Source organism: Nyctereutes procyonoides, unplaced genomic scaffold, assembly GCF_905146905.1.
Source record: "Nyctereutes procyonoides isolate TBG_1078 unplaced genomic scaffold, NYPRO_anot_genome, whole genome shotgun sequence".
Lineage (NCBI taxonomy): Eukaryota > Metazoa > Chordata > Mammalia > Carnivora > Canidae > Nyctereutes > Nyctereutes procyonoides.
Genome location: NW_026575133.1, coordinates 14,646,092 through 14,934,449, shown reverse-complemented (window position 1 = coordinate 14,934,449; position 288,358 = coordinate 14,646,092). Strand labels below are relative to the sequence as shown.

Below are 288,358 nucleotides of genomic sequence, written 5' to 3'. Positions count from 1 at the left end.
AAGGGATTCGCTGTCCTATCATTCATTCACTCGCCCTCCACCAGAGTATTCTTTTCTTCCCTGGTCCCTCAGAAAGACAAGCCCCTCTCAGAACAGATGCCTATGAGACTGAGGAACACAGAACATGACTACAAGCACTAAATTCTCCACCAGTCACTCAAAAGGCCCAGTCGCGTGCCTTGAAATATGTTAAAGTCTTGCCCTGTCACCCTCCCCTACCCTGGGCGGAGGGAATGATCATGTAGTTGGGTGGTGTTGGTCATCCTCTATTTGTCTCCTCAGCTCCATTCTCTTCCTTCTCTGCTGTGGGAACTGCAGGGCCATGGCAGAGATGCAGCCTGCCTTCTGGTGGGATTCCCCCAAGGGAGGCACTGCCAGAAGAGCAGGGGTGAAGAGGCATCTGCTTTGCCCTGTGCAACCCCTCCTTGCTTTGGACCACACTTCAACCCCACCAGTGACCACTTCATGTGCAGCATTGTGACACAAGGACACTATTCTCCACCCTAGACTCTTCAAGCCTACAGATGGTGGGTGCCTCAATATCCCTGGCCAGGCCTGGTTAATCCCTATAACCTTACCCATTCCTCTATGTCTTCCCCTCATCAAACTGTCTAAGAGGAATTGGGTTTCCTGGTATGTGGGCCTTGGCTTCTGGCTTTCTTTCCCATAAACCATCATTTCCTGGTAGGTGTGCTTCTTCTGGCTTTCTTTCCCATAAACCATCATCCTGCTCCATACTTGCAGCCTCCCTGTGCGGCAGGCAGAGCAAGAATATTTGGCAATTACATTTGACAAGTAACAGACAAGCATGTTCAAGGTAACTGAGTCAGGGAGGCATTTCCCAAAGTCGTACAGCTAACAAGGAGGGAGCCGTGACCAAAATCCAGGCCTTAAGTGTCTTTTCCAGAACCATATATTCAATTTATGTAGATGATTAAACTAAATTACTGGCTTTAAGATCTTCATATTTGGAATGAAGCCAACTTTTCCATGTTTCTATTCATGATTAAAAGCACGGTCTCTGGCTGTTCTCCATAATGTCACAGGCTTACCGGGAAATGAAGACAACTCTCTGGGAACTTTGGCTTCTTATCTCTATGTTCCCATGTGCTTTTGTGAACATGGTCTCATCAGGTGGGACTGTCTGAGCTAAGGTCATGCAACTATTTGGCCCCTTCAAATCTGCTTTAGAGCTCATATCCCTTGATTCTCAGTCTGCTATTTCTACTTTCTCATGATCCTTTAATCATTCAGCAAACATGTGCCAAGTCCTACTGCAGGTGAACAAGACCCAGCCCCTGTTGTTAGAAGAATTTAGAGTATGGTGCAAATTAGTGCAGTGTAGGCTCAGGTGCAAATAAGCTACAGTGGAGGCTCAGGTGATTGCCCTGAGGATGGTGTGTGCCCGGCTGTGCTGGGAGCACAGGAGGAAGAGCACCTCAGTCTCCTTTGGGGACTCTGCCCAGAGGAGTAGGGTAAGAGCTAAGACTGGAAGTCTATAGAAGAGCAGGCGCCCAAGGACAGAGGGTTCTCTCCAAGTCCATATGTAGAGCAGCGATTCCCAGGGGAAGGGACCACAGTGAAATTTGGGGATTGCCACAGGACTTCAAAGTGAGCCACTGCGGTCCATTCTTGGCAAGACCTGTGCGAAGGCTGTCCTGCCTGGAAGCATGGTACCTAATCATTTTCAAGTGCCTCTCACTAATGTGGAGGGAAAGCAGTGACAATAACAGGACTCTCTATAGCAGCTGCCTAGCGTGGCTGGTGCCCAAATGAGCCCTTCCTCACATTAAGAATAGAGTCAGAGTTGTACTGCAACATCTGTTTGACTTGCCTTGCTCTGTGAGATGAAGATGTGAACAGGTTTCAAGAAATAGAACTACCCCACCCTCCAGGCCGGTCAGGCCCAGATCCTGCAGGAAGCTGCTCCAAGCCTAGAGCTGGAGAACTCAACTCTGTGGATGGGGTCCCTGCACTCTGGCAGGGCACCCACCCCCACCAAGTCTGGACTGGCTGAGGGTTGCCCCAGTTCTTGGCCTGCCTCCTGTATGAGCCTGGGGCTCCTGTTCACAGCTAGAGCCACACTGCACATGGTAAGGATACTGAGTAAATGGAGATTTATGAAGGCAGCTCCCTCTTCCCCAGAGCACGATGGTGCCTTACAGGCTGTGCCCCTCCTGACAGGGTGTTTATCCCCACATCTCCCAGGGAGGGAGAGCAATTGATTCCCTGGCATCTTACCTCCCCTGTGAGCAATTTCTCCTGGCATCTGTCAGATTCTAACACCTCCTCTCTGGCCTTCCAAGGGTGGCTTCTGTTCATGGAAACTGCGAACACATCCCATCTGAAGGGAGAGGACTTTTTTCTTTTTTCCTCCATTTTTAGTGGAGAAAAATCCAAGAAGGGGAGACCAGAGAAAAGAGGAGCACAAACTACAGGAGAGACCCAAGAGGGCTGATGCAGGATCCTGAGCAATGGGTGATCTCAGAGGTCACAGGAAGCAGGCCCACAGAGGGATCACAGTTAGCCCGTTCCTATGTGGTGACTCACATTTGATAAACAGCTGTCACTTTCTCCCCTGCCCCGGACAGAACATGTCCAGTAAACAGACCCATGGATTCCAGATGTGTCTTTATCTCTGAGAGTCCCCTTCTATCTGCCAATAGACAAGGAAGGAGTTATTAAACTACAATTCTTAGTAGCCAAGATCTCAGGAATAAGTTAATTTTGCAGGATTGTTTGGCACCAGGAAAGTGGGACAGAGGCATGACCTACAGGGAGGGTAGGACTCCAAGCGAGTGAAAGGATCAGAAAGGAGAGATGTTTGCCTCAGCCTGACTAAGCACCTACCCCACGCCAAGTGCGTAACACACACCATCCATTCTCACTGCAATCCTTGCAAGAGCAGGAGTCATTATTCCTATGCACAGATTTGGTATCTGAGACTCAACAAGGTCAATTTACTTGGCCAAGGTCTTGCAGCTAGGACAGGGCAGGTCTGGATTTGATCCCTGCTGGTGAGCATACAGTCATATAGGGAGCCTTTGAAAACAGATCTCCCAGCCTCCACCTTTAGAGACCCTGATGCACTAGGTTGGGTTGAAGCCCAGGAATCAGCACTTCTAATTAGCATCCCCACATGACTCCAATGCTCCTAGATGCCAAGTAGTGGGTTGTAACAGGAGTTTGGAAAGACACTCAGGTTAGAAGCCCAGCTCTGTGACACTGAACAAGGTATTTCAGCTTGCTAAGCCTCAGTTTCTCCATCTGCGAGATGACAGAGAATACACCAAATGGGTTTGTTGTGAGGTTTAATGAGGACAATGCAACAACAGTGCCTGGCATAGATGCATCTCTAATGTTTTGGGGTCCTAGAGCAAGAATACAAACAGAGACCCCCCTGGCCTACAGCCAATTCCTCCACACTTCCCACCCAGGTTCCATTCTATACCACCAGGATGTTGCCTTGTCCAGCGTCCCAGGCCACATCCCAAGCTTCGTCCACAGCCCATGAAAATAGCGCCTTCTCCTCTGCTATGGCCACTGCTTGGAGCTAGCCTGGTGCAAACTGGCAGCATGATGTCACCTCAGGAATATGGATTCAAGAAAGAGGCCCACCCAAGAGATCAACATAGGCAGGAACTCCTAGGGTTCCCAGCACTAGAGGGGATGAAGGCTTCAGATGGGCACATTCCCAGGTCCAAAGACAGGATCTAGTGCAGAGCAGTATGATTAGAGTTAATGATACTGTATTGCACACTTGAAAGTTGCTAAGAGATTTTATATGGTCTTACCACAAAAAAAAATGATAATTATCTGACATGATGCAGGTGATAGCTAAGATCACATTGCAATATAGACATGTAGCCAATCAACACATTGTATACCCTAAAACTTACACAACGTTATATGTCAATTATAGCTCAATAAAGCTAGGGGGAGGGGCAAGCAAAGACAACCCTGCATGGCAAAGGATTAGCTCATTCACAATGCCCACAAGACACTTTGCTATCACCAGCCCTGGTGTTGGTATTAGTCTTAGTATAGCTATATTGAGCTCGTGCTTTTCTATACTCCAAATTTAAAGCCACAGGCAGAGGCCCATGACATCTCTCAAAGTGACACAGTACTGGTCATGGGAATCCACAGATACTGAAGTCTTTTCTCAAAGGCAGCTACAGAAGGGTTGGGAGTAGGGGCTGGCAAACAGGTGGGCACTGAGGGATGGATGAGTTTGGCAGAGACCCTGCAACGACTACCCTTGTGAAGGATGGGTGAGGTCAGGGTCCTCCTCTCTACCCTCAATCCAGCCCTAGGACCAGAAAACACAGTGAACTGAGCAGAGAGAGCCTCTCCTCTTTGTTTCTCTCCCAGAGAATAGCACTCCTGGATTGAAATGGCTTAGTTGGACAGTGACACCATGACATGCATCACAGAAGCCATGACCATGATGCAGTGTCCTGCAGGAGGCAGGAGCTGCCTCTGAGCGCACAGGCTTCTCCCAGCAACATACGCAGGGTTGTCTGTCTAAGGACAGGAAAAGTTTAATGGACTTTCTTCTTCTTTTCTTTCTGAACTCTGACCACAATCCTATCAGAAAACAAATATAAACCACCTGGCTCCCATGTGGCTATTAAAACACTTCAGTGCTCTGTGGGAATGATGTCAGGGCAATGATTCTTATTTTATGGATGAGAAACAGAAGTGAGAGAATTATCACTATTATGGCATTTACTACCTTCTACCTTTTAAGGTTTGGTGTTGGATGGATCTGAGTTCAGATCCTGACTCTGGTGCTAGGGTCTGGAATCGGCTATTTACTTCCCCTCACCTCCACTTCATCATCTATGAGATGAGAAATCTATGCTTCGAGCACTCTAGAAATTGAAGGTAGTAATATATAGACATCATTTCACACAAAGGCTGGCAAATAGTGAGAGTTCAGTAAGTGTTAGCTGTTACCATTTATCTTCTACTATTTACCTACTTTAGAAACATGGCTAATCCCTCTGACTGAGCTGCAAGGTCCTGGATAAGGCCAAGGTCCATAAACTCCAGTGCCCACTTTCCTCTAAGACTGAGTACAGTGTTAGGGACAGAGCAACTAATAAATGATGGAAGAGTAAGTAAAATAATTTAAAAGTGAGTGAAAAGGGGAGAAGAAAGACCCACCATACCCTGACTCAAGGACTGTCTAATCAGCCCGGAAACCAGGTAAAGGGACAGCACCAGCAAACCCTAAACCCAAGGCCCTAATTGCTTCCAAGACAGACCTATTGTGTGTCAGGCCTGATTCAGGCTTTGGTAAGGCTGGAAAGAAAGTTTTAGAAGGAACTGGGAACACAGCTGACATTAAGTGACTCATTTTCAAAAGCCATCAAGCTAAATTTGAACCATATAGTGGATGATATGAATAATATAAATTTTATGTGCATATTTATACATATATATATATTCACTTAGTTTCCTTGGACAGTTTGACAACTCCTCCCTGGGGACCCACTTTATGACAGGAAAGCTATTTTGAGACAGACATGTTAAGAAACTGAGTTTCTACTAAGGTCCTTGGTGTGCACCCCTGGGGCCCATTGGATTGGGTGGGTCTTGCCATTGGCTCCTCCAGAGTGATCTGGGCACGGCCTCCCTTTTCCTCATTCAGAGCAGGGCTGGGATCCTAAGCCAGGAAAACGTTCCCAGAAAAGAGATGGGTCATGAAGGACGAGGGCCAGAAAACTGGAGGAAAGATCAAGTATTTGAAGGAATTTGGAGAATGAAGTGACTTTGTTTTCACAACAAATTAATTTAGGCAGTACACACATTTATTCTCCTTTGAGCCTACTTTAGAAAAATATCCTTATTAGCCCTGGCATAGAATGATCAGGACCATGCTCACGTGGTTTCAATGTGATCCACATTCCCAAGTATTTTCCAGATACAGAGCAAAGCCAAGTGAAGGTGAGAAGGAAGTCATAACTCAAGGTTTAGGAAAAGAGTGGGAAAAGTCCCACCCAGTCATGAGGCCCTGTCCCCATCCCAGCTTCCTCAAGCACACAGCCAGGTCTTCTGCCCTTGACAGAGCAGGATTTGGGGCCCTGTAGACTCTTCCTGCTGAGGACACCCTGTCTGTCAACTCCACCCTGCACAGAACTCTCCCTAGGCAGCCCCATCCGTAAGCTCCATCTGTACTCCTCCTCTAACCCAGCTTTTGGGTCCTTCCCCCAAAATATATAACAAGATCCACTATGGTAGGTCATATCCTCAATAGAACCTGAGGGAAGAAAGAAACAGGGGAAAGGAATTCATAGATCAAGAGAGGGGAGGGGATGAGAGGGGAAAAGAGGGGAGGGAAGGGGAGGAAAGGGGAAAAGAGGGGAAGGGAAGGGAAAGGAAGATACCTTTCTTGAGCATCTTCCTAACAGCGCCATGAAGTGGTCCATTTTATGCCCCATTTTACAGACAAGGAAGCTAAGGCCTAGAGAGATTAAGTAACTTTCCAGATCACTCAGCTGATCTGTGCAAGAGCTGAGAGTTTATTTAACCCAATGCTCTCTGGCTCCAAAGTTTACATCCTAAACATTTTCCTGAAAAATCAAAAATGAATCCATCTCTGGAATTGTTAAAAATTAGCAAATTGCCTAGGAATATAAAAATCCTCAGACCACACAGAGTGATTCCATATGCACCGTGCTTACTGTCACATTTGCACCCAACTGGACCCCAACTGAGGATGTTTGAGAGAATCCATGTCACAGCAAAGACAGGCTACACATCTCCACACTGTGAGTGATAGGGAAGCCCTCAGCTATTTGTCACACCACCCTGAGCTTCTCTATTTATCTGGAAGAAACCAAACCTTCCCAGAAAGGTTCATTTTCTCCTTCTTATTCAATAATTTCAAGTAAAAGGAGGCTAAAATACGTCTTGGTACATATTCCAGGGTTTGAGTTTTATAAAAGTAGTCAAAGTCCCAAGGTCTAATCAAGATTCATCACTGGTGTTGCTGCTCCTCCCTCAGAAGAGCCAGGAGCTCACACGAAGTCACTCCGACTTTGTGACTCCAACTTGATTTTATAACCAGAAAAAAAATTCATTTATGAAGTTCCGGGTGCCATGAAGGCACACAAATGTGGCTTCCCTACAGTAAGACTTCTACATTATGGTTTTGGCATGAACTGCAAAGAAATCATTAATATGGGAGAAGCAAGGTGATGTTATAAACTATTAGTAAGATTGGGATTTCTCTTCATGGGATGAAGAGATTTTAATTCAGAATGTATTACCTGAGTATCACTTTCTCAGTAACAAGAACCTGCTTCCCCATCACTCACTTTTCTCAGGTGGATTCAAAGCCAATAAATTCACCTCCTTTGAGGCTTCCCTACCCTCATCTCTGCATCCCCTTCCATACCCACACACATGGGGAGGAGTGCCTTAAGAAAAGTGAGTGCCTTAAGAAAACACAACATGTGGAAGTAGCAGTGGGAGGAGCCAAAGTGGAAAAAGCAGGCATGTGACAGTATATCTAACACGGAAGAGAAGAAACACTTGAAAATATCCTGATAAAGAAAAATCTGAGAAGTGACAGAGGTAGGAATCAGACCTTCAACCCAGGCTGGTCATAGGTGGGGATAAAAGATTTGAAAAATCAACAGGAGTTGATATGAAAAAAGAACTGAAACAGAGTTTCTTGATGTAAGACTCACTAGGTTTATGAGGACACAGGTGGAGGCCCCTGCCATGAGCCACTGTGCTCTTCAGGCGAGGCAGCAGAGAGTTCACGAGGGAGACTCAAATTATTATTTTTTGTGTATTTTTTATTGGAGTTCAATTTGCCAACATATAGCATAACACCCAGTGCTCATCCCATCAAGAACCCCCCTCAGTGCCCATCACCCAGTCACCCCATCCTCCCGCCCACCTCCCCATCCACCTCCCCTTGTTCATTTCCAAGAGTTAGGTGTCTCTCATGTCTGTCCCTTTCTGATATTTCCCACTCATTTTCTCTCCTTTCCCCTTTATTCCCTTTCACTATTTTTTATATTCCCCAAATGAATGAGACCATATAACGTTTGTCCTTCTCCAATTGACTTACTTCACTCAGCATAATACCCTCCAGTTCCAATCACATCAAAGCAAATGGTGGGTATTTGTTGTTTCTAATGGCTGAGTAATATTCCATTGTGTACATAGACCACATCTTCTTTATCCATTCATCTTTTGATGGACACCAAGGCTTCTTCCACAATTTGGCTATTGCAGACATTGCTGCCATTAACATTGGGGTGTGGGTGTCCCAGCATTTCACTGCATCTGTATCTTTGGGACAAATCCCCAGTAGTCCAATTGCTGGGTCATAGGGCAGATCTATTTTTAACTCTTTGAGGAACCTCCACAGTTTTCCAGAGTGGCTGCACCAGTTCACATTCCCACCAACAGTACAAAGGGCTCCCCTTTCTCCACATCTTCTCCAACATTTGTTGTTTCCTGTCTTGTTAATTTTCCCCATTCTCACTGGTGTGAGGTGGTATCTCATTGTGGTTTTGATTTGTATTTCTCTGATGAGCACTGATGCAGAGCATTTTCTCATGGGCTTGTTGGCCATGTCTAGGTATTCCTCTGTGAAATTTCTGTCCATGTCTTTTGCCCATTTCATGATTGGACTGTTGGTTTCTCTGGTGTTGAGTTTAATAAGTTCTTTATAGATCTTGGAAACTAGCCCTTTATCTGATACGTCTTTTGCAAATATCTTCACCCATTCTGTAGGTTGTCTTTTAGTTTTGTTGACTGTATCTTTTGCTGTGCAGAAGCTTCTCATCTTGATGAAGTCCCAATAATTCATTTTTGCTTTTGTTTCTATTGCCTTCATGGATGTATCTTGCAAGAAGTTGCTGTGGCCAAGTTCAAAAAGGGTGTTGCCCGTGTTCTCCTCTAGGATTTTGATGGATTCTTGTCTCACATTTAGATCTCTCATCCATTTTGAGTTTATCTTTGTGTATGGTGTAAGAGAATGGTCTAGTTTCATTCTTCTGCACATGGCTGTCCAATTTTCCTAGCACCATTTATTGAAGAGACTGGGAGACTCAAATTAATGGATATATACTAAATAGTGTAGGATTGAACTCCCAGTGTCTCTGAATTTAAATATCACATGCTTGAAACATTCTCAACTTAGAATCAAGTTGCGTATCAAGCAGATTGATCACATCATGGCAATACCAGGTGTGATCAATGCCTGTGGGTGTGGTCAATGCCTGTGGGACCAAGACACCCTCTGAGGGAACATGAAGCTCACCATGACCTTCTGCCAACACCTGACTTCCTTAGACTTGGCGACTCTCCTGTCCTACTTGGATACACTGGACTCCTTGGCCTAATTTGAAACCATGTGTGTCTTTGTGTGTGCTTTCTCTAATCTAGACTACAGTGAAACAAAGTGAGACCACCAGGGATGAGTTCCTGAAAGCAGGAGGCAGGGAAATGTTAGAGACAGGTCTTGTGCTAGGAGCAGCATGAGGAGCTGGCAGTAAAGGAAAGGGGGAACTGTTCTCCCAAATTTTCACCCTCAAGCAATGACGTCTGCATGAGAAATGAGATCTCTTAGGCAGGGGACACAGGGCCCACCTCTCTCTCCTGCTTGAAAACTTCTAAACAGCTCAGGAGCAAGCCCTCCCAGATAATGTGCACTTCCAGCTGAGCCAAATAAGGAGTGAGAGCTGTAAAAGAGACACCCCACAATCAACAGCAGGCTGCTTTTCTTCTTGAGGGGCTCCCAGCAGAGGCAGCAGACATAAAAATGAGATTCACAATTTTCCAGAACCACTGAAATGGGTGACAGGTGTGAGTAATGAGCCATTAAGATAAGTAAGAAAGTCCAGGACAGTTCACTCAACAGAGGAACAGACAAAATGAAGATGCTTTTTTCAAGGGGAAAGACATAAGCAAAGACATCTTCTGGTCTCATGAGAATTAGAGGTGGAAGGTGACATTTCTCTCCATTGTCTATTTGGACTCCAAAAGATATGCTAGGATATGTAGCAAGAACCATGTCCAGGTTCATATCTTTAATCCAGAAATACCATTCCAAGGATATTTCCAAAGGGAATCAGCACTGACACAAAAGGCATGTTATATGAAAAGCATTTGTTACAACGTAGTTAACCCTTCAACAACACAGGTCTACTTATATACAGATTTTCTAAATAAATATAATACAGTACTATAAATATATTTTCTCTTCCTTATGATTTTCTTAATAACATTTTTCTCTAGCTTACTTGATTGTATGATATACAGTATATAATACATATACAAAGTATGTATTAAGAATCTATTTGTATTATTAGTGAGGCTTCCAGTCAACAGTAGGCTGTCAGTAAAGTTTCTAGAAAGTCAAAATTTACACATGGATATTTACTACATGGGAGTTGGTGTCCCCAACCAAATGGAAGTTAGTTACAGTGGTTTGTATTTGCATTATAAACTATCACCCAGCCATACAAATGATAGTTATAAAAATTACATAGAAATATGAAATAATGCTTATATGCAATTTTAGCCTTAAGAATGGTCTAAATATGAAATAATGCTTATATGCAATTTTAGCCTGAAGAATGGACTTTATGTATTGAGCACTTACTATGAGCTCAGCACTATGATATGTAATGTACATGCACTATCTCTCCTCATCCTCACAGAACCCTAATGGGGGGGGGAGGGTGCTACTACTATCTTCATTGTGCAGGTGAGTAATTTTCCCAAGTTTACAGGAGAGCCAGGATTCAAACATAAGCTGATATCAAAGCCATCTCTCCTTATCCAACATACTACATAAGTCTTAGACACAAGATGATAAGATTAGTATAGATATGAAAATAGGAGAAATCACATATGGAAAGAGAAAACAAATAGCAAGGTGGTAGATCTCAACCCCAATTATATCAATAATAACATTAAATGTAAATAGTCTAACAGTCCAATTATGAGGCAGAGGTTGTCAAATTAGATAAAACTAAGAAAGATCTAACTATATACTGAAAAATTTGTTTTAAAAGTAAAGACATGGGAATGCCTGGGTGGCTCGGTTGGTTAAGCATCTGCCCTCAGCTCAGGTTATGGTTCCAGGGCCCTGGGATTGAGCTCCACATTGTGCTTCCTGCTCAATGGGGAAACTGCTTTTCCCTCTCCCCCTACTGCTCCCTGTGCTTTTCTCTTCTCTCTCTTCTCTTCTCTTCTCTTCTTCTCTTCTCTTCTCTCTCTGTCAAATACATAAATAAAACCTTTTTAAAAAAGGTAAATACATGTATAAGTTAAAAGGATGGCAAAAAAATCCAGTTTCTTTTAAGATTTATTTATTTATTTGAGAGAGAGAAAATGGGAGGGGAAGGGGCAGAGGGAGAGAGAAATTTAAGCAAACTGTGCTGAGCATGGAGCCTGACATGGGGCTCTATCTCACAACCCTAAGATCAGACCTGAACTTAAACCAAGAGTTGGACACTTAGACAACTGCACCACCCAGGTGCCCCTCAAGTTTATTTCTATATGTTCACAACAAACAATGGGAAATTATATTCTTAAATATCATTACAATAGCATCAAAAAAAGTATTTAGGAATTAAATCTAACAAAATATTTGTAATATCTGTACACTGAAAACTAAAAACTTTACTCTGATAAAGAAGACCTAAATACAGGAATTAGAAGCTGCAATATTATATAGATGTCATTCCTCAACAAATTAACCCAGAGATTAAATGTCATGCCAATTTGGTAGTATTTTTATGGAGTAAGTGGCAAGCTGCTTCTAAAATTTATACGAAAATGCAAAGGAGTAAGAATAGCCAAAACAATTTTGAAAAAGAACTACAAAGTTGGAGGATACCCATTAACAGATTTCAAGAACTTTTATAGAGCCACAGTAATCAAAACAGTATGGCAATGGCATAAGAATAAACATAGAGGGTGCCTGGGTGGGTCAGTTGGTTAAGAGTCAGCCATCCACTCAGGTCATGGTCCCAGGGACCTAGAATCCAGCCCTGCATCAGGCTCCCTGCCCAGCAGGAAGTTTGCTTCTCTCTTTCCCTCTCCCTGCTTGTGCTCTCTCTCACTCTCTCCCTCAAATAAATAAATAACTGTTAAAAATATAATAAACATAATTATGAATAAAACAAAGAGAAGCCAATTAACTTTTCAACAAAGATTCCACAATAATTCAATAAAGAAAGGAAAGTCTTTCTGACAAACGGTACTGGAACAGTTGGGTATCTCTGAGCAGGCAGGCAGGCAGACAGAAAGACTTCCAACCCATTTCTCATACCATATACACAGTCAAAAGCTAAAACTATAACATTTTTAACTGTACCATTTTTTGAAGAAAGAAAGACAACTTTATGACATTTAGCTTACTCAAGATTTCCTAGATAGAAAAAGTACAATAAATAAAAGAAAAAATATGATAAACTGGAGTTCATCAAAATTTATAACTTCCATTCTTCAAAATACTGTTAAGAAAATCAAAAGAACAACAGCATCCTGGGCAAAAATGTTTGAAAAACACATATCTAATATAAGGTATGATTACCTAATATATAAAGAACTCTCATAACTCAATAACAGGAAAAAAACATTAATAGTGGGGAAGACATTTGAACAGACAGGTCACAAAATATATATATATATATATATATATATATATATATATATATATATATATATACAAATTATGAATAGGTACAGGAAATGATGTTTATAACACTCACTTAGAAGCAACATTAAAAGGACTGGTAACATCAAGTGTTAATGAGAACATGGAGTAACTAGAATTCCCATACATCGCTGGGTGGGAATGCAAAATGGCCACTGGAAAAGAATGTAGCAATTTCTTATAAAGTTCAATATACACTTACTATACAACCCTGCAACTAAAAATCCTGCTATTATTTACCTAAGAAACATGAAAATCTATGTCTAAACAAAACCCTGTATGTAAATGCTCAGAGCAGTTTATGTATAATAACTCCAAACTGCAAACAATTGTCCTTCATCTAGCAAATGGATAAACAAATTTTAATGTGTCACTACGGCGGAGTACTAACCAGTAATTTAATAAAGAACTACTGATACATGCAAAAAAATGGATAAATTTCAAAAACATTATATGAAATGATGGAAGGCAGACACAGAGGTCCATAGTGTAAGATTCCTTGTATACTGTATTCCACAAAAAGTAAAACTATAGAAAACAGAAAATAACCCCCATGGTTATTGAGTCTCAGAATGTGAAGAGGGAACAGATTGCAGAGAGATACAAGGAATAAAAATGTTCTATATTTTTATTTTTGTGGTGGCTATACAACTACTTCATACATTCATCAAAACTTATCAAATTGTAAACTTCAAAATAATGAGTTTTGTATATGTAAATTATGCTCCAATAAACCTGACATTTAAAAAAAGTTATGGAGCTTGTCAGGCATATTAAATATAAATATCACTTTACTTAACAACCAATAAAATGAAAAGAAAAGGGTTTTGGGGGGGTATTTGTGTTTGGGTTTTTTGTTTTTTGTTTTTTGTTTGTTTGGGTTTTGTTTTTTTGTTTGTTTGTTTGTTTGTTTGTTGTTGCCTTGGAACTCTTTTGAACCTTCTCAATTATTATGAACCGCTGGGCTAACACTCACCTTTGGGCAAAGTAGTTTGCTGCCTGCAGAAACCTTTCTGCTCTGCCTCCCTTAAAGAGACTCCAAAGATCCATATTTCTCTAAATGCCACCTACTAGTCTACAGAGTAATTTAGTAACTATAAATAAATCACCAGTATGTAGACTGAAATGCCCCCTTGAAACAGAGACTGATATTAAAAAAAAAGAGAGATACATGTCGCTAAAACATGTATATAACTTATATAGCAACTGAACCATGAGATAATGCTACCAGAGAACAACCAGACAGTTCCACAGAGCCCCTTACCCTGCCTCTCAACTCATCCCAAATGAGAAGGTGTCCATTGTGTTGAGGATGGGGATGATGACAGCAACAGCATAGTGCCAGTAGACCATAAGCTTTCAGTAAATTTTCACTTTGAGTTTGAGCTATATTCTCATTCAGACCATAAGACAACCATGAGTAAGCACTTTAATCATCCCTCTTCACAGAGGAGGAGAATCAAGTAGAAAGATGTTGACTAAGTTGCTCAAGTACGTACAGCTCCTAAGTAACAGGGCTGGAGTGATGGTTGATTTAATAGATTTTATAGATCAGGCCATCAGCTGCCCTGATAGGTGGTCAAACATTATTCTATGTCTGTCTACAAAGGTGTTTTGGGATGAGTTAACACTTGAGTTGGTACAGAGTAAAGCAAGTTGCCCTCCCATCATGTGGATGGGCCTCAGCCTACCAACTGAAGACCTGATAGAACAAAAAGCCTAGGTGAGAGTAAACCTATATGACTGCTTGAGCTGGGATACTTAAATTTTTTTAGCCTTTGGACTCAGACAGAAACACTGGCTCTTTTTGGGTTTCAAGCCTGGCCAGCTTCCAGACTGGAACTTCCATCATTGGCTCTCTTAGGTCTCCAGCTGGCTGACTGCAGAGCCTGAGTTTCTCAACCTCCATAATTATAGGAGTCAACTTCTAATATGGGGATTTATTAGAAGGAACTGACACAATTAGAAGGACTTAACACAGAAGATTATGGAGGCCAGGATGTTCCAAGATAGGTAGATAGGTAGGCAGGTAGGTAGGTAGGTAGGTAGGTAGTAAGTAGGTAGATAAGTAGGTAGGTGGATAGCGAGCCAGCCAGCCAGCCCTGCCTACCTATTGGTTCTGTTTCTCTGAAGAACTCTGACTAATACAACTGGGCTTTGAATCCATGTATCTCTGACTCCAAAGCAAGAACACTTAGTAATATTAACCATTCTTAGGACACACTATATCAATGAAAAATTAGTTTGCTTTCTTAAAAGCTGAATGTCTTCTTCAAGTTCTAGGATGTCCAGAGTTTTGTTGTTATCTTACATCTATCCTTTATTTTACACAGCTTCTAAAACTCAAACATAAAATGTTTTGTTCCTACTTGGCTGCCCTCAATCCCATGTGGGGAGCCACAATTTCTCATCCATTTGTAATAACTGCAAAGTTCTCCCTGAGTTCCAAGTCCTGAAAGAAATGAGGGCCTCTGGTTTAATTTGAACTTTTTGTCAAAGCAAGCACATAATAGGAAATCAAATACTGAGACAAGGAAGCAAATGATTAAGATCTAGGACAACATGAAATTATAAAAGAACTAGAACAATTCCCATTCAGCCATCTCTAGGCTCTATGACCTATAATCATACCCATAAATCTCTGCCCTCACCATCACGATATACATGGAGGCAGAAGAACAGGGATCAGAAAATGTTCAGGAAAAGAGCCAGGAAGAAAGCTCAGTTTACCATCTGCATCTCTGATCATAAAACATTTTGATCTCGGCCAGATCCTCCTAACATGGTTCCTCCAGCGGAGGAGGCCTCTCAGCTTTCAATGATGGGAATCTATTATTCTATTATTGCTAGGCAGGATGCTCCAAAGTTCTCCTTCCCTCTGCTAGGAAAACTGCAGGGTTTGGGCTGGGCTGTTCCATTGGCCTGAGTCTCAGGAAACATGGAGCCAAGTTCCCAGAAGTTACATGTGATGTGAGTTATTACAGCCACTAAGATGTAGGAGTTATTATTATTGCAAAAAAGAGTCTATCTTAAATGGTGCAGGTAGTTACAACTATTTGTTTGATGCCTCAAAAGGTATATTCAGAAATTAAATTAGCTAATCTATGTTGACTTTTCTGAACCATTCATGAGATTTAGGGATGGTCACATCCCCTCTCAGCTTTGGTATTTCCAGTCTGAAGTATCGTAACATGAGAATCCATCCTGATTCCTCTACCATTATCACTGCTAGCACGCTCACACATATACTCACACACACACGTGTGCATGTATGCATAACCACACACACACCCACACACACACATCCTGTACCATTCGGTGGTGCCAACTTAGCAAGGGCCTGGCAACTCAGTACTTGTTACATTGGCTGAGAGTCGCTTCATAGAGCTACAGAAGGGATTTAACATAAAAAGAGTGACCTCCTGTTATACAACTGTGTGGCTAAAAAGGAGATAATGCAAAGATAGGGTGTGAACTGCTGAATCAGATAAAGCAGACAAATTGTGGGAGGACTGAGACAAGCCCTGGAGCCTGGGACAGACAGGACGATAGCTGTGTGACCTTGAACAAATTCCTAGTCAGGGAAAATCGTCAGTAGTCCTGGAGCAGGTTGTCAGAATCCTTAGCTAAAGCTGGTTAAAATGCAGATGCCTGGACCGTAGCCCTGATGTCTGGAATCTGGATCTCTAGGAATATGCACAGGGAATATAACATGCTCATGAGCCTACAGGAGATTCTGATGATGACCTATGGATTAAGGGAACGATTAAGCCCTTTCTGATCATGGAGTCTCAGAATCTATAAGTAAAGCCAGGAATATAAGCCATCAGTCTTCCCAGATATGAAAACAGGTGCTAGTCTCTGCTCAGGTGAACCTGCACTCACTAAGTGATTAATGAGAAGCCATGATAAAAGTGAATAGCAAAATCTTTGGAGACAGGGTTAAGAAAATGGTTTCTTTGAGCCAGGGTTAGACATGAGGATGAACTTTCTGGCAATGAAGATAGTCTACCAGAAACTAAGTTAGGCTGCATGTAATCGAGAGCCTGCATTCTCTCAATTAGCCATATTCTGTATGTCTAGATAGGGCCAGCTTCATGTGTGTATGACCTGTGCCATCAGAGAGGGACTCTCTCAGAAGGAGCCCATGCTTGGTTTATTTTTTTTTAATTTTTTTTTTGTTTTATTTATTTATGATAGGCACACAGTGAGAGAGAGAGGCAGAGACATAGGCAGAGGGAGAAGCAGGCTCCATACACCGGGAGCCCGACGTGGGATTCGATCCCGGGTCTCCAGGATCGCGCCCCGGGCCAAAGGCAGGCGCCAAACCGCTGCGCCACCCAGGGATCCCCCATGCTTGGTTTAATGCTCTATCATCACTGTCTAGAAATTCTTAATAATTTTGTCTTTCAATGTGAATTATGTAAGTGAAGTCTAATGAGACAATGAAGCATGCATATGAGCAGAGAGGACACACCAGGCAACAATAATACACACAGGCTCAGGCCTTCGGGTATGGCAGCCTGGGGCAGCCAGTGCCAGAACCTGAGCCCAGATGGGTGGCAGCAATGGACACCATGGGGGGAGGTTGGCTCGACTGTCAGTGTCTGGAGCCCATCCCTGTTACATCTGCATAAATAGGAACTCTCTGTCCTAAGAGGCAGGACAGAGACTGCTGGTACTCAGGCAGTAAACTTTGTCAGTAATTACTACCAAAGAAAAATGTGCACACGAACATTGCAATATAGCATATGCAGGATTTATGAAGATTCTTCAGAGTTTTTAGAATCTCCAGTTTTGAAACCTACTGCAAAAAGCAGAACAAATATCCACAGACTTAGGACTAGAAACTGAATTTCAAGTTTTCCATGTTCAACAGGAAAGAGCACCATTTTCATAATGAAACTTTAAGTGAACCACCTATTTGCAAGACAGACAATTTTTCTCAAGATTTTATTTATTTGACAGAGAGCACAGCAGAGGGAATAGCAGAGGGAGAGGGAGAAGCAGACTCCCTGCTGAGGAGGGAGCCTGATGTGGGGCTTGATTCCAGGACCCTGGGATCATGACCTGAGCCAAAGGCAGATGTTTAACCAAATGATCCACCCAGGCACCCTAAAAGAATTTTTTAAAGTAATCTCTATACCCTACATGGGCCTTGAACCTACAATCCCAAGAGCAAAAGTCATATGCCCCATTGACTGAGCCAGCCAGGTGCCCCAAGAAATACCTTTTTTTTTTTGAAAGACCATTTTTAAATTAATGTTTTCTTTTATGAAGAAATACATTGTACTACATAAACAAACATTTTGAAGGATATACAAATCATGAAGTTACTTTCAGTTGCTCAAGGACCCCTACAGGTTACAGGAAATGTCAAGGAAAACATTAAAATGCTCTTAGGTAAATTTACTTTAAAATTAAATTCAAACTTACACAGGACTGATCTGTATGAAGAGTTAAATCCTTTTAGAAAAATTGTTAAGCAAGAATCATTAGCTCTAGAATCCTGAAGTCTATATTCCAAACCAAATTTTTAGAAATTTATCCAAAGCTGTTATAACCAATAAGATACTCTTATACTCCTATAACAACCCCAATAACCCCAGTAACTCAGCAGAAAGATCTTTCTCAAAATCAAAACTTATCAAACATTATTTGTGATTTTGTACTTGCAAAAGAGATCACTTTAATTATATCAATTGAAAATGAAATTGTTGAGTATAAATTTTGATAATCTCATAAGTGAAGTAGCAAAAAAAGAGTGCCAGAACAATCTTACAGCCAATCAAGATATTACTGATATTTTTTATTATAGTATATAAAACATGACCACAAACATACTTTTTACTATTTATCATTTTTGTTTTTCCTGCATGACAATTACACCGTTTTATAAGTAGTAAAATATTTTTAAGGAAAAAGGTTTATGATTTAATACCTTTAACTATACTTTTCTGAACAAGCAGCCCCACATTTTCAATTTGCCCTGGGCTCTAATTGTCACTATCCTGCCTGGGGCGGGGCGGGGGCGCATGTGAGGGGCGTACCTATTTTGAGACTCTGCTGGAAACTTCAATGTAAATCTGAGATCCTCATCTTGCCCAAGATTTTTAGTGATTTCAGCAAGTACAGCAGCTACCTTCTGGGTGTCTACATCCTTAGGAGTTGTAGGACATCCTTGACTTTGTGTTCCTCCTTTTGGACTAAGGCCCTCATCTCCTGAAACAGAAGGAACTATATTTCAAGCTTTCACCCAATGATTCATGAGTGCAACATCTTTAAATAAAAACAGGCCAGGGAGGGGAGAGAGCATCAGACTTCTTTGAATTTGGGCCAGTGTTTCCAAATGCAAAATACTCAACAGCCAATTTCCCCTGGCTTTGTAGATAAACAAGAAGATGACCTTTTATGTCAGAAAGGAGCAATGAAATTTCCATTTCCTTGTGGAATGTTGGGTTTGGAACCAACTTTTTCTGTGTTTCTTCTCAAGATAACAACCCACAAAATGCCCCCGATAAATGCAAATTATGGGATTCTGTGGCCAATTCAGATGTTCAAACAAACAATCTTGTCTCTTTTCCAAACAAAATATTACAAACACATCTTTAGGAACTTTTCCGTGCAGGAGTGGAAATCTCCCCTTTTCCTGTGATGTTGCATCCTCAGGCTCCTGGGAAATGATGCTCTGTCCAGTAACTGGGTGCTGTGAAAGCACAGCATGCCACCCCCCTCTCCTTCCAGTCATTTCAGAATGAACTGAGGCCATTTCCCTGAACCCCTTTGGGGATGGGCTGGAGTAGGGGGTGTGGTGAGCCATCCCACCAGTGGAAAAAAAAAATGAGCCAATAAAGCCATCATCTGTTCTCTGTAGAACTTTTGATCCATTTTCTCTTTTTTCATTATTCCCAAAGTTCCCTAAGAATAAAACCATGTTTCCCATGCCCCACCAGTCTGGAGATAAAGCCAGGATGTCTGTCAGAGTCATGTTCCCAGCCTCCTTTAAGAAATCTGCTGCCCCTGCTGACTCTAACATTCAAGGGTTTCTGATTATTCTTTTTACAAGGTTGCTTTAAATAACAACTTTTTAGAGTGAACCTAAAATAGAATGTGAGTTACAAAATTTTGGTTTACATGCCGTCTTCCAAGACTAGGTCAGTACATGCCAGGAGGTCCACTCAATGATCACTTTGCTTTTCAATTCCCACAAAATAATTAGTTCAATAAAATATTGAGGAAAAAAGTACTTTTATAAACCTATTTGTGCTTCTGTTTAATTTGCTTTTAAAATAGCCCTGATATAAAAACCCTTTAGCTGAAAACATGAGGAAGCTCTCTGCCAAACCACCAATAGGGGAGAGAAAGAGAGGAGGGAGAAGACCTTGACCTTGACCTTGACCTTGAGAATATGAGAAGAAATAGATAAAAGTGGATTAAGTGATTGTGTGTCTTCCTCTGACTCCACAATGGAGTGATGATCTTGACATTCATTCCATCTGCATCATCAACATCAATATTCACTGCAAGCCCACTGGACCAAAAACCTTCTATGATCCTGCCAGCACTGACACATTAGCAGTGATTCAGGTACCATTGGAAGCACAATGTCCATCTACAGAATTGCCAGAGGTTAGTGGACTCTAGATGGGCAATGAGCACTGCCATGACCGTGTGAGTTCCATGTAGCCAGACACAGGAACATTGCGCTTGGCCCAGCACAACAACAGAGTAATTACTTATAGGGTGAATGAGTGGGTGGAATTTTAGAGAGCTTACCATCTAGTTGAACACAGACAAACTCCACCCAAAATTTGGGTTCAAAGAACAACAGATGAGTGGGCCAGACAAGAGCTATATCAGCTCGAGGAAAACCAAGCTTAGAAGGCATTTCAGAAGGATGAAGCTAAGAACTTCACCCAGGGGCAGTTCCAGACAGATCTTCTTTTTTTTTAATATATGTATTTTTTTTTTGGAGTTCAATTTGCCAACATATAGTATAACACCCAGTGTTCATCCCGTCTAGTGCTCCCCTCAGTGCCCATCACCCAGTCACCCCATCCCCCCGCCCACTGCCCTTCCACTACCCCTTGTTCATTTCCCAGAGTTCGGAGTCTCTCATGTTCCATCTGATATTTCCCACCCATTTTCTCTCCTTCCCCCTATAATCCCTTTCACTAGTTTTTATATTCCCCAAATGAATGAGACCATATAATGTTTGTCCTTCTCCAAATGACTTTCTTCACTCAGCATAATACCCTCCAGTTCCATCCACGTCAAAGCAAATGATGGGTCTTTGTCGTTTCTAATGGCTGAGGAATATTCCATTGTATACATAAACCACATCTTCTTTATCCATTCATCTTTCGATGGACACCGAGGCTCCTTCCACAGTTTGGCTGTTGTGGACATTGCTGCTAGAAACATTGGGGTGTAGGTGTCTCGGCTTTTCACTGCATCTGTATCTTTGGGGCAAATTCCCAGCAGTGCAATTGCTGGGTCATGGGGTAGATCTATTTTTAACTCTTTGAGGAACCTCCACACAGTTTTCCAGAATGTTTGTACCAGTTCACATTCCTACCAACAGTGCAAGAGGGTTCCCCTCTCTCCACATCCTCTCCAACATTTGTTATTTCCTGTCTTGTTAATGTTCACCATTCTCACTGGTGTGAGGTGGTATCTCATTGTGGTTTTGATTTGTATTTCCCTGATGGCAAGTGATGTGGAGCATTTTCTCATGTGCCTATTGGCCATGTGTACAGACAGATCTTAATTTGCCTTCTTGCCAGATAGAGAATAGGGATGAAGAAGGTACCCAAGGATTACAGTGAGGTCACTCTCAGGAGTGGCAGTACTTTACAGATGCCAAATAAACCGTTCTGCTGGTAGGAGTTGCCCAGCATATATTAACTCCCTGTTCACTTTTGGTGCCTTACTGTAGGATTGCCTGAGTCTCCTAAGGTCCAGAAGTAATCACAAAATCATGAAGAAACCACTCCATTTGTGAAAATCTGGGGGAACATACACAACACAGGAAACCATCTTCAAAACTAGCACTCTGGCTGCCCCACCAATGGTAGAAAGATGAGGCCAAAAGGAAAGAGCCTTCTCTCCCAACCATGATCGAGCAAAGTATACTACAAATAAGCCAAACTGCACCAGTGAGCAGAGTTGGCTATTTTTGAGGATGGGTGCTTTTTTTTAACGAAGATGTTCTTCAGTAATATATAATCGATCTCTACTTTTCTTTATTTTTCCCTCTTTTTGCTTTAGTAACTAATAAATCATTTTAAATAAATACTTTAGAAGGCATATGAGGACGTCATGTTATATCCTAGCAAATAACCCATTTACCAAAAATATCTCTGGTTAGAGCCACAATCCCCAATGCCATCACTGCAATCTTAAATGATTCGCCATAGCAAAATAGACCTTTACATGGGGACATGTGAAATATTCACATTAACATGTTTCTGTCTCACATACACACACACATACACACGCATATGTGTGTGCACATGCAAATGGCATGAATCATTTTATGTCTTGTTTAATTGGTTCATTTGTTTACAATAAACAAGATGACATTGGGAAACCAGAAGAGGGACCTGGAACTGAACCATCCTTACCTGCTCCTCTCACAGCCCACGTGAACTGAAGTTTGAAAGGCAAGGACTTACCTCCCCTAAGATAAGAAATGTTGGCTCACTCTTTTAAAGAGAGATTTGGGAAACAGCTATCTTACAGTCTTCTGTTCCTAGTTACCAGGTTTCTCCTTTCTATTTTCTTTATGACAAAATTTGTCATCTTTGCATGACGCAGGTAAGATTAGGAAGTAAGGTGGAGGGTTGAAAAGCCTGACAGTTCAGAAGAAAAAAAATTCAGTCTCTTCCAATGAAATTTTTCCTGTCCCAACTGTCACTCACAAGTTCCTAGTGCTGGGAGATCTCCACCTTTGTGAAAAATATACGAAATTTTAGTACCTGTAAAGACATAAAACCATTGGATTTTAGAATAAGAAGAACCTGAGGGATCCTCTAAGGCTGATCATTCACTCTATTAAAAGGATTAGCCATGGGGGTCCCTTAAAATGATAAGCCTATTGTGTGCCTTTAAAGTGGAATTCAATTCAATTACAAAAATTAAGTCCACATGGACATGCTCATGTTTCCAGGAATGTGGCCACTACATATTATGAGGTGGACCCATAACGGTATTTGGTTTATCCTGTGAGAGCTAAAATGCAGTAAAAAATAAACTATACCACCAAAGTCTTGTGATCATTCTCTCATTTAGAAAAACCGTCGCGGATATTGCTAATAAGCCTGCTCCCACCCCAGGGCCTTATCCCTGCTATTCCTTCAACCCAAAGCCCTTTTTTCCCCCAAGATGGATGGATCACTGACCCTTCACTTCATCCAAGTCTCTGCTCAAATGCTCTTAGAGAAAGTTTCTCTGATCATTTGTGCTAAAGTAGCTCCTCCCATCTCACCTACCCCAAATGTTGCTTCATTTCTATTCCTCATGCTTACCACCACTGGGCTTATCAAATCTCTTCAGTCATTAGCAGTTGCCTTGACTAAAGTATATGCTCCCTGAAGATAGGCCTATTTTTTTTTGTTTTGTTCACTCATCCTATTTCTAGTATCTCTAACAGAGTATGCCATGTATAGATCAACAAATATTGAATGGATGAGTGAATGAAAGAATAAGCAAGCAAATTAGTACTTGGCTATGCCTCAGGTACATTCTGGAGAATCTTCAGAGTCTTGTCCTGCCACATCTGTGGCTACCTCAAATGTGACATTTTTGTAGTGTGAAGAGCTCTCTCCTTTGGCAAATCTCTCCTAGATGGCAGTGGGTACTGAATGGGATGTGCGATCCCCCCAAGCCCCTCTGTGTGCCAGAAAACATGCATGAACAAACAAGGAATGAAAAATAATATTAGAAGAGTGAGGGTGACAGCAAATGGCAAATGTGAGCCCACCCTCGGGCCATGTTCTAAAGGATAAATCAGGGTAGCCAGATTAGGATGAAGAGAGGGGCATCCCAGGAGGAGAAAAGAAAAGACATGGAGGTATTAGAACAGCAGAAATGATGAAAAGATCAGAAAGGAAACTAGCTAAAAGGTAAGGCAAAAAGAGGAGGAACAGTAAATGACATTTAAGGTTACTGAACAAATGAAAAGTCTTCCATAAAAGTCTAGCTCCGTGTTCCCCCACCCACCTCCCCCCATTGCCTATAAACCAGACTGTTCTGTGATGAGCCCCGCTGGCATAATAGGCACAGCAGCCACCACAGCCTGTCCAGGTTCCAGCTGCTGCAGACCTCATGGAAAGGCAGACCTACCAGGCTGTGTGAGAGGGACAGAAACAGCTGCCTATGCAGCCAGTCCTAAAATTGTCAGATAGAGATAAGCCTCACCTGGCAGATTCACTAGACTTTCACCACCATGAGTTTGATGATAACCTTGGTAGAAATCATCTGCCTAGTTTCATTTTCTGGTTTGTGAGCAAAGAGAAGGAAGGAATGATACAGGGAGTCATTTGGGCATTCAGGTCTCCCTGCAGCTCACTTCAGGCCTGGACACACCCAGCCCATCTTTTTATATCTGATTTTTTAAAGAAACCCTAAGCCACCTAGAGAAAACCTCTCCTGTATCAGACATGATATTCTGTGCTCTTGAAAATATTATCTCAATCAGACTGAATGATAGCCCTGTGAGGCCATTATACACATTCCCCATGTTACAGGTGAGCAGCCAAAGGCTCTGAAGAGGTACCATGACTTTCTCGAGAGCACATACCTATTAAATAAAGCTGAGCCTCAAGCTGCATATGTTTCACCTCCAAAGACCAGACTTATACCCAGTTATATACAGGCACCTGGATGTAAGAAATTTATCTATAGACACAAGTGTTTATTTGACAAAATGCAAACTCAAGCCATGATTTGAGAGAATGGATGGAAGTGCTCTTGTAATGGAGAACACCACCTTAGTCCTCATAGAATTCCAGAGTCCCAGTGTCCTATTTCTCATCAAGACCTAGGCCAAGTCCTAGGGCCTGAATCTACCCCTTACCTTTTCCTTCAGTCAAAATATACAGGCCTACACAATAGAATAATAGGCATCCATTTAAAACAATGTTCCTGGGCAGCCCGGGTGGCTCAGCAGTTTAGCGCCGCCTTCAGCCCAGGGCCTGATCCTGGAGTCCCAGGATCGAGTCCCAGGTCATGCTCCCTGCATAGAGTCTGCTTCTCCCTCTGCCTGTGTCTCTGCTGTGCTCTCTCTCTCTGTGTATGTGTGTGTGTGTGTGTGTCTCTCATTAATAAATAAAATCTAATAAATAAATAAATACTAAAAATAAAACAATGTTCCTAAGGAGTTTTTAATGATGAAGAAAACGCTTCTGAAACAAAGTAAAACAAAGCAGATTCAAAATCTAGACACCATAGGTCTTAAATATGCAAGAATAGGTACATTATGATAGAATAACCGGGAATGCACATGCCCACTTACTATAAGCAACTAGAAAATTGAAAAAGATACATGGTTTCTGAATATTGCACAACAGTCATCATAGGACTATGATCTCTGGGGGAAAATAAAAAATGGAAACAAGGTAAGCCCTGTTTTTGCCCTAGCTCTTGACTAAAGGAACTTTACAGACCATAGACAGGGAGAAGAATCCAAGTAGGCTGGCAACCTTGTTGGATTAAGATACAGAGATCTGAATTTGAGAAGGCTGAGACAGCTGGACTTTGTGGGGACAAAATTCCAGAGAAGATAGAGCTATGCAGGGAAAGAGCTTCAGAAACCTCATAAAAGTCCCCTTGAGCTTGTTGCCAAATACTAAGGTATGTATTAATAGGGTGAAACTCCCCAAAGCCAAGAAAATAATGGCTATGGATCTGTTAGTTGAACACTCTCCAGAACTGAAAAGGCCAAGAGAAATTTAAGTTCTGACCACCCAAATTAGTGACTCATCATTGATCATAGAGATCATTCAGTAGGGAATCTAGAAGGGCCATGCCTTAGCAGTTGGTCTCAACTAGATCCAGAGTAAAGATTACCACAGAACTGCCCTAATGAAACTGAAAACAAGCCTTGAAAGAAACAGGCTGATCCTCAAGCAACATAACTCCTGCCAGGACAAAGTCTGGCACTTCTTAAAGGAAAAAACAAAACACAAAGCATCAATTTATGGACTGAAATGTGTTTTACCCAAATATATATGTTGAAACCCTAACCTCCAATGTGACTATATGGGGAGATAGAATCTTTTTAAAGATAATTAAGGTTAAAAGAGACCATATGCCCTAATCCAATATTATTAGTCTCTCAAAGAGAAAGAAGAGACATCAAGGAAAGCATGTACACAGTGGAAAGGCCATGTGACTCAACTGGAGAAAAAAATCAATCAAATGAAACACACCCAGAAATGATGGAAGTAGCAGATAAGAATTTTAAGACATCTATTATAAATATGCTCAAGAATAAAGACTAACATGAACATAAGCACAGATATTTCAAAGACATGAAGAAAAGAATCAAATGAAACTTCAAGGCATGGAAAATATATCTAAAATGAAACATTTATCAAATGTATTTGTATTAGACACCATTCTCCAGAGAAACAGAACCAATAAGATATACATCAAGGGCAAGAGTTCTGGTTTTTGGTCTTTTGGTTTGGGGATTTTTTTTTATGTAGGCCCCACATTGGGCATGGAGCCTAACTTGGGGCTTCAACTCATGACTCTGAGATCAAGACCCAAATTGAGATGGAGAGTTGGATGCTTAAGCAACTGAGCCACCCAGGTGTCCCAAGAGAAATTTATTTTAAAGAATTGCTTCACATGAGTATGGAAGGTGGCAAGTCCAAAATCTACAGGATGGGCAGGCAGCCTAGAGATCTGAGGAAGAGCCAATATTGCAACTCTAGTATAAGGTTGTCTTCTCACGGAATTCCTTCTAGCTCAGGGGAGGGCAGTCTTTGTTCTGCTAAGGTTTTCAACTGATGGGATGAGGCCAACCTTCATTATGGAGGACAATTAGTCTTTCTCAAGCCTCATCACTTCTTCACCATTATATCAAGAAGACATAATCCTAAATGTATGTGTCCAATAAGAAAGCTTCAAATCACATGAAGCTTCAAATGACCTAAAGAGACCAAAAGGAAAAATAGACAAATCTAGAATTATAGTTAGAGATATTAACACTCCCCTCTCATTAACTAAAGTAGCAAAAAAAAATTAGTAAGGATAGAAGATTTGGACGACACTTTGAACCAACTTGACCTAATTGACAGTTATAGAGACTACCGAACAACAACAAAATACACATTGTTTCCAAATGCTCATGGATATTTTACTGAGATAGGTCATCTTCTGGGCCATAAAATAAATTTCAATATGTTAAAAGAATTGAAATCATGCAGAGTATGTTTTCTGACACATTAAAGTTAGTAATAAATAAGAGAAAATATCTGGAAATCTTCAAATATTTAGAAATTAAACAAAGACGCTTCTAAATAACTCAATGGGCCAAAGATGAAATTACCAAGGAAACTAGAAAATATTTTGAACTAAATGAAAAGAAAAACCAACATATCAAAAACTGTAGGATATCGTTGAAGTACGGTTAGAGGAGAATTTATCATTTTAAATATGTGTATAAGAAAAGAAGAACAATTTTAAATCAAAGATCTAAACTTCTGGGATCCCTGGGTGGTGCAGCGGTTTAGCACCTGCCTTTGGCCCAGGGCATGATCCTGGAGACCTGGGATCGAATCCCACGTCGGGCTCCCGGTGCATGGAGCCTGCTTCTCCCTTTGCCTGTGTCTCCGTCTCTCTCTCATTGTGTGCCTATCATAAAAAATTTTAAAAAAAAGATCTAAACTTCTGCATTAAAAATTAGAAAAGGAAATGATAAACCCAAAATAAGTAGAAGTGAGACGAAGGAAGAAACTTAATGAAATAAAAAAGCAAACCAAACTAGAGAAAAATCAATGAAACCAAAGTCTATTTCTTTGAAAAAGAGCAAATAAATTAATTTTTTTAAAAAGAATATTCAGGATGCCTGGTTGGCTCAGCGGTTGAGCGTATGCCTTCGTCTCAGGGCATGATCCCAGGCCCACATCAGGCTCCCTGCATGAAGCCGGCTTCTCCCTCTGCCTATGTCTCTGCCTCTCTCTCTCTCTCTCTCTCTCTCTCTCTCTCTGTCTCTCATGAATAAATAAATAAATCTAAAAAAAAAAGAATACTCATAAATGCTAACTTTTTTTCTGGGTTAGATTATAATTGTTTAATTTTAGTATTTATGTTTCATATTTTCTAAATATTTTTAATGAGCACAAAATTGGATTCTAATCAGAAAATCCAGGCACTATTTTCTAAATTGTCATGCCTGTGTTAATTCCAGAAGCACTACAGAGTCTTGCTCTCCAAGAAAAGACAGTTGTCCTTCCTAAAGTTTGCTGAAAAAGTAACGTAACTATTTGAAGGAGAGAACATCCCACCCAAGTTTCCGCTGAAAGGAAGAGAGCCCTACGCCTCTCCAGGTGGCTCCACACTCAGAATGAACACTCCTGTTTCTGACCACCACACACTTTTACCTTCTGGAAGGGCCTGAAATCCAATCGGTCCATGGAACTCACCAGTCCTTTAAGATAGAATTGATCTCCTGCTTTGCCTTATCCTTCTCTTCCTACTACCCTACTATCTACATAAAGTCTGCTTTCTTCCTCACCTACACAGGCCCCTCCTTACCTTCTACTCCCTGTATCTCACTGCAGGTAAGATCTGCACTTTTTACCTCTGCCTCAGAGCACTTGTTAAATTGCACTTGAGAAGAGGATGTCCCACTGCATGATACAACCCAGCTTCATCAGTATCAACTGTGATACTATGATCTAATTCCCATTTGACAACTTGTATCTATTTCTAGTTGGTTAGAATCTTGAGAATAGGAGAGGCCTTACCTACTCTCCCTTTCAATGTACTGCTGGATCCGTAATCTGTTTCTGTGAGATAACATAAGCCTTTTCCTGATTAAACCATACACATGTGACAAATGAATCCAGTTGTATTACAAACACATGACATAACCTCAATGATGAGGCTAGGGAAGAAAGGAACAGATCTAAATCACCCTGGAAAACAAGATTTTCTATCAAAGCTGTAAAGTTAAAGACCTGTCAATAACACAATATTTTAGTTAGTAAATTTCTCACAAGAGCACAGGTTAGGATGCCTACATATATACTAGGATTGAACAATAAACATATTGCACATAATGACAGCTAGATTTTTTACTATCAGAGAAAGAAGAAACGAAAGAAGAATCTAAAATGAGCCCTCTGAGGTGATGGGATGAGCACTGGATGTTATACACAACTGATAAATTATTGAAAACTACATCTGAAACTAATGAAGTACTATACATTGGCTAATAGGATTTAAATTTTAAAAATAAAATGAGCCCTCTGAAAATGATAGAATACTTATGAAAGAAATTGAGGAAACACAAAGAAATGGAAAAACATTCCATGCTTATGGATTGGAAGAACAAATACTGTTAAAATGTCTATGCTACCCAAGGCAATCTATACATTCAATGCAATCCCTATCAAAATACCATTAGCATTTTTCACCGAGCTGGAATAAATAATCCTAAAATTTGTACAGAACCAGAAAAGACCCCAAATAGCCAAAGTAATGTTTGAAAAAGAAAACCAAAGCAGGAGGCATCACAACTCTAGAGTTCAAGCTATATTAAAAAGCTGTAATCATCAAGACAGTGTGGTACTGGCACAAAAACAGACACATAACTCAATGGAACAGAATAGAGAACCCAGAAATGGACCCTCAACTCTATGCTCAACTAATCTTTGACAAAGCAGGAAAGTATATCCAAAGGAAAAACAGAGAATCTTTTCAACAAATGGTATTGGGAAAACTGGACAGTCAAATGCAGAATAATGAAACTGAACTACTTTCTTATACCATACACAAAAATAAACTCAAAATGGAGAAAAGACCTAAATGTGAGAGGAATCCATCAAAATCCTAGAGGAGAACATAGGGAGCAACTGCTTTGACCTCAGCTACAGCGACTTCTTGCTAGACTCATCACCAAAAGCTAAGGAAACAAAAGCAAAAATGAACTATTGGGACTTCATCAAGATAAAAAGCTTTTGCAGGAGGTGGGTGGGGGGTTGGGGTGACTGGGTGACGGGCACTGAGGTGGGCACTTAACGGGATGAGCACTGGGTGTTATTCTATATGTTGGCAAATTGAACACCAATAAAAAATAAATTTATAAAAAAAAAGCTTTTGCACAGCAAAGGAAACAATCAACAAAACTAAAAGGCAACCTATGGAATGAAAGAAGATATTCTCAACTGACATATTAGATAAAGGGCTAGTATCCAAAATCTATAAACAACTTATCAAACTCAACACCCAAAAAACAAGCAAACAAAAAATCCAGTCAATAAATGGGCAGAAGACATGAAGAGACATTTCTCCAAAAAAGACATGCAAATGGCTAATAGACACATGAAAAAATGCTTAACCATACTCAGCATCACGGAGATACAAATCAAAACCACAATGAAATAACACCTCACACTGGTCAGAATGGATAAAATGAACAATTCGCAGAGAAAGGAAGGTGAACCCTCTCACACTGTTAATGGGAATGCAAACTGGAGCAGCCACTCTGGAAAACAATATGCAGGTTTCTCAAAAAGTTAAAAATAGAGCTACCTTAGGACCCATCAATTGCACTACTAGGTATTTATCCAAAGGATGCATTGTGATTCAAAGAGGAACATGCACCCCACTGTTTATAGCAGCAATGTCCATAATAGCCAAACTATTGAAAGAGTCCAGATGTCCATCAACAGACAAATGGATAAAGATGTGATATATATACACATATATGTAAAATAAAAAATTGTGTGTATATATATGTGTATGTATGATTACTTATATATTACTCAGCCATCAAAAAGAATGAAATCTTGCACTTTACAATGACATGGATGGAACTACAGGGTATTATACTAAAAGTAAATTAGCCAGAGAAAGACAAATACCATATGATTTTACTCATATGTGGAATTTAAGAGACAAAACAGATGAACATAGAGGAAGGGAAGGAAAAATAAGATAAAAACAGAGAGAGAGGAAACCATAAGAGACTCTTAACTATAGGAAATAAACAGAGTTGCTGGAAGGAGGGGGATAAGGAGGTAGAGTAATTGAGTGATGGGCATTAAGAAGGGCACTTGATGTAATGAGCACTGGGTGTTAAATGCAATTGATGAATCACTAAATTCTATCCCTGAAACTAATAATACACTATATATTAAACAAATTGAATTTAAATTAAAAATTTACCAAAAATTAAAAAATAATAAAATGAACCCTGTGGTGCTATATTTAAGTCAGTGATATTAGTAAAAATATGTTTTATTTAAATATCTATACAAATGGATACATAAATAAATCTAGATATGGACTATTACATGTGTATATGTGTGTAGGCTATATTATTCCCCAGCTCTGTCTACTGAGGAGGCCTAGTAGCAGTAACAACACAATAGCAATGAACACAAATAATATCCAAATCTTGGTTTCTAAATTCTATTTCCCAATAAAAAGAAAAGGCTGATTTTAGGTCTGGAATCTCAAAGACCTCATAGTGCCAGAAAATAAGAAAGTGCTCAAATAAAAAAAGTGAAATAAGCCAGTCATAAGACAAATACTTCATGATTCCATTTATATGAAGTATCTAAAATAGTCAAGTTCATAGAACCAAAGAATACAATGGCGGTTGTCAGAGGCGAGAGGAGCAGGAAATGAGGACTTATAAATTATCAGGCATAAAGTTTCAGTTAAATCAAGATAAGTTCTAGAGATCTGTTGTACAACGTTCTGCCCATAATCAACAAATTGTATTGTAGACTTAAGAAAAATTGTTCAATGACAGACTCCTAACTCTGGGAAACAAACTAGGGGTGGTAGAAAGGGAGGTGGGTGGGAGGTGGGGGTGACTGGGTGACGGGCACGGAGGGGGGCACTTGATGGGATGAGCACTGGGTGTTATTCTATATGTTGGCAAATTGAACACCAATAAAAAATAAATTTAAAAAAGAAAGAAAGATGAATGGATAAAGAAGATGTGGTCTATGTATACAATGGGATATTACTCAGCCATTAGAAATGAAGAATACCCACCCTTTGCTTCAACGTGGAGGGAACTGGAGGGTATTATGCTGAGTGAAGTAAGTCAATTGGAGAAGGACATCCATTATATGGTTTAATTCATTTGGGGAATATAAAAAATAGTGAAAGGAAATAAAGGGGAAAGGAGAGAAAATGAGTGGGAAATATCAGTGAGGGTGACAAAACATGAGAGACACCTAACTCTGGGAATTGAACAAGGGGTAGTGGAAAAGGAGGTGGGCGGGGGGTTGGGGTGACTAAGTGATGGGCACTGAGGGGGGCACTTGGCAGGATAGGCACTGGATGTGATGCTATATGTTGGCAAATCGAACTTCAATTAAAAATATACAAAAAAAGGGATCCCTGGGTGGCGCAGCGGTTTAGCGCCTGCCTTTGGCCCAGGGCGCGATCCTGGAGACCCGGGCTCGAATCCCACGTTGGGCATGGAGCCTGCTTCTCCCTCTGCCTATGTCTCTGCCTCTCTCTCTCTCTCTCTCTCTCGCTCTCACACACACTATCATAAATAAATAAAAATTTTAAAAAAACTTTAAAAATATACAAAAAAGATAAACAATTTAAAAAAGAAAAAAAAAGAAATTATTCAAAGGGTAGATCTCATGTTAAGTGTTCTTACTATAAATTAAAAAAAAAGAAAGCATGTCAAAGGACATAGAAACATACTGAAAGAGCACTCAATAGCCAAACTCAAAAAATAGGAGCAAAAAAATAAATAACAATAGTATGGGATTATAATCCAAAGAATAAATATCCATTATTCCATACCAATTTAAACAAGTGAATGAATAAGACAAATCTTTTTATAGAATAAGTCCAATTTTGAAAAAGTAGAAAGAATGAGAGAAAAAGAAAAACACTGTGAGAACACCACAGTAATAATTGCTGCAGCCCATATCCACTAACAAATGCTAAAACTAAGGGGTGACACTTTAATGAGAAACAGGACATTTGCATAGCCTCAGAGTATGTTCCCTAAAAAATGTATTAATTATTGTGGGTGTTTTAATATGTCCACATATTCTCTGATACTTCTCCCTTCAGGAAGTAGAGCTTACTTTTCCTTACCTTGAGTGATGGCTGGAATTTGTGACTCACTTCTAAGGACAGAGTATGGAAAGGGAAAAACAGTAACTTTGCAGCGGAGGAACTTGGCAGACATTGCCTTCACGAACTGATAAAAATGACTATCACCAGTTCTACATCACACCAATCTGTTGCAATCTGTGATATAAGGTAATAAGGAGGTATCATCTCTGATATTCTTTCTCAATATCCATAACCTCAGCCTACATATGAGAAAATAGCAGGTAAAACCAAATTCAGGGATGCTCTTCAGAATTCCTGACCAGCACTCATCAAAAGTATCAAGGTCACTGAAGACAAGGAAAGACCAAGAAACAGTCACAAACTGAAAATCAGAGAAATATGACAACTAGATGGTTTATGATATCTTGGATTGGATTCAGGAATGAGAAAAAAAGAAAAAGATGCTAATGGAAAAACTTGGAGGACATGAATAAAGTCTACAGTTTAGCTAATAGTAGTGTACAGTCTTACTTTTTTAATTTAAAAAAATGCACCATGGTAATATATAATGCTAACATTAGGGGAAGCTAAGAGAAAAATACATGGGATCCCTCTGCATCATCTTTGTAATTTTTCTTGTAAATCCAAAATTATTTCAGAATGAAACTTCTAAAAAAAAAGTTCTGAAAAAAAATCAAAAAATAAAAAAAATAAAAATTAAAAAAAAGTTCCCAGAAGGAGAAAAAAAAAAGTACATGGCTTCAATCAACAAAGCCAAAAGTTGAGCTTCGAAAGATTAATAAAATTGATGAATTCCTAAGACAGCTGACCAATAAAAGAGAAAATGCAATTAATAATAAAACAAATTAACAAAACATAAAATCTCTACACTGAAAACTACAATACATTACAGAATAAGTGAAAAACAACTCAAATAAATGGAGGGCATATCATGCTTATGAATTGGAAGAATCAATGCCATAAAGATAACAAACTCCAAATTGATTTATAAATTGTATGTGTAATCCCACTCAAGGGGCACCTGGATGGCTCAGTGGATTAAGCATCTACCTTCACTCAGGTCATGATCTCAGGGTCCTGGGATCAAGCCCCATGCCTGGCTCCCTGCTCAGAGAGGAGTTTTCTTCTCCCTCTCCCCACCCCACTTGTGCTCTCTGTCTCTTATAAATAAATAAATAAATAAATAAATAAATAAATAAATAAATAAATAAATAAATCCATCCCACTCAAAATTCCAAATTTTCTTTTGGATATTGACAAGTGATTCTAAAATCTACACTGAGATGTGCAGAGGGGGAAAAATAGTCTTGAACAACAACAATGGATTTATATTATCTGAAATCAAATCAAAGCTTCAGTAATTAAGACACTATGGCACTGGCCCAAGGACAGACAAACTGACCAATGACACAGAGATAGTGTAGGAGTGTAAACACAAAGATGCAGTTGTCTAATCTATGACAAAAGTGAATATTCAGTGCGGGGCGGGGGAGGGAAGTGTGGCCTTTTCAATGACAGGTGCTCATTCAATTTAATATCCTCATGAGGAGAAAATTAGTCTTGCCGCCTACCACATATCATACACAAACATCAGTTCCAGATGAACTATAAATCTAAATACTAAAGGTGAAACCATCAAACTCTTAGAAGAAAAACGGGAAATATTTTTGTTAGGGTAGGGAAAGGTTTCTTTAGTAGCTTACAAAAAGCACTAGTAATAAAGGAAAAAAATTGATAAACCATACTATGGCAAAATTAAGAATTTCTATTCATCAAAAGACATGATTCAAAAGAGCGTTGTAATGCCATACAGATCTTCCTTGACTTATAATGGAATTATGTTCTGATAAGCCCATCACAAATTGAAAATATTGTTAAGTTTTTCACTTGTGGTGAAAGTGAAAAACAGAATGGTTGTGTGGATGCAGGATGGTTGTAGGTGTATCTATTGTTTATCCTATTGATCGCATGGCTGATGGGAAGCTACAGCTGCCACTGCCCTGCATCCCCAGCAAGTGTCCTACCACAATATTGCCAGCCTGGGAAAGGATCAAGATTCGTAATCTGAAGTGTGGTTATATGGGATACATACTGCTTTCCCACCATCATGAAGTCCAAAAAATTATAAGTCCAAGCATCCTAGGTCAGGACCATCTATATATGTATTTGCAATACAGATATCTAATAAAGGACTCACCCAACATCTATACACAGTTCCCATAATCATGAAGTAAAAGTCCAATAAAACAATAGGCCAAAGACTTGAACAGATGCCTCACCAAACAGGATATCCAAATTAGCTACAGGAGGTAAAAAGGTACCTAGCTTCACTAGTCATCAGGGAAATGCAAAACTAAAATACCACAGTCAGATACCACTACAACTCCACCAGAATGGTTAAAAAGAAAATGGCAGACTACGCCAAGTGTTGGAGATGATGAGAAGCGACTGGGACTCTCACACTGCTGCAGGCAGGAGTGTAAATTAGGACAACTACATTGAAACACCACTTAGCAGGCGCTACTGTTGAGCAAATTGAGCATATGCATTCCCTAAATGCAACAATTTTACTCCCAGGAATATACCCAGCAGATATGTGTACATATGTTCACCTAAATACATGTACAAAAATGTTCATAGCAGCATCACTCATAATAGCCAAAAATTCAAATCAGCAGAATGTCCATCAATAGAAAGATGGGTATTCATAAAAATATGCAATAAGAATGTTCAAACTACATGGGGCCCCTGGGTGGTTCAGTCGGTTAAGTGTTTGACTTCAGCTCAAGTCAGGATCTCAGGGTCCTAGGATCAAGCCCCTGGTCAGGTTCCCCACTAAGCGGAGCATCTGCTTGTCCCTCTGGCTCTGCCTCACTCATTCTCTCTATCTCTCAAATAAATAAAATCTTTTAAAAAAAATAATGTTTAAACTACAAATAAATGCAACAGGTGAATATCATTAAACATGCTATTGAATCAAATAAACCAGAATCACATAGAAGTAAAATTCCATTTATATAAAGTTCAAAAATGGGCAGAACTGATGTAAGGCGTGAGAAGTGAGAACAGTGGGCCTCTTACAGTGGGGCGGGGTGGGGAGGTGAGGCAGGACAGCCTTTGAGTAGAAAGGAGCACGAGGAAGGCTTCCGGCTGCTGATAATATCCTGCATTTTGATCAGTGTTGATTAGGCAGATGTGTTGTTTGTGACTGTCCATCAAGTGACACAGGATCTCTGTACTTTTCTAAATGTATGTTATACATAACAGTAAGTTTTTCGGGAGAAGAAGGAGCTACATATATGCCTCTAAAAGTCCCTTAAGGAGGATTGTGGGGGACAAAACAGGTCCACGAGAGAGATGTAAGCACCCTCCAGATACACTTCACTGATCAAATGGCAGCCCAAGGTGAGCACTGGGTGTTATACGTTTGCAAATTGAATTTAAACAAAATTTTTAAAAAGCAGGGATGCCTGGGTGGCTCAGGGGTTGAGTGTCTGCCTTCGACTCAGGGCATGATCCTGGGGTCCTGGGATTGAGTCCCACATCAGGCTCCACCCAGGGAGCCTGCTTCTCCCTCTGCCTGTGTCTCTGCCTCTCTCTGTGTGTCTCTCATGAATACATAAAATCTTTTTTAAAAAAAATTTAAGCAAAAAACAAACAAAAACAAAAACCAAATGGCAGCCCAGAAGCTATGTATGGAGCCTGCCAACGGCAACAAATAGAAGATAGAAATTCCCAGTCAGCCTAGATGCAGATCTCTGGCTAGGCATAGCTCCTTTTAGGCAAGAAGTCCTTGACTCAATTCCATCAACATTCCCATTTCTCTTGCTCCTTTTCCCTCTCTGGCTCCATAGCACCAGAACACAATTGGAGAGAGACTGCCCACATTGGACTCACTCCATCCTGAACTGAATCTCCCAACCACCTCATCAAGTCAGGATGCCAAAGTCTGAGAAGCAGCTTTGTGAAGAAATGCAGAACCAGGGAAGCCAACTCTAAAGGCTAAAGAAGATGGAGGAAAGCCACTAAAGAAAGGCCACTGTCCCCTTAAGCCCTTCCTGGGATGAATGAATGTGAAGATATTGGGAAAACACAAAGTTCTTTTTGCCAGCAAGAAACTTGACATTCTGTCCTTCACCTTACCTTGCTATCCATCAAAGTATCTTGGTGATTTCATCTCCAGATAAATATTCACTCTCATGACACTTGTGTCTTGTCTCCGACCATAAAGTCAAGATTTAAGAATCATAAGATGTAGGAAGCTTGGGGATTAATTAGGATTGTCTAGAATTTGTCCTTAGGTCACCAACTAAGTTCTGATTTAATGCCACGTTCTTGCAAGTGGGAGACACTCTCAGAGCCATGTGACTGGTCTGTAGTAAACTTGAGTTGACCCTCTGTGCCTCTTCTAGACCATCTGTCTTTAAAACATCCGCTGCACCGTCTGGCCTCCCATTGCATCTCATGAGTCAGAATGTCCAAAGGTCTGAGCTACTTCCCAAATGACCAATATGCTGGTGACCATGTCAAATCTTCTCCTGGCACTTGTTGACACAGCTGCCTGGTCATTCCATATATGGCCATTCCATATATCCTTCCAGATCATCCTCAGGCCTCACCTTCTCTATCGTCCCTTCCCACACCCTGCCCTGACTCAAGAGTTATAACACCCTTCTCATGTCACCTGTTCAGAGCCGCAACATAACTCTGCCATTGCAGGGCTCACAAGGTGGTAAAATTCCTTTCGTGGCTCTCTCCCCTACTAGACCTTGACCTTTACAAGGGTGGGGACAGTAACTTATGCATCATCTTATCCTGGCTCCCTACACAGTACTTTAGTATCTTTATTGGTTTTTCTTACAATGCATGTAATACAAAGCAATAAATTAAAACAACAGAATGAAATTCAAATGTCACAGAAATGCAAAGTGTAGACAATTAAACTGCCCCCCGAATCTTCTGTCATAAGATAACCACTGCCAGTGTGGTGTATATTCTGTCAAAAATTTGTATGTAAAAAATATATAAATGATTAACATTATAACTTTTCCTAGAGATGAAATCACTGCCTACATGCTGTTTTGCACCTTGCTTTTGCCACCAAGCAGCAGAAGACACTTCCTCGATGAAGCACATGGCTCTACCTTGTTCATTTCGACAACTGCATAATATTCCACGGTAGGGAGGGCCTGTCATTTATTTACCCACACCCCAAGGAAGGACTTTTGCATTATAGTCACTTTCCTTGCTATGCAAACAATGCCACCATGCACTTCTTTATGCCTATCTCTTTGTGTCCACAAAGGAATCTTCTTCTGGGATAGCTTCTAGAAGTCGAAATGGTGGGACTTTACCACTTTGTCTCTCTCTGCAGAGAACTGATGTGGTGTCCATAACCAACAACGCCTCAGATATGATTATTGACAGGCCAAACAATGGGAGTTGATAAAAGTAATGGTCCCAAAAAGACAGGTTCTGTTTCTTGGGTAAAGTAGCTGTAGCAAACTGCCCCTTATGCTGTACTCAGTCCCTTATGTCAGGATTCTTATAATACACTCTTCCCCACTAGGCAGACGGCAAGGCTCACGTCTAATTTGTATTGGTTCAATTCACCAAATATTTTCTGACCCACCCTAATCTAAAAGCAGGGACTGAAATTATCAGTAATTTCTGGTAAAATGTTGATGGCTCCTGATGAAATATATAACATCTTTTATTAGTTAATTTCCCTTTATGCCTTATCTGCAGGAAGTTCAACACTCAGCACTGATAAGAACTCTCTTCGGCTTTGGGTTACTGCTACTTGAGTCACCCTTCTTAGTATTCTTAGCCATTGCTTGTTACATTCTTTTTACCTGTATTTCTAAAGTTCTGTTGCATATGCATTTTGTTGCAAACTACCTCAAATTGATGTTAAGGTTAATTACAATATGAATTTCTTTATAAGGAATTTACATGTGTTATTTTATTTAATCTTTTTTTTTTAAGTTGTAATGAAGGCAGGACAAGGATAATCACTGTCATCTCAAAGTTTTGGTAAGCTAAGGATCAGAATGATTAAGTGATTCAAGACAACACAGCCAGGAAAACATGGATTTGAGAATCTAAGCGGGGTCTCAGGATTTTATAATGGAAAAAAATTCATAAAAATTAAAATGAACTATGCACTGACTGAGTCATACGAACACCTATCTTCTTCCTTCCCCTTTACAGTTAAATATACTCCCTTTCAAAAAAGAGTTTCTTGGGGGAAGGGAAGGGGAAGCAGGATCTTGCCTCAATAATGGGTATGTCAAGATTAACATTGCCACCCAACCACCAGTATAGTACATGTCACTGTCTTCAACCTTAATTTCTTACTTTGCACCAAGACACAACTATTTCTCTAATATCTATTATGACTCCTGTGTAATTCTTCCAGAATCTTCCAGAAATGCTAAATTACATGACAGAAGGAATGAGGAAGAAGGGAGGTTGGGTGAGAATATGTGTAGAGAAGGGAGGGAAGGGAGAGAGAGAGAGAGATGGAGAGAGAGAGGGACAGAGCAAGAGAGAAAGAAAGGTTAACTGTTGAGTAGATTAAGCCACAAAAGCCCTCCCTTTTCTTCCTAGCTTTGTTTTGCCTTTCTATTTTCATAGGGTGGGGAGGCCTGTGCTTTTTATACTGTTGCAAAACAGGTAGAACTATGAGCTACATTTCATAATTCATGTAGTGATTTCATGTCATTTTGAAGTTGTATTAGAGTTCCAACAACTACAGGTTTTTCTTCTAAGGAGAGCTTGAAAGCAAGGACCCTACACCCTTCCCAACACCATATATTTATGACCCATATCCTGGGCATTTCATAGGTTAGTTTGTGTTGATTTTCCACATCAGCCTCTCTGAATATCTGACTCAGGGCTTTCCCCTGCTAATCCCTGGTGTCACTGGGATGACTTCTGGAACCCATCCATCATTCTCTAGCTGAGACCTTCAAGTGTGCTGTCCCCATCCACTCCCTGGCTGATGACAAGCCCTGGTACCACAGTGCCTTGTGACCACTGCTTCATGTCTCAGCTCTATGGACACTAATATCTGACAGTGATGATTAATTTTTTTAATGTATTTATTCATGAGAAACACACACAGAGAGAGGTGGAGATACAGGCAGAGGGAGAAGCAGGCTCCCTGCAGGGAGCCCAGTGTAGGACTTAATCCCAGGACCCCCGGATCATGACCTGAGCCAAAAGCAGACACTCAACTGCTGGGCCACTCAGGCATTGGTTAATTTTATATGTCAGCTTGACTGGGCTAAGGAATACTCAGATGGCTGGTAAAATTTTATTTCTGAGTGTGCCTGTGAGGGTGTGTCCAAAAGAGATTAGCATTTGAATCAGGAGACTAGGTAAAAAAAATATACTCCCTCACCAAAAAAAGGGTGGGCAGCATTCAATTCATTCGTTGAGCTGTAAATAGAACAAAAAGGTAGAGGAAGGGTAAATACACACTCTCTCTACTTAAACTGAGATATCCATCTTCTTACCCTCAGACATTGGCATTTCTGGTTTTGGGGCTTTCAGACTGAGATCAGGACTCGCAGTTTGGCCTCCTGATTCAGGCCTTTGGACTCTGAATTAGACTACTAGCTTACTTGGATCTCCAGCTTGCAAGTGGCACATGGTGGGGCTTCTTAGCCTCCATAACTGTGTGGGCCGATTCCTAAATTCCCATACCATCTATGTCAACTACATCATTATTTATCTGGATCTATAATCTATTGGCTCTGTTTCCTTACAGAACCCTAATATACCGACTGACCAATAGAAGGTGTGGGAAAAGAACAATACTAAGAAATCTCCACTTTGAAGAAGTTTCACATATCTGTTGTTCAAAGTCCGAGTAGGCAGGAAGACCTGGGTGGCTCAGTGGTTGAGCGTCTGCCTCTGGCTCAGGGCATGATACCAGGGTCCTGGGATCAAGTGCTGCATTGGTCTCCCTGCAGGGAGCCTGCTTCTCCCTCTGCCTATGTCTCTACCTCTCTGTGTGTGTCTCTCATGAATAAATAAATAAAATCTTAAAAAAAAAAGTCCAAGTAGCTAAAACAAGTGTACGGCACCTTATGAATCCTGCATAGCAGCTGATGTGGTAATGTTCTTTAAGCAAGGGACACTTGAGGGTCAAGACAAATCTGTGTTGCCAAATAGTGAAATTTCAAAAATGTATCCCTCTGGGACAGATCTGTGATCTGAATACCAGTCCCACATATCTCTGCCTTCTTGACTCCACCTGCATGATTCAGGCAGCTTCAGCTTCCCAAACACAAAACTGAGCCAGCCATAGTCACTGTCCCCAGCCCTCTCTACATTCCCCACCTCAGAATATGGCAGGTGTTCAAAGAAAAATGCTAGAGTCATGCTGACACTTGCATCTCCTCAACCATCAAAGGTTTACCTCCTGGGTATTTCTCCAATATATTCACTACTCTACAACTTCACTATTATCACCGCTTTCAAACCATCATGATTTCATGAACCGGCTAACTCCTCTCTCTTGACCCTGTTCAATCATCTTCAACGTAAGAGTAAGTTTTAAGGGCAGCCCGGGTGGCTCAGTGGTTAGTGCCACCTTCGGCCCAGGGCCTGATCCTGGAGACCTGGGATGGAGTCCCGCATCGGGCTCCCTGCATGGAGCCTGCTTCTCCCTCTGCCTGTGTCTTTGCCGCTCTCTCTCTCTCCCTCTCTGTGTCTCTCATGAATAGATAAATAAAATATTTAAAAGGAGTTTTAGGAACACAAACCATTGCATAAACACTCCAGTGGCTTCCCACTGCTTTTAGAATTAAGTACACAGATTTGGCTTTGGCTTATGGAGGCCTGCAGAGGTCTGATCCCCACAAATCCCTCCGATCTCATCTCTCACCATTCTATATCATATTGGCTTCTCTTGGTTGCTCAAAGGCACTGTGTCCTTCCTTGTCCCACAGCTTTTACACATCCTGTTTGTCAATATCTACATGGAAGCCTGGGCCCCTGTTCACCTTCACTCAGTCAACTCATTATCCCTCCTGTCTCTCAATTTAAATAGTTACTTCTCAAGGAAGCCTTCCTGACCCTCTATAATGAGCTCTCATAGCATCCATGTTTTAGTCACAGTATTTATGGTAATGGTAATTAATTATTTTTGTAATTTTGTAATTATTTATGAAATACCTATTTCCCCCTCCTTCACCCAATCTCCAAATTATAAGCTCAATGAGGGCGGAGATGATATACCAGGTACTACCCTACATTCTAAATATGCAACTGTGAAATGCTCAGTAAAAGTCTGTGGGAGAACAAATGGAAATGAACAGGGAAAATAGGGTGAAAGGACAGTTAACTGGTTCTTTTTTGAACTGATTTCTCCCAGTGTTTGGAATTTGAGCTTATTTTTCCTGATGTCTAGAAAAGAGGAACAACTTCCTAGAAGATTTAAAGGAAAGTCGTTTTTGAATAGTATATGCATATGCAAATGTATGACTGTATTTCCTTCTTTCCCCATTAATAAGAAAATAAGCTCACGGTTACACATAAAACTTGACAACAGTGGAACCATTTGAAGAAAATGTGTCAGTTACAAATAAAGACTATGTACAGAAAATGCAACTTAATATGGCAAACCACCATTTTCCTAGATTCCAAATAACTGAAATGTGTGATAATCTTCTTTTAATAATGTTTTCTTCCTCTTTCCAAAAATGACACAGGTCCCTTGGGAATATTAAGGATTTTTCAAAATCTTTGGCAGAATCAGTATAGTTCTGGAATCCAAACCACCAAATCTGTCAACTGTAAATGAGAAATGTCTGAACCCAGACTCTAGACTGGAAAGTTTGTGCAGCAGGGTTCACACAGGCCCTCCTCACGCCAGTCCCAAGCTTCCTGGACTCAGGGCTCCTGTGGGCAATGAGCCTGCATGACAAACACACCCATCCCACAAGTAGCATCCCTGCCAAAGCAGTCATCCTAGAAGATCAAACCCTTATTCCTAATGCCAAGCTGCTACCCAAACTAGTTTTGCAACTACTTTTACATATCTGCAGTGGTGGCTACTACTTTACCTGGTGAGGTTCAAAGAATGAGGAGTTTGGGAAGTATCTAAGAGATATTTGGGGGTCAAGCTGGTACATAAATGGAAGACCAAGCTGAATATACCTCCTTTTTTTTTTCTTTTTTTTTTTTGTTTTTTGTTTTTACGACACATGCTACATATAATCCAGAACTTAAAAAGTTTCATATATCATTTGGCTTTTCTATAAGCACTTCCCAAAGAATTATCTTGAGCCAAGCAGCAAATAAGGAAACTGCACATAAGTCTTCTGAAAGTACAGATCACCTGCATTAGAATTACAGAGTCTGGGAAGCTTGTTAAAATGCAGATCAGAGCCCCATCCTGAACTTATGAGGAAATTAAACTGAATCCGCCGGTGGAGAGTAATGAGAAAGACTGGCAAGACCTCTGACAAGACCCACAGCATAAAGGGAGCCAAAACAGGAGAAACAGGAAGCAAGAAATTGAACCCAGGAAGATTCTGACATGGTCCCATGCTTCAGGGACCAGAAAGGAGGCCGGTGTGGCAGAAACCCAGGGGATGGGGTGGAGACCACATGAGAAGGGGTGGAAGGGGCAGGCAGGGGATGTGGATTCCCTAAAGAATCTTAAGCAGTTGAATCCCCGGAGTGACGTGTGCTTTCTGAAATCTGCTCTGATGCTCTGTGGAAAAGACAGTCAGCCAGGCTAGGATGGAAATCAGAAAACCACTCGGGTTTGGACTAGGTGAGTGAACATGGCAATGGAAAGATCTGCAAGTCTGGGGTACAGGGTAGAAGTGGGCTTACGGGTTGAAGGAAGGCCAAGGTCAGGGGGAAGGACTCTGGGACAGCAGCTGGGGGGAAATGGGGAGTCGGGAAATCCCCTTAGACATACTCTGCCTCAGTGACTGATCTATAAAGTGGAAATGATTCCACCATCTACATGGTTTTCGTGATAGAGATAATATATGCAAAGTACCTCAAGAAACATAATAGGAGGGGATCCCTGGGTGGCGCAGCGGTTTAGCGCCTGCCTTTGGCCCAGGGCGCGATCCTGGAGAACCGGGATCGAATCCCACGTCGGGCTCCCGGTTCATGGAGCCAGCTTCTCCCTCTGCCTGTGTCTCTGCCTCTCTCTCTCTCTCTCTCTGTGTGTGACTATCATAAATAAATAAATAAATAAATAAATAAATACATACATACATACATACATACATACATACATACATAATAGGAACCCAATGAATGGTTCCTAAACTATCATCATCATCATCAAACATAAGAATACTTATTGGTGTCTTGGACACATTTAAGCTGGCATTTCTTCTTTTTTTCCTCCTAAAAACATCATTTATTGAAGCCGGACTGAATAAGGGCCACCACACAAGCTCAACTGCAGAGATCTTACACAGAAATTGGCTCTACCTCCAACTAACTTCAATGCCCAATATCTGACACAACACACTTCATCCACTTTGTTCCACTTTCCTAACAGTAAATATCCAGAACCATAAGGATTATGCTATCCCCCGAGGGGCATTTCAGTCTCACATGCCAGTGCTTCTTCTCCTCTGTGATCTCACCTCTGCCCCCCTCAAATCCATAAGGCTCCTCCAGGTTTCCCTGGACAGACCCAACCACCCCAGTTTTACCACCCCTGAGACTCAAAGAAGGTGCAAAGAAAATCGATCCTGCCTGAAAATCAGCAAGCCCAAGAGATCCCCTGGAGATGAGAGGAAGTGAGGGATGGCTGGGAACTCAAATCCCTCAAGTACATTTTAATGCCTTAATGTGATCAAGAGCACAGCCCTGTTGGCACTAGGAACATTCTGATGGACTCTGAGGAATTAAGTGATTCCGAAAATGTTGGAAGGAGTAATCTGAAGAGTCATTGGGAGCAAGCAAAACACCACTTTGAGTAAACTGTTCCCCAACATTGGGTGACAGCTGAGCCTCTGCAGCAGTTCATCAGGTTTGGGAAGTAAGGCTTGACATCAAAAGTCTTTTGCTGCCAGAAGAACAGGAAGGTAATAATTGTGGCGGAAAGGGCAAGGAAGGCCAGAAAAGGAAAACATCCAGTGACTCCAAAGCTCCTAGGAAACAACAATGATTGGAGTCAGGGACTGGGAACTCATCATACCAGCCTCCTAGAGGCACAGTCAAGCTCATCTGCTCTAGGACCACGAGCAGAAGGGGCAAGGGGCAGACCAAAAGCCATGGCACTCCCAGGAGCTGGAGAACTCAACGTGAAGGAGGGACCGGTCCTGACCCAGGGATCGCATCATCACAATCCAGCCATAAAGCTGGATGCAGCAAGGGAGGTGGCAAAGGCCAGAGCGGGCAGCTAAAATGGTGCTGAAGGGGCCCCATCCATCCTGATGGCACCAGACTCCCCGCTCACCAGGTAGACTGCCTGCTTGCTGGCCTCTCTAATCAGGGAGGAGGCAATTGTCAGGCTCAAAAACCCTCCAGCATTACTGGGACTGGTACAAATGTCCATCTCACAGGGCAGTCACTTGTCAAAGGAATGTGAGAAAATCCCATCCTTCTCTCCCTGAAACTTGCCCCACAGGGCATTTAATCCAGGCCCTGCCCCACAGTGTCACATCACCAGCACCAGGCTAGAGAGAGAGATGTCAATCCCATTTGAAAATCATCCTCTAGCCATAAGTTATTCAAGCATTTGATAATCTTAATTATCTCCAGGCAGAATCACAACTGAGGGAAGAGATGAGCATGCAGGAGAGGAACAGAGGAAAGAAGCTTCTCCGTTGCTCACTATCACCAAAGAACCAGGCCTCATGTCTTCTCAAACTAAGATTTAAAAGAGGCAGAAGTGGAGTAGTTTTTAATTTGTTTTTCATTTTAGTTTTTGAGACACAGCGGGATATAATCAGCTTAGGAGTTAAATAGAGACATCTGCATGTTTCTACCTGAGGCCTCCCAGCTTGCTGCACATAGCCCAGAGTGCTTCTGAATAAAGCAATGGGATAAAGATACGTAAATATGTGCACACAAAAATGCAGAGTGCAGCCAGTTCCTCCCCATAGCGCTCCCACGCCTCCCCTAAGTCACAGATTCCCTGCCACCTCAGAGAAGAGGCGCTGCTTTCTCCAACAGGTGAGAACAAACTTCATCTACGTGGCATAGTAGCAGAGGGGCAGCTTCTAGGGAAAAAAAAAAAAACTCCCTTAAGATTGAGGCCTTCCCCCATACTGCCCTGGTCGTGGATTCCCAATATTGCTGCCCCCGTTGGACACCAGGGGCCTGTAAAAAGCATTTAATCAGTCGTGCCGCTTTGATTTGTCGGGCACCTACTTTGTGTCAGGGCAAAGACAAAACACGATAAACACCAGAGTTATGTGCAGTAGGAGGAGAGAACAAAAGGACACAAATGAACCAGTTAGATGGGGAAAAGGTTAAGGGCCATGAGGAAGACAAGTTAGGGTGACAGACAAGAGGGTCTGTGGGGGCGATATGTTTGCTACAACAGTCAGGGAGGGTAAATCTGAGGACATGACACTGGGCCAAAGCCTGGGCGTTACCAAGAAGGCAGCTCTCAGCAAAGGGAGCAGAAAGTGTAGCACTGGTCCCAGCATGCACTACAGTGAAGCCATTCCCAGCCATGCGAGGTGAAAAGAGAGAAGAGACTAATGTAAGGAATTATGCACGAGGCAGCTGGACCTCATCCGTGTGCCTGCCAAGGTGCGCACATACACATGGGTACTTGCATACGAGACGTCCCAGGTTCCTGCCACTGCCGGAGTGCCCATCTGGCTTTATTCAGCAAGCCCAAGGCACAGCCAGAACATGGAAATAAATGGCCAGATTGACATGTCAACCCAGTTCACAGGCCACAGAAAGCCATTCTGCACAGCCATCAGGGCTTCCTGTTCACTCTGAATGTGGCTTCACCTGCTCCTGCTCTGTGCTATTAGGGAAACCTAATGGTCACTCATGGGGAGCAAGGCACCTTTCCCTCCAAACTGTCTGGAGCAGACAGAGCTTCCTTACATTTCATAACGAGCTCGGGCCTAAATTTATGCTAGGTCATTCTGTTCCATTAAGGTTGCCATGGTTACGCCAGGCCTGGGGTTACCTGAACTTTCAATGTGCTGGATGCAGGGGCAACAGACGCTTCGCTGCTTCTGTGATTCTTAGGAAAGTCACAGTCCTGGTAAAAGTAGTCCAGTCCTACCTGTGCTGGACAGGACCCCAGAGTTTGGAGGATCTTCAGGTAGGAAGAACACACCACTCGCCACTGGAAGACTAAGGCTCTTTCCACGAGCCTGTGAGCTCCAGCAGGGCAGGGACCCAGACTGGTAAATCCTGGTGTCCCCCAGCACCCGGTGCATTACAAAGTCTCAATAGATATGACTGGTTCATTTTGTGGTAAGAAAAAAAAAAAATCACAAAAGAATTCAAATAAAGAATCCATCTTAGGCTCTAGCCTCTTTAAAAGTCAAGGAGCTAACAAGGAAATGACAAGGAAAACTCTGCCCCTCTTCATTGCAAACTGGAGATCACAGAGAGTGACATTTCTTTCAATGAGGGAAAGGACCAGAATGTGTGAGAAGGGAGGCATGTTAGTGTCAGTCTAAGAAGTAGATGCCAAGATAGCATTAGGTATGGAAGAAATGTGTTTGAGGGAAATGCCTATAAAGGATAAAAGGGGAAGAAAGCAGGAGCAGGAGGGGTGAGCCTTTGGACCACATTGTAGGTCTAACACTCATAAAAGGAGGAAGGGAAAAAGGAAGATTGGGTAGGAAGAGCCTTAGACTCTGGAAAAGTCTCAGCCAGGTGGATGGAGAGCCTCTGAGCAAAGGCTGGCCATTAGAAGAGTCCCACGCTGAGAGAAATGGCCAACTCTAGTGTCCCCACAGCCCTCGATCTTGGCAGGGCCCAGAGGAAATGTGATCTTAACATTAATATGATAGGATATTCAAAGGTAGACAGCTGAGGCTGTCCAGCAGCTGTGCCCACCCACCTCTCCATACACACACACACACACACACACACACACACACAGGCAAGAAGATCTGGGCAGGGTACCTCCATGGCCCTTCAGGGTGGGGGTATTTGGAGGGGGTGTCAGGAAGGAGAGGAAGATTCCCAGCAGGGTAGGGTCTAGCACTAATGTGGCTGGAGGTGTGGGGAATGTCTTCAGGGCACAGAGACCAGAAGAGGAAGTGGTTGGGAGGCTGTGCTTAGCAATGCTGATTACCTACCCGGTCTCTGCTCCACTGTTCCTGCTCAAGCACAGAAACTAGGAGGGAATCACATAACCCAATTCTGGCTGGTGAGATGGAAGCTTGGAAGGAGAAACCCACTGGATGTTCCTGATAAAAAGGGACTGGCTCAACTGGCATGTGCCTCAGGCTTTTCTGCCTCGCCCTCCTCCTTGCTACTGGGAACTCTGGGCCGGAGGCCTACAGGGGAAGCAGTCATCTTGCTACCACAAGAGGATCACCCTGAGGATGAAAACCACAGGCTAGGGCTGGTGGAGCAGAAAGGAGAGACAAAGCCCGCGAAATTCACAACATGGTGTAGCCATGGAGGGGTAAGCCCACCTCCAGAATTCTTGCTACATGAGAAGAATAAAGTCCCATGGGATTAAGCTATGAAAATCAAACTAGCAGTCCACACAGTCAAGCCCAAATCCTACCTAATCCAGAGGAGATTTAGATGGAGGGCTACTGTGAGCTGAGCAAGGGAACTCCTTCTCCTGTCTTTGTATTTGGTAAAATCAACTCGCCAATGCTCGCAGGAAAAGACAAGAGGCTGTCCGAAAGAACCCAGTCATCTGTATTATGAATGGACAAGTCCTAAATCCTATCCTCAAGTAGTTTGCAATCTCACTGAAGAAACAAAGCAGAGAAATTCTACATTAATCTAAATATTAACCCTTAGATCCTACAGTTCAGTCTGCCAGCCAGCTCTTCATCGCCTGTGCCCACCACCCATGGCACATGTCAGCAACTGTCAGGTCACTCTCTCCTCATTAGGCCCAGAGAAGACCTGGCCCTGCCTTGCCTGTGGGCAGCCCCTACCACTCAGCTGTGGTCAGCCACTGAAATGAAACCAATTCACCTGACTTGATATCATGATCTGCAAACCGGAAGATTGTCAACCACAAAAAAAGAGAGTTGAAAAAGACTTTTCCTCTCATCTCAACACAACTTAAATGAAACAATTTTCCACTAGAGATCCCCAGAATTTGATTTGCCTCCCGGATACCAGTGAACACAAAACAGGCGCTCCAACCCTCCCATCTCACTCTGGCCAACATTAGAAAGTGGCCCGTCCAATCCAACTGATCTGGTGGCAAGAACTCCTAGTTCTAAAGCCCTGGGAGGACTGGCCCAGAGCAATTGCCCTGACAAACACCACACAGCTAAGCGGCTGAAGAGAGATCTCCCAGCCACACATCACCTGTCCGCACGCCAATCTCAGAGTGTCAGCAGAGACATGATCTTACCGCCACTGCTCCACGGGTCAAGCCTTGGACATCTGATCAACCCTCTGTGCTCCATGAAGGCACAGCTCACGGTCCAGAAAATTAATGCCTCTAAAGGAAACAGAAAATTCTGGTCTTTAAAAGTGAAATCAAGCCCCCTCTCCTCCTCTCACAGCCCCAGGAGACTTGCACAAAGTCAATCTTCTAATCTAAGCACAAGTCCCATATCCTTTTCTAATTGCCTTAACAAGAAAAAGTTCCCCATGGACCGCTTCAGTTCTTTCTTCAATCTGGAGAAAATACATTTGATTAATAATCATGTAATTACATTTCCAATTCAGTGACCATTATCACTGGATGAAGATCAAGACGAAGTCCATCAATAACTCTGACAGCTTCGTCTTCGTCAAAGTGGGGTCATCGATGACGGCAGGGAGGCTTTGCGAGGATTGCAGTCACCATGCCATTAAAAGTCTGACCTTTTTGCAGACTTTTTCTAAAAAACAAATGTACCTCTGTTAAGCCAAATTGATGAAAGTAGAAAGATAAAGACACACAGAAGCTGGTCCTTTAGAAAAGGTGCCTAAGAGGAGACAGCCATAGGCAGGCTGCTGGATTTTTGCCTTCACCATTTCCCACCCCTAATGCCAGCCCCCAAATTGCTGAAATATCCTCACCAAACAGAGAAGCCACACTCCCAGACCTCCCAGCTCCCTCCCTCAGGGCCTACCATGCCAGCCATTTGCCCCACTTATGTGGTTCAGGTTTGCTGACTGCCCATCACTTGCTTATCTCTTGCACAACTGCTGTCACCTGGGCCATGTGAGCCAGCTCTTTTCAATAGATCTTTTGCTACATATCTCCTACTGCCACTATTTACTTGGTAGAATCCTGATTGATATAGCTAAGATACAAATAATTTGGAATACTCTCTTTCGATCACTCACCTTCTTGTACTAAAATAAATATATTTTGCACACAGAACTTATATTGCTACCATAAGTAGAAAACTAGTACCACTTGCCAGCATGGAAGGAAACCATCAAGATAAATACAATTTTAAAAAATGGGCACTGAGGGGGGCACTTGATGGATTAAGCACTGGGTGTTATATATGTTGGCAAATCGAACTCCAATAAAAAAAAAATACCAAAAATAATGCCATGAGATTCCAGCTGGATGCTATTGCCTGCCAAAGGCTCTGAGCATGAGGCCCATCCTGCTAGCCTTAAAAAGATGAGAGAGTTGTTTTAGTGCTGGGGTGTGTCTCCATCAAGGACAAAGTCTCAGGGAGATGCTGATGAGAAAGATCACTAGAGAACTGAGAAGAGAAAATATTTCTCACCATGTGCTCCCTGTGATTTAATACTATGTCTGTGCACATCCCATCTGAAATCCTAGCCTGTGCAACCAGACATTTCTATTCAGCACTTGCAGATCCAACATGGCAGGGTTGTGGAAGGCCTGCCTGGGAATACCTGGAAGGAGTTCCTTCAAGGTGGTTACGTGGTATCCAAAGCAACTGATCTTTTTTTTTAATATTTTATTTATTCATTTATGAGAGACCCAGAGACAGAGAGAGGCAGAGACACAGGCAGAGGGAGAAGCAGGCTTCATGCAGGGAGCCTGACATGGGACTCAATCTCGGGTCTCCAGGATCACGGCCTGAGCCAAAGGCAGATGCTGAACTGCTCAGCCACCCAGGCGTCCCGCAACTGGTCTTGGTTTAACTACAGGGAGTTGCCAAACCCAGTCATGAGGACAGTGGAATCAACCCACTCACTTCATCTTTCCTATGCTCCCTGAAAATAGCATCCAGGAAAAGGCTCCCTAGTGACATATTAGGGTGGCAAGTCAGACCCCTTCTCGGTAATAGAAGCAGCAGCAGAAGCCACAGTAATACTGTCCCTGTCCCAACAGCAAGAGGGGGCATCACCCCCAAATTCTCAGGTGTTATTGCTGGGGCTCCCTGTACCAAAGGGAAAGGGTGCTAGGCCCCAGGAAGTGGTGTTCAGAAGGAAGAGAATTTTGGTGATGCTGCTGCTTCCTAAGAACCTGTCCTGTGCCTATCCACCATGCTATGGTTCTTTGGGCCCTGATGAGCTCATAAGTAACGAGATTCATAGCACACAGAAGAGCTCTTTGGATCCCCCACCTGTGTCTCTGGCTCACTTCTTGTTTGACATCTGGCTTCACTTGTTTACAAGTAACCTGTAGGAGTCCAAGCCACCAGAAAGACAAAAGAGGTGCTCCTGAAATAGGTGGTGTCATATGTTTGCACAGGCCCAGAATCAGCTAAATAATGCAAAGAAGATGGGGTCAGGGTTCAAATTCCAGCTCTGTTACTTCCCAATGGTAAGATCTCAGAGCAAATTATATAATTCTCTGACATTCAATCTCTTCATCAATGAAATGGATCCAATAATAGAATCTTATTTTTTGTCTTCTTTGGGTTAAAGAATCCTGATTTCCTTTGGAAATACCATCCCCTCCCACTCTCATCCCCATGCTATGAATGGGGTGGACCTCACTGCATCCCCCTAAGCACGTGTGGGACATACATGACCTGGCTCTTGCCAATCAACCTAATCTACGTATTTCTGGTTCAGGTGAGAATGCAAGCAAAAGTAGCCCACTGAGGCAAAGCACATTCTTTCTGCTTGGGTGTTGAGGCTGGTGGGGATATAAGCTAGAGCTACTGGTGGCCATCTTTGCCATGTCATAAAGAGTTCCTAGGAAGAACAAAGCCAATATAAAGGAAGGCAAAGCAGTATGAGAAGAGACGGAGACAGAGGGAGGGAGAGAGAGTCCAGTCATATCATTTAAGCACCTGGATCCTGCCAGGCCTAAAGCTATCACGATTTATCCCAAAGACTTTTTTTCAGTTTCATCATCAAGTGACACTAGATTGGATATCGGCGAAAGCTGAATCAAGTTAACTATCGCTTGCATCCTCACTAGGCAACTACCCCTCTCATAAGATGATATGAAGAATAAATGAGAATGCCATAAATAGTTGGTGCTCAATAAACAGTAGCTGTCATAGGGGTGGGGGAGTGCTTGCTGAAACAATGCCACCTAACGTACCTCTCCGGTTGCTCACACAGGGTGAGCACTTACTCAATACATGGTAGTCATTACTTCTCTCCATGGTAGCTGTGTTAAAAGCCAATTTCATTCATCCAGCAGCCCAAACAGCCAGCAGGCTCAAATGAGCATATTGCCGAAGCCCCACATCTTAGGCCCCAGGGATAAGAAATTAATAAAACTATTTTTCATAAGTAAGGAAATTCTTGCAAAGCTCATGGTAGCCACCACTCAGTGCTGTGTGGCTTAGTGGATCTCAGCAAAGCTATTCAAATGGGAAAATCATTTTGCTACTGGTTAAGTTGGAACAAGCTCTGAGAAGTAAGCATTATGCTACTACAGAAGCTGAACTTTCTCAAAAGGAAAAATAATAGGGGCACGAGGAAAATTCATCTTGTTTCTAAAATCCAGATTTAAATGCTGCCAAAAGTTACGAATGACACACAACCCCACTGCATCTTGATGACAAGAAACATTTAATAATTACTTTTTTTAAAAGTTTGGCATACTTAACCATTCTTCCAAAAATACCAATGGAGACGGGAAGGGGGGTAAACAGATGGAAAGTGACAAAATGCATCAATTGCCCACACCATTTCTTAACACCAGCAGCCAGAAGGAGAAGTCAGTCAGCAAGTGATCAAACTGCCATCTTTAGATCCAACTACCACTGGCAGATTTCATTTGTACCTGCTGCAGATAAGCCCGATCCTCTAAAAGGAAAAAAAAAATGATAAGAGAAAACATTATAGAATGGATGTTGCTGGATAAACTCTTTAAAAATGATCTTTTAATCCCTTCTGAATTCTTCCAAGGTCAGTGTCATGTTGGCAGGCAACTTATGACATGGTTTCATGTATGACATGTATGACATGGGTTTCATCTTGTTGGGGAAAGGGCAGGAAGGAGGTAAGAAATTAAAACTTACTGTGTGGCTACCCTCTGAGTTCTCTCCTTTAATTCCCACTCCCATTTCATAAGATAAATAATCAGTGACAATACAGATTTTGATTGTGAAATGATTAAACAATATACTTAAAATCACACTAGAAATGACAAAGGACAGGTCTGCATACTCCAAAATTTACATGCCTAACACCACTGCCCACCCTATGAATCTTTACTTTTTCTCTTTCTCTCCCAATTTTTATTGTCTCAATCCCTTTATCCCCTCTCTATAAGAACTGGAGCCCAGAGAGAATATGGACCAGGTCTATACTGTTGTACTTAATTCAATATATGATTGCTGTTCCCTCTCCATGTAACCACCTTAAGTACAGATTCATTCATCCAGCAGCCCAAGACCCTACTTTCACTCTAGGCAGGTATAACCTGTTCCAAAAAAAAAGTTTGAGGAAGGACACAGGACAGAAGGAAGGAAAGTTGGTCTAGCCAGGCATCTTTTTTTGATCCTCAAAGAAGCTCAAAACCCAGACAGATGTTATAGTAATCATTATTTGAGTGGCTTTCCTCTGTTTTGTTCTTTCAACCTCTTTGGGGTCCATGAGGAGTCTATACCAATTAGAACTTTCCAATCCGGCAAAATCAAAGAAACAGGAAGATGAAATCACACTAATAATCAGTAACATTTTCTTACCTATCTCCATACTACCTGCCTGGCACCCTTTTCATCATTTAATTTACATTAACCCAGAGAATCTCCATAGCAATGCTAGATGGTACTATTAGCACCTCCGTTTTCATAGATGATTACTAAGACAAAAAGAGGTGAAGCCAGGTGACCAGAATCACCCAGCTGATAAATCGTACAAACCAAAGCAGTCAGCTCTGTAGCCTGAATGGGAATCTACCACATACGTCCTCAGTGGGTAAGTATGACCCATTAACTATGTGCCTGAAGAAACAATGAGGCCAGGAAAGGAGAACAGACATGGAGCTATCCAAGTCCTCCCCTAACATAGTAAGCCAGTGTTGGGATGAGAAAGAAGTTTCACATACAGCTGCCCATCAAATCATCTCTCAACCCAGTCCCCAAAGACTCAGGTGACCTGAGTCTTGGCAGGCTAATAACAGAGGCATTAACATTAAAATGCTGGGACCCTGGGTGTTATTCTGTATGTTGGCAAATTGAACACCAATAAAAAATAAATGTATTATTAAATAAAATAAAATGCTGGGACCCCGAGCAGATTCAGTTGCCATGGGAGGAGGCAGCCCCCAGATGCAGGTGCTGGTTGGCGGGACACAGCGCAGACGGCAGATGGCAGGAGTAGCCAGTGAACTAGAAGTAGAGCTGCTGCTGTTGGCATCCCTCAACACGGAAAACCAGAGCAGCAGAGTTGGCATCTGCCTTGGGTCACCAAGAAGAGAACAGACATGATCGCGAGGACTTTGAGAGAGGCCGGCATTTTCATAGATCGCATGAGGTAGACAGAGAAATTCTTATCTGTCTTCATCATCAAGACCCTACTTTTACCTTTTACCTGGTGCAACCTGGAAAGTGATCTATATCCAGGGGAAAAAAAACAGCAATAAATCAAACATCAGACAGGTATATACATACATGTGCATGGGTTTTGTATGTGGGTATATGTACAGACATTTGTGTACTCACATTTCCTTCACTTACAATTTTGACCATTGTATATATATTCTTCTCCCCAGAGTCACTGAGTCCTTGAAAACATACAGAAGCAGTTCTTAATGCTTGTGGTGATTTCTTTGGTTTATCTGAATCAAGAACTTCTTAGAAGAATCCTTCATGAAGACCCACTTGGAGCAAACCTCTGAGACTCAACTCATAAAACTCATTTGCCTATTTTTAAGATTCAAAGGCAGCAATGACCCTCATTCCTATAGCCCTCTTCCTCCATGCCATACATGCTGTTCTTTCAGACCTTGGGGGCACCTGCTCCCCCCACCACCAACAACCTGCTTTAAATCCCTTTGGCCCAGAACTGGCTCCCCTACTTCTCTCTCTCCCCCTCAGTGTCCATCAAACAGTGATGAACCCTGCAACTCTCCACTCAACATGAGGAAGTTGAGATTTGAGAAGTAAAACCACCTGGTTTCAGCTCTCCCCATGCCATTTTGTCCTCTTGCCTGCTTCACCCCTAACAGCCAGTCTCCAATTCTGGGGTGACCTATGGAGAAAGAGTGGGCTGAAGATGAGTCCAAGTCAGAGAAGCAGTGCTGAAAGTCACCACGGAGGTTTCTTGTTCCACAATTCATCCAGCAAATGTCAATTAAGCACTTATAAAACAACAAGCAATACTTAAACCCTGGTGGAGGGAGCAAAGATCCCCTTACTTCCTCAGCTGCCCATCCCTTCTCTTGTTGTACTCCAAATCATTAAAAATTCCATTCACATATTGAATCAAAATCTGCCTCCCCATAACTTACCTCCTCTGACTCAGATATTAGTTTTAACTGCATTGTAAAGTATGAGGATTTAAATGTAAAAACAAAACCCAAAATGTATTGGGAAAAAATATAGGGAAACATACAATCTTAGATCAAAAGAGATTTTTCTAGATATGACACCAAAGGAGAATTAAACAAAAATTTTTGACGGATTAAAAATTAAGTAAAATTTTTTATGGCTTAGCCAATATGAATACCCAAAATCTATAAACACTAAATCAGAGGCAAGAAAGAAACTGAAAAGAAACATTTGTAACCCAGATGGCAGGTGAGGGCTATGAGACTTAATATTAAAAACCTTTAAAGTCAGTAAAAAAAATATATATATATAAAATAGGCAGGGGAAAATGGGCAAAAGAAGCAAATAGGCAATTCAGAAGAAGATATACAAATATGAAAGAAAAAACACTTAACCTCGTTAATACTCCAAAACATACAAGTTAAGACAAGATGCCACATTTTACTCATCAATCTGATAAGACATTTTAAAATCCTATTACCCAGTACTACTAGAGAGCCTGTGGGGAGACAGGTACCCACACACATTGGTGGGGCAGCCTAAGGAATGGCTTGGCCACACATATCAAAGATTTTTTTAATGAAACATTTTTTTATAAATGTTATTTATTTATTCATGAGAGACACAAAGTGAGACAGAGAACAGGCAGAGGGAGAAGCAGGCTCCCTGCAGGGATCCCCACCTGGGACTGGATCCCGGGTCTCCAGGATCACGCCCTGGGCTGAAGGTGGCGCTAAACTGCTGAGCCACCGGGGCTGCCCCAAAAATGAAACGTTTTAAAATGTTCATAATCCTTCGAGCCCTAGAGCTTCCACTTCTAGGACTTTATACTAAAGAAATACTCAAGAGTGTGCATAAAAATGTATTTCCAATGCTATTCATCCTAGCATTTGCTGTATTAGACATAAATTGAGGGAAAAGAGAATTTTATAAATAAATCATGGTAAATCCCTGAAATAGAATACTTTGCGACACTGAAATACGGTGTTGTGGAAAAATATTTAATGACTTTGAAAGTGACTTATAATATCTAGTTGTAAAAAAAATATAGTTATAAAAAAATTAGTTGTAAAAAATACATAGTTTTTTCAAAATAAGTTCTTTCAAAAATTGTACCATAGTGTATATATGAACTATTTTGCCTAGGGAAATTAATAGGTTATAACTCAATGGGTTAACAGGTAAACATGCAAGATGGAACTCCCTCTCTCTCCTCTTCTCTCTCTCATTTCTGTGTAATTTTCCAACTTTTTGGTGATGAATATCAGTTTCTTTTCTCCAAGGAAAATTCTGCATCATAAGCTAAGATTACATTCAGTGTTTTAAGAAGCTCTACCACACAATGTGTTCGTGTTTAATTTTTCATAAAAAATAAAGCCCAGGAACATTTTTTTCCTGGTGTTACCTAGTTGATTTTTTAACCCAAATGCCATGTTTTGCATTTATGCCTGCAGAATGTCATCATTTTGGCTGGGACTCTGACTTCCAGTTAGCTGGGGTCCTTTTGACTCCTGTTTCTGTCATGGATACCTTAGCTTCCAGGCTCCATACCTTCGGGAAATTTAATCAGCATGCCTTCTCCTCCCTCCTCCAGCCCCCCAGGTCCAGAACTGAGGATGGGCTGCCACATGGGCAGTGGATCAGGAAGAGAGAGTGCAGTCTGCCATGTCGACCCCCAGGACCCAGGAGCAGAATGGCAGAGAGGGAAATAGTATCAAGACAGAGAGATTATATGGAGGAGCCACAGAAAAACATTCTGCCTCCAATCTGATTACAGAGCCAAAGAAATAAGACCTCCGGGGCCAGCTCTCCTGGCTGCCTGCCTCGTCCGCAGACCCAGGCACTGTGGTTGACCCACTCTGCATCACTCACTTAAATGGCAACGACATCTGACAGACAGAGCATCGAGCCATGGCCCCGTGTGTCCCTAATGTGGTTAGAGCTGGAGAAATTATTCATCAGAGAATATGCTAAAGCGTTTAGTGTCCCCTGGATGCATTAGGGGCAGGTTCTGTCGGCCTCTATGAAGCACCTCTGTGTGTTTATCCTGAAAACCCCTGAGCTGGCTCCGCGCTGCCCTCATTACTCATCTCCAGAGCCCCAGCCAGTCTCCGTGACTCAGCCAGGTGGCCCCATCGCAGCCCCTTTGCTCTCTTCATTTCCCTCCAGGTCTCTTCTGGGTCACTTGCCTCCCTCCTTCTGAGGAGCGACAATCCCCAGCCTAGCTGCCAAGGGCTCCCCCTTGTTGTCCCCACCCTCAGTCTCCCATGCCCCCCGCAGACCCCTGACTATCCTCTGCTCCCCAGCATCTCTGCCTGTCCTTCCTGTCCTTCAGGGTCTGGCAAAGGCCACCTTCTCCTCAAGTCTTCTCAGCTCTCATTAGCCAGAATTAGGAGTGCTCTCAAGTGCTTGCAGGGAACTTTCATTTCTTTCCAGCACTTCTGAAGCAAGCATCTAAGGACAGGGGAGGGGTGAGAGCGGGGAGAGAGCCATTGTAAGGGAGACCGCCTCGTTCTCCAGGGAGGAAAGCCCACTACCTCCTGCTCGTTTACACTTTGCATACAGCAGAAAACCAAGTACATGGGTTTGGTGGACATGGGCTGGAGTTTCTCATACTATATATACTATATTACACTACCCCTGTCCTATATAGACTACATTATACTCTACTATACCTATGCCCTGATTTTCTGTGAAAAAGAAGGGTTTACCATCATTCCCAATTACCATTGTCACAGAAACACCTGCCTAATATTCTGAAGTCTGAGTTTAGGGAAAGATCTCTACTGTACAGAAGCAACTCATTATATAACTCATTGTAATTACAACATTGTTGTTGTTGCTGCTGTTGTTAATCAGCTTCATTTACTATGCAGCTGTTATGAACCTGGTCCTGCTCTATGTGTTCTGTGCATACTGTTTCTAATTATTCCAATATTACCACAAGGTAAATCCTAACTCCATGTTAAAAATAGAAAATTAAGACACAGAGAGGTACAGTGACTCGCCAAAGGTCTAAGTACTCAAAACTTATGAAGCCAGGGTTTAAACCTTAGATCTGACTCCATATCCCTGTTCTTGCCACTATTCAGAATTTTCTGATAAATTGTGGATTACGGAGCTGAACTTAGGTGTTTTGTTGGGCGAAAAGTAGTGTCATGGTTCAGAGCAGAGTTCAGGAGCTAGGCTTCCTGGGTTTAAATTCTGGCTCCACTCTTTACTAGCTAGGAGACGTTGTTCAAGGTGCTCAATGAAGTCCAACCTATTGCCATTCTGTATGCCAACCAGGTCCCAGCAATGAGATCATTAATCCCCAAGAGAAAGGCATGATCAACATGGTGGGGAAGCTTATGAGATAAAGGGCTGGAAAGAGTTTTAAAACCACCACGACTTGCAAGATCCCTCAAAAATTTTTCTAATATTCCAAAAGTATCTTGTAAGTAATTTGGAAGTCATTTTATAGTTTTAAAATGCTTATTATGAGCACATTTTCAGAGATGTGAGTTTTGCCAGTTGTCCTGCCAGCCTAGACAAGTGTTTCGAGGTCATGGGGATCAGAAAGGAAACCTGTGCTTTCAGTAGCTCATTTAAAACCCATCCTCCAGGGGATCCCTGGGTGGCTCAATGGTTTGGTGCCTGCCTTTGGCCCAGGGCGTGATCCTGGAGTCCCGGGATTGAGTCCTGCATCGGGCTCCCGGCATGGAGCCTACTTTTCCCTCTGCCTGTGTCTCTGCCTCTCTCTATATATATATGTCTATCATGAATAAATAAAAAATAAAATCTTTAAAAATAAATAAATAAAATAATTTTTTTTAAAAACCCGTCCTCCAATGGGTCCTTACTGCCAATAGATAAAAGTCCAAATGCCTGAGCCTGCCCTATATAAATCTTATCAAGTTAGTCTCAGGCCAGATTGCCAGTCTTGGTACCTAATACACTAATCTTCCAATTCCACATGGTGCAAATTTCTACTCATCTTCAATACCCAGCTCTAATATCCCTTGTTCAATAGAGCCTTAACTGATTTTTGTGGAGAGAGGTCATTGTTATTCCATCCCTGTTGCTACAGTCTTTTTGTACACCTCTATACTGCAACCCTCTTTACATTGTGTGCTAAATGTTTAGCCTCTACTCTTTGTCATGGATAGCAAGGTGGTCAAGGGCTGTGGTAACATCCTGGTCATCTTTCATCTTTACATCCCAAGTACCCAGCACCTGTCAAGTAACAAGTATATATTTCTGAGTGCACACATAAATTAAAAAATAATTTGTAATGCTAGTGAAAAAAATCACCCCAGCTAAGGTAGAATTTTGTCTGATCTTGATAAATAGTATCTCCTAAATCATCACTGTCTCATCATAATCATCAAAATCATTAAGATCCCAGGAATACAGTCTGTGTGACTGAGAAAACTGAAGACTCTCTGTGGAGGATTTTCTTACCCTGTTCTCCTAAACAACCATGTCAATCAAAAGACTTTCTCAAGTCTCAGCTATAACTACCTTCCTTCTGCAGGCAGTGCACTAACTACATAATAGCACAAGCACAAAAACCATTCAAAGGTTGACTTACCACTCTTGCAAGAACACATAAGCCTATGTCCACAGAGATGGCACACAGTAGGTACCTGGTAAATATTTGCAGCATGATGAGTATTTATGGTGTGAGGCAGCTCTCCTGTGGTGCCAGCTTGGAAATCAACTGTCCACATTGCTCTGATTCAGCCACCTAGTTATGAAGGAAAAGATGGTGTTACAAGGAAGAAAAGCATTCAGTCAGAAAACCCAAGTTTATATCCTAGTTCTGCTGCTTAGCAGCTGGGTGACTCTAGGCAAATCACTTGCCTCTCTGGGAAATAGTTTCCCCATCTACAAAATAAGGATAATTTGCCTTGCCTTGTTGTGGGAATTTCATGAAATCCATACATGAGAAAGTATCTAACACAGGCCTGACATGGTCATCCATTGACATCTGTAGAGTATGAACTTATTTCTGTAGCTTTGCTAGATCTCAACTCAGGACCAAACATTTTATTTGTGTCCATTTTATCAGCATCCAAAATAAGAAGAGGAAGGAAGAGTAGAAAACAAAAGTGAAGAATTGACTCCTTGACTCCAGCTTTATTCAACTGGACTAGAGGTGGGGCTAAAGGAGAGCATCAGGGAAAACCATCAAACACACATACACACACACACACACACACACACACACACACACACACCCTAGATGCTGGGTATAATAATGTGGAAAAACTCCATTTATCTGGCTATATAAAATTTGACAAAGTACTGTCCTTTATGGGAACTGCTTACTATTTGTGCCTAATCATATATTCATGATCATTATTAAAGATATTTGGCTTCAGCTGGCTATATGTTAGTAAGCATGCTGCATCTTCATTAACATGTTGCTTATTTGTTGGAGTCAGACAACCACTATTTTCAAAAATTAAAGTAGCCGGGGGGGGAGGGGCAAGATGGCGGAAGAGCAGGGTCCCCAAATCACCTGTCCCCACCAAATTACCTAGATAACCTTCAAACCATCCTGAAAATTTACGAATTCGGCCTGAGATGTAAAGAGAGACCAGCTGGAATGCTACAGTGAGAAGAGTCCGCGCTTCTCTCAAGGTAGGAAGACGGGGAAAAAGAGATAAAGGAACAAAAGGCCTCCGAGGGGGAGGGGCCCCGCGAGGAGCCGGGCTGAGGCCGGGGCGAGTGTCCCCAGGACAGGAGAGCCCCGTCCCGTCCCGGAGGAGCAGGAGCTGCACCAACTTTCCCGGGCGGGCGGAAAGGGGCTCGCAGGGAGTTGGAGCAGGACCCAGGAGGGCGGGGATGCCCTCGGGCTCCCGGGGACACTAACAGACACCTGCGCCCCGGGAGAGTGCTCCGAGCTCCCTAAGGGCTGCAGCGCGCACGGAGGGACCGACCGGAGCAGCTCGGAGGGGCTCGGGCGGCGGCTCCGCGGAGGGGGCTGCGGGGTGGGAGCGCGAATCCACCAGCGCAGGCCCCGGAGCACAGGGCGCCGGGACACAGCCCAGGATCCGGCCTCCCCCGGGACAGGCAGAGGCCGGGAGGGCCTGAGACAGCGAGGACGCTCCTGCCCCGAGCTGAGCACATCAGCGGCCCCGCCCCGGAGCCTCCAGGCCCTGCGGACGGAGAGCCGAGAGCCCCGAGCCCCGTAGTTCCTGCGGAGGCTGAATCCAGGCTTCCAGAGTTGCCATAGCAACTGCGGCTGTTCCTCCTGGGGCCCCACGGGGTAAACAACCCCCGCTGAGCCCGGCAGCAGGCAGGGGCAGAGCAGCTCCCCCAAGTGCTAACACCTGAAAATCAGCACAGCAGGCCCCTCCCCCAGAAGACCAGCTAGAGGGACCAGTGATACTCCCCCGTGTTCCAATACAACTTGTTTTTGGCCACTCTGCACTGAGCAAAATGACTAGAAGGAAAACCTCACCTCAAAAGAAAGAATCAGAAACAGCCCTCTCTCCCACAGAGTTACAAAATCTGGATTACACTTCAATGTCAGAAAGCCAATTCAGAAGCACCATTATACAGCTACTGGTGGCTCTAGAAAAAAGCATTAAGGCCTCACGAGACTTCATGACTGCAGAATTTAGATCCAATCAGGCAGAAATTAAAAATCAATTGAATGAGATGCAATCCAAACTAGAAGTCCTAACGACGAGGGTTAACGAGGTGGAAGAACGAGTGAGTGACATAGAAGACAAGTTAATGGCAAAGAGGGAAACTGAGGAAAAAAGAGACAATCAATTAAGGGACCATGAAGACAGATTAAGGCAAATAAATGACACTCTAAGGAAGAAAAACCTACGTTTAATTGGGGTTCCCGAGGGCGCCGAAAGGGCCAGAGGGCCAGAATATGTATTTGAACAAATCCTAGCTGAAAACTTTCCCAATCTGGGAAGGGAAACAGGCATTCAGATCCAGGAAATAGAGAGATCCCCCCTAAAATCAATAAAAACCGTTCAACACCTCGACATTTAATAGTGAAGCTTGCAAATTCCAAAGATAAAGAGAAGATCCTTAAAGCAGCAAGAGACAAGAAGTCCCTGACTTTCATGGGGAGGAATATTAGGGTAACAGCAGACCTCTCCACAGAGACGTGGCAGGCCAGAAAGGGCTGGCAGGATATATTCAGGGTCCTAAATGAGAAGAACATGCAACCAAGAATACTTTATCCAGCAAGGCTCTCATTCAAAATGGAAGGAGAGATAAAGAGCTTCCAAGACAGGCAGGAACTGAAAGAATATGTGACCTCCAAACCAGCTCTGCAAGAAATTTTAAGGGGGACTCTTAAAATCCCCCTTTAAGAAGAAGTTCAGTGGAACAATCCACAAAAACAAGGACTAAATAGATATCATGATGACACTAAACTCATATCTGTCAATAGTAACTCTGAACGTGAACGGGCTTAATGACCCCATCAAAAGGCGCAGGGTTTCAGACTGGATAAAAAAGCAGGACCCATCTATTTGCTGTCTACAAGAGACTCATTTTAGACAGAAGGACACCTACAACCTGAAAATAAAAGGTTGGAGAACCATTTACCACTCAAATGGTTCTCAAAATATACCCTAAAAACTACAGAACACTTCTGAAAGAAATTGAGGAAGACACAAAGAGATGGAAAAATATTCCATGCTCATGGATTGGCAGAATTAATATTGTGAAAATGTCAATGTTACCCAGGGCAATTTACACGTATAATGCAATCCCTATCAAAATACCATGGACTTTCTTCAGAGACTTAGAACAAATTATCTTAAGATTTGTGTGGAATCAGAAAAGACCCCAAACAGCCAGGGAATTTTAAAAAAAGAAAACCATATCTGGGGGCATCACAATGCCAGATTTCAGGTTGTACTACAAAGCTGTGTTCATCAAGACAGTGTGGTACTGGCACAAAAACAGACATATAGATCAATGGAACAGAACAGAGAACCCAGAAGTGGACCCTGAACTTTATGCTCAACTAATATACGATAAAGGAGGAAAGACGATCCACTGGAAGAAAGACAGTCTCTTCAATAAATGGTGCTGGGAAAATTGGACATCCACATGCAGAAGAATGAAACTGGACCACTCTTGCACCATACACAAAGATAAACTCAAAATAGATGAAAGATCTAAATGTGAGACAAGATTCCATCAAAATCCCAGAGGAGAACTCAGGCAACACCCTTTTTGAACTTGGCCACAGTAACCGGAGAAGGACAAACAGTGTATGTTCTCATTCATTTGGGGAATATGAATAATAGCGAAAGGGAATATAAGGGAAGGGAGAAGAAATGTGTGAGAAATATCAGAAAGGGAGACAGAACATAAAGACTTCTAACTCTGGGAAATGAACTAGGGGTGGTGGAGGGGGAGGAGGGTGGGGGGTGGGGGTGAATGGGTGATGGGCACTGAGGGGTACACTTGACGGGATGAGCACTGGGTGTTATTCTGTATGTTGGTAAATTGAACACCAATAAAAATTAATTTATAAAAAAAAAAATTAAAGTAGCCAAACTGTGGAAGGAGCCACAATGCCTGACGGATGAAAGGATAAAGAAGATGTGAGATATATATATATATATTTAGCCATCAGAAAGGATGAATACCTACCATTTGCTTCAATGTGGATGGAACTGGAGTGTATTATGCTGAGTGAAATAAGTCAGTCGGAGAAAGACAATTATCATATGGTTTCACTCATATGTGCAATATAAGAAATAGTAAAAGGGACTAGAAGGGAAAGGAGGGACACTGAGTGGGGAAAAATTAGAGAGGAAGAAAACCATGAGAGACTCCTAACTGGGAAACAAACAAAGGGTTGCAGAAGGGGAGGAATGTGGGGGATGGGGTAACTGGGTGATGGGCACTAAGGAGGGCACTTGATGGGATGAGCACTGGGTATTATACTATATGCTGGCAAATTGAATTTAAATAAAATATTTTAAAAATAAAAAATTTTAAATAAATTTTAAAATAAAAAATAAAAATCAAAGAATATGTTGCCTCTTGTTCTCATTGATATTTGTGGCCATGAAAAGAGAAACTTAAAATATATATATTTATGGATGCACCCATTAGAATGACAATTATCAACAACAACAAAATGGGGAATGACAAGCGTTGGTGAGGAGATGGAGAAATATAGAGGAACTGGAATCCTTGTGCACCGCTCTTGGGACCTTAAAATGGTGCTGCCAACTGAGGAAAACAGTATGGCAGTTCCTCAAAAAAATTAAACATAGAAATACCATATAATCCAGCAATTCCACTTGTGGAGAATTAAAAGCAAAGATTGAAACAGATACTTACACAACAGTGTTCATAGCAGCATTATTTATGAGAGACAAAAGGACACATACAAAGAAATATTACCCAGCCTTCCCAAGAAAGGGAATTCTAATATAATGCTACACGTGGACAAACCTCAAATACATTATACATAAAAGAAAAGGACAGATCCTGTATGATTCTACTTGTATGAGGTGACTGGAATAGGCAAATCCATACACAGAAAGTAGAGTGGGGGCACCTGGTTGGCTCCGTGGTTGATAATCTGCCTTCAGCTCAGGGTATGATCCTAGGGTCCTAGGATCAAGTCCCTCATCGGGCTCCCTGGGGGAGCCTGCTTCTCCCTCTGCCTGTGTCTGTCCTTTCTCTCTGTCTCTCATGATGGATAAATAAAGTCTTTAAAAAGGAAAAAAGACAGAAGAAAGTAGGGTGGTGGTCACCAGGATCTGGGGGAGGGGTCCGGGGGAGGTGGTGTTTAATGCATATAGAAATGATAGTCACACAAAATTGTCATTGTACTTAATCCTACTGAATTCCACACTTGAAAGTGGTTAAAATGGTGAATTTCATGCTGTGTATATTTTATCACAGTGAAAAAACCATTATATATACATATGGAATGCATTTCTATGGCGTGGTGCTTGGGTCAGCTCTCAATTTTTCCTTAATTGTTTCAGTATAATTGCTGGCAAATTGGCAATGAAGGAAGTGCCCCAAGCTGGCCAGCTGTAGCTTCTTTTTGGAGACCTGCATTTGGAAGGTCCTGAAGGGACACAGTTTTCAATTCCCCCTCTTGACTGTCCAAAACCCTGCCAACAGGGTTGGCAAAATGTGGAACTAGGCCATCTCCTTCCAGAGCCTGGGACTCCCTGGCAGGGCCTTAAATGAAAACAACCCTATCCTATAGTCCTGTGTCGGGCTTCTGCATGCAGTCACCGAAATGACCTGCTGAGGCTTCTCCGATCCACTTAAGCAACCAGAACTAATTCAAGAAACAGGTGATAGAGACTCCACAGCTTAGCATACAGCCTCTCCCGGAAAACATATTTGCATTTTCACGAGGTTGTCTGGACACAATAGGTTAAATCAAAGGAGCAAATACAAATCCATTCTCTCAACAAATATTTGTTTATCATGGGAAACACAGCTACACAATACTTTTCCTTTCAAGGATACACAGGGCACACGTAGCAGGTAGCATCTGCAAAGAAGAGAACTCTCAAGCATCTGCAGAGAACAATGGGTACCTCTCTGTTTTAGGCTAGTCTCAGCCTACCAATAGTGATGCTGTTCCCTAGAAAGGTCTGGGAGCACAAAACTGGGCGGGGTTCTCCACAAACAGTGTTGTGGGTGGCCCCTCAGTTGTGACTCTTTTTATGATTATAAGATGCCCTCAAAAAGAACCAGGTGCAAACTTTGGAAAACAACACTATTACTCACGGGTCCTGGGAAGTACACAACACACCAGGGGCCACACAGCAAGGTCACAGGGTAGACAGAGAGAAAGAGGACCCACAGGCCTGAGGTTCAGCTTTTATTAGGGTCAAGGGTGAGGACCTGGGCTTCACAGATTCACTCTTTATTGGTGAATTTAAAACATAAAAGTGAGAAGTTAAACACAAGAAGAAAGGGGGGCGGTCAGTTCTCTAAGTCAACCAAAGACTTCTAATACAAACTTGGGGGTGGGGGAAAGGCAGTCCAGCTCTCTAGCAGGTGGCTGGCACAGTTTTTGTTCAAATAGCTATCCTTGAAGTGGATGCCTTAGCAATCAAAGCTTCAATCAGGCACTTGCATTACAAAAAGGAAAACCAACTATCAGAGCTCCCCCCCATAGTGTAAGCAGGAGTCCCCCCCTCCCTTATAAAGGAGATGGGCCGTGTTCTCTCTCTTGGGGCCAGTTCACTTCTAAATTGTACTGATTATGGCTCAGCTCCAGCCATACCAGACTCTCAGGTTACTCACCTGAGCCACATTCCAAACCAAGGGCTTGGTAAATCAATAACACTGCCTTCCCACCCAGTTAATCCCATATGGTGCCTGAACAGGGGCAGGGCCAACACAGTTTTCATTCTTGATGTTTGTGGTTATTGGATTACCCCCCCCCCAAGTTCTCAGCTAAACTCCCTTAACACAAAGCTTTACTTTCTTTTTCTTTCTTCTTCTTCTTTTTTTTTTTTAGAAAAGGGGCGGGACAGCAGGAGAGGGAGACAGAGAATCTTAAGCAGGCTTCATGTCCAGCACAGAGCCCCACATAGGGCTCGATCTCACAACCCTGAGATCATGACCTGAGTTGAAATCAAGTGTCTTAACTGACTGAGCCACCCAGGTGCCCCTCAAAGATTTAATTTTTTTTAAGAGTCATTTACTGATTTGAGAGAGAGAAAGAGAGAAAACAAGTGAGTGGAGGTAGGGACAGAGGGAGAGGGAGAGAGAGAATCAAGCAGACTCCCTGAGCATGAAGCCTGACATGGGGTTCGATCTTGTGACCCCCATGATCTTGAGATCCTGACCTGAGTAGAATTCAAGAGTCTGACACAAAACAGACTGAATCACCCACGGGGCCCAAAAGTTTTACTTCTGAAACAGACTAACACTTGCTCCCAAATGAGCAAGGGCAAGGCCCCAAAGATACCTCATTTTCACCAACAGGAAGCCAGGCAGGATGAGCACTCCAAAATGGATCTCGGTCCAAGGGTGTAAGGGACTCACAGTTTAGCATCTTTGAAGGAGGCAGGTAGGCACAGGGGTTCCCTAAGAAGGAGGAGCCATGCAACCTGTCCCTTCTGTCTCTGGCCCTCCAAGGAGCTCAAGCCAAGTCATCCCCAAAGAGCAATTCTAGCAAGAAGGGGTCGGGATTCTTGATCCGAAGCGTGAAGGAGAGGACTGGAGGCAATGGTGGGCTCGGGGCATGCCTCCCACTGCCCCCTCATTGACTGAACTACCCCACTTGACAGCATAAGAGCAGCTGCCTGTTCATACGGAGCACGCATGCACTGTACGCTGCATGGGCATCATCTCATTGCATTTTCAAGTGACACAAACTGTTATCTCCTCTGTATAAATGATGAGACAGAGACACAATGTGGTAGACGTATCGTACAAGAAAGCAAGTTTGTGGCTCCCCTCCACTACAGAAATAAGTTTTTAAAGGCTCCAATCATGGAATACCTTTGACCACTCTCCATGAAGCATTCTGCATTTTCTCAGGTGGAAGTAGAGGCCTCTCCACAATCTAGGATAGCACTTTGCCCTGCCTCTGTCCATGGTAACAGTTGTGAACACCTGCCGCTGGAGGCACTGGGTGTCAGGCTCATGCCTTGTCCATCTTGGATCCCAGCTGAACATTCCAGACACCCAGGAGGCCATGTGGGATGACACAAGAGGAAACCCCAAGAGCCTGGATGTCTCACAAGGCCTTCCTTTCCAGGGACACTGACATTGAAAAGCCCACTAGACACCCTGTTCCCTCCCCCCAGGCCGGAGGGCTGACTCTTGCCTGCAGTCTATAAGTAACAGCAATGCCAGACCTTGCAATATTTTCTCCGTCTTCTGGAGTCATTTGCCTCAAAAATATCCAACAGCTGTGCATTCCACAGCCGACTGTACATCAATCATGCGTCATAGGGGAACGTGCCATTGCTGCTTCCAAGGCTTCTGCGAACACACAGACGGGCACCCAGTTTCTAAGCTGCTGGGGAATAGACACAGGTCTCTAAATTCCAGCTGGCCCCTCACTGAGTGCTGTAAAGCCTCAGACATCTGGCTAGAAAGATTGGCAAATGTGCAGTCCGTTGGCTGTGGAGCACATGATTATATAAGGGTCTGAGCACCATTTGACAAAGCCACGGCCACTCCTCAAGCCTGCGATGGTCTGAGGGCACCTGCCTCAGCTCACACCTTTTCCTTCTCCCTCTTTTCCTTCCATCTGTCCTCTCTCTTTCTCTCTCTCTTTCTCTCTCCCTCTCAACAGTTCAGAGCAGTGCATGTTAAAAAGGATTAGACTCACAATTATCAATTTAAAAACAACACAGCAGCCCTATTTGTTGAAGGCCTACTATGTGCCAGGCACGGCCCCAAGCCTCACAAATACCCTGTGGGCTGAGCAGTATCATCCCCATCCTCAAAGGAAGCAAAGGGAGCAAAGGAAATTAAGGGACTTCCACAAGTCCCACAGCTGGGAAGTGGCAGGGCCAGGACTCAAACTCTGATCTGATTGACTGACTCGTTACACTGTCTCTTCTTTCCCACAGTCCTGTGGGGCCCACCTTCAACCGCTGTCACCTGGGCAGGAGCCCCAAGCTTGGAAATGAAAACATGCTTCACCAGAGAGGCCAGGCCCACTCACTCCGGGCTCAGGACAGATCCAGGGGTCAGGAGGGAGAAGGGGAAGGAGGCGGCTGTGGAAGCAGGAGAAGCCTATGAGGGAGACGGTGCAGAAGGAAAACTGTTTGTTGTGAAACGTTTAATTATTGCACTTGGGGGTAATTTATTATCACGGAAATTAAGTGATTCCATTAGCCTCCTGTCGCTTTCCAAAATAAATCTGTCAGAGTGGGGTGAGGGGGAAAGAAGATGAGAGCTTCTCTGTTTTAATTTGTTTTTCTGCCGATTGCCAAATGGAGGTCCAGCTCCATTTATCTATGGGAAGGGAGTTGGCGGTGCTCCCGCATGAGCCTCCCTGCTACATTCAGCCCCTCTGCAGCCACATTTCCATATCAGAACAAAAAAAAAAAAGAAAAAAGAAAAATGAGCCCAGCTTGGGAAAATGGGGCAAGTGCCCAGTCAGCACAGGAAAGAGACCAGAGGCGTGGGAGCTGGAGCCAGCCCTGCCACCCACTGGCTCTGGGGCCTTGAACAGCGCAGTCCCCAGCTCATCAGTGAGATCCTCCAGTGCTAATGCCCCTTCTCTGCCTGACATCCCCCAAGCACCGGCTGATGCAAGCTTCCGGTAATCCCTGTGCCTTAGCCCGACAGTCAGCTGATAGGAAGGCCCCGGTCAAGCAGAGCTGTCCCTCCTCCTCCCCACCAGGTACTACAGCTCTCTGGATCTGATGGATGATGCTCTGAGGGAGCAAATGGTAGAGCCAGAACCAGGATGCAGGTCTGAGCCACAGGCCTGCGCTGCCATCGCACTCCTGTGGGTGTAGGGAATGCTCTTCCTGCACCTCGATCGTCCACATCACAGAGACGTGAAACCCTACCTGCCTGGACTGCGTGCAGTGCAGGACAAGGCACCATTGTTTTCTTCTTTATACCTGAACCAGTCCAGCGCCCAACCAAATCAGAAGCGCCTTTGTTACTGTTTGTACTCCCAGTTGGGCACTCAGCAGGCACGCGATATGTATTTGTTGAATTAATCAATCCCCCCTGTGATATGAAATTCCTCTCTTCGCTGAATAGGTAACCAGATCTTAACCAAGAGAGAGGAAGTTGCACCTTTTTTTACAGAAAATCTAGATATCTGGAGAGAGAAGAGCGGAGGGCAGTCTAGTCATTCCAGTGCAGAGAAGCCGAATTTGGTTCCTCGGCCCAAGAGATCTGATTTCCTCAGCAACTCTACTGTGGCTCCTTGGAGATGAAGGCCACCAACTGATAACAGTGCCAGGGGCCACAGGCCACAGGAATCTGCCTCTCCCAGATGCCCTGCCCTGGTCATGTGCCCAGGGAGTGCAGTCTTTCTCCAGGCACCGTTTCCTGGTCAATTCCTCATCTAGAACATCATAACAGAGCAGCATTGCCCAGCCCCTGAAGACAGAGCCAGGAATGACAGGCTACCAAGATTGTATTCAGGCCATCAGCACACACCCAGGCACTGGGTGAGAGACCTTCCAGAGAATTCGGTTCCAGGGAGTCAGGGAACTTCATGGTCCAGGGAGGCACCAAGCTCAAAGCCAAGAGGACCCAACACTGCCATCCACAGAGGCACCAAGACATGCAGCTGCCATTATCAAAGAGCTGTTCCAGCTCCCTAGCCATATCGCACGTACAGGAAGTGAGACTTCCCCAGCATGGACACTGCGTCTGACCCCACCCCAGCCTACCACCAGTGTTCACTCTGTGATCCACCGAGCTGGAAGGAACACACCCGTCAGCCCTGGACACACATTCTGGATGGTTTTCTAAGTCAGTAAATGGCTTTCATTACTATCAACCACTCTAACTGGTTGAAGATGTGAAGCCAATGAACACAGGCTGGGAGAGAGATTCAGATGCCTGACCCAAGTGCTGCACATCCCTGTCTTCACCTCATGTGAGGGGTTGAGGGAAGAACCACTCTCATTTCTTGAATGATGACTTCCTGGGTCCCTTATTCATATCTGCCATAAGCTAGCTAGATAATGCCAGGCAAGTCCCCCAAATCCATGTATCTTCAACACTAATGTGCATACGAATCATCTGGAAACATAGGTTTTAATGGAGCAGGACTGGGCCTGAAATTCTGCAGTTTTAGCAAGCTCTCAGGCGATACTAATGCTACTGGTCTGCAGACCACACTTTGAGTAGCAATGCCCTGAATTCCTGGATCCTCAGTTTCATGTCTAAAATGGGAGTCACATTAGCTACCAAACAAGGTAGAGACTAAATATCATCACATCTGTGAAGCACCTAGTGAAGTGTCTGGCACATAATGAGACATGTAAAAATATGAGTTTCGCCTTCCCTGCACTTCTACATCTTTCTAGCTGACCCCTGAGCCAGTGTTTCTTGACCTTGTTTGGCCAGTATTCCCCTCTGAGAACCTAATAAAAACGAAAGATTCTTTACCAGCCATGGCTAGACTGTGCTGTGGTAACTAAAAGTCCCAAAGCTCCATGGCTTAACACAACCAAAGTTTACTTCATACTCCTGCTACATGCCCACTATGGGTCAACGGGGCTTATTGTAGTCATTCAAAGACCCTGATGATAGACCCTCCATCTCAATATACAAGTACATATTCATCATGTTGGAGGACAGGCACATGATGAATCACACATTGGCTCTGACAACATCTGCTTCAAAGTGACATATGACACTTCTCATATTTCAGAAATCAAAACAAGTTCCCATGCAGCGCCTCATTTCAAAGGGGCCAAGGAAGTGCAATTCTACCCTTTGCCCAGAAGATGGAGAACCAGAAGTATTTGGTGAAGAACTCTAATGATTACCACCAACCTACTTCTCAGGGGAGAGAATACAATGTAGAAGCTTGCTCATAATTCCAGGAGGTCCACAGACATCCCAAGCCCAGTCTACACTTTGTACTTTCTGAGCATGTTCAGAGGAAACTGGGGAGAAGTAGGGTTCATTCATCCGTTCAATAAATGTTAATTGAGCATCTACTATATCAGGCACGTTCTGGGAGGGAAACAAGATAGAACAGATCCATGCCCTCACAGGTCTTACACTCTAGAGGGGATAAACATACAATAAGTGGGAGAATTATAGCAGGTAGTAAGTACTATCAAGGTAAGGAACAAGAGTATGATGTAACAGAGTAAGTGGAATGTTGGGAGAGACCTACTTTAGATGGAGAGGTCAGGGAAGGCTAATCTGAGAGGTGATACCCGAAACCAAAACAGAAGGATCAGAATAAGCCAGACATGTGCCTGGCTAGAAAAAAAAGTATGCCAGGTAGAGGAAACAGCAAGTGCAAAGGCCATGTTTCAGGAAGAGCTCAGTCTGCTAGATGGATAGACAGAAGGCCAGTGTGGTGAAGTCTTAGTGAGTGACATGAGCCATGGTTGGGGTGGAACAAAGAGTCAGGGAGGTCAGCAGGGGCTGGATCACATGGGCCCTGGGTATGTATTCATGCTGCCCAACCCAGATCCTGAGTATCCTTCCCCCATCACCAGAAGAGTTGGGGATACCCTGAAGACTACGAGAGTCCACTAGAACCCCAAGATAACATAGCTTGAAGCCGAGTCTAGAGGACGTCTGGCCTAGGAGACAGAGGACACTAGTGCTAAGCCTAGGAACCTAGAGAACAGGACCATCCCTCAAGAGATGCCATTCCAGTCTCCTCTCTCCCCACTACAGGACCCAACTTGAGAACTTCCTTCTGTAACCCAGCACATCTCCCTTTTCTCCTGTACAAAGACCCTTGCCACCCTCCTCTCCTGTCCTCAGCTGTGCCAGGCTGGCCTCCCCATCTCCAGAACAAGTTCCCTGCATTCCTGCCTCCAAGTCGTTAGGACATCCCTCCTTAAAGTGCTGTGTAATGGCCCCTCTACCTGAACGTAGACCATTCTTCCTACAGAAAGCAGCTTAAATCCCACCTTCTTTCTGACACCTCTAAAGACCACCCACAGGCAGGAGCTGGCTGACCTCTTCTTAAATTTTTTAAGTAGCACTGAACTGGCCTAATGGCATTGGTTACTAGTTCACACATAATTCTCCTCTCTCAGGAAACTGGAAGCTCGTGGAGAGCAGGAATGATGCAGTTGAATAGCTGCCCCTCGCCTCCCACAAAGTTGGTACTCAGGAAATAGTTTGACTGAAGACAGAGGTAGGAGACTGGAAAATGTGCCAACACTGCCCTCTGCACCCAGTCTCCCTGGAGGACAGGGTTGACACCAGGGCTGGCTCATCTCTGAATCCTAGTCCCCTAACACAGGACCTGGAGTTAGCCAGCACTCAACAGAAGTTTGTGAAATAAAGCACAGGACTCATTTAGGCTGGTGATTTTGAATAGGTGATTCGACATCTCTGAGTCTCAGCTTCCTCATCTCTAAACCAGGGATGATGAGCTCCTTTCCATACCAGGTTGTTGTGTAGACCAGATGAACCCTAAAAGGGACTGAATGGATCCCTGGTCAACAGATTTGGTCATTTCCCCGGGGACACCACACCCAGCAGAGAAGGATGTAAACCAGAGGGTTGGTTGGCACATCCTGCTTCCTTGCCAAAGCAGGTCAGATGGAAAGGAAAGAGTGATGAGGTCATGTTTCAAGGAAGGGCATCTGTACTTTGAAAGATGATTATCTTCTCACCCATTGCATTTGATATCAACCCTGCTTGCCCTCTGATTCCTGCTCATGGTTCATGGTGTGAGGGGACGGAAGCTTGGGCAGCCAAGTTTCGTAACATCCTTGGTCTCCTGGCTGCTTCCACCTTATTTGCTTCTCAGGGGGCTTATTTGAGTTGGGTTGCCCTCCAGAGGTCTGCTCTAGCTTCCCACACATACTATACACATCAAAAGAGAGCCTGGGTAGCAGCAGGAAGGATCAGTGAGTCCATCACATGTGTAAACAAGAGGTTTAGATCCTATGAGCAGTGAATGATGCACATCTGAGGGCCAAGACCACTTTTAGCACCAGGTAAAAGGTAACATCCAGGTAACATTTCACTGGCAGACGGGGTCGAGCAGCACTCTGGCTCTGCCATGTATAAGCTGTGTGATATTGGCCTAAGCCTTCAAGATCCACCTTCCTCCTAGTACCTCCTTCATAAGGCTTTGGTAAGAATGCACTCAGATAACATTTAACAAAGTCAGTGGCACATGAAGGAGCTCAACCGATTTTAGCTATTTTCATTACTATATCATCAACACAGGTTTGGGGTTTTAAAAGTGTCCTCTCACGCACCCCCCAAGAGGAAAAGAGCCACAAACCTCCAGTGCATGCTCCTAAGACATTCGGGGATCTCCTCTGTGACTTATGCACATTCGTCACACTCTCAGAGACAAAGGTGTCTGAGCCTTGGGAGCTTCTTCTGTATAATATATGCAGAACAAACTGGAAAGCGTCTACCCTGGCAAATTCCCCTAGACCATGATCATTCACATAAGGACCGTACGTCAAGACTCTCTTGTTTGATTAGAGCATGAGAAAGGTGGCAGAAGGCAGAGCTCTCCAACAGTCCTACATCAAAGCCTGGCCAAGCTCAGGAACACACCCAGCACCACGAGGGGGCCAGGAGGAGGATGTCTCACCTTGGGGGCTGGTGAGTCAGGAAGTGAGTTTTCCTCCCCAAACCCAGTGCAGGAAATTGATGTTTGTGTGGGTCACCTATCTGCCTTGCTCATCAGATTTTGAATTTTGCAAAGGCAGTGACGAGTTAATACATCTCTAGCAATCCAACCTGACCAAGAGTATGCACTCAATAAATGCCTGTTTACTTCAATTGTGCTGAGAGTATCCCTTTTCTCTCCCCACAGGGGAAGAGAGCAACAAGCCTGACCTAAGGAGGTAGCTTCCTGAGAACTCCACCAGCATTCCTGGGGCAGACGCACATCCCCTCTACTGTGCTCCATATTGGCATTTCAGTCTTGGGCTTTGGTTACCTGTTGACATCTGTCCCTCCGTCCGGACATAGGAACTTCCGAAGAGTCGAGACACTCTGTCTTCTGGAGCAGAGGAGGCACAAGCATTATTAGTATGACATGCTGGCTACTCATCATTTGCCCCTCCAAATTCCTTCTCTGCTGTATTCTCTGTCATGGGAGACTGAACTCCATGAGCTGCATCAACAAATTTCCCTGGTAGCTGGCTTCTAGGTGGTTTCAGTCAATGGAGGTGCTAACAGGAGATCAGAAGGTGAAAGGGGAGAGAGGTCAGTGTATCGATTTCCCCAGCAACCTCCTTGATGTGTCATGGCTTGGCTGGTGGCTGTATTCCTCTCCACAAGGCCACAGCTCCTGTCAGGTGGCACCTTCCTTCACTATGGCTCTCTCCTGTGTCCAGAACTGGAACCTTGAGCCCTTCAGCACAGGTGTGAAAATAGCATCCCACTCTTACTAACCTTGGGGTCCTTCACCATCCTTGTCGGTGTCCTTTAACTCAACCCACTGCTTGGGGTTGGTAAATCAATACCAGTGAGACAGTCCCCTCATTGAATTCTCCCTAATTACTAGCCTGACTGTGACATCTGCTTCCTGAATTTCAACAGATAGGCCTGGAAATCTGTTCTAGCTAGGTACTAGTCCTGGCACTGACCAGGTCATGACATGGTCAGTTGTGGCAACTGACCATGTGCCTTTGGTGAGGCCCTGCCCCTTCTGGGGTGCAGTCTTCCTCTGTACAATGGATGACTTGATTAAGTATCTTGAAGGCCTCTTTATGTTACAAATTGTTCTCACATATCTTGCAGGATCCCTGGGACAGTGTGGTGCACAGAGATGGTGCCAGAAACTACTTGATTGAAGGCTGCCAGGGTGGGGAAAGGAGAGAGCATGTGGGTGGCATAGGGATGTAGGGGATGGTCTTTGAGACAGAGGTTAAAGTTAATACTATATTGTTCACTGGCAGAAATGTGAGCAGTCAGTACCAGAGGAAACTGGTTTCCTGTGACCTGAGTTTTGTGCTTTACGTGGCTAATATGGCCAGTTAGGGACAAAGAGGCTGGGCTGAGGGGAGATGTGTAGAAACAGAGCAATACAATGAATAATTAAGCATGGGATGAGATCAAACCATCCTGAATTCAAGTCTCAACTGTGCCATTTCCCAACCCTGTACCCACAGCTGTTTCATCCTCTAAACCTCCCATCCCTTTCCTTAGAGTGAGGGTTATATGAACAGCTCCCTCAAGGGACAGATGTGAGAATGAGAAATGTGTGTAGCATTTATCACAGTGCCTGGAACATTGCCAGTACTCAATAAACATCACCCATCACAATAAATAGCACCTATCATGTGACCAATCAGCTGGACTGGGAAGCAAGGTGCTATATGGTATGAGAACCAGGAAAGCTGGAGAACCCATGCACCCCTATAGCCCAAGATAGGAGATGATGGGAAATGAAATGCAAACGGTCTTAGGTGTTATGTTGGAAGAAACAAGATAAGAACTTGTAACCACCCCTCCCCTTTCTGGGGACAATTTCCCAATTTTGATGCAATGAACTTGAATCTAAGGAGAACATGTCAGTTTCAATAAGCTTAAGAGGCAGCTCTTCGACACCAAGACAGCTGAAGCAGCCGAATTCTGCAGGACAGGGCACCATGGAGGAGAACACTGCACAGAGTCAGGGCAGAAGTTCCTATGGAGTTCCCTTGAAATCTTGGGCTGAGGGCTAGGCCCTATGTGTGTGGGATAAGATGATCTAGTCCTTACCAGAGAGTGACTGCTATAGGTTTGAAAGCTGACCAGATAATGTTTGTCCTTCTCCGATTGGCTTATTTTACTCAGCATAATACCCTCCAACAGTATATGGTCTCATTCATTTGGGGAATATAAAAAATAGTGAAAGGGAATAAAGGGGAAAGGAGAAAAAATAAGTGGGAAATATCAGAAAGGGAGACAGAACATAAGGACTCCTAACTATGGGAAACGAACTAGGGGTGGTAGAAGGGGAGGTGGGGGTGGGTGGGGGTGGGTGGGGGTGACTGGGTGATGGGCACTGAGGTGGACACTTGATGGGATGAGCACTGGGTGTTATTCTATATGTCGGCAAATTGAACACCAATAAAAAATAAATTTATTTAAAAATAAATAAATAAAATAAAATCAGCATAATGTCCTTGAGATCCAAAAAAAAAAAAAAAAAAGAAAGAAAGCTGAACAGAGATACCAGCCGAAGAGTGCTGGGGAATGCTGGAGCTCTGACCCAGCCAGAATGCTGAGAGCTCTCTAATTCCTCATTAACATGGAATGTATACAGATGAGACACCAGTATTCAGGGGCTTAAAGGAAAATGTTGCCTTCATAAATGCACATATGGGGAATCTCATAAGGAAGGAAAATGAAAACTATTTTTAAAACAGAACAAAATACAAATTATACAACTGAAAATTTTCACTGCTGAAATGAAAGTTTCACTAGATATGCTTAACTTCAAATAGATAGCAGAAGAGTCAGTAAGTGAAAAGACAGATCTATAGAAATTGTTAGTCTGAAGAACAAAGAGACAAGGGATTGAAGAAAAATAAAGCCTCAAAGACCAGTAGGGCAGTATAATATGGCTTCATCTATCTATAATTCAAGCGCTAAAAGAGAAGAGAGTGAGATAGGGGAAAACATTTTTTAAGAAATAATTGAAAAACATTTCAAATATGATGAAAAAATAACAACTTACAGAACCAAGGAGGGAAAATAAAAAAAAAATTAAGTGAAAAAGTATAACCTGGCACATGATAGGCAAACTACTAATGCCTCAATTGCCTCTCTCTTGTCCTGTCCCTTCTCTCACTTAACTAGTCTGGTTTGAATGTTGGTCTGACACCAGATCTTCCCTGATTGAGAAGGCAGAGTCAAGGGGGAAGCATCCTTGAGTTTGGTCACCAAAGAGAGGGGCTCAGGAGGATCTAGAACCATGGACCCTGCAGGCATGGGTGTAGGTGGTGAAGTATGACTACAGAGCCAATGTATGGGTCCAGATTTATGCCACTGTCCACACTCTGCAAGCAGAGCACAGCATGAGCTGTGAGAAACACCTCATTATTGTACACAGAAATAACCATCTCCTGGAGAAATAGTCAGGCTCTCCCTTTGCATGTATCCATCACCACTGAAATCTAGAACCGGGCCTTCCCCAAACTATAAATCCTGGCTCCAGAGAAAAGAAAGAGAATGTGTGCTGTATCTACCCATGGCTGCTCACCACTTTAGACACAGGACTTCCCAGGGGCACCTGGGTGACTCAGTCAGTTAAGCATCTACCTTTGGCTCAGGTCATGAGCCCTGGGATCAAGCCCCAGGTTAAGCTCTCTGCTCAGTGAGGAACCTGCTTTTCCCTCTCCCTCTGCCTGCTGCTCCACCTGTTTGTACTCTCTCTCTCTGTGTCTGTCTCTCCCTCTCTCTCTCTCTCATTCTCTGTCAAATAAATACATAAGATCTTAAAAAAAAAAAAGCAGGACTTCTCAGCATTTGTGGCTTGGAGCTTTCTGAAATCTAGCACCAAAGAGAGGACCCAGAGCCCAGAATTTTCCTCCTGAGAGGTATTTCTCAGGGATATCAGGAGATACAGTCCTATTACACCCAATTCCCAGAGCAGGGAGAGGAAGGTATCAAGTTTAGCATCAAAGCTAAAGCATAACCATCTAGCTCAGGCCCTGTGACCCAGCAGCCCAGGGACTCAGCAGGGCCAGAGCTTCCACAGAAGATTCCATACCTCCATTCCCTCCTGCTGAGGCCTGAGACTCCCAACTCATGGGGGAAGGGGGAGGACAGAGCTGAGTGGGAATGCCAAGCTCACTGTAAGACCAGAGAAGAGATGGATCAGGTTAACCTAAACTGCTGGCCAGAAGCTGATTGGGAATTTCTGAACAGGAGGGACTCAGGAGCAGCAATCAGAAGGAAGTGTTAGGGAGCAGCTCTCAGGCTTCCCGGGCAGCACTCCACCAGCCACTGGGAACACGTCCCTGTCCACATCAAAGATTGGGAGGCTGATGGGAAGTAATATAGGGGGAACCTAATGCCACTCACCCTCTTGGCACTGAATCCAGAGATTGCAGCCAAAAGGCGGAACGTGGGGGGGCTTTTGCCAGACAGTGTTAGAGAAGAGACAGGCCCCCCCAAAAGTAATTGCTAAACATGGAGTTTCAAGCATCAGGAAGAGAGACTATGGGAGAATTTTCTTTTCACTCTTCAACTCGCGCTGCCTGTTGTACCCATGATCAAAGCCGGCCCTGGTTACTGGCTCAGCTTGGAGACTAGGTAGCAAAATAATCAAAGTACCTGAGTAGTCCCTGGCTATGTGTATCAGCCAGAGTTCTCCACAAAAACAGAACCAATCAAATGTAACGTATGTGGGGCACCTGGGTGCTCAGTTGGCTAAGCACCTGCCTTTGGCTCAGGTCATGATCTCAGGGTCCTGGAATAGAGCCCTGCATCAGAGTCCCTGCATAGTGGGGAACCTGCTTCTCCCTCTCCCTCTGCTGCTCCTCCCTCTTGTTCTCTTTCTTTCAAATAAATAAGATCTTTTAAAAAAATACATATATATACCATATGTGGAGACAGAGAGATCGATTGTTTGATTTTATGGCACTGGCTGACACAACTGTGGAAGCTGACGAGTCCCAACTCTGCAGGGCAGGCTGGCAGATTGGAGGCCCCAGGAAGAGCTGACAGCGTGGTCTGAGTTGGAAACCAGTCTGCTGCAGAAATTCCTCTTCTTCGGTCTTTTTCTACTCAGAAGGAGGCCAGGCATTTTTATGAAGGCCTTCAGTTGATAGGATGCAGCCCAATCACATTAGGGGAAGCTAATCTGCTTTACTCAATATTGATTGATCAAGTGCTAATCTCATCAAAAACCTTCATAGAAACATTTGGAATCATGTTCGACCAAATATCTGGATCCCATGGCCTACCCAAGTTGACACAAAATTAACCATCACACCATCATTCTGACAAAATGTGCCTACCGAGGAAAGGAGGAGCCTGAGGACAAGTCAACCAGGGCAGAGGGAGGTCGTGACTAGCAAACTTGAAGGTTCTCCTAGACAGTGGCCGTAGAAGTCAAGGGACCCATTTCCTTTCAGGGAGGCTTGACCAGAGCTTCTCCAACTTGAGTGTACATGCAACTCCCTCAGGATCCCAGGATCCTGAAATTCAGCTTTACCCACACTGGCTGAGCAACTGCCAGCACTCTGTAGGCCACATCTGGGGTCAAGGTCACAGGCCCTGGAGCTAGAGTTCCAGGTCCAGTCCCAGTTCCACTCCCTCACTTGCTGTGTAACTTTGAACAAGGGTAGATACTTACCCCCACCTCAATCTCATCTATAAAGGGGAGTGGGGGGTACTAGTGGTATCAACTTCAGAAGGTCTTTGTGAAATTAAAGAGAAAATGAACAGGAAGTATTGTGGCAAACAGTTCAATCTCAATAAACGCTCTTGGTTACTACATTAATATGCAAACAAGATTTTAAAAGAATCCATGGCAGGCAAGATACATAAATCTTATATCCATTGATTAGCTTGGCAAAAGGACCTAGACATAAAAACCACAGGAAGAACAGTTAATAAAATTGAGAACATTCTCCCTGGAGAGGAATGGATGTAGGAAGGAGGCAGAGGGAGAGCGGAGGCAGGAAAAGAAACGATTAAGGGCTCCGTGAACATACTTGAACCAGAGTTTCCACGAAAAGGAAATGAGAATTATCCTTCGAGGCTCCCTAGGGTTAAACAAAACCCATCATATGGAGCTTCCTAGGAAGTCAAAAGGATATCAGTAACAGGACCTGGGAGGGGTCATTGAAGGTATCCAAAAGTGAAGCATGTGGTGCGGACTGAGTTATCCATCCACCACCAGTGATAGAACTAGGCCAGCAAAACTGTTACAGGCCAGAGGCTGGTGCCACAAATGCACGTGACCACTCCCCCAACCCCCCAAGTCCTCCTAGGACTCAGAGCAGGTGGCTCTCCCTGGGAATGGCCTCTACCATGCAGTCCTGGCACTCTAGTCCTGCTGTCCAAGGGCCTCTCCTGGGGGACACTTGGCACACTGCAAGCTTAGTCATGATGCATCAACCAATTCATTCAGATTTCATCAATTCCATTACCAAGCCCTTTGAGAGCCAAATGGGAAAAAGAATCAGTTCATGTGCTGGCCAGAGAAGCAGCCATGTCCGAACAGCCTGCACCCCATGAAAACACTGGCCTGTCCTCCTGCAGCCTCCCAGACCAGAGCTGCCATGTTGCCAGGACATTCAGACAACCACACTGTGTGGTCATATGTTGAACACTTTGTATACCCTTTGAGACAGTTCCCCTAGTACCTTCTGCCCCAGCCTCTACCACATGACCTTCTGGATTGTTCCACAGTCTAGCGACCCAAGGGTTAATGCCTGACTCAACAGGAGTCATTAGCTGTGCGATATTCTGACATCACCTCATACATTCTGGGCATGCCCCCAGGGCCCACCGTTGGGGTGCTCCTCCACGCCTCTTGCACATGTCTAAGAGTTTCCTCTATCCGATCACAGCCTCCTCAGGAGCTAGAAGGACAAGGGAAACCATTGCTTCCCCAAGCACATCTGACTTTGTGTGGCCTTTTACCCCCATCTCCTGACCCTCCCCATCTTCCCCTTGCAAGAGAAGAGAGCCTAGAAGAGAAACAGAGTAAAGAAAGAAGAACCAGGTTGGGGTGAGAATACCTGGGCCCAGCTGTTGGGTTGGGTGGTTGGACCATCTAGGGGGACTCTGCCTCTACACAGAAAGAAACAGCCTTCCTTGTGTTCCTACCCCTTTAGAGGGGGAGTTCATTTGTTCTCCCTGCAGCAACAGTGAGCACCTCAAGGCCAAGGACAGATTTGAAGGTCAAGCTTACAGGCCTGACTTCGAACCCTGACCTTGTTGCTCACTGTGTATCTGTGACGTGACTGAATCTCTCAGTTTCTTTATCTGTAAAATGGAAATGAGCGTAAAAATAGTACCTGTCTCACAGGGCTGTCATGAGGTTAAAAGAGATTAAAGCACATAAAACACTCAGTCTGATCCTTGGCATTCAGTACTGAATAAATGTGGGCATTAGATCTCATTAGAGATACCCCTGCCCCCAAGTCTGGCACAGAGTGACCTCTGACAATACTCATCAAACTGAATCAAGTTGGGGGTCTGTCAGCAATACTTGTCAGCACCCAGGTCTGTCTGCAGGTGGATTCTGGAGTGGAAGCGGCTGTCTCCCAGCACCCCCTCACCCATCCTGCATCAGTAGGAGCCAAGGTTAAGGAGATGGGGGCCTCCCCATCTAAGGTCTACCAGGGGAGACAAGAGCTCAAACAGCCCAAGGCTCATGCTGCTAAGGTGCTTCAAAGTCACAGCTCCTTCAGCCCCAGGGCAGGGGGTGTGCTGGAATGAGAGGGAGAGGGAGGACCTCCCCAGGAGGCCTTGCTCCCATCACTACCAGGCCCAAATAGCTTTAGCCTGAACATTCTAGCTTTTCTCACCCTCTATGAGGGGCCTCCTCTGCACAGACTTCCTGCTCTAGATCTAGAAGGGAGTTAGAACCACATCTTACCCCAGCAGCCTCCACTGACTGCTGGACCAACCAGAGACAGGCCCACAGGTGGCTATGACCTTGGACACTAACCCCCAACCAGCCCAAGTTCCTGGAGCTGAGCCTATTGCGACAGTTCAGTTAACAGTCGGGCATCTGCTGTGTGCCAGCCTCTGCGCTCCTTACAGGGGAAAATGAGGCACTCAGTCTGCGGAGGGAGGCGGGGGGGGGGGCGGTGGTGACTGCCCCAAGGCTAGCTGTCTAAGGCTGCAGCGAAGGGCCACAGGGATCCACCTCTCACAAGAGCTTCAATGGGGACACAGGACTAGCAGTTGTCCTTCAGAGACATGCTTCCAGACCAGTAGGGAATTGCCCAGGAGCAGAGGACAGAGACCCCAAGAGAATGTGGGTCATTTTTGGTGAGGTAGGCTCAAGGAAAAGCAGGGATGTACATGTGAAACAGAGGGACAGTAAAAGGCCTTGCACCTGGGATCTGAAACTAGCACTCCCAGGGGTGCTGGAAGAAACACTGATTTGCAGGACACCCACCTGCAGAGGTTAGTGGTCAGAGGCCAAAAGAGAAAGCCCTGGAAGCTCCTCTCATGCTGCCCTGCCCCCCCTCCCCCACCATCCATGGAGCAGGAGGCCATCTCAGAACCTGGAGAACCTCAAGTAGCTCAGGTACCAGCTCTCCTCTCAGAAAACAGGTATCTGAAGAGGCCAATTCCCCAAGAGGCGGGTCTAATTGCTTTCAGCCAATCATGGCGGTCCCTTGGGGTAGATCCTTGACTTTGGCCAATGATATGCAAGCCTGCATGGAGGGCTGCTGGTCAAGGGTTGCTTGCAGGGAAGCAATGGCCACCATATGGCAAACATATGGATGTGGCACCTGGGGATACTGCATCCGTGTAGTGACCTGAGGGGCACCATCCTGGAGGCCAAGCTAAAAGAACCTCAAAGCAAGTAGAGCTGGGAGCTCATGCGCTTCAGTAACACAACAGCATAACATCACAATTATTCGGACTCGCATCACACTCCTCAACAGTGCCCTATCAAGCCCATATCTCATCCAAGAGTGGATTACACTACACGAGTTAGATATCTAGCTCATTAAGCCTTGTCATGGGAGATTATACACGAGAGAGAGTCACATACATTTCTCTTTCTTCTCTCGCGCAGCGATCTCGTGCTCTCGAGACGTCGTATTCTCTGTATGCTTCAGGAGGTGTATGTACGCTCACCTATGGAGAGCGCGTCTACGCGTATAACCACTACTCAACACACATTAAGAACAATCATAGTAGCACACACGGCGCGAAACTATTTGCACACAGCTCATATTCAGATGAAGTGACAATTCTAAATAGGGCGAGGGGTTTGTGCCAGGACACAGTGCGGCTGATGTGGGTCCTAGACTGCACACTTAATATGTCTTCTTGCGACTTCACTGGCGAAAATGAAATACAACTTATTCATTATCTGAGCACTCTATTCTTAGGACTTCTCCTCACATACACGAGCGATGGTGCCAACCTATCATATACGCCATATTACCAAGCGTGACTCACACTATATATAGCCAACTCCCACTTATGTATCTCTCCCTTCACTTCTCGGACTGCTTACTAGTCTGTGATATATTGATGCTTGGTCTAGATCTCAACTGGGGGAGAGCGAGACGTTCTACTACACGCGCCTGTGTACTGGCACACCTCTCGAACAAGAGATGCCATCCCTCGGATCGAAGAGTGCCCGCCAGCGTACCACATCTGAATCCCCCAATTCCCTGCCAGGTCCTAACAAATGGGACAGAGGAACTCTGTGAGAACCAAAAAACAGAGAGTTCAACCTCTCATGACATAGAAAAGCGCCTATCTTATCGGCAGAGTGAGGATTCGTGCCACAGATATATACAATGGTGACACGCTCTGCTGCCATCCTATACTAAGCTGTAGCGCTGACTCTCGACTGAATAGCACATGTATCACTCAGCTCTGAGCCATGTCCTCATACACTGAGCCGAGCACTCCCTAGTAGCCGACCGATGTGGGATGGAGTGTGAGACACATATACGACACATCACCAGATAAGCACTATCTACCCCAGACCATGAACAAGGAGGCTCAGGCAAGAGACTAGGCTTTGGCTTGAAAGAGAACACTGACGATTAGCGACACTGGCCATGGAGACTCTAAGCTACCTTTCAGCGACGGTAACACAGATTCGACACACTATTTGGTCTAGTAGGTTAGTGTTTAGCACCGAGTAACCTCTTGGATATATCTGTGATCTCACATAAGTGTTATATTGATCAGAGGGTCAGTATCTTGTTGTGAGAGAGAGTGTTAGAACACACACCACTCGAGGATCATATTACTCTCATTACAATAGTTTTGCTGTCTTTACACATGGTATCACTCTCACACAATCAGTAAATGGTCTGAGATGTGTCGTCTCTTTTGTGTTCTAGAGTCTAGTAAGACACAACAATCTGCTCTAGCGGAATGTGAACACTTCATTTGACATATGGGTTATAGTAAGATCATGACTCATATACGTGTACCTTACATACAACATGTGAATAGCTTAAAGACACAGGTGTCTAGGAGCTGTACAGGTATAGGATGTAAGATATCTTGACTTTAGTGAGACTTGGGATCATCTCTCAAGGCATGGATAGGGGCAGAGGTGGTAGATTTATCATAACACTTTATTATTCACATCTAAAGGTATTCGTCAAGAGAGTGATTGGGTAAGTAGAGATGTGGACACACAGGTGTTTGTGGTAGTTACGGAATATCTATGAATGGATGATGCACGTGGATGATTAGCGTTCATTGATGAGTGAGAGCACGAGATGAATACAACAAATACACACACGCAGGCACTCTACGTGTGTAAGGAGAGGACGGATGAAGCATATGAGCATGTATGAGGTGGTCGATACACACGTGGGGGATAATCACAACAGTGCGAGACAGGAACATCTAGGTGGTATGGGTAGAGGGGTATGGGTCATTGGTTGCAAGCTCTGCACGATGTACCGCAGGTGAGTGAGGTAGACATGGGGCGGAATGGGCCTGTACATCTTTCTAGATAAGGTATGAACTGGTGCGAAACGAGAACACGATGAGTTTGAGGAGATGGAAGTTGATAGGTGCATATTTGTGAGAATGCACAATCTGATGGATGGACGAGAGCGTAGAGGCCAACTGCACAGTGTTCTGACATCTCAACAGGATTCTGGGTGTGTGAGGCAAGGTTTGTATTACATTGACATGATTGAGTACTCAACAGAGTAGGAGTCTCTTTCGTATGATTAGGTGTACCGGGATGACATTGACTTAAGATATGTTACAGGTGATATACTTACACAGATAACACACACACAGGATGTGATTTTTATTGTTGAGGAGTGATTTGGGTGGTTTATAGGTGGGGTGTGACTGGGTGGGGAGGGGACCACAGCAATTAGTATATGTTGACATAGGGAGAGAGAGTTTTGGGAGTTCATCTGTATTCATATCACAATTAATCACATCTTGATAGGGTAAATGAGAGTTGTTAGTGATAGAGATATTTTTTACCTTATCCTTTATTCTCTTTTATTATTGAATTATGAGTTAAGACTTTAATCTTATTGATTTATGATCTTTACACAATATATACTGAGATAGTAAGAATACAGGTGTAAGGGAGTGTTGGTGGGACTTAGTAGTATGTGTAGTGTGCACAGAAAGAGGTTCAGTGGTAACAGGCAGCAACATGGGTGTGAGTAGGAGGGTATGTATGAGCTAAGACAAACATTGAATGTGATAAGGAGTTGACAGGATATGATGTGAGGATTGAGTAGTGTAATAGGTTGTGTGAGGATACGTGTCGACTAGGGTACTGACAAGAGACAGGTCACACTAATTACACAGAAAAATGGACGCAAGAGAGATATCAGGAACACTGAGGTTAAACTTGAGAATATTAGTGTGTGAGTATTCTTACTGTTAGAGTTATAGTTGTAGTAGAAGGGGAGGGTATAGAGAGGTGTGGAGTGGAAGATTGTCAGAGATGTGACAGAACTGGTGACCATCTGTAGTGCTATGGGCATTAACGGCCTAACATCAGTAGACACATTATAAAGGTGGTACACGTGAAAAAAGTTACATAGACATACTATGGAGTTGGATTTCTGTAGGTCGTGAGATATGGGCATAATTATATTTGTGACAACAGAGAGAGGAGGTAGGTGATTGGTAAATGAGGTTGGGTATTAATCGACCCTGGTTGCAATTTGTGTTTACGCTAGCGGTTGTTAACACATGAGTGACAGATAAGGATATGAGGATAGTAGACATTCTTGGTGATTGGTAGTACATGAGGGATCATGATCAACGGACACTGGAAAGGGCAGTACTCATAAAGAATAGGTGAGCACTGTGAGTGAGTTATGTTGTGTGGATGTGTAGACATGGGAGGACAGAGGTGGGAGACATGGACCGGTGGATGGTGTATGGGGGTGGTGTTTTTTTGTTTTTATGATGTTTATGTTGGGGGTTTACTTGTATGTGTTGGGTTTGTGTGATTGATGGTGGGATGATGGGTTGGGAGATGTTATAATGTAAGGAGCTGATATTCAATATGCTGATTAGATGAGACTGTAGTGAGATAGCAATTGTCTTTATGGATTGACTTCAGTGTGTTGGGCACAAGATCATACGAAAGGGTGGTTTAGAGATAGTAGGTGGATGGGGTTATATGCAGACATAAGTTGAAGAGGATGCAACAGATGTACTACAAGGAAGGGAAGAATTTCTCATACACAGATAGGGGGATGTGCATGTTACTTTACACTATACACACACACATTTGTTAGCGAGACTGGATGTTTGGTATGTAATGTATTGCACATCTACAGTGGCACACACACTGTAAGGGGTAAACACGATTTGTTTGTGTGTGGCACTCTCTATCATGTATACTCTATTTCGTTATATATCTTAGTCATGTATGATTGAGGGACAAGGTGTATTATTTATGAGAGGTAGAAAGGGAGTAGTTAGTTGTTGTAGAGAATGATCACTAGGTGCAAACACAGGATTTTGTCATGTGGAAGGGTGCACTGAATGATTATGACACAACTGTGTAACATACACCATCAGAGTGCGTAGTTTCTTGTTTAGACGGCGAGCGTTCATCTAGGATGATACTAAAATACTAGGACTGACATATGGCTCTTCTATAGTGAGTGGGATATCTTTGTAGGTGATCAGGTGGAGTTACAAGTGATGGATAGTCTTTATTGTCTTCACAGACTGTATATTTTTGTGTATTTAGATGTTGAATTAAAGAGTTGTGTGAATTAAGATGTGTCTCCCTTACATGTACATTTTTAGGAGTATTAACAGTGTATATATCTATGAACTATCAAGGCATCGTTGAGTGAATTTTTTGACACTCTCAGTCACACACAACACGAGGAGAGTGGGATGAGCGTACGTTACACATGGGGGCAGTGCGAGAGTGGATAGCATGAATAGAGGTAGTGAGAGAGACTCAGATGGGGTTGGTGGTGGATAGAGGACAAATGTAGACAGGTGGTGTCATGGGACATACTATTGTCTCTTAATGCAATTATGATCAGGTTGGATGCACATGAGGGAGCACATTTGAAGGATGGTTCTGTACTATGTACATGGTGGGTAGTGTAGTACTTCTACGCGGGTAACAGACACACATGATATAGGCTAAGGACATACACTATGGCAACAGAGTTGGTAACACACAGAGAGATGACATCTAGCATACAGCAGTACAATATTATGAGGAGGTTAGGTCGGGGGAAGAAGAGGGGGTGGACGGTAAGAGAGAGAGAGTACATATGGTAGGGATATCATAATGATAGTTAGGTTTAGTTTTATTTACAGAGGGTGTTTTTTTTCATGGAGCTAGAGGTAGAGAGAGAGTGTGTGATCATGTTATGAGTATGTGATTTTAGTTATTATTCGTGACACAGTCACTTTTTTATTAGAGTGAGGACACACACAGAGAGATATATTAAAGGGTGTGTATAATATAGAGTTATCATTTTCTCTCGATCTCTTTTGACTGAGATCATAGTGTTAGACAACACGATTTTGTCTCTGTTTGTTCTGTTATTCTCTTTGCGATCATGGTGCAGTAGGTCTCTAACATTTCAATGAGGGGTGATCTTTACACATATACAGATTATTGTGAGGTGACTCACACAGGATGATACTTTACAAGTATCAATTAAAGCAGGTAGTAGAATACTCACAAGTGGTCATTATCCCTAGTGTGTGATACTTGATCATATATTCTTTGGAATTTGTCAGGCGTAGTTTGGTGTGACTGATTTGAGGACAGGTACGATGAGTGTCACATATAATGTACAAGTTATATTATTATATTCAGGTCACTTTTGGGATAACTGGGCATCACTTTTGGGTCTGTGGACACACAGTTGGAGAGTAGAGGAGACACTATGAGAGTGAGTGTCACGTAGACCATAGATGTAGATAGGGCTAATGGAGGGGTAGACAAGGTATTGACAACTACACACCTCATTGTGATGGTAAAACAGTATGTAAGAGGAGACTCAAAACCAGAAGTGGTGTAGACATGGGGAGAAGGGGATGATACAGACTTTGGAGTGATGTTTCTTCTTCTATCATTCAACGAGGAACTTATTAGTCATCTGTAGAGGTTTTGGGACTTGAGACTATTATCTTGACTTTATTTTTAACAACGGGATAGCGTGTTGTGAGTGACTGGGACACTGCGTAGAGATAAGTGGAAAGGAGATGAGGTGTTTATTTTATTTGTAACAAAGGTGTGACTTTTACAAGAGTAGTATTCTATTATGGGAGGAGTATCTGCTGCACACACTGTGCATTGATAATGGATATACTTTCTTGATCATACTGAATATCTGTGTCATTAGATAACATATGTGTGGGTGTATGGATGTACAACCGGGACGGATAATGTGAGTATAGATCCTTGCAATATACTAGTTCTGGCATCAGTCTTTGTGTGTGTTTTATGGAATGGACAATACTCAGTAGAGGAGGGTTCTATTATGAGGAGAGGATCAGTGATATGTATTGTACATCTATTAATGAAGTTTGTATAGAGACGAGATATAGAAACGTCATTCGGACTTAAAATAGTAGTAGTACATAAGAGATCTGGGGGATATTAGGGTGTGCGATACACTAGCACACAGTGTAGTGTATTAGGTTATACACTGGTGGTGTAGACACTTGGTAGATGTGAATATTTATGATTTGGAGAAGATATAGTCTCTCAGCATGAGTGCACCACGTAGGGAGGGTGACATGATCTGTTCGTGGTGTTTCTTACATAGTGAAACTATCACATCTGTGAAACAGTCAGTGACTAGTCTGTGATGAGAGAGGAGTGGAGGTACACACGAGGTATATTCTGATGTGTATAGAGAGTAGGGGGAAACATGGACTATATGAACAAGTGGTGATGGTAGCGAGAGGTGATAGTGAAGAGTTTTTGATTACATTTATATTTCTATTGTATCTGAGACAGACCAGATTTGAGCTAAGTGTATACATATATGACATGTGGATAGACACAGGAGTTTAAAGTAGTGAGGACATCGTGGTGGAGATTTCTAGTTGACAGTCTATCTATGGGGTATGACTTACGTTGGCAACATTCGAGGGGGAAGTATTGAATACTTCTATTGGATGGTGATCTAGGTTAGGATGTGTGGGATATTAGGTGTAAGAATCTGGATGGAGCAGTCGTTTAGAGTATCAGATTGAGAGGGATTCTGTATATATGTAGTGTAGCGTGTTAATGTTGTATCAGTGGTAGTCTCTGGATGTAGAATTTGGTGGAGGGGACAGTCAGGAATTGAGTGGAGATGTGCACAAAAGGGAATGTGGGAGGTTGATGAGTGTGTAGAGTGAGTTCTGAGTTTGGTGCACGGCGCGCCACGGACACACATCAGAGTTGCAACACTAGGCTTACTAATCAACTATTCAGTTAGCATTCGTAGAGACTACACAGGTGAGATCACACTTTATATATAGTTTTGTGGTAGCTCCACAAGATGTGAGCTGAGTGTAGAAGGTGGTCAAGAGATGATTTCAGGGTGGAGTAGAACAATATGTTTATGGTTAATCTACTCAGGGATTGGACATATATGTGTATAGTGAGATGTAGCTTGAACACGGAGATCAGGCGCATCACAACAAATGTGAGTAGTATGGTAGAACAGAGGAACGTGAACACACTAAGGCAACAAGTTACTCTGTCATGTGGAGGCACACTTAGTCTGTAGAAATGTCCACACAGGTTCAGTGTGTGTAGTGGTGTGGAATAAAGTGGAATTTAATAATATGGACGGAGACTTGTGTCTAGTAGGAGTGGGTGGAGGACACATAAGTCAAGAGACACATCGACACGTATGAGATGATGTGTGATGCGGGCATGACAGTAGTGCGATCAATATATGTAACCCAAAGAGTAACATGGAGGCAGAGCGAAGAAGACAAGTGGGATGGGAAGTGATAAGTGGTGGAGGGGGAGGGGTGAGTAGAGATGAGCATGGAAAGGGAGTGACACAGTGCGATACGCAGCGCGATGGATGATGTGATATATGTATGACATGACAATACATGGAGGGCAAAATCACACACATACTTCGAGGGAGATATTTAGGACACAAAATGGACATGTGGGAATTGTATATAACTCACAGACAGGTGGGAGACCACCTGTGTGGCTGATGACATGATGACATGTATCATCAGAGATAGTGATGTAATGTGAGGAATTCGGACACAGGAGACGAGGACACTAGTATTAGGACGTATTGAGCAACACAGTTAGTTTGAACATAGTATTGGCTTAGTCAGGATGCACAGGATTGAGGTGTTATGTATATGGGTGAGTGCTGGTGGCGTGGAGGGCACTGGGAGATTTGTATAATGGGGGGGTGAGTATTTATGGAAATGGAAGAATGTGTATGGGAGGAGCACATTCCGGCGAGAGGATAACTGGGAGTGATGTGTACACTTCATAGCGTAGAGTGTTTTTAGGATGGTGATGCTACTGGAGTGCTCTTAAAAGGAAGATGGTGGTGGAGGGGGACGAGGAGTAGGACATCGGCGATGAGCGTAGATATACTAGTGTGTGAGCAGAGGGGCAAATCTCTGAGTGATATGACATTAACTATTGAGGATTACACTGGGCGGAGAGGCAGAGCGGGAGAGGCTTCAGTCTAGAGGTATGGTCTTGTTGGATTGTTGAGTTAATGGGCACGAGTGCTGATGCTTGATTAGATATTTGGTTTTGAGAACGAGGATTAAGAGAGCATGTGAGGTGGTGTAGCGAGTATAAGTACTTAAGGGTAGAAACACGGTAATGCGAGTTAACTAGTGCTGGGTGGTCGAGTGGATTATTATCAACAGAGATTCTGGTGGGTTGGGGACGTTGGGAAGGAGTAGAATATGGAGATATGTGTAGATGTAGACGATTTGTACTATTCTCAGCAACTGATCCATGGAGTGTATATATCATGGTAGGTGTGTTTGGGTGTATGGGTTTGAAGTTTTAATGTGTATGGTAATGTGTATTTGGGTGATGGTGAATTAATAATATATGGTAATTGGGGTTGGTGTGGGAGGGAAGGTTGTGATGTGGATTGTTTGATTTGTTAATGATGGGTGGTGGAGAGATGTTGGAATGGAAAAGGGGGGGAAGGTTGAAAATAGGGTTAAATGGGGGGGTTGAGAATGAGATAAAGAGGATAGAAGGAATGGATGGGGGAAAGGGATAAAAATATGATATGAGATGTAGTTTAAGTTGAGTGTTGTGATGGGGAGGTTGGAAGGGAAGGTGAAGGTGGGGAGTTTGGTGTAAGATTAGATTGGGGATTGATTATGGAATGTGGATTGGGGTTTAGGATTTATGTTTTGGGTGAAGGAAAAATAAAAGATAAAAATAAAAATAATATAAATTTTTTTAGTTGAGGAGGTTGAAGGGGTGTATGAGAATGGATGTATTTATAATAGATTGGTATTGGATGATGGGATGGGATAAGGGGGAATGAGTAAGGGTGGGGAGAATAATGGAGTTATGAGTATTATAGGTTGTTTTTGGTTAGGTGGATATTGTTTGTTTTGTAATATATTTATTGGTGTATAGGGTGGATGGAGGTTTGGTGTGTGGTGTGTGTGGTTGGTGGTTTGGTGTTTTTGGTTTTGGATGGTTGAAGGGGGAGATGAGGGGGTGGGGGGAGGAAGGGGGGAGGGTTGGGTGAATGGGGGAGGGTGAGGGAAGAAGGAGAAATAGGAAGTGGGAGAGAAGAGAGAGGGGGGGATAGATTTTTATTGTTTAGCGGGGGTTTTTTTGGTTGGTGTTAGTTGGTGTGGTTGGTATGGGGTTATGGGTGGTATTTTTTGGTGATTGGTATGTTAAAAGTAGGTTTGTTATGGGGTATTAAAAGAGAGGGGTATAAGTTGGTGATATGGATATGATTTAATGGGTGGATGAATTTATGTTTTTTTGTAGGTATAGAATTGGATTTTTTTATGAGAAAGATTTGATTTATGGGGAAAAGAAAAGATATGTAGTTTAATTTAATTGATTAGGGTGACTCTCACTGTTGGTCCCTTCTCTCTTCTGAGCTCTGGGACCTCAGAGAGCAGGCCCTCGGGGTAAATGCCAGGGCATGGTGCCTGGTGCCTCGCATTGACTCGGGCAGGGTCAGCAGAGGATGATGGTGACAATGATGCAAGCAAAGTCCTCACCGGGCCCACTTGGTGGAGAAGTTGGGAGGCCAATTAGCCCCAAGGAGGCCCCAGCCAGCTCAGCTGTGTGGAGTAGGTGAAGGAAAGGTCCCAGGGACACGCATGGTGCTCGAGCTCCTTCTCTCTATTCAGCTCCTGGGGGCCCCCTTGCCTCCCTGGCTAGACTCCTCTGAGTCTGCCTGCCCCATTCTAGAAAGGATAAGGGATAGGCTAGGATAGTAGCTTTGGTAGAGATTGCCCTCCCTCCCTGCCCTTCCAGTTCATCAGAGAAGCTGAGTGCGAGAACGAGATGGGGCCACAGCCCCCAAAAGATGCCACATGACACCCAGACAGACACAGATGCCACCCAAAACAAGATGGGGCCACAGCCCCAAAAGATGCCACATGCCACCCAGACACAGATGCTACCCAGAACAAGATGGAGCCACAGCCCCCAAAAGATGCCACATGCCACCCAGACAGACACAGATGCCACCCAAAACAAGATGGGGCCACAGCCCCCAAAAGATGCCACATGCCACCCAGACAGACACACACATGAAGTCAACAGGCCCCAGGGAAAGAAAGATGAACAGGCCAATGAACAGCCCACTGTTTTTCCCACAGTGGCCAACGCTGTGCTGAGCATGGGGGGGACCCCGTCTCCCGGAGGTGGGGATCTGGCTGAGGAGGAATGCAGCAGAATGCTCCCCTTGCTCAGCGCCAAGCTCCAGCTGGGTGGCCATATGTGCACCCAGCGCCACATCCTGCACATGCTGTTCCTTACCCGACAAACCTCCCACTCTGCCCCCCGCCTCGGCTGGGGCCTCTCTTCCCCTGTGACACCATCCCCGCCCCCCCCACCCCATGGCAATGGCCCCTCCAGCCCCTGTCCCACTGTCACACCTGGGACTGCTCTTCCCACGGAGCCCGGCTCGGTGCCAGCTCCTGCACCCCTGCGGGATCAGAGACATAGGCCCTGCCCTGCCGGCACAGGCAGCCCGGCTGTGTCATGAACGACACCAGACAAGCACTGTTTTATCTCAACCTTCCCTCCTTTATTCCAAACATGAAAGAGAGAAGTTTTATCAAGCACATTTAATCACTGCTCTTCCTCCTCTTCCCTGGTCACAAGGAGGGTGACTTAAGCCGCGCCCTTGGCAGCCTGAAACACTGGAGGATACAACCTCCAGTCACTCCCCAGCACTTCCCACATCCCGGAGTTCCTTCACCCTCACACTGGCTCCCTCCGTAATCCTCAGCCAGACTCTTCTGCGAGCCAGGGCCGGCGCCACTCTGCAGGGTCACGCTGTGGTCCCCGCCCCGTGGAGGCGGATGGGCTCACGGGGGACAGCCGGCTGCGGCCTGAGTTGTCCGTTTCTGTTCTCTCTTCTCTAACAGGGAAAAGAACAGAATGCTGTGGGGAAAACAGATGATCTGAGGGGCAGATCCCATCTGGGGATCAGGGAAGACCTGACAGAGGAAGGGACCTGTTAGCTGGGTCATAAAGGACAACAAGAAAGGGAGAGACATCCGGGCAAAGGGAGCAGCCCGTGCAGAGGCAAGGAGGCATTTAAAAGAACACGTGCTGGTGACACCAGGGAGAAAAGTTGGGTCCAGAACTGGAAGGGCCACGTGTGTTGCTGCAGGCAGTGGGGAGCTCTTGCTGTCTGTTTTGTAGGAAGTTCACGGTGGAAGCTGAGCGGAGGCTACACCATTCTGGGGAGTGTAGGGCGCTGTCCTGGGCACAGCCCATGGACTCCCATAGGAGACAATTGACCTTTTAACGTTTTGTTTTAAAGGTCTTAGGCCTACAGACTGGCCAGGTCGGGGTGAGGAAATTTAATCAAATCCTCAAACAGGGGATAGCACAGGTGCCACCACTCCTCTGTCCCTGGCATTACTAATCAATCACAGCATCATCCTCATCCTACAATTGAGGAGAACAGGTAGAGGTGGAAAGGTGGGCCCATGGCCCCACCACATAGGAAGCAGCAGAGCCAGGACTGCTGACCACAAACAGACTGTCAGGTCAGGGATTCAGACAAACATCAGCATGTAACCAGGTGTTTCCATTTACTGGTTGAGTATCTGTAGGCTCACTTACCTTCCCTGTGCCTCAGTCTCCTTAGCCGTAACATGGGGATAATAATGTCCTTTCTCGGGGCACCTGGGTGCCTCAGTCAGTTAAGCATCTCACTCCAGCTTGGGTCATGATCTCAGGGTCCTAGGATCGAGCCCCATGTTGGACTCACACTCAATGGGGAATTTGCTTTTCCCTCTCCCTCTGCCCTTCCCCCTACTCATGCTCACGCTCTCTCTGTCTCAAATAAATAAATAAAATCTTTTAAAATAATAGGGGATCCCTGGGTGGCTCAGCGGTTTAGCGCCTGCCTTTGGCCCAGGGCGCGATCCTGGAGTCACAGGATCAAGTCCCGCGTCGGGCTCCCGGCATGGAGCCTGCTTCTCCCTCTGCTTGTGACACACTCTGTCTCTCTCTCTCTCTCTCTCTCTCACTCGATGTCTATCATAAATAAATAAATAAATCTTTAAAAAATTTCAAATAAAATAATAAAATAATAATAATATCCCTTTTCGGGTTGGGCCGAATGGGATAATGAATGCTAAGTGAATCCAGAGCCAGGCATGAATTAAGTGCTCAGTGAATGGCAACTATTGGTTGTATTAATTATGTTATTATTTCTCACTGCTAACATGCCATCTTTCTGTATGTCCTGCCCAACAATCCCCCCCTCCCCACTGTAGAGGCCCCATCTTTTCTATCTTTCAACACGCTGCCGAGGAAGCGAGGTGTGAGGTTCTTTAAGTAGTCATGGCACAGACAGATGCGTGCCTACTTTGATGTCTCTGTTTTGTTCTGGATGGGCCAAGAAATGATCCTTTGTCCCTTCAGCAGTGAAGGGCAATGAGGAAAAACAGCTGCAATGGGCTGGAGCTGCCCTCATGTTGTCTGGGCAATCACTTAGGTTTCTAAGAAAGGAATTATCTCGGATCCTTGGCACTATTAGCACGTGGCCAGCTGGACAGCTGCCAGGAGCCTCATCTGTAAGAGGGGACATGTAAACCCCAATGGAAATTTAATATGATGAGACATATTTAACAGAGTTGCTTTCAGGGAAAGTCCAGTGATGTTGGAAGAATTTTTTTGGACAAGCTCATTGGACTAGAGAATGTTCTCACTGGTAGATGCTGAAAACATAAAATGGTCCCTTCACAGGATGGAGACAACACTCTGATGAGCTTTCAGCTTGCTGGACGCATGTGGGGCCAGAGCTGAATGGTTCAGGGCTGGTGAGGAGAGGCTGGCGCCCACCATTTGGGTTCTCCTTAATCTCCTCGGCACCCTGGAGGAATTCATTTTTAAGGGGTACCTAAATATTTGCCAGCCTGGGCAACCACATCCTTTGGCCAGCTCTGCTTGGTACCTGCCAAAGCAGCAGAGGCCTCAGGACCCAAGAGGTTGCTGCTCTGGGCCCTCCGGAGGGCCCTCCATGGAAACCCGGAAGCTCCTGTCCTGGGGGTGCAGGAGTCTCCATCTGGAGTCTGGCCAGGAGCAGGAAAACTGAAAGAGGAAAATGGAGAGGTGCCAGGCGTGCAATTCTCCTGCTTTGATGTCATTCACCGAGAGTGTCCAGCCCCAGCTTATATCAGGCAGTTGTTGCAGGAACTGCTGGTCCTGACCTGGCCACACGGAGAGGAAAACAGACCCCGTCAGGAATTCAGGTGGCCCAGGGAACTGGGCAAGTGAGTGTGTGTCATGAAGGCCGCCAACCCAGAGACAAGGGCTGGAGATAGCTGAACCAATTTCTTCCCAGGATCTGCTTATGGTTTCATAGGCCTGAGAGGTGAGCATGGGCTGAAGGGTTGGCCTGGCCTGGCTCCTCCACGTGTAAAAGCTCCCACTCTACCTCTTGCCAGAACAGCCACCTCCCTGCCACTGATAAAAAATGAATGACTCAAAGCACCTGGTCCTCTCATGGGGTACGAGGACCATCCAGCTGGATGTCCTGCCCCTGCTACCTGGACACTCCCTGGAGTCAGTGAACTGGCCTGGATGACAGCCAGCACACATGCCAGGTGCCAGGTACCCTATAAGTTGACTCACGTTGCATATGGTCTTCAAGCCTTGCGATAAGCCTGCAAAGTCAGTTGTTAAACCCCACATTTCTATAGAGAAAGAAACTGAGGTTTAGGCTCAGGACTAAACCTCAAGGTGGCCAGAGACCCTGCCCTGGTCTGGAAAGAGCTTCCCACGGGTGTCCCACAGCTATAACGGTGATGACAGATGAACTTTCTATTCTGTGGCATGACCCTGCCTGAGGGGTCCCGGTGGGGTTTGCAATAGTCCATCCCTCCCTGGGTAAGGGAACTAGCACAGGTCCTGAGCCCAGCCAGGTGATGGGTTCTCAGCCTGTTAGGACCCCAGTGGGGCTTTGTACATCCAGGTGAAAGAGAAGCCAATATGTGGTTTTTTGCATTGCCCAGCAAGGAAAGGGGGTGGGACCTCTTCTCACAGCACTTTGCAGGCTGTTCTAGTCTGGGGGCTTGGGGTTTGAAACCCCAGGACCGGTATCTTTCCTTCCCCTGCCCAGGGTGGGGTGGGGGAAGCGGGAGAAGGAAAGGCAGACCCTGGGCAAGGATCAAGCACAGAGAAGGGAGGATCACAAGGCCAGTGTGATGTGTCCATGTCCTATTTGCTTGCTAAAAGCCACAAGGAAGCCAACTGGCACAAGACCCAAATCTTCCTCAGGATATAAGCCCTACTGGCATTCTGGAACTCTCCAGTGGGAAAGGGAAGGGGGGTAGAGCTCAGATGTATTCTCAACTCTTTCCCAGCCAGAGGAGGAGTGACCTTCTTGGCCCAGATAAGGAATCTGCCTACCCTGCCCCCTGCACCCCTGGGAACCCCAACTAGATGAGTTCTTGTTTACATCAGACTCTGCAACACCCTTCTCATTCTGCGGGCGAAAGCGGAAATTGGAAGGCAAGACCTGTGATGGCAAGGACTTGAAAATTGCTTATAATTTCCAAGTGTGTGGTAGAGAGAGTGACAGGTGCATGATGATTACTGTGTGATTCTGTAGCTTTGTAGGAAAATTAATCCCAAAGTACTTTATTTTAAAAGTACTTTCTCAAGGTTGTGAACTTGATTCTTCTCCACCAATAATATCTTGGATTTATTCCTAGTACGTACTTCTTGGGAACTTTTACATTAAGCTTTCCTACCTGGTGCTGCCTGTTTTAACCAACTAATGTCAATGTTCAGTTTTATTTTCCTGGACAAGAATGCCAAACATGCCTCATTTCGTGTGCCACCTCAACTAAATAGTGGTGGCTACCCGGAGCTCTGCCTTGGGAAGAAATCTGTGGCCAAGACCAGACCCAGCAGGGGTCTGGTCATAATAGTGTTATGATTGATCAGTAATGCCTATCAGGGACAAGGGATGGAGGAGTGGTGGCACCTGTGCTATCCCCTATTTAGACATTAAATTAAATTTCCTCAGCCCTACTGGGCCAATCTGTAGGCATAAGACCTTAAGAATAAAATGTTAAAAAGTCAGTTGTCTCATAGGAGAGTCCAAGGAACTGAATGGTGTAGCCTCCGCTCAGCTTCCACTGTGAACTTCCTACAAAATAGACAGCAAGAGCTCCCCACTGCCTGCAGCAACACACATGGCCCTTCCAGTTCTGGACCCAACTTTTCTCCCTGGTGTCACCAGCATGTGTTCTTTTAAATGCCTCCTTGCCTCTGCACGGGCTGCTCCCTTTGCCCGGATGTCTCTCCCTTTCTTGTTGTCCTTTATGACCCAGCTAACAGGTCCCTTCCTCTGTCAGGTCTTCCCTGATCCCCAGATGGGATCTGCCCCTCAGATCATCTGTTTTCCCAACAGCATTCTGTTCATTTCTCTGTTACAGTAATAGACATATAAACAGGGCAAAAAAAAAAAAAGCATCATAAACTGCAAGGGACTATGACCGCCGAGCATCTCGTCAAGTTCTTGTTGAACGAGAGGGAATTCTGAGGAAGAAAGGCACCCTTCTGCTCATCACAGCCTGGAAGGCAGTGATTCCTCCTCTTTTCCTTGGAAAGGCCTTATGACATAAACAAGCTCCGTGTTGGGCCCAGGTCATGCCAACTTCAGGCTCCCTGAACCCTAAGTCCTGACACCCCTCCACTCATGTCTGGCCCGGCGTGACTCAGAGCAATACATGCCCACTCACGAAGCCAGGTTGCACAGGGCCCCAATGTGGAGAGTTGGCTGGATTTTTCCCATGTGAACAAGGAACACGAGATATGAAAATAGACATGGACAGAGGAACTCCACCCGACTGCTGATTGGTCTTGCTGAGCTAAAAAGGAGAACGGGGTTTTAAGACCCGGGCAAAATCAACAATGAATTGGCTTGTGGGGAGGAAAAGAGATGGCATTTTCTTGAGCTAAAGGGACTAAAAATAGTGTGAGGTTTTCCAAGAGGCTGCAGTGGCCCTTCAGGATATGACTGGGAAGCGTTTATTTCGACAGCTATTGGCGCACGCAAAGCCATTGATGGGACCGTCTGCTCCCCAGGCCCTGGGAGCGGAGAGTTGTAGCCTGCTTGAACGTCAGGCCTCTACTCCCACCAGACTCCTGCCCAGAAGGCTGCCCTTGCCCCCACATGGAGTCCAGACCCCCGTGCCCTGGTTCCAGCCACTCCTCTGAGCTGCATTTCCCAGAGTTTCTGGCCAAAGCACCCCCAACAGCAGAGGAAAAATTACATTGCGGGGAGGGACTCAGATCTGCAACTTGCCTACAGAGGCTACCCCAAGCATGAAATTTCCTCCAAATCTCAGCTTTATCCTAAGAATTCATGAAACTATCTCATTGTGGGGCGCCTGGGTGGCTCAGTTAGTTGGGCGTCTGCCCTCGGCTTGGGTCATGACCCCAGAGTCCTAGGATCAAGTCCCACATCAGGCTCCCTGTTCAGTGGGGAGTCCGCTTCTCCCTCTGTGCCTACTCATGCACTTTCTCTCTCTCTCTCTCTCTCTCTCTCTCTCTCTCAAAAAATAAACAAAATCTTTAATAAAAAAAAAATCTCATGCTACCAAAAATAAAGTCCCAGTTTGTGTTAGTATTTAAAAATCAGTTTGTTCCTAATCTCATAGTTATCTCATCACTCCAAAAAGGAGGGTGAGGTTTATCCTAGGACATCAAGAGCCCCCCTGGCCCACCACCACCTGCGTGCAGTGCCCCACAGTGACAAAGCCGAAGCCTTCACTGAGGACCTAGTCTCAAAGCTCCCTCAGCCACGGAAGGAAATCATTCATTCACCCATCACCAATAAAATCATTTATTCACTCAACAGGTATTTACTAGGCTCCTCTTAACTGCCTAGACTTGAGATAAAGCAAGGAGGATCCGAGCCGTCCGGGAACCGTCCCAGAGGAGAAAGAGACAAGGCCACTAGGTGTCACACCTTTCCTCTGGTGAGCATTCCAATAGGGAATTGCCACCAAGGCTCTGGGGGCAGGGAGGTGGGGATCTGGAAAGACTTTCTTCCATGGAAAGCACAAACCAGCCTCTACCCCAGGCCAGCAGTTAAGATCCATGTGTCCTTGGGGAAACCAGTTAAATTCTCAGCTTCCTCATCTGTGAAATGGGTACAACAGCTTCATGCAATTTCCATGGGGATCACAGGAGCTATGTAGTGCAACGTGCTCCTAACTGCTGGATAAATGTTACCTGCTGAGCTGAGGGTTGAGGAATGGATGGAGTTAGGATGTGGTGGTGGGGCAGAGATAAAGGAAGGAGGGCAAGAGTGTGTTCCAGACGGAGTGAATGGCATGTTTAAGAACAGGTACTCAATAAATATTTGTTGAACGAATAAATTATTTAAGGGAAGCGAGAGTGATGCAATCTCAGTGAGCCACACACTTTCTCTCTTGTTTCATGGTAAGTACATGTGGAGGTGGCAGAGGGTGGCCCCTCAGCTGAGCGCCCACAGGCAAGCTCCCTGCATTTTTCTAACCAGCATGTGAAACATTTAAGGGCCGAGATTGGGTCCTTCCCCTCTCCGAGGCCCATCGCCCTGAGCCTTTAACCACCTAGGGAGACCAACGCCCTTCTCTGTCCCTGTTTCCTCTTTCTGCTGTTTTACCCCAACCTCCACCCTGGAGAAAGGATTTGGCCAAGATCATTGGAGAGAGCTCACAAGTGACCTGAGAAAAGCAAGCAGGGAGCAAGGAGCCCTGAACTTATAGTCAGAGGCCCTGGATTCAAGTCCTTGCTCTGCTGGCTGGCAGCCTTAGGACCTGTGACCTTGGGTGACTCGCTTAGGACATCAGTCCAGAGGACCCCCTGGGCTCCTGTGATGAGTAGGTTTGTGGAGGGAGGGGGTGAGACAGTTGGGTCACCAACCATCCTGGTTTTTCAGAGAACTGAGAGGTTTCCTGAGATTTAGGACTTTCAGGGAAGTCTTAGGCAAACAGGCATGAGTTGGTCCCTCAAAGCCTCGCTTCTCCCCTGCCATGCTCAGACCCCACTGCTTCCCTAAACCTGAATCACAAGTTAGCACAGAGCAGCACTGAGCCCTCTGGCTTCCCAGCTGACCCATGGGGCCACGTCTATGCTGAAAGAGGGAGGAAGAGGACGAACGAGCCTTTGGTGCTGCTGCCATGATGTTTCTACACCAGAGGTTGGCCTCGATTCACTGTCTGAGGAGGCCCACTGTCTGAGGGCTGGGCCAGGATTTCTCAGAGATTCAATGCAGGGCAAAAACCAGGCTAGTTGGGGTGCCTAGAGGGCTGGAGTCGGGGGGTGCGGGGCTGCTCTGTGCCGCTCTCCAAAGGGTTGGGGTGGTGGAATTTATGACCCTGGTGGCACTGAGCCCATCACTCCTTCCCATAAGAGCTAATTGGGCCGGTTAACCCAATGCTGACCCGCTAGCCAAAAAGTAGGCAAGAGGCCGCAGACGGGTGCTCTCAGCTGGGCCCCACCCCGTCCACACTAGTAAATCCAGGAGAGCCTCCAGGGAGCTATGCTCAGAACCCCATTGCGTGCCCTGCCATAGAGATCACAGCAGGCTCTCTGCCATCCCATTGGAGAGACATCTTGTGTTTTCAATTACCAGTCCCCATTTACGTCCTGATTCGGGTTTGAATGCCAGGCTATATTAGGTCATGCCGAGCCAGGCCTGTTGTGCTTTCTCATTAGCTGCATCACATCGTATTTTTAGGGGAGGCCGAGACTCAGACAATGCTAGAGGGCTGCTTTTCTTCCTGACTCCCCCAGCACCACTGTCATAAAAATTTCACACCTGAAGGTCCGAGGGCCCCCATGGTCCTACTGCATGGATATGGGGAAAGGAATCAGCTCCGAGAAGGGCATGAGTGGCTGGATAAACAGAGGCAACAAGGAACACGGTCCCTCTGCCTGTTTCTCCATCCACTCCAGCCACTTACACTCACTGGCCCAAAGTCCTGCTGAGCTCCTGGTTTCTCATGGCGACCACACTGTCTTCCTTGGAGCAGCCTTCTCTGTTCCCTTCTCTGCAGACCCACAGCCCTGCAGCGTGGGGGTCCCAGTACTCTATTGTCTGCCAGACCTTCATCACTATGGCAGGAACATTACAGTTCGCAAAGTTGCCCCACTCGTGGGTGTGTCAGACTCACCCGTGGGGATGGCGGTAGGATCTCTGTTTTCCAGATGAGGTTGAGACAGTGAAAAGGGAGATGATGTGCTCAAGTCCTAGAGATAGTACAGGTGGACACCAGAGCATCTGCATGGCCCTAAGGACGCAGCTTAGAAGCCAAAGCCCAGCTCCCTGGTGAAGGCCACATGCTGGGTAAGCCAGGAAGAGCTGTCATGGATGGGTTTCCCTCCCTGAAGCACACTACTCACTACTGGAAGTGAGGAGTCGTGCAAGTGCCTGGGCTCTCTGTACTTTTCTCCTGCCCCAGCCATCCAGTGCCAGGACAGCCACCATCCGCAGGGGTGAGACCGGGGCTGCAGAGAGAGAGGCTGTGCTCCCTGTGACTTTCCACCTATCTCTGGTCCCTGTTCCTGTTTAACCTTAAATCGGCCTCTCTTGCTCTCTCCGTTTCTCTCTACACAACCTACACAGACATGCACACATACACACATACACATAGGACCCAGCATCTAAGAGAACCCCCCAGGCCATCTCGGAGTGGAGGAGGGCAAGGCTATTCCTCTTGTTCTTCCCTAGTCAACTGAGCACAGTACCAGTGTGCAAGGCCTAAGGGTGAAGGATGGCTCCCAGAAAGGGGCTAATACTGGCCATACTGGGGCTGAGGTGGTAGGAATGAAGTCCTATTTCAAGGCAGCTACTTTGAAACAGGCCTGGGATCTTCAAGATCTCTGTGTCCATGAGCTCTTTGGGATAAGGCTGCAGATGGTAGAGGGCAGAGAACCAGTTCCAGATGCCTTGCACACTCAGCCTAAGAAGGGCAACGGCAAGCCCTTTGCCTATTGCTCTTTGGCCACTAGCTCTTCCATGTCATTCATATGTCATGGCTCAGAAAACAGACCACCTAACAGGGCTGGCCCAGGGGATGGGCACCAGACCCAGCAGGTCAATTCACCTTAAGTGGCTGTGGTCACTTTTGCTTCCATGTCCCCAGCTTCACTTCAAGCTATAGATCCAGGCTCACTTTACTGGGGGCTCAGTGTAGCCAATGGGGCTCATGAACACAGACTAGACAACAGAGGAAGAGTTAGCCTCTTTCTCTCATTGACCGCTTCCTCGATCTTCTGGCCACCCACCTATCTCCCTCCCACATCAAACTTCTGCCCTCAGGCTCTTTCCTCACACGCGCTGGCATTTCCTATTCCCATGGCAGCAAAGATCCTAAGGCCGACAAAGCCAACCAGGCACCCTCTATATGCAGGGCACAGTGACAGACACCAGGTGGGGGTAGGTGAGTTGGTTTGTAGAGAAACAAGACATAGTCTTGACCCATTCAGCAGTTTCAGGTTAGTTAGAGGGGAAGGAAAAACCTACATAAACCCATCACCACCACCAAAAAAAGTCAAATAATATGGCAAGGTAAAAAGATCCAGGATTCATCTCCCTAAGTGGTGGAATAAGCAGTCTAGAAAGATCATTAAGAAGGGGGAACAAAACATAGAGGAAGAGAAATTTGTAGGGTTGGTGACACCCCAGCTTGTCTTGGAAAGACAAGACAAATGTGAACTTCAGACATTTCTCTTTCTGGCATCACATAACTTATAAGGAACACAGGTCTGCAGACCCCAGAGTACGTACTCTTGACCACAGTGCTCTTTCATTTTTCCCTGGACTCACATTATACACAGCTGATTTACAGTCACTGCTGACATTTATAAGATTCATGCCCAATCACCACTGTACAGTTTCAAAGGCTCATATCTATATGAAGGTGTAAAGAGGCAGAACGTAAGTGCAGAAAGCTGGAAGCCCAAATGGCCCATGCTCTTTGCTCACAGGGCTTCATTTTGCCAACTAGATGAAAGAACAATATCTCAAAAACTCAACACACACACACAAAAGTACATACACATTTCAACAACCTTTAAACCCAGTTCCTGGAAGGTTTGGCATGAAATAAATCATTAGGTGACAACAGCTCCTGTTTGGGGACAGTCAGGATTTGGGCCATGAACTCAATTGCTTTTAGTAATGATGACTGTGTTGGGCTATTTGCTCAGCCAGGAAACTGCTGTGAGAACAACTGTTCTGTCCTCTTTAGAAACACATGAAAGGTAAACTCAACCCTGGAGCTGGAAGTCCAGATGACCAAGAATCTCCCACCTCCCACCCACAGCTTAGAAGAATTCCAAAAACAGATGGATGACCAACAGCTCCTCCCAACTCACCTAAGCAGTTGTACCAACTAACCCTATTTACATGGTCCATAGGCTCCCATAGCACATAGGTTATGGGTTTCTGCCTTCAGAGTGATGGCCTCCAGACAAGTTCAAAGAACTATTCAAGGCTGTTGAAAACCAAGAGCCTGGGACACCTGGATGGCTCAATGGCTGAGCATCTGCCTTTGGCTCAGGGCATGATCCAGGGATCCTAGGATCGAGCTCCACACTGGGCTCCCCATAGGGAGCTTGCTTCTCTCTCTGCCTGTGTCTCTGTCTCTCTCTGTGTCTCTCATGAATAAATAAATAAAATCTTTTTAAAAAGGAAAGAAGAAAGAAGAAAGAAAGAAAGAAAGAAAGAAAGAAAGAAAGAAAAAGAAAGAAAGAAGAAAGAAAGAAAGAAAGAAAGAAAGAAAGAAAGAAAAAGAAAGAAAAGAAAACCAAGAGCAGTGTCAACACAGTTTGACTTAGAGAACTCATCATAACACTAGGACCAAGTGGCACCTACTAAAGAAATAAAATAACTAAACTCACTGCAAAGTCATGGAACCTTTAAGAATATTGATGAGTTGATTTTGACCCCAAGGTCATAGGGCTATACTTGTTAGGATTTTCTTGGTAAGTGACAGAAAACCCAACTGAAACTGCCTTAAATAAAAGGAAAGGAGTGTATTAGCTCATGAAATTTATTTTTTAAAGTCTCAAGGTAGGTCTTATTTTACACATATCTGAATTAAGGGCTGAGTTGATGACATCAAGACTCCATCTCTCTCAGACCCCTGCTATCTACCAGTGTCACCCCAGGTGGTAGATGGACTCAGCAGGACCAGTCAAAACGTACACCTGCCTCTCTCCCAACAGTTCCAGCAAAGTCTCCTGGCACCTCATTGGTTCTAACTGACTCAGGGATGGGACATGACTGCTCTGGTATGCACCAGAGCATGTACCCTCGCAAAATTTGTAGGTTGAAATCATAACATTTCAATGTGATTGTTATCAGGAGGTGGGACTTGTGGGAGGTGTTTAGGTCATGAGGTGGAGCCCTCTGAGTGGAATTAGTGTTCTTACAAAAGAGACCCCCAGAGAGTTCCTTACTCCATCTGCTACACAAGGATAAAATAAAACCTTCAACATGGAAGAAGTGCCTCACCCAGTTATGCTGGCACCTTGATCTTGGACTTTTCAGTCCCAAGAACTGTGAGAAATAAATCTCTGTTGTCTATTAGCCACCCAGTGTGTGGGATCATAGTCTGCATAAGACAATGACCTGGTCACTGTGGTGGCTGGGGAGAGGGGGTGGACATACACTGTGGCCTACAGGTTGGTCTTAGCTCAGGTGACTACCTTGGAGCCCACCCCAACCATAGACTGGGAGCCATAAGAGGGAAGTGTCCAAACAGACTGGAGTGGGAGGACATGGAGGAGGAAATAGGGTCTAGGAAGGCAAACCACAAATATTCACCACAGGACTTATGACAAATGGATCAATTTTCACAGGTGGATGTCATCATACACATGACCTTGATAAGCTACAGACAGAAACCATCACCTCTGTTCTCTTTGTCCCAGGGCAGGGATATTCCTGGGAATGCTTTGGGAAAGCCAAGGATATGAAGAAGTTCAGATAAAGTGTCCAAGCCTGTGAAGAACTTAGAGGTGACACCTAGCAGAGAGCACCCGGTAACTACTGCCTCCCTCCACTTTGCTCCCACTGTCCTCCCCCCATGAGAGCTGTGTAGGCCTTATCTGCAAAGCTGTGATCAGGGGAGTATGAGTCATCCCTGCCACCTTCCCAGTAGAGCCCTAGGGACTGGCTCAAAGAGGCATGTCCAAGACATTCCCCCTTGTTGCTGGGACAGAAAGCAGGCAGCACCAATACTAAGCAAATACTAATACCATCGAGAAGATCCAAGGCTCAGAAGACAACAGCATGTGCCAGACCCAAAACAAAACAAATAAAAAAATGAGAAAACAAGTGACCACATTGGTCACCAGGACAGCTGAGAGTAAGATGTGACAGTGTTGGGGCAGGTGAGTTGCAGTGAAGGGTTCAGGACTGAAAGCATGAACAGCAAGTAGATCCCAGGGCTGCGGGAAGACCAGTGAGAGGGGTAATAAGAAGGCCCAGACCCTGCCAGGTCCAGGCCACATAATAGAGAACCCAGAGGTGCTACTAAGGCACATCCAGCATGTCCCTGACTATGAGGCTTTCCCCTCGCAGGTTCCACAAGGAGTGGCAGAGAGCAGTTGAGTCACCCAGAGAGCAAAATAAAGGGTGGGATGTGTTGTTACACTCACAGGGGATCGCCATAAATGTGAGGGTAAAGCACTGAATTGTATGAACTGATTGCTTCTGACTTCTTTCTTATCCTTCACCATTGAGTCAGGGCCAGTCTGAATGAGCTGAAACCCCCTTCTGTACATGGGCTGAAAGCTGGAACAGGAACTCTTGCCCCCTGACCCCGACCCCCCAAACAGCCACCAACTCCACTGTTCTGAGTACAAACCTCTAGATAAAGACTTCTGTTTTAAACCCATCTGTGATGGTCAATTTTATGTGTCAATTTGGCAAGCCCCAGGTATTTGGTCAAATATTATTCAAGGTGTTTCTGTGAAGGCATTTTTAGATGAATTAACATTTAGATCTGCAGACTTTGAGTAAAGCAGGAAGCTCTCTGTAGTTGTAGTGGGCCTCACCCAGGCAGTTGAGGGCTCCAATAAAGGAAGACTGGCCTTCCACAAGCAAGAGGGAATCTTGCCAGCAGACTAGCTTTGGACTAAAACTACAGTTCTTTCTGAGCCTCCAGCCTGCTAGCCTACCCTGCAGATTTTGGACTTGCCAGCCTCCACAATTGTGTGAGCCAATTTTCTAAAATAAAGCTGTATGGTAAATGATAGTGATGATGGAGAGATGGATAGATGATGATGATAGATGATAGATAGATGATAGATGATGATGATAGATGATAGATAGGTAGATAGATAGATAGATAGATAGATAGATATGTACATACATACATATATATGGAGAGATAGAGCTAAGAATGATAGAGAGAGGAGAGAGAGAGAGAGAGAGAGAGAGAGAGAGAGAGAGAGAGAAATGTGCACACATATACATCCTGTTAGTTCTGTTCCTCTGGGGAACCCTGATTAATATACCGTCTGTCTGGGTTTAAACCTGAAACCCTTTCCACATCCCCACACAATCATCCCACTGTTGTACGAGATGAATATATAGCATATCTACTATATACCATATATATCACATATACTATATCCCATACACACACACACACACACACACACACACACACACCTCCATTCCTCAAGGCTTTTCACAAAGGTATTCTCTCTGGGGATCCCTCTTTGACCCTCAAGCCCTGGGGTCTACAGCCTTCAGGTCTGTCCGCACACCCTGCACTCCTACCTTCATTCTCTAGTCGTTTCAGGCACCAAAGAACAGCAGAACCACAGCTCATGTAGGTCAGAAGACCCAAATATCTCAGTTGATTCAACTGTAGCCCAGAAAAAAAAAAAAAAGCCCTTTTACTAAATCCACCTCTGCTTAAGGACCTTTAGGAGACAGGACTTCATTAAGCTGGAGACAGGCTCTCCTCCAACAGATTGTTCCCTCTGTTCCCCAAGAATGTAATCCACTCCACCCTACCCAGTGGGCATGCATGTGAGGGGAGTGTCACATAGTGTGGGTGCCTGTTCCACACTTGACACTACGCATTCACCTTTGCGCCCACCATTCCGTGCTTTAGCACAGTTCCCAGTGGTCCCATCTCCTATGTGGGGTGCATTCCATCTCATTGTCATTCACTCATTCCTCTGAAAAGGGTTTATTGGATACCACTGTGGGCTCAGCAGAAAACAAAGTCCTTCCCTTGTGGAACTCAGACTTTCATGGATAAAACATGATAAACATGTAGATCTGACATGAGCCATCCAGCCATGACATTGTGGGAAAAGACAATATCTTACTCATTTTTCAGAGAGGGACATGAAACTCTGGAAGATGAAACAACCTGTCCAAGGTCACAGAGACAGCCAGAAATGGAGCTAGAGTGCCACCCATGTCTGTCTAACCCAGCACCCAAGCTCCTCTTTCCCAGGTGCCAGAGAGCTTGGGAGAACAGGTAGGCTAGGAGTGGCTGGAAGGGGAGATATCCTTCCAAAGGCAAAATATCTGCATTTCTCATGTTCTCCTCTTGCTTTACACCTCAAGCTCTTCTGACCAAAAGTTCCTATGCAGTGGGCACAGTAGAGTTGGTGAAGTCTCTGGCTCCAAACCCATTCGAACAAGAAGAGTGGTGAAAACCACTCTGTGGGAGAGTAGTGCTCCCACAGAGCACTAGAGGATGAGCTGAGCAGCCCCTCTCTGCAGTGCCCAGAGCCCCTCGCATGCAGCCCCATCTGGGCCCCTGCCACCTTCAGAGAGGGAAGTTGGCAGAGAGTCAGAGCCAAGGTTTAAGTGCTGGAAAAATGCCAAACCTCAAGCTCTTTCCTCTATTGAAATTAAAAAGTATTGTGGTGTAGCTTGGCTTTACAGTTTGGGTGTGATTTTGCTAGGCAGCTGGGGAAGAGCTGCGTGGCATTCTCCACGTAGAACAGCTTGAACGGTTATGGAGGCAGACACAAGAGTGGAGTTCTTCCAGGAGCCAGTAAAACCACCTGCGGTGAATAAGGCACCAAAGAGCACGATCCTGGGTGCTGGGAGACCTTGGTTTCGGGGCTGCTTCTCCTGAGACCACTGTGGTCATCGTGGATCTTACACCGGCCTCAGGGTTCATACAGTCCCACTTCCTCACTCTACTGAAGAGCACAAAGTCTTTCATCAGGCTGGAAATGAGAAAGCCAAGAGCCTGAGAGGTCAAATCTCTTCAAGAATCACCCTGAAACGCTGGCTGTAAGGGCACGCGGCTCCCTCCACCGCTCCCCACCAACTGGCCAGCCCACCCTGGCCCACCCCAGAGCGGCTTCAAGAGCAGACACAAGCCTCCAGCTCTCAAACTGGAGTGGAAAAGCCTGGCACTACTGGATAGCCAAGCCCTGCACTGGATAACTCACCAGAAGGCTAGAAACCATGATCTCCAAGTCACAGTGAGGAAACGGGCTCTGTCCTCTGCTCAAGGTTAAAATCAAAGCCATGTGATGGAACTAGAATTGGAACCCCATCTTTCCAACCCCAATCCAATGCCTTACCTTTAAAATGCCCTTCTCGGGAACACCAGCCACTCCCTCTAAGACGTGGCGCTCCCCTGGGAACTCCTGCAAGGGACAGATCCCTCCCAAGCAAGCACATGTTGAAAGTAAAAGGGCTAGGTTTCAAGCAAACAAACAAAGTGGAGAATCATAGAAGTAGACCCCCAGGAACAGCGAGCTTGCTGCGGAGAGCTCCTGGGGCAGCCAGGTGTGTCAAGATACAGGTTCCCCAAACTGCTGGCAAGCAGAAGCCTTTTCCCTTGGAGAGGCCTGGACGGGCCTGGCACAGCAGTGAGCACAGTGAGTCCCAGCATTGGGGCTTATCAGATATCTCTCGACTCCAAGCGGAATCTCTGGGTGCTGAGTGCCTGCAAACCTTCATCCGCCCTGGCATTGCCACCTACTCTGGCAGCCAGCAGTGCACACAGCCCACGTGTTTTCCTCCCTGGCCTATTGTATAGACAACAGGAGAGGATAAGAAACAGAAGCGTGTCAGACCAGGTCTCACAGCCGGTTGATCTACATAGCACCAAGGCCAACTGAGTCACCTCTCCCGGCCATGACTGCATGGTCAACCACAACGGGAGGGGGAGGCACATGGTATTTCACAAGCAAGGATATACCTCTAAAATCCCAGTACCTGTGTCTGCACAGGGACTAGCACTGCCTTTGGGTGACCCTGGGGGAGGCAGGAGCCCTGGCTTCCGGAGTGTCCTGTCAGCACCCTGGTCAGGCCACTGTTGTCTCTGGGTTACTGCTCCCAACTCCACCCCACCAGCCTCCAGCCTCAGCCAGAATGATGGAGCCAGATGAAAAAAATCTGATGGTGCTTCTCCCCTCCCTAAAAGCCCTCCAGCGGCTCCTCTTTGCCCTCAAGACAAATCTTTCCAGGTGGCTGCCTTTCCAGGGCCCTGCCCCCTCTCACTTCTCCATTTGCCTTTCGGCTCTTCACACCCAGTCCCGCCAAAGGGGGCTTTGTTCAGTGGCTTGAACAGACGAGGCTTCCCACTCACCCCCACGGTCTTGGTCAGACGTCTTCCCGCCCATCCCTCAGTTCTCATCCAGCTGTCACTTCTCTGAGGACCCTCCTTTGATGCCTGGGCCCAGGCCAGGCCTCCTGAGTCCCCATCACCTACTGTACCCCCCTCATCCTGCTTACCACTGCCTGGTGTCCCCTTAGTATCTGTCTCCCCCTGAGAGAAGCATGGCGGGGCAAAGCCCCTCATTGTCCTGCTCACCACTCTATCCCCAGCAATGAGCACAAACAGAGCAAGGTAAGCAATCCTTGTTTGGAGACACCTCCAAAAAAGAGTTGTTGAATGAATTAACGAATTAATGAATCTATCATTCATTAAAACTCCTGAGGCCAAGTCCTAAAAAAGAACCTTTAAGATGAGTATCTGTTGAGAAGGAAGGCTATGAGGTACTCACCGGTGCTGAGGAAGAAACCCCAAAATCCCCAGTGAACCCCAGGGACAGGTGGGGTCGCTGACCTGGGCCAGGACTCACCCCTCCTCACCAAGCCCCAGCTTCATGGGTCCCCACTGCTGGGCAGCCCAGTGCCTTGCTCTTGGCCAAACTGGGACCAAGCCACAGACATGACGATAGCCTAGAGAACTTGGTCAAGAGCCAGCCTCATGGTTCCCTGGTGCTCTCTCCCCTGACTCACCAGCGGGCAGGGAGGATGGTGTGTGTGTTTGTGTCTGCATATGTCTGTGTCTGTGTGTCCGCATGTGCACTCTGCCATAGTCATAACAACCCCAACACATGCCCTTATATCCACAGAGTGGATGGAAAGAGGGTCTCTGTTTTTCTTCTACAGCTGCCCACTGACCCAAGCAGCTGGTCTGTAGGCAAACCAAGTAGCTGGCCTCCCTCTCGTCCATCCCTCAAAGAGGTAGCACCTGGCTGCTCCCAGGTGTTGGGTCCTGCCCTGGCTATTCCTGATTTGCCCCTCTGGCTACAGCCCCTGGCTTTGTCCACCCTGTTTCAAGCCCTGGAAGGCTGTCCCCAGGAACTGCTCTCTGACCCTCACTCTCTCGGGTGATCTCCGCATCCTGTGCACTCCCAAGGGGCTTCCCCACAACTTTGCCTGCACCTTGTACATAGCCCCCTTCCAATCACCCTTCACTGCCCTCCTCAGTGTGCCATCTTGTTTTTCTCAGACAGATTCCAGAGAGGCCCCAAGTTCCTGCCCTTGAACAGTTGGACAGAGCCTTAAAGGCCACTCCAGCCTGGCCTCCCAAGCCCTCCTGAACTCTGTTGTCACGTAAATTTCCTCTTCCAAGCAGAGCCGCTGCCAAAGACACCGCCTGCTACAGAACCAGTGTCAGCCTCTTCAAAAATATGCGCATCCCGTCATCCCATCCTCCTAGCTCATCTCCATCACCCCACTACTGTGAGGGGGAATGGAGATTCCAGCACTGGGGTGAGGAAGAGGAGCCAAGTCACAAGTTGGAGAGGTGCTAACTATAATGAGAATCAGTGACATAACACTACACTCCCTTTTAATTGACCTCTCCTTCCAGCATCACAGGTGTGCCCTCACCATCCCCTGATGCTTGCACCCTAGGTCCTGGTGAGCAAAATATCCCTGTGAAAGAGGTCTTGAACTTGTTCACACATGAAGAGACATGCGCACACACATACCCTTTCACATACACTCTCTCATACATAGCCATTCACATGTATGTATTCACATGTACAATTATTCACACATACACACACACACAAAGGTAGAGCCCACATTTGAAAAACACCCCAAACTGTCACTTCCACCCCAGGTTTCTGTAAGGCTTGTGATTCTTCCAGCCAGCTGTCCCCAAGGACAACACGTGGCTTGGCCCTACCCAGCGAGGTTCACCTAAAGCGGGGACGGGAGGAGCCAGCATTTCATAGAATCTTAAAACAGATCAACAGAAAAGCCCAGCGCGATTTCATAGTCCAACATTACCTAAGAAGTATAATGTTCTCTCAGCTGCTCTATGAAAAATGAAATTCCAAAAAAAAAAAAAAGGAAAAAGGAAATTCCGCAGTCCGGGGAGTTTGGGAAACCCAGCCTGCCATACTGTCTTCCCTCAGAGATTCCCACGGCTGTGTGAGGTCCTAAAGAGCAGGTTCCTGCTACAGGCCATTTCACCCAATATTTCAGTGACAGATGATAGACGACAGAGAGATAGATGGTAAACACGTGAGAGAGGAAGAAAGGAAGAGGGAGAGAGATGGATATTGATTTTGTAGTTAAATAAACTTCAGGGAACATATGTTTAAAGAACACTGACCTGAACCAGCCATTTTCATTTTATAAATGAAGAATCAGGGGGGTCAGAAAGGGCTTCGCCCAAGGTCACTCAGCTAGTAAAAGGCAAAGGTGGGACTAGAGCCCAGGCCTCCTAATGCCCAGGTCTGGGCTCCTTCCAATAGGCCCTGTTCCTTTTTTTTTTTTTTATTTAACTCTAAACCTCAGGATTTCTGGGAATCAAAGGGATCAATGCTATTTTCACAACAAACCCTGGTGTTTGTGATTGTACCTGGTGACTTCACCGGCTTCTCTCCCACGCACACCATCTGCCGAGGCAGACGCCCCTTCCTGCATCCCAGGCTCCCAGGTCCACCCGGTGGGGTGGCAGGGCCCAGGGCAGAGGCCGGGACACCTGGATCATGCCACCCTACCTGAGTGGGGGTAGCTTCCTGACGGGTATGCCCAAACAGGGACAAGAGCTCACCAGGCCACCCCCAGGGATGGGGTTGAAGAAATGACAGCAGAGGTCTGACCTGGGCCTGGGAGCGCCAGCAGCTGGCACTGCTTCCACCGGCATGAACTAGAGCTCTCTTCCCGCCCCTCCTCCCTCAGCCCTAGTCCCGGCACCCTACCTCCCGCATCCTCTGCCCTGGGCTCCCAGGCACGGTGACCTCTCCCTCCCTGCACGCTCAGGGCACAGAGAGATGCGGGCAGGCACACGCACTGCCCTTCCCCACGCTGTCCCCGGGGCTCGGCTACTCACTGCTTCCCGCAGCACATGCCCGTCCCCACGCAGCCTCGAGGCTTCCAGAGCACAGGGCAGGCCCTAATGTCAGCTACCTCCCACGGGGCCCAGGCCTCGGCCCTGCGGGGCGCATACTCAGAGGGCAGAGACCTGCCTCGCAGTGCCTGGCATGGTGCTTGGCACACAGCAGGCACAGAGGGGACCCTGGGGCTTATCGGCGACTTCCCCATCCCACAGCAAAATCGAATCCAGGTTGGTTATGTGTCATCGGCAGAGGAGCCAGGAGGAGGAGTCTTCCGGACGGACACACCATCCAACGCTTGTCAGGGTCTCGGGTCCCTGAACAGCACAACATGGGGGCTGAAGATGGGTGCGGGCATTTCTGGCTCTTGAAGTCTGATTCGGTCATAGGCTCACCAAGAGGAAAAGCCCAAGCACTTCCCATTCTCTCCTCCAGACCTGCGGAACAGCAGAAAATAAACAAAGCCTTGCACTCCAGACCCGAAAGCCGGGGGCTTTTGGTACCTGCACCAAAATGACATAAAACAGGAGACTCAGCTGCAAAGACAGATTCTCCTGGCCCACACGCCTAGGAGGAATGTGGACAGGAAGCTGTGGGATAAGTCTCATCTCCTGATCTCGAGGCTAAGACAGATCCCTGTGCTGGCCATTTCTCGTCCTCAGATCCCCACCCCACCCAGACCTGCTCAGGCTGATGCTCGAGCCCTGTGCTAGGAGCAAGCAGCGATGCCCACCCACGGGGAACTCAGAAACCCGGGCCCCAGGTCTGAGCTCCAGCCCTCTCTCCCCCACCTCCCCCAGCCCCATCCACCTCTGAGGCTTCTCTGCCACTGGAATGGGGGTTGGAGGCTCTACCAGAGGCCTGTACCATGTGACACCATTGCTCAGACTTTTCCCCCTTTCTCAAGGAGCAGGGCCCCTGGGGGTGAGGGCAAGGCAAACACTTGCCCAGCAGACAGAGCAGAACAGAGTCAACAGCAGCAGTGTTTGTATCTACCCCTTTGTCTGGGACACACAGCCTAGTTCCTGAGGGCTTGCCACGGTGGCCTATTGTCTGGCAATGTTTGCCTTTGGGGCAATAGGTGCCCTGGAGTAGGAAGAGAGAGGCCCAGTAGGGGTGGGAAGTGGGGCCCAGCACCACACCAGGCAGCCAACCTTGGTGCCAAAGGCCGTGGCTTAGGAGGCCCCCCGGGCAAGGAGCCAAGGGCCTGCCCACTCTGCTGTCTGCAGGCTCAGGTGACCGGGTGATGGCAGGAACTTCCCACCTCTAACAAAGACCCCTGAGAACCATTGTCTTCACACAGGGCCCCCAGATCCTGCTTAGGGCTCGCCGCTCTCCCAGCCCTGCACGCACACCCTGGCCCCCACCAAAGAAGTTAAGGAAGATAAGAGACACCGCTAGTGCCACCCGGAGGGTACAGAAACAGCTCCGGAGGGCTGAAGACCTGCCTCTGGGAGCACGTCCAGAGTTGTCCACGCAGATGTTAGAGGCAGCGGCCTTACGATTCCACCTTCCCCAAACCATGACCCGTCACTTGATTGCCCTCAAACCCTGCTCCTCCGTGAGTGGCCCTCTCTCGTCAGGCTACATCTGATCTTCCATAAGCGCAGAACCACTTCACATCTGTCAGCCGCTCCTCAGCTGAACGAGGCAGCATGGGCCCAAAGGCCTATCTATCACCCGGGGCTCTGGGACCCCGAGCAAGGCACTCCCTCTTTGAGGATGAGGGGTGGGATCCCTGGATCTCTCAGGGCCCTTTCAGCCTCAAAGTCACATGACCAGAACCACAGGGTGAGGATCTTAGGCCCTCCTAGACAGCAGAGTGGAAGTTGATACTATAGAAATGCAACAGGAAGGACCCATGCCTCTGGCCGGAGACAATTCCAGCCACCAGCCAATACACGACTCTATTCAGGTGTCAATACACAAAGTGTATTCAATACACTTTGTGCATATACCACACTCTGAGCTGTAAACCACATGTTGCATATTATCACACTGTTAAGGCGTGATACACATTTTGAAGTATATTTCACACTTTGGATTATACCCACACTTTGAGGTATATACACACTTTAGGGCATATACTTTGCAGGATGTAGCACTTTGTGTATATCTACACACTTGGGCTATATCCCACACTTTGTGTATACACCACCCTTTATGCAGGGATCTCCCAGCTGGGAGCATTCTGCAGTGTTAAGGTGACTCTGGCAAGGCTCTGAGGCTCAGAGTACAGACCGTAGAACCACAAAAAGCTGGAGTATGACGCCTTTCCACCACTTGTTCACCTCAAGCAAATCACTCTGAGATTCAAGTTTCTTCACCTGACAAAGGAGATAATAGTAGTACCGACCTCATAGGGCTTGGGGTGGGGGGGAAGATGAAATGAAGCAGAGTCTACAATGGGCCCACCGTAGTGTCCAGCACACAGGAGACACTCGGTAAGGGGTGCCCGGGTGGCTCAGTGGGTTAAGCTTCAGACTCTTGGTTTCCACTGCGGTCCTGATCTCAGGGTCGTGAGCTCCAGCTGGGATGGAGCCCCTCGTGGAGCCCCTCCTCTGGCTCTACTTGGAGCCCTGTGATGGGGTCAGCAAGGGCTCTGCTTCTGGCTGGGCTCTCTGGGAGTCTGCTTCTCTCCCTCTGCCCCTCCCCCCTCACCACATGCCTGCCCGCGCTCTCTCACGGCCTAAAATAAATAAATCTTTAAAAAAAAGAAAAAGAGACACTTGGTAAATGGTAGGCATATCATCGTTCACACTTTCAAAGGTGAGTGTTTTATAATGTAATGTGTTTTTTAACTTAAATTTAATTGAAATTATATATTGAATTTATGTATATACATTGAATAAATATCTCTCTCTCTCTCTCTCTCTCTCTCTCTCTCTCTCTCTATATATATATATATATATATATATATATATATATACACAAAGTCGCACGTTCCCAGAGTCTTAAAGCTTTGGAAACTCAGATAACAGACAGAACCATTTAATTCATATTTATTTCACATTTGGTCTGTAAACTTTTTATTAAAAAAAAAAAATCCACCGTCATTAGCAACATGTGCTGACATTAGTTTGTCTTTAGTGAAGTAAGAGCGCAGGCCTTAAAGAGTCTCGGTCTAAAACATGTAGAAACTCGGATGTAAACACGAAGCCTCCGCCCTCCTCCCTGGGTTTTGGGAGTTCATCAATGACAATATCTCAACCAGAACAGCAGGGGGGAAAGGACAACACTTTGATACCTAAGAGCTCCTGGGGCAGGAACTGTACAGTTTGGCAGGCTCATTTGTCTTTTCGAACTGTTTACCTTGGGCAAATTGCATCAGGTTTGCTTCTTCCACATAATTTCCACTCCTCCATCTAAAAACAGCAGCCAAAAGATTTCTTGCAGTCAGCATTTTTGGGGAAGGAGGGGCAGGTGCACAAACATACAAGATAGAAACATACATATTCTTCAAGCAGTGGCCCTGGAGAGAGGGAAGGGGGTGCGGAGAGGGAGGGAGAGACCCAGGAAAGAGATACTTTTAAAGTGAGTTACTGGGGCCAAGGGTGTATCAGAGAATGATGGCTTTATACACAGGGCTGCTGCAAGGCAGAAAGGTTCATTTGCTTCTCTCTTGATCCCTCCTTGTGATATTTACATAGGAAAAGGCAATTATGCTGTTAGGCACAGGAAAAAAATCGACAGAAATCTTCTCCCTCTCAGGAAATCTCCAAGCAGGTCCAGGCCCAGGGGACCATCACCAGCTGCTGGTGAAGAGGACACCGAAGGAGGTAACGACAGGAGAAAAGGACTTGCATTGCAAAGGAGCTTGGCCTGAACCCAACACAATGTGTGTGCCTCAGGGGCATCTCCAACAGCATCAAAAGCCCAGACGTTGGGGACCCTCGCGAGTACTATCAAAAATAGTGTCTATTTACAGTGGGGGTGGGGGGTCGGGGAGGATGGGCAGGGCTGCCCTGAGCATTTGTTTAAAAACAGAGTTAGGGGAAGGGGGAGAGCAATCAGCAGGGGCTGGGTAACCCCCATCCCTTAATCCTTGGCGAGCCAGACCCTCGGGGGGTCCAGGGCTTGCTTGCTCCCATCTGCATTGACAGCGGGGCTCCGGGGCGGGGGGGGGGGGGGGTGAAAATACCTTTAGGAAACAACACTGATTAGAGGAGGCCCCAGAACCCAGGAAGGAAGGCCGCTCCAAGTCACCAAGGGCCCTCCCAGCCGGCTCTTTCCCGCTGCGTCGTCGGGGCGAGAGCAGAGGCCCACGGCGGGCCGGGCCGCGGCGCAAGTCTGGGCCAGGGCCCGGGGAGGCGGGCCCCGGGTTTCTGGGCACGCCGGGACTGCATAGACGCGCCGTCCGTCCTGGACCCCCCGCCGGCCGCGGCGCTCACACGATCCGCTTCCTGTCCCCCCGGCAGAGGATCTTCTTGAAGGCCCGGCGGAAGTCGTGGTTGAAGATGGTGTAGATGACCGGGTTCAGCGAGCTGTTGCAGTAGCCGAACCAGAAGAAGAACTTGAAGAGCGTGCGCGGCACGGAGCAGCCCACGGCCGTGAGCGTGTACGTGAAGAAGAAGGGGAACCAGCACACCACGAACACGCCGATGACCACGGCCAGCACGAAGGTGAAGCGCTTCTCGCGGTTCTGCCGCCCGCGCCAGCGCGACGCCTTGGCCGCCCCGCCGCGCTCCGCCCCGGGCCCCGCCGCCGCCGCCGCCGCCGCCGCCGCCGCCGCCGCCGCCCCGGCCCGCGCCCCCGGCCCCGCCGCCCCCGGCCCCGCGCCCCGGCCCGCGCCGCGGCGGGCCGGCCCCGGGCTTCACCTGGCTCGCGCGCGCCTTGCCCTCGGCCCGGGGGCCGCGCTCCGACCCGCGGGGCCCCGGGGGCCGCTCGGCGTGCTCGGACGACGAGCTCTCCTCCAGGTCCAGCGCGTCGGCGTCGCGGGGCCCGGCGGGCGCGGGCTCCCCGGGGGCGCCGTTGAGCTGCGGGCGCGGCGGCTCGGCCTCGGCCTCGGCGCCCGCGGGGCCCGCGGGGCCCGCGGCGCGGCGCTCGGGGCCCAGGCCGTTGGGCCTGCGCTCGGCGCCCCCCGGCGGCTGGGCGGCCGCGTCCGGGCCCCGGCGGCTGGGCGGCACGCGGGTGCGGCGCTTGGCGATCTGGTAGATGCGCACGTAGACCAGGATCATGATGAGGCAGGGCGCGAAGAAGGAGCCGATGCACGACGAGATCACGTACCACTTCTGGTCGTTGATCTCGCAGCGCGGCTCGGCCGGCTGCGCGCCGCCCCCGCCGCCGCCGCCGCCGCCGCCCTTCTTCTCGATGGAGATGAGCGGCGGGAAGGAGATGACGGCCGAGATGACCCACACGGTGACGATGATGGCCTTGATGCGGCGCGGCGTGCGCTTCAGGTTGTACTCGATGGCCTGCGTGATGGACCAGTAGCGGTCCAGGCTGATGGCGCACAGGTGCACGATGGACGAGGTGCAGAAGAGCACGTCGAGCGCCAGGTAGATCTCACACCACGCCTTGCCGAAATACCAGTAGCCCATGACCTCGTTGGCCAGAGAGAACGGGATGACGAGCGTGGCCACCAGGATGTCGGCCGAGGCCAGAGACACCAGGAAGAGGTTCTGGGGCGCCTTGAGCGCGCGGCTCGTGAACACGGCGATGATGACCAGCACGTTGCCGAACACCGTGAGCAGCATAAGCAGGCCGGCCAGGCACACCAGGGTCAGCGTCACCTGCAGGGAGTACGGGGTGGCCCGCGCGCCGCCCCCCGGCGCCTCGGTCCCGTTCCAGCTCGCGTTGCCCGCGTCCGGCTGCAGGGAGCCCATGGGCGCGAAGCTGCCCTCGGCCAGCGGCTGCTCCTGGCGGAACATGAACGCGGGCGCCCGCTCGCCTGGGCCTGCCGCCAGCTGCCTTCCGGCCCGGCGCCCGTGGGTCCTCCTCTTCCTCCCGCGCCCCGCTCGCTCGCCCTGCCGCGCCTCACATGGGGAGGGGGCCGGGGGGCCGCTAGCGGCGCAGGGGCCCGGCTCCCGCGAGCCGCACGCGGCCTGCGCTGGCGGCGCGCGCGGGGGGCGCCCTCTCCTTCCCAGCTCAGCACAAGTTTTATTTCTGAGCGGCGGGCGGGCGAGCGGAGGTCGAGTCGCCGGGGAGAGGGAGATTTATCCTTCAGGAAGGGAGAGCAGAAGTCATCGGTGGCCTGCTGACCTGGAGGGACGACAGAACGTCCGCGCCCTAGCTAGATCTTGACGCCCGAGCCCGAGCCCGAGCGAACGCGAGCCGGCTTACCGTGCGCGGGGCCGCCCCCCCGCGGGGGCAGCGAGGGCGCCGGCGCGGGCCTGGGGTCCCAGGGCTGTCTTCTCACGTGCCCGAAGCGGCTACCGCCTCTCTCGCTGTCCCCCGAGGCGCGGCGGTGCGGGCCGGGCCGGGCGGGGGCCAGGGCGCGGACCGGCCGCCTCCCCCCGAGCGCCGCCCGACTTCCAAAGTTGCGTGCCCCGCTGGGGCTGGGGCTGGGGCTGGGGCTGGGGCTGGGGCTCGGCGCGCGGAGCTCGGGGGCGGCGGCGGCGGCGCGGGGAGCGGTGTGCGGGCCGCATGAAGACGCCCGGTCCTCCGGTGGGGCTGGCCCCGCGAGCCGCTGGCAGGGCGCTGAGTGCCGCGGGACAGGCCGGGCCCGCGGGCAGCGCGAGGTGGGCAGGAACGCGGGGCGAGGGGGAGAGGCGCTGGGGGTGGCCGGGCGGCGCGCCGGCCGCTGGGCGTCCGCGCCGGAGCCGGGGCCGGGGCCGGAGCCGGAGCCGGAGCCGGGGCCGCTGCTGCTCCGCCGCGCTCGCGGTGGACTGGTTTTATAGCCCCAGGATCAAGCTGGCGTTGCCGAGCAGCCGGCGTCAGCCCCCACGTGGGAAGCCGACCCTCCCCCGCCCCTCGCGCCTCCCCTCCGCGGGGCTAGCGCCCGCGCCCGCGCCCCGCGTGGGACCTTGGGGAGCGCTGCGCCCCCGGCCGGACGGGCTCTCCGGAGAGGCGGGCGGGTGCCGGGAGGGTGCCGGGAGCCGGGGCCTTGAGGAGCGGCCCCGGGCGTGGGAGCGGCCCCTGCCGGGAACGGCCGGGCAGCTCGGGCCGGCCCCGCGGAGAGCGGCGGGCACCGCGGAGTGCCCCCATCCATCCAGCCGGGTCCCGGAGGGCAGAGAGCGGGGGGCCCTCGCCCGAATCGGGAGCAGCAGCCGCCGGTACCAGGAGCGTCCGAAGCAGCGTGGTCGTGGGCCAGGCTGCCTCGCCCGCAAGGGCTCCAGGCGGCGAGGCGAGCGGGGTCCTGGTGAGAAAGGCGGGGGGGGGGGGGGGGTTCGGGGCAGCGCCCGGGGCAGCGAGCGGGACCCGCCCGAGTTCTGAGCTCGGCTTTGCGGAGCGGAGGCCTCGTGCGGGCCGGGCCGCAGGGTAGTGTGCGGGACGCCGGGCGCCGAGGGGGCCCGGACCGCGCCCCCGAAGCCGCGGTGAGGAGGGGTCCTGGCGGCGGAGGCCACGCCGCGAGAGCGAGGGCGCACTGACACCTGCCGGCAGCTCGTCGTCACCGCTGCCTCGCCCGAGCGAGCTTCCGCCTCCGCGGTCCTTCGCCTCCGGCGCCTTCTCCTATTTCAGGGCGACTTCGGGCCCGGGCTCAGGAGGGGAGAACCCAGATTTTAAGTTGCACTTTGTCACGTTGCAGAGATCTTCCGAAAGCATCTACTTTGTGTGTCGAGAGTGGGCGTTCGCCCGATAAAGTCACGCCGGGACGGGCTCCGCAGGCATCCGAGCCCCGGACTGGCATCCCATCCTGGACAAGGCGCGCCCGGCCCCCTGCCCGCAGATCCCCGAGCCCGGCGCCTGCCCTGAGGATTGCCCCGCTCCCGCCTGCCACCAACCGACCATTTTGTCGTCGTAGAGGCAGGAAGGCTGGACTCCACCCCCTCTCCCCCCCCCCGCCCCCGTTTCACATGCATACACCCCCATCTTCCAGTTAGGGAGGGGGGTGCTGGCCAAAAGAGGAGAGACTGTTTCCCACGTTCTTTCTGACAGGAATGGCATGGAGCGAGGTGAAGAGCTAGTTTTGGGAAGCCCGGGTGGCTCAGCGGTTGAGCGCCTGCCTTTGGCCCAGGGCGTGATCCTGGAGTCCCGGGATCGAGTCCCACGTCGGGCTCCCGGTGCATGGAGGCTGCTTCTCCCTCTGCCTGTGTCTCTGCCTCTCTCTCTCTCTCTCTCTCTCTCTCTCTCTCTCTCGAAAGAAGAGCTGGGTTTTCTCGGGATGCTAGATGTCCTACAACAGATCTTAACGATTGCTAGAGTAGCAGCTTGTATTGTGCTATCTGCACTTTTCCAATAAGCAGGCAGTTGACGGGTAAGCCCAGGAGGGTAGGAACTATTAATTAACAGGAGAGATTAACAGATTTAAGGACGTGATAAACCAAAATACCTAGAGATCACCTAAGCTGGAAGTTCCAGATTCAGCAGATCTCCTCTCTGCCTGGGAGGGTGCAGGCTCGGGTCTGGCTAGGGGCTCAGGACAAATTTTGTGGAGCCAAAAAGCCCTTTCCTGGAGGATCTCGAGAAAGCTGGGAAGACAGAATTTCCTCCCTCTGTTGAGTCCATCACTTCCCATCTTCTACTCAAATCTCGGCTCTGAGTCTCACGGCAGGGAGTGGGCACATTGCATGAGGCTCCGCTGACAAGGTGATTACACTCATTTTGCACAGCAACCAGGAGCCTCCAACTCCAAGCATGAATGATGAGAGAGACATAAATCCAAGCCCGATACAGTGTGGGGCTCGAGGTGTTGTTCACAGAACTTAGACAGTGAGTCCTGGACCGCCGTGGCTGCCCATCTCCATGTCCAAGGCAAATACGCTGCTGTCCTCCACATTTCATTTCCGAAGCAAGAAGGAAAATGAAAACTCAGGCCACAGTACTTTCCTTTCTTGGATCTCTGCTGCTAGCCTGTGTATGACACCTCTTGTCACATTTTCTAAATGCTTCCCAAACAGACAGTCAGTTCCTTGATTCCTGGGTTTGGAGTCTTTTCTTTTTTAAAAAAGATTTTATTTATTTATTCATGAGAGACACACTGAGAAAGAGAGAGAGAGAGGGGCAGAGACACAGGCAGAGGGAGAAGCAGGCTCCATGCAGGGAGCCCAACATGGGACTCGACCCCAGGTCTCCAGGATCAGGCCCTGGGCTGAAGACAGCGCTAAACCCCTGAGCCCCCAGGACTGCCCTGGAGTCTTTTCTACTAGAATGAAAACAGGTCTTTCAAGGCACTAACGTCCTTGGCAATTACTGACTTCTGTGAAACACCTGATACGATCATATCCAGGGCTGTATGCAAAGCCCTTCACATGCAGAGTTCTTCCTTTCCTACATGCACCTTATCACTGGAGGCTCTGCTCCCTTAATTTGACACACAGGGTCAGTCTCTCTGAGCTTGCAAAGCTAAGTAGGCACCATTACTTTTTGCCAGAAGATTTAGTGCTGTGCTAGCTGAGTGAGACAGCACTGAGCAGAGAGACATCCGCAAAGACAATACTTCTTAACCAGGCCTGTAGATCAGCATTGCCCTGGGGAAGGTAAAATACACTTATTAAAGTTCCGCCAGCACAATTAGGATATCAGGTCTGTGGTGGGATGCAGCATGTCTATTTTAATGAATTTGCTTGGCAGGTGCTAACAACACACTCAAGACTCACAGGCCTAAGCAGTACATCTCACTGAGGGGGCAGGAGTGAGGACCAACTATCTTGGTGGAGGCAGGGAGAGAGTGGCCAGACCACCTGAGGACTTTTATCAACCCAGTGTGAGCCACAAAGAATGTGCTCCTAGGGCACCTGGGTGGCTCAGTCGTTTTAGTGTCTGCCTTCAGCCCAGGTCATAATCCCAGGGTCCTGGGATCGAGTTCCACATAGGACTTCCTGCTCTTGGAGGACCCTGCTTCTCCCTCTCCCTCTGCCTGCCATTCCCCCTACTGTGTGCTCTCTCTCTGTCAAATAAATAAATAAATAAAATCTTTAAAAAAAAAGTGAAGAATGCTTTAAGAATTAAAACATTAACACAGATGAAGAATCACTGTGTTAGTGGTCCAATGGGATGGCCAGGAGGGTGTCACAGCCCTCAGGGATCTGAGGCAAAACAGTAGAGAGCCACTGCATCTGGAGGTTGACTTTCACGGCTCAAGGAGTCACTTCTGGGCATACAAATAGGGGTCTATCATTATCGCTGCTATTAATAAAAATAAACACTATTTATTAGCACTAAACCCATACCAGACACAATGCTGAGCAGTTTATGTACTACATATATTTTATATAATTCCAAAAAACAGCCCTAGAATGTAGATATTACCTGCCTTTATAGACAGGGAAAACAAGGCTCAGAGAGAGAATAAGTAGACTGCTCAGCTAATAAGTAGGGTCAAATCAGGACCTGGATTTTCCTGGTTTTAAGCCCAATGAGCTTTCTACCTGCCTTTCATTGGGTGTCTGTCCTCTACCACACTGACAAAAGGAACCCTGCAAGAGATTCATTAGAAATAAGAAATAAACAAGCTGTCAGATCCCCCCTGTATCCCTTTCCTCCTGGTCCATTGGTGGCTGCTAGAGCAGGACAGTATAGGGCCACATGTTTTCCTTTGTTCCACATCCAATGCCACTACATTGGAGGAGGATCAGGTCTGCTCTATACGAGACTGAACACTTCCCCATGGCCAGCCTATCGAGGGCCAAACCACACTAGCTGATTATGCAACCGTGAAGCTGCTGTCCTCTCCTTGGCTGAAGTCACCACTCCCTCTCATGGGTGCCCATACGTATTTCTTTCATGGCTTGGGTAAGTTTTTATTGCACTAGCTTAGTTGTTCACTTATATGATAGTAGAATAAGGGGAAAGGACTGTTCTATTCATCTTTGTATTCCTAGAACCTACGTAAAACAGGCTTTCTAAAAATCAAATTTCTGGAACCTACCACTTGGAGACTCAACAGGACTATGGTAGGACTTGTATTTTTAACAAATACCTGAGTAATCAAATAAATACCAAAATGTAAGACACACTGGCATTGATACCTGATAAATGCATGTGTGATGAATGAATGACTGAATTAGTGAGTGAATGTATACTACTTTCGATTAAAGTATCCAAGAGGTAAGAGGCCCAGAACAAGGTGCCTAAGATAGCTAGCATTTCGTTCCCAAATCAGGATTTAGTTGAGGTATCTTAACTAGCTCAGGAATATAAGTATAGGACACTCTCATATTCTATCTATCTATATATCCATCCATCTATCTATCTATCTAATCTATCATCTCTTATTATCCCTCTATAGATTTTTTCCTAAAAAAAAAAAAAAGTAGTGAGAGATGTTCTATTTCTAGCCATCAGCTAGGCAATTTACCAATAAATGAAAGCTGCTTGAGCTAAATAATCTGTTTGTCCTGGAATTACACCTGTAATTAAAGTGGGAACACCAAAATGTACCCTGACTTCATCTAAAGGGAGAGTGGGAACTGGATGGGGGTGTTATATTAATAATAGTAAGCTATTAAGCTTATTTTTTCTTTTCCTTCCTTCTTCCTTCCTTCCTTCCTTCCTTCCGTCCGTCCTTCCTTCCTTCCTTCCTTCCTTCCTCACTCCCTCCCCTTCTCTCTCTCTCTCTCTCTCTCTCTTTCTTTTCAAAGCCTTGATCAAGAGAAAAATTACATGGCTCATTAGCTTGGGCTCCTAGGCTGTGATCTAACCCTCACAAATAGAAGTTTGGACACACAAACATAGGCCACACACCCACCCACACAGGCTGTCCTTAAACATAGTCTCGTCCATCTGAACGCCGTGTTCCCTCCGCTGCCCCTGCCGTGGGCACAGCTGGAGCCAAATGCTGCAGCGAAGCACAGACATCCATCAAGCCACTGTATTGTTGACACGGGGTGGGAGGGGCGGGGGGAGGAAAAAAACTCTATTGCTCCCTCTGAGCCATTATTTAATTCCTCCACTTGCTTGTACCTGCTCTGGAGCCCTGTGGAATCACACTGATTGAAGGTGAGCGTTGTTGTAAGGTGCTGCCCTATCACCCGCCTTCCACGTGTCTCCTAATTGCCAGATCCACCCTGCTAGACTCCCAGAAACAAGTGAAAAGTCCTGCCACTGCCTCCATCTCCTTTTCGAGAGTACTAGCTCATCTCACCATCGTCCCTGGAGGATGAAGCCGGGTGTTTTCTGCTCTTGCCAGGGCCCTGGCTGAGACCAAGAAGAGAGCACTGTGCCAGGATCCAAGGCTGGGTTCCTCCAGGCTCCTTGCTCCTGCCCACCCCTGAGAGATATGTTTGCGTTTCTACTACACTGTGCCTGCGGAGGGCGGTGTGCATGCAGGAACCTTATCGTCACCTCCTGCAGCCCTCCAGATGGGTCCCCACTGCACCCAGGTGATTATCTTGCCTGCTGTGTCCAGAAGCGTAAGGAAAAGCAAACCTTGAATCAGTTATGTCAAGTGATGGCTGTTCATTCTCAGGTATAATAGGTGAGCTAGAGCCACTGTTCCTGGGTATAAAGGAGATAGTTGTCACCAATGTTAATAACTCTTAAACTAACATTCATTAATCTAGGTAGGTCAGGGGAAGTCACCCTTCACATATACTCAAAGAACCATGGTGACACAGTGCCTGAAACATAACACACACGCTCTATTTAAGAGGTGGTCTGGCTACCAGTGCTCCCTAGAAATGATTTCACAAACTCCAAAAGAAATCCATCTTTCTAGCTAGAAAGAAAAGGGGTTCCTGACAGCGAACAAATGATGGCAAGCAGGGGAATCCAGAGAGAAGGGAGAAGGGATCCTCTAAGTCCGTGTATGGCTGACATAAAACCCAGGCTCACCTGTGAGCTGTGTGTGCACGTAACCAACAGGATGCAGCATAGCAAAGGCTTCTAACACTTCATTTTAGCAACAGTGGCCATCAAAGGAAAGACAAAACCTGTGATCTGAAACCAGCCCTAACATAGCTGTGTATTTGCTCAGTCTTATACTATGTATAAAATAATTTCAGACTTGCTTCTTCATCTATACTACTACAAAAAAAAAAAGAAAGAAAAAATCAAGCTCCTAAAAAGAGTTCAGAGACTATACAGTATGCCAAAGAAGCCAGACACAAAAGTCACATATTGTATGATTGCATTTACATGCAAAAATACCCAGAATTGGCAAATCCATAGAGGCAGATAGCAGATTTGTGGATACCAGGGCTGCGAGAAGGCAAAATAGGAGCAACCACATCTTGGGTATGAGGTTTTCTGTGGAGGTGATAAAAATGCTTTGGAACTAAATAGAGGTGGTAGTTGCACATTATAAAATAGACACTTTAAAATGGCTCATTTAAAGAAAAGAAAAGAAAAGAAAATGGCTAATTTTTTGTTACCTGAATTTCATCTAAACATTTCTTTTTAAGATTTTATTTATTTGAGGAAGAGCAGGGGGAGCTGCAGAGGCAGAGGAGGAGGGAGAAGCAGACTCCCCGCGGAGCAGGGAGCCCTAAGCAGAGCTCTATGCCAGGACCCTGGGACCTGAGCCAAAGGCAGATGCTTAATAGACTGAGCCACTCAGGAGACCCTCACCTAAAAAAAATTTTTTAGAGTTCAGAAATTGCAAGGTTCTCCCCTACCTTGCACCCAAGGCTGAGGGAATACAATTCCCTTGAGACCATCAAACACAATTTTATATGTTTGTTTCTTTCCTTCCAGTTCTTTTTCTTAGTTTCCCCTTCCTATTCAACTTACGTTGTAAATATGCAAAATATGCTTCCAAAAGTCAAAACTATACAAAAAAGTTAAGAAAGTGTCAGCCATCGTTACCCCTTCCACACTCTTGCACCACCTCCACCATTTACACCAGTCATTGTCTTCCTTCAGTAAAAATAAGTAAACACATATATATTTTTATTCCCTCTTTCTTATGCAAAAGGTAGTCTATGTTCTTTATGCTTTAATTTTTTAACTGAACAACATATCTCCTGTAAATCACTCCCTATCAGTTCATAAGGACCGTATTTTGTTTACCTTTTTTAAAAAAAATTTTTTTATTTATTTATGATAGTCACAGAGAGAGAAAGAGAGAGAGGCAGAGACATAGGCAGAGGGAGAAGCAGGCTCCATGCACCGGGAGCCCGACGTGGGACTCGATCCCGGGTCTCCAGGATCGCGCCCTGGGCCAAAGGCAGGCGCCAAACCGCTGCGCCACCCAGGGATCCCTGTTTACCTTTTTTTTATAGCTGGATAGCATTCCATGTTATATTACATATTATGGCTTATTCAACCAATTTCCAATGCTTGGACATTTAGGTAGTTCCGATGCTTGCCATTGTAAATAATGCTGTAATAAATAACTTCGTGCGTATGTGCTTTCATTTTTTTGGAAACATAGCTTGAGCCTGAATTCCTAGAAGTGGGCCTGCTGTGTAAAAGGGCAAATGTGTTTGGAGGTTTGTTAGTTATCCCTGTGTTTCCCTCCACAGGGCTTGAACCGTTCTGCATTCTTGCCAGTCACGTGTGAGAGAGCCCATTTCCCCAAAGTCTTACAAGTGGAGCATATTGTCAAACTTCCAAATGTTGCAAACCAGATGGGTGAAAAATAGTATCTCACTGTAGCCTTAATTTGCATTTCTCTTAGGAGTACAGCTTAACATCCTTTCTGTATTTACATAAGTCAATTTTACAAATTTCTGTCAATTGTTTTTATGTTTAGCTTATTTCTCTATTATTCTATTTAGCTATTTTGGTCATAGTTAGATCTTTCTCACCTATGTTTTCTTCCAGTTACTTGTATAGCTTTAATTTTTACACTCAGATCTCTGATCCATTTGGAGTTCATTCTTGTTTATGGTAGAAGTGCTGGATCTAATTTTAGCCTGTTTGAAACAGCTGCCCACTTGTCCCAACACCATTTATTTAGAAGGCCATATTCCCACCCCACCCCCCCAATGATCTGAGACACACTCTTTACCATATACTAGATATTTATATGTGGGGCAATTTCTGAATTTTCTATACCAATCCACTGGTCTGTCTATAATACACCAGTATCACATGTTAAATTTCAGTATCTTTCGGGGCACCTGGGTGGCTTAGTTGGTTAAGGGTCCGCCCTCAGCTCAGGTCATGATCCTGAGGTCCTGGGATCCAGCCCTGTGTCAGGCTCCCTGTTCAGTGGGGAGTCTGCCTCTCCCTCCCCCGCTACCCTCCCCCACACTTGTGCTCCCTCTCTTGCTCACTCTCTCAAGTAAATAAAATCTTAATCACAATCATAATAAAATAATAAAAGCTTTTAAAATTTTTCAGTATATTTTGTTATCTGTCTGATAAAGCTAGTCCCCTCTCACCCTCTTCCTTTTCAGTGCTCTCCTTGGTATTCTTGAATGTTCATTTTTTCATAAAAATGTTAACATCAACTTGTTTCGCTCCATACAAACTCATAGGTGTTTTTTTTTTCACTAAATTTTTAAAAATTCTTTATTTTAATTCATTTTAGGGGACGCCTAGGTGGCTTAGCAGTTGAGTCTCTGCCTTTGGCTCAAGGTGTGATCCTGGAGTCCCGGGATCAAGTAGTCCCACGTCAGGCTCCCAGAATGGAGCCTGCTTCTCCCTCTGCCTGTGTGTCTCTGCCTCTCTCTCTGTGTGTCTCTCATGAATAAATAATCTTTAAACAATTTTTAAATAAATAAAATTCATTTTAGTTAACATATTGTATTATTAGTTTCATGGGTGGAATTTAGTGACTCATCAGTTGCATATAAATACCCAGTGCTCATTACATCAAGTGCCCTCCTTAATGTCTATCACTCAATTATTCCTTCTACCCACCCACCACCCCTCCAGCAACCCTCAGTTTGTTTCCTAGAGTTCAGCATCTCTTATGGTTTGCCTTTTTCTCTATTTTCATCTTTTTTTTATTTTTCCTTCCCTTCCCCTATGTTCATCTGTTTTGTTTCTTAAATTCCACATATGAGCGAAATCATAAGGTATTTGTCTTTCTCTGACTGGCTTACTTCGCTTAGCATATACCCTCCAGTTTCATCCACACCGTCACAAAAGGTAAGATTTCATTCTTTTTGATGGCTAATATCCCCTTGTATGTATATACCACATCTTCTTTATCCACTCATCAGATGATGGACATCTGGGCTCTTTCCATAGTTGGGCTATTGCATACATTGCTGCTAGTAACTTAGAGTCAACCTCTGGATGTTGCTAAGGTGTTCTATTTGAGGACAAGAAATGTCTTTCGAATTGTTCAAGTCTTCTGTGTTTTTAGGAGTGCTTTATAGTGTATGTATTTATATCTACATCTATGCTTTTGAACATTTCTTGCTTATTAAGTATTTGGTTTTTCTTCTTGGTAGTGTAAATGGGATTTTCTCATCCATTGTATCTACTGAGTATTTTTCATGTATATCATGAATTCTCAATGAGAGCATCATTGCCCCTGAAAAGACCAAAATTGCTCTAGGGGATGAAAAAAATGGTATTACAATGGTTTGTGGATCTCCAAAGGGTCACGGTAATCAGCATACAGTATATTGTGTTAAAGTTTGGTCTTAATTTTATTGTATCTCTTCTTGTAAATTCTGTATTATATTTATTGTGTTTCTTCTCTACTTTGTCTTTTCTTGCTTTAATTTTTTTTTTTTTACTTAAGAAGGCTTGCCTTTTTCTTGTAGCGGTTATCTTTGTATTAATTTTACTTTGTATTGATATAAATAATTTTAAAATGCCTTAAGTTTTTTTCTCACTAACCTTTCATTATATGTATGTTGCTCTTAAGTGGTATCTCTTTTTTTTAAGATTTTATTTATTTATTCATGAGAGACATACAGAGAGAGAGGCAGAGACACAGGCAGAGGGAGAAGCAGGCTCCATGCAAGGGGTCTGATGTAGGACTCTATCCTGGGACCCAGGATCACGCTCAACCACTGGGACACCCCATGTGTCCCTTAAGTGGTAACTTTCAACTATCATCTACACAACAATTAACTGTCTTTTCCTCTCTCTCCCTTCTCGACAATTTTATCAAGATATAATTCACATACCATTCATCCACCTAAAGTACACAATTCAATGATTTATAGTATATTCACAGAGTTGCACAAATAACCCAACAATCAATTTTAGGAAATTTCCATCACTCCAAAAAGGAATCTTATACCAATTAGCAATCACTTTCCATTTCCCCTACATCTCCCTGGCCCAGACCACCATTAATCTACTTTTGTCTCTATAGTTTTCCCTCTACTGGACTTTTCTTGTAGATTGGAATCATATAATTTGTGGCATTTTTTGACTGGCTTATTTCATTTGGCATATTTTCAGTGTTTGTGTTGTAATATGATCAGTATTCCTTCCTTTTTATTGTCAAATACCTATTACACTTTGTGGATACCTCACATTCTATTTACTCATTAATTGATGATCGGTTGATTATTTCCATTTTTAGCTATTAATAATAATGCTGTATGAGTATTAATGTACAAGTTTTTGTGTAGACAAATGTTTTCATTTCCCTTGAGTATATATCTAGGAGTTGGGCCATCTAGTAGGTCTATGTTTAACATTTTTGGAACTTCCAGACTCTTTTCCAAAGCATTTGCACCATTTTGCATTCCCACCAGCAATTTGAGCATTCCAGTGTCATAACTTCCTCACTAATGTGTGCTATTAGCTGTTTTTTTTTTTATTATAGCCAACTCAGTGCATGTGAAGTGGTATTTCATTGTGGTGTTGATTTGTATCCCAACCCCCTTTTCTGGATTGCTAGGACATTTAAAGGTTGCATATTCTTCTTTACTCTCACTCCATCCTGGTTTTCATCCCAATCCTACAATTAAATATCCAAAAACCTCAGTTGGTATTTGTTTTTTCAGTCACCTTTTGACTGAATAGTACTCACCATCTAGGAGATGGTTCAGAAAGGGCACATGTTTATGGTATCCCCCCAAGATCTTGTATATTTAAAACTGCTGGTAGTCTCGATACTTGAAGAACAGCTTGCATGGATTATAATAATCTTGGCTCACACTAAATTTCTTGAAAATGATGTTCCCATAGCCTCTATGAGGACCTATCAACTCTTTACTTGTATACTGTATTTTGGCATTTGCTGTCAAATTTCCTCTTGTTGGGGTACATTTATCTGTGCTTAAGCCTCCCATCCCCTGCTCTCCACACTCATAGGCTTGCAGCAACAGCTAGCAGTGAGAATTCCTTTAGAATTTGTTTTCTGTCTTCTAGTCATGCTGAAGAGTGGGTCATGTGTGGTTTCATTTGGTCTTGCTAATTTTATGAAAAATGGGGGATGGATATAGAGTCCATAGGGGTGGTGGGGAAATTCAAAATCGGGTAGCTGCCTCATTCTCCCCACCTGGAAGTTTTTTTTTTAAATTTTAAAAAGATTTTATTTATTTATTCATGAGAGACACAGAGAGAGAGAGAGAGAGAGGCAGAGACACAGGCAGGGGGAGAAGTAGGCTCCATGCAGGGAGCCCGACATGGGACTCGATCCAGAGCCCCCGGGATCATGCCCTGGGTTGAAGGTGGTGCTAAACCGCTGAGCCACCCGGCTGCCCCCCACCTGGAAGTTCTTAACCAGGCTGAAATAAAGTCAAGGTGAGTTCAGACTAAAATACAAAAGCAAATCAGACTCCATCAAATGCTGTGTAGTAACATACATGACCTGAGCTATACATTCAGCTGTATTTAAAAACTTTTAAAAGTTTTGGCTGCAAATGGGCCTGGTTTTTGCAATATTTTCTGTATAGTATAAAGCATACTATACTTTATTATAGTAGAAAGGCTTTCTGAGAAACAAAGACTGTGAGCTGTATCCACCATCCCAGCTGATTCTGTATCCAGATAAAGGTGAAAGTGGTGATATGAGTATTCAAATCTCTGATTTTTATTTTTTTTTATTTATTTATGATAGTCACACACACAGAGAGACAGAGAGAGGCAGAGAGAGGCAGAGACATAGGCAGAGGGAGAAGCAGGCTCCATGCACCGGGAGCCCGATGTGGGATTCGATCCCGGGTCTCCAGGATCGCGCCCTGGGCCAAAGGCAGGCGCCAAACTGCTGCGCCACCCAGGGATCCCCCAAATCTCTGATTTTTAGATGAAGAAATGAAGGTGGACAGAGGCAGAGCAACAGAGAATGTCACTGATTGAGGTGATTGTATTTTATTTCAATGATTTTCACATAACATGCCTACATGAGGTTATATGCAACAATAGTCATATGTATCTTTTAACATGCACACATACGTACATGTGTACACACACACACACACACACACACACACACACACACACACACAATGGCTGACACGCGAGCTACCTAAATGTGATTCCTCATAAGCGCCCCTCTTTTTTTTTAATTTCTAAATCTAAGCTGGAAATTTACTTTAAGACTCTTGGCACTTTTGAAACAGACAGACCTGTCTGAATCAGCTTCCTCTCTGCTTTCTTACTCTGCCCACACAGATGTCACTTAACCTCTGAACCTCAGTTTCAACGTCTATAAACTGGGAATGCTAGAACTTATTTCCTGTAGTAGGAATTAGATGAGATGAGGCACATTAAGTGCTTAATACAGTGCCTACCATATAGTAATGGCTAAGTAATGATAGTATCATTACTAAAATTGCTATTTCCTACTCTCTTCTACATAAGTGGTGACCAGGAGGTAAACAGGATGGGAAGTAAAGGCTACCAGTAGAAAGAGACCTCCCCTCAAAAAGATGTTTTGCAAAAGATAGAAAATATAGATGTTTTGCAAAAGATTGGCAATGATGCTGTTTTCTAAAAGTCTAGAAGAGTCCGAGAAAGAGTCTTCACATATCCTCGCATGGATCTTAGAGCAGAGAGTCCATTAGGCTAGGGAGCACTATTCATGAGCACAGGAGAACCAGATTAGAATGTCTAGGCAGCTATGCATAGAGACCGGGCTGGAAAGTAGGTTTTCTAATAAATCTGAGATAAGATTAACCTAGGTAATTCCAAGATCTGAAGGAAAACAGTGGAAGCAATACAAGATTTGCCAAACCAACTCAGATAAACTAATGTCTTTTCCACCAACACCTTAAAACCCCTCTAGTTGATGATGAGACTTTACTACGTTTTGTTCTATTTTTAAAATATTTTTTTTAAAATCACCAAAATATTTTTTTCTCAATATGAGAATGTAATGGGTCAGAAGACTGTTATTTGCAAAGAAAAGGTGCAAATGTTTTAAAATAGGAAGATCATACTAGAGAAATGCAGAAATGCCATTTCAAGATTAAATTTTGGTGAAGTCAATTAATAAGTTTTGAACAGACATTATCCAAACAAAGCAAACTTTAAAACGTGCCACTTTTTTTGACAATATTGATTGCAAAATAAAATGATTTTTTTAATGTGTTAAAGAGGGACTAACCATGCTCACTACTAAAATAGTAGTATTCAAAATGCAGCATCTGGGAATGTTAGCTTGCTATCAAATGTAACTCTGAGAGTTGCACAATAACTACATGCTAGGGCTTATAGTTCACCTGTACAGCCAGGAGTAAAATCATGCAAAATCATAAAGAAATGATACTTTGAGGCTGCTTATTACCACTTGGGGCATTAGAGTACTGCCATAAGTTCTTAGAGAAGGCACAGGAGTCAATTTAACACCAAGAGAGAAAGAATTCTGAGAAAAATGGTATCTCAAAATTTGAGAGGCTAACTATAAACATACCAGAATGGCTAAAATGAAAAAAATAATACTAAGTGTTGGAAACAATGCAGAGCTATTGGAATTCTTCTATATTTACTGGTAGATAAGAAAACTAATTCAACCACTTTGGAAAATTGTCCAGCAGTATATATTAAAGCCGAACACACATATATTCTATAATAATTTCATTCTTAGGGATTTATTCAACAGAAATGCATATATCTGTTTATTAAAAGACGCATTTACAACTATTCATAGAAACTCAAAACTGGAAACAGTTCAAGTATCTATCAGTGGTAGAATGGTTAAGTAAATTGTGGTATATTCCCAGGATAAAATGCTATACAGCAATGCAAATCACCAAACTACAACTAGATGCAATACTATGAATCTCATTTGTAATTTGTGTATTCTCCATTCTCTTTGCATCCTCTACCTTTTTTTTTTTAGACTTTATTTTTTTTTAGAGTTTTAGGTTCGTGAAATTGAGCGGAAAATAGTGTTACCATATATATTCTCCTCCCTATACAGTCACACACACACAACCTTTCCAAACATAAGTATACTGTACTACAATGGTACATTTATCACAACTGATCAACTAACATTGACACATCATTATCACCAAAGTCCACAGTTTATACTAGGATTCACTTTGTTGTATATTCTACAGATACAAATATATAATAACAGGCATCCCCTATCATAGTACCATTAGGAATAGTTTAACCCTCCTAAAAAATCCCATGCTCCTTCTAATTATCCCCACCAAGTCTTTGGCAACCACGATCTTTTTACTGTCTCAATAGTTTTGCCTTTTCCAGAATGTGACACAGTTGGAATCACTTAGTATACAGATTGACTTTTTCACTTAAAAATATGCATTTAGGTTTCCTCCATGTCTTTCATGTCTTTTCATGCCTTGATAGCTTATTTATTTTTAGCACAGAGTATTTCATTATCTGGAAGTACCATGATTTACCCATTCACCTACTGGAGGACATCTTAGTTGCTTCCAAATTTTGGCAATTATGAATAAACTCTCACAAATATCTGAGTGCTAGTTTTTGTGTGGCCATGTTTTCAACTCATTTGGTAAATACCTAGGAGCACAATTGTGAGTTTATGTCTACTTTTGCAAGAAACTGCCAAACGGTCTTCCAAAGTGTGCGTACCATTTTGCATTTCTACTATTAATGACAGCTCCTATTGCTCCACATTCTCACATTTGTTATCAGGGTTTTGGATTCTAGTTATTCTAATAGGTGTGCAGTGGTATCTCACTGTTGTTTTATATTTACAATTCCGTAACAATGTATGATGTTTAGCATCTCTTCATATATTTATCTATCACCTGTTTATCTTAGGTGAGATATGCTTAGATCTCTTGACCATTTTTTAATTGGGTTGGCTTTTTTATGTTGAATTTTGAGAGTTCTTTGTAAAAATTTTTTTAAGTCCTTTATCAGATAAGTCTTTCTTCTATTCAGTGGCTTATCTTCTCATTCTTTTGCCAATGTATTTCACAGGGCAGAATTTTTAAATGAAACCCTCCTTATTTCATAGATCATGACTTCAGTATTATACCTAAAAGGTCAACACCAGATCCAAGGTCATCTAAACTATCTCCTGTATTATTGTCTATGTGTTTTTATAGTTTTGTATTTTACATTTAGGTATATGGTTCATTTTGAGTTAATTTTTTAGGAAGGTTTAAGGTCTGGAATTTTTTTTTTTTTGCATACGACTATCTAGTTGCTCCAACACAATTTGTTAAAAAGGATACCCTTTCTTCATTGCATTGTCTTTGCTCCTTTGTGAAAGATCAGTTGATTTGTGTGTCTGAGGTCTCTCTTCCGTTCCATTGACTTGTCTATTCTTTCACTAATACAGACTATCCTGATTACTGCAGCATTATTTAAGTCTCTAAATTAGGTAGTATTAATCCTCCACTTTGTCTCTTTCTCCTTCAATATTGTGTCAGGGATTCTGAGTCTTTTGCCTTTCCTTATAGATGTTAAAATGAGTTCATCAATATCCACAACATTTTCTGGAATTTTGATTGAGATTATGTTGAATCTATAGAGCAAGTTGAGGAAGAACTGACATCTTGACTGTTGATTGGTTTCTTATAATAGACTCTCTCTCCATTTTATTTAGTTATTGGTTTCTCTCACTAGAGATTTGTATTTTTCATCACATAGATCTCATACATATTTTGTTAGATTTATACCAAAGTATTTCATTATTTGGATGCTAATGTTAAATATTATTTTTAATTTCAAATTCCTATTGCTCATTGCTAGTATATAGAAAAGCAATTGACTTTTGTATATGAACCTTGAATCCTCCAATCTTAATATAATCATTATCTAGGAGTTTTTTGTCAATTCTTTTGGATTTTTTACATAGATGATCAATCATGTCATCTATAAAGATAGGTTTATTTCTTTCTTCCCAGTCTATATGACTTTTATTTCCTTATCTTCTGTTATTACATTAGCTATTAATCCTAGTATGTTTTAAAAAGAAGAAATGAGATATCCTAGCCTCTCAATAGAAAAGCTTCTACTTCCTATTTAGTATACTGTTAGCTGTAGGGTTTGCTTTTTGTAGATGTTCTTTATCAAGTTGAGGAAGTCACCCTCTATTCCTAGGTAGCTGAGATTTTGCATGAATGAATGGTTTTTTCTTTTTTTAAAAAAGATTTATTCATGAGAGACACAGAGACAGACAGACAGAGGCAGAGACACAGGCAGAGGGAGAAGCAGGCACCATGCAGGGAGCCCAACGTGGGACTCGATCCCAAGTCTCCAGGATCATGCCCTGGGCTGAAGGTGGCACTAAACTGCTGAGCCACCCCGGCTGCCAGGATGGGTTTTTTCAAATGCCTTTTCCACAACTTATATGATCATGTGATTCTTCTTTAATCTGTTCATATGATGGATTGTATTTATTTTAGAACAAATAGCCTTGCATATCTGGAATGAATCCTACTTGGTCATGTTGTATAGTTCTTCTTATACATTTTTGGATTCAAATTGCTAATATTTTGCTGGGGATTTTTGCAACAATGTTTATGAGATATATTGGTCTGCAGTTTTCTTGTGATACCTTTGTGTGGTTTTGGTATTAAGGGGATGATGGACTCATAGAATGATTTACAAAGTATTCCCTCTGCTCCTATCTTTTGGAACAGATTGTAGATAATTGGTATCAAATCTTCCTTAAATGTTTGGTAGAGTTCACCAGTGAAAAACATTTGTCCCTGGTGTTATTTTGGAAGGCTATTAATTAGTGATACAACTTTAATAGAATTAGGCCTGTTCAGATGATTTCTTCTGAGTTTTGGCAGATTGTGTCTTTCGAGGAATTGGTGTATTTCATCTAGGTTATCAAATGTGGGTATAGAGTTGTTCACAATATCCCTTTATTATCCTTTTAATATCCATGGACACTATGATGATTGCCTCTTTTTTATTTTTGCTGTTTGTAATTCGTGTCTTTTTTTTTGCTAGTTAGCCTGGCTAGAGTCTCTTCAATTCTACTGATCTTTTCAAACCAGCTTTTGGTTTTTAAATTTCTTTTGATTTCTTGTTTTTTATTTCACTGATTTATACTCTAATTTTTTAATTTTTCTTCTACCTATTTTGGATTTGGCCTGCTTTCCCCCTATTTCCCTAAGTTGAAAGCTAGATTGATTTTAGATCTTTTCTCTAATATATGCATTCAATACTATACACTTCTATACACTTCCCTCTAGGCTACTGCTTTTACTACATCACACAAATTTTGATTAGTTTATCTTCATTTTATTTTGCTATCTTAAAGTTTTTATTGAAAGTACTCTCAATATTTAGAAATATATTTAATGTGCAGTATTTTCAAATTTTCTAGCTATCTTTGTTAGTGATTTGTAGCTTAATTCTACTGTAGTCTGAGAACATATTTGCATGCTTTCTTTTAAATTTGTTTATGTATATTTTATGGCCCATAATGTGGTCTATTTTTATTGGTCCATGTGAGCTTGAGAAAAACGTGCATTCTGCTGTTGAATGAAGTAGTCTATAGATGTCAATTACGTCCAGTTGGCTGGTGCTATTGAGTTCAACTACATTATGATTTTCTGACAGCTGAATCTTTCCATTAGAGATAAAGGAGTATTGAAGTTTCCAACTATAATAGTGGATTAATCCATTTCTCCTTATTAATTTTTGCCTCACATATTTTGATGCTTTATTGTTAAGTATTTACACAATTATGTCTTATTACTTATAATTTTCCTTGCTCTGCAGTTTGCTTTGTCTGAAATATAGCTACTCCAGTTAGCATGATATATCTTTCTCCATCCTTTTGCTTTTAATCTACTTTATAAAGGGTTTCTTGTAGGCAACATATAGTTGGTCTTGTTTTATCTACTGTGAGTTTTAATTGGTACATTTAGACCATTAATGCTTAGTGATTACTGATATAGTTGGATTAATATCTGACTTGTTTGTTGTCGTTTTGTCTTCCACATTTTTTCTGCCTTCCGTGTCTGAATTGAACATTTTATAGGATTCCTGCCATCTTCTCTCTTTTCTTAGCATATCAAGTGTAATTCTTGTTGTTAGTGGTTGCCCTGGAGTTTACACTATACATTTACAAATAATTCAAGTCCGCTTTCAAATCACACATCACCTCACTGGTAGAGCAAGCACTTTGTTATAGATAATTTTCAATGTATCCCCCATGTCTTATGACACTGTTGTGTCACTTATCCATAATCTATAATCATCAAATACACTGTTGCTATTATTTGGAACAAACTATTATCTTTAGACCAGTTAATTAGAAAGATGATTTTACGTTGCTCTTCCTTAGCGTACATTGCTTCTGAACTACACCATTTCTCTTCTCTCTTAAAAACTTCTTTATGCAATTCTGATAAAACAGGTCTACTGGTGATGAATTCCTTAAATTTTAGTGTGGGTAAGAACGTAGTTCTCCCTTGGAAGAATTAACTTCACAAGGTACAGAACGCTAGGTTACTGGGGGCTCCCCACTCCCAACACTTAAGATACTTCTCTCTTCTTACATGGTTTCAAAAATAAGTCTTGTAATTCTTCTTGCTCCTCCATCATTGTTTTTACCTTCTGGTTTCAAGATTTATCTTTGACTTTTCTGCCATTTGAAAATGATATGCATAGGTATAGATTTGAGTGCATTTATTCTGCTTGATGTTCTCTGAGCTCCCTTGATCTGTAGTTTTGCATCTGATACATGTGGGAAATTCCCAGTCATTATTGCTCAAATATTGTTCTCCTTCTAGTATTCCCATGACATGTGTATCTTTCGTAGCTGCCTCATAGTGTCTTGGGTACTTTTTGTAGTTTTTCTTTCTTTTCATTTGGAAAGTTTCTACTGACCTTCAAGTTTACTGATTCCTTCAATTTGTGTCATCTGCTAATGAGCCCATCAAAGGCATTCTTCATTTGTGTTATTTCCAGCATTTTAAAACTCATTCTTAGAATTTCCATCTCTTTGCTTACATTACTCCATTTCTGCATATTATCCAACTTTTTCCATTTGAGCCCTTGGCATATTTATCAGTTAAATAATATGCCAATATTTAATATCAGTTAAATTCCTGGTCTGATGGTTCAAAACCCCTGTGATATCTGAGTCCGGTTCTGATGTTGGCTCTGTCTCTACAAAAAAATTTTTTTTCTCCTTTTGTTGAAAGTCAAACATGATGTATTGGGTAAAAGAACTGTTACAAATAGGTCCTGGTGATGTTGTAGTAAGATTTTGGGGGAAGGAAAGTGTTCTATAGTCCTGAGTAGGTCTTTTAGTGAGGCTGCGCTCCTGGGCTGTGGTAAGGAAATAAATACTTCGTAGTCCTCTCTTTCCTCATCCACATTTCAGTGGAACAGGAAGGCTATAGTTGGGTATTTCTATTCCTCCACATGAATAGCTAGAGGAGCCTGTAGTTGGGTATTTTTCTTCCCCTATATTAGTTAGGCTCTGATAACACCTCACCAGGTTAGGCTCTGGTAAATAGTTTCTCTTGAGGGGAGGGCTTGTTAAGAACAGAAATGCTCTCAGCATATTTCAAAATGGCTTTCCCCTCCCCGTACTGAAGGATGAGGAAATTATTCTCCAATTGTCACTGTCAGAACCTGCTAGAGCTTCTGGAGGTAATAACTTAAAAAAAAAAAAAAAAGAGGCATGGGGGGGCCCCCTTTAGACTGGGCTGCTAGGATTTTCTTTTTAACTCTCAGACTTGTCTACACTGAGTCATCAGCATTCATTCATTACAGTTTAGGTTTTCCTAACCTGACATGGTTTCCATAAAAATTTATGTTTATGGGTATCTGCTCCGGTATTGTGATTCTCCATATCCACCCATTGCTCCAATTTGAGGAGCACCAGTTGCCCTGTGACCTCAGTTCTCTTATAAATGTAAGAATTGTTGACTTTCAATTTGTTTAGCTGTTTTTATCGTTAGGACAGAGTGATAACTTCCAAGCTCTTCACATGCTGAGCCAGAAACTGGAAGTTTGGTTTTTGCTTTTTAGTAACATCTATCAACCTTGAATAGACTACAGAATTTACTTACTGTCTACCATTGGCCTTGCCTCACTAGACTATAAATTTCATTTCCTATGATCTGTTTTGTTCACTCATTTATCCCTAGCATGTTACTGAGTGCTCAAGTATTTGCTGAATGAATATAGACCATTTCCTTCATAGTCAAGTTTTGGATCTAAAAAATAAATGAATGCATAATTTTCTATCAGCTGTCTCAAAAGGCAACTATGATAACTTTAATTTGGATTTATACTTTATAGGCCACCTGGCTTCTATGGTCTTGGAAGTAAATGCAATCTGGTTGCAAGACTGTCACTCCATTGTTCCCTTGGATTCATTTAAACTGATCAGAATGGCTAGCCAGGAGACCCCCTTTTGGAATTACTATTCACATAGCTCCAAAATCTCTCTCCCAAAGACGAACCTTTAGAAAAGAAAATGCATTCACAGCGAAGTATACAATATTACAAAGTAAACATGATAAAGTCAGAACACTGAACTAGTAGAGATAGTCCCCAGTACCACTTACTAGCAGGTTGACTTAACAAATCTTTGGATTTACTTTATCTTAATGTCTTATTCTACCTGAAAGACAGGGATGGTCCACATAATTTTTGAACTCCCAAATCTAAAGTCATTGATGACTTTATCCAAAACAAAAACTAGCAAACATTTCACCTACAATCAATGTGAAAGATTACCCACCCATTCAAAAATAGTAGTTAAGTGTATAAATTATACATTGTAGACTTAGGTCAAGAACTTTGCTTGTACCTTATACCTTACATATGGTTTATTCAAAGGATGCAAAAAAAAAAGTGTGGAACTCAATCTAAATTGTTCAAATTTATGGCTGTTACAATATATGGTTTTTCAAATTAGTAAATTCTTAACAGAGGAAAAGTGTTGCTTGATTTGGCTTTCCCCCAGCTAGCCGATTTCACCCATGACAGGATACATGACGTGATTCAGGTAGGGAGGCAATACAATTAAGTAGAAGGAATACTAAGGAGCCATAAGACTCAGGCTCTAACTTCTATCTTGACATGATACTGCATCAGTGTATAACTCAACTAATACATAGATATAACTATGGTGTGCATATAATTAAGTATATAAGAAGAAGAGAGGGAAGAAAGTTTTTTTTGCAACATATTCTTAAATGTTTTTTTTTTTTTTTTTTTTTAACTGGAAAATCACTAGGCACCTGGGTGGCTCAGGCTGTGATCCTGGTGTCCTGGGATCAAGTCCCACTTCAGGCTCCCCACAAGGGAGCCTGCTCTCCCTCTGCCTATGTCTCTGCCTCTCTCTCTCTCATGAATAAATAAAACCTTAAAAAAAAAAAGGTGAGAGAAATGTAATCTCCATGAAAAGTATGTATGGGTGTATGTATATAAAAAATGAAAAAAGTAAACCTAATATACATCTCATCTTTAATAACACTAAATGAATGTGTTAAGACTAATTATGCCCTGGGAAAAAGTAACATAATAACTTATTATTGTACAAAAGCAGAAACTAGAAAAAAATTTGCTTTTAGTTTCCATCTGCAATCTGAATAAATTAAGGGTTACTTAGAATTCTTTACTGTACAATGTTCTTTTGAAGTTGACATCAAAGGCTAAAATGTGCACATTACTTGCATATATGCTGATGTTCACAGAAGGAAAAGATAAGTCACCAAACATTTTAGAAGAATATAGTAATCATTTCAAACCCAGGTTCATCCATAACTCTTCATGTTAATATTTTATTCTCTATTAACCAAGTCTATTGGTACTTTTTAAATGGCAATCAATGCTCTCAATTGCCTCAGGATGCCTTTATTAAGCAGTAATGAGAGGTGCTTTGGAGGTTAGAAAAATTGAATCAGCAATTCCTAATTTTTTAAGTAGATTACTCAACTGGTGAAACCCATTACATTGTGACCTCAATGGAGAAAATTGGTCTGTAGTGTGTTTGACAAGATATATAGAAAAATCACACCCTGAGCCACCCAGGTGTGTCCCTACTTTCATTTTCAGAGAGTACATCATAGAGATGTACTCACACACACATACGGCATGTATCTTTACGCTTTAGAAATTAAAAGGTTAACCCCAAGCATTCTGAGTGCTATTTCTATCGTAAGAAATATGGCCATTTAGATGCTTAAAAAGTGAGCATTAAAAACTCCCTAATAAATTACATTAAAATTAGGTTTTCTAATTTTCAAAGTTAGCAAAATTAGCAATTTTAAAAAATAAAAACCCAAGCATTCAAATCTTACCTGTAATCTCAAAGAGGGAAATTTCAGTAACCGTATAATTAATTCAATCAAGTGAAATATTTTAAAAGATTTGGACATTCACAATGCCTAATTTTGAAGATGATATTTATAGCATATATACTGTCTCATGAGGCACTGTTGCACTTATAATAAGGAGAAATTATTACCCATTTTTAAAAAATCTCAGTTAAAAACAAGTTTGAGTTGGCAGTTTCATTGCTGTTGGTGAGAATCTAAACTGGTGCAGCCACTCTGGAAAACAGTATGGAGTTTCCTCCAAAAGTTAAAACTAGAACTACCCTATGATCTAGCAATTGCACTACTAGGTATTAATCTAAAGGATATAAAAACACAGATTCGAAGGGATACGTGCACCCTGATGTTTATAAGCAGCATTATCAACAATAGCCAAACTATGGAGAGAGCCCAGATGTCCATCAACTGATTAATGGAGATATACATATAATAGAGTATTAGTCATCAAAAAATTGCAATCTTGCTATTTGTAACGTGGATGGAGCTAGAGTATATTATGCTAAGTGAAATAAGCCAGAGGAAGATAAATCCCATATGACCTCACTCGTATGTGGAATAAAGAAAACAGGCAAATACATGGGAAGGGCGCAGGGAAGAGGTGCAAACAAGCCATAAGAGACTCTTGATAGAGAACCAACCGGGGTTTGATGGAGGGAGGTGGGTGGGGGACAGACTAGATGGATGATGAGTATTAAGGAGGGCTCTTGTTATGCACTGGGTGTTATATGTAAGTGATGAATCACTGAACTCTTAACTCCAGAAACCAATACTGCGCTGTATGTTAACTACCTAAAGTTTAAATAATAAAAATACAGGTTCAATGTTTTACTCTACAGATGTCATTAAAGAACCAATAATTTAATCACTTAAATTTAAGTATTTTTATATTCTATAATGTTATTCAAGTCATAATCTTTCGGTATACATTTTAAAACTATCCCCCTCCCAAATACAGACATTCTCTTCCTGGGCCTGATTTTTGCAAGCGGTGCTAAAACCATGAAAATCTAGTTTAAGGAAGACTAGGTAAGCCAGTCTTGATCAAAGATGAGTTAAAAGTATACTGATAAATTATTGAACATTATATCTGAAACTAATGATGTTGGCAAATTGAATTTAAAAAATTAAACATTTTTTAAATGTATAAACTTGGCCAGTTATCTAAAGTCTAATCTATTTCAGATTAACTACAAAGAGTTAAACAGCAAAAAGGGAGAAAACCCATCATAAACAGGTTGATTAAATAGAATATGGAAAAGGGCAATTTTTTAAATGAAGAAAAACATGTTAAATCTTTAGGTGACATTTCTAGAGATAAGATTTAAGGGAATCAAGCTTAACTAAGAATATAAGCCATCACATAAGATTATTGGAAAGACCATGAAGAGTTGCCCTTCACATTCTTAATCTACTAGCACCCTCCACCCAATTCTCTGGGGAGAGAATAGGCTCAATCTTAAGAACAAGCACTTGGTATAATCTACAAGGTGTCAGGGCTAAAAACTAATTATGAAGAAAGAATGGCCATAGACAAGAGTCACTGTCAAAGTGAATTTTCTGTGAGGACAGAAATGTTTTGCATTTTTACTAATACAGTAGTCAGCTGACACATATGGTTATTGAGAACTTCATACGTGACTAGTGTGACTGAGGAATTCAAGTTAAATTTTTATTCAGTTTTAATCTCAGTCACATGTGGCTAGTAAGTAGCAATGAATTTAGTGCAGAGTCTTAGAAAAATCGGTATGGAAATTAAAATGATATTGAAGAATACACAGAAGAAAAAGCGAACTAAGTGAAATTAGCTATTAACTGAAAACCATATCCCATGTTTCTTCCCAATTCTACCATAGCTCCTTCAATCATTTTTTTTTTTATTCAGAAAGAATGCGTGCAAGCAGGGGGAGGGGCAAAGGGAGAGAGAGAATTTCCAGCCGATCTCATGCTGAGCAAGGAGCCAGACGTGGGGCTCGGTCACACAACCCTGAGATCATGACCTCAAAAGTCAGACACTTAACCGACTGAGCCACCCAGGTACTCCCTATCTATGTAAAAACTAAATGCTGGGAGTTCATCAGGATTCCACTGTGGAGGATTCTATTCTCTATCCAGTCAACATGTGCTCCCCTAGGAAATTCTATTTCAATGATCTATATATGCTGGATCTTCTGTTTCCAGGTCTAATCCTCTAAGCATCAGGTTTAATTATCCAAATGCTTACCTGAAATCTTCAATTGAAGTCCACTTATTTTGTATACCCTATGGAGGTCATTTGCTGTTTTAGTCTTCCAGAAGATTAAATTGTAGTGAAGAATCACTTTTCCCTCAGTTCCATATTTTTGTGGTTTGATGACACTGCAAAGACTGATTTCATGTTCCTATTTCAGTTACACGTCGCATTGAAAATTTTTTTTAAAAGATCCAATTGGAAAACATTTACAAATGTATTATTTATTACTGAATACCTTAATAGAGAATGACTAAAAAAAGTAAGATAATTTTTATGTAGTGCAAATAATCAATAATATAATTCAGGTGAAAAGTACATTTCCTGAAGGCTGTTTTATACATCTGACCTTGAATCATAATTCAGAATAGCTAAGTATTCACCTCGCATAAGCCCTGTTAAACATCAGTAGAAGCCTGAGCTTTATTACTAGGAGAAAAGTCAAAACTGTTAAATATGTTTTCAGATACTATCATTTTTGCAGTGTTGTATCGTCACTGTGTTCTATACCTTATAAAACCTATACTGAGCAAATTATCATATATCTAATTAAAAACAAGTTCTGACATGCCGGTTAAAATGTAATCGAAGGACATTTCATCTATTCATCATACAAAATATTTGTTACATTCTTATTTAGCAATTATAAGACAACTTGGTGAACTCTTTAAAAAAAGGAGTTTTGAAGTGAGAAAAAATTACATATTAGTATACTTCTCTATTAAATACAAATATTAAAACAAAAATATTCAGGCCAAATAAATAATATTCCCTTTAGTAACAGGCACCAGGTTTTAAGTGCTAGCTAGATGGACAGACTTATTGAATAATAATTTCTACAAAATTATCTAAACAAAATGGTCTAGACAACTAAAACAGATGTTATTTGTATATTAAGTCTGACTAGACTGGTTGAAGATTAAATTCTCCATATAAACAATGCCAGTAATGATAAAAGGTAACTTAATAACATATGAAATCTAATTAATAATGGCCATTGATAAAGCCCCTCAGAGTTTCCAAGAGGATTTTTATTAGTACCTAGCACATATAAAATGCTTATAATGTCATTTAAATATTATTCAATTATTAGGACTGTTAGGGTGGAGCTCTAATGATCTGCACAAAGACTGAATCTCCCGATTAACCCACCAGTACCCTGTGCTAATGCAGAAAAAACTGCTCATTCCTCAAGATTCTTTACTTCCATCTGTCAGAAATTTGACATAATATACTGATTTTGTTACAAGGCACTTTACTGCCATCTGCTGAAAAACTGTCATAATATACAAATCTATGATGTGAATACATCCTCCAACACGTACTGTTGTTGCACACTGCGCAACCTGCAAAGCCTGTATGGGATAGCCCTGCCCATCCTACTCCTAATGGTGCAGAACTTAATAGTATGGACACTAATCTTCCTATCAAACTTTAAAAGTCCCCAATCTAAAACACCATAAATTACTATCCAGCTGAAGTCCTGATTATTAACAAGTATTTACATTCAAATCAGTTTATATCTAAAATGTATGTCGGCAGGAGATAGTTAACAAGAGTGTAAAGTTTTTTAAAGGGTAATAATGACCCAATTTCAGTTTTCAGAGTTTAAAATCTCCCGAAAAACATATTTATATTTTAACTTCTATTTCAAAGTTAAACCCACAGGGGCACCTGGGTGGCTCAGTTGGTTATGTGTCCAAATCCTGATTTCAGTTTAGGTCATGACCTTAGAGTCAGGAGATATAATCCCAACTCCAGCTGCGAGGGGAGCCAGCTTGAGATTCTTTCTCTCCCTCTGCCAGGCCCCTCCTCACCCTGCTCACTCACACACTCTCAAAAAAATAATAAATAAACCAACTAACCCACAAATGTTTCCTTACAATTAGTGTTATCAGGTTAGGAAGGCATTATAGTCAATAACAAAGTACTGACACCTATAAAGAACATTCTCTTAATATTTTAATATAACAACACCCAAGATATCCCCTTATATACCAAATCAACATTGCAATTCTTACATATTCAAATTCTCAGAGATGTAAACAATCAACCAAACATTGTCACATGTCTTCCAATTGCCCACACTGGCTCTTAAAGGCTAAAATAACCAAAGAATAGAGCAAAAATTTTAGCAAAGATATTTGGTATACTCATCCTCTAGTATAGGAAGAAGGAAACCTTTCTTTATAAGTTGTTCATTTTAGTTAAATTTGAAAATTTCAGGAATTTATTCACCTGCTTATTTATATAGACTGTGCCATTTGTTTTCACCTAATTTTAGTCTTGCAAGAGTAACCATATAACCTGGTTTTCCAGGGGCAGTTCTGATGGACGGCTGTTTGGCTCAACATAACGACTGTTAGTGCTCCTTTCTATTTTGAAGTGTCCCATTTTATACACTAACCACAACCCATTCTTGCTGATAAACAATTACAAATTTTGCAATCTGAAATTTGGACTCAATATGCATGGCCTAGCATTAATGGACATGAAAAGCAAAAGTTATAACAAAAATTATCTCGGAAAGACTACATAAATTATGATGCATAACCGTTTATCCATATTAAATGATCCAGGCTTTACAATGAGATAAATTAGAAATATGCAATTACATTTTGTTGAGCTCATTCCAATTTATCATCCACCTTTTTTATATAAATACAAATAAATGTTTTATGTGTATTTTCTCCTCCAAGAGTTTCTATCTTGTCTTCATCAAGTCCATAAATTATTTAGCATCTCCCCCTTCTGTATGAAATAATCATATGGGATTTAAAAAGTACTACCTACCACAAAAGGACTGTTTAACATCGTCATTGCTATTTTGCAACTATATGTTAACAAAAAGCAAAGTTTAGAGCAATGTCTTTCAAATTTAACATTCTAATAAACATTCTTTTTTAATTTGCTGAGCCTTATGGACAGACGAAACCTGACTTCTTCAAAAGAAAGGAAAATGTCTGGATATGCCAATTAGACCCACTGCATTTTCAGGAAAAGTATTAACTCATATAGAGTCATTGAACAATAGCCCTTAATATATTCAAACTACTTCAATATTAAATATCTTGATTTCACCAGGGTACCCCAATTAGAGTCCATTTTAGTTTCTTGTTAGAAGTAATGAAATTCATGGGCTCTTACAAGGTGGCAACCATAAAAAGGGCATATTTTATACTTAATTTTATATATATATTATATATACATAATATATATATATAGGTCTTCAGCTATGCATGGTTTGCCTATAATATTACTTGTACATATAAAAGTATGATCCTTCTGCATTTCCGTACAGACTAATATAAATGAAGGTAGGGGAACCAAAATGTTTTAAAAACCAAGTCTATTTTCATTTTTAAGAAACAGTAACTCTGTTTTCTTAAAAAAAAAAAAATAGACATTAGGTTACTGCCTTGAAAGTTCAAGTTCCATTATCTTAATATATATAAACACACCTGGATATAATATTTTTAAAAAACGACACATACACACAGGTAGATAGAGCTGTAATAAACAAATTCCTTTTATAAACAAAATTTTAACTGAAAAGCCACAGTAGATGGAAAAAATGAAGAAAGGATATTACTTGGTAAAATCCAGTGACATCTACAATAGTTTTACAGCACATTTAAGCATTCTAGGGTTTTATATCTTCACCTGCCTTCTATTTCTTACTTGCTCCTTAAAAAATTGCCAATTATGAATACAGGTTTGACCTCAAACTTAGTCCTGATTGTGAGTGCCAGAAAAAGCAAAACACTTCAAATTTCTATCTTAATATAGCTTCAATTCAAACATGGTTTTATTTAAAACACAATGCCCATCTAAAAGGAGGGGAAAAAAACAAGCAGCAATACTTAATTATACATAATATTCATTATATGGGAAGTGTTTTTTAGAATGATATAGAATGCACTTGTTCTGTCTCTTCAATAATTAAACTGACTTAGAATGACACCACCAAAGTAAGATTACTGTCTAAGGGGCACACACTTAAGAGTACTGCTAGCCTTAAAAGCAGTAAAGCAGAAGAAAACATATCAAATAGCACATGCACATCTTACAGAACTTCCACTGAACTATCAATGGCTTCTATACAATGTGCCTCTTTTCCATAATTGTATTAATAACTACCAAGAAAGGAAAGATGAGATTAAAATCAAAGGTATTGAACTGAATTGTTTGAAGCCAGTGCCCCACATGTGGGGAAAAGTGCATTTAGTTCAGCAGCAATATAGCACAGTGTGAAGATATTGTGCTTAGACGCAGATATTCCAGAACTGAAAGATGTACAAGGCAAGTCAAGATATAAAACCATAGTACACTGTTAAATAACCTTGAAACATACATATATTGCAGTGTTCAAAGAAAAACATTCATTTCATTGTACAAGGCTAGGGAGAAATCCTTAAAGTTACCTATTGTAGTTTATGATATAATAAATACATATCTATATAGCATTGTATATACATATATAGAATGTGTGTGTTTGTGTATCTTTTTTTTTTCTTTTTTTGCCAAATTATTGTTAGTTTTTGTCATTCTGCAACTTTCAGGAGTGAAAAGCTTCCATACTACAAGTTTCTGTTCCCCCAAACTTAAGAAAGGATATTTATACTAGAAAAGGTCTCCATACCCTCCCCCCAACCTAAAGACTCACTTTAGATTATTTTGCTTTACAATTGATCAGAGAAACACAATTAAAAGAATCCTAGAATTTTTGACTATTATCTTTTCACTTGCCAGTTGTTTCAACAAGCAATTATCTTTTAGTATTTAAACCAGCTGATGCAAATTCTTTAACAGAGGATATAAACTAGATTTCACTGATTAAAACAGAGCAAATCAAACCAAAAAAAAAAAAAATCCAGTGATTTACTCTGACTGTAAACAATATATAAAATTTAAATCTCAAATTTCAAAATAAGTTAAAGAAAAATTCTACCTTCAGGGCCTACAATACTATAATGATCTGACAACTGGTAAGGGGAAAATGTATATAAAAAGTTGCAACAAAATTGTCCATGATTTTTGCTAAGAGAAAGTATATCTAACTATACTACCTCTGGCCCTTAAATTTAATTAACTTCATAATTTGTTGGCAAATGTTTTAAGCAAACTGGCATATCATATTACACAACAGAAAAACATCCATCAAGTTCAGCAAAGAAAACTTATATAAGCCTTTTGTACAGAATTAAAAAAAATCTAAATGGCTATGATTCCTCTATTAGCAGAAACACATAATGCAGTCTTTATAAATCTGCCAAATATATCAATATCTACATAAATAGATACAGATATATATATATGAAACATTAATGGCAGTCTATTTTTGAACAGTGTGTGGGACCAGCAGATTTGTATCAGACCATGGCACGATATGGACCCTGCATCTTTAGGAACTGAATGATAAAGGAAGGACCCCCAGCAACAATCTGAGGTGGAAGGTGACTGAGTGGACAGTTTTCAATACTCATGATTGAAAGCTTGCTGCAAAGGGCCAGCTCAAAGGGAAGGCTATGTAGATTGGGGTTGTCATTCAAATACAGTTCTTCTAGGTTCTCCAGTGTACCTGTTTAAAAAAAAAAAATCAAATCAATCACTATTTTTTTTTAATTAGTTACTATTTTAGAAGTTCAATTGGGCATGATGCCATCCTGGGCATTATACATACTGAATACACATTTCCTCTTACTTTCCTCCTAGTTTTAAAACTCTACAACCATGGATCACCAATTTTCCTGCATATTCAAATAAAGTGGGGCCAATTTAAAAACTCTGATGTCCATGTCATGCTCTATATCAATTAAATCAGAATTTCTTCCTTTATGGTTAGTTTTCAAGTTTGGAAGGTACTTTTTTAAAATACATATGCTACATCTCCAAAGATTATGTTTGGGACAGCCTGGCATTGGTATGTATTTTTTCGAAACTCCAGAGGGTACTTTATAGTAAATCGGTGCCTATAGTCACTTTCCTGTTAGAAACAACGTGATGATCTCTTGTATTAATAAATTTCTCATGTGGAAAGATTTTTATTACTTTATATAAATCTTTCACTAAGAGAGTTAGCACATATTTGGAAGTCAAAAATCAACTTATGTAATTATTTAAAAAAATTATCTTAAGACTCCCTCAAGATATTCACACTTTATAGGCAAATGTCTCTTGAAATCAGATGAGGCCAGATGAATAAACATACTAGAAGTAAAGTAGCCTCCTGTGTTTTCTGATTTTTAAAACTTCAAAATTTATAGTATTTGATAGTGGTATACAGAAGATTAATGAAAATAATGGCTACCAGGTAACGGATGCTTACATTTAAGATTTTATTTAATAATCAGAGCAACCCTATGAAAAGTTACTATTATTATCCTTATTTTACACAAGTAGAAAACTTGAAGCTTTGGAGTTTCCATCCCTTATCCAAAACCATAAAGCCAAAAAGCAGCACAGCCAGATTCTGAATTGTCTTATTTTACCCCAAAACCATTTTTTTTAAATTAAAGTATAACGTACATTTTAATTCCAAACCCATTCTTAACCACTAATGTAAAGGTAAAGGGACTCTGAAACAGCATGGTGTGTGTGTGTGTGTGTGTGTGTGTGTGTGTGTGTGTGTATATATATATACATATGGAAGAACATAATACATGGAATTACTAATTTAAGAACTATAGTGTGACCTCAGTTGATCAAATTCTCTTTGTAGAATGGGGTTACAACCTGCACTGCCTAAAATTCAAGGCAGTCACGTTGATTATATGAAATAACAGGTATGAAAACACTTAGAAAAATCTGAAAGTACTGTCAAAATATTAATCAAATATTAAAATTAATCCTAAAACCTCATAAAGAAATGTTCTCTTGGCGTAAGATATTACTAATATAATTCAAACTTGTGTGATTTTTAAATGTGGAAGAAATATAGAGTAACTCTTCCAAAATAAAATTTAATGTAGGGATCCCTGGGTGGCGCAGCGGTTTGGCGCCTGCCTTTGGCCCAGGGCACGATCCTGGAGACCTGGGATCGAATCCCATATCGGGCTCCCGGTGCATGGAGCCTGCTTCTCCCTCTGCCTATGTCTCTGCCTCTCTCTCATTCTGTGTGACTATCATAAATAAATAAAAATTAAAAAAAAAGAAAAAAAAATAAAATTTAATGTATTGGAAATATAAGTATGCTAAAACACTCTCAAATACAGTATTAACCCTAACACCCCAAGAGGAAATCTAACCAAAACCAACCACCCAACCAACTACTTGCTACTCTATTTTTTTTTTTATTTTTTTTTTATGATAGTCACACACAGAGAGAGAGAGAGGCAGAGACACAGGCAGAGGGAGAAGCAGGCTCCATGCAGGGAGCCCGACGTGGGACTCCAGGATCACGCCCTGGGCCGAAGGCAGGCGCCAAACCGCTGCGCCACCCAGGGATCCCCTTGCTGCTCTATTTAAAAAAAAAAAAAAAAAGAATCTTGACCCTGAGGTAACATCAGGTGACAAAAACAATCCTATTTATATTAAATACTGCTTAAATACACAAGAGCAAATTAGTACAGAATCAAGCATCCAAAGGGTTCATACCAATTTCTTCAGGAAGATGAGTGAGTAGGTTCTCTCCAAGGCCTAGATGTGTGAGATTGGTAAGGTGACCAATGCCTCTGGGAAGGGTGGTCAACTGGTTGTTTGTCAAGACTAATTTCTAAAGATTAACACAATAAAAGATAGTTACGTATATATTTCCTACTACTGCTGTGAATTTAAAATACATCTACTAAGCTAATAAGAAATAGGTAAATTAGGTAAGAATCACCCAATAAATTTTACTTTCAAAGTATATCATTTGTTAGCAAGAAAAAAAAAACAGGTTACATAAACATCAGCCCTAATGTTATATAATTAAAAAAATCTCAATTAAAGAATTACATCAAATTCTTAAGAAAAATGTACAATTTGGAATGTACCCCAAAAGCTTTAGTCATAGAACTATAAAATCACCAGGATAATGTCTTACCTGTAAATCCTTAAGATAAGCAATTTCATTTGGCAAGGATTCCAATTTGTTCTCCTCTAGATCCAATTCTCTCAACTTCCTAAGGTTTCCAAGACCGTGCGGAAGCTTCTTTAGAAGATTGTTTGATAATATTAGAACCTAACAGAAATTATTGATAGTGTTTGGTAACTCATGAAATGGAATAATATATTACCACTCTGTGGCTTAAAATTTATTAAACTGCTAATTTTCTAAAGAATGAATATTAAGGATAATGTTCACTTATATAAGAGAAAACATTTAACTTACTATTCTTAAAAAAAATCACCGTAGTTATTGGAAATAAAATAAATTTAAATCAAAACTAATGAAAGCAAAAGTTTAATTTTACCCATATAACAGAAAAATATAAAATTAACCACTTGCACTAAAATTTATATAGTTAATGGTATTTTAATATTAAGTGATTACAAATGTGTATCTGATAGGAAATCACTTATTTATTCAAAACCCTTTATAAACCATTTTTAGGGAGGTAACAATTTCTAAACTGCCTATTTCAAAACACTACAGTTATTATTTGTGGTATACTTATTACATTGTAAGCCATCCTCCAATATACTGAAGACAGAAAAAAGTAGTTAAGAAGGATAGTTCCTATTCTCAAAGAAATGATGGTGGTGGAAGTGATGGGGAGTGTAGGGAGACAATACTAGGTATACGGATAGTGAAAAGAGTACTGAATGGAAAGACATATACATAAGGTTCTGGCTAATATCTTATGCCCATGGTTTTCCTCCAAAGTTATAACACGTATAATAAAATAAACATGTAACAAGACCAAAGAAATAATAATAGCTAATATTTACTGAGTTTCCTACTTGCAAGGCACTAAATGCATGTGTGCATTATCACATTTAATCCTAACTCCAACCTTCTGAGGAAAATACTATCATCTTCATTTCACAGCTAGGGAAACTGAAGCTTGGGCAAGTTCCATCTATAAACGGAGATAAAAGTGGAATGGTACCCAGATCTGTCTTGTTTCAAAGCTTACGCTTTTAACCATTACACCATACTATTTCACCTTAATAATTTTAAAAAGAAATTAGATTTTTTAAAAAGCATGGATACAGAGGAAACTTAAAAAAAAAAAAAAAAAAATATATATATATATATATATATATATATATACTATTAATAAGCTTTTTTCATCAAAAGGGACTCAGAAGCAGGAGAATTCAACCTTGACTAAGGAGGAGAAAATAAGGTGTATCTTTATGGAAAATAATCCTAAAGAAAAAAAGGGATGATGAGAAGAGGGCATTCTAGATACTGAGAACAATAAGACTAAATGTACAGAGCTAGAAACATGCACAAATTTCCAACAAAGAAGATAATCTAATTAATTAAATAAGAGCATACATGAGTAATCAGGATGTAAAAGTGCGCCAGAACATATGAAAGATTCTCAATGCCAGTCTGAGGAATCCATAATCATTTTGGTAAACAACAGTGCAGGATTCTTAAACAGAGTTAAGGGGAAAAAAATATGTTCTAAAAGATGCTAAATTTTAGAGACATTCCTTTCAAAGACACTTCATAACACTCAAGCTTACCAACTTTTAGCGGGCAAGAGTAATTCGGAAGCACTGAGCCCAAATTAAGTTAATAATATCTCATCATCCTAATAAAGCTGTATGCTTAAGAGAGCTCTAATATTTCTAATTATGATCTTCCCCCCATAGAAACTGCTTATTTTAACTGAAGCTTTATTAGCAAGATAATTGCAGACAGATCTAAGGAGTTCTAAATAAATAAGGAGCTCTTTTATACTCACCTCAAGAGAAACGAGACCAGACACATCCTCAGGAATCTTTGTGAGCTGATTAGTGGCTAAATTCAATTCTACCATACTGGTCCAAGTTCCAAAATCCAAGGGAAGTGATGTCAACTGATTGTCCTGGCAAAGACAGAAAAGAAGCAACCAAAGTAGAACCACATAAAGAAACCAGATAAGCTCAGCAATTCTAGAGATGCTGAGCAATAAAGCAGTAGAGGAAAAAGTCTTAAGATAGCAAATTAAATCATTAAAACACTACTTGATAGTATCCAAAATTTCACTTTAAAAATCTTTAAGAGATGACAAAAATACATTTCTCACTGAATAATACAGATGATGGAACACTTATCCTAATTTTGTTTAAAAACTAGATATAGCTATATGCAGAAAACATAGTGAAATATATGCCAGTGTTTCACTATTTTTCCTCCTGCTTCCTCCTCTCTACATATAAAATACATTTTCATCAGTAACAACTCTTACCACATTTTGTATTTGTTGGGGCTACTGGTAACAAGAAAGGACCACTAGTACCCCTGATGTATGCCACTGTGTTAACAGTGATGCTATCTCTCAGTGGCAAGATTATTTTATGTCCCTTTTGTTAATCTGTATTTTTAATTTTTTCTGCAATATATATGGATTACTTGTCTCATTTTACACAAAATCATCCATAAGAGATTCCAAGAAGCAAACATCCATTTGAAAGTCAAGTTTCTCTTTTAATACTTACATTACCTATTCATTATAACTTTTAAATTTATTAACTACTGATAATTAGTAGTATGATAAAGAATTTTCATTTAAAACAACTTACTACTGGTGCTTATATGAGGAAAATATCAGGCTTAATTTTGACTTCTTTCAAAAAAAAGTTTTTATTAAACATTTGTCATGCTATTGAAGAAAAATTAAGGCAAAATTCTAGGCAGTTTTCTTATTTCATTGAAAACAAGCCTTTCCAAGCTAACGCTATAGTTAATATCATATCCATAAAAATGTAGAACCAAATGCAAAACTAATGAACACCTAGACTGCTGTATTCTAAGCCTCTTATTATAAAACATTCAGAATTGATACCATTACCACTGCTAAATCTCATACAACTGAAAAGATAAACAATAAATTTTAAACCTGTTTAAGATTATAAGATTATCTTGAATTTCCACTGATTCAATTATATACCTCTAAAGAATTATCATAAAAGATACATGTATTTATGAACAAGAATAGAGAGAATCAATAAACTCTATATTTTAGACTAAAGAACCACAATTATGTTGAAATAGTTCATCTTGGGACGCCTGGGTGGCTCAGCGGCTGGGTGCTTGCCTTCAGCTCAGGCGATGATCCCGGGATCCAGGATCGAGTCCCACACATCAGGCTCCCTTCAAGGAGCCTTCTTCTCCCTCTGCCTATGTCTCTGCCTCTTTCTGTGTCTCTCATGAATAAATAAATCTTAATTAAAAAAAAAAAGTTCATCAAAGATAAAAGGATGTAGTATAATACAATAGAAAGAACACTTACACCTGGAAGCAGGAAATCTAGGTCTCCTGGATTCCTATACCTCAGTCATAAATTAGCCATAGGGCCAATTTACTTATCACCTCTGTACCTAAAGTTTGCTCACTATAAATAAAATCACTGGAGAAAAAAATCAGGTTTCATTTCTTTCCTCCTTTTTTCCTTATTATAAATGTGAAACTCATTCACTCTAGAGAATACAGATATGCAAAAAGAAACTAAAGATCATCCATCAGAAGAAAATATTTGCAAATTATATATCTGATATGGGGTTAATATCCAAAATATATGCAGAACTCATACAACTCAATAACAAAAGAACAATCCAATTAAAAAATAGGCAGAAGATGTGAAGAGACATTTTCCCAAAAATGACATACAGATGGCCAACAGGTACATGAAAGTATGTTCAACATCACTAATCAGGGAAATGCAAATCAAAACCACAATGAGTTATCACCTCACACCCATCAGAATGGCTGTTATCAAAAAGACAAGAAATAAGTACCGGTGAAAATTTATATATAAAAGATTATATAGGGGAACCTTTGGTGGGAATGTAAATGGGTGTACCCACTAGAGAAAACAGTAAGGAGGTTTCTCAAACAATTAAAAACAGAACTACCATACAATCCAGCAATCCTACCTCTTGGCATTTATCTGAAGAAACTGAAAACATTAACTCAAAAACATATGCACCCCCATGTTCATTGCAGCATTATTTTAAAAAGCCAAGATAATGGAAGCAACTTAAGTGTTCACAGATGAATTGAATGGATAAAGAAAATTCAGTACACACACACACTGGGAACAATATTCAGCCATACATAAGAATTAAATCTTGTCATTTGTGACAACATGAATCTACCTTGAGAGCGGTATGCTCAGTGAAGTCAGTCAGATGGAAAAAGACAAATACCATATAATCTTACTTATATGTGAATCAAAACAAAACACCAAGCCCAAAGATAAAAAGTAAAGATTGGTGGTTGCCAGAGGTAAAGGTTAGGAGGTGGGCAAACTGGGTAAAGGGAATCAAAAGGTATAAACTTCTCTAGTTATAAAATAAATAAGTCATGGAGATATAAGCTACAGCATGGCAACCATAGTTAATAATACTGTATTATATATCTGAAAGTTGTTGGGAGAGTAAATCTTAAACTCTCATCACGAGAAAAAAAAAATCTGTGTGTATGTGCGATCATTTCCCAATATACAAATATTGGATCATTATGTTGTACAACTGTAACTAATACCCTGTTGCATCAATTATTCCTCAATAAAAAGGTCATCCATAAAATAATTATGATATTCAAAGATAAACATATTTTGGGATCCCTGGGTGGTGCAGCGGTTTGGCGCCTGCCTTTGGCCCAGGGCGCGATCCTGGAGACCCGGGATCGAATCCCACATCGGGCTCCCGGTGCATGGAGCCTGCTTCTCCCTCTGCCTGTCTCTGCCTCTCTCTCTCTCTCTCTCTCTCTCTCTCTCTCTCTCTGGGACTATCATAAAATAAAAATTAAAAAAAATTAAAAAAAAAACAAAGATAAACATATTTTAATAAATTCTAGCTATATCTATACATATAAATCTATACTTAATACATCATTAAGCACATTAAGAATAGTTTTTAAAAACTGTAGAAAGACAGTCTTGCATGCTTTAACTTTTTTCTAACTTAATAAACTAAGAATGTTTCAACTGGTATTTAATATTCTTCTAAACTTGAGTATTATTTTTAATGACATCATAGTATTCCACCAAAGATATACTACTTTTAAAAAATGAAATCTTTATTGGATTGGTACCAATTAAATAGAAAGTTCGACAATAAATATCCTTACAACTATGCTTTTATGGACACTCATGATTATTTCTTTAGGACAAAGTGTTACGAGTATGCACAGTTCTAAGATATTTGTTATCTAATACAAATTGCCCTCAAGTATCTATCAGTTGAGACAGTAACAGTAACAGTTCTCCACACTGTTCTGAGAAAACACAGAGATTACTTTACGTACTAATAGTAGTAGCTTTACTCCCCCTCAAAACAAACAGAGGCTTACCTTCATATTCAGCTTACTTAATACTTTTGCTCTGGAGAAAATTCCAAATGGGATTTTATTGATTCGATTGTGTTCCATGTTGAGGGAATAGATGGTGGAAAACTGAGATGGACCACCTACTGGATATAATTGGAAGCAATTTCTAGCTAAGGTCAAACTATTCAGTTTCACAAGACTTGATAAAAGACTCTGTAAACAAATAAAATAAACATAAGAATTAGAATTGTAACAAGATTTCCTCCATAGAGTACAGAGCAGCGGTCACAAATGCCTCAAAGGGCCTTCAGGTAACAAATGACAGACACTGGTTGGGCCAGCTCTGTGCTGCCTCATATAGAGGGGACAGTCACTCCTCAGCCTTAGCTGTCACTTATAGGAATGTGGAGTCAACAGAGTCAGATTTCCAGATTTTACAAGAAACAGAAAACTCATGCAAAATCTGATTTTTATTCCTTGGCTTTAGCTTAGCTTATTAAAACACTCTATAAAGAAGGGGTGCCTGGGTGGCTCTGTCAGCTAAGTGTACAACTCTTGATTTGGAGTCAGGTAATGATCTCAGGGTTCTAAGATAGAGCCCCAGTTGGCTGTGGAGCCTCCTTGGGATTCTTTCTCCCTTTGCCCCTCCAACCCCACTCTCTAAAAAACAAACACCAAAAAAAAAAAAAAAAACAACAACAACAAAAAAAAAAAAAAAAAACAAACCTCTATAAAGAAAATGTCTGCAGGTAAGAGATATCTCATGAGTGGCCACTCTGAGAACCTTAAATGCAGAATCATTTGCATCATACAGTCCTGGCTCTCTCACTATTCAGGTCTGAGTTAATTATCCTCTAAATTATTATTAAGATTAACATAACCTGACTCAGAGTGAGCTATAATTTAATGGCTCCTTCACAGAATATTAAATTCAAAAGATAACAGTTCCCAATATTATATAATATTGTTTTTCCACATGGTAAAGTTTCAGAGGGAAAGATACATCTGTCAAACTATTACTGCGCATAATAATCACACATCCCCTTACTTCAGCCTCCTACCATGTCACCACAGTGCTAGGCGTTTAGGTATTACAAAAGAAATTCTGCAATTAAAAAGATTAAACCCTATTTAGATAAATACAGCACACATGATGCGAAAAAGGAAACAATACAGAACTGTATATAATCAATAACAAATTATATGTAATAGGCTCTCGTTACCCAAAGTCTGGTTGAAAGAAGAGCAGCACTGCCTTGTTAGAAATGTAGACTTTTAGGTCCTACTCCTACAGAATCAATATGAATCTTAAGAAGATTCCTTAGTGATATGTATACTCATTAATGTTTGAGAAACACTGGTATAGGCTATAAAATAATTCTGAATCCTGGCTCTATCCTTCAGTGGGGCTTGTGACTTCAGGCAATTGCTCCAAACCTTCATTTATTCATTTGTAAAATGATGGCTTATTTTATAAATTGTAGTGAAAACATTTTAGAGAGAGAAAATACACAAATAGCTTTGCAATGTCTAGCACATAAATAGTGCTTAATGTTTAAGTCCCTCTTCTATTTAAATTTCAAGCAAAGAGGAAATACTGGAGTAACTGGAAAAGCAGGAAAGAGACTGAGAGTGAGCTAGATCTTGAAGGATGAAAAAAATTTAAATATTTAGAAAAGTAGAAGAAATATTTTAGATTGAAGTAAAGGCCCAAGCAGAGAGGAAGAGGAAACAAGCTGTGTGAGGTATGTGTGTGTGTTTTAAGAATGTTCAAATACCAGCTTCATACCATGAGGAAACTGAAGACTTAGTACCTGAAATTTGTAAGGCCAGCTGAAGGAATGAAATAACTATGTAACTGAAGGCATAATTATATGGTGAACTGAAACTTTTCTTATGCTGAACATTAAGCAGCTTTCAACATTTGTCTACTGATGTACACAGATAAAAGGAAGAGCTCAGGTAGTCAATTCAGGAAAATTGCCTACATCTTATTTTACTGGAAATACATGAAGTTTTGAGTATCATGGCAAAAATGTCATATTTATTACTCTGACAACTGACCAACTTTACTGATATTCTTTGAAAAACCCTAAAGATATCTAAAAAGGGGCAATGAGAAGGCAGCTCTCCAATCTTTCATTCTTAGATCATAAAATTAAGCTGTGCAGTTGTGCTCATCGTTGCTTTAAAGTCAGACACATCTGGATCCCCATCTTAGGTCTTCCACTTACCAGGTGTGTGACCTTTGGTGAATTAGACAATCAATATATTTCTCACAGTACTCCCAGAAAGATACTTACGGTAACAAATTAGGCCTAAAACAGAACTTCCCTTAAGTCTTTATTACCCCAATAATTAATACAATTTGATAATACCCCAATAATTAATACAATTATAATGAAGATTTAAATGGGATGATCCATGTAAAGCCCCTAGTCTTATACCTTGAACATATGTGCTTAAATTTATTAAATTCCTTTTCCTTATGTGTTTGTGTCTACATGAAAACTAGTCCATTTTCAGACAGTCATCAAATAGAAAACTGTATAGTCATTTTGCCAGCTCTGGTATCAGCAAGGAGCCCCAACTGAAAACCACTGTCCTGACTGCACACCCAACCCAGCTTGAACTAGATGTCTAGTCTACTAAGTGTCATCTAATGGATTTTATTGTTTTCCTCCTTGTGATTACAAATGCAGATAATTAATATTTGCATTAGGATTATGCTGCTTCCAAAGCACAGAGACTACTTTTAAATAAGACTTAATGCTTCCCCAGATTTGGAGAGGGCCAATCAAGGGCTTCCCCCACAGGCTCTCTATCTGAAAATAGGCCAGTTTAAATCTGTGTGTGTGCACGCATATTTCTTCCACAGCCAGATTGAGGATAGCTTGTCCCTTTATAATTCCTTATCAAAAATAAATCTTGACTAATTTCAGTCACAAAATATTATACGTGAAACTACTTACCACAATGTCTGTATCCTGAGTTACCCAATAATTATTAGTTTCACTGATAGTGGATATAAAAATAAGTTTTAAAATTTCTCACTTTTTGAAATTTAATATACACCTAGTCTTTATATTTATTAGCCTTACTGACATTGTAAAAGCAGTCAATTTTACTTAAGCTCACAAATCACACCCTAAAAAAATCCCAACAAGGTCTAATTATTTTGCTAATTACTGTTAGAAAAGGAGATGACATTAAACGATAGAACCCCACCCATTTTTACCATTCTACATTATCACTAGCAAAGAAAGACAAAAATCCAGACAGTCTAGTTGTCAGGGCTATCTCTACAATCTGTGGATTCTGTTCCTGACCCCATTTAAACTGCAGATGATAAATTGTCATAGGAGTTTTAGAGAACTAGCCCATCCTAGAAACTATAATCCTGGACAACTGATTTGTGTACTTTGATCAAATGGTTTTTAAAAAAATCCAAAGACCCAGAATAAGAGAAGTAAAATTAATAGGTGCTTTTTTTCTGTATCCCGTAGCAACAAATCAATTAAATACATTTATTTTATAAGCTAATTGCTATAAGCCTATATCTTCAAATACTCAAATTATTCTTTATAAAATCATAGTATATATCTATAAATAAACATTCATCCAAAGCATCTTTATTTTTAATTCAAACACACACACACACACACACACACACACACACACACACGGAAAAACTAGAAATAAAGGGCCACTTAAAGAAAACATCTTTAATTATTAGAAAAAAAGAGACTTTGCGAAGTTCAATCAGTAATATAATAATTCCATTATTTTATTTGTTAGAATACCACAATAAGATCTAATGCTTGAATAAGCAAACATACAAGTTGTGGGTATGCTAAAATAATAATATGTAGCAAAAGAAGGCAAAAGAATAAAAGAGTACTGCATTCTGCCCAATTAATCTCTAAGCAAAATAAGTGAAAATATTTTTTCATAGAACAAAACCCAAATTAAAAACGTGTTAAGAAATAACAAATTTTGGCGACTGGTATATGTTAAATAGGCTTTAATACTATTGCATAAGCAGGGTAATAATTTGGGTCATAAAATGTTACAGCTAATATTAATATGTTAATAAGTAATGTGTTCTATGTAGCTCATTCTTTTCCTGGATCATCTTTCTATAGCACTTTTTAAAATATCTGAATTGGCTGGGTAGTTGAGTTTTAAAACCAACCATACAACTTTTCCTTAATAGCTGTAGCTGTTATTACTAGTTCCAAAATGATGTGAGAAGCATGATGCTTACTTACATGGGAATGAATGTAGCACACTGATTTCTCACCTTGGTTTCTCCCTTCTATACATGAAAAAAGAAAAAAATAGTATGTTCCTATAATCATTCCTATTCTTTCTTCTTCAGAATATTTATCTTACTGGCAGCTAAATGTCTGTACTATATTCATTATTTAAACAACCTCAATAATCAAATTATTCACCCAGCTGTAAAGATTTACCACCTCTCACCTCTGGTAGAGCAGAAATGTTATTGTTCTCTAAATTTAGCTCTTCGAGGGCACTGCACTTTGCCAGTGATCTGGGTATTGCTGACAGTCTGTTGTATCTCAGACCAAGACGACTTAAACTGGACAGGTTTCCTGTGAATACAAAAAAAAGGAATTTTTTCTTTTAATCTGATAAATCTGTCACTGTCCCTGGCTATTCCCTAGATATATACGAATTACTGAGCAGTACTATTTTGGCAAGATCCTTAACTCCTAGTACCAAGGAACTACATACTGCACTCTATCAATTAGGATGAAATTGAAACCACTTTTGTGTCCACTTGTCTTAGAGAAACAATGGAATACATAGCCATAAAGTCAATTTTAAAAATGAATTACTAGAAAGTATTGGCTTACTTTAATAACAAATTGACCTTTATATAAGGCCTAACTGAATAACATCAAAGTATTATATAGTTTAAACTTATAATAATCATCTCATTTGTATCTATAGAACCATCATCCTACACAGAACAATGGTTATATAACAAATGTTCATGTAATTTTGAAGAAATGTCCAAATTTCAAAAGTGACATTACTTAAATATAAGATGCACAATTATGTTGTGAAATTGGAAAGGTTTAGTATTTTTCATAAGCTTAAATATGAATATTCCATTTCTGAAGGTCAAACTGACAGTAAAAAATTAGCCAATTTTGGGGCAGCCCCTGGTGGCGCAGCGGTTTGGCGCTGCCTGCAGCCTGGGGTGTGATCCTGGAGACCTGGGATCAAGTCCCACATCGGGCTCCCTGCATGGAGCCTGCTTCTCCCTCTGCCTGTGTCTCTGCCTCTCTCTCTGTGTCTATGAATAAATAAAATTTAAAAAAAAAATTAGCCAATTTTTAAAAATTACAAACAAGGGACACCTGGGTGGCTCAGTGGTTAAGTGTCTGCCTTCAGCTCAGGGCATGATCCTGGAGTCCCAGGATTGAGTCCCACATTGGGCTCCCTGCATGGAGCCTGTTTCTCCCTCTGCCTATATATATCTCTGCCCTTCTCTCACTGTGTCTCTCTCACGAATAAAATAAAATCTTAAAAAAAACAAATAAAAAAATAAAATTACAAACAAAAGTGAAAGTTATAGTCTCTTATCTAAGAATACCAATTAGAGCACAATTTAGCTATCATTGAATACATAAAAAAGCAGAGCAGAAAAATAGGCTAGTTTTATTGGCAAGCTACATGCAGGCTACATGGATGAATATATCTGCCGTCATAAAAAGTTTAAATCAAATTTGATTCCCCAAATGATATACATTAGAAAACAAGTTCATTTTGATACCAGAAAGAGGGGAAAAAAGGTACAAGAATTTAATTTAGTTCAATGTAATTCCTTGTCATGGTGTGTTAATTTCTTTTCTGACTTCAAACTACAATTGCTGGTATCACATATTTAGATGGGCCAAGTTTAAATGTCAATGTAGTGTAACCAGCTTCTAGTTTTAAATTAAACAGTATTATCAGTGTTTAAATTACAAAAGTAGATGCCTGTGTCACAAACTGTTTGGAGACAAGTGTTTTGATGTCTTGATTTTCACCATCCTTCTGAAGTTTGCCCATTTCTTTCCTTTTGCTTTGACCATTTTTCAAAGTTATCGAATGAATAATTTTCTTAGATGTAACACTACAGTACGTACAGAAAACATATATTAGCTTTTAGCATAAATTAAACCTTGAAACCCTGGGATGGCAGTCATTATGCCTCATAATTCTATCTAGTTATCATTCATCTGCATCCTTCCCTCTTGCTGAAGATATCAGTGATTAAAGTTAGAAGAAATCATTAAATAGAGCTAATTTTTACTCTTTATATCTTCAAGGCAAAAATCAGCCATTGATAATGGTAATATTCTGATAATTAAATACTGTAAGTCTAGCCAAATATAATGCAGAAAAACTTAGCAAACATTTCAATTCCTGTAAGAACTGTAATTGGAACTATTCCAGAGGTTATGTTATTTTCATTTACTTTTATACTCTCTTATAATAGTATCTCGAAACTAGGCCAAGAGTTTGCTGGTTCTGTTTAAGATTCCTATAGGCAGAAAACTGAATTCAAATGCAATGACAGAAACTATCACTTGGCAAAGACAAGTTAATTTTGTCTTTAAAATGCTTTCTAGGGGCGCTTGGGTGGCTCAGTCAGTTAAGTGTCTGCCTTCAGCTGGGTCATGATCCCAGGGTCTTAGGATCAAGCCTCACCTCCCCCACCAGGTTCCCTGCCTCTCCCTCTCCCTGCCACTGCTCCCCCTGCTTATGTGTTCTGTCAAATAAATAAACAAAATCTTTTAAAAAATGCTTTCTAAATTAACTAAGGATGCTTCCCTGAATCTTTCTAATGACATTCTAGTAAGAGGTGTCAATTTTGGAAGGGAGGAAAAACAAGCTGAGGACTGGATGACTGTCCAAAGCCCCAGAGAATTTAGAGATTAGAAATAAGGTCAAGAATAGTTATCACTGCATTATGACATTGAATAAGATATAAATGTTTCTTAAAAGTTGGCTTCCCAGATAATAATCTGCTTTGTGATTAAATGTTAATTAACATTTGTAGTGGCAAAAAAAATGGAGACAATCTATTTATTCAAGAATATATGAAGAATTATTTAAACTAGAGACACCACAGTGCCACAAATAAAACAAAGAAGTTTATGTTATCTATCTGATTCTGGGCAAGTTACTTAACTGAGTCTATTTCCTCATCCATAAAGTGGAGATAACATCAAATACTTGACAGCATCACTCTCAGGGTTAAATACAATTAAGTAGCACAATAACTGATACATAACAGATGTTCAAAACATGATTTTGCTCTATAGTGTATATATACGTATGTCTGTATTCTGCTATATTTAATACCTACAAAAATTATGTTACAAAAAATTTTAAGATGTGAAAGAATCTATGATGTTAAGGTATGATCTCAACAATGTAAAAAACAAGTGGAAAAGAGTGGAAAGAAAACATCAAAATTAACAGTTATCTCTGTATGATAGAATTACAGAAGATTAAAATTTTTTCTTTGAACTTGACTTTTTCCTAATTTTCTATAGTTTTGTCATTTAAAGATATTTTGATACAGAAAAAGTGTATAATTCTAAAGTCATTTTGATTTTAAAAACTACAATATCTTTATACCATTCTTTTTCTGAATGAATATTTTACATTAGATGTTTTATAATAATGTAGAGGTAAGACATTCGGACACTTTACACTGTGAGGCTCATCTTCTTCATAAAGTGTAAATATGAGCTAAATTATGGGAATACAGAGCATGGTTGTTTGAATTCTTAGGCATTCTGATAAAAAAAGATGAAAAAATACCTAAGCAGCAGCAGTTAAGAGCCATCTAATAAGCCTGGACTTTAGCATAAGATATGTGAAAAGACTTATCAAAGCCACCAACTAGTTAGTGGCAAAGCTAGAATCAAACTCAGCTGGCTCCTTATTTCAAATAATCATTCTTCAAGATCTTCAAAAAAAAAAAAAAAGATCTTCACTGACTACGCTCCAGTTAGCTTGCTGCCTCTGGACAGAGAAGGCTATGTTCATTCTTTCTCCCAAACTGTTGTGCTCAAAGAAAGCATTTTTATTCCATACTAAGTCTAACACACTTGTTCATGAAGCTTTCCGGACCATTCTATCAAGATCTCGGTGATCTCCCTGTAAACTGGACTCATGGCTACATATTGTTTTCACTACAAGATGGCATAATTATGCTTGTTTTTAAGTTGTCAGTTATTACACGGATTAGTTACTTCTACCCAACAGACTGAAAACCCTTAAAGTGAGGCCTTATGTATTTCTATCTCCTCAAAGAATATGTTTCAGTGCTAAGCCCACAGCAGGCATTCATTCATACTTTCTTAATAAACTGCAGAAGCTAAAACATTTTACTATTTGTTCTCCTCTCCATTAGGAACAAGATGTAAAATCTTAAAACTATATGAGACACTTTTCTTTGACCCATTCTCATTTTAAAATAGGGAGGAAGGGAAGAAATCAATATTTTATTCTTTGCCTAGCCCATGTGTCATGGCCACTATAGCTACAACAAAGCTGGTAAAGATGGAAATTTTTCTCTAAGCTGTGAGAATACCTGATTTTAAAGAACTTCAAAAATCTTATGGTAAAACTTTAATCTGCTGTATGAAGTTGAAGACAGAAAAGGCAGTCATTCTTAGGGGAAAAAACTAAGCAAAACAGGGATGCCTGGGTAGCTCAGATGGTTAACCGTCTGCCTGCAGGGTTCTAGGATCCAGTCCCACATGGGACTCCCTGCTCAGCGGGGAGCCAGCTTCTTGCTCTGCCTGCGACTCCCCCCACCCCCTTGTGCTCTTATTCTAACAAATAAGTAAATGCAATCTTAAACAAAACAAAACCCAGAAGTAAGACCATCCCTTTCTCTCCTTCATACCAGTCTTCCCTATAGAAGAAACCTGCTCCAATGTAATAAAATGGCTGAAGCATTTACCAAAGAGTCTTTGAAATCTGCCAAAAGAATAAAGCACAAAGACCCCTTATTTTTGCTCCATCAACTGACATCCCTCACTTAACGTTTAGAGCAGAGCAGGTACACAAATATTTTAAACATTTTTCATTCTCATAAAAACCTAGAACTTTCTCTAAAAACAAAGATTAGTATAACAAATTCTAAATGTTTGTCAACTCAAAAGCCCAACAAACAGAACCAGATTCCTGAAATGTCTCTCCTAAACACAATATAACTCTGGAATTCCACACTTTTAAAATCAGAATAGGTTTCTAGAATTCTAGTACAAAATTAGTGGTTATTTAAACAATAAGAGTATCTCCAACTTTCCTAAACTTTTCCTCCCTCCTCCGTTTTTGGTTTTTGTTTTCTTTTGTTTTTGGTGTGGTAGAAACTGAACTTTTAAAAACATAATCTGTAAGAATATGCCATTTTGATGAAAAATTCACATTTGCAAAATTCTTATCACTTTACTGACAAGCATGGCATATTCAGTCATCCACATTTTGCCAAAATCCATTACTCTCAGGAAAATAAAAGCGATGAAAAAAATTAAGGATGAAATATCAAAACTCTCTTGTGCCAGGAAAAAAGCTGGACATCAGAAGTCTGATATTTACTATGATTCAACCCCCTTAGTGGTTTCAACTCTATAGCCTCTTTCAGTGAGCAGTTTTACCACAAACTAAACTACAACCTAGAAATCAAGCCATAGCTTGCTTTAATGTTGAGCCATTGTGACTAAGAAATAAAATCAATGTTGCTGAGCTTCCATGTATAAATGTAGGCTGATCACTGTCAATCACTGGCATTTAGCTTTTAAGTGCTTAACTTTGTAAATTGTTCTGTGCTCTGCCTCTGACAGCTTGTTTTCTTATGCCGTCAGATTTTTAAATTACAGCAACATCAAATGGCTATGAATTAAAATTAGATGCTTTTAATTTCAGCAAATATAATCAACATCTATAGGTTCAGTATAACTGTTCAGTAAAACTCTAACTCAAATGATCTTAATCTTACTTTAACAAAGTAGCAAAACAAAAACAAAAACAAAAACCAGACCAGTATAAAAGGCACATAGTTCTAACGATGAAATAATGTCAGTTACTTTTTTCTCCAGAAACAGCCAAAAAATTGAAAGCAAACTGAAAATATAAAAATTCTTAAATGTCAAAAACCCCAAAGAATGCCACCATTAAAACGAAAACTAGTCAAGTTGTTGTATGAAGCTGCACTGTAATTACCTAAAACCTAATTACTAAAACTCTACTTGTTGCTATAACCATAATTACTCTAACAATTTCTTCTGAGCCCAGTGCAACAAAAGACTTCTGTAAATTGTTCTATGCTCCAGCCTTGAAGGCAAGGTCTTGTTGCAAATTTCTCTCTTTATCTCATGTGAGAAGAAATAGAAAATAAAATACTTTTTTCCTACTTGAGGCCTCTTATGTCCCCTCACCCCTGGTTTCATAAAATCACCAGAGATCACAAAAGGCTTTAACATATCAAATTCATAGTTTGAAACAAAATGACTTCTGTAATGAAGTTTATTATTTTCTTTAGTTCATAACTGATTTTTGAATTAGACAATATTTACATGAAAGAAAATATACATTCTGTACAACAGAGTAGACTAATGGTTAAGTCAGAGAAACTTAGAAATATGTTTTGAAGTACTCTCTCACTTAACTGCAACCAGCTGTCCCCTCCCCACTTCCTTCTGCCTCTTCTCCACATCCTGTGAGCTGTCAGTGATCCTTGCACTGCTGCTCAGCCTGGATGTAAATTAAATGGCAGTGATTACACTGTCAAGGAGTGAGAACTACTCTAGGAGTGTTCATGTTAAATAAAGAAAGGGGTAAAAACATCTTGGTCTACTTATAAGAAAAAAAGGCAAGGAAATAAAGTGATTTTTTTTGAAAACTTGATTGTCAGGTGACACTTTAAAGATATCATTTCAAATGTGAATTTAGGGCAAGTTTCTTTAGCCCAGGTAAAGGACACCAGGGCAGCTACTGCAGGACTTACACTGACTGGGCAGGATAGGTGAGGATTTTTTTTTAAGTTATATTTTCCAAAAGTAGCACAGGAAAAACAGGAAAAGTATCAGGAGAACTATGTTCCAATTAAGTTTAGCACTAAATGTTTTGGGTGAATTTCTCTTCTCCAATAAATGAAAGGGAGAATCTCAAAGGTCAATGATTTTAAGACTGCTGAGATTTGTAATAAATCAAGACCAAAATGTTTGAATTTCTCACCAAATCTCAACCTTCTGCTATACAGTCAAAATACTGGGGATGAGAGGGATGGAAAAGGCGAAAGAATTTTTAATAAACATGATATATAATAAATGACAGTATTATAAAAAATTCAACAAACATTTCTTACTTTACATTATTTGGATTAACAGCTAAAAATACTCCATTTGTTGACAACTATCAAGGCATAAAAATAAATAAAATGTTTACAATTATCTTATTGTTAATGTTTCAGTTCTCACTGATTTCCAATACATACTTGTAATGTGGTCATGCAGAATGTTCTAGAATAGAAGGCATCTGTGTTACTCTGAGATAACATCTTAACCACAACAGATTAATAATGAAGCCAAATGTTTTCATTATTAATAAACATTCTTAAAACACAGTTAATTCTGACAGAAGAGAGAGATATATATAAAATTAAGAAAGCCAGGAGGAAGGAGGATACATGGAGAAGTTACCCTTTGTCAGAGGAAGTAAATCCAAAAGACCGTGATCCTAGTCCGAGTAAATGGAAGATTTTTATCATCCACCACCACCTATACTTTGTCAGGGTATTCCTCTTTGTACTCTAATTTCATCCTCCTTTCATTATTATCTGACATAACAGAGATACAAATATATGCACAAAATATTAAACAAAAGATTGTTGGACTATTTGAGAGAAAGAACAGCATTGATGACCATGCACTATATATACACACACACACACACACACACACACACACACACACACACATCCATTTGATCAGCTGAAAGAATAGAGAAAATTATGTGGGCATTTAGGAGAAAGAGTCCTAAGCAGAGAGACTAAGAAGTATAAAGACTCTGACACTAGAACTTTTGCCTGATATGCTTAAGAAGCAACAAGGTGTTTAGCATGTATAATATCCTAAGAAACATACAATGACTAAGCATCAGTGAGAGGGATAAGAATATTTAACTTTGTAACATCTCAAGCATCTTTAATTGTGGTTCCCCTGTCTGATTTGTAGAAAATAATCTTATTTTTCTTTCTAAAACTGAGCAAGACTTTAATTTTATAAAAATTAAAAGTGCCTTTTTAAAAGTGTTTTTTAATGCAACATTCCACTGAAAATTGATCATGTTAAAATTGATCATGCATTATTCTTTCTTTTCTCCTTTACTGTTGCAATTAGTTGGTTATTCAAAATAAGCAAACTTACAGACATATCTTGCAATGTAAGAACATAAACAGAAACTAAATATGTCTACGTAATTCAAGAAAACTATAAAAAGTATATAAATTACATATAACTATCAAAATTAAGCCTATATGTTGAATTGGCTCAGAGGAACTCAGGGAAATGGACTCTGAAAGATCAACACTGAGAAATATAATAGAGTTCTTGAATTTCAGAAATAAGGAAAGTACTCTGGGTTGCCAGGCAAAAAGATTAAGTCACTTACAATGAGAAAAAAATGGACTGGTCTTATACTTTTGTATGTTCAATGCCAGAAGAGAGTAGATCTCTTAAGTTCTACTAAGATGCTCAAGGAAACAAAGCTCAAGGTCCCCAATGTTTTTTGTATCCATCAAAACTGTTCAAGTATAAAGGTTACAGGCATTCTAGAACTAGGGAACTATTACTTACGAACCATTTCTGAGAAAACTACTACAAGATTGACTTGAGCCAACCACGAGATGACTGGGGCAACTTATGACAACAGGACTGTTGATGAACAGTAAGATGAAAAACCACCTCAGATCAGCCTAACAAGATATATATCATGAATGTTATATGTCCTGACAGCACATCCAACAAATGTTAGGAGGAAAAAAAAAAAAAAAAAAGACAGATAATAAAATAAATTCACTGACTGCCTCATCTATGTCACTCTATTCAACAAAAGCAGAATACACATTCAGTTGCACATGGAATAATTATCAAGATACACCATATACTGAGCCATAAAATGAGCCTCAATAAATTTAAATGATTCAAGTCACAAAGAGTATGTTTTCAACCACAATGGAATTTAGTTAGAAATTATGAACAAACCCTTGCAAAATTGTCAGATACTGGAAACAACACACCACACTTCTAAATAAATCACTGAAGAAACAAAAAAGTAAATTAGAAAGTATTTTAAACCAAAGAAAACGGAAAACAATGTATCAGGATTTATGGAATGCTACTAAAGCAATACTTAAAGGGAAATTTATAGTACTAAATGCATAGATGGGGAAGAAATTTTCAATGTCAGAACATACAGGCAAATCGACCTCCAATTAAAAAAAAAGAGAGAATCAAGTGGCATTTTCCTCTGCCAAAAACTGTTACTCATTCTTCCTCATTCTCATTTTACAACACCTTAATCTCCCTATTATACCCAAATGCCCATCTTTGTTACAGAAATAGGGTTTTAATCTTCCACTTGGAAGATACCATTATACTACATTTTTAAAGGTAATCAAATCCCAACAGCCAGAAAGAAAGACTGACACAACTTCCTCATCAACAAATAAGGGACCAAGACATTTTAGCCAATCTCTAAGGTGACCTTAGGTACCTACTCTTCTGAAACCCACATGAAACTCCAGAGTTGAACTCGCAACTAAATTATTTGGGGATTATTTATTTTTCCAACATGGAGCTCCTATAAGCCACTCAAGGTAATCAGAACTCACACAACAACCAAAGAAAGTAAGTAGAAGAAAAATCTGTTCATATAGAATTCATCCAAATCAAGTTATTAAGTAAAATACATTTAAGAGATGGGGAAGTGGGACAGGGGTGAGAAATTAACCTTCAAGATTTGTTATGAAAAAAAATGACCCATCAATTAGAATCTTTTTGAATTCAAATGTATGAACATTTTAAATGGTAGAAAATATATCTACAGAGTGCCAATCGGTATTTTTCCCCACTTATTTCATAAAATGAACTTTTCTCTCAAAGAAAGAATCATCCTGGCATTCAACAAATACTTGGTAAACAAAAAAATGTAAGAACATACAAAACAAACTAAATATGTCATTTAATTCAAGATAACTCAAACTACCCCCAAAACAAGAAACTCGTATCAATGACCTCAAGCTTCCATCACAAGAAACTAAAAAAGAATAAAACTCAAAGCAGATGAAAAGATTAAAGGTCAAAGCAGAAATCAATGAAATAAAAGCCAGAGAAAAAATACAGAAAGTCAGTAAAACTTAGAAATAATCAATAAAATTGATACAATTCTAACTAGACAGGGAAAAAAAAGAGAAAAGATCTAAGTTACTGATATCAGGAATTAAAAAAGCGACATCATGATAGATTCTACAGCTATCAAAATAAGGGATTATTACAAACAATTTTATGCCTATTAACTATAACAAATGAAATGGACCCATTCCTTGAAAGATATAAATGATTAAGTTTACTAAAGAATAAAGTGAGAGACATCTGGATGGCATAGTCAGTTAAGCCTCCCAAAACCTCCAACTCTTGGTTTCAGCTCAGGTACTGACCTAAGGGTCCTGCGATGCATCCCTACATAGGGCTCCACACTGAGGGTGGAATCTGCTTAAGACTCTCCCCCTTCTCTCTGCTCCCTCCTCTTCTCTCTCTAATAAATGAATCTTCAAAAAAAAAAAATAGTGATAATCTAACTAGTTCCGTATCTAGTAAAGAAATTGAAACTTTTTTAGAGATTTATTTTACAAAGAGAAAGTGGTCGAGTGCAGGAGAAGGACCAGAGAGAGAATCCTCATGCAGACTCCCCACCAACATAGGGCTCGATCCCAGGACCCTGAGATCATCACCTGCACCGAAATCCAGTCCTACTGCTCAACCGTCTGAGCCACCCACATGCCCAAAATTGAAATTGTTTTTTTTTAATTTTTTTTTAATTATTTATTTATTTATTTATGATAGTCACACACAGAGAGAGAGAGAGAGGCAGAGACACAGGCAGAGGGAGAAGCAGGCTCCATGCACCGGGAGCCCGATGTGGGATTCGATCCCGGGTCTCCAGGACTGCACCCTGGGTCAAAGGCAGGCGCCAAACCGCTGCGCCACCCAGGGATCCCTGAAATTGTTTTTAAAAGCATTTCTACAAAGAAAAATCCTAACTCAGGTGGCTTCAGTGATGAATATTACCACATATTAAAGGAAGAAAAAAATGCCAACTGTATACAAAGTGTTCCCACATTTTCCTACTTATTGTAGGAAAATGTTATTATATAACATATATATAACATGTATACGTATTATATACATATTATTATATGTGGCCAGCATTACCCTGAAACAGAAACTAGACAAAGACAGGTTTTATAACATTACATGTCACTCACTATATGGTGTATTCAAAGCAATTAAGTAAATCTAATTTTTAAAACTTCTATCAGAATGTACCTTTTTTCATTATGTCTTCTTTGTAAGCAGTGTCAATCATATTATCTGAGTTTTTGTCATAGTTCAGGGAAAGATTATAAAATTATATTTTATTAGTTTCTTCATTGTATTACCTCTATTCTCTTTCTAGAACTTCTAGTCCTCTCTCTCATGACTCTTATTTTGTATCCTTCTGTCTTTTCGTTCTAGATACTAAGAGACTTCTTCCACTTATCCTACACATTGCTATTTTAGTCTTTGGATATGTTCCTTATATTACACAGTATTTCCCATTAAACTAAACTTTATATGGCAAAGATATTTCTAAGGAATGTATTCTTTGCTTCTTTTTTCTATCAGTCTGATCATGTTTTGTAAATGTAATACATATATTTTCTATGCTCTTTTTTCTTCTAGGATCACTGCTCTTTATTCATTTTGGCCATTTTAAGATTAAAAAAATAATAATAATTGTGTCCCAGTCCCTACTGATCCAGAAATTAGATCCTTTTATTTATATGGGAAATTTGATAAAATTATTAAGAATATACTAGAATAGTTCACTATATGTTATATACCATCTTACCTTTCAGAAATGAATCTAATGCAGCTAACTAGTTAACTAGAATTACTTAGTCTGTTGCCACGAAGTATAGTAATGTAATATAAAGAACTCTGGGCCAAGAATCAAGATGATAAAATTTCTAATGGGTATATTATACCTAAAGAAGTCTCAAATTGTCCTGTAACCTAAAAACAGATTATAACTTGCTAAAAAAATCCTTAACAATTACTTGTTTCAAGCAATAGTAGACTAGCTAATTCAGACAAACCCTTCCACCAAAAAAGGTTAAAAACACGTCCAAAACAAAAGTCAGAGAGCTAACAAGATAATGACTAATTACCAGGTCAGAAACCAGCTGGAAACCCAAGAAATACGCAAAATAATGGAGAAAATTTTGTCCTAAGAGTGCTTCTCTAACTAGAAAATGCAGCTAAGAAGGCAAGTATCTGCCAAGAGTCAAAATCTACAATCAGCCAATGGTGGGAAGTCCAGAAGTCAGAATCAACTGGGATACTACAGGGCTGCATCCTAGCACTCAGGGTAAACCTGAAGTAAAAACAGCCCTTCAATTCGTCTACAGACTACCTCTGAATGACGTGTAGGACCAGAAAAATTTCAAACCTGAGAACACAGATGGATTCAAGTGGCCCCTTAGGTACCTGACAGAAACAAACAAAAATCCTTCTGGAGAAACATATCATCATAGGCCTCTTATGATATTGTAACAGAACCTCATAAATATTCATTACTGAAATTACAAAAATTAGGTACAGGTGTAATTTTCCTAAATAAACATTACAGTATTCTTATAACACACCATTAACTACAAAGGTGTCCAAACTTTAAAAAATTTCCTTTAGTGTTTGTATAAATTTATGGACATTTAGAAAGATAAACAAAAGACTATGCAAATATATCACAATAAACACACTTCAACTTTTTGAGTCTGGCTATTTTGTACTTCAAGAGATCTCTCAGTCCCTTCAACAGTAGAGATGAACAAGCTTTAAGCTATACTGCCCATGTTTTAAAGACTAAATAGTAGTGGTTTTATTTTTCAGTGTGGTTTGATTTAGCATAAGACGACACCATACCTTATATAATAGCAAGCAACATTCTGAAATAAGCAAAAGCAGAAAATGCAACCATTCTGCAATTTAAGAATTATAATAAAATATATACTCAATATTCCACAATCTTCTTTATGATCCAACATTTGCTAAAATCTAATTATTTTCTTCACCAAGAAATGGAAATAAAAAGCATTTTTAAAATATACTCTTTTAGAAGTTTTACTACTTTAATAATAATGAATTTTAAATTTTAACTTTTAATATAGAAATGGATCAAAAGTAGTCTTTTTAATGTCTAAGTAACTATAAATGACCATCAATGTCTTCTTTCTTCATTCATACCTATAGTATCTGGGAGGTCTAGCAGCTCATTGTGCTGCAAGTCAAGGTTGGTTATCTGTGTGCAGTTTCCAATTTCCTTTGGGAGGTGTTCAAGTTGATTGTGAGCTACATCCAGCGTAATGAGGTTACATAATTCACCTGTAAAATTGATCAACATAAAAATTTAACAAGAATTATTAAAGAATATATTAAGCAAGACTGAAAGAAAGAAAAAAAACTTCATTTTCTATATCATAATTATACTTTCTTTCTGAGAAATGTAAAAGTCAAACACAAGTTCTGAAATGTGTTAGAAAATGACATCTTACAAATATTGAGTCACCTGGAATCAATGTTGTTGTTGTATATCTGGAACAAATGTAATGTTATCTGTCAATCATACCTCAATAAAAAAAGAAAAAATAAAGAAAATGAAATCTGATAAACTTAAAATGTTGATTACAGAGGACTACCAATATACATGACCACCCGTATTATATACAGTTCTAAGTAATCATCAACCACATTTGTTTGTATATTCCACACTTTAAAACTCACTAATTTTTTAACCAAATTCAACACAATAGTATCAGATTCATCTTGAGTTCACTTTGACAATCACCTTCTACCTTAAAATATATATAATCTCAAATAGGCATATGTTCTGATGTTATATAAAGTGAGATTTATAAATCAAAAACTGCTTCTAGATTTAACAATACTCCAAAAGGATAGAAAATAAGGATATTTTTCCTCATTCTTATTGAAAGAGTTGTACTGGCAATTTAGATTATTCTTAGTATTATCCCTCAATATTTTTGTTACAGAATCATCTGAACCTACAGTTCAAAAACTTTATAATTTGTAACAGCTACACTGGTTCTCTCATGACTTCCCTTTTTTTCTAAAGGCATTAGTCAGGAATGCTGAAAAAGTAAGATGAGCAAGTAAAGTGCATGAAGCTGAAAAATGGGGCTGGGACACATTATCAAGCCACATTATTATAAACACAGGCAACAAAGAGAAAATAGGTAAACTGAATTTCATCTATATTAAAAACATGTACATCAAAGGACACTATCAAAAAAGGGAAAAGGTAACCCACAGAATGGGAGAAATGTTTGCAAGTCATATATCTCCTAAAGGATTAATATCCAAAATAAAAGAACTCTTAAAACTCAACAACAAAACCCTCAATTTATAAATGGTTAAAGAACTTTATATTTGTCCAAAAAATACACAAACGGCCAATAAATACATGAAAATATGCTCAACATCATTAATCATTAGATAAACCAAATCAAAATCACAATGAAATACCCCTTCACAGATGGTTATAATAATAAAACAGTAAATAATAAACATTGGCAAGAAGGTAGAGAAAGTGACCCTTGTGCTTTACCATCCAGGTTTTCAGGGTGAAGACACAAGAAAAATCACAAGAAAAATCCCCTCCTATTTTTCCATAGGCATTGCATATTCAACTGCAGAAAACCCAAGGCAAAGAGAAAATTTTGGAAGAAGCTAGAGGATAAAAGCACCTTACTTTTGGAGGAACAGGATAAGAATTGTATTAGACTTCTCTTCAGAAAACCATATAAGCAAAAAGAGTGCAATAAAATATTTAAAGTCTTGAAAGAAAAAAACCCTACCAACCTAGAAGTCTGTATCCAATGAAATTATCCTTCAAAAGTAAAAGAGAAAGACTTTCTCAGACAAAAATTGAGGGAGTCTGTCACCAGTAAACGGGTCTTGCAAGAATACTAAAAAAAAGTTCTTCACAAAGAAGGAAAATGATACAGATTAGAAACTTGGATCTATATAAAAGAACACTGGAGAAGGAATAAAGCATTTTCTTACTCTTAATTGACCTTACAGATACTGGTTTGTTCAAAGTATGAATAGCAACAATATATTAGATGATTACAGATTAAGGAAAAATGAAAAGAATGACAGCAATGTTGTAAGGGACAAAAGGGAGGAATTGGGAATACTCTGTTACAAGGTAACCACACTATCCATGAAGTGGTATAGTGTTATTTGAAAGTGGACTTATAACTGGCTGTAAATGCATACTATAAACTCCAAGACAACCACACACATACATACAAACAAAAAGGTATAAAACAATATGTTAAGGAGAGAGAAAATGGAATATAAAATGCTCAATTTTAGAACAAATTCAACTAATAGAAAATGGTTACAAATATAATTGATATTAATCCAACTAAATTAGTAAACACTGTAAATGTACATAATCTAAATGCACCAAGTAGTCAGACTGTCAGAGAGGAGAAAAGAAAAAAGACCCAATTGCATGTTGTTTCCAAAAAATCACTTTAAATACAAACACAAGTAAATTAAAAGTAAACGCATGGAAAAAGAAATAGTGTTAATCAAAAGGAAGTTGGAGTAGCTACATTAAATTCCGAAAAAGCGGACTTCAAGGCAGAAAAATTATCAAGGATATAGAAAGCATTACATAATGGTAAATGGAGCAATTCTCCAAAACATAATAATCCTTAAAGTGTGTATAGATAGCTGTTTATCCCCTCTTTATCTAGTACAATGCTTAGTACACAGCACCATGTTAAAGAATAAGTGAAGATAATTAGGGAAAGATAAAATTTGGATCTAATACTCTTCAAGCCAGAATAAAACATTTTTTTTGAATTTGCCATTATCGTTTCTAATAAATAATACTTGAAACTGTTTTAGTTCCTACTAAGATAACCCACTTCTCTAAAGAAAGATACATAAAACCAAAAGTGTACAGAGTTGAGGCAAGTAAATAAAACATGTTGGAAGAAGACTATGACTAACTTTAGCCCAAATGGGATAGCTGGGATTCAACTCAGACCCATAACTGCTACACTGCAGGACTTTTCAACTTCAGTACAATGACACTTTGGACTGAATAATTCTTTGCTATACAAGGCTGCCTTGGGCATAAACAGCACTCCTAACCTTTACCCATTAGATGCCAATAGCACCTCCCAACTAAGTCCTAACAATCAAAATTGTCTCTAGACATTAATAAATATCCCGTGTGGTAACACTCCCAAAATTGCCGTAGCTGAGAATCACTGCTATATTGGAATAAGAAAGTTCAATGCTGTCCAATCCTCACACTTTTCAAATAAAGTTATAAATGTAGATTTTTATATAAAATCTTCTAATGCTTAAATGCTAAATACTAATTTCTTAGGTTAAAACAGAACAAAACACTGAACACATTTGTGGGCTTTTTTTCAATATTCAGAATGCCAGTTTGATACCTCTGAACATAAAAACAGATTAGTTACTAAGACTTTAGGACAGAAATTTGCATATGACTATCTAATATTAAAACCAAAAAGAGGCACCAGGGTGGCTCAGTGGTTGAGCATCTGCCATTGGCTGAGGTCGTGATCCTGGGGTCCTGGGATCCAGTCCTGCATTAGGCTCCCTGTGAGGAGCCTGCTTCTCCCTCTGCCTATGTCTCTGCCTCTCTCTCTCCAGGTCTCTCATGAACAAATAAAATAAAATCTTTAAAAAAGAAAAAAAAAGTGTTTTTCAAAAGCAGAATATAATCACCTAGACTCAAATTAAGTTAAACCTTTTTGATCTGTGTAAGTCACCACATGGCAACTGGATTTTTTTGAACAAATACTCTCTCCAGAAAGTTATACCTCCAGCAAAACAACTCTCCAGCAAAGTCAGGAAATCATGGTAATACTGACATATTAAGAGTGTCACCAAAAAACATTAATACTACTTTCTCACAATCTAGTAATCCCTAAATATTTTGAAAATGCTTAAAACTCAGGAAATGTGATTTAATTTTTTTAACAGCACATAAAAAAAACATGATTTTAAAATCTGGCCTATTAGTCCCTGAAATACAGTACACTCACAACTAAATTATATATATATACATATATATATGTATATATATGTATTTATATGTATATATATACACGTATATGTAAATATATGTATATATATTATTGAAACTTAAATTTGAAAATTATTTGACTTTCCCCCAAGATCCACGTATAAATTTTAAAACTCATGAAGAACATTTTTAGAACTTTTAATTTTGCTCAGTTTAAAGAAAAAATCCAATAAACTTCAGTGAAGTTTTATCATTATACAGTTTCCATGAAAACCTACAATATTTTTAAAACTAACCCAAAACTTCCTATTTAATACAATGAACAAGACATTTTTAGTATTGGAGTTTAAGATCTCTCTTCTTTAGAGTAACACTCATAACTGCCCAAGCTCTTCTTATTCATATTCAAATAATTAGAAACATTTAAAAATTGTGAATATATGAGAAATTTTATACTAGACACTGTGCCAGGAAAAGAGCCTGTTATATCTAAGCAGTTCTTGAAACAGTTACAGACTACTTGCTATTTCTATACTCTGTCCAGCTATATAGTACTTTTAAACATGTTTCACCACATATGATCCAAATATGATAAAAACAAAACAAAATATAAATCCATCCCAGATGGTTCTCAAGGACAATAACCAAGGTGTTAAAAGTGTCTGGCCTCTGACTGGATTTAATAGTGGTTTTTATTTTCTACTTTATACATTTGTATTGGGTGATTTTTTTCCTTCATTTTTGTACATTTTTTAATTCAAAGAGAAAAAGGGGAGATTCAAAGAAGTAAACACTAGCAGTCTCTCCTACACTATTCATAGAAGAACACTTTCTTATCCACAATAGAAGTTTTCTGTGGAGCAGATGTATCTTTTAGTGAAAAAGAATGCATCATGCTATCATACTAGTAACATCAGTCATTGATACTACACATCTTATGATTCATATTCCATACTTACTAAGCAATCTTTATACTTACTAAGCAATCTTTAAATTTTAAATCTGACTTCCCACACATTTGCTTACAGAGAGAACATGGACTTCATTTATCCATTCTACAAATGTTTATTAAGCACCTACCATGTGCTACACAATATTCTAGGAAATGAGGATACAGTAAGAGAAAAAAAGAGCTAAAACGCCTGCCTTCATAGAACTCACATTTTAATAAGAAAAAAAAAACACATATAATCAAGGTGAGGAAGTATTAAGAGCTATACAAGACAATAAAGCAATATAAAAATAAAAGACTGTGATGGGGGAAGGAAATTGGATGTATTGATAGAAATAAAAGGGAAATAAACTGATGAAGTAGCATTTGAAACAGACCTATGCTTGAGGATTCTCTCTCCCTCTCCCTATGCCCCTCCCCCACACCTGCACACAGTTGCTTGTTTGCTCTCACTCTCTGGAATAAATAAATCTAAAAAAAAAAAAAAAAGCAAAAATGAACTATTGGGACTTCATCAAGATAAGAAGCTTTTGCACAGCCAAGGATACAGTCAACAAAACTCAAAGACAACCTACAGAATGGGAGAAGATATTTGCAAATAACATATCAGATAAAGGGCTAGTTTCCAAAATCTATAAAGAACTTATTAAACTCAACAGCAAAGAAACAAACAATCCAATCATGAAATGGGCAAAAGACATGAAGAGAAATCTCACAGAGGAAGACATAGACATGGCCAACATGCACATGAGAAAATGCTCTGCATCACTTGCCATCAGGGAAATACAAATCAAAACCACAATGAGATACCACCTCACACCAGTGAGAATGGGGAAAATTAACAAGGCAGGAAACCACAAATGTTGGAGAGGATGCGGAGAAAAGGGAACCCTCTTACACTGTTGGTGGGAATGTGAACTGGTGCAGTCACTCTGGAAAACTGTGTGGAGGTTCCTCAAAGAATTAAAAATAGACCTGCCCTACGACCCAGCAATTGCACTGTTAGGGATTTACCCCAGAGATTCAGATGCAATGAAACGCCGGGACACCTGTACCCCGATGTTTCTAGCAGCCATGTCCACAATAGCCAAACTGTGGAAGGAGCCTCGGTGTCCATCGAAAGATGAATGGATAAAGAAGATGTGGTTTATGTATACAATGGAATATTACTCAGCCATTAGAAACGACAAATACCCACCATTTGCTTCAACGTGGATGGAACTGGAGGGTATTATGCTGAGTGAAGTAAGTCAATCGGAGAAGGACAAACAGTGTATGTTCTCATTCATTTGGGGAATATGAATAATAGTGAAAGGGAATATAAGGGAAGGGAGAAGAAATGTGTGGGAAATATCAGAAAGGGAGACAGAACATAAAGACTTCTAACTCTGGGAAATGAACTAGGGGTGGTAGAGGGGGAGGAGGGCGGGGGGTGGGGGTGAATGGGTGACGGGCACTGAGGGGGACACTTGACGGGATGAGCACTGGGTGTTATTCTGTATGTTGGTAAATTGAACACCAATAAAAATTAATTTATTAAAAAAAAATTAAAAAAAAACAACAGACCTAAATAATGGGAAGAGGGAAGAAGCAATGAGAATTCTGGGGGGAAAAATGTTCCAGGCTGAGTGAAGAGCAAGCACAAAGGCAAGAGAGAACTTCAAAATATAACAGAAGGCCAATGTGGCTAGAATCATGATTAAGGAATCAAGCGGTAGGAGATAAAGTAGCCCTGGGTTAGATTCACTTAAGGTTTTGCAGTCTAAGGTAAAGACTTCAGCTTTGACTAAAAGGAGTGGTAATGGTAATTGTTTTTTATTGTTGTTTTAATAGCAGTTTTAGGTTTACAGAAAAACAGCACAGAAAGTACAGTTCCCACAGATCCTCTTTCCCCACACACACACCAGTTTCCCCTATTAACAGCTTCCATTGTGTGATACATTTGTTACAGTTGATAAATCAACACTGATACATTATTATTTAACTGAAGGTTCATATTTTACATTAGCATACACTCTTTGTGTTGTCCAGTTCTATATGCCTTGATAAATAGATAACATCATGTACCCATCACTATAGGTATCATATAGAACAGTTTAGGGGCTTTTAGGTGGCTCAGTCAGGTAAGCATCCAACTCTTAGTTTTAGATCAGGTTATGATCTTTCGACTGTGGGATCAAGCCCTGCTTCAGGCTTTGTGCCCAGTGCAGATTCTGCTTCAGAGTCTCTCTCTCTCTCAATTTAAAAAAAAAAAAAAAAGGCTTAACTACCCTAAAAATCCCCTGTGTTTCACATACTTATTCACCCCCTTTACTTCTCCCAAAGCCCCTGGCAACCATCGATTTTTACTTTTTCCCTTTTTCAGAATGTTATATATAGTTGGTATCATATAAGATGTAGCATTTTTCAGATTGGCTTCTTTTATTCAGCAATATGCATTTAAGGTTCCTCTATGTCTTTGTGTAGCTTGATAGTTCATTTATCACTGAACAATACTCCATTGTATGGTTGTACCATGGTTGCTTCCAATTTTCAACAATTATGAATAAAAATGCTAAAAACATTTTGCATTTTTTTGTACATATATAAGTTTTCAACTCATTTGGATAAATAATTAGGATCATGATTGATGGATTGTAATGGTAAGACTATGTTTAGCTTTGAAAGAATTTGCCAACTGTTTTCCAAGTGTCTATACCATTGTGCTTCCCACCAGTGACATGTAAGAGTTTGAATCTGCATTTGGTGTTGTCAGTGTTTGGGATTTTAGCCATTCTCATAGGTATGTAGTGGTGGTGGTTGTATTTTCAAAATACAGTTTTACAGGATATAAGGTAGCCTTATGGAAAAGCAATAATAATGTGATAATGTTTGTCCTCAAAAACAAAATCTACCCTGGAAAAATAAGATCTACATAAAAATATATAAAAGCTAAACACTGTAAACATAAAGGAGGAGGTAAATGAGCCTGGATGACTCAGTAAGGCATCTGACTCTTGATCTCAGCTCAGGTCTTGATCTCAGGGTCATCAATTTGTGGAGCCTACAGAAAAAGAAGAAAAAAAAAAGGAAGAAGAAGAAAGAAGAAAAAAGAAGGAAGAAGGAGGAGGAGGTATATATACAAAGTGATGGATAGGGGGTGGCTGGCTGGCCCAGTCACTGGAGCATGCAACTCTTGATCTCAGGGTTATGGGTTCAAGCCCCGCATTGCATGTAGAGACTACTTAAAAATAAAAATCTTAAAAAAAAAATGTGATAGGTAAATAGAAGCAAGATTCTGGCTGGGTGGATTGGGAAAAGCTAGATTTTAAAAGATGGTCAGAAACTACACAAATATTCAAAAATAAAGAAAGAGATAAGAGAGAGAGAAAGAATGAACAGGAAGAAAAGAGGAGTGGAAGGAGCCTCGGTGTCCATCGAAAGATGAATGGATAAAGAAGATGTGGTTTATGTATACAATGGAATATTACTCAGCCATTAGAAACGACAAATACCCACCATTTGCTTCAACGTGGATGGAACTGGAGGTTATTATGCTGAGTGAAGTAAGTCAATCGGAGAAGGACAAACATTATATGTTCTCATTCATTTGGGGAATATAAATAATAATGAAAGGGAATATAAGGGAAGGGAGAAGAAATGTGTGGGAAATATCAGAAAGGGAGACAGAACATAAAGACTCCTAACTCTGGGAAACGAACTAGGGGTGGTGGAAAGGGTGGAGGGCGGGGGTGAGGGTGAATGGGTGACACGCACTGAGGGAGGCACTTGACGGGATGAGCACTGGGTGTTATTCTGTATGTTGGCAAACTGAACACCAATAAAAAATAAATTTATTATTAAAAAAATGCAAGAGGTTCAGCTATATTTGAACTTCAAATAAAAGACAAAAAAAAAAGACAAAAACAAAAACAAAAAAAAAAAAGGAAGTAAAGAGGAAGGCAAAAAAAAAAACTGGAGCTCCAATTCCTTTGCCAGGGATATATTCAACAGAGAGGAGTCCATATATTTACTAAGAGATTTATATTACAGTAACACAGTAGCCCTATTTGTATTAGCTCCAAATTACAAAGCACTAAACAACAGAATGGATAAACTCTGGCATATTCACACTATGGGATATTATGCAAAAGGAATAATGTTTGCTCATAGAAGTCTGTATACTACACTTACTCTTGATGGGAGCAGTGACTGAAAGAGGGATCTCCTGGGTGGTCTTGATGTTCTATTTTTTAGCTTGGATACTAATACTATACAGTTTGCAATCCTCAGTTGTACATTTATGATACATCAATAAAAGGTAAAAAAAAAAAAAAAAAGTCTCTGGCCCAAGCTCCTGCTTTGGACATACTTTAATCTAAACCATGGCACAGAAATAGAAAAGGCCATTTCTTAAATTTGTATTAGATGTATAATCTTCAATGTATTTTAGTAAAATGTGCTTTTTTTTTCCCCTCTATGGAAGTTCTGAAGTCTAAATTAATTCCATTTTGAAAACATTATTTTCCTTTTTTCTTGTCTTTAGAGGAGGCAAAGGTTGCACATTATATCCAAGACTTTTTAAGCATGGTATTACCTTTTATCTAGACAATGAAACATACTGGACATATTCCTTCTCAAAGGTGACAACACTGTCTAGACTCTTGCTGGGATTCTTCCTGTTATTTCTCTGAGCAATATAGTCAACCAGGTTATTCTAATATATTAAGCCCATTTTAATCTTGTAATACAGAAAGTTAGTGTTCCACATGCAAAAAGCAGTGGGACACATGGTGCCTGATATCTAAAAGTCACATAGTTGGGATGTAAAACTAATGTTCATCAAACAGAAGAGTGAATTTAGGAGGAGAATATCTTTTTTTTCCCTTCTGGAGATTGCAAGTTATTAGGATGCATTTAAATACCAAATCCCTGAAGATTATTTGGAACTTTTCTAAGTTTCCCATTTTTTCACATTGTGTTTTAGAAAGATCTTTGATTTTTTAATAATTGTTAAAAATATTTTATACATGGCTTTGTTCAGAGTAGCTTAATATTTGATTAAATAAGTGACAAAACTAAACACGGAGTTTGATAATTTATTGCTCTAAGGGCATTAATTCAGTCTGAAAAAACTTCTTACATGCATGTTCTCTTTATCAGGCACAACACTATGCACTAAAGATTCAAAGACACTTCAAGATACTAAATACCTGTTCTCATGAAACTTAAAATTAGCAGGAGATATCATGTGATTTGATGGGAAGCCAGAGAGGGCTCTGCTTATGAATTTTCACCATTAAAAAGCCATTTTTTTAGTTGATCTTTCACTGTCAAAGTTCTTTACCTTTAGGATGACCATCTCATTCACTTAATCACTCAAGAAAAATTTATTATGTACCTACTGGAAATTAAGCAGTGAACAAAAAGTCTATTCTCAGGGAGCTTACATTCTAGTATGCACAGAAGGAAGAATCAGAAAATAAGGAAATAAAGTGCTAACTGCTATAAACAAAAGTAAAGTAAGGAAAGACAGTCGGAGACAAGAGTGTATGGACCAGCTGGGAGGAGCCATGTGCATATGTTAACTAAAACACAGGACATGTGAGAGGAAGTAAGGAAAAAAGGAAAAGAAAAAAGAAAAGAGATCTGGAGTCTTAAATATCAAACTAAGGAATACAGACCTTTTTGATCAGGCAATAAAGTACAATTTAAAGTTTCTGAATAAGCATGATAATCAGAATGTTGTTCTGAAAGTCTATTTTCTTTCTTTTTAAAAAAATGTTATTTATTTATTCATGACAGACACACAGAGAGAGAGGCAGAGACACAGGCAGAGGGAGAAGCAGGCTCCATGTAGGGAGCCTAATGTGGGACTCAATCCAGGATCTCCAGGATCACACCCCAGGCTGAAGGTGGTGCTAAACCGCTGGGCCACCGGGGCTGCCCTGAAAGTCTATTTTCTCATAGATTAAAAGAATGGATTGGAGAAGGCAAAATTAGGAAGCACAGTCTATTAGGAAACTATTGCAGTTAGCCCACATGAAACATGAGGGGGCCTACAGTGGGTAATCAAAAGCAGTGGAATGAACAGGCCCAATACACAAGCAACAAAGAGAGGAAAAAAGCAATAGGAATGTGGTAAATTACATACGGTAAAGGACTAGTTTGGGGTTTTGCTTTTTTCCTAGGTGGTTATGGACCAACATTCTGTAAAATACAAAACTGCATTCCTGGATGTTCCAGCAATGTCAAATTGTTATACAAGATTCTAAATGCTTACTTTCAATTTGTGTTAACTTGTGACAAACTGGTGACAAAATAATTGGTCGGCCAGCAATCTGTCTGGTGATTAGGCCACACTTTGACATGATCTAGAACAGGAAAAAGTCCTGATTTCAAGATACTGAGCCAGAGTTGACAGAAAAGAGAGTGATGCAATTAAAAGAGAGAAACAGAATCCAAAAGGAAGGGAAGTGTTTGGTGAGGAGTTATATTTTAATAATGCTAAATCTGAGATATTGGTAAGATATACAGGTAACAATCTATTGGTTAATTAGGAAAAAAAAAATACAGGTCTGAAGAAAATGTTATCATGACAGAACATTTTTGCCCCAAAGAGGGAATTGGGGTTAATAGCCAAAATGTCAAATACTGCTCTTCTGGCTAACAGTCATGGTGGAGTCCTGGATAAATTATCTTAAAAACACTATATAAAAGCATGCAAGGAAACTCAAAGCAGAAACTAGAAGGAATTCAACTCTTGCAAAAAGGGAACTATGATAAGCAGACTTTTAAGATGGCCTCAACTACCCTGTCTCATGTATAACTACACATTGCATGATTAACCCTCTTTTGAGTGTGTGCTGAACTCAGTGACTTGTTTCTAATGGACAGAATATGAGAAGAGTGATGAGATGTCACATCTGTGATTAGGTTACAAAAGATTGTGCTCTCATCTTGCTAGCATTCTATTCCCTTCTCCACTTGTACCCTTTGATAATGCAAGCTGCCATGCTGGAGAGATCCATGTGGCAAAGAACTAAGGGCAGCTTTCAGCCAATAGCCAGTAAAAAGCTGAAGCCCTTAGTCCAACAACCTGCTAGCACCTGAATCCTGAAAACAATTACATGAGCTCAGGTGTGGACCCTCTTCCAGACATGTGTTCAGATGACACCCCAGCCCCTGGCTACCACCTTGAGTGAGAGATCTTATAAGAAACCCTAAATCAGAAGATCCAGTTAAGCTATGCTTGATTCTGAACCAAAGAAACTGTAAGATAGTAGTAAACAAGTGCTGTTTTAGGAGCTATGCTTCAGAGTAATTTCTTATGAAATAGTACATAACTTAACAACAACAACAACAAAATTACACTGGGTAAGATCCACATTTTTAAGGCTTTTACCATGAAATTACTCACAAATCTGCCAGCAGAAAATAAATCTCAAGTAGAAAACCAGAGTCCTACTGGCCTGAAAAGCCAGAGGATAAGGTCTAGGGTTTATGACAGTGGCTGGAATTCAAGGTTGGATATCCTGGAAAGGAGGAAACACAAAGAGTGTAGTCCCAAAATCTGCATATGCATACCCCTCATATTTTTGACTGCCTCCAAAAGTGCTCCTATGGGAGAGAAGACTGCAAGGAACCCAGGGGAAAAACAACAGCTAGGAGGCTAAAAGAGCCAAGCAGAGATTTTGATAGCTGCTGTATGTAGTAGGTAAGTTTTTGGAATTTTGGTCCTGCCAAGTTAGAAGGGTCAGAAAACAAAATCCCCAGATAGTCATACTATAAAGACCATATATCAGACTAAATCTAAAAAAGATACAGTATCTCAAATTAAAACTTCATTTGCATGGGATTAACAATAGATTAGACACTGAAAAGGAAATTATATATAGCAATAAAAAATGCAATAGAAACAATCTAAAACACACATAAAAATGAATAAAACATCAGTTACCTGGAAGGGAACATAAAGAGATTTAATATACATGTAGTTAGAAATACACACACACCAAAAAAAAAAAAAAAAAAAAAAAGGCTTTTTTTTTTTTTAAATATACGGAGAAAAACACTTAAAACACTGAAACAAAGATAAGAACTATAGCAAAACTGCTGGCCTGAAACTAGGCAAGCCAGAAAAAACAAACAAAACAAAACGCACAGAGATAGGAAAGAGTTTAAAATACAGAAAAAAGGGAAAAAAAGAAAAAGAAAGCTGTCAAACTAGAATTCTACACCAAGAAAAATAGTTTTAAAAAATAAAAGCAACAGGTTCTAAGACAAAAGCCTGGAGAATTCATTATGAGCATACCTGTACTACAATATATATTAAAGAAGTTCTTTGGATAAAAGAAAAATAACAAATTCAGATCTACATAAATAATGAAAATATTAGAAATGGTAAATTCATGAGTAACTATGAAAGGGTTTGGGTTTTGTTTTGTTTTTTTTTTTTTGGCGTTTTTTTAATCTCTTTAAAAGATAATCGAGAAGGATGATGGCACAGCAAAAGGCAGAGGAAACAACCTAAAAGCGTCCACAATAACCAAAGCTGAAACAAAAGGAGCAATATAACAATAAAAGTAATACTGGGCTGGAAACCACAGAACAGAATGAGCCCAGACTGATATAATTTAAGTAAGGAAATAAAACAATATATAAGGGAGAGAAAGAACAGCTCTTCGTTATAGAAGAATATCAATTAATGAGAAAGAAATGAGGCAAATTTTTTTAAAAAAATCACCGCTAGAACACAGTAGTAACTGTTTCAGGGAAGATGAAGATCCATCCATGAATGCTAAACTCAGGGAGCAATGGATTAAGGAAAAATAAGGTATTGGTGTAGACTAAAACCAACACTCCTTAAGGTAATTATTAATTAAGAAGAAAAATTATTAACTTTAAAGTGGAGCAGCACAGCAAAAATCAACATAACCAAGGTCAAAATCACCAGCAATGAGACATACAAACATCATGTATCTCTCAATATGATTCACTCGGGAAAGCACCACAATCATCTCAGTGGCATTCTTGCCAAAACACATAATTTCAAACTAGTCAAGAGAAAACATAATATAAATTAAAAAAATGAGTGATCTATTACATAATGTCTGAGCAGTACTCTTCAAAAGTATCAAAGTCACAAAAGAAAAGACTTTCAATCTTTCTCCAGGCTGGAGAAGACTAGAAACATACGACTATTAAATGTAATGTAGGATTCTAGAACAGAAAAAGGACATTAGAAAAATTGATGAAATCTGAATAAAATTTGTAGTTTATAGGATTGTAGCAATGTAAAGTTCTTGGTTTGGTTTTGATCACTGTATAATCACTGTATAATGGTTATTTAGATTGTTAATAAAAGAGGAACCTGGGTAAGGAGTATGTGAGAACCCCATGTACTGGTTTTGCAACATTTTTGTTAAGTCTAAAATTTGTTCAAAGTTAAAAGTTTTTAAAAAGATAAAATTTAAGCAAAAATAAGAGCAATTATGGGATTTATAACATATAGAGAAATAAAAGGTATGACCATAATTGCACAAAGAAAGGAATAAAAGTGTTCTATGTGAAGTTCTTAGAGAAGGGATATATTACTTACGTAGACCATTATGATAGGTATTATAAATACCAGAGCAGATACTAAAGCAAATTAACAAGGGCATATATAACTAATATGCCAAGAGTTGAGATAAATAGAATTTATAAAAATAGTCAATCTAAAAGAAGGCATGAAGGGAAAAAACCTATGGCACAAACAGAAAATAGATGGCTGGGCAGCCCAGGTGGCTCAGCGGTTTAGCACCGCCTTCAGTCCAGGGTGTGATCCTGGAGACCCAGGATTGAGTCGCACATCGGGCTCCCTGTATGGACCCTGCTTCTCCCTCTGCCTGTGTCTCTGCCTCTCTCTCTCTCTCATGAGTAAATAAATAAAATCTTTAAAAAAAAAAAAAAAGAAAAGAAAAAGAGAAAGAAAATAGATGGCTGATTTAAACCAACCACATTGGAAACTATATTAAATGTAAATGGTCTAAATCCTTCAAGTTAGACAAAAACTTTCAGGATTAATAGGATCTCACTTATATGTGGAATTTAAGAAAGAAAACAGATGTACATATGGGAAAGGGAAAAAGAAAAAAAGGAGAAGAGGGAAACAGGCCACAAGAGACTCTTAATGAGAGAGAACAAACTGAGAGTTGATGGAGGGAGGTGGGTGTGAGAAGGGCTAGATGTGTGGTATTAAGAAGGGTGCTTGTTATGATGAGCACCGGGTATTGTATGTAAGTGATGAATCACTGAATTCTACTCCAGAAACCAATATTGCACTGTATATTAACTACCTAAAATTTAAATTAAAAATTTAAAAACTGCCAGGATTAAAAACCACAAGATCTATATGTTGTCTATAAGAAACCATTCTAAATGTAAAGACACAAAAAGGTAGAAGAAAGGCAAAAGATATACATTGCAAGTACCAATTAACAAGGAAGCTGGAGTGACTGTATTAATATCACTTAAAATAGGATTCATAAAAAAAAATTACCAGAAATGTTACCAGAAAAAGATAGATATTTCTCAATGACATAATAAGTAGCCTCATCAGAAGAAGGAGGAAAAAAATCCTAGGTATATCCACAAGTACTAACAATTTCTAAACATAAGCAGCAAAAATTAATAGCACTAAAGGGAGAAAAATCCATTAGTATGGTTGGCTACCTAGTACTTATTTTCTCACTAACTGAAAAAACAGTGGGCAGAAAATTGATAATAGCATAGAATAAATGAATATTATCAACTAACATGACTTTGCTAAAAAAAAAAAACAAAAACAAAACAAAAACAAAAACAAAAAAAAACCAACCCAATAAATACTCTCTTCAATTCCATATAGAACGTTTAGTAAGACAGGCCATATTTCATAAGTCAATAACAAATATACTGGAAAACATCTCCCAAATACTTGAAAAATTGAACAATTCACTTCTAAATAATCCATGGGTTACAGAATAAAAGATTTAGAAAATATTTTAAACTAAACAATAAAGAAAATAAAGCATTAAAATTTACAGGCTGCTGCTAAAACAGTACTTGGGAAAATTATACTGAAATGCTTATATAATGAAAAGGTCTGAAATCAATCCAATAACAAAGCAGACAAAGAAGAGCATATTAAATCTAAAGGAAAAACTAATAGAAACATAAAACAAAAGATTAAAAAAAGAAAAAAAAAGCAGAAATTTTTAAAAGATCTATAAAATTGATATATCTCTAGCCAGACCAATCAAGCAAAGAACCATCTTTGAGGTGCCTGTGTGGTATAGTCGGTTAAGTGACCAACTGCTGGTTTCACCTCAGCTCATGATCTCAAGTTGTGAGAATGAGCCCCAAGTGAAGCTCTGCATTGGGCATGGAACCTGCTTAAGATTCTCTCTCTCCCTCTCCCACCCTCTCTAAAATAAATAAATCTTAAAAATTATTTCATCTCTTGTTCCTGAGCATATGGGAATATTTTCAATTATTCAGAGATTAACTAATACAAAAAAAATCACATCAAATCTTACTAATTTGTAAAACTACATAATTAACAAAAGCTGGAAATACCTATCAAACAAGCTTGAACAGATTTAGGAACTTACATCAGAGTTTTTACTATTACTTAAATTTATCTAATAGGCTTAATTCTCTCATTGCAAAGACGACTTCAGTAAGCTCTTCTAATCAAGGGCATCTGCAACTAGGCAACATGGACAACAGTGTCTATATTCCTTTGAATGGGTAGGGTAGCATGCTGTTATTAGAATACAATTCCCTATATCTCAGTAGGGTGGAAAGTCAATTGTACCTGAACCTATCAAACCCTTTTAAGATGGCTTAAGTGTTATTTTCTGTTCTCTTACAGCCTCCTTTAACAATAACAACTCATATAGGTTTTCGTTGTTCAGTGAGACACCTGACAATCTGATGACAATAAGTTAACAGTTCATTTCCAAATTTCTAGGGTCTCTTGTAGATTCTCAGTCAAAAGGAGTTATTTATTAATAACCATGAATTCCCTTCCCCAATCTCTTTTTCCTGCCAAACTAAGTTATTCATTAGCACTCATACAAAACACTCAAATGAGATCCATCAAATAATGTTACCTGGACCATGAATTTTATCACCCCTGGCAGTCCTGGGAGAATTTCAAGAATTTTAGGAACTAAGGGTTAAAATTTGAGTTAATATTGAAAAATGAGTAATAGTACTGAATTTCATTACACTGCCTTCAAGCTCCACTTATTGAAAAACTACCATTTATTATCTATAAAAATATAAAAATCCACAGAAAATTAAACAGGGAATTAAAAATCTCTAAGGTCCTTTCAACTTTTAAAAAAATTGCTGATTCTGATTCTGTCCTTAGTATTTTTATATAGACATTGATGATATTATGTTGATTATTTCACTTAACTTACAGAATGTAACAGCAGTAATTCAGTATAGTAGGAATTGTTTTCAGTAACTGTTACTGTGTCAAATGGGAAAAAAACTTTGCTGATTCTAATCTCTTATAGATCTGAATGCTGTAAGAGCTGTTTCTTTAAAATAGGTAAAAATAATATGGGTTTGAAAAAGCATACATTTTAACATACCAGATCATTCTCATAAGCAAATGGATTATTTTGACAGATTCAGATGAAGCTGTGTATTATATATAATGTAGGGAGAATACATTTTTTTAAAAAGTACTCCTAACTTTAGCTATTTTTATAAAGAATAATTAAAAAGGGTTAAAGTTTAAAGAAATCCTAAACTAAACCATACTTTTTAATGAAGGAAAACTGTAGGAATACTCATAAGAGAGAAAGATGGGAGTTTTTTCTGGTTTCAAAGAACTACCATTTCCTTCATAATAGAATAAAATCCTTTAAAACTTCATTGTCCAGAATTCCCTAAATAATTATTCAAAATGACTATCTGATGGCCCTAATTCTAATCCACTCAGGAAAAAAAATTACAAAAAAGCACATCTCTAACTTAAAACTCAACAGAACCAGCAAGGGTTATGGGGAGAAACAGTGATTATATCCTGCTTTCCCTCTCAAAATGCAATTTCTTGACTGTCCTGGTATACAATGATGAGTCTTTTTCAAGATTACAAATCGTAAAAGAAGGTATGGGAGGAAGGATGAAAACTGATTTGTAAAAGAAAGCAATGACTAAGAGTTTCATCTACTACTTGACACAGAAAGACAGGACATATACTTTCTGTTCCCATGCCTTATCACACAAAAAGAAAGGTAAATGAATATTACCGAATCAAGAGTTTTCCTGACTACTCTGATGTAAAAATCTCTGGCTCTTCGTATGATTACATTTACTGTCTGTTTAGTATCCTTTTACTGTTTTCTGCCAGTGTTCACGAATATGTATCACTGGTATGAAATCACATCGCATTAATAAAGATGCCATTAATGCTTATAATGGACAGATGTTCTGATTTTAATATAGTTCCTTATAAAGCAGCAAAACTTGTGTAATGACTAAATTCCAAATATATTAAACTAAACAGTAGGGGGATCCCTGGGTGGCTCAGCGGTTTAGCACCTGCCTTTGGCCCAGGGCGCAATCCTGGGGTCCCGGGATCGAGTCCCACATCGGGCTCCCGGCATGGAGCCTGCTTCTCCCTCCTCCTGTGTCTCTGCTCTCTCTCTCTCTCTCTCTCTCTCTCTCTCTCTCTATGTCTATCATGAATAAATAAATAAATAAATCTTTAAAAAAAAACAAAAAACTAAACAGTAGGCTGTATTTCAAGAACTTCTAATTTCTCATACTCCTCAAATATATTGCTAGATGGCATGACTGAAAGTATACTTATATGACAAGAAAATAAATATTTAATATGCATAATATAAATCTGTTTCTATAATAATACAAATCTAAAATATATAGAAGGAAGTTTTACAAAATGATAATTAGCATGTATTTTGAATTGTAAATTCCTGTTATGGGTTGCAGCAGTAAGTCAAACTACAAAGGTATATAACACTTTTGGGGCACCTGGGTGGCTCAGGGCCTTAAATGACTCCTGATTTCATTCAGATCAGGTCATGACCTTAGGACTGTGCAATCAAGCCCCAAATTAAATATCCTCCCTTTCTCCCTCTCCTTGTACCCCTCCCTCACTCAAAAAAAAAAAAAAAAAGGAGTATAGAACACTAAAAAACATCAAATTTCCATTTTACTTGATTTTTTCACATGGGTCTTAATTTGGAAACATTTTCAAAGGGGTTTGGGATTTTATTTTTTGTAATTAAAAAAGCAGTAAAGCAAGATCTGCATTAAAGAAAATAACTATTTGTCTTTCCTTTATAATAAAAGATAGCTCTTAAAAATTAAAAACAAATCTATAGTCATCAAAACACTGCAAATCAAAACCACAAGATACCACTTATTACTCACGAAGTGACTATAATAAAAAAAGGTGTGAGGATGTAGAGAAACTGGAACCCTCATATACTATGGTGGAAATGTAAAAAAAAAAAACCACTTAGGAAACCAGTCTAGAAGTTCCTCAAAAGGTTAAACACAGAGTTACCATATGACTCAGTAATTCCACTCTTAGGTTTACAACCTAAGAGAAATGAAAACAATGTCCACACAAAAACTTGGACACAAATGTTTATAGTAATTTTATTTGCAATAGCCAAAAACTGGAAACAACTCAAATGTTCAACTGATGAATGGGTAAATAAAATGTGGTATATTCATACAATAGAGTATTATTTGGCAATAAGAAGGAATGAAGAACTAATACATGCTACAATCTGGATGAATTCTGAAAACATGCTTGCTAAGTGAAAGAAGCCAATCACCAAAGACCACACAGTGTATAATTCCATTTATATGAAATGTCCAGAATAGGTAAATCCACAGAAACAGAAAGCAAACCAGAGTCTGCCTAGGGCTAGGGGGTTTCAAGAAAACAGAGGAGGGGTAACTGCCAAAGTGCAGTTTCTTTTTAGAATGATAAAAGTGTTCTAAGATTGTTTGTGATGGTTGCACAACTCTGTGAATATGCTGAAACCCACTGTGCTGCACACTTTAAACATATGAATTGTATAGTATGTGAATTATATCTTCATTAAACTGCTAACATCCTCCTCCCTCAAAAAAAAATAAAAATAAAAAATAAAAAAATAAAAAAACCAATGCAATGGCTTTTAACTGCAGCTACAGATCCAATACCTGAGCTTACTCTTTAGAAGTACAGATCCCTGAACCTCCCAGACTAAGTCATATACTATGGGAGTGGGATCAACTCGTCTAGACTAGTGGGGGGCAACAGAGTTAAGAACTAGGTTCATATTCTGACTCTGTCAACTTCCTAGCTGCATGACTTTTGGTAAATTATCTAATTTCTCTATACATTTTCAGTTCCTACTTCAATACAATGGAGGAAGAACTGCCTATTGCAAAGTGTTACTGTAAGAACTTAATGAGAATATATACACAAAATATACCATATGACAAACTATGCTCAGTTACTCTTCTTATTATGATTATATTATTTTTACTGGACATCTTCTTGTTTTCTATAGGGAAAAGATAATGCAGACTTCTACAATGTCTGCCCCAAATCCATGCATCTAAGTTAATCCTTATAAATCTTGGGACACGTGGGTGGCTCAGTAGTTGAGCATCTATCTGCCTTTGCTCAGGGCATGATCATGGGGTCCTGGGATGGAGTCCTGCACTAGGCTCCCTGCAGGGAGCCTGCTTCTCCCTCTGCCTATGTTCTTTGCCTCTCTCTCTCTCTATCATGAATAAAAATATTTAAAAGAAAAAAAAAACACCTTATAAATTTTAACCTCTCTTAAGAAATATTAACTTTTATCTTTAAAATCAGTTTATTGTCTATCTGATGCCCTGCTTGGAATAAAATAACATTTATGAAGTTACTATTTTTACAAAAATACAAAAATTACAAGAACACAAACTTTAATGACGCCACTATAATTGTGGAAGGGTACTTCTTAAATTCAACGGTTATTTTTAAAATTACAAACTTAGGAATAAAGGTCAAATAAAATTACAAACTTAGGAATAAAGGATTAGGCAGGCACAAACCATTTAATTAAATAAAATTTGCCAATTTTTAAAAAATACATTCACTTTTGTAAAAATGCCACATCTATATGCTAAAAACAAACTGAAGTAAATTTCCTATAATTTCTTATATAAGAAATGTATGCTTTTAATTCTCAGGTAATTTGATAACATCTCTATGGAAAGACATCTTTAATAGGACTCATGAATTAAAGCTAACATTTTCAGATGGAATGTAATATATACACAAAACAATAAGAAAAAAAACAGGAAATAACATTCGATATTTCTATCTAAAAATTTAGCATTTCTTTTTTCTTTTAGCATTTCTAACAGCCTATAATTCTATTTCAGAATGAACTATATATATTGGTGAAATTTTAACTGAATCTGGTATGAAATCCAAAGTCAATCAACAACCACATTTCTATCTGAAGACATGAAAAGGAGTATTTCCACTCAGACTCCTGAGGATATTTCAATACACTTAAGTGAGTCATACTTTCAGAGTACAGTTTATTGCTTGGGAAAATCTATCATGGATTTTCTAAATACATTTAATGAAACTAAAATTTAGTTAAGATATTGTGTGGCTGGATAGAGTTAAGTGTAGAAAAACGCCATACCTAAAATTTAAACTACATCTTTTTTCAAAGCTAAATAAATTTTTAAACACACGTACAGAATATTCTAACAAGCTGCAGTGCCAATGCTCAAGCAACAATATTTTTAAATCGCCTACTTTATTCAGAATATATCTTTCATAAGAAAACCTTCTTTAAATTAAAAAGTTACATAATTAACTTTTATATCAATTTAAAATATTATAAAACTAGCTCATAAATACCTTAATTGCTCAAAATTGGTAAGTCAAAGTTTACCATATTCCCTAATTAAAAAATAAAACATTTTTACTGACTTGTTTACATATATATCCTATTTTTTATACTACTCCCCTTCCTTTGTTTTTTTACAAGGCTCTTATATGCCAATCTTTTGCAGTAAATTACATAGAAAAGTCATGTGAATTTACACATTTTTCAGATAAAGAAGAGAAAGTGAAAGAACTGGAAAATATAGCCTTAATGAATCTACCATAATTTTTAAACATTTTTAAAAATAGGTGGTAACAAGTTAAAAACCTGGGAAACATCTTTTTACTGTTACAAATTTACTTTTTCTCCAGGAAAATGAAAGCAGAATAGGTTTACGTGAACAGGCCCAACTACATTTCTATTCTAACTCACTTTCTTAAGTGTATAAAATAAGCTCAAACCATACATTAATATTACTAAAACTGAATAATTAAATAAAACATAAAGAAGATGACATTTAGAAACCAGTTGTTTTTAGGCAAATACCAGATATTTTCTAATAGGGAAAAGCACTCAACAAAATTATCTGGCATAAAAATACTACAAATAATAGTAATCCAAGGTCTCTTACCAATTTCAGCAGGTAGTTGTTTGATTTTGTTCTCTCGAATGCTAAGCATGCTGAGTTTTGATAGATTTTTGATGTCCTTTTCCACAGTAGTTATACGATTAAAGCGAAGGTAAAGAGTGGTGAGAGAATCTAGCCTATACACCACTGAAGGAATTTCTCTCAGTTTATTATGCCGTAAATCAAGCATTCGCAGCTTCTTCAAGTTATCAAGAGAGTCAGGCAAACTGGTAAGTGAGTTTTCATTTAGAGCCAGTGTCATGAGATTTACTAGACAGCCCACCTCTGCTGGTAGAGACTGCAATTTGTTGCTATATAAATAAAGTTCTGTTAATTGAGTCAACTCTTTGATTGATGATGGCAATATGTGTATAGATCTCTTGGATAAGTCCAAACGCATTGAATTCTCTTCCCGGCACTTGTTGAGCTCTTTAATCACCTCTGCATTGCTAGATTTTTTTCTCGTCCCAGGTGCTGGATTTGGCCGTTTGATCGTATTGTCAACTGAAAAAGCCACCCCGGGTTGGGCAGCACTGGAGTCCTTCTTTCCATCTTTGGCATCTTTCCCTTTGGTCTTAGGTTCTTTTTCTTTGCTCTCTTTCCCAAAACCTCCAGAGGCTTTTGCCTCCTTTTCTCTTTCCTTAGCTGATGGCACTTTGGGATCTTTCTCTTTAGAGTCTTTTTCTTTTCCTAAACTACTACTCATGGTGACTCAAACTTGGGCAAAAACTACATGAACTCCTTTGTTTTATTTGCCAACAACAGTAACTGGAATTCAAAGATGAAGAGACAGAGATCCTACACAATCAAAAAAGGTGTTGGCTTGAAGAAATAATCACCATGGAGTAACAGCCATCTGTTACATGTTGGATCTAAAAGCACTATGCCCATTTCTGATAACTTGTTCCAAATGGTAAAATGGTGCTTGGTCAATGATTCATTAGAACTCCTGAAATACAATACAAAAAGAATATTAAATTACTTTAGATTATAATTTATAATAAGCAAATGGGCTCTGAAAAAACAATCTCATTGAAAATTTGGCCATTTTTCTGTGATTTGATACAGTAGTTACTGAACACTTTCTATTATGCAAAATCCATCAAAAAACTATAAAAATTGGTAAGGCAGGCCCCTATCTTCAAGGACTTTACAAATCTAACAGGAAGAGGTAAGGTAGGCATATAAGTTACCGTAAGTTTGTAAGAACTGAAAAATGGGAGAAATCATAATAGCAGCTAATGTTTGAGAGCTTTCTATGTACAAGCACCACTGTAAAAAAAAATTACAAATATTAATTTAATACATGTAACAGCCCTAGGAGATCAATTATTGTCCCTATTTTACAAATAAGGACACTGAGGCACAGAAATATTTTTAAGTAACTACCTCTGTGATCTTGGAAAAGCAACAGAACTGAGATTCCAATGTATATATTCACAGCCTGTGTTCCTAACCATTACACTAAAACTGCTCTATCTGCAACTAATTGCCAAACAGCTTTAGGTAACAGGAACAAATTCAAAGGCCATGATGATAGAATCAAGAGCAATCTCACAAAAGAATAAAATGGCAAGTGAAATATGTACAGAGCAAAGCAAACAGTTTAGGAAAAAGGTCTTAAGAATCTGTACTTTAATAAGCATTCTAGGTGACTCTAACGTAGGTAGGTCTAGGCACCACCTTTGAGATACAGTAATAAAGAGAAATCTCCAATGAGATCTATAAACTAGAAACTGAATGGTGATAAGGATTCTTAAGGGTTCTTAAAAGTAGAAAAAGTTCACGGTAAAATTACTGACCAAAAAGAACCACAAAAGCTGAAAAGATGAGTAAAATCTTTGTGGAGTCAGTCTTCCCTAAGCATTTTTAAATTTAAAATATAATTTGTATCTTGTGACTTATTAATTTTATAAGTAACTGATCTTTATGTAGTAGTAGGGCTCAAAGGTTAAAAACAAAATGATTCACATCCTACTTGATTAGCTTAAGATGTTAGGAAAAATAGTTAATTTTATGAAACCACCAAAAGTATCTGATAGTCTAAGTGCACAGGATCATGCTTAGATTTTCTATACAGAGGATGTTGAGTCCTACCCTATACAAGATTATGGTTTAATTAGATATCCAGAGACACCTGGGTGGCTCAGCGGTTGAGCATCTGCCTTTGGTTCAGGGTGTGATCCTGGTCCCGGGAACAAGTCCCATATCAGGCTCCCTGCGAGGAGCCTACTTCTCCCTCTGTCTCTGTGTCTCTGCCTCTCTATGTCTCTCATGAATAAATAAATAAAATCCTTAAAAAAAAAAATCCAAAGCACTCACATATGACAATAACATAAGATAGTAAATCCTCAATGACATATGCTACTGCTCTTTTGAGAAAACTGACCTCAGTGAAAGTGGCTGAGAAAGGTTGTGTACAGAAGTACAAGCAAGTAAAGACAAGATGGCAAATTAGTCCATGTGGATACAATGAAAGGTTAACCTAGGCCAAGAATATGAAATGAGCTTAGTTTGCCAAAGGAAAGTGAAAAGGTGGAATTTTGCCGAAGCAAAAGTCTCAGGGGTGCAGTAATAACAGGAGCTGGGTAGAAGACTAATGATCTGTAAATTCCAGATTAGAGTCGAACTTCATCAGCCTATAAGATTCTACAGTTTAAAAAAACATGCTAGTTTTTGCTAGCGCATCTGAAAAGCTATTATCGCCCCACTACTCACCACAACCTTCAAAACAAGAAAATAATCTTGAGCTACAATGGGGAAAGAAAACCTTCAGAGGTACTAAGAAATGCTGATGAGCCAAAATGAAAGCACATTTATTACAATGATACAAGAGTGAATGATGGGAGATATACACAAATGACAGAATGGAGAACTGCTTATCAATTTATATGTAAGAAATGTCATTAATTCTGCCAAGTTCCTGAAAATCAAATTTCTATTTAGCAAGATATGTATGTACTGAATTTAAAAATGCATATGGTAGAAAAAAAAGATGTTACATATTAAAGAACAAATCCAGCCTCTCAAGAAATATACTAGCAAAACTTTAATGCTTCTGCTTAGATTTAAAGGCATTTTTGTGACTTAAAAGTAACACTTTTCTAAACACACAACTGGCAATTTTAAAAATGGAATCCTTGATCTCCTATTCTGATGTTTCCCAAACTTCTCTATTAATAAAAAAAAATAAAGTAAAATAAACCTGGGATATATGTTAAAAAAAAAAAAAAGAAAGAAAGAAAAAGGCCCAAGCTCCATCCTAAACCACTGAATTGGAATCTTTAGAAAGAATCTGGAAACATCTGTTTTAGTAAGAAATGTCTCAGCAAGGGCTTATCAAGTTTGGAAATAAATACAGGATATAACCAAATCTGAACACTGAGCATCTGAACACTGATACACTTACAATTTCTTAAATATTATTCTAAAAATGAAGATTGAGGGGATGCATGGCTGGCTCAGTCAGTACAGCATGTGACTCTTGATCGCGGGGTTGTGAGTTCAGGTCCCACAATGGACACAGATATTACTTTAAAAAATTAAATAGGGGATCCCTGGGTGGCACAGCAGTTTAGTGCCTGCCTTTGGCCCAGGGCACGATCCTGGAGACCCGGGATCGAATCCCTCATCGGGCTCCCGGTGCATGGAGCCTGCTTCTCCCTCTGCCTATGTCTCTGCCTCTCTCTCTCTCTCTGTGACTATCATAAATAAAAAAAATTTTTAAAAAATTAAATAAAATGAAAACCGAACTACATAAATATTTGTATGTTCCATACATGATACTACTATAAATGTTAAAAATGATTCCATAACAAAATAAAATAAAAATGAAGATAAAAGGAGTGGGTCAGGAAACTGTATTAATGACAAAAAAAGTTACTAATAATTTAAAGTTTCCATTGAAGTTGGAGAGTTCCCATAGTATATAAAATAACCTATCTGAAGTTCATACTAGAGATACGTAAGCCGTTTGATGGTTTTCTTACAATAGCGATGGATTTGAACTGATCCCACATACTCATCCTATAACTCTTGCAACTGAGATTTATTCAAATATGGTTTAGACACTGTTCATAACAGAACTAGTTAAAGAATTTTGACTTTGACATTATCATCATACTGAAAGGATTAACTAACCAGGCTTGACTATTAACTAAAAAATTTTCCCATCCAGTAAAAATATATGTTGTCTAAGACAACTAACAAACGACTTGACAGTCCCAAATTAAGATCTGGGTCTAATCTAGAGCTGAATCAGATGACACTACTAAGCTTTTTTGGACAAGAAAAAAAGTATTGGGAATAACCTTTCATGTTTCTTGGAAATAAACTATTCAATAGATTTTTTAAAAAATCCTTTGTAACAATAGGAAACAGGTTTGCACAAAATTTGACTAGTTATACAATAGAAAGTGACAGTACCCATTCTAAAAATGCTTAAAATCTAGTGAAAAGCACAAAATTGCACCAGTTACTAAGCTTGAGGCTAGCAATTGTGTTTTTTTTAAAAAACATTTTATTTATTTATTCATGAGAGAGACAGGCAGAGACACAGGCAGTGGGAGAAGCAGGCTCCATTCAGGGAGCCCGATGCGGGACTCGATCTGGGTTCTCCAGGATCACACCCTGGGCTGAAGGCAGATGCTTAACCTCTGAGCCACCCAGGCGTCCCGCAATTGTGCTTTTATACTGGGATCTTCACCACTCCAGAAGATTCCTCTATTCCCTACCACCTAATAACTACCATATATAGAGCACTTGACATGAACTTTTTATCATATTTCAAATTCTCACAACCATATCAAGGAAAACATTAAGAGTATCTCTACTCATAACCAAGTTAGGTTTCTTGAGTTCATTTTATCATTTGTCCAAAAATTGATACCAAATAAGAAACTACCAATGCTATTTCCTGACAAAGGTCTAAGCTGATAAAATTTTTCTCAGGTACTTAACTATATTCCAAATCATGAAAATTCTTAACTTCAAATTCCTAAGTAGATGAGTTCCTCTATTTCCAATTTATAGACAAGAAAATTAAGGCACTAAAGTCAGATACCTGGTAAATAAGGAAAAATTCAAAAACCAGGTCTACCTGACTCTAAGCCCATGAATGTTCTTTCCACTATACTATGCTGTATTTCAAAGATAACTATCCAAGTCATAATTGTAGGAGGATGCTGATTATAGTACTTTAGGCCTCAATACTTTCTAAGTCAGAGGTCAGGAAACTTTTCTTGTAAACGGCCACATATTAAATGCTTTAGGCTTTGTGGGCCAGATGTTCCGTTACAAGTACTCAATTCTACCACTTTAGCATGAAAACAGCTGTAGACACTATGTAAATGACTAGGTGAGGCTGTGTTTCAATACAAGTTTACCGAAAGAGGCCACATACTGAATTCAGCCACCAGGTGACAGTTTTCCAGGTCACTGTCTCAGATTATATGCAAACTCGATGTAAGAAGTAAAAAACAAAACAGAAAAAAAAAGAAAAAAACAAAACAAAAAACAAATCCTTGTTCTTATAAAACATTCAACAATACTTTTAGCTATTTCTAAAATTAGCTACAATTTCCTAAAATCTAGGGGATGGAGGACTGGAGCAGAAATGGAAGTGAGAAAGCACTAGCACTAGTAAGATCTACTCTTGGTATAAGACTACAATGATAATCATCACTTGTAATAATTATTTTTCTAAAACTCATCAATAGGCCACATATACTAAATATATTCCTTAGTCTTACTTTAAATGTGGATGTGAAAGCTTAACAATATTGGCTCTTGTCTTACAATGAACATGACTTCTGGTTCCAAACAAGATGGAATAAACCCATTTTATCCTGTTCCTCAATTATAACCTAAAATCCTGCACATAATACATAAAGAAACTAGTTTAAGATTCTGAAAGGTAAAGAAGGTACAGTGGCTAGGAACCCTGGATGAAGGATAACCCGATGGTGAGTTCTCTGGGTTTTTTTGGTTTTGTTTCCTACATATCCTGGTCTGGCAGTAGAGAAGTCCATAATCCAAAAACACAAGTACCTACCAAAAAAAGGTCCATGAAAAGTTCTCTCTAGTCAAAAGATTATGAAGAGAATGAAAAGAAGCTACAGTCTGGGAGAAAAATGTATCCAGAATATGTAAAAAAGTTCTTTATATAGTAAGAAAACAATCAATCCAATTAGAAATCCTCTACTAAAGACACACATGTAAAGATGTTCAACAGCATTAGAGAAGTGCACATAACCACACGTCTACTAGAAGAACTAAAATTAAAAATATGGATACCAAGTGCTGTTGAAAACGTGGAAAAACCGGATCAATCACTCATTGCTAATAACGTAAATTGTACAGCCACTCTGGAAAACAATTTGGCAGTCTCTCATAAACATACAACCCTGGCAATTGTACCCATGGACATTTATCCTAAAGAAATGAAAACTTATGGTGATACAAAATATGTATACAAACATTTATAGCAGCTTTATTTGTAATGCCCCAAATGTGAAAACATTTGGGTGAACTGATAAACTGTGGTATATCCATACAAATAAAATACTGCTTAGCAATAAAAAAGAACAAACTATCCTTGCACACAAAAACTGGGATGGATCTCAAGGGCACTATGCTGAGGCAAAACTTATCAAAAACTTGGTATGTGGAGGGGCGGGGTGCGATGGCAGAGGAGTAGGGTCCCCAAGTCCCCTGTCCCCACCAACAACCTAGATAACTTTCAAATCATCCTGAAAACCTACAAATTCGACCTGAGATTTAAAGAGAGAACAGCTGGAACACTATAGACAGAAGAGTTTGCGCTTCTAACATGGTAGGAAGGCAAAAAAAAAAAAAAAGAAGGGGCGGGGGACGCCTGGGTGGCTCAGCAGTTGGGCGCCTGCCTGTGGCTCGGGTGGGAATCCCGTATCGGGCTCCCTACGAGGAGCCTGCTTCTCCCTCTGCCTGTGTCTCTGCCTCTCCTCTCAATCTGTGTCTCTCATAAATAAATAAATAAATAAATAAATAAATAAATAAATAAATAAATAAATAAATAAATAAATAAATAAATAAATAAGGAATCAAGTGAAGAACCACCCCCCCCCCCCCCACCCCCGCCAGGAACCAGGCTAAGGCCCAGCGGGGAGAGCCTCCCGGGACAGGAAGGCCCCACCCGGAGAAGCGGGAGGGAGCTTTAAAACTCCGCCTGGGATTCTTCCCCAAGGGAGAGGCAATCCCCCGAGGGAGAGGCGCTTAGCAGGGAACCCGGGCAGAAGCTGGAGGGGCAGGGGGGCCTCCAGGCTCCCGGGGTCACTAACAGGAGGGGCGCCCGGGGAGAGCGCCCCACACACCAGGGCCCATCTCGGTAATGGGCTGGAGCACCCGGCGGGGCCTCAGAGAGAAGCCGGGGGCAGGCGGGGGCTCCGGGGGAGGGGGCTGCACCTGCTGCCTGTGGGAGCCATGGCCCAGGAGCGCAATTCCAGCAGCGCAGGCCCCAGAGCCCAGGGCGCAGGGCACACAGCCCAGGATCCTGCGCTCCCCCGGGACAGGTGGAGGCAGAGAGAGCCCAGGACAGCAAGACGCTTGTCCCGGGCGCCAGGCACCCCCACTGTGCAGATCAGTGTCCCCGCCCCCGGGGAGCATCCAGGCCAGTGCGGACTGGGGACTGGGAGCTACGCTACGGTAGTTAGTTACTGCTGGAGCTGACTCCAGGGCTGGAGAGCTGGCTGCCCGCAGTGTAGCTGTTCCTCCTGGTGTCACCCTGTGCCTGGGACAGAGCCGAGCTGCCAGGGAACAGGGACCTCACCAGGTAAACAGCTCCCACTGAGCCGTGCACCTGGCAGGAGGCAGGGGGCAGGGCAGCTCTCCCCCCCCACACACACACACACCTGAGACTCAGCACCACAGGCCCCTCCCCCAGAAGACCAGCTGGAAGGACAGGGGAAGAGCAAGTTCTTGACCAAACAGAGCTGGAAAGCTCCAGGGGAAGTAGAGGGATTTACAGTATATAGAACTAGAGGATACCCCTCCTTATTTTTTTTTGTTTTGCTTTCCTTTTTTTCCTTCCTTTTTCTAGTACAACTCATTTTTAGCGATTCTGCACTGAGCAAAATGACTAGAAAGAAGAACTCACCGCAAAAGAAGGAATCAGAAACAGTAATCTCTGCCACAGAATTACAGAATTTGGATTACAATTTGAAGTCAGAAAACCAATTCGGAAGCACAATTATAAAGCTACTGGTGGCTCTGGAAAAAAGCATAAAGGATTCAAGAGACTTCATGATTGTAGAATTTAGATCAGGCCGAAATTAAAAATCAATTAAATGAGATGCAATCCAAACTGGAAGTCCTAACGACGAGGGTTAATGAGGTAGAAGAGAATGACAAGTTGAAGACAAGTTGATGGCAAGGAAGGAATCTGAGGGAAAAAAAGAAAAACAATTAAAAGACCATTAGGAAAGGTTCTAAGGGAAATAAATGATAGCCTCAAAAGGAAAAATCTACATTTAATTGGGGTTCCAGAGGGCGCCGAAAGGCACAGAGGACCAGAAAGCATATTTGAACAAAACCATAGCTGAGAACTTCCCTAACTTGGGGAGGGAAACAGGCATTCAGATCCAGGAGATAGAGAGATCACCCCTAAAATCAATGAAAACCACTCAACACCTCGACATTTAATAGTGAAACTTGCAAATTCAAAGATAAAGAGAAAATCCTTAAAGCAGCAAGAGACAAGAGATCTCTAACTTATATGGGGAGAAATATTAGATTAACATCAGACCTCTCTCCACGGAGACCTGGCAGGCCAGAAAGGGCTGGCAGGATATATTCAGGGTCCTAAATGAGAAGAACATGCAGCCAAGAATACTCTATCCAGCAAGGCTCTCATTCAGAATAGAAGGAGAGATAGAGTTTCCAAAATAGGCAGGAACTGAAAGAATATGTGTCCACCAAGCCAGCTCTGCAAGAAATATTAAGGGGGACTCTGTAAAAGAAGAAGCCCAAAGAAACAATCCACAAAAACAGGGACTGAATAGGTATTATGATGACACTAAATTCATATCTTTCAATAGTAACTCTGAACGCAAATGGGCTTAATGATCCCATCAAAAGACACAGGGTTTCAGACTGGATAAAAAAACAAGACCCATCTATTTGCTGTCTACAAGAGACTCATTTTAGACCTAAGGTCATCTACAGCCTGAAAATAAAAGGTTGGAGAACCATTTACCATTCAAATCGCCCTCAAAAGACAGCAGGGGTAGCAATCCTCATATCAGAATAAAGTTTATCCCAAAGACTGTAGTAAGAGATGAAGAGGGACACTGTATTATAATATATATACTATCCAACAAGAGGACCTAACAATCAAGAATATTTATGGCCCTAATGTGGGAGCTGCCAAGTATATCAATCAATAACTAAAGTAAAGACATATTTAGATAATAATCCACTAATACTGGGAGACTTCAACACGGCACTTTCTGCAAATAATAGATCTTCTAAGCACAACATCTCCAAAGAAACAAGAGCTTTAAATGATACACTGGACCAGATGGATTTCACAGATATTTACAGAACTTTACATCCAAATGCAACTGAATACACATTCTTCTCAAGTGCACATGGAACTTTCTCCAGAATAGAGCACATACTGGGTCACAAATCAGGTCTTAACTGATACCAAAAGGTTGGGATTGTCTCCTGCATATTTTCAGACCATAATGCTTTGAAATTTGAACTCAATCACAAGAAGAAATTTGGAAGAAATTCAAACACGTGGAAGTTAAAGACCATCCTGCTAAAAGATGAAAAAAGGGTCAACCAGGAAATTAGAGAAGAATTAAAAAGATTCATGGAAACTAATGAGAATGAAAATACAACTGTTCAAAATCTTTGGAATACAGCAAAAGCAGTCATGAGAGGGAAATACATCTCAATACAAGCATCCCTCAAAAAACTGGAAAAACTCAAATACAAAAGCTAACCTTGCACCTAAAGGAACTGGAGAAATAACAGCAAATAAAACCTACAGCCAGCAGAAGAAGAGTTAATAAAGATTTGAGCAGAACTCAATGAAATAGAGACCAGAAGAACTGTAGAACAGATTAATAAAACCAGGAGTTGGTTCTTTGAAAGTATTAATAAGATAAACCATTAGTCAGCCTTATTAAAAGCAAAAGAAAAAAGAATCTAATTAATAAAATCACGAATGAAAAAGGAGAGATCACAAACAATACCAAGGAAATACAAACGATTTTAAAAACATATTATGAGCAGCTATACGCCAATATATTAGGCAATCTAGGAGAAATGGACGCATTTCTGGATAACCACAAACTACCAAAAGTGGAACAGGAAGAAATGGAAAACCTGAACAGGCCAATAACCAGGGAGGAAATTGAAGCAGTCATCAAAAACCTCCCAAAACACAAAAGTCCAGGGCCAGATGGCTTCCCAGGGGAATTCCATCAAACGTTTAAAGGAGAAACAATACCTATTCTCTAAAGCTGTTCCCGAAAGATAGAAAGGGATGGAATACTTCCAAACTCGTTCTTTGAGGCCAGCATCAGCAATTTGGCAGTGTGGCAGGATAGAAAATCAACGCCCAGAAATCAGTGGCATTTCTATACACTGAGACTGAAGAAAGAGAAATTAAGGAGTCAATCCCATTTACAATTGCACCCAAAAGCGTAAGATAAATAGGAATAAACCTAACCAAACAGGTAAAGGATCTATACCCTAAAAACTACATAACACTTCTAAATTGAAAACACAGAGATTGAGGAAAACACAAAGAGATGGAAAAATATTCCATGCTCATGGGTTGGAAGAATACTGTGAAAATGTCAATGCTACCCAGGGCAATTTACACATGCAATCCCTATCAAAATACCATGGACTTTCTTCAGAGAGTTAGAACAAAGAATCTTAAGATTTGTGTGGAATCAGAAAAGACCCCAAATAGCAAGGGGAATATTAAAAAAGAAAACCAGAGCCGGGCACATCGCAATGCCAGATTTCAGGTTGTACTACAAAGATATGATCATCAAGAAAGTGTGGTACTGGCACAAAAACAGACACACAGATCAATGGAACAGAAAAGAGAATCCAGAAATGGGCCCTCAACTCTATGGTCAACTAATATTCAACAACGCAGGAGAGACTATCCACTGGAAAAAGGACAGTCTCTTCAATAACTGGTGCTGGGAAAATTGGACAGCCATGTACAGAAGAATAAACTAGACCATTCTCTTACACCATACACCAAGATAAATTCAAAATGGATGAAGGATCTAAACGTGAGACAAGAATCCATCAAAATCCTAGAGGAGAACACAGGCAACACCCTTCTTGAACTTGGCCACAGCAACTTCTTGCAAGACACATCCATGAAGGCAAGAGAAACAAAATCAAAAATGAATTGTTGGGACTTCATCAAGATAAAAAGCTTCTGCACAGCAAAAGAAACAGTCCACAAAACTAAAAGACAACCTACAGAATGGGAGAAGATATTTGCAAATAACATATCAGATAAAAGGTTAGTATCCAAGATCTATAAAGAACTTCTTCAACTCAACAGCAAAGAAACAAACAATCCAATCATGAAATGGGGAAAAGACATGAAGAGAAATCTCACAGAGGAAGACACAGACATGGCCAACAAGCACATGAGAAAATGCTCCGCATCATTGGCCATCAGGGAAATACAAATCAATACCACAATGAGATACCACCTCACACCAGTGAGAATGGTGAAAATTAACAGGACAGGAAATAACAAATGTTGGAGAGGATGTGGAGAAAGGGGAACCCTCTTGCACTGTTGGTGGGAATGTGAACTGGTGCAGCCACTCTGGAAAACTGTGTAGAGGTTCCTCAGAGTTAAAAATAGATCTGCCCTACAACCCAGCAATTGCACTGCTGGGGATTTACCCCAAAGATACAGATGCATTGAAATGCCGGACACCTGCACCCCGATGTTTATAGCAGCCATGTCCACAACAGCCAAACTGTGGAAGGAGCCTCGGTGTCCATCGAGAGATGAATGGATAAAGAAGATGTGGTCTATGATTACAACGGAATATTATTCAGCCATTAGAAATGACAAATACCCATTTGCTTCGACGTGGATGGAACTGGAGGGTATTATGCTGAGTGGAATAAGTCAATTGGAGAAGGACAAACATTATATGGCCTCATTCATTTGGGGAATATAAAAATTAGTGAAAGGGAATAAAGGGAAAGGAGAGAAAATTAGTGAAAATATCAGTGAGGGTGACAGAACATGAGAGACACCTAACTCTGGGAAATGAACAAGGGGTAGTGGAAGGGGAGGTGGGCAGGGGTTTGGGGTGACTGGGTGATAGGCACTGAGGGAGGCACTTGGCGGGATGAGCACTGGGTGTTATATGTTGCCAAATTGAACTCCAATTAAAAAAAATGTAAAAAAAGGTAAGCTACTTATAAGATTATTTTACTGATCATATGTATGCATTAAAAAGAATACTTTGTTATTAAAAGAAGATTGTTTTAGAGCCAAATCTTTTCTTTCATAAACATGAAAGACATCATAATAATGTAATTTTAAAAAGATAATCTAAATGTAACAAATCACGGGAAAATTCAGTTTTAAAAAATTTTATACAAGATTAAAAATATTTTTTCAAAAAGGTAGGACAATTTTTCAAACTGTAAGAAAATATATCTTAGAGGTAATTTTTTATACATTAATTTCAACTTTTTTTAAAGATAAATTTAGAGCAAGCATGGGGGAGAGGAGCAGAGGGAGACAGAGAAACTCAAACAGACTACATAGAGAGTGTAGAGTTCCACACAGTGCTCAATCTCACAGCCCTGAGATCACAACCTGAGCCAAAACCAAGATTCAGAGCAACTGAGCCACCCAGGGGTCCCTAATTTCAATATTCTTTAGGACAAGAAGCACTTTGGGAAACACAAAAATATAAAACCAGCAGAAATGTCAAAGGTCACAAGGCGAAGAGAAAGAATTATAAGCAGTTGTAACTGAAAAAACAGAGTGGTCTTAAAGAAAATGGACTGCAAAAAAGCTGTTGGGCCCACAGAAGTTGCTTCCTGCAATTAGGCACATATGGACTCCAGGGTAGATGAAGCTCTTACAGGTGACTCTACAAAACCTACAATTTAGTACTTACTAAGTTTCGTGATACCTATATTTTAATAAGCATGTTTCTACCATTTATAACTCTGTTATATCCTCCAATCTTTTAAGATAATAATCTTTAAGTTATCTCAGGGCTTGGGGGCACATCTAAACAGGAAGGGCTGTCAGTATGAGATGTCAAAGCCCAACTGGAGATAACATCAGAAAAATAACAGTGAATACCTCCAAAACTTCACTCCTCTACAAAAGCAGTGGATAGAAAACTGGCAAAATCATTTGTAATGAATTTTATCAGAACTCTCAAAATTAACCAAAAGCTTTCTTTAGTAAGGAAGGAAGGAAAGAACAAGCTTCGCTATATTTTAACTTGTCCTAGTCTCATTCCTTGCTCTCCAGATGGATAGTAGCCCTGAAAAATTATAGCCCACATTCCCAGTGCAGCCTAGCAGCCACCAGAGGGAGCAAAACAAAGCTGGAGCCCACTGACAGCTTCAATCCTTCCAAACTATTACTATTAGCCCTGTTTGGTAGCTCCAAGAGAGTCCACTTGCAACACTATCCATATTTGACCTAATTCAGTGCTTGCCCAATGCAAAAGACATTTTCCCCAGGAAAAGATTTGCTGAAAACAATTATAGGTAAGTGTTTTATACTCACTTGGCTTGAGGTGGTGGCCAACATTTGAGCTAAACAACAGACTAATCAAAAAGCCTTAAACAAACTAGGAATGTGATACCACAGGGACTTTGAAATATTCCAACACATCCCTGGGAATCTAAAAGTTCATGTACGTGCTTAAGGCAGTATGGCATGCTGGAGATTGTGTATATGCTCAGGAAAAACCTGAGAATGTCCCAAGCCCTTATTTTTAACTGTGGGGCCCTGCATAAGCAGGAAGTAAAGGCTTAGTCAGAGTTGTCAGATGCCTGGTTGAGTGCTTGAAGGTACATCCCAACAACAGAGTTCTTTGGCAAAGACTAGAAGATTTATTAGTTCCAGGCATTTAAAGACATTTCTGTCCAATCATTAGCTAACCATTAAGCTAAACAAGTGAGACTTCAGTGGCCACACAACTTGAAGGACTTGTGCAAGAATTATAGTTTAGCTATGAACACATTCATAAGTTTGAGTTAGCCAGAATTAGTGCAGAGAAGTCACTAAATCAACAACCACCACAATAAGCAGCAAGAACAGATCCTGGGGAAAAGGCAAGAATCTCAACAACTGCCCTATTTTGTAATTTAAAACTGTTCTTTAAACAATTTTGTTATTTAAAATGTCCATATTATTTAAATTCCCATTATTTAATATGTCCAAATGTAATTTTTCAACGGAACGTCTCACCAAGTACAGACTATGAATAAAGAGATAAAAATTATTTGGGGGTGAGGCTCCTGGATGGCTCAGTCAGTTAAGTGTCCAACTCTTGATTTCGGTTCAGATCATGATTTCAGGATCCTGGGATTGAGCCCCACATCAGGCTCTGCACTTAACACAAAGTCTGCTTAGGATTTTCTCTCTCCCTCTCCCTCTGCCCCTCCCTCTTCTCATGCTCTCTCTAAAATAAATAAAATCTTTAACAAAAAATATATATTTGGAGGAAAAATCAAATAGATTGTTTGATGTTGAAATAACAAGAACTGAAATGAAAAAGTAGAAATGTTCAACAGGTATAAGCAGGCAGAAAAAACCGTGAACTTTAAGATAGATCAATTGAGATTATCCAGCCTGAGGAATAGAAAAACATGAAGAAAAATAAACAGAGTATCAGAAATCTGTGGAACACCATATCAAATGAACCAACATATATACAATGGGAGATCCAGGAAGAGACAAGTGACAGAAATATTAGAAGAAATAATGGCCAAAAAGTTCCTTTCCAATTTTGAAGGAATGAATTAATCTACACCTCCAAGAAGCTTAACAAACTCTAAGTAGGATAAATTCAAAGAAATCTACACACAGGCTACATTGAAATCTACATTACCAAACTGCTAAATGGCAAAGCTGACAAAGAAAATCTTGAAAGCAGCAAGTGATTCATCCTGTGTTAAGAGATAAAAAGGTTAACAGATTTCTCATTGGAAAGTATGGAGGCCAGAGGCAGTGGGAGGACATATTCAAAGTTCTGAAAGCAATAAAAAAGAACTATCAATCAAGAATTCTGTATCCAACACTATTCTTCAATGAGGGTGAATTTAAAACATTCCCAGATAAGCAAAACTGAAAGAATTTGTTGCTGACCTGCCCTACAAGAAATACCAAATAATTCCTTCAGTGTTCAGAAAGAAAAAACACTAGACAATAATTAAAATACAAATAAAGAAATAAAGATCACCAGTAAAATTAACTACAAAAATAATATAAAGAACAGCATAAATGTATTTCTTGTAGTTTTCTCCTATTCAATGTAAAAGAAAATTTCATAGGGTGATGTACTGAAGTGCTAAATCACTATACTGTACACTTGAAACTAATACTATATTATTTGTTAACTGGAATTTCAGTAAAAACTAAATACATGAAGCTCTATTCCCTACTTCATCAAAAAAAGAAAGAAAATTGCATAAAGCGATACATAAACATCTGTGTTGAAAGGCACACAATGTGTAAAGATATAACGTGCATGACAATAAGCAGCAAAATGGGGGAATGGAGGGGTAAATGGAGCTACACAGGCACAAAGTTTTCATACACTACTGAAATTAACTTGGTATTATTAAGAACCAGATTCTTATGATTTAAGATGTTAATTTTGTAGGGTAACCATTAAGATCACAAAGAAAATAGTAGTCTAGGAAATATCTAATACAAAAGACAGCAATGGAGAAACAGAAAAACAAAAAAGTACACATAGAAAAGTGTCAGATATAAATTCTACCTTACCAATAATTACATTAGATGTGAATGGGTTAACCTCTCAAATTAAAAGGCAAAAATTGGTAGAAAAGATGAAAATAAGGTGATCCAACTATATACTGTCAACAAGAGACACATTATAGACTAAAAAACATGAATAGATTAAAATGTCAGAAAAAGGTATACCATCCCAATAGTAACCAAGAGAGCTGAAGTGACACTATTTCAGATAAAACAGACTTTAAAACAAAAATTGTTACTGAAACAAAGAACATTTTATAATAGAAAATACAGTAATTATAAACCTATATGCACTTAACAGAGCACACAGTACATTAAAAACTGACAGAATTGACATGAGAGAAGATTCAACAATAGTGACTTCAATACTCTACTTTGAATAACATAACTAGACAGGAGAAAAGAACTAGAATTCAAGAAAAGACTTGAATTCCACTAGAAACCAACTAGGCCTAAGAGTAATTTATCAATATCCCACCAACAGCAGCATAATATACACACTCCTCTCAAGTGAACATGAAACATTCTCTAGGACAAACCACATTGTAGAACATAAAATTTTAAGTTTCAATAAATAAAAAGGAAAACATACTGTCCAAGCACAATGGAATAAAACAACAACAGAAGGAAATGTTGGAAATGTTAAATATTTACAAATATGTAAATTAAAAACCACACTCCTAAATAATCTATGGGTCAGAGAAGAAACCACAAGAAAAATGAGAAACCAAGCAGATGAGAACATCTCAAGAGAGGGGGTCCAATTCCCTGGGCAAAGCAAGTCAGAGCCTGAGCAGGCCAAGGACGGTGTTAACTACAGCAAAGTGACCTAGCTGGACTGTCAAAACCTGACCAGGGGTAAGGAGACTCTAAAGCCCTTTAGACTGAGAATGTGGCAGAGATTTTTCTGAAAAATTAACCAAGTGAGCCTATCACTTCAAAGAACACTGAATATACTTGTACCCAATGATAAAATTAGACTTTAAAAATATGTAACCTCTACCACGATTTTCAAAAGCTACTCAATATTTAAAGACTTTTCTCTTAAAAAGTGACATTATTAACAAAAGGGGATGTTTAAATATTGTATAAAATGTGTCAACATTTAGAAAATCTGCATAACTCAGTAAAACAGTATTTTCCAGTTGATTTAAAAAACCACACATGGGTAAAAGGTCCATTCAAAGTACAAGACAGATCAAAGAATTTTATTTTATTTTATTTTAATTCTTATTTATTTATGATAGTCACAGAGAGAGAGAGAGAGAGAGAGAGAGAGAGAGAGGCAGAGACACAGGCAGAGGGAGAAGCAGGCTCCATGCACCGGGAGCCCAATGTGGGATTCGATCCCAGGTCTCCAGGATCACGCCCTGGGCCAAAGGCAGGCACCAAACCGCTGCGCCACCCAGGGATCCCAAGAATTTTATTTTAATAGAGAATAAAAAGTTCATTAGATGGTACTAGAAAAATCAGATACCCATGGGGGGGGGGGGGACACCAAACAAGGAAAAGTGAAAAAGGAAAAAAGAAAGTTAACCTCAATCTCACACTGTATAAAAATACAATTAATTAAAAAAATAATTAAAGAGATGCCTGGGTGGCTCAGGTGGTTAAGCATTCAACTCTTGATTGCAGCTCAGATCATGATCTCAGGGTCAAGGGACTGAGCCCCATGACAGGCTCCAAGCTCAGTGAGGAGTCTGCTTGAGATTCTTACTCTCTTTCCTCCGTCCTTGCCCCAACTCTCTCTAAAATCTTTTTCAAAACTTAAATAATTTAGGGCACCTGGGTGGCTCAGTGGTTGAGCATCTGCCTTTGGCTCAGGGCATGATCTCGGGGTCCTAGGATCAAGTCCCACATTGGGCTCCCCACAGGGAGCCTGCTTCTCCCTCTGCCTACATCTCTGCCTCTGTGTGTCTCTCATGAATAAACTCTTTTAAAAAATTAAATAGTTTAATCCAAAATCACAAACACTAAAATGTAAACCTATAAAACTGAGAGGTAAACAAATAAAATCTTTGAGATCTAGGGTCCGATGAAGATTTCATAAGCATAACATCAAATCACAATTCTTAAAAGAAAAATACTAAAATCCCAATACAGGGATGCCTGAGTGGTGCAGTGGTTGAGCGTCTGCCTTCAGCTCAGGGCGTGATCCTGGAGCCCAGAGATCGAGTCCCACATCAGGCTTCTCGCATGGAGCCTGCTTCTCCCTCTGCCTATGTCTCTGCCTCTCTCTCTCTCATGAATAAATACTTAAAAAAATAAAATAAAATCCCAACACATTAAAATTTAAAACTTTCACACTGTAAAAAAAACCCCATTAAGAGGATGGAAAGGCAAACTATGGGAGAAAACATTTGCAAACCACATAGTCAAACTTTGTTGACTTAAATGCAAACGTGTAAGGAACGCTCAAAACTCACCTTAAAAAACCAAACAACCCAATTAGAAAATGGGCCAAGATACATGCAAACCTTTCACCAAAGAAGAAATATAGATGGCATAATGGCAAAAATAAGATTTTGGACATCACTGGTCATTAGGAAATACAAATTAAAACCACTGAATTGCCACTACACACCTATCAGAGCACAGTGGTAAATATTAAATGCTAACAAGGATGCAGAGAAACCAGCGTCTCCTCCTATTACTAATTAGGTAAAACAGAAATGGGTATGGCCACTCTGAAAAAATAGGTTAGTAGTTACTTATAAAACTAACTGTATACATATCATATACGATCCAGCAATTTCACTCTCACATTTACCTCAGAAAAGTGAAAATTCAGGCTTATTTAAAAAAAAAAAAAACCTGTACACCAAATGTCCATAATATTTATTTGCAATGGAAAAAAAAGTATCAATTCTTAATTGATGTCCTTCAGAGGGTGAATGGTTAAACTCCGGTATATTCAACTCAATGTAACACTGTTCAGCAACAAAAAGGAATGAAATATTGATATAACAACCTGGATGATCTCAGGGGTATTATGCTTAGTAAAAAAAAAAAATAATCAATCTCAAAAGCTTACACACTTTGTAATTCCATTTATACATTTTTGAAATGATGAAAACAATACAGATGGGGAACAGAGTAATAACTGTCACGTTAGGACAAAATGGAGAGGTAGAGTTTCTTTGTCATAATGAAATCATTCTGTATCTTGACTGTGGTTCTATGAATCTATACATGGGATCTGAAAGCACAGAATTAGAGACAGACCCAAATGAATATCCAAAAAGGCAAAAAAACTGAGGCACCTGGACAGCTCAGTCAGTTAAGCATCAAACTCTCAATTTTGGGTCAGGTCATGATCTCAAGGCTGTAAGATGGAGTCCTGAGCCCCATTCAGTGCAGAGTCTGCTTGAGATTCTTTCCCCCTCCCTCTCACTCCCCCTCTTTCACTCAAATAAAATCTTTAAATTAAAGGGGGGGGGGCAAAAAACTGAATAAGGTCCATAGTCAAGTTAACAATATTATACCAATGTCAATCTCCTGGGTTTGATAAAGCACTATAATTATATAAAATGCCAACACCGGGGAAAGCTGAGTGAAGTACTATTTTTGCAACTTCCTATGAGTCTAATCATTTCTAAATAAAAAGGGGAAAAAGTTCAATGATATAGTTCTAGATAGTACATTGCAATTAAACTTTAAGAAATTACTGTCATCTGAAGCAGTATCAGTGAATTCCTACAACCATCTGTAAAGACTATTAAAATATTCCTTCCAACTATGTATCTGTATGAGGCCTGATTTTCTTCGTATTCTTCAGCCAAAATAATATACTGTAACAGACAAAAACAATTACGAGAATTCAGCCATTATCTATTTAGATACTAAATAAACTTTCAAAAATGTGAAACAAAATCACTTGTTATGAAAAGTAGTTATTTTTCCTAAAAAATTCATGTTAACATGTAATGAGTTTATTTTCAAAAATAAGTGATATTTTAAAAATTTCTTAGCTTTAATTTCCAATATAGTAAATATGAATAAATACAATCCATAGGTAGAAGCCCTCTCTGATGTTCTAAATAATTTTTTAAGACTGTGAAGTTGTCCTCAGGCCAGAAAGAGAATTACTACACCAAAGTATTCAGGAATGATGGAGTATCAGGTGGACAACTTACTCTCAGAGTTCAACTGAACTCCAAACTTCTAACTTTATGATCATTTAATAATTTTTAAGGTTAATTAGAAATAAAACAGAGGCACCTGGGTGGTGCAGTCAGCTGGGCTTTGGACTCTTGGTTTTGCCTCAGGCTGTGGTATGGTCATGAGACTGAGCTCCAAATCAGGCTCCAGCTCAACGCAGTTTGCTAAAGATTCTCTCCTTATCCCTCTAACCCTCCCACTCGTGCTCTCTCAAATAAATAAACCTTTAAAAAACAAAACAGAAAAATATAAAAGAACATGCTTCTGACTAGGAATAGATCTTTGTAACTCATACTTCTAAAACAGGATGTGTATCCAGAAAATATTAAGAAACATAATAAATTGCTAAGAAAAAGACAAATACTGTGCTATAAAAAGTTAAGCATGCAATTTCCAGAAGAAAATTCTCAAAAGGCCAATAAACATTGTTTGAAAACTATTCAATATCACCAGTAATTAAAGAAATATGAAGAGATATTATTGCCATTAGGCTAGAAACTGAAAAAGTCTGATAAAACCAACTTGTTGGAGAACGTAAAGCCATGAGAACTCAACACTCTGCTGGAAAAGGCACCAATTGTTAAAGCTATGATGGAGAGCAATTTGACAAAAATCTGATGAACAAAAATGCCCGTATCCACTCATTCAATCCATCAGTTCTACTTCTAGGGATTTACAGTATGAAAACTTCTATACAACAGCACAAGAAGTCACTGCAGCAAGGTTACATATACAATGATAAATATCAATGACTACACCTAGAGAAAGCAAACATGGACAAATCTCAGAAACAATAGTGGACAAGGACAAAGAAACCTGCAAGCTGCAGAATGATAAAAAAAGATTTCATCTGTATAAAGCTTTCACACATACAAAATTACATACTGTTTGTGGATACATACAAAGTTTAGATAAACATCAAATTCAGAACAGTGGTTTCTAAGCTTTATCTGAGGATAAAAACAAGGCAAGATAGTATGCTAAACCAATGTTTGATAAATTATTTAATAAGATGATTTCACAGAGTTCAAATTTATATCTCCATTTTGAAGCAAATGCTTAAATGAATTCTGAGTTCTACCTTTGGCTGTATGAAAGATCTAGAAAGATATATTCACAAATCATTAGAAGAACATTTATTTAAAAATGCAATTAGAAACGATGTTATATCTATTAAATTAATGAAAATATTAAAGAGTGTTGGTTAAGGATACAGAAAAATGGGCATCTCATGGAGAGCTGGTGGGCATATGATTCAAGTAAAGCTTTATCAAAACTGGCTTCTTCATAATATAATTTTGGGGGGTTTGTTTGTTAGGAGAAATTTTGTAAATGTATGTGAGGGCTACATTTACGGAAGATTACAAAAATATATTTCAAACTGTTCATCTAAGTGCTTATCCCTCAGGAAGACAAGGAAGTTGGTAGTGATGTAAGGGGTGGGGGTGAGGAAAGAAGGAAGGGAGGGAGAGGGGGAGGGGAGGAAGGAATAGGACGGATTAAGGTAAAGAAATGGATGTTGAAACCAAATCATAAAGGGCAATGGGTAGTGAGCTAAGAGTTTGGACTCTGCCACAGATTTTTCATCTTCATCTAGATAGACCTTTTATGGAAGACACTGATGAAACAGATATGTATTCTGGAAAGGAAGTTATGTGTCTACACCTAGCACCTCAGTTTGCCAGTAGTGAAGACAAACAGGTGTATCTTCAAGCCTTCAGCTAAACTCTTTCCCAAAAAAGCAAATCTCCATTCCATCTGGTTTTACCTGTCTGGTTCCTAATGGTTTAAGACTTGTTACCTCAGCTCAGATAGGTTGACAGTTCATAAACTACTATCACATGATTACATTTGATTTCCAAAATAACCCTGTGAAGCAGACATCCAACGTAGTTAGTAGTCTTCCCATTAATAGATAAGCTAACCAAGATTTATGGAAGTTAAATTATTTGCCCAATAGTATGGTGTGAATCTGACAATAACAGATCATATTTACTGAGTATTTATTACAGGTCAAGTACTGTGCTAGGTGATTTTAGCTGTTATTTCATTAAGTCCTTGCACCAATTCTGAGGCAGTTTAATCTCCATTTACAGATAAGGAAAGGAAACAGAGGCTCAAGAGCAATCAAGTGACTTGTTAAAGATCACACAGATCATAAAGCAATCATAAGACTAATATAGTTCTGATTCGTTTAAAACCCATGTCTTAAAACTCGTATCTATATTATCTGAGAATACACTATAGATATAAATAGTGATGTAAATAATGAGGATTAGACACATGAATCAAGGAAAATTTTAACACAGAACAAGATTGAAAAGCTATCATTGCTGTCTACAGTTTGAGGAAATGTCAGCTAAAAAGACCAACAAAATACAGAAAATCTAAATATCTTTAAAAAATGGTTTCCCCCCCCTCATCTAAAACCTAATTCTATAGGCCAAACTAGTATTTTATGGAACATTCTGGCATTTAAAAGATAAATTTCTTCCAATATATGTTATTATATATCTTAATGCATAATTCACATAACCTTGAGTTCACTTATTTTCTACCAAGTGGTATCTTGCTGAAAAGTATGACAAAAAGAATATATTTACTGGGGCGCCTGGGTGGCCCAGTCCATTAAGTTTCTGCCTTTGGCTCAGGTCACAATCCCAGGTTCCTGGGATAGAGCCCCATGTCAGGCTCTTGGCTCAGTAGGGAGTCTGCTTCTCCCTCTCCCTCTGCCTGCCACTCCCCCTGCTTGTGCTGTCAAATAAAATCTTAAAAAAAAAAAAAGTACTTTATAATTTAAACTCCGTATGTTAAGAGTTTAATTCTATAGCTATTTAGGTCCACTTTTCCATTAATAGAATAGATAAGTAATTGTTTCCATAACTGACCACTAGGGAAGTGATGATGCAGCTCAATTTAGAAAAGAACCTGACCCATGCACCAATTACTAAAAACTAGCACTAGGGGTACCTGGGTGGCTCAATCGGTTGAGCAACCAACTCCTGATTTCAGTTCAGGTCATGATCTCATGGGTCACAGGTCTGAGCCCCAGCAGGGACTCTGCTTGAAGAGTCTCTTCCTCTACCCCTCCCCTCATTCACGTATGTGCACACACCCTTGCTCTCTAAATAAGTAAATCTTAAAAAAAAAAAAAAAAAATCACTAAAAAACCAAGCACTAACTATTCCTTATTAGCAATACTAAAAGTACATGCTTATTTTAAAATTATTTTTCTCTTAACTAAAGGAAAGAGTAATTCAGATATGTGAAGGGAGACCTAGATGTCCAGAAACTTACTTGGGAAGTTCTATCTATATTAAATTTGACCCACCTTATAATTTAACTCAATCTCACCCTAAATTATGTTAAATATATCTATCTCCTCCTGGACGTCTATCTCAAAAGGAATGCAATTAAGAGTAAAATACTGAAAGAAAATGCAGTAAAAAAAAAAAATCTAGAGCTGTACAGTTTGGGTTCCAAATTCTTTGATAAATTGTAACATAACCTTGAACATATCGCTACACTTAAAAAATAAAAAAAACAAAATGAGGGGATCCCTGGGTGGCTCCGCAGTTCAGCGCCTGCCTTTGGCCCCGGGTGTGATCCTGGAGTCCCGGGATCTGGTCCCACGTCGGGCTCCTGGCATGGAGCCTCCCTCTCTCTCTCTATCATGAATAAATAAAAAAAAAAAAAACTGAGGCCCTTATTTATTTTTAACTTTTTAAAAGATTTTACTGATTGATCTAAGAGAGAGCAAGTAAGAGGTGGGCAGGCAGAGAGAAGGGAGACAAGGAGACTCTGGGCAAGGGTGGAGCCTGATGCAGAGGTCAATCCCATGGCCCTGAGATCATGACTTGAGCCAAAACCAAGAATCAGACACCCAACTGACTGAGCCACCCAGGTGCCACAAAGGCCTCAGTTTTTTAATCTGAAAAATGAGTTTAGGGGACTGTATGATCTCATAGGTGACTTAAAGCTCTAAAACTCCTACTGTTTGCTAAGTCTTAGCAAAAAGTAGTTCCAAGGACCAATAATGGATGTTCAATACATACTAAGTCGAGAAGTACTTTCAGACTGGAAAACCAATTATAACAAAATGTTCAGGTCAAAAACCAACCCTTAAAATTATGGTAAGAATACTATCATAATTGTGTTGCATATGTTCACAAACTGGGACATTTAGTTACTATTTATCCATATTTAAAAGCTTGTAAGATCCCCATAACTATAGGTAATCCTAATTGTCATGCAAACAGGTATTTTGGAATACCTTAACATGTTTACCTGAAAACGTTCTGTAATACATTCTTAGCATTTCCCAAACTATATTTCTACAACATCTATTTCTATGGTTAAACAGCTTTGTAGTTAGGATGAGAGGTTTTCAAACATAATTATTCTGTCTTTATGGCAAAAATTATCCTTTTCTGATATAATAATGTACTCCATGAGAGAGGATAGATGATACGAGATTTCCCAATACATTTGGATCAAAAAGCCTTTTTAAGGAATATCTATAAAATCTGAGTTTCAAGTGCCATAAGTGCAAATATTTAGTAATAAACATAGCTCAGCACAAAAGAAATTAGAACACTGTCAGAATTTTACAAAAATCATTAAAATTTTGAAATTTAAAAAACACTGGAGTAATCAGTAATTGGAGTAACAAAGACTTAACACTGAAATCCCCAATAGTCTAGCAGCCATTAAAATTTCCTGTGAGAATATGAAAATGTATTTGTATTTAAGGCTAAGAAAGCAATATATTCCATCACACAAAAGGAATGGGATAATGGAAAAAATACCTGGTTTCTTTGAGCAGTCCCCCTGCTCTTGCTAATGGACAAAGGATAGATAAAACAGAACAAGGCCAAATGAATACAAGATTATGTTTAAATCAGAAAACAGAAGAAAGCTTACCCACCAGCTATTAAGATTTTTTTAACATATTTCTTTTAATAGAGTCATTAAGAAGATAAACTGACATTTCTCTTGAAAAAAAAGATGCCATTCAGAATACCAGAATATTCCAGAGCTAAAATGTATTACATCAAAAGACAATATTTTAAAATTCTAGTGCATATATATTTAAAAAGTTCAATTTTTAGAGATGCTTGGCTGGTTCAGTTGGTAGAGCACTGGAGTCCTGATTTGAGATTTGAGGGCCATAAGTTCAAGTCCCACATTGGCCATACAGCCTACTTAAAACAAAATAAAGTTTGATTTTCAAAGGCAACTGTAAAAGGTATCAACACCCAAAATTAAAGAACTAATGAGCATTCTAGTCATTAGTTTTTAGTTTCATTCTTGATGCTTTGTAATGACAAGGCTTTATAAATACAAATTAAGTGATATATTCAAACTCAAATGTTACACTGTGATTTTTTTTAATTAAAAGATTTGATGGAGGGCCCCTGGGTGGCTAAGTTGGTTAAACATCTGCCTTAGTCTCAGGTCATGATCCTGGCATCTCAGGATCAAGCCCTACATCCAGCTCCCTGCTTAACAAAGAGTCTGCTTTTCCCTCTCCCTCTCCTCTCACTCGTGCACTCTCTCTCAAATAAATAAAATCTTTTTGTAAAAATTTGATCAAGGGACACCTGAGTGGCTCAGCAGTTGAGCGTCTGCCTTCTGTTCAGGGCATGATCCTGGTCTGGGGATAGAGTCACGCATTGGGCGTGAAACACGGAGAAACAGGGAGCCTGTTTCTCCCTCTGCCTATGTCTCTGCCTCTCTGCCTCTTTCTGTCTCTCTCCCTCTCATGAATAAATAAATAAAATCTTTTAAAAAGTTGAACAAAAAGAACCTGTATAAATGATTTTTGGCTTTCAGAAAGCTACATCAGCATACATTTTATCCCTTATACTTGTAAATGATCTTAATTCCAGTAAAACTAGGCCTACAGCCTTTACAATTTCTGGTGAAAATAGCAATGTATAGATGGTGTGGACCCTTTCTCCTCTTGAAAAATCTCAAAACAACAAACAAAAAGAGAAACAGAGGCAAAATCTACATCTCCATCCCAAACCAAAAGACATCTCTAACCACACATACATAAGAAAGGCTGCCGCTGCCATATGCAGAAAAGGTAAAAAGAAATGCTAGAAGATCTCAAGCAAGGGAAAGGTTTGCAGCTTCATGTCTCAAAACACTCACAGCTCAGTTTTCTAAAATGTACATGCCATAGCCATAAGGGCAAGCCCAAAGCCCCTTGTAAGGCACATCTGAAGCTTTCACAGACTTCATCTGGCATTACTGACACACAGGAGAGTCAGAACTAAACAAGAAAAGTGATACACCTTTTTCTAAGAAAAAAATTATTGTAATTTAAAGAGAATTTTTGTGAGGCACCAGGCTGGCTTGGTACATAGAACATGCAACTTTTTTCTTGTTAGAGAATGTGACTCCTGGTCTCAGGGTTCTGAGTTCAAGCCCCACACTGGGCCTAGAGAATACTTTAAAAATACATAAATAAATATATAGAATTCTTCCAGAACCTAGACAAAATCATTACTACCCAAAAATGGAAAAAAGGAGGGACTCAATGCTAAAATCAGTACAATACCTATGAGAACGTCAAGGGAAAAAAGTTTGACTCAAGAATTTATATAAAGTCTAACAATAGAGTTCAGTTAAATAGCAGTTGATAGCAACAGTTAAATAGTATTGAATATGAAAGAACTCAAAGAAAACTGTTCCAGTCAAGTGCTCTTGAAGAAAATACTATTGACAAAATTCAGTTATCCAAAGGATAAAAAGAAAAGCCATGAAAAAAGGATAAGTTTTGAGCGCAGTGTCCATTTAATTATTGGCTTTAGACTGGGGAGGAAAAAAAAAAAACACATCACTGCAGAATATAAGGTAAATATTACAATCCCCAACAATAGGGAGGAAATGGACTAAGGTATGCTAACACCTTTATACTGCACTGCTCTATATACTTCAACTTTTTCTTAAAAGATGAGGAAATAAGCATAATGCTATAATAAATATAGATGAGCTAAATACACTCATTTAAAAAAAAAAAGTCCCAGGTTAGATCATAAAACAAAACTGTATGAATAACAAATCCAGGGCAGCCCGGGTGGCTCAGCGGTTTGATCAGCCTTCAGCCCAGAGTGTGATCCTGGAGACCGGGGATCGAGTCCCACGTCGGGCTTCCTGCATGGAGCCTGCTTCTCTCTCTCTCTCTCTCATGAATAAATAAATAAAATCTTAAAAAAAAAAAAAAACAGATCCACCCTCCCCTGCCCCAATTTGAAAAGATGAAAATGAAACATGGCAGACTCTTTTTGTTCAAAATAACACAGGTATTATATCCACACAAAGATATTCACTATAGCACTATTTGTAACAGCAATATACTGAAACAACCTAAAGGTCCATCAACAAGGGCCCTCCCTTATGGTTAAATTAAGTTTATTCACTGAAATACCTACATAGTTACTAAAAAGAATGATGCAACAACTATGTACCGGTATGAAATAAGTGAGACAGCAAAGCATACTAACTACTAATGGTAAGGGCTCTGCAACCACTCTTGGGAGTTCCACAACCTCCAGTTTCCCAACTTAACTAACATGTTCAAACCTCAGTTTCCTTCTCTGTATGAAAGGGATAATAATATTACCTGCGTCTCAAGGCTGTGATGAAGATTAATGAATACCAAAAAAAACTTATCAAAACAGGACCTACAACATACAAAGTACTATGCAAGTATTAGATTTATTATAGTTGAGAGAAAAAACCCAGCTATAGAACAGCATCACAAGCTACCATTTATGAAGGAAAAACAATCTACACCTATATATGTATAAATATATGTATAAAATATCTGTGGAGGTATACACAAAACTGGCAGTGGTTTCCCAGGAAAGGAAACTAAGCACAAGAGGTTGCAGAATGAAAGAAAGATTTGCTTTATACTTCTGTATCTTTTTATCTTTTTTTTTTTAAGATTGTGTTTATGTATTTACTTGAGAGAGAGAAAGGAGAGACAGAGCATGAGAAGAGAGGGACGGGGAAGAAGGGTAGGGGAGGGAGGAGAAACAGGCTCCTCACTGAGCAGGGAGCCTGATGAGGGGGCTCCATCCCAGGACCCTGAGATCATGACCTGTACCCAAGGCAGATACCCAACTGACCAAGCCACCCATGCACCCTCACTTCTGTATCTTTTAGATTTTGTACACCATAAATATGTAATGACTAGATAAAAATCACTACTTAAATTTAAAAACTTTAAAGAATTTAAGTTCACTGAACATGGTGCTACCTTTCTGGTTAGTTCTCCAATTACCATTCCTAAGGTACATTTACTCAGATTAGAGGTCATAAATTACACTCTCAGAGACAAGTTTATTTCCCCAAAGTATCTACAACAGTTCGGACATTTAATGTTACAATATAAATACAAGGGGGATCCCTGGGTGGCGCAGCGGTTTGGTGCCTGCCTTTGGCCCAGGGCGCGATCCTGCAGACCCGGGATCGAATCCCACGTCAGGCTCCCGGTGCATGGAGCCTGCTTCTCCGTCTGCCTGTGTCTCTGCCTCTCTCTCTCTCTCCCTGTGTGACTATCATAAATAAATAAAAAAAAAATAATTAAAAAAAAAGAATTAAAAAAAAAAAACAAAAGAAATTATCTTTGGAGACAACACTACAAAGACATCTGCAAAAGTGTTCACAACAATGTGCATATTTATAGCAAAACATTGAAAATAACACACAGGTACATCAATAGTCTCAATAAATTACAGTGTCACACAATGGAATATCATACAGACTTAAAATGACAGCATACACATATAATACACATATAATACAAGTTTATGTATAAAATTGTCCAGTTTGCATTAAATGGTAAATAGTAAATTATGGACTGTTTCCATACAAGAATACAGATATACTTCATTTCTTTTCATTCCTATGACTGGTGCTATAACTATACCATAATTTAATTAATCATTCTCATATCAACTTGCATTTGGGTTTCTTTCTTTTTTTACGACTTTATTTGAGAGAGCGCACAAGGGCGCGCACGCGCGCGCGCGCGCACGCACGCACACACACACACACACACACACGCATGCACCTGAAGGCTGATGGGGGAGAGAGAACCCCAAGCAGATTTTGAGTGGAAATCAAGAGTTGGACACTTAAATGACTGAGCCACCCAGGCACTCCTTCATTTACTTTAATATATATATACATATATATATATATATATATATATATATATATATAATTTTTTTTTGGCCAATAGTGCTTGTTGAGCATAAATCTTCACATGTAGTAACTAGTATTTCTGTAAGGCAGATTCCTGAAAGCAGACGTGTTTGGTCAAAACTAATATGCATTTAAAATACATATAGGTAGTTCCAACGGATCTCTTTCAAAGACACTTCATCAATTTATACTCTCCAATCTTGCCAAATATTAATCTTTTTCATTTCCATCAATCTGATACATAAAAAATGATATATTTTAAGCTACATTTCCTTGATTAGTAGGGTAAACAAATCTTTCCATTCTTCCACTATTTGTGGTATTAACAAAACATAGATCATGGCCACATTTAACAGTTTTTTTTTTCATTTGCCAATATTTAATAATTGGGAATTTTACTACAATGTAGATTTCTATTTCTCTTCTTAAATATTTAAAATAAGAACATTCTGGGTCAACATTCTTAATAGAAAAATCAACTGGTAGTGAATAGAAATCGTGCCGAGTGCTTTCCAGCTAAACCTGTGTGTTCACTCATTTGTTACCTGCCTGGTCTCCTGTAGAAACTGAAGTTTAGGAGACCATTTCTATGGAGTTACTTGGTTATATGCTAGGTATCAGGATTCTTCGTATGAAGGATATTAGTATCTTTCCTTACATATTTATGTCATGTATATTTGCTCTCTGTGGATAGCTTTTAACTTCATCATAGCATTCATAAATATATATATAAAATCTTAAAAGTCTACAACATCCATCAAACGATATTTGGGTATTTATCCTTGGGTATTAGGATGTTTTTTATTTTTATCTCTGTATTATTCTTTTAGATGTATTAAATAAGCATTGATTCATTTTACAATCAGGGAGGGAGAAAAAAGTTATTTCCATTTTGAAACAAAAAATTCTAACACTGATAGTTTGGTTGTGTTGACTTTTAAACTGACAAAAGACAAAGCTAATTAAAATTTATTTATAAAGAAAACCAGAATACATAATACCAGAGGAGGTCAATATAATAAAGTCCATATATATTAGTTCATGACAGTCCATGAAGAATATATCCAGCACTTCAGATCTGAATTATAACATTGTTTTTACAAAAAAGAGATTCAAAAGTGCATGGAATGATCTGATCGACAGTGAAGTTATAAATAAGTTTTTGGATACTGATACTCCAAAAAACATGTTTTCTTCAACTGTACATATAAAAACTATTATTTTCAGGGTGCCTGGATGGCTCAGTCGGTTAAGTGTCTGACTCTTGATCTCAATTCAGGTCTTAATCTCAAGGTCCTGAATTCAATCCCCATGTTGGGCTCCATGCCCAAAAACTGTATTTTCATTCAATATTTTATTTAATACATACTAAGTGTTATGCACTGTGCAAGGTTCTAAATATGTAATAATAAGGCACGGTACATGCCTGTAAGCTTACAAAGCAAGTGGAAAAGGCAAAAAATATAGTGTGGTAAGAGGTGCTGAAGCACAAAAACGAAGCCAGTCTTGGAGGTTGGAGAAATAAGAAAAGGCTTCTTAAAGAGAGAAGCTCTTAGGAGAAATCAACTAAGAAGAATGGGAGGAGGTCAAGAATCCTACAGTCACCCTGACACTTCTCTCTCCAATTATCATGTCCTAACAATCACCAACTCCTATCCAACCATCCTTCTAAAATTTCTCCTGACTCCTCAACTTCTCTTTATTCTCACTGTTACTATCCTGCTCCAGGGTAAGCTAAATGCTCTCCTCTAACAGTTTTTGTAACTGGTCTCACCACAGCTACCCCACCATCCTATTCCTAACCTAATCACTACAGTATACAGTGATCTTTCAAATACTCAAATCTAATCAGGTTACTGTCCAATTTAAAACATTTGGGGGAGAGTAGCTGGTCCCCAAAAACCTAGCCCTCAGGATAAAATCCAACGTTCTTAACAAAATCTGGCCCCCATTTACTTCTTCCACAACTCCAGTATTTCCCATCTTGTGTTCAGGTCACATGAACTTCTTTCAGATCCCATATCGTCCTGCTACCTCCTGTTGTCAGGACTTTACAAAAGCTATTTCCTCCTGTCAAAAATACAGGTTTATAGTTCTTCACTGAGCTAACTCTCATGTATTCCTCTCATGTATACCTCAGCTTAAGACGTCTGGGAAAACTTTTGCAATCATTCAAAAGCCTTTCTGGATACATCCTCCTCCAAGCTCCCTTTAAAACTTCCCCATCAGAACCTTTATCACACTGTATTAAAAGTCTGGACTCTCCCTCATTTAAAGTAACGAGAAAATAGGGACACTTTTGCCTTTTTCACAGTCACATCCTAGTACTTAGAAACAATACCTAGTATATACAGCAGTTATACTTACTGAAATATTTATAAATGTTTACCTTGGCTTTATCTACCCTACTAGACAGCAGGCACCTTACACAAAGCAGCAATTTTTACACTACAAAGCACTCTACAACTTCAAAGATATTATGAACTTTTTATTAAGTACACAATAAGTGCTCAGTAAACACTTATTGCATGAAGATAGTCAAATAATAGACAAAAACCTTGTCCCATGCATGGGTTTCCCTATATTCTACTTAAAATTAACTCTAAGTCATTCAGATTTTGATATAAATTCCTAAAATGACAAGATTTCAATTGCATTTTCTTTTGTTTATAACGATCAGAAATGCTCATTTTTTTAAAGTGGTTTAAAGGACAAAAACTATTCTCCCCTCCAAGTCACATCAAGTCATACATTTTTTGTAGTTCAAGAGTTAAAAAAGGAATCTTGAAAACTGCGAGACCAAAGATCAAAAAAAAAAAAAGCACCCAAAATTAACATGCTCAAAGGAATGTTATTATTCATACAGAAATGGAAAAAATACATTCTTAAGTAGCATGAATGAACTCATGGAGGCTAAAGAAATAACTGAAAAAATAAAATGCTCTATACTAGTCCATGCTAAAGGAATTATGTCAAAAGTATAAAACTTACAGCACCTGCAAATTGATTCATTCAACTTTTCCCCCCCTTTGGTGAAGAGGTAAGATGAAATTGTTTGGACTGACATAGAGAGGACTAATTTATTTTATATAGTAGCAAATACATGAGAGTTTTTAGAGAAATCTACATTTCTTCTTATGGAAAAGCCTAAGATTATGAAATTTTGATTCTGGGCAAAATTTTGAGCAAAGAACTGAAAATATCTGTTTACCCAACCCACAATATAAGCCATAATTAGAATTACAGCTCTCCTGGACAACACTTCAATTCACCATATATAAAAATTGCAAGATTCTCTAGCAAAGCCTCAAAATAAAAGGCAGGGGTGGGGTAGGATGGATTTAAATGTCTCAATGGACTTAAGATAAAATAGTAAACATCAAATATCTTGGCCAAACATTCTCTCAAAAGCTCTTATGCCACCCAAATAACTCTCCTAAAAAGACAGACCTATAAATGTTTGTTGTAACCACCTTTTTTTCCAAGGATCTCCAAACATGTCACACTCGACCTAAGTATTCGCAAAATATGTTACTTTTCATTTACTATGTGCAAATCAGCAATAAAGAAAAAAGTTGATTACCTGATTATTGGTGTAAAGCAAAATGAGAAAATTGCTATCTTAGTTTATATGCACTAAAATGACAGTATTGAATAACGTATTTTCAACTTAAAAAATGATTTTCAGCATTTTTAAAGTAAACATTAACTTTCTCTAAATGCTTCATTTATATATATATATATATATATAAACCCACACATTCCTTCACTAGGTCTTATTTGATTATAAATCCTTTCTGTTACTCACTGTATAATTTATCAGAAACTGTCAAAAATGTAAACAAAAATATATTACACATAACAAGATTTAGAGGATATGTGGTCTTAAGGTAGGTATCTTACATTTAAAAATCAGTGTCTGACAAGATGCTGTTATCATAGAGCACATAGGGGCACCTGGTTGGCTCATTTGGTAGAGCATTTGACTGATCTCGGGGTCATGAATTCAAGCCCCATGTTGGGTGTGGTGCCTACTTTTAAAAAAAATTAAAATATATATATATATATTATAGGGCAAATAGTCTTTCTCATGTTTATATAGTCCATATTTGAGACTATTTAGATGAAGATCGTATGCTCAACTAATTATCTGCTTATCCTAGCAGTTGAAAGAGGATTTACAAAATGCATTTTGAGCTTTAAAAATATAATCTGATTATCTCTGTATTAGATTTTTTAAAATATCCTAAAGCAAAAACATTCCCCAAACAAGATCAAAAGAAAGATACGGAGCAGCCAAACCTGACTTAAGGTTAATAAGGAATTTCTCCCATCAGAAGCTACTCAAAATATTGAAAGGCAGGCCTTGCTTACGTTTTTGAATACACATAAAAGGAAATTATTTTTGTAGGTTACCACATTAAACCAAACCAGTTCCCAACCGGGAAGTATCTTGTGACTAAAATCCCAAAATGATTCTCACAGTTTACAGAAATTTTGACATAAAAAATTCTTAGTACCACAAAGATGTAAATCATTTAGTAATTTGCAGGTAGCCAGTGATGTTTAAATCATGCCAGAAACATTATTTGGCAATGTCTAAATTTAATTACTCTCAGAAGCAATGCAAGTATTACCATATTGTTAGTTATAAAAACTGGATAATGATATAGTCAGGAAAGAGATGAACTAATTATTTTTAGCACATGAATCTACCATTTGTGGGTTTTAAATTTTCAAAAAACCTGAATATAATAAAATACAGCAAAACTTCGGTTTTATTGATTTCAACTTTCACTGATCAAAAATCTTCAAGATGCTGCCAAAGATCATTACTATTTTATAAATTATCATTAAATGCATACACACACTGTATAACTGAGTTCCAGTAGAGAAAAAATCAAATTCTTTATATTTTTGTATACAACTAGTTATGCATTAAGGCGCTACCCAAAGAGCTAACTCTACAAGAATTACAGAGCTGACTTTTAAAGCAAATTTATTAAGTCTTTCTTTTCTGTATCATAAAAATCTTTAAAGTGAAGCATTTAACTCTACTATCCATCAGCATGATATTAAAATCATGCAGATCAATTCAGTCACTTTAATAAAACAAGATGGCAAAAGTATGTTTTTTCAAATGCCTTTACAACCATACTTTCCTGAACAATGAGTAAGAACTAGTAGATTTCATTCTTCACAGTTAGTAGTAGCTAATCAGTTTCAGTATCTGGTTCTCATAGACTGACAAAATACTGCAGTGTTTTCATTGCACAACATTCTGGGGGAAATGTTTAGGATTATTCCTACTAAAATTTTTAAGCCCTGTACACAAACATCATGGAAATGTTTAAATCAGAGCTATCAAACTTCTTAAATGAAAATTTTAGTTGAATTTTTTAAAATTTTGTTTCAAAAACAGTGATTCCGGTTTTTTTTTTTTAAGTCATTTTTCTCAAGCCCAAAAACAACTACTGCTTTATTTGCAACCTAAAAACATTACCACCTGATCTGTGTCATTCACTATCATTATATTTGATCATCTTTTTAGCTTCTTGGTACTCAACACAAAGCCTGACAGTCTCACATGTTTTGGAGACTTCAATACACTTTGTTCTTGTCCCAAATACTCATGTTCTGTGTGTACTACTATAAGCTATTATATAAGAGGGGGTGGGGAAAATTAAAAAATACTGCAGCACTACAAGCCATTTAGCATGCTGAGTTCCCACAGTTGCTTAGTGGGTGTTCTGAAACTAGGCCATATTTCTAGTATTAAGAATTTCAAATCACTACTTCCAAAGTACAGAAATAAATGTCTTCAAGATTAAATCATAAAACCTTACTATTTTAAGCTGCCTAGTATATAAGTATCCTATTTCTAAGAGTTTAAAATGGTAATTAACACATGGTAGATAAACCAGTATTTGTTTTAGCAACAAGAAATAATTAGCTTTTCTACTGGTACTTACAGAATCATAGGATTCAACAGGATCACAATATTAAGATAAAGTGCAGTTTATCTGAACAAAAACTAAAAAGGTGAAATTTTTAGTTCTTTACCTCAGAAGATATATAAACAAAATTAGAATTAAATATAATCTCTTTCAGGTCACTCAATCTGTTATACTTCACATGCTTCCAGCAAATAAGTGATTACAACCCTCAACCTAATTTTTCCAGTCCAGATTGCCAATACCAAATAAATTAATAAAGCTTACTCTCTTTAACAGAATAAAAGTTGCAGAAATACTTATGTCATTTTGTTATATCATTGCAACAGGTATGTTTTTATTCAAAACTAGTGAAGAAAAACATGTTACTCAATTTTACGTATTTCATAGCTAAGTTAAGCAAAGAAACATGGTAGGTATAAAATCTACTTCAACAAATTGTAAAATACTTATACTGCAGTGAGTCAGTAATTTCAGATATTTGCTTCAATTTAATTTTACTCAGTATTTATGGTGCCTACTGTGTTTCACCTCATTAAGCAAATCTTTCCAATACCAAAAGCTTGACACTGTAATTTTTTAATTGCATCATTTTAGATAAAAACTTTTTCCAAATACAACACCTAGTCCTGTGTAACCTTTAACAAAATTCACTAACGGTACTTAATTTTTCTTCATGATCTTCTTTCAGCATTACTTTTATACTGTTCTATATATAAAACAAATTGTGTCTTGAAAGAGTCTATGTTTATCACATTAAGTTGCCTTTAGCTGCCATTTAAAGAAAATATCTTGTATCTGATTTTTAACTGTTTTTCCTGTGCTCTCATTTTTAACTCTCTTATGATGTCCAGGAAAAATCCCAGTCCTCTTTATCATTAGGTTACTAAACTTTTGTAAATTGTACATTATGACTTAAAAAAAAAAGCCTTCAATTAAGGCCTGAGGGAGTCTAAAAGCAGAAAGTATGTTTAAGACCAAAAGCACTAGAACATCTCTTTGTCCTTTTTAGTTAAAGGTCTGTTTGTTTTGCGGTTTGAGATTGTTAATTTCAGTAATTTTTTATTAGGAGCGTACAAAGTCTAGACATTATACACTGGAGAAAAGGTAGTAAAGAAGACAGACATACTTGATGCTATCATGAAACTTACAGTCTAGCAAAAAAAAAAAAAAGGCAGAAATTAAATACATTATTACCCAAAAATGTTAAAAAAAAAAAAAAAAAAGTAACCACAGGTGCCAAAGGACCTTAGAACAGGAAAATTTAACTAAGGATCAAAGAAGGCCTCCCAAGGGATGTGATACTGAGGCCAGAAGGGTGATTAGGTTAGTCAAGTGAGAATGCAGGGGGTTGTGTCCAAGGAGATGATACCAGAAAGTCTTAGTTTCCTAATAAATAACCTTGAGATAAATGAAGTGATATAAAATTTGTAATGTAGGGGCGCCTGGATGGCTCACTTGGTTAAGCACCTGATTCTTGGTTTCAGCTCAGGTCATGAATTCATGGGTTGTGGTATCAAGCCTACATCAGGCTCCTCACTCAGCAGAGAGTCTACTCAAAAGACTCTCCCCCTCCGCCCTTCCCCCTGCTGGCTCCTGTGCTCACTCTCTAAAAATAAATATAAATAAATCTTTTTTAAAAATGTATAATTTAACTGCTAAACTGAAAATTTTAAAAAGCAATTTCTCAAGTTTCTATAACAAAAATAACTGGAAAGATCAAAAGCAACAACAAAAAGCAGTATGAGAATGTCTTAGAATGAGAAATTCTGGTACTTTGGAGGGAACAGTTTGAAATGGCAAAAAAAAAAAAAAAAAAAAAAAAACTCAAAGGAGTAATAAATCATACTATATGAAAAATATTCAGGCAGCCCGGGTGGCTCAGCGGCTTAGCGCCACCTTCAGCCCAGGGCCTGATCCTGGGGATCCGGGACAGAGTCCCACGTCAGGCTCCCTGCGTGGAGCCTGCTTCTCCCTCTGCCTGTGTCTCTGCCTGTGTGTGTGTCTCATGAATAAACAAAATCTTAAAAAAAAAAAAAAAAAAAAAAAAAAGAAAAAGAAAAATATTCAAGTTCAGAGAACATTTTTTTTTCAGAGAACTTTTAAATCATATAAGCCATATACTTCTACCAAGATATAGCTGATTATACAGCCTTACACAAAGGAAAGAGTGGTACTTTGAAATAAGTATGGAAAGAGGTTGGCTTTTAATGCTCTCAGAAGAGTGAATTTTTAGTAACCTCAACACCCAAGGAAGGGCTCAAACTCAAAACCCCAAGATCAAGAGTGGCATACTCTTCCAAATGAGCCAGCCCCCAAAAGAGTGAATTTTAAATGTCTGTACAATAAAAACTTACCATGAATTTTAAAAAGGTTCATAAATATTACTCTTAACATGATGCATAAATGTTGAGAAAAAATATTTAAATATGATTCTGAAACAATTATCCAAGGTCTAAACCTGGGGGTTATTCCATATCAGGCTGATATGCTCTTCTCATATTTAATTAAAATACTAATGAAAAACATGCTTAGTTAAGAGGTTTAAATAATAATTTGAAGCATATCCCCAACATTCATACAGATCCACAGTTCAAGGCCCAAATTAAATTTAGGCATACAAGAAATAACAATCTCTAAAAATATATGCTTTCATGAATGCCTACTGAAATACTAAGTCATATAAAGAATCCTAATTGCTATTCACCTGCAATTCTCCAAATGGATCTTAACATCTATAACTTCTATGCTTTTTCTATCCACTACTATCCCTCAAGAGTTATTAATTAGTTCAAGTCCTACCCTCCAGCAAGCATTGCTGATGGTACATGCAATCTGTCTTAACTCATCAGAGTTCTCCAGCATACACTGCTATCAAAATACCTGTCACATTATGAGACAATTTACTATTGTACAGTTCATGCAACATACTGTGAACTTCTGAAAGCAGGAAATACTTATCCATGCATCAAACTCTGGGGCATACATGGCACTTACTAGAAGGTAGATGATATTATGAATTTAAAATTATAGTAAGATATATTTACAGAACAGAATTTTAAAGTTAATTTAAGGACTATTGATAACTGTGACAGTCTCAAAAGCAAGAAGGAGTGTTGTACAACACAAAACTGGAAACTGAGAAAGCACAAAATTAACTGATAATATCTAGAATTTGGAGTTAATTTTATCACTGTCAGAACAAATAATTTCTACTTTACCTCTGAGACTTTAGAAAAACCAAAAGAAAAAAGATTTATCTTTATCAACTATAAAATTACTTAAAATTGTAGGATTTACAATTAGCATTTGAGGGCAAATAAAGTGCTTAAATTGTGAATGTTCACAGTGCTATAAACATTAGAAGACAGGCAACTCAAAATACTTCTTAGTGTTTCAGGTTCATTTCACATAGGGACCAATTATATCCACTTTTAAGGTCTCCTTTAATGTTTTAGCTTCAAGCAGTATGTTCATTCTTTCCGATAAAAGAACCCTTACCTTTTACAGCATGCATTACTTTTTGCAATCAGTTCTGATCTTTCAAGAAGCTGGAATGAAATATATAGTGTGAAATCTAATTAGTTCTTTTAATTCTTGATAATGGGAACTTCATACTTTCTCAGAAAGCACATATGTTACCAACATCTCAAACGCTAAAGAGCCCTTTGTAATTAGGATATTCTTTTCAGGTGTCACAACTTTGATTTGCAGAATTAAAGATGCTGCGCTAAGATGGGAACCAGGGGAAAGTACCCAACAAAGAATGAGCATGAGTTTACCTCAAAAATAATGCAATTACATATTTTAGAACATAAATCTGTTTTTCCTACTTATCCTTGTTCCTTTCAACCTTCACTGACTGCAATTACAGTTCAGAACACTATATAAAGTTCAAGCATTCCATAGGTCACCTTGTGACTTAGACATTTTTCAGATTTAAAAGTCAGCGTAAACAGAGTCGAGAAAAAACAAAATTTTAACTAGTATATTATCAGAGAAAACATTTTGGGAAAGATTTATATGGCATAACTTTATTGTGGTATAACTAAGTAGACAAAACAAAATTCAGAACACAGGGATAGCAACTTTTTTTTTTTATAATTTAGCCTACGAAAGATTTAGGCTTAAATTATAATATGCCAATGCATAATATGTAATGTATGAAGTATAAGTCTAACAATAAGCAAAAATGCAGCCAATATTTGCAGGACTCATTTCTCAAGCACCACGTGAAAGTACTTAACGTATCACTGCTTCTAAATTACAGCTCATTTCTATCTAAATTATGTACAACAAAATATTTACAACTTCCCTACCAGTCTTATTAGGAAATGTCAAAGTGTTTATTCTTTATCTAAATCTCCTCTCCTATCTGAACTGATATTTTATAAACTAATTCAAGAACACTTTCCACCAAGGTTAAAATATAAACCTCAGAACTCACTGAAGGATTTGTGGGTCAACCTGTTTGGTTTTAGCGGGTTTGGGGCGGGGAGAGTGGGGGACTGGTCTTGTTTTGGTTTTTTTTATTTTATGCTGTTTTAAGTTACAAATCTTAAAGCCTTATTTGCTTTTTTCATACGTGAATGATACATAAATAATACAGTAAACTGAATTGTAAAGATATATTCTTTCAACCTCCAAAAAAAATTCATCCTTATTTCTGCACACACTGAGGTATACTTTCAGTCAAAAACTGAAGTTTGGATATCTTACGAAAAAAAAAAAAAAAAACCCTAAAAAAATGTTTAAAGAACACAAGTCTTACAGAAATATTAAATTACACAACAGAGATTGATAAACCACCGTATTTTCAAAACAAATAGGAGACTGTGTGGATAACAAAGAAATTCAATTTTATTTACCTTTCCCCCACATGGGTAAGGCAAGTCAAAAATATACCAACAGAGGGGTGCCAGGCTGGCCCAGTTAGAGCATGCCACTCTTGATCTTGGGTAGTGAGTTCAAGCCCCACACTGAGCATAGAGATTTTACTTAAACACACACACACACACACACACACACACACACACACACCAGCAGCTATTCAGAAGGCATCCCTGGAAATATTCCATGTAGAATTCCAGTTTATGTCTCTCTGAGCATGGGGACAAGCCCTGTCCCAAGTCACTGAAGAAATAATAATATTCAGAAAAGCACGATCCCAGCAATATAACACAAGAATTTATAATTTTGGTATTCCTTTTGTTTCAAATTTCTGACTGGTTTGTAATTCCCAACTTGTACAAGTCTGGTTACAATTACTGAAACACAGCTCTGATCAACCTTCTGAATATGGTAGTTTAAAAACTTTCTAAGAATCTAACTGCAAGCTATTTATCTCTTAATATCGCTCTTTTATCCATAACAACTTTTAACAAGAGAAAAACCTGAAACTGTATTAACAATGAGATATCGGTAAACAGATGCCAACCTGAGAGTAAATGCAGTTGTTTCTTCAAAAACTAAACACCCTAAGAAATAGTAGTAATCTTAGAAATAGGCCAAGTCCACCCCTCAAAACTGGCACTTTAAGAATACAGTTTTACGTTAGCTTTACATTAGATTCAAGCCATTTGAAAGTCACAAATCTTAAAGCTTTTACTTGTCTACGTTCGATTTTTATGTATATTCATAATTAAAGTTTATGTACCTTATGTCCAAATAAGTATTTAAAAATTTTATCATATTCAGTCTAAGCTCCATAGGTAGGAAATGGTCATATATATCATTCCTAAAAATTCTTGTCACTGTCACATAGAAAGTCAGGAACACTTGATAAGTTCAAACTATAAATCTATGGATGTTACAGGCTGTATCCGAGAGTTAAGTTTCTTCAAATACGCATTAACAGTTATAGGAGCAACTGTATGGAAGGAAGGGCCAGGGTAGAAATCAGTATCCTAATAAACTGAAGTCTTTATAGAAGATCATCTTCCAGTGTCAATGCTACGTTTAAACACACACACACACACACACACACACACAAAAAACAACAACAACAACAACAACCCTGGTTACACACGTATACTCCAGGATTCTGAAAAACAAAAAAATAAGTTCTGGATACCGTAATCCCTCTCAGTAGATACTAGAAGCCCACATGAAGGGCACAAAAATTACACAGGTGGAACAGCCACAGACTGTTGGTAGTTACCAGGATGGAAGCAAACACTAGACAGTACACGTCTGCAACCCAATTTTGCTTCAGCATCCCCAGAGACCGAAAAAAAACATTTCTTTGGGTAGGTTGCAACACATTGCTTCCTCTTTTATTCTCATCACCCCCATTACGGTACAAAGCTACAGACGAGAAAATCAAATCACCAAGTGTCAAGGGCTGCAAGCCTGAAAACACACACACACAAAAGCATCTTCTTTCCAACTCCCCGAATCGGTGTTCCTTCCACCTGTTTGTGAATCCATACTAACACAATACCACATAAGCTCTGCCGATTTAAAAACGGGGGAGGGGGGCAATTAAGGGTTTGAAGTCCTCCTCCTTCCACCCAGGCTTGGGGCGGGGGAGGGGGATGGCACACAACAATGGATACTGAGGGCTGAGGGGCTGGGGGGGGGGGTCGTTGGTCCTTAAGGCTCCAGCGCGGGGGGGCGGGGGGGGGGCAGAGTACTTCTCCTCTATTCCGAAGAGCTGCCGCGGAAGGAGGCTGGCACCGGGCAAGTCCGCCAGGGCCGGAGGGCAGGCTCGCCGGGCGGCACAGCCTAAGCCACCTCGCCGCTCTTCCCCGGGAGGCGACGAGGGGAGACAGTGACGGGCTCCGGGCAAGGGGCGGGGGAAGGCGCGACCCCGCACCGCCAGCGCCGCGCCAAGGCCCCCCGCCGAGCCTCACCCGCCTCCGCGACGCCCACGGGGCGCCCCGCAGCCCGAGCCAGGTGCCCCCGGGGGCGGAGCGGGCTGGGCCGTGCTCCGGGCGCCCCCGGCCCGCGCGCCGCCCCGCCGCCCCGCCGCCCCGCCGTCCCGCCGCCGCCGCAGGCCCGGCCCCGGCCGCTGTCAGCGCCGCCCCGCTCACCGCCGGCGCCGGGCTGCGGGCCCCGCACGAGAGCCGGCTCCGAGGGCCCAGCCCTCCCCGCGCCCGCGCCCGCGCCCGCACCCGGGAGAGCAGCGGCGGCGGCTACGGCGGCGGCGGCGGCTACGGCGGCGGCGGCGGCGGCGCCTCCCCGGGCCCCAGCCCCTCGGGCCTCGCCCGGCCCGCCGGCTCTTGCCCTCAGGGCGCGCGGGGCCTCCCCCTGCCGACAGCCGGCCGGACCGCCCGACGGGCAGGAAAGAAGGCAGGAAGAGCCGACCGACAAACACCCTCCCGCCTCAGCGGCCCCGGGTTACCGTCGGGAGCCCCAACTCCGCCATCCTCCTCGCTCGCCCTCCTTCCTCCTCCTCCTCCTCAGAAGCGACGCTGCCCAACCGCCGCCCCCCGCCCGCCCCTCCCCCACTCGCCCCGCCCCGCCCCGCCCGCGCCTCCACACACTCTCGCTCCCACCGCCCCGCCCCACCCCTCCGGCGCAGGCCCGTCACTCGCTGGCGAAGAAAAGCAGGCGGAGCCAGGCATACCGACGCCGCCCAATCAGAGCGGGGCGCTGGCGCCAACGACGCTGTCCAATCACAGCGAGGCACTGGCGCCAGCTTCCCTCGCCCCGCCTTTTTCCTCTCCTCAGCTGCTCTACGCCGTCTCTCCCGCCCACTGGGCGCCGCGGGCCGGCCGAGCCGCCGAGTAAGCCTCCAGCAGGGTAGAGGGACAACTCCCAATCGGAAGTTACTGTTGAAGCTAAGGCAGCCATAACGGATAATGGCACGGAGTTTCCTGGCCTCCCGTCTCCAGTGTGACGTAGTTTTCCCTTCGCCCAAAAAAAAAAAAAAAAAAAAAAAATCTCACCGTTGCCCTGGGCAACAGTCGAGCCGTCTGGGAAGAGAGAAATCGGCAAGTAGGCCCGAAAGAGAACTAAAGGTGACCAGACATCCCAGGTCAGACAACTTAATTCATATTCTGAACTACCTGCCCGGGCTGGGGGAGAGGAAGGCGCAGGCTTCCTGCCCCTTATTGTGCTGGGACGTCTGGTCACTTACCTAGGTGGACCAGAGGTCAGGGTTCCGGAAGTCCCTGTCCTGCCCGGAAGCTGCATTTGGCACTTCTGAATGGGGTCATGGCGGAAGGGTGGGGAGAGCCAGAGCCCCCCCCCGCCCCGGCACCCCGGGGATCGCAAAGTGGGGTGACGGTGCGTCGGCCCTGTCCCGCGAGGCGGCCCGCGGGAGACGGAGAGCCGAGGAGGGGCGCCGAGCTCACAGCCGCTTCCGCCGGAGGAGGGTTTCTTTCCGGGAGGGCCTGGCGGCGGCCGCCCCGCCCCCGCCCCCCGAGGTTCCCGGAGGGGCGAGGCCGCGGCCGCGGGGGGCTCGGGCGCGCGCCGCGGGGCAGAGCTCGTGGCTCCCGGGGGCCGGGGCTCCCGACCGCGCCCCCTCCCCCGCCCCGACCCTCGGAGGACGGCGGGTTGTGGAGCTCCAGGAGACCGTTTTCCGTCGCCACCGAGGAAGCAAGGAGGGGGTCCGCCACCGCAGCCGCAACCCCTCCAAGTCCTTATTTTCCCGCCTCCCGTCTCCACGTTCTGAACGTCGTTTCGTTCCTTTGGTTTCTCCTCCTCCGGGCGCTTGTAAAGCAATGACTGCAGTTCTGGGCGAAGCCGTACGGTCCTGCTCCCCCACGTCCACGCTTTACTAGACAACGTAATGCTTGTGAATATGCTTAGAAATGCCGTCGTGCTTTCCAAAACACGTTCGACCGTGCGGTTTCTTCCGTAGGCCTGGGTCAAGGACTGCAGGTCGTCCTGGTCATACCGGGTCGGGTGCCTACAGTTGCCGGGGAGAAGACCGGGAGAACTTTCAGGTAAATGGGGAAAAATGTACTTGCCCAGCCAGCCAACAAGGGTGCAGACCTGCCTTTTCTCCTTTCTGCTTCCCATACTACCCACGCTTTAGCCAAAATGAGCTAACTACTCTTGTTTCTTCCAAAATTAATCATTGAAGCACTAACCTTTGGTGACTGTTTCCATGCCCCACTCATCCTTGGAGATGTGTTTCCAGATTGTCTCCAACAGGAAGTAATTTCCTCTGTGCTTACCTAGCACTTTTTATGCTGCTTTTATGACAACCACTGTTTTATATGACAGCTGCTTATGTTTTTAGCTTTACTGCTGTGTTTACATCTGAATGGAATGATTTTGTCTTATCATCTTTATCCTGCACATGATACTGTTTTGGTAAATACTACTAAAAAGATTGTATATGTTTGGTGTCTGCCGGGTGCCTAAGACACTGCCAGCTTCAGTCGATCAAATGCAGCGTTGCTCTTGTTACTCAACCTTTTCTTAGATTTCCCCTCTGAAGTCTTTCCAACATGATTTCTTCCCTCAATTAAAAAAAATTATGCATAAAAAAGTCAAAACAATATAATAAACATTGGAGAGAGGCAGAGGGAGAAGCAGGTCCCCTGCAGGGAGCCTGATGCAGGACTCAATCCCAGAACCCCAGGATCACAACCTGAGCCAAAGGCAGACGCTCAACCACTGAAACACTCAGGTGCCCCACGTTTTGCCATATTTATTTCATCCTTATTTTCATGCTTTTTTCGTTGTCATTAAATTATTTGGAAATAGGTTACAGACACCTATTGTTAAGCAGACATCTCTAACATTTCCAAAATATACTCCCTAGTAATTAGAAAGTTCTGCAAAACATGTTATCATTATCACAACTAAAGAAGTTAATAGCTTCTGCAACAGAATTCAGGACCCTGTCAAGGTTTATGTATTGTATATGGGTGTTGTAACTCTAGCCTTAATCTAGACCAACTCCCTTATCTTTTTTTCCCCTGTAACATTGTCATTTTAAAAAGTTCAAGCCAAAGGTGTTTTTGAATGTCTCCTTTTTTCTTATTTCTTGTAAGTCAGAAGTTGATCTAGAGGCTTGATTAAATTCCGCTTATTTTGCAAGAATACTTTACAGTATTCATACTTTGCCAATCATGATTAAGCCTTCTCAAATAACTGTATCTACCCATGTCATATGTTGCTAGTTAAATCCGTCCCACAGGAAAAAATTAAATAAATAAATAAATCCATCCCACTTCTCTGCACACACTACCTCCTGTGGTATCCTACAAAGAAGGGTTTAGCGTTTAATCCTCCTGCCTATGAAGAGTAAGTGCTAGCATCCTGAACTGTCTGCCTATAGTAAAGTGTTGCTGCTACTTTGCCGACACTTGGAGCTGATGCGATATAATCTGCAGCAGTGTACTGATGTCAGCACAGTTTCATGAGTTTCAACTCCTGGCACCCTGAGGATTGTTGATGAAAGATGTGTGGGCCCTGCAATTCAAATACAGATGAATCTTGATGTTATCAAAGCAGATACCAAGGCAACTGCTGGCCATCTGGTATTTTGTGTGAGTAGGATGTGTCATTTTCTATTAACTTAATAGTAGTGTCTGCTAGTGAAGTATACCAGAACCGGTGGCATCATCCAAGTTCATCCAAGAAGAACAGTTCCTGTTCTTAGGCCTAGGCACGGTTCAGAAGCTAGACAACGCACATTTTATTCACATGAGTCTAAATTAATTAGCCAAATTGAACATGTTGCAACATTTTTCTACCAGCAGATGCCAGATAGCAAAACAGAATAGAACTAGTATAGTTTCCAACCACATGACATATGATGTTATTTGGCATCTCCAGATGAATATTATCAGTCCAAATTAAGCTCTGCTAGCAAGTAGGCAGCCGCTTGAGTGAGAATGAACATTACTACTATATATCTGCTGAAAAACACTTTCTTTTGGGGCTCCCTCCTTCACCTTTTCTTCATGTTAGTTTACATTCAGAAATCTAATCTGTTTGAAAATTCATCTATCGAGACTCCTGAGTGGCTCAGCAGTTGAGCATCTGCCTTTGGCTTAGGGCGTGATCCTGGTCTAAGGATCAAGTACCTCATCAGGCTCCCTGCAAGGAGTCTGCTTCTCCCTTTATGTCTCTGCCTCACTCATGAATAAATAAATATTTAAGAAAAGAAAGAAAGAAAATTCATCTATCAGTCAATCTAAGTCCTGAAAAAAACAAAATGTTTCATATTTTTCCTACTATTTCTGCGTAGCCATCCACAACCTGTACTGAGCAGATTGAATTTACTTAAAAGGATCTAAATGAATAAATATTCACCAAAAATTATCCTTTATTGTCCTTTACATAAATACATTGCTTTTGGCATCTCCCTCAGTTCTCAAAGATTGTATTTTTGTTTCTTAATACCTATTAATGATAAAATAGGACATTTGGCCTATAATGTGTTATAGTGGTTCTGTATCCTTCTGAAGTTGTGAAGTCAAGTGCCTGTAGCAATGGGGACGGTAAGGGAGATGGAACAATAGGCAGTAGAGGGGACTAGAGGACTCCCCATGTTCATCTAAATGGGACATTACTTCCCAGCCCTAGCCAAATTTTGCCATATGGGAATATGGGCCCAGTGTTGCCAGATTTGTCAAGAGGAGCTGAAATTTGGACTTTAAGTGAAATATTCTGATTTTTAAACACTGGTTCAAATACTTTTTAAACATTTAGTGAGCCAGGAAGACATTTAACTGCATAGGACCAAAAGCTACCAGTTTATGACCTTTGTTTCTTACATGAAAATAGGATTGACACTTACGTGAAAATAGGCTAGAGTCTGAAAATACTTAGAAATATGTTTTGCCTTATTTCAGGTGCATTTATTTTTCTAGGTTTTTTTTTTTAATTTGTATTTATTTATGATAGTCACACAGAGAGAGAGAGAGAGAGAGAGAGAGAGAGAGGCAAAGACATAGGCAGAGGGAGAAGCAGGCCCCATGCACGGGGAGCCTGACGTGGGATTCGATCCCGGGTCTCCAGGATCACGCCCTGGGCTAAAGGCAGGCGCTAAACCGCTGTGCCACCCAGGGATCCCTATTTTTCTAGGTTAAGCAACAAGCCACTTGTCATACTTGTCACCTCCATCAAAAAGATCTATCTTATGTAATGTACATAAGATAGATTCTTATGTACACTAAGCTTCCATTCCTTCAATTACAATTTTAAAAGTTTTTATTTGCCACCAGCTTAAAAACTTGTCCAGTTTCTCAGCCTTGAATCATATTGTGAAATACATTTGCTTTATCATATTTTTAAAATATGTACTTACTATGGGCACCTGGGTGGTGCAGTTAGTTAAGCATCTGACTCTTGGTTTGGGCTGGGATTATGAGATTGAGCCCCCACATTGGGCTCTGTGTTCAGTGAGGAGTCTGCCTAAGATTCTCTTTTCCCTTTGCCTCTCCTCCTCCACGCATTTGTGCTAGTGCACATGCTCTCTCAAATCTTTTAAAAATATTTTCTTTCAAAAAAAGTTTTTTTCTTTTTTTTTTTTTTTTTTAAGGGAATAGTTTGGCAGCATATGCTTTTTTTCCTAAGATTTTATTTGGGACACCTGGGTGGCTCAGTGGGTTGAGCATTTGCCTTCAGCTCAGGTCATATCTCAGGGACCTGGGATCCAGTGCCCCTAGCAGGGCTCCCTGCTCAGTGGCAAGACTGCTGCTTCTCCCTCATCCTCTGCTGCACCCCCTGCTTGTGCTCACACATTGTCTCTCAAATAAATGAGTAAAATCTTTAAAATATATGTATATTTATTTATTTATTTGAGATAGAGCAAGAGGAAAATGAGCAGGGGGGCAGAGGGAGAGGGAGAAGCAGACTTCCCACTGAGCAAGGAGCCTGATGTGGGGCTCGCATCCAGAACGTTGAGATCATGACCTCAGCTAAAGGCAGACGCTTAACCGACTGAGTCACCCATGTGCCCCAGCACATGCCCTTTAAAAGTAAAAAAACATAACAAATTTTTAAAGGAAAATATCTTTAAATAGCTCATGCTGTCTTACAGGTACTATAGTGTTGATAAGGATTCGAAGAATTTTTAGAGTCAGAAGGTACTTAATGGAAAATCTAAAACAGTCCATTATTACATCGTTATTTTATGATGATATGAAAAACCTGGAATAATAAATGTCACGCTGTATTTCTAAGCACTTTTACATCTACTTTTTACTTGAATCTTGCAACCCAGGATAGATAATAAACATGCTTTTTATGAGAAAATCAAACCTATAATTGGTTAAGAAATGTATTCAGGATCATGCTAGTTAACAGTAGAGCTAGAGTAGAACCCTGTATCCCACTTGAAGTATAAATGTAAAATAGATTAATACAAAAGAAAGAAAAGAAAACCCTCCAGTACAAGCTTCTGTTTTAAATTTTACATTAGACTTTATTATCATAGCTTGTTTAAAATACTTGGAATCCTAGAACACTCTGAAGCATTCGATTTCAAACTTTAAAAATGTAGTTTTTTTACAATTAGAATAAGCTGATAAGTTTAAGATAAATTAATAGAGGGAGAAAAGCATTATGTTGAAGAACTAATGGCAAGTTGGAGTGGTAGGCACATATGGAAGATAACCACATTGACCCACAAAGTGGCTCCTTGGGGCTCCTAACAAAGATCAGACATTAGACTAAGGAGATTTTTAGTATGACCTAGGAAGACAGTTTTAAAAACATACAAATCTTGTCTTAAACATTTCTAAAAACAAAGACTTGGCATTGGCATTCACAGTATGTTTCATTTTGATATTTGTATTTTAATTTTGTATTTTTTTAAAGATCTTATTCATGAGAGACACAGAGAGAGAGGCAGAGACATAGGCAGAGGGAGAAGCAGGCTCCCTAGGGGGAGCCCCATTCAGGATTTGACCCCAGGATCATGACCTGAGCCAAAGGTAGATACTTAACCACTGAGCTACCCAGGTGCCCCAAGATTGTATTTTTTTTAAGTAATGTCTACCCACAGCATGGGGCTCGAACTCAAAACTCTGAGACCAAGAGTCATGCTCTCCTGACTGAGCCAGCCAGGTGCCCCTCATTTTGATATTTCTAATCTATATGTATATGCTTTGAGTGACCATGAATGAAATTTGGATTTTAGTAACCTATCCCCCTTCTCTGCCCCTTGTATGACTGTAGCCTATGTTTTTCCAGATGATTAGATGAAATAGTGTACCATCTAAAGCTAACAGTCTTTTGACTATTTAACCCATGATCTTGTTCTCATCACTATATTCTCCTGTAAACTAATCTGGTAGGGGGTTGGGGAAGATGCAAAAGGTGTAAGCTTTTAAAGTGTTGTATATTTCTTTTTTTTTTTTTAAGATTTATTTATTTATTTATTCATGATAGACAGAGAGACAGAAGCAGAGACACAGGCAGAGGGAGAAGCAGGCTCCATGCAGGGAGCCCGACGTGGGACTCGATCCCGGGACTCCAGGATCGCGCCCTGGGCCAAAGGCAGGCGCTAAACCGCCGAGCCACCCAGGGATCCCCAGTGTTGTATATTTCTAATTAAGCTTGAGATTTGAAATTTCCAGTGACATCCTCTTTTAAAAATAATACTAATACTATAAACAAAATCCACAAAAAGCAGTATTTCTTCCTACTAAGATATTTCTTTCAGGATGGTATCAAACATGACACTGGAATGCTGAATCCTCAAATTAAGGAGAGGGAAATCGAGAGAAAGAAAAACAGCATGTTGGTTAAAGCTATAGCAGAGAGAACAAAATGCAGGGCTTTAGTCAATATGCTGCACTTACATGTTTATCCAAGATTTACTCTGTTTTACGTTCCTCCTCCTGTGCAGAGGTCATTAGTGGTTTAAAACTGCCCATTTCAGTAGAACCTGAAGATGCCGTGTTACTTCATCCTTCATTGGCTTCTACATACCATAATCTCTCCTCTTTTCTAACATTTTCTTAAATGGTCACGTTCCTGCAGTGGGGCTCCATACTAAATCTGTCTAGGATCATCAAGCCATTCCAACAGATGCAGCACAGAGAAAACTAAAGAGACCATGGCTTTGGAGTCAGGCAGACATGAATTCAAATCCTGTTTCTTCACTTACCAGTTATGTGATATTTGACAAAATCACTTTTCCTAGACCTGGTCTTAGTTAAATTCAGTATATGTATATATGTATTAGGAGATGCAGTGGGAGATGGGTAAATGGGTACTTCAATTCTAAAATCACCTCTTCGGGTGAAAGTTATTTATTTTCAGAATTACTGTAGAAAATCTCTTAAAATGTCAGTGTAGTTAAAATACATGATTTTGTACTAAAACATTGTTATTCTTAAGCAAACTAAAATTTAAGAGCCATGATGCTAAAGGAAAGAAGCTAAAGTAGATTTCTGGGTATTGAAACTGTTCTTCCTTTAAGATGACCTATAAGGCAATACAGATGCAAAGGAGATGAGTGGAGAATTCTAATAAAGTGTTCCTGCTTCCCTATGAGTTTTTCTTCACTCTGTTTTAATAATAAGCCTCTATAACTCTTAGTACACGTCAATAGACTTATTTTTTCTAAGAATCTAAGTTTATGACAGTATTGTAATGGCTTAACACAGAATCATTGATATCCATTGAATTCTTACCAGGTGGTAGGGACTGATAATGAATTATGTCATTTAATATACTGTCTAACAGTGCCATTATAAGCTTTATTTTCCAGATGAAACTAAAGCTTAGAAAATAAACTTGTTTAAATAACTAACCTGACTCCATATCCTTCTCTTACCCACTACACTGTATTCATGTCTTTTTACCACCTATCCTACCACCATCTGACATCTTTCCATATCCTTCTTAGGTGATAATATTCATTTCTGTAGCTTATACTACTGTACCATTGACTCTCTGGGCATCCAGTCCTTTTTGCCTTCCTTTTGGACTTCCATACCCAGTGTACCTGATTCTTGGTCTTTATCCTCCCCTCCTTAACCTGTACCTCTTCTGTGTTCTCAACTTCCATTAATACCTTCATTATTCACTCAGAAATACTGGCTTGAAATCTCAGTCATCCTTGATCATTTATCACCCAGAGGTTGTGGGGGATGAGGGAAATAGTGGAGGATGTTTGAATCTCAACTTCTTATATCCTTTAACACCTCTTGTATCTTTTCCTCTTGATGCTTGTTATCACTGCTTTTGTTCATACCCTCATCATCTTACCTAAATAATTATAGCTTCCTTACTGATCTGCCTCTAGTATCTCTTCAGTTTTTCCTTTTTGTCTAGAATGTGTTTCCAAAAAACTAATTGTATGTCACATACCCACTCGGAGCCATCCAATTAGCTCCCTTGTCTATAGAATATAAAGCCCAAACTCAGGCATGGCACTTAAGGTTGAACTGGCCTCCACCTTCTCAGTCCCACCACAGTACATATACTATATGTACACTGTACTCTGTATTCTGGTCATTTGCCTAGATTTGTTTTTCTTTTAATGACTCTGAGCATCTTGTTCACTTTATCTAGAACACTGTCTCCTTGCTACACAGCTGCTTCTCTGCATAGTAAACCCCGATTCATGCTTGGGGGACTAAATCTAGTATCACATTTAGTAGTTCTTCAAAGACCAGCCACTGTCACCTATCCTAAACCAAGTTATTTATGGTTTTGGTTTCTTGAGGCACAATACACATGCTTTTATTAAAGTTGGTTATATTTAATTGTAATTATTTATTTACATGTTCTCTTTCTCCTCCTTTTCCTCCCCCAAACTCCTCAAAGAGAACTGCTTCTTATCCACTGTATCTCCTTCATTTAGCTGTGGCTGCCACATTATAGGTATTTGGTATGTTTGTTGAAAATATGTTTGCAAAGGAACATATCACAAATTCCTATTATGCTAACATTTATTTTCCACTCTGAAAGAATAATTCCCTTGTCCTGAAAAGAATATCCATTCTACTCCAGTCTTTACTGTCCAGTATTTATTTTTAAAGCTCTGTCCTTATTAACATATATAGAGCCATTAACCTTATTTTTCATCTTCAGTAATTATTTTATCCATGTGTATGTAACTTGTTTTGTTTTTGTTTTCGTTTTTGTTTTGTAACTTGTGTTTTGATAGTTTTTCACTAATTAGAATTACTCAATCCAGAATATTTTAGTTTTTCGTTTAAATTCATAAACGTTGTTGAGGTGCCTGGGTGGCTCAGTCAGTTGACTATCTGACTCCTGATCTCAGCTCAGGTCTTGATCTCAGGGTCATGAGTTCAGGACCCATGTTGGTTTATAAACATTTTTGTAGAGAAATATGGTAGGAAAATAAACCATTAAAATATGTTTAAGTATGAAAATACATAAAATTAAGTGGAATGATACTAGAGGTTTAGGAAGAAAAAAGATGTGAAATTTCTGACTTAAAGAGTTCTTTTTATTATGGATGATAATAGCTGTCAAACTTTTATGATACTTAGATTATATTGGCTATGTTTTCAAAGACTAATGTAATGGTATTTTTAAATATGCTGGAAATTATATCTTTATAACTATTTGAACTTAATGATAAATTTATATGTCATTTAGAAATTTGTAAAGAAAAAACTTAGTTTACCTAGTTTTTTAATTTTTCTGTGGGTGTTATATAAACATAAAATCTGAGGACCACTAACATATATTCTCAGGGTTCAAAAGAACACTTTAGTGCTCTTTACCAGTCTCACACATAAGTTAGTTCTAGTATCAAACTAAATCACCCCCAGAAATTTTTAACTTGTCCAAGTTGTAAGATTAATTTATGATAGCAGTATGGGTTTGATTGATTTAAAGTGTAACCCTTCCTAGATTTTAAGTGTCTTTTAGCTACCACTCCCACAGCTTAGTAAAATATCTCATGACAAAGATTTGGTTTCCCACCAAGTTCTTCTGCATTAATCTTAGGCATCCAAGTCAATGGCTACAAGTTTGCTTAACTTCATCATGACTTTAAAATATACTATCAAAACCATTATTTCTGGGACAAATTACAAAGTAAAGAAACTATGAGGGAAAATGAAACATTATTTTCCAATTACCCAGACCAGGAGCTTCAAAAAATGATTGACATTGTATTCTCTAAGCATTAAAATTTGGGTTCTATTAGTGTAAGAATTTTACTTCTGCAAATGTTATGTTTTCTCTTAAAAATATACCTTGATAAATGTATCATTTTAAAGTCTTGCAAATTATGACTGTTCCATAATTTCTTTAGCCTTTGACATATTGCTAAACATTTTACTATTCAGTGTTGTGCTTTAATGAGCATTCTTATTCGTAGATCTTTATACACTGGTGCATTGTTTAGAGCTTGTTACTAGAAGAACATTTGAATCAAAGAAAACGTGCATATTTAGCTGTAGTAGAAAATACAAAATATTAATAGATACTACAAAGTATCCCTCTAAAAAAAAAAAAAAAAACCTGTATCAAGAAACCCACCCACCAAACTGCCCATTTCCCTATGCCTTCTCTAACTCTAGATACTATCAGGCTTTTGGCTTTTTTGCAATTTCAAAAAATGTAACATGCACCACCAAAATGAGGTCGCAGTGATTTTCACCTTTATAATGAATCCATCATCATTTTCCTACTTAAAATGCAGTACCCCCCCCAGCACTCCTAAATCCTCAAACTATTTAATATTCTATGGCACTTACTATAAAATTATATTATTTCTCTCTCTCTCCATACTCTAGAGTGTAAGCTCCAAAAAGTTTTGGGTTTCATGTTTTGTTCACTAAGGAACAGTGCTTTGCATGTGATAGACACGAATTTTTTTAAGATATTATTTTTAAGTCATCTCTACACCTAGCGTGGGACTCAAATTCACAATCCCAAGATCAAGAGTTGTCTGCTCAAAAAAATAAAAAATAAAGAGTTGTATACTCTTCTGAGCCAGCCAGGCACTGAGACACACATATTCATTGAACTGACATGGCACTGGTATGATACACATGAATTTCAGTCATGGCTGGTATGGTTTTTCTTTGACCCTATGTCCTAGTGTTACGCACTTATCATACATAATAATTACCCTTAGGAGCAATCACAACTCCATAGGGCACATTACACCACCCATGTCTGGCTATTAGCAGGCCACCTGGTAAAGAAAGTCCCTTACTCCTGTGGACTATCTGGACAGTTAATTATCAAGACAATATAGCCTTACCAACGAGGGCCATCCAATCACCACCTTGCTTATTTTAGCCCTTCCCTTCCTGTTTCTCTCCCGCCAATGCCTAGCGGGGAAGCCTAGGACAATAACCAACCCTAGTAAAGCAGACACTCCACCCAGGCAAGTGACTGCTGGCGCTGATCTTCCCCACACCAGACCCAACCCACTCCCTACCAGGCCTTTGGCCCCACACCCTTTACAGTAACAATGGCAGCTTAGTGAAACAGAGAACTACGGTTTGGTTGAGCACCAAGTTTCATTGTTTTCCTCAGACCATATTTTGGATGTGAAAGAGATTGAGAGAACAAAAGGATAGCCGTTGAGTTCTGAGTAGCTGGAAGTTGCTACTCTATATAGTGGTTCATCCAGTTTTGCTAGTAAGAAATTTGGTGATAAAAAAATTTTATTATATTCCCTTCACATTTATCAATATCTGTAATATCTGTCCTCCCTGTTAGCATATTATGTCAGATTTGCACCAAATAAAGCCTAGTGAATATTTTCATTATGGTATTTTAGTGGAGAGGCTGTTTTTTTATTATAGCTATATTCAGACTAATGACGGATCTGCAGTTATTAGCCTTCAACATAAATGTGGAAAAAAGGGGAGGGGAAATGATCACTAAGTACCACTGGCAGGCCTAGGCAACAAGAATAGAATGTGGCAGAAGTTACGCATTCTAAAGTAGCTGGGATCCATGGGTGGCGCAGTGGTTTGGCGCCTGCCTTTGGCCCAGGGCGCGATCCTGGAGACCCGGGATCGAATCCCACATCGGGCTCCCAGTGAATGGAGCCTGCTTCTCCCTCTGCCTGTGTCTCTGCCTCTCTCTCTGTGTGACTATCATAAATAAATAAAAATTAAAAAAAAAAAGTAGCTGCTTATTGCACTAATCTCAGATTCCAGTTAGTGATGAGTTGCTTTATTCCTGGTCCATTCCCTATTTCATCTTCACTCCCAAAAAGAACAGTGTAGAGGTAAATTCTGACAAAAGTTCTGGAAAACAGATAGAGGTTCCTCAGGACTTAAGATGTTCCAGAAAAGGAATTTGAACAAGAAAGAAGAGGCTTCGTGGATAGAGTAGGAAGCTTTTATTACAAATGTCAAAGTAGTGGGAGAGTGGGACTGAGACCAGAAGCAGCTTCACTTGATTAAAACTAATTTGCAGTGGGCGGTAGACAGGCATCATGCCAGCATCACCACTTTATAAATAATAAATCTTCTGTGGTGATGTTGTGAAAGGCACATGGTAAGGTTGCATCACTATGGTGAAATATCACAGAAGGGGTGGGACTGTCTGGAGAAGCATCCCTGTTTGGAAAAGAATCATGCTACACATTACAGTCCAGTATACCTTGAATTTACAGCATAGCAGTAATCTGGAATGTAACCCTGCAAACAAATGTCATCAGCCAGTTGGTACACGCTGCTGTCTTAACAAAATACTCAGGGTGAAGGTATTTGCTGGCACTTTAGCATATAGTATCCCTGTAATACAGGAAAGTAATAAAACGAAAGCCAACCTCTCACTTGTTCAAGAGCCAGTTTCACCCATTTGTATTGCTTCTTTACAGATGTCAGCTGTGTAGCCAGTAACTGATCCTATAAAGCTTGTCATTATAGCAAAGGGATTAAAGTAGACATCAGGGAGAAAGAAAAATGTGGGAATGTGTACCTACTACCTCCTCTTTTTTCTAACTACCTGCCTTCCCCCACTTTCCAAATGGTAATATTTTTTACCTGATACATCATTCATTCATTCATTCTGGGAGATGCTATCAGTGAACCAAATGGCCACATATAAATGCTTTTGGTTTTCTTCAGCTGGTATCAGGTAATTATGACTTAAAAGATGAAGTCCTACCAATTTTTCACAAGGGAAAAAAATTTAGAACATGTAGCCTTACAAACTAACACCTCCACTGATTAAAGAATGTTGACAAGATCTAAGCTTATGTGAACTCGCTCAAATTTTGTTTCAATGAAAAGACCCACAGGAAATTAATACGAAAATTATGCAAGGATAAGATAGTTCATCTTCTATAGGAATTGTGATTTTACTTTTTTTTAATTTTTTTTTATTGGAGTTCAGTTTGCCAACATATAGCATAACACCCAGGTGATTTTACTTCTTAAACTACAATGGAAATACCTCAAGCAGTATGCTTTGTAAATTAATTCTTGAATATTAATAATTGATTTCTCTTTGAAGGAAAAGACTTAGCTGTATCCAACAATTCAGATATGGCGGAAATGAAGTCCATGTTCCACGAAGTTCTTCCAAAACAAGGTATCTAAATCACAAATACTTAGGTCATGGAATATTATAGGAACCCTAAATAAAAAGTAGCAGGAATGGCAGATAGCAGCTAAAATTTGTAACTCTTTTGCATCCAGTATGCCATATTTACTGTCCCTTTTATTATGCTTCTTTTAGGGAGTTAGAACTCATCTATTACTTTTTTTCTCCAGCAAAAGGATGACAAGTGAAGCAATTTCTTAAACCTAAAAATCCTGTTATACTCAAAATATGAAATTTTCAGTGAAAAAAAGTAGTATTATAATTGACCATAATGTTAAGTAAGGTCTGAAAGTGGGGGAAAAGAAACCCACGTCAAGCAGTTGTTAAAGGCTGATGGTTTAAGTTCAACATTCAGTAATGAATATTCGTATTAAATACCATACTTTTACTAAGTACTCTTATGCACTATGTATTTCTCCTAAGTCTTTTTGCAAATTAAACATCTGACACAAAATGTTCTCTCTCATAGATTCTGCTTAGAATCTTAGGCAGGAAGTTAAAAAATGTCATCCTTATGAACTCCCTAGTATTAAATGTTGATATATTTGAAGTAACTGAAAACAAGAGTTTTCATTGACAGTAGATTAAGTCTTTAGACCTTCGTTCTAGCTAATTCAAACCACCATACAACTGAGTCATCTCACTAAATTATTTCTTTTTAAACTTAGGGCAGTTGTCAGTGGAAGATATAACCACAATGGTGCTGTGTAAACCCAAACTTTTACCCTTAAAATCTCTGACTCTGGAAAAACTGGAGAAAATGCAGCAAGCAGCCCAGGATACGATTCGCCAACAAGAAATGGCAGAAAAAGAACAACAGCAAATCACTCACTGAATAACTTAGCACTTTTACAGAATACCTACCTTACTATTAACAATAGACAATTATTTGCATCTGTGTGCTGAAGATAGTGAAACTAACAGTACTTTTAAATAATATTAAAAATACCCGAGACTAATGAAACTCGTGAATTTAGACACTCTGGTTTGTATTGTACTTTGAGTAATTAAAAAACTTTGAACCCAAATTTTATAGTTGTTTTTTTTAACTCAAGTTTTTAGAACGTAAATTACTGTTCACCATTCCTACTATCAGTCTTGTAGATAACATTCTTAGGCACAAGTGACTAAATGCAACTTCTATATTCAGATAATCTTTACATGTTTATTAAAAACTGAATTTGAAGATACATTCTAATCTCATACAAAGTGTTCTTAGGCTTTTACATTATTACTTAATTTTGTATTACGAATTTTGTGTTTCATGTTTAAGGCTATTTTGCCTGACCAACTGGTCCTACCAATAATGACAAAATTGTTATTTCTTAAATTGACTTTTAAGAAACCTACACTTTTCAAGTAGTCCCTGAGCTTTTAATGATACTGATTTTAAGGACTGAAGAATTACCATGCTACCTCTTATCATCCAGGTATCAAACACAAAACCCTAAAAATAGAAAAAAATAGGTGCTTGAAAGAGCCCATGAGATAAATATGAACATTAAATTTGGAGTTTTAGTTCTAAGAGACTCCCTAACCCTGTAACGGGCATATTCCTAAGAATACCTTTGTAAATTCTGAATATAATTCTCGGCTGGTTGCTACAATCAGTAATAGAAAATTTAAATTAGCATAGACCTTGAGGCCTTGCTGAATAATTAGGCTCTGCAAAAGAGGTTAGAAATGTGCTCATTCTTTAGAGAACTATTACTTATTGGTAGCTACTATCTTCTCAGACACTGAATAAATGCAAAATTTTTTGAGTCTCTGAAGATAATTTTTTATAACAAACATTAGTAACAAGTTAAGAATGATGAAAGATATATTTTACAAATTTCATTGAGCTTTATAGATAAGATCAAAAAAACATGTATGCATTTCCCACAGATATTAAAAGAATTTACTATTATACTTTTTGATTTAAAAGTTTGCAAAGACCAAAGTTTAAATTCACTAGCTTCAAATATGCTCCCCGATAGGATTTAAAATTTGCTGTATAGATAAAAGTTTTTAAGAAGGCCTAAAATAAATGTACTCCCAATAAAGAATCAACACTGCTTCACATGTTTTATTTTGTCATACATTCTTTTAGAACCAGGTTCATTTTTCCAGTTTTGTAGAAAAATAGATGTTCCAGCCACCATTTATCTAACTGTCTAGTCTTTAAGACCAATCAGTATGTTCCCTGGAAAAATGAATAAGTCTTATGACTAACTCATTTTCTTAAAATTCTTTAAGACAAAGAAGTAACTTTTTTCTTTTTTTTTTTTTACTCCCAAAGCACAGTATTCCAACAGCAGCAGCCAACATGGGGTTTTTAGCAGCTTAACTTCACCCCCTAAATAAAGCTTTGTATAAACCAGTGATTTTACTACAAAAACACTGTCCTTGAAAGAAAGGAGTGGCAGTCAGACATCAATGCAAAACTTGGAATGATTAGGTCATAAACATGGCACTTACAAAAGGTAGCTTATGAGAATATTCCACTTAAGAAGTGGTTACTCTTCTGTCCCTCAAAAAAAAAAAAAAAAGAAAAAGAAAACATTTCCTTTAAAAATTCCCCTTAAATTGTAAGTTTATAAAATTTCAGAAATGCCTTGTACCCAAAAACAAGTGCTTCAAAAAAAAAAAAAAAAAAAAAAAACACAAAACACCTGTGCTAACAACTCTTACAATTCAGATATATTTATATTTTTTAATAACATCTAAGACTGTAAGAGTTCTTATATTCAGTAGCTTTCTGGTTTAAGACGACCTCCATCTCCTTCACTTACAAAACGTTTTCTGCCCCTGTAACGGAAAGAACACAAACATGAAAATGGATACCAATTTTGACTAAAGACCAAAAAGAAACAAAAGAAAGCCCATGAGTTCTTTTGGTTAGTCATTAGGTTAAAAAAAAGAAAAAAAGTGAGCATGCCTCTAATTCTTTTGAAAAAGACTGTTTCCCTGCTATATATCCTAGAATATAACAAATTAAATGAACTTGCTAATCTAAGCAGTTTTTAGTTAAATAAAAGCTTAATTATTGAAATAAGTTCATTGTCCAAATGGAGTCATGTTAAAGTTAAAATATAAAGCAAACATGCTATTTAGAATTTTAATATTTCCTTCAATTATGCTTTTAGTATTTAAAAACTAAACAGGAGTCAAAGACAACATGATTTGGAGTTATGCAAACTAGAGCTACAGAACCTATGAAAATATCCATGTTTAAAAATTTTTTGTAATTTTCCCTCAAATGTAGAAAAGCCATAACCTGTACATGGACAAACAAATCAGAACCCAATTAATTCTGTTCTATGCCCCATTTCGGGATTCCTGCTATTTCAAACTCAAGAGGCCTTGCTTCATACTGTAACTACACTTAGGCTGTATGTAGCTATAAGCAGTAGCAACAGTTGACCAGCAGTCTAAAGCAATAAGTGGAAAACAGTTTGCTCAGGACTAGCCCTCATTCTCTGACCCTAGACCAACATGCGCAAGCATTCAATACCACACACAAATATGCACTTCACTCAACTAAGCTAATGGGTAGAGGATTAAAAAGTCAAAATTCTATGGCATAAAAAGAACATTTAGGTATCTCCTTAACTGATCCGTGAGAGTAAAAGCCACAATAGAAATGACCAGTTAGACTTGTGAACAGAGGCTGAAAACCTTAAAAAGCTAGTGCCAAAGTGCTGACCCCTTTTCATAGTCTAAGTAGAAATCAGCTACATTTTCCTGCACATAAAAGCTTCAGACATAATATTAGGAAACTGAAATGGGGAACAAAGCAATAAGTAGCAAGAACTCTTAACCAAAGTTGACAGTTTTTACTTGTATATACTACTTGGCACATAAATGATGCCGTCACCAAGCAGAGATCTATTTACATATTTTTAGAGACCTATATTTTCAAACATTTTTTATCAAAGCCATTAAGCTGTACCTTTCTCCTCTCTTAATGGCTTCTAAATTTTGTAAAGCAAAAGACACTACCAGGAACTATTTTTCTGTGATTTAATTCTCACAATCCACTTCAATAAAAACAAAGCTTTGTAATTTTTTCAGATTAAAAATTACAAAAACAAAATGTTCATAAAGCAAATGTACACAAGCCTAGCTATCATTTATATCTATTTATTTATAAACTTCATTATAAGCTTTATTTTAGCCACAAAAAAATTCATCAATATCTCAAAGAGATCCTAGTAGTGCAAATAGATCATCTCCAAAGAATCATGCACATACACTTGTCCAATTAGCCTCAATTCTCCATTCCATGAAGGAGCAAAAAGAAGCTACATGGAGTACAGGAGGGAGCCTACATCTTTGAAGCCGGGAAAGGTAAGGATTCATCCTTGGCCTCTACTACGTGTGACCTTAGAAAAGGTATATTACACTTCCTTAAACCTCAATTTTTTTTTAACTTTTTTTAAACCTCAATTTTCTCATCTTACTGGCAAATAATATCTACTCTGAATATTTCAACTACTTAGAACCTAGTACAAAGAACTACTACACAGAGTTAGTTTCCTTCCAATGAACCAAGGGTTCATGAAGTACCCCTTTGCCCAAGGGCAAAATAAACTTCGCCCTTGTTTTCCCATATGCTCACAACAGATGATTTTCACTCTTGAGTGGCTTCAGGGGAGATAGTGTTATTTTTCTGGAATGACAGAAAATTACCTTAGCCTTCCAAACATGCCACCAATATTTTACGTGGAAAAAGTAATAACATACCTCGAAGGACAAAGATCTCTGAGTTGTTTGGAAATTATTCCAGCCTGAAAACATTCTTCTACAAATCGCTCAAGCACAGAGTATGAATGTGGGACATCCAGATTAATGTCCGGAATTTCATTGTAAATTCTCTCATAACCCTAAAACAATAAAATTATATACAGAATTGTTAGCCCAAATGAAATACATAATGCCATACAACCCATCACTGTCATCAAGCTACAGTTAAGGCCTTAAATGTCCATAAAATTAGACTGATCTAATCCAGATGTGATCCTTGAAAAATAGACATACGTATAATTTCTTTAAAACTGTTCTCTCAAAAGAGTTTAGGTAGATTTCAGACATTGGACATATTTCTTCACTATCTACTTCTCTATATACACTTACCACACTTTTTAAAAATGTAAGACAAGAATCTCATCAATATGAATAAATTAAATGCTTTAAAGTATATTTGTTAAAAGATCATGTTCATGTTTGTTGCCAGATATAAAATTGAAACTATCATAACTTAAAAACAGAACTCCTGAGGAAGAACAATCACATCTTAAAAAAAAAAAAAAAAAGTTAAAAAACCCAATAAAGTGTTACGTTCCAAGAAATGGCTACAAGAGGTCAAATAACCACAACCATTAAAAACAAAAAAACAATACTATAGGCACAGTACTATTAAACATACCTAAAAGAACATTTCATTGACAACTCATAATCTTTATTCAAACATTTTACATTTAAGGTATAAGTCTAAAAAGTATTCAAAATGTTATACTTACTCTTTTCATTTGGTCTAGAGTAATGGTAGAAGATTTCCAAAGAGATTTTAATAAATCCAAAATCATCTTAAATGTACTTTCTCCAGTTGACTCTAAAACCATTACAATGGCCTAAAAATTGAATGAACGAATGTTTGGTCATTAATTCATGTAAGAAACTGCTCCTAAAATGTATCAGATCGCTTTTGTCTGGTATGTAATTATAATCATTACAAAAAATTTTTAAAAACTTACTCCCTGAACATTAAATTTTTTAAAAAAGGAAAAAAAAAGACATATATTCCTAAAGAAGTATTAAGTCATGATGGTTCAAAAAGGAACACTTAATAATTCTCTTTGGAATGTCAAAGTAATCTTACTTCATATACAAGCTCATGGTGAAAATGAGGTACTTCCAATTCCTTAAGGCAATGTTCAGCTTCAGATATGTCTCCAGAGAGTAAATACTCTTTCAGCAGCATATCAATCTATCAAATTTAAAAATTGAAATGTTAGAATTCCTAATTTTTATTTTTTAAAGATTTTATTCATTCATTTTTTTAGAGAGAGAGCGTGAACGCGCCCACGCACATGTGGCACAGAGGGGCAAAGGCCAGAGGGAGAAAGAACATGAAGCAAGCTCCACACCCAGCACAGAACCCGTGGTGGGGCTCCATCCCACAAATGCCAGACCAGGACCTGAACCAAAACCAAACTTCTGATGCTCAACCAACTAAACAACCAAGGCACCCCTAAAATTCCTAATTTTTACCAAAAAGAACTGCTTTTTGCCTATACGATTTATTTACTCTCAAGGCAGATCACAAACAGCTGTGTAAGAACATAGAGACTTGACACTATTACAAGTTTTTTTCATAATTAAAAAGTAAACCTCCAATTTTTAAGTGGTTCATAATTATAAAGAGAATACAGTGCTTCAGTGTGTCTTAATGATCACTGAGATCTAGTAATCTTTAGATGTACGTGGCTTGAGTTGTAACCGAAGTACTTCAGTGCTCACTATAAAACAAGGGATTTTAAAGACCACTAGAGGGCACTGACTGAAAGTCTCAAAATATATTTTTAATAAAGTGTCACAAACTTTCACTTCCATCAGGATGACCTTAGTGCACTAGCAGCCAAAAAATGAGTGATAATAGAGCTTTACTATACAGAGCAAAATGTTTATATTCTTTCTCTTTTCTCTACAGCTAAGGATTTGAAACCCATTATCTAAGATGTTCATCAGCAATTCTGCTTCTAGTTGTAGCTAAAGAGGCAAGACTTGACTTTCTTGTTCAAACACAATAACCTCTATGACTCCAGAGAAAAGGTGAAAAAGTTTTCCAGCACAAGCACTTCAATCAGAATGTTCTTCCCTATAGTTTTAACTGCCTGTTAAAATCACCTTTGCACCCAGTACATGCTCAATGAATGCAGGCTGTTAAATAATCTCATTTAAGTCTCTTTGACTTCAACTCCTGCAATGCATTTTCATGAAAGGTAAAATAAAATTTGATCAGTAGAAAACATCCTAATAATTCCTATTATCCTGCTTTAGGAAAGTAAACATTTAAAGCATGGCATTTGACTAAAGTGTTTTTATTTTATAATTATAAGGTAATACATTTATTATTTAAATTATATTAATTATTATAGTTTTGTAACTTTGTTATGCAACTTAAAGTATTTAAATGTTTCCTATCGGGTTCCATGCATTTTTCTAGAATGATTATTTTTTTAATATTTTATTTATTTATTCATGAGAGACACAGAGAGAGAGGGAGAAACCCAGGCAGAGGGAGAAGCAGTCTCCCTATGGGGAACCTGATGTAGGACTTGATCCCAGGATGCCCTGAGCCAAAAGCAGATGCTCAACCACTGAGCCACCCACATGCCCTAGAATGATAAATTATAAAAACATATATACATTTCTAAAAGTCCTCTTGGTCCAACTATCCTCCCATGTAAAAATAAATGAAAATCCAGATCATGTCAACCTCACACTCCTATATTGGTAGTTTTATTTCAACTTTTATCTTGACTATTTTTTGGTTGAGATAATTCACATAAAATAGTTTGGCAGTCTCTCAAAATACTAATTTTAGGGGAGTACTGCCATATTTTTTTTTAAGTTTTTTTTTTTCTTAGTAATATCTACACCCAATATGGGGCTCAAACTCATAACCCTGAGAGCAAGAGTCACAAGCTCCTCCACCTGAGAGAGCCAGGTGCTCTGACCATTACCATCTTAACGATATTATGTCTTCCAATCCATAAACACAGGATATTTGGATATCTTTCTACTTATTTAGGTGTAATTCATTTCAACAATGTTTTGCAGTTTTTGTGTACTGCACTTCTTGTGTTAAATTTTTTTGCAGTTTTTGTGTTCTGCACTTCTTTTGTTAAATTTATTCTTAAGCATTTTAGTATTCTTTTTATTCTATTGTAAAAGCAACTGTTTCTTAATTTCACTTCATATCATTCATTGCTAGTGTACAGAACTAGAACTGAATATTGTATATTGATCTTATATTCTACAACCTTGAATTCATTTATTTTGTTGACAGTTTGGTTGTTTTCATTTTTTTTTTTTGTAGATTCAGATTTTCTGTATACAGATCATGTCATTTGAGAACAAATAGTTTTACTTCTTCCTTTCCCATCTAGATGCCTTTTATGTAATTTTCTTGACAAAATGCCGATATCTTGACTGTGTTTATACCTCAATCTTCCTAACAACTTGAAAATTTTTTTAAAAGCAAATATTGTGATCATGATATTACAAACACCAGCTTATCTACCTTAAGATATAGAAAAGCAAACTGGTCAAAAATCTGTACTTTCAGCTCCTTAACCCCCAAACTAGAAACGCATATCATTAAAAGATTAAATATCAAAACTCTAGTCACATGAAAAGATTATACTCAAAAATCAGAAGCACATGAGCTATAAATCTTCTAATTTTCTTAACAATCTGCAAATAAGATTACTTTTTCTCGTTTCCTGTTACAGAATATTACTTTATTGCCAGAAAAAAAATCCATAGATAATAAATCTTGCATTTTAATGCAATAAATAATTTTTACTTTTAAAGCATGCATACAGGTAGTGAATTTCCTTACAAAAATTTACTACTCTGATCTACCCTAGTGTTCATAATTCATCACTTATGATCTAAGAGTATCGTTTCAAATTATTCATATATAAAAATATAGTTCTTTATTGAATAACTACAAAATAGGAGGTCTTATCTTGACAGTATCTGAAAAATTTTAAATATCAATATAAAAAGAATTTCAGGCATTCCTTTGAGATTCAAATACAGCCCTCCTTTGAAAGCCCTTTTAACTTAGTCTTACTTTTAAGTCAGAAACCATAAAAAATTTAATAATAATTATATAATTATTGTATAATTTATAGCACCAGGGTATAAAGCCAAATATACGAAGGTTATCCAATTTTCCATCAGTAGCTTTAAACCTGAACTTAATTTTTCTCTGCAAAAATGCCAGCTAGAGGGCATAGTTTACTTCCCTAAAGAAATACATGTAAATTAAGTTAAAGACAATACCCAGTAGTTACCTCTTTAACAAGATGATTAACAGACTGCTGTCCACCTCCAGAACCCCACACGCTGTCTTTGCGTTTTCCACCTTTAGACATACTCAGGAGCACAGTAGCCTTGTCCAGAGCAGCTCTACCAAAAAAAAAAAAAAAAAAAAAAAAAAACACAATAACAACAAATATCTGTGACAACTTGGACATGTTTGAGGCTGATTTAAAAGTTGTTTGTTTGTTTAAGATTTTATTTATTTATTCATGAGAGACACAGAGAGAGAAGCAGAGACATAGGCAGAGGGAGAAGCAGACTCCCTTCAAGGAGCCTGATGTGGGACTTGACCCTGGACCCTAGGATCACACCCTGAGCCAAAGGCAGATGCTCAACCGCTGAGCCACCCAGGCATCCCTAAAAGTTTTCATGTAACATGAAAGCAACTCAAAAGTCTTTTAAAAAGCAACTTTTTAAAAGTTGGGAGCAAAAAAAAAAAAAAAGTTACTTTTTTCATTATTCTCATACTCATTTTTATTTCTCAGTCAAAAAAAACTAAACTTATTACAAAATAATTATACTAAGAAAAAACATTTTGCATAAAACTTAACTTTTACATAGATCTACACCTTCCCACCAGGGCAATCACTGTACTCTGATCTGCGTAGTCCTAAAAAATTAAGAGCTATACCTAAGATCTAATACATGGCTAGGACCAAATCTAGGTTTCTTTTTTTTTTTTTAATTTTTTTTTATTTATTATAGTCTCACAGAGAGAGAGAGAGAGAGAGAGAGAGAGAGAGAGAGGCAGAGACAGGCAGAGAGAGAAGCAGGCTCCATGCACCAGGAGCCCGACATGGGATTCGATCCCGGGTCTCCAGGGTCGCGCCCTGGGCCAAAGGCAGGCGCCAAACCGCTGTGCCACCCAGGGTTCCCCCAAATCTATGTTTCTAGAAAATTCTAAAAATCATACAGATGACTCCCAAATATTACATTTAGCTTAAATTATACCAAAAACCAAGAGTGAAAAAATTTCCTAATATTGCTGTAGCAGATAAATATAAAATAGGAAATAGGGCTCCTTTGTTAATACTATCCATCTTATCAGAATAGTAAATAATTACAGAATGTAAAATCTGGAACAGACCTTAAATATTCTCAGTGCAATCTTCCATTTTATAAATAAGGAAACTGAGGCCCAGGGAAGAGAGGTGTGACATAAAGGTAACGGATGGTTTAGCTAAGATACCAAACTTCTACATTATAATATATCTTCTTCCTGTTAATATCATGTCAACAATCTCTCAATTTTAGCAGTGGAGAATGCACACAAATGACAGATGTCTACAATGTCTGATTAATTCAAATATCATTTCAATAAATCCTGTAGAATTTTCCCCTTTTGAAATTCTAAGTAGGAAAATTAATTTACTTACCTAGCCTGTATACAATCTACAGTTCCTTTGTAACTATCAATATAGGTATTACATAAAATTCCATCTCCAACAGCTCTAGCAATAAACTGGCCCACCAACTACAATAAGAAAAAAAAAAGCTATATAAAACACCCTAAAATAAACCTTTACAGGACACAATTTCTAAACACACCAATGATGAAGACTGACTGAATTACACAGTCAATATCTAAGACATGTCGGAATATTCAAAGACATCAATTTAGCACCTGCTAGTTATGGTTGGCTTATGCTCCCACATCTTAACCTTCAAGATAAGTACCATGGGGCAGACACACATCAGTTTTGCTCAATACTGAATTTCCCAATACCTGCCTGAAACATAGTATAGTCAAAAATATTTGTTAAGCCAATGGCCTAAATTCAAGAGAAAACTCTCTTCTAGAATCAAACAAAAACATAGGACTAGGTTTTCTCAAAAATTCTTTGATCAAAATAATTTATTGTACAGAGAAAACTTTGTGTAGAAGTTTCTATCTAAAAGTATATTCATAGAATTATTTCTTTTTGTTGTTGTTAAAGTCAGCTCCACATCCAATGTAAGACTTGAGCTCATGACCCTGAGACCAAAAGTCACCTATTCCACAGATTGAACCAGCCAGGCACTCCTTTTCATAGCATTATTGCTTACAAAAATTAGAAACGACTCGTGTCCAACAATAAGGGTATGGTTAAATGACACATAAGAAGGTATACTATGTGGTCATTAGGGAATACATTTACCACATTTTATGGTGTAAGAAAAATGAAGTTTATAAAATAGCACATACAGTATAATTTCATTTTTAAAACAAAAAATGCAAAGATATATAAAAATCATACATAAAAAATCATACCCACAGAAAGTAAAACAGATTTAACAACAAAATGCTAATAGTTAACAATGGTTATTTTTGCTGGCCTTTCTTCCTTTTGACTTTATTTTTCAAAAATTCTATAATATGTATTTATGTAATCAGTTTTTTAATATGAGTATTGCTATAAAAAGCAAAAAAAAAGTCCATACCTGAATCATAGCTCAATACCTTACACAGACTACCATCAGTCATAGGAAAGTATAACAGAAACAGTATAACAGAAACAGAATTAACTGACCTATAACTCTATTCCTAAATTAAACTCCTACCTTGATTTAAAACTTTGGTCAATAACAACAATTTCACACTTTTCATTTTCAAACCAGAAAGTCACATTATAGTATCAGCATGTATCAAATCTAATAAAAATATAAGGCTCTGAGAACAGAATCTAAACAGCAACATAAATCATTAATTTTCTAATTATTTCCCCACAAAGCTATAAAACAGACTTATTTATGATTCTTTTTATGATTCTTTTTATAGTAAACATCACTCAAGCCAGTTCAATCTTCAATTATAACAATCTATATATTTTTGAAATCCTAGCTCATACAATAGCTTAATCACATATAATAGAGAATATAAAGACAGCAAAAGCAATGAACTACAAACTATACAGAGCATGGGTGGAAAAGCAAAATATAAAATTATAGTATGATGAAAACTGTGTTTGAAAAACAAAAAGAAAAGAAAAACAGCTAGACAAAATACACTAAAATGTCAGAGGGCTATTTTTGTGTGGTAAAAAATACAGGTCATTTTGTCCTCTTTATCTACTAAAATTTCCTAGGAACATGAATTATTTCTATAATTGGAAGTGTAGTGGGGAAGAGAATGAATAAAAAGAAGAGCCACAAACCTGTGGTGCTCTAGGAGTATCCAATGCCAGTTCAGGTAGATCTTTCAATAATTTGTCAAATGATTTTTCTACATCATTTGTGCTCATTACTGTCCCACAAAGGTCAGAAAGCAGCTTAGATGTCATTTCTCTATGACTAGCCTTTCCCTCCAATGCCAAGGACACTGCCAACACTGGTACCCCGCTCTTCATTTCACCAAGGTTTAAATCTCTTAACATTTCCTATTAAAAAAGGAAAAAAAAAAAAAAAAACTAGAAGGTATGTCAATTGCCTTTAATTCAATATAATTTTATTTTTGAAAATTCAAGATTTTATCCATATATCCTTACCTTTTCCTCTGGAAATAATCAGAAAAGCAGTCAATTTTATAGAATAGGATAAATACATCTTTCTATGCATATAAATTAAATGTTGATCCATTTGGCAAGCTTTAACTATCTGAACATCACTGAACTCAAGAATGTGAATTATAGGGATCCCTGGGTGGCGCAGCGGTTTGGCGCCTGCCTTTGGCCCAGGGCACGATCCTGGAGACCCGGGATCGAATCCCACGTCGGGGCTCCCGGTGCATGGAGCCTGCTTCTCCCTCTGCCTGTGTCTCTGCCTCTCTCTCTCTCTCCGTGACTATCATAAATAAATAAAAAAATTAAAAAAAAGTAGTCTTTAAAAAAAAAAATGTGAATTATACCTAAAACAGTATTAAGCTATATACTGCTAATAAGTTTGATTTTAGGAATTAATTAACCCTGTGTCTTATAATTCTAAAAAAATTTTTCTTATTTAAATAATCTCAAAACCAATATGGGGCTCAAACTCACAACCCCAAGATCAAGAGTCACATACTCTTCCAACTGAGCCAGTCAGGTGTTCCTAATTTCTAGGAATATTTTTTCTATGAATATTTGTGGTAAGATTCATATTATCATAAGCTGTTTATAGTCTACCTTTCCTCTAAGTTTTCTCTTCCCACTAAAGTTTACTTTATACTGTTCATAAAAGTTTAAAAGAAGATCTTAAACAATTGTTTTTAAGTCAAGTTATTTCTTTAAATGCTGGGACTAAGTCAAACTTTCCTATTAAAAATATAATAGCAGCTGCTAATACTAACTACTGTATATAATGTATCAAGCATTGTAACAGCCACTTTAGTTTCTATTATCTTATTTAAGACTCAACCCTTTCAGGGATCCCTGGGTGGCGCAGTGGTTTGGCGCCTGCCTTTGGCCCAGGGCGCGATCCTGGAGACCCGGGATCGAGTCCCACGTCGGGCTCCCGGTGCATGGAGCCTGCTTATCCCTCTGCCTGTGTCTCTGCCTCTCTCTCTCTCTCTGTGTGTGACTATCATAAATTTAAAAAAAAAAAAAATTCTTTAAAAAAAAAAAAAAAGACTCAACCCTTTCAGGGAGGTATCATCATACCCAAAGTAATGAAAAATTGAGTATTTGCTAAGGACATATAGCTGGAGTGGCCAAGTTGGAAGTTGAATATAGGCAGTATGTCCCTAGAGGCTAACTTGTAACTCAGTTACTCAGAGTAACTTAGAGTACCTTCCCTTTTACTTATACATCTATCAAAGTATTTAAACCGTGTTATACAGCTAAAAGGGTGCCAGAACTATTTTCACAGCCACCTAATGCTGTCCTTGTTAAAAGTTTCTTCCCACTGAATTTCATCTTTCCTGAACTGTGCTTGAACTAACTCACTGCCTTTAAACATGATACTTCTCAGAACACCTGGGTAGCTCAGTGGTTGAGTGTCTACCTTTCGCTCAGGGTGTGATCTCCATGTCCTGGGATCGAGTCCCATATCAAGCTCCTACAAGGAGCCTGCTTCTCCCTCTGCCTATATCTCTGTTTCTCTGTCTCTCATGAATAAAAAAATAAAATCTTAAAAAATAAACAAACAAACAGGATACTTCTCTTTTCTGGAAAACTCTTCAACCATCTTACCCTGGCAAACTTCTAATCATTCTTATGTAGCTCAGAATCATCTCAATTTTATGCTTCCATAACACTGTGCTTATAGTACTACTCAGTTAATAAGTATACATAGTATACCACTAGTCCCATGCTAGATAGATAGGATTTCATTTTTTTTTAAAGATTTTTTATTTAAATCTTTATTTAAAGATAAAGATAAAGATAAAGGGGGGCAGAGACACAGGCAGAGGGAGAAGTAGGCTCCATGCAGGGAGCCTGATGTGGAACTTGATCCCAGGTCTCCAGGATCATGCCCTGGGCCAAAGGCAGATGCTCAACTGCTGAGCCACTGGGGCTGCCCTAGATAGGATTTCAATGGTCTGCCCCTATAATACTTAAACTCTACCTCTACAACAGAGGGCTTTACATTTTATTTTAATAATCTGTTTATAATATCATTTCTCCTCACTTGACCAAGCTTCAGAAGGGCAGGAAAAACCTATTACAAATTCCTTCACATGGTATGTACTGAATGAATATTTGTTTTAGGAGCACCTGGGTGGCTCAGTCTGTTAAGCATCTGCCTTCTGCTCAGGTCATGATCCCAGGGTCCTGAGATTGAGCCACACATCAGGCTCCCTTCTCAGTAGAGAGCCTGCTTCTCCCTCTCTCTGCTACTCCCCTGCTTGTGCTCTCTCTCTCTCTCTAATAAATAAAATCTTTGAAAAACCCAACAAATATTTATGTTCAAATCCTACAAATCTAAAGATATCAGATCTCATGGTATCAGACAAACTAAGAAAGCCCAGTATGAAGTACAAGAGTCTAAATTATAAAAGCCTTCATGGGATCCTTGGGTGGCGCAGCAGTTTGGCGCCTGCCTTTGGCCCGGGGCGTGATCCTGGAGACCTGGGATCAAGTCCCACGTCTGGCTCCCTGCATGGAGCCTGTGTCTCTGCCTCTCTCTCTCTCTCTGTGTCTATCATAAATAAATAAATAAAATATTTTTTAAAAAAAATTATAGGGATCCCTGGGTGGCGCTGCGGTTTGGCGCCTGCCTTTGGCCCAGGGCGCGATTCTGGAGACCTGGGATCGAATCCCATGTCAGGCTCCCGGTGCATGGAGCCTGTTTCTCCCTCTGCCTATGTCTCTGCCTCTCTCTATCTGTGTGACTACCATAAATAAAATAAATAAATAAATAAAAAATTATAAAAGCCTTCAAAGAATTGCAATTTGAAAAAAAAGGCGGGGGAAGGCCTGGGTGGCTCAGTGGTTAAGCATCTGCCTTTGGTTCAGGGCATGATCCTGGGGTCCTGGGATTGAGTCCCACATCAGGCTCCCTGCAGGGAGCCTGCTTCTCCCTCCACCGATGATGTCTCTGCCTCTCTCTCTCTGTCACTCTCATGAATAAATAAATAAAATCTTAAAAAAAAAAAAAGTTGCCATTTTAGTACTTCAAGTCTGTAATCCTAGTTAGGTAGCTTTATTTTACCTTTTTAGATTTACTTTATGAACAATTCATAACACAGGAAATATTCCCGTGCAAATTATGTTTCTTTTTTTTTTTTAAGATTTTATTAATGTATTCATGAGAGACACAGGGAGAAGCAGAGACATAGGCAAAGGGAGAAGCAGGTTCCCTGCAGGAAGTCCGACGTGGGACTTGATCCTGGAGTTCCGGAGGCTCAACTGCTGAGCCACCCAGGCATCCTACAAATTATGTTTCAAAAATACACTTTTTCTCTTGGTTTCTGCATATATTCTTTTTCAAATCTTTGTATCTATGTTCTCTTTCTTTTGGATAGACTACAAAGATAAATTTTATCTTAATCCTGAGCATTTAAATGAATGTCAAAAAAAATAGAACTAAATCAGTCATTTTTAACTGAGATCCTTGAAGAGGTTTAAGAAGGTCTATAGATGCTAGAAATTATTATTTTATACACTATAAATTATAAAAATATATAACTACAATAATTGTTAAAATATTACTGTGCTGTTTTTCAGGGGGAAAAATGGCATATAGCCCTCATCACATGCCAAAAAGGAAAGAGCTAATCTATATTAAAGAAATTTTACTCCACTTCTTAGAAATTCATTTATGCAAAAGAAAATGCTTAAACGTGGGACGCCTGGGTGACTCAGCGGTTGAGCATCTGCCTTCAGCTCAGGGCATGATTCCAGAGTTCCGGGATCGAGTCTCACATCAGGCTCCCCACAGGGAGCTTGCTTCTCCCTCTGCCTGTGTCTCTGCTACTCTCTGTGTCTCTCATGAATAAATAAATGAGACCTTTAAAAAAAATACTTATTAAATTTATTCTGTGATTCAAGATCATTTTGGATATGATGTTTTTCTTTTAACAGTGTTTTCTTTACTATATTAAATAAATCATACTTCCAATTTTAAACCTACCGCAACTTCATTAGTATCTCCATGCTCAAAATATTCCTGTATGATTGGTGTTAAAGTCTTCTCAAATGCTGTTTCATCCAAAGGCAAAACTACAGTTTCATAAACACAGTTCTCCTGGGAGGGAAAGAGTTATAAATTAATGGACATAACGATTCAGACAAGATTAGAATATTTAGCAAAGATTCTATGGTATTTGAGTCCTACATTTTTTCATGTTCTCTTAGAAATATTTCCATGTCCAACAATTAACTAAAATAGTTATACAAACAATATGGAATAAAAACAATCTAACATATGCCCTGATAATTTCCGGTCTGTAATTCTCATCACCTTGTGTTATCTCATGCAAAGACAGTACTTCAAAACAGATGCCATGATGTCTGGGATTTGCTTCAAAATAATCCAGAGCCTGGGGTGTGGAATGCATGCAGGGGGATACAAGAGGAAAAATATATGGAGGCACAGGATAAAACAAGATTAACCATGAGTTATTAATTATTGAAGTTGGTAAAGCTGGGAGATGAGTACAAGCATTTTCGTTATACTATTCTACTTATTGTCTAAGTTAGAAATTTTCCATTAAAAATATATATGTTCATTATAAAATCTGTTAAAAATTTACATCCTCTTGGATCTAAGTGAAATAAGCTAAGTGAAATAAGGCTGAGGAAGACAAATATCGTATGATTTTACTCATATGTGGAATCAAAAGCAAGTAAACAAAAAAAGAATCAGACTTGTAAACCCAGAGAACAAACTGACAGTTGCCAGAGGGGAGGGGCCTCCAGCTATGGAAGGAGTAAGTTATTGGAATAAAAGGTACAGCATAAGGAAGAAAAACAAAATTTACATTCTCAACACTGAAAAAAAGATAGTCAAGAAAAAAGATAATCCCAAAATAAAATTTACCACAGAGTTACCATCCTAAACAGTAATATTTTAAAAGGAACCTCATATCTATAAATCTTATGATGTTCAAAAGAATATACATTCTTCCCAGTTATCATTGCCATAAAAACTCTGTTGTATTACCTCAACAGAATTTATCGAAAAACAGTCAACTTGGGGCACCTGGGTGGTTCAGTTGGTTAAATGTCTAGTTCAGCTTTGGCCATGACCCCAGGGGCCTGGGACTGAACCTTGATCAGGCTCCCTGCTCAACAGAGAATGTGCTTCTCCCTCTGTCCCTCCCCCCACTCATACCCATTCTCCCCCCACTCCAGCCCCACCAAAATTAATAAAATCTTTTTTAAAAAAAGTCAATCCAATAATCCTACATGAATCGGTAAAGACCTACTTTTGATTCCAGAAATGAAGTGAAAATTACACATATATCAGTTAATTTGGTTTCCTAATCCAAAATTTACCTAAAACTCTGAAAGTACTGAGTGTATGTATGATTTAGATACAGACACTAATGTATGTGTATACACATATATACACACACACTATAAATCATATATATATAATGTGACAGGCACCAAGTACAGATACAGAATGTATGATTTGACAAATGTATGAGTAAACTACAGACCTAAAGTCAAAAAACCTGTATTTTAAACACAGATTAAAAATAAAAAAGAAAGACATGGATACCTGGTCATCATCATAGTTAGGATCTTTCACATCCACCTCTTCCACATCATACACCTGTCCGGGTGTACCCCATACACCTTTGCCTCCTGCACCACCTGAAAAAGTTTAGAAATGAGAAAGAAAAGACCAAAACTTCATACTTCATAAATTTTTATTGAAATCTGAAATAATTCTAGATATTCAGATATTAAATAATAGTTTAAAAACTGTAATTTCTGTTCTAGTTTTTTCCAGTTGAGTTATACTTTAAACCTTTTTTCTCTAATCCCTGCTTTTTCAGTAATTATTAAATATAACATATTTCTAAAACATTGAGTTGAAATAGCTTACAGTTAAAACTAAAAAGGCAGATGCTTTAAAATGAAAGCAAAAACAAAACAAAAATCAGAAAAATAACTATTATCAGGGACCCCAGGGGATGTGATGATATAGCTGAACTCTAAATTTTATTTGACATTTCATAAGACCAAAACAAAAAGAAATACGTTGGGCCAATAAGAGGTGGCATAGAAAACTCAATAAAGGAGAAATTATTTGACAAAGCACAGTTTCCACTCTGTTTTTTCAATGTTAAATACTTTTTAAATGTAATAATACATATTAACTACACTTGACAACTAGCAATGTTATGAATAACTAAGCTATTTAAGCATTAACTGCACTGATCATTTTCTCTGTACTTTTTTTTTTTTAAGATTTTATTTATTTATTCATGAGAGAGACAGAGAGAGAGGCAGAGAGAGAAGCAGGCTCCATGCAGGGAGCCTGACATGGGACTTGATCCCCGGGTCCCCAGGATCACACCCTGGGCTGAAGGCAGTGCCAAGCTGTTGAGCCACCTGAGCTGCCCTTTCTCTGTACTTCTATATACAAACTGACCAGCTGGAGTTTAACAATTCCAATTTTCAAGGTGGTTTATCTACATAAACTTATTGAAGTATTTTTATAACGCTTAATAGATTGCATAATTTTTGAAGAACTTTACAGTATCACCAATTTCTTTGAGGTTGTAGTTATACCAAGATTAGAGCAAAACAGAATCTGATTACTAGGATTCATTATGATCCAACCAATGGTTGTAGAGTCATTCAGCAAAAGTTTTTGACCAATCACAAAAACATTTTACATGAATCCTAGGCTATAAATTGAAGTTTACACATTCAGAAGCTGTGAAATCTCCAAATTGTATCAAAATCCTACCACAGACCAAAGCTAACATCCCTCATCAACAAATACTTAAGTATCTACAACTGCTCATCACTACTCCAGGCACTAGACATGGCAGTGAAATAGACCAGTCTACTATAGTTTCCAAAAGATACTAGAGCCTGGCTGGCTCACTTGGTAGAGCATGCAACTCTTCTTGATCTTGGAGTTGCAAGTTCAAGCCCCATGTTAGGTAATAAAGGTTACTTAAAAAATAAAATCTTGTAATAAATTACATTGAATGAATGAAAGGATGGATAGTAAGAAAAGAACGAACAAACTTGGAACTTGGATCTACGAAATCATTAAAATTGTTTCAGTTATTACCAATCTAATTTATATTTATCTAATTTATATTTATCATGTATTCTTTAAAAAGGACATAATTACATTCATTAGATAATAGGTATGATCAATTTTTTAAAGTTTTATTTATTAAGTAATCTCTACCTGCAATGAGGGACTCAAATTCATGACCCCAAGATCAAGAGTGACATACTCCACTGACTGAGCCAGCCAGGTGCCCCAGGTATGATGAATTTCTGACCCTACTTTCAAGCAAGTTAGAGAACACATGTACAATTCCTAACTGTACAAAAAAAAAATGTGTATTTTGTGAAAATAATAAAGTTCTGTTCCAAAAAATAATCTCCTCCAGAAAAATCACTCAATTTAAGGAAAATGTGGGATGGTCTTCAGATTACTTTGTAAAAATATACATAAATCATAAAATCTTGCATTATCATTGTTTAAGTTTCTTACATTCCTGGAACAAGGAAACCATAATGTAAAGAACCAGCTATACGCTTTTCTATTCGTTTCCTCAGACATGGAATATACCAACCTTTCTTTGGTAGTCCTCTTCCTTTCCCAGATCTGGATCGCCTATCTAGCAACCTTCCCTTTGGACTGGTTGGTACAGTTACTCCACTTCTAAGGGCTTCGCTTCCATTATCACTGACTGAATCGCCTCTGCCAGAGTCCCGGGATGAGTTTTTCCTCAGGCGCCTTTTTGCCTTGGCATTAATTCTAGCTTCATTAATGGAGGATGCCGAAATCCAATTTCCATTGATCTCATTTTTTATTTCCTCAGTCCCAGCATTTTCTTCATCACCAGAAAAGAGAGAGTCGCTTAAATTATCAGGATCTTAAAAAGGAAAATGAAAAAAGAAAATTCTACATAAGTACTTTTTTTTCTACATAAGTACTTTAATCATCCACTGTTATACCAGTTATCATTACAAGTTATATTAGCTGAAGCACATGAAATTACTATTTTTTAGGTCAGTAACTCACATATTGGCAATTTCATATGATTCCCTCTAATAAATGACAACTAAACAGGACTGCTTGTTACATTATCAAAGAAAGTAAACTAAGACAGTGAATTTTAATGAACAGAGTTTAATGAAAGCATGTTATCTCATATGTTTAGAAAATAAAATCTATGTTAATATACAACCGTATTTAGACTTTCGTGAGCTAAGAGAGTTAAGTAATTGGAGATAGTAAGAAAATACTAAGAATCCTGAAAGAAGAAAGATAAATATTTACAGAATGCCTACTATCATTTACCAGGCATTGTGCTGGATGCTTTGTCATTTACCCACAAGTTTGAGAGCTATTTGTTACATACAGGATTATTAATACTGATAAGGAAACTAAGGCTGAGAGTATTTAAATAATGTGCCAAACATCTCCTGATTAATTACAGACAGCTGAAATATTATTAATTCAAAGAGCCTGAAAGGTATTTGGCAAATAAATGATCACATATGATTACTGAGCTGAATTGTTGAGGATTCACTGCTTTCAATAATAAAGCTTGAAAAAAAAATAAAGTTTGCTTTCAAAGCTCTAATTCACTTCTCGAAGCTTGACTTATATTACTTATCATACTCTGAAAATCTTTCAGCCTATGTAAGATTTGTACATTATTCCCTGAAAAAAACAGCAACATAATTGGAGTTTCCAATGGTCTCATTTATTTTTTTTAAGATTTTATTTATTTATTCATGATAGACATAGGGGGAGAGAGAGGCAGAGACACAGGCAGAGGGAGAAGCAGGCTCCATGCAGGGAGCCCGATGTGGGACTCGATCCCAGGACTCCAGGATCGTGCCCTGGGCCAAAGGCAGGTGCCAAACCGCTGAGCCACCCAGGGATCCCCCAATGGTCTCATTTAGAATGTCATCCCCACTGCTCTTTTCACTTATCAAAATCCTTTAGGATATACTCAAGTTATTTTACCTCCATAAAAACTTTCCTAACAATTCTAGCCACAATAATACTAATGCCCACACACCATTCATTTACCTAATCATGGAAACACTTTGTTATTTCTATTTATGTAGCAGTCTTGCTTTTCCAAATAAGCCATAAGCCTCAAAAGAGGAGCCATGCCTTTACCTGTACTTCTCTGGACCCTCAGCAACTAATAGAGTATCCTTCATACTATCAATTCAAATGTCCATGGAGATCAATGGCATGGAGACAGTTGGCTTTGCCCTGAAAACTTTCTATGTCAACAAGCTACTGAATTAGTTACCCTTGAGTCAGAGTTCTGTTCATTGTGGCTAACTCAAGTCAGAGCTGAATCCCTCAAATGGTCTTACATATTTCTAAATGTAATTAGACTATGTCAAGTCTATGTGTATAGGCTTTAACACATCTTAAGATAATATGTTGAAACTTAAAATTTCTTAAATCAATCTATAAAAAACATAGATGTGTTAAATAAAGTATTTGTAATTCTTGACAAAAAGTATAAAAGAACAAACACTGTGGTAATAAAAAAGCAAACAAACATAATTAAGTAGAGTCCAATTACATCATTAGTCTTCTAAATAGTCTCTATGCCTTCAATCTTCAAACCATTCTCAAACTGCATGAAAACTGATTTTCTAAAACAGGCCCCCACTGAAAACCCTTTAAAGGTATTTCTACTAGGTCAAAATAAAACTTAAATTCATTACTTTTTAACTTAAGATCCTTCATGATCTTGCCCCTGCTTACATCATCTGAATAACTGCTGACCACTCTCACATTCAAACAGTCAGAGCTTAGATTTAATATCATAGATAGTGATCGGGGGATTAGTCTGACAAAGGAATACAGATTAGGAAAAAAAGAAAGTACAAAATAGAAAAGCAGCTATGAAAATCTTGCAATAAATTCATTCACTAACTGAAAAGATCAAGGGTAATAATTTGGGAGTAAAGTTACACTGAAATCAAAAAGAGCTTTTAAACAGACTAAAGAAGCATGAAATGAAATCTTAAAAGTTTTTAGACTAAGACAGGAAGTCAGAGTTAGTGAGTTTGAGACATCATCACAATCATCATTAACTACTACAACTACTAGTAGCAGTAGTAGTCGTAGCCATAATGCACTTCTTTTTTCATTATCATCATCCTTGTTACTACTAGATACCAGGTTCTATGCTAGGCACTTTACATATATGGTCTATAATCTTCATGAAGCTCCAAACTAAAACCGTTTATCTTCAATTTACAGATGGAAGATGTTTCACAGAAAAGTTACATATCTAAAAAAAGACTGTGGCCAGGATTCAAATCCACATTTAAATCTCAGATGACTGCAACTGTAAAAAATACAGAACTAGAGTAGAGTAGTGACAGCTAAAGAGACAGGACAAGGGAGTGATTATTAAAAGAGAAAACAAGAAGAATAAGAGGAAGGAGCAAAAAAGACCAGAGATGAGACAAGTTAGATGGAATTTCAAGAGCATGCAAGGGATGAAAATATTACATATTTACCTGTAACATACTGCTTTCATTATTCTATGACAGCAAACCACCAAACTCGTCCAGAAAATAAAGGACTTAAATTATAATGAACGCTTTAAGCTATCACTTGGAGTACTAAAGCATTCAATTTCAACATATTGGCCACAATTGGGTTTCATTTCAACTATTTTATTTTTAAGATTTTATTTATTCATGAGAGATACAGAAAGGGAGGGGGAGAGGGGGAGGGGGAGAGGGAGAAGGGAGGGGGAGGCGGGAGAGAGGGGAGAGGGGGAGAGGGGGAGAGAGGGGGAGAAAGGGGGAGAGAGAGAGAGAGAGAGAGAGAGAGAGAGAGAGAAAAGAGAGAGAGAGAGAGAGAGGCAGAGACACAGGCAGAGGGAGAAGCAGGCTCCATGCAGGGAGCCTGACGTGGGACTCAATCCCAGGTCCCCAGGATCATGCCCTGGGATGAAGGCAGCGCTAAACTGCTGAGCCACCTGGGCTGCCATTTCAACTATTTTAATATCCTTCCAAGTATATTTGTATGACTGCAGGAGAATATATTTAGATATATTTTATCTGTTAGATCTTATCTTTTTTTTTTAAAGATTTTATTTGAGAGTGTGAGAGAACAAGGTGGTGGGGGGATGGGCAGAGGGAGAGGGAGAAGCAGACTCCCCTCTGAGCAGGGAGCTGATGCAAGGCTTGATCCCAGGACCCTGGGATCACGACCTGAGCCGAAGGCAGATGCTTAACCACCTGAGCCACCCAGGTGCCCCAGATCTTATAATTTTTAACCCATGTTTCTATCAATTACTCTTTTGTATTTTGCTACTCATATTTATCTGGTTTTTTAATGATTAACTTATTTGAGATAGAGAAAGTGTACATGTGAGTGGTGGTGGAGCGTGTGGAAACAGAGAGAAATCCTCAAGCAGACTCTCCACTGAGCACAGGGCCCAACGCGCAGGACTCAATCCCAGAATCCTGAGATCATGACCTGAGCTGAAGTCAGGCGTCATTTGCGCTTAACCAACTGAGCCACCCAGGTGCCCCTTATTTACCTAAGTTTTAGCTTCCATAAACCACTATTGATCTGACTTTAAGAAAACCAAAATGCAAAAATAAAAAACCTGAGTACATAATGGCGGTGACTTCAAAATTGTTTTCCACCGTGTACGAATTCCCCTTCTAAATTCTTTGGTATCATAAACAAACAAAAATCTTAAAAAAAAAAAAAAAAAAAAGGAAAAAGGGGAGTAGGCTGAAACACCTGGGTGGCTCAGCAGTTGAACGCCTGCCTTCGGTTCAGGGTGTGATCCAGAGGACCCAAGATCAAGTCCCATGTGGGGCTCCTTGCGGGGAGTCTGCTTCTCCCTCTGCCTACGTCTCTGTGTCTCTCATGAATAAATAAAAATCTTTAAATTCTCTGGTATCTCAGTAGTAATCAATCTAACTTATAACAGTACCAAACAATCAAATTTTCAATTAATGGTCCATTGATTGGCATAATTATAATTAATAATATTAGCACATTTTCATTAGTTACATACAAAATATGTGCTATGGGCATGACACACACACTATGATGTCACTGAATCCTAACAATAAACCTACTGAGAGGGCATTTGTACCCCAGTTTTACATATGAGAAAACTGAAGGTCAGAGCAAATAATCTACTTCCCCAAAGTAACAGAGCTGGTCAAAGTAAAAGTTGAAGTTAATAGGCTAGTCTGATTTGGACTATTTGCTACAGGAGGAATTTATAGCAAAGATCTGTCTTAGGCTCATTCAAGTATTAAAGAACTACAAGTCCTTTATATTAAGGCAGTTCTGGTCAGAGGCATCAAGAACAGGGTTAAAGAACTAGAACTTGTTATATACAGAAAGCAAAATATGTAAAATTTAGAGTCGTGCTGTCTCACAGAAATATAATGCAGGCCAAATATGTAATTTTAAATTTCCCAGTATCCATATTAAAAAGAAACAGGCAAAAATAATTTTTAATATATTTGATTTAATCAACTAGATCTATTACAGACTGAACACAGAGTTAATATAAAAAGTTAATGAGGTATTTCATTCATACTGTCTCAAGATCTAGAATGTGTTTGTACCTATAGTACATCTCAATTCAGACAAGTGACATTTCAAGTGCGCAAGAGCCACATGTGGCTAGTAGCTATTGTACTGGGCAGTGCAAAAAATCAGTAATTATGTATATGTGAAATACATTCTTCAAATATATTCTTACCATCCCCACTTCAGTGAAGCAGGGACATGATACCCATTTATAACCCTAAAAAAACAAGAACTCATATAGCTATTGTTTATAACAGCACCAAAATAATCATTAATTATTGCAGTAATTTTTTTCAACTATAATTTCCTACCACACATTTTTTTTAAAAAACTATGTTTAAAGATTTTATTAATTTATTCATGAGAGACACACAGAGAGAGGCAGAGACAATAGACAGAGGGAAAAGCAGGCTTCCTGTGGGAAGCCCAATGTGGGAATTGATCCCAGGACCCCGGGATCACGACCTGAGCCAAAGGCAGATGCTCAACCGCTGAGCCACCCAGGTGCCCTCCTACCACACTTTAAATCAGGTTTGTAAATACAAAATGGCAAAGATGTTTCAAAGTGTCCGTTCAGATCAAAGAAAACTATATAATTTGTACACACTGAATTAGAGTCACTGAAAAAAATAAAACTACTACAATATTAAAAAATGAAATATGGTAAGTATATTTAAAATCACAAGAAGATCTTTTCAATACTAATAAAATTATACAGCAAAGAATTATCTAAAATATACCAACAGGAAAAGCTCTTACTATTCAGAATATTACAAAATCCTAATAACTTACTCTACAAAGATTATTCTGAAAGTTATAAATACATTTTAAGTTGCCTGAAGTTACTCAACATTTAAACATCTATTCCACAGGGCAGCCCGGGTGGCTCAGCGGTTTAGCGCCACCTTCAGTCCAGGGTGCAATCCTGGGATCCCAGGATCGAGTCCCATGTCGGGCTTCCTGCACGGAGGCTGTTTCTCCCTCTGCCTGTGTCTCTGCCTCTCTCTCTCCCTCTGTCTCTCATGAATAAATAATAAAAATAAAATCTGATAGATAGATAGATAGATAGATAGATAGATAGATAGATAGATAGATAGATATTAACATCTATTCCACAAAACCAATTTCATGATAATGTGCTATTGAAGTATCATGGAAAATCAAGAAAAATACCATCGGTAATATAATATATAAATTATTAGGAAAGAGATCAAAGATACCAGTAATAATTTATATTGTAGAAATCATTAGCTCATTTGAAAATATTAATGAACAGATTCACTATTCTTCTCCACTATGTACCATACATAGTTTATTATAAATAGTGGAGAATAAGAATGCATGGAATGTGAAAGGATGGGCAGAAAAATTAAGAACACATGAAGAATTTCTATAAAAACAGGAATCACAAACTTAATCTCAAAAATATAACTTGCATTCTTGTAGCATGATTAAGATGCCTTTTTCAAGTAAAGATGGTTTTAATACTGTATTTTCTCAAAATTTTGTAGGGCCTCACATATGCTCACAATATAGTCAAGGTTCAAAATATTCTTACATACCTGCAGGGTTTACATTCAGTATCTGCTCATTTTCTACATCCATCGTTCTTTAATGTTACTTGCACTGATTAAATTCCTATTGGAAGTCTTCCCTTGGGATCTATTTCCTTAAAAAGAAAAAAGTTTCAATGTTGTCCAAACTGACATAATTAATGTAAATTGAATTTTACTTAGTCACACTGTAAAAAAAAAAAATCAGAACATAATTTCATTTTCAAAAAAGAGCTCTTTGAAAAATAGTTTACCACAATTAGCATTTGGTTTCAATCTTCCTGACAAGTATATGTGTCCAAAAAATCCGCCCATATTTCTGAATGTGCCAAAGCATCTCTTTAACTTGGAAGTAAAAGATGTATTTACTATACGGGTTTATTTCAAATTAAAGCAGTATTACATACTCCCAAGTTCTTAGGGCTACCAGGCCTCATAATTAATCTGATGTAATATTGGATAGCTCACTACAGATGAACTATAAGAACAATTACAAAATGAAAGCAACAGTTTTTGTTTTGTTTTTTTTTGGTTTTTTTTTTTTTTTTTTTTTGCAAGCAACAGTTTGAATCAGGCATTTCACATGACTGTTAAATTTTTCACACTACAACATATCTGAAGGCGGATAGGTCTGTCATTTCATCACTTAGGTGTCCATAATTACAGTTACAAGACTAAAGGCTGGGAGAAATTTTTGTAAATGGTGTTTTCATAAGAGTATTATTTTCATAATCTGAAAAAACCATTCTTTTTTAAATCTTTAAATTTTTTTAAACATTTTATTTTTAAGTAACTTCTATATCCAATATGGGTCTCAAATTTACAACCCTGACTTAGCCAGGCACCTCCTGCATCTCTTTAAAAAACAAAAACAAAAAAGCCTTGCCTTTAAAAAAGAAATAAATAGAATGGCATTAGCTTTTCAGTATTTTAGACCTCAGTTTCAAAATGGCTTAAAAATTACTGATGCTGAAGGTTTTGATGAAATCAGTTATTTTATTTAACTTAGTGATATAAATCTAATGTTATTTAAAAGACCATCAAAATGTTTTCATGAAACCTAATACCAGAGGGTATAACCAAATATGATTTTAGAATCTCTCTGTAACTTTTTTTTAAAGTTGCTTATAGTACTTAAGCATCAATCCGTTCAAGTCATATAGGTTAGATATAAACCCTCCTATTCATTTATAATTACATTTCACTAGCTGTGTGCTGTCAAGATATTAAATGCACAAATTAATGAAATGACCAATAAAATAATTACAATAAAGCATATATTTCCAATATAACATAACCTAGTGTTATAGATGTCATTTTAGAATAATAACATATGATGCCTCCTGGGGACTCAACTGACTTTTTTTAAGCAAACTCTACCTCCACCGTGGAGCTCGAACTCATGACTGAAGAGATCAAGAGTCACATGCTCCACTGACTAAGCCAGCCAGGCACCCCTCAACTGACTTTTAAATTCCTTAATATATACTATTTTAACATTTTAAAAGTTTATAGTCCTTTAATCCAGAAAAGAGTATTATTTTGTAAAACAAAAATAAATACACCTTAATGCTAAAATGATAAACTTCCTAATGTGGCATAATCCTTAGGCTACCAGCATACTATCATACCACTTCAGAAGTTAAGAAAATGGTGAGATCGCTCTAATTCTACTCAGAATAAACAGACTTATGTCATTCTATATAACGACTTTCAGAATCATAAATTTCAAACTCTGGATTTAGGGGAAAAAAATGAACCTTAAAAGATATGTATACAGAGATATATATATAAACAAAAATAACTTGCAAACCTAAGCATTTAGTCTTTTCCATGTTTGAAAATGCCATGTTTCATTTCAGTATGAGTTACACGTTATACAGGAAAGTAAAAATGTCCTATGATGTGTATATGAGCTTTTTAAACTAAAGTTACATTAAAAAGTCTTTTTCATATTTGATGCAGGTATAATTTTTGAGAGAATACTTTCTACAGAACCTGGCTAATAAAGGAAATGAAATCATTATAACTGATGTTTATAAAGCCTCTTATAATTCAGAGAATTTTACATGCATTATTTCATGTACCTCTCAGAGCAACCTTAAGGTATTTACTTCACCTTGCACACAACTAAACAAATTCAGAGAAGGCAGGTGACCTGTCCAAAGAGAGACAGCTGCTCAATCCAAGAACCAGAACCCAGACCTTCTCAATCCATTACTGTTTACACAAGTTCAATACAAGATTTTAATATCCCACAAGAAGATTCTTTTTCAGACAGAAGCTTATTAAAACATAGACTCTTATTATTACATCAAATCTTCCAATACTACTTTCCAAACACTAAAAATATTTTTTAAACAACTACACAAAAGCCATTCAACCAGGTAAGAAAATTATTAGGTATAACTATCACCTACAACTTAGCACATTTTTATTAAGTAATCCTAACAATAAATAAATAGCCCTGTCTGTGTCCTTAGGCAATGATAACACAATCAAGAACTCAGTCACATTTGATAGCAACACAGACATTTTAAGAATTTAGAGAAAAATAAAGATATATTGCATGTTTCTCCTCTCTTCAAAGTAGTGGAGCTTTTTTCCAGTTTACTCAACAATCCAGAAGATTTTTGGCCCCAAACTTAGCAAAAGCAAAAAGCAAAACCTCTAAACACCATATCCTTAAAACTAAACAATAAAATTTTCAACAAGAAAAGTATGCTTAGAAGTTGGACAAAATTAAGGCTAACATTAAACAGTTTTCATTTCTTCAATGTGTTTTACAGAAACACACTACCAGCATTCAAATGCCATCACATTTCCTAAGAGACAGAGCCTCACCTTCCCACCCTCCCACCCCTAAAATCTGTTTCCTGAAATATACTTCATAAACCACTCACTCTGACAGTTCTGGAGTCAAGTTTAGGCCATATATAAACCAGGAAATTATTTGTATTCATTCCAGGGCTACAATCACAGCTAATTAGCAACTTAAAATAAAATCAGCTAAGAGTATTTAACCATAATGATGCAAAAAGCAAGCAGCGCAGAAAATACCAAAGTGTCATTTATTTTTGCACTCCCAGCAACTATTTTTCCTTTCTCATTACTACAACAAGAAAAAAAAAAAAAAAACCTCACCAATCAAAATATAATTCAAAGATCCCAGCTGAGATGGTAAGGAATTGAAGAAACCTATAATGAAGGAAGGTTAAGGGCATAAACACGAACCATCAAATTTGGAACACATACGCAGTGCTCCCCTTTTAGAAAAGTATACGGTGGTTTCTTAAAAAAAAAAAACCTCACATTAGTAAGAAGGCCAAAATTCTAAAACTTATCCGTAAAAAATAAGCTGCGACTCTTTTTTCCACACGAAGCTGCGTTTTTTGGGTGGTTTTCATCGCTGCAGAGCCTGCTGCACAGGTGCTGGTGACACGGCCAGTTCTCCCAAGGGCAGGGGAGCGGGAGCCACGGGCCGGTCCGCAGACAGGTTCTGAAGCCCCGGGGGGGGGGGGGGGCGGGTCACGACCCCTCCTCGCGGGCCCTGCAGCACCAAATTGACGAAAGCAGCAGCCACGGCCTGCGTTTCACAGAAAGAGGGCTCTCTCCCCGTCTTTGTTGTCTCTGGGCGGTTTTGACTTCGACTAAAGCAGCGACCCTCTGCCCGAAGTCCGCACGTGTCCGCACGTGTCCGCCCCCCCGCCCCCCCCCCCCGCAGCGGGTCCCCGCGGCCCCGGGTCCAGGCCCGCCCCGAAGCGCCGGGGCCTGGGCTCCGGAGCGCGGGCCAGGCGCTGGGGCCGCCGGGCCGGGGGCCGCGTCCGGGGAGGGAGGGCCCCGGGGAGGGCGCGAACCCTCCCCGCAGGACCCCGGGCAGGCCACAAACACGCCTCCCAACGTCCCGTCTCAGAATGAAAATGAAAACTCGGCGTCCGCGGGGGCGAGGAGCGGCCCGAGGCTGGCTGGCGCCCCGCGCGCCCGGCCGAGCGGGGAGCGGGTCCGGGAGCGGGTCCCGGAGGGGGCGGGCCCGCGCCGCGGCGCTCGGGGCCCCGGCCTGGGAGGGAGGAGGGAGCGGGGGGCCGGGGCCGGGGCCCGCCCTCGCCCTCCGCTGCCCGGGGCGTCGGGGCGCCTGCGGCCCTGCAACCGGGCTCGGGGGAGGCGGCCGGACCCCGGCCCACCCGGCCGCGCCTCACCCCCCGCCCAACGTGCGGCTGCCTCCGAGGAGGGACGAGGCTGGGGAGAGGGCGCAGTCGTTCCGGGCGTGCGGGCCGCCCCGCTGGTACTGACCCCTCGGGCCGCCGCCGCCGCCGCCGCCGCCGCCGCCCGCCCGGGTCCGCGTCCGCGTCCGCCGGCCCAGACCCCGCTGCTCAGCCTCCGCCGCCGCCTCAGAGCGCCTCTGCCCCCTCTCGCTCTGTTTGTTTTTGTTTTGTTCTACCCAGTAACACGGGGGCGAGAGAGCGGCGCCTATTGGCCGAGGCGAGGAGGCCCGCTGGCCAATCGTGGCGGTGGAGCGGCCGCTGCGGAGGAAAAGGGAGGGAAGTGAAACGTGGAAAGCCGGGCAGGGGCGCCGGGAGGCGCATGCGCGTCGGGCTCCGGGTCCGCGGGAGGGTGGGAGGTGC

The 288,358-nt window shown here is 40.2% G+C and overlaps 4 protein-coding genes across 9 annotated transcripts; 1 reads left to right on the top strand and 3 right to left on the bottom strand.

Moving 5' to 3' along the window:
* Window positions 1-118,028: 118,028 nt before the first annotated feature.
* Window positions 118,029-120,993, bottom strand: ADRA2A (adrenoceptor alpha 2A). Its single transcript, XM_055299817.1, has 2 exons — window positions 119,801-120,993; window positions 118,029-119,748 (listed from the first exon to the last, which is right to left on the bottom strand). Exons 1-2 carry the CDS (start codon window positions 120,889-120,891, stop codon window positions 119,409-119,411), a joined length of 1,431 nt encoding a protein of 476 aa, XP_055155792.1. The 5' UTR covers window positions 120,892-120,993; the 3' UTR covers window positions 118,029-119,408.
* Window positions 120,994-150,368: 29,375 nt separating this feature from the next.
* SHOC2 (SHOC2 leucine rich repeat scaffold protein) lies at window positions 150,369-243,724 on the bottom strand. 3 transcript variants are annotated; one of them, XM_055346383.1, is made up of 9 exons: window positions 243,647-243,724; window positions 200,203-201,148; window positions 177,881-178,018; window positions 164,763-164,893; window positions 160,302-160,490; window positions 156,709-156,831; window positions 154,890-155,027; window positions 154,460-154,577; window positions 150,369-152,444 (listed from the first exon to the last, which is right to left on the bottom strand). In XM_055346383.1, exons 2-9 carry the CDS (start codon window positions 200,903-200,905, stop codon window positions 152,236-152,238), a joined length of 1,749 nt encoding a protein of 582 aa, XP_055202358.1. In that variant the 5' UTR covers window positions 200,906-201,148; window positions 243,647-243,724; the 3' UTR covers window positions 150,369-152,235. The 3 variants fall into 3 exon arrangements, with proteins under 3 accessions (XP_055202358.1, XP_055202357.1, XP_055202359.1); XM_055346382.1 differs by lacking the exon at window positions 243,647-243,724 and adding an exon at window positions 242,909-243,002; XM_055346384.1 differs by lacking the exon at window positions 243,647-243,724 and adding an exon at window positions 239,065-239,114.
* Window positions 243,725-243,953: 229 nt separating this feature from the next.
* Window positions 243,954-258,011, top strand: BBIP1 (BBSome interacting protein 1). The gene is made up of 3 exons (XM_055346390.1): window positions 243,954-244,457; window positions 256,894-256,971; window positions 257,652-258,011. Exons 2-3 carry the CDS (start codon window positions 256,926-256,928, stop codon window positions 257,816-257,818), a joined length of 213 nt encoding a protein of 70 aa, XP_055202365.1. The 5' UTR covers window positions 243,954-244,457; window positions 256,894-256,925; the 3' UTR covers window positions 257,819-258,011.
* A 1,013-nt stretch (window positions 258,012-259,024) lies between these two features.
* On the bottom strand, window positions 259,025-288,149 carry PDCD4 (programmed cell death 4). 4 transcript variants are annotated; one of them, XM_055346386.1, is made up of 13 exons: window positions 288,027-288,129; window positions 286,881-286,934; window positions 283,746-283,852; window positions 277,196-277,498; window positions 275,146-275,240; window positions 273,550-273,663; window positions 269,217-269,438; window positions 267,459-267,556; window positions 266,055-266,169; window positions 262,847-262,954; window positions 262,488-262,598; window positions 261,712-261,851; window positions 259,025-259,773 (listed from the first exon to the last, which is right to left on the bottom strand). In XM_055346386.1, exons 3-13 carry the CDS (start codon window positions 283,786-283,788, stop codon window positions 259,713-259,715), a joined length of 1,410 nt encoding a protein of 469 aa, XP_055202361.1. In that variant the 5' UTR covers window positions 283,789-283,852; window positions 286,881-286,934; window positions 288,027-288,129; the 3' UTR covers window positions 259,025-259,712. The 4 variants fall into 4 exon arrangements, with proteins under 4 accessions (XP_055202361.1, XP_055202362.1, XP_055202360.1 ...); XM_055346387.1 differs by having other exon boundaries at window positions 283,746-283,845; XM_055346385.1 differs by lacking the exon at window positions 286,881-286,934 and having other exon boundaries at window positions 288,027-288,149.
* Window positions 288,150-288,358: the final 209 nt, after the last annotated feature.

What these genes read in the sequence shown, in the direction of transcription:
- SHOC2 (XM_055346383.1), bottom strand. Translation starts at nt 200,905, where the DNA reads ATGAGTAGTAGTTTAGGAAAAGAAAAAGACTCTAAAGAGAAAGATCCC. An exon ending in TAAGTAAGCTGAATATGAAG is followed by an intron (nt 156,832 to 160,301) that starts GTAAGCCTCTGT and finishes TGTCTTTGCCAG; the next exon opens with GACAATCAGTTGACATCACT. An exon ending in CTTATCTTAAGGATTTACAG is followed by an intron (nt 154,578 to 154,889) that starts GTAAGACATTAT and finishes GTTAATCTTTAG; the next exon opens with AAATTAGTCTTGACAAACAA.
- PDCD4 (XM_055346385.1), bottom strand. Translation starts at nt 283,788, where the DNA reads ATGGATGTAGAAAATGAGCAGATACTGAATGTAAACCCTGCAG. An exon ending in TTAATCATCTTGTTAAAGAG is followed by an intron (nt 262,955 to 266,054) that starts GTAACTACTGGG and finishes TAAATTTGATAG; the next exon opens with ATTGATATGCTGCTGAAAGA. An exon ending in CTCTAGACCAAATGAAAAGA is followed by an intron (nt 261,852 to 262,487) that starts GTAAGTATAACA and finishes TTATTGTTTTAG; the next exon opens with GGTTATGAGAGAATTTACAA.
- ADRA2A (XM_055299817.1), bottom strand. Translation starts at nt 120,891, where the DNA reads ATGTTCCGCCAGGAGCAGCCGCTGGCCGAGGGCAGCTTCGCGCCCATG. An exon ending in CCGCCGCGGCGCGGGCCGGG is followed by an intron (nt 119,749 to 119,800) that starts GCGCGGGGCCGG and finishes GGCGGCGGCGGC; the next exon opens with GGCGGCGGCGGCGGCGGCGG.
- BBIP1 (XM_055346390.1), top strand. Translation starts at nt 256,926, where the DNA reads ATGGCGGAAATGAAGTCCATGTTCCACGAAGTTCTTCCAAAACAAG. An exon ending in CGAAGTTCTTCCAAAACAAG is followed by an intron (nt 256,972 to 257,651) that starts GTATCTAAATCA and finishes TTTTAAACTTAG; the next exon opens with GGCAGTTGTCAGTGGAAGAT.